This window comes from Tamandua tetradactyla, chromosome 9, assembly GCF_023851605.1.
Source record: "Tamandua tetradactyla isolate mTamTet1 chromosome 9, mTamTet1.pri, whole genome shotgun sequence".
Lineage (NCBI taxonomy): Eukaryota > Metazoa > Chordata > Mammalia > Pilosa > Myrmecophagidae > Tamandua > Tamandua tetradactyla.
Window position 1 is genome coordinate 4,459,314 of NC_135335.1, and position 285,062 is coordinate 4,744,375.

The 285,062-nt window shown below is 53.5% G+C and overlaps 1 protein-coding gene across 4 annotated transcripts; it reads right to left on the minus strand.

Annotated features, from left to right (window-relative positions):
- Positions 1-1,768: 1,768 nt before the first annotated feature.
- ANO1 (anoctamin 1) lies at positions 1,769-178,026 on the minus strand. 4 transcript variants are annotated; one of them, XM_077115424.1, is made up of 28 exons: positions 177,805-178,026; positions 91,917-92,089; positions 84,360-84,692; positions 70,228-70,326; positions 69,392-69,543; positions 68,000-68,054; positions 64,879-64,930; positions 62,347-62,412; positions 61,766-61,821; positions 58,248-58,289; positions 51,018-51,082; positions 50,079-50,213; positions 45,438-45,598; positions 34,494-34,576; positions 32,798-32,809; positions 32,128-32,199; positions 30,093-30,170; positions 29,075-29,149; positions 25,215-25,416; positions 24,715-24,826; positions 23,889-23,946; positions 22,629-22,729; positions 21,818-21,963; positions 18,132-18,284; positions 11,970-12,022; positions 10,304-10,492; positions 4,941-5,042; positions 1,769-3,497 (listed from the first exon to the last, which is right to left on the minus strand). In XM_077115424.1, the coding sequence occupies exons 1-28, from the start codon at positions 177,866-177,868 to the stop codon at positions 3,249-3,251; spliced, it is 3,138 nt and encodes a 1,045-aa protein (XP_076971539.1). In that variant the 5' UTR covers positions 177,869-178,026; the 3' UTR covers positions 1,769-3,248. The 4 variants fall into 4 exon arrangements, with proteins under 4 accessions (XP_076971539.1, XP_076971540.1, XP_076971541.1 ...); XM_077115425.1 differs by lacking the exon at positions 62,347-62,412; XM_077115426.1 differs by lacking the exon at positions 30,093-30,170.
- Between the last annotated feature and the right edge of the window lie 107,036 nt (positions 178,027-285,062).

Consider the following 285,062-nt stretch of genomic DNA (forward strand, 5'->3'; position numbering starts at 1 on the left):
TTTTGCTGCCTCTAGAACTCGTCAGCACACTGCTGCCCCAGGACCTTTGCACATGCTGATACATTTCTTGAACTGTCCTGACTCCCTCCTGGGTTTGGGGCTTCTGAATCCTCGTCCAGGTCTCAAGGGGCCTCCCTGATGACCTTAGCCACTCTCGGCCATGCCCCCTGCTCTGTTTTCACTAGCGCCTTTTCCTTCCTCTGGGATTATCTAGTTCCTGGGTTCCCTGTGTGGAAAAGGTCATTCCCCCCGGAAAAAGGGCTGTGTCCAATTTGTTCCCACTCTTTCCCTAGAGCCTGACACAAGCAGTTGAGCAACAAATGCTTCTGGGACGCGGTGTGAATGAACGTGGCGAGGCCTGGGGACATGGATGAATGAACACCATGAGACCTGGGGACATGGATGAATGAACACCATGAGGCCTGGGGACATGGATGAATGAACACCATGAGGCCTGGGCACATGGATGAATGGACGTGGCGAGGCCTGGGGACATGGATGAATGAACGTGGCGAGGCCTGGGGACATGGATGAATGAACGTGGCGAGGCCTGGGGACATGGATGAATGGACGTGGCGAGGCCTGGGGACATGGATGAATGGACGTGGCGAGGCCTGGGGACATGGATGAATGAACACCATGAGGCCTGGGGACGTGGATGAATGAACGTGGCGAGGCCTGGGGACGTGGATGAATGAACACCATGAGGCCTGGGGACATGGATGAATGAACGTGGCGAGGCCTGGGGACATGGATGAATGAACACCATGAGGCCTGGGGATATGGATGAATGAACTTGGCGAGGCCTGGGGACGTGGTGTGAATGAACGTGGCGAGTCCTGGGGACATGGATGAATGAACTTGGCGAGGCCTGGGGACATGGATGAATGAACTTGGCGAGGCCTGGAGACATGGATGAATGAACGTGGCGAGGCCTGGGGACATGGATGAATGAACGTGGCGAGGCCTGGGGACATGGATGAATGGACGTGGCGAGGCCTGGGGACATGGATGAATGGATGTGGCGAGACCTGGGGACATGGATGAATGGACGTGGCGAGGCCTGGGTTTCCACTGCCTCATGAGCCAGGCCCTGTGCCAACCAAGACGCCCCAAAGATCTAGGCTGCTTTGTTGACATCTCCATGCAATAGAGTGGTAGTTTAGAAAAAGTGCACCTGGCCGAGATGAAAACATGGGCAACCATGGGTTGAGCTTCAGAAAGGTTTTGGGGAGATGTTAGGTCCAATTGGGGGGATCAGGGTGGGGTGGTTTGGGGGGTCCTGGAAGAGGTTGTGAGGAGAATGGGGGATTGCAATCCTCAGCTCCAGCACATGTGCATGCACACATGGGGGCATATGCATACAATAGTGTGTACACACACTTTCACACACACAATGTATGCATGCACACCAGCACAAACATGCATCCGTGTGCCAAGTTCAAATAGACGTGGATAAGTATGTCCTCATACTCAAACATACATGATCAAGCAAGCACACTCAAGCATGCACACATGTATGCACACACATGCGGGTTCAAACACACACATGCACACGTTTGCACACCCACAGAGATGCACACACGCGCCCACATAGATGCGGACGCTTTTGCAGGGAGATGATGTCCCAGGAATGTCTAGAGTAAGGCACGCATCTGATGCCCAAAGAAATGGACACTCAGAAGACACTCCTGACTCTATAGCCCTGGCCCCACGACCTTGGATGGCTTCTTGTGTTTCTTTGGGCAAAGGGCACATGGACAGTGAGGCAGTGAGGAAAGCATTGTGTATTCAAATTTATTTAGATGAACATTTAGCCACAGTACTCCGTGGATTTGGGTACATCTGCTTTTTTTAAAAAAGGGTTTCCATAAAAGGATTTTTGGTAATCACCTAATTTTTAATACAACAGTTAGATACAAAACCCCCATTTCAAACTGCTTATTGTACAAGAGAAAATAGAAGCATCAGACTGCATGATTTTAGCAAATAATGAACATCTACGACAGCTACGGACTGAGACCTCAGCCTGCAGGCAACGAGAGTGACGTTTCCAAGATGAACCATTTCTGTTGGGGTCTTTTTCCCCCCTTTGGTGAAACATTTCTTTTTATGTTTCTCTTGGTGCTTGAGAAATTCAGATAATCGGTTATTATAGCTACTGCAAATTGAGATTCCCTCATATCATTTATGAGGCTTGGTTTTACAAGTTTTTAAAATGCTACTTGTCCAATAGTGACATTCCTGTAAGTAAAAATATAGAGAAGTGTTACCAAAATAGAAGCTTTTATTAATAAAAATCTTTGGTAATAACAGTGTTTTAAATTCCTTTTGAGGGTATTTGGTTAACTAATAAACTTCTTCCACCGTTTGAGCTACTGGAAGAAAACCCCTTCAAATCCCCCCATGTAATTGATTTTTAAAAATCACCAAGTATTTGAAAGCTGTGAATGGACCTCTGGAAACCTCCAGACTTCTTGCAACCCTAAAATCACCTTCAGCAGTGCCCCATGAGATCAACTACCACTTTGCCATTTACCCATCCACCTGGTTTTATCCCCCAACGAAGATGAGCTGTTCCAAGGTTTGCTCAGTGCACTGGGGGAGGTGAGCGACTGAAGAGGGCTTCCAGGGGTGCTGGTGGCCCACTGAGTCCAGCACCCCTGCGCCCTCCGCCCTCCGCGAGAACAGGGTGGGGCACCCTTCTCTCAGACCAGGACACCTCCGAGCTTAAGGAAGGAAAAAGGTGACTCAGAGTCATTTAACTTCGCCCACACAGAGGCAGGGGGCACCTTTTGGGACCCGGTATCGATGTTTATTCCTTATCAGTGTCTCTGTCCTCCCTCAAAAATGGCGCCCACCTTTGCCCGATGCCTCGGTCCGCCCCTTTTGTATATATTTTAAGGCATCAGGAGGTTTCAAAAGGATCATTTTTAGACGCCTCTCTGCTCACCTCTCAATGCAGAGGAGACGCTGGTGTTCCAGGAACCCGTGTCTGCAAAGCGCCTGCCTCCCCACGTCCCCCTACCACCAGCGGTCTTTATGATTCGCCTTGAGTACTAAAGGGTAACAAACAATTCCCTGCGTAATGGTTTTGTGCAAAAACAAGAGAAAGGAAAGAAGAACGCAGTCCTATCAGAAAGTGGCCTCCTGGCTGCAGAGAACACAGGGTCCGCGAGGCCCTGGTGGCAGGGCGGGGGCCGCCTGCTCCCCAAGAGGTGTGCCCGTCGGCCGGGTGCTGCCGGCGGCTATGGGGCGCCCCCGGGGTGCGCGTGGCTGTGGCCGTCGGGGCCCGCTTTGGGGTTGTGGTTGGTGCACGGCTCGCCCCTCTTAGGATCCTTCTCCGCCCACGCGTCCAGCAGCTGCTGCTTGCCCTGCTCCTCCCGCATGAACAGTTCCACCATGAGCACCTTCTCCTTGTGGATCTGCTGGCTGATGTCCTTGGGGATGTCGGGGATGACCCAGTCCACGAAGTCGCTCATGAACATGACCAGGTTCTGCCACGACAGCCGGACCGGGCCATGAGCAGGGGCTCGCCGGGCCGTGCTCCCCGCGCCGTGCTCCCCGCCCCTGTCCTGGGACCCCAGACGAGGCCTCATTCCCTGCCCCCCCCGTCATGCTCCGGGCCTCAGTTTCCCAGAAGGCACGGAAGACCCCCCGCGTACCCCCCACCTCCCCCGGGGGTGCTCGCTGGCTTTCTGCCAAGTCTGTTGACCCCGGCGAATGGGGACCCTCTCTGGGTCGTTCTGAATTCCTTGGCTGCGAGAGACTGAAGGAGGGACTCAATGGGTCCCACGTCCCCAAAGATAACAGATGAAGGCTTTGAGGGAGCGAAAAGGATTCGGCTACAACTCCTGCGGGGGTTTGGGTGCCTCCTCCTGCCGGCTGCCGAGCCCCGCGGGACCACCCTGCACAGCTGCCCCCGTGCTGGGGAAGCTTCCCGTGGACAATACGCAGGACAAGCCAGCTTTGGCTGAAAAACCAAAAGCCTTTACATTTTTAAAAATGTCTCATGAGCATTTAGCAGCCTCTCGGGCTGTTGGTTGCCTTCGGCCGGGGATGCTGTGCCCCGCCCCCCCATGCTGAGAGCCCCCCCCCCCCCCCCCCCGCTGAGCCCCTCATCTTGCCCTCGCCAGCTTCCCACACCCACTTCTCCGGAGAGCGCCCCTCTTCTGGGGCTCACTCAGCTCCCGCTCTGCTCCCGGGGAGCCCAGCCCGGGACACCATCTGTGCCGAGTGCAAAGTGTCAGGAAGACACGCTGGGGAGCTGAGCCCGGCGGAGGAGGGGACTGACCACCCGAGCTCGTGCCGTCGTCGGCAAGGGGCAGAGCTGGGACATGAGCCAGTGCTCGGGATCCCCGGTTCGGAACTCGTGCGCCCCCACCCCCTCCCCGGAGCATCCCCTCAGCAGACACGAGGACAGTTTTGGCAGCGCCCAGGGGCAATGCATTGAATTTTCTCACGGGTACAGCAAGCCCTTTTCCCCACCAAGCCCCTAGCCCCAGCCGGCTCCCCAGGGTGGGGTCCCGCTCCCATTGGCCTCAGAGTGCCCCCCAGGCCCCTCTAGGGCTCCCAGGTGTTGCTGGAGTTGAGTCTGCCCCCTCGGAGGGGAGGCTAAGAGGGAGACAGCAGGGTGGGTGGGTGAGGGGGCGCCCCTTCCTCCACGACCTCCATTTAAGTAGGCCCGCCCCCCCCCAATGAGTCCACATCCCTCACCGGTGCCCACCTGGCCCCTCCCTCTATTCCATGGAGTCCTTTGGGGCCTGTTGTTGCAGAGGGCCTAGGGTCGGCCCCAGGATCCTCCAGGCCTCTCGAGGGGGATCTCTAGACCCCCCGACGCAGGCCGGCCCCTGCCTTCCTGACCTCGCTCTGGGCACCCAATGCTTCCCAAGCATCCTGATGCTCAAAGCTTCTGGAAACAGAGCAGGGAGGCGCCATACCTGGAAGACGATGACAAACGCCAGCCGCGCTGCCAGGACCGCCCAGAAGTCCTTGGAGATATCGTACTTGTGCTCCGACCATGGGGGCTCACGGTAATCTTTGTACCTGCGACAGACGGCTGGGGTCAGGGGTCAGGGCAGCGCCTTCCACGGGCCCGGGGCTCTGGGCAGCCGACGTGGAGAGCCGGAGCCCCTGCGCTGGGCTGCACAGTGACCCCCCAGATTCACATCCACTGGAACCTTAGAATGTGACCTTATTGGGAATCGGAGTTTTGCAGGCACCACTGGTGAAGGTGAGGCCCCTGGGGCCAGGGGAGCCCTATTCCAATAGGGCCGGGGTCCTCGCACAAAGGGGAGGGCCTGCACGGAGACGCACGCGGGAGAAGGCCTGTGCTGGGGGGACGCATCTCGAGCTGAGCAGCTCCAGGCTGACAGAAGCCAGAGGAGGCCAGAGGGCCCCTGCCATGCTGATGCCGGGCTTCTGGTCCTCAGAACTGGGACATGATTACTTTCGGTTGTTTTAAGCCTTCCAGTTGGTGGCACTTGGTTTTGGTGACCCCCTGGTACTGCAGCTGGGTCCCAGGAGGGCAACCCGCCCCTGGTACTGGACGCCCACAGCCTGGGCGGCTCATCCATCCAGCGAGTTTCTCCTCCTGGGTGGGGGCCTGGGACATGCCTTGGGCTGTGCAGGGACCAAAAAGTGCCCAGCTGTGGCCCAAGAAGCAAGCCTGGGCTTATCTGGCCCTGGGGTTCAACATTTAAAAAAGCAGTGGCGATGCAAATGTACTAAGAAATGATGATCATGCATCTATGTGATGATGTTAAGAATTACTGATTGCATATGTAGAATGGAATGATTTCTAAATGTTGGGTTAATTTCTTTTATTTTCTTTAATTAAGAAAAAAAAATTGGATCGATTATAAGACTAGCGGTCAATGAGAGGGAGGGGCAGGGGGTATGGGCTGTATGGGTTTTTCTTTTGTCTTTTTCTGGAGTGATGCAAATGTTCTAAATATGATCACAATGATGAAATAAAAGCAGTGGGATCCTCATCCCGAAAGAGAGCTCCAACCTCAAACTCCTAGAGGCCATGCAAAGAAAGCAGAGCCTCACTGGCTGAAGCGGGGTGAGGCTCCATAGAGCTGAACCCCTGCTCCCCCAGCCTCAATCCAAACCCCGCCCTGTGTAAAACTCCGGGATGGGTTCCATGGAACACAGTTTGAAAACCTCTTGAGTCTATCCCCTTTTTGGAGGAAACACTTGAAAAAGATAGAACGACGCTATGTTTTATCCAAGGAGCCCACGTAGGAGGTTAAACACACAAATGAAATGTAGGAGGTGCTGGTAGTCGGGGGCGGGGCTGTCAAGCAACTGACCCCACCCCTGCTCCCCAAGTCCAGGCCATCCATTGGGGCTTGGTTTTAAAGGACCAAAGCTCAGCCTGCATTGGAAACACTTTCCAAAGCCAGCCAGTAAAAACCCACGAGGCAGGGGTGGGGGTGTGGGTGGGGTTTCTAGGGGCTGGAAAAGCTGGGTCCAGTGTGCCAGACCCGGGAAAGGCACCTGCTCTGTGACCCCACCCGTGCTGCTGGGCTCACAGTTCTGTCCACTCGCTGTGCCATCCTAGGCAACTGGGCGCCTCTCTGGGCCTCAGCTGGACATACCCTCCGCCATTCCCTTTGCATTCACTAGGTCTTTAGATGGACCAGATCCCATTGGAGAGGTGGAGATTCAGCAGGGAATACGACAGCTGTGGCCCCTGCCCCCCAGAGCTTAATTTCTGGAGGAGCTGGGCAGAAGTCTCCGAGGCCCATTCAGCACCAAGCTGCCTACCTTGACCCCACCCCAGAGATAGGATCAGGATGGAAACACACGCTCTGGTGCCAGTTGCCTAGAGAGGCAGGCGTGCACCAGCTGCTCTCAGATGGGAATAGGCAGCCCTTGTTTTCCCAGCATCAGCCACTGCATGCACTTGTTCCTCCCTCTTCTTTCTTCTGCATTCACGGCTAGCTGTACTGGGATGCTGGGAAATATGTTTGTGTCACCCAGCAAACTCCTATGCATCCTTCAAAGCCCGTTTGTAGCCGTTTCCAGAAGCTGCCTCCTACCACCTGCATGGACTTTTAGCAGAGATGATTTTTTTTTTCCCCTGGCCTAGCTCCCTTGCTCAGCCATCAGCGCCTCCAGGGAGGATAATAATGCCCTCCTCTGGGTGTGATTGTGGGGATTAAACGAGATAATGCCTTTGCCAGCACAGAAATAAATGGTAACCAGCAGTGACTGCAGCTATCAGCTCAGCTAATACCGCCTGCCTTTCTGCACCCTCTGCCCGGGACTGGGCTGGGTGTTCCTCCTTCTGCGGCCCACCTCTCCGGGGGTCAGCTTGATGGTGGGTGCGGCCCGCGGAGGGGAGGAGCTTGCAGTGCCTGCAGGCCATGAGCAGAGGTAGAAGAGGGCCTGGCCAAAATGCGAAGCCGGCAGAGGGTCCTGCAATCTTCCGTCTCCACGGGGGTAAACGCCACACAACCCTGAAAAACAGGCCTTTGCCTTGTCCTCCTGGCTCTCTCCCTTGGGTGGGAGGACACCCTGAGACATGGGGGGGGGGGGGGCGGAAACTGCTTCCTTAACCAATGCCCGGGATCCAAAGCCCCATGTCATTCCAGGAGACGGAATCTTACATCAACGCTGAAATGTTTGAGGGAAGCTGCCATAAAATGAACTGTACATTTTTCTGCCTTCTTTTCTCCTTAATCATTATTCATCTAAAATTCACTTTTAGTTAAAGAAGAGAAGGCTGAGTATGTTCCTGACATGAAACTTGCAATCAGCGCAGAGCATGCATTGGTGGATGTGAGGTGTGGGGGTCCCTGGACCTCGGGGGTGGGGGGGGGGAGGGAATTGCAGACCCCCCTTCCCTTGATTTTCAGCTCCCCACGCCTGTCCCCTCCCCGAGCCGGCCAGCAGAGTTTGGAGCAGATGCCTACAGGCCTTCCCTGTGATTCTGGAGCCTTTATGTGGATATGTTGAAACGTTTGGGCTGACAGGACTTACACAACTGGGAATCGTGTTGTGTGGTGCATCGTATCTGACTAGTCGGGGATGTGGCTCCAGCTCATTCTCTTTTTATCACGATCAACTTTTTTTGTGTGTGAAAAATAACATACGTACAGAGAAGCAATAAATTTCAAAGCACAGCACAGCAATTAGTTGTAGAACAGATTTCAGAGTTTGGTGGGGGTTACAATTTCACCACTTTCGGTTTTCACTTCTAGCTGCTCTAAAATACTGAAGACTAAAAGAAATGTCAATTTAATGATTCAACAAACATATTCATTTGTTAAACCCGACTTTCTTTGTACAACTCCACCATCACCTTTGATCTTTCTATCCCACTGTTTAGGGGTGTTTGGGCTGTGCCCATTCTAACTTTTCATGTTGGAAGGGGTTGTCAACAACACAGGGCGGGGGATGGAACTAGCTGATGTTCTGGAGAGGCTGGGCCCTCTGGGTTTCGGGAGTTACCTGATCCAGGGACCCATCTGGAGGCTGTAGTTTTCTGAAAAGTTACCCTAGTGCATGGAACCCTTGTGGAATCTATAGAGTTCCAGGTGTTCTTTAGGATTGGCAGGAATGGTTTTGGTTGGAGTTTGGCAAGTTATGATAGGTAGCAACGTCTAACTGCAGCTTGTGTAAGAGCGATCTCCACAGTAGCCTCTTGACTCTATGTGAACCCTCTCAGCCTCCAATATTTCATTAGTTACACGTTTTCTCCCCCTTTTGGTCAGGACGGAATTGTTGATTCTAGCTCATTCTTTTTAATGCTGCCCGAGGTCCCAGGATAGATGCCACTCCTGCCCGCCAGAGGATGCCCGATGCCACTCCTGCCCGCCAGAGGATGCCCATGCAATCGGCCTTGCACCACGCGGGGCCAGCTGGGAGCACTGCTTGTACAACGCCTTTGGCAGCGTCTGGGGGGGCTGACCCACCCACCCAAATGACCCCAGGTGCTGATGCCTTTTCACGTCTTGGGCTGCCACCTGTCTGGTGGCTGGTGCTGTGGACTTCAGCTGTGTCCCTCACCCCTGCCTGCTGGCCGAGGCTGTGCCCGCATATCATCAGCCCCTAGCGCTGCACCTAGAGCAGGAGTGAACAGGCTGGGAGCAGGCAGCTTCCCTCGGAAGGAGGGGCTGAGCTTTGACGCCCGGGCTGTGGGGTCCGAGTTTTGGCTGCGGAGGTTTTTTGAGTCCTGACCGCCCGCTGGGGCTGGCAGTGCAGGCTGTCCACAAAGGTGATCACGTCTTGTCTCAACTTTGGTCCCTGCTCTCAGCCTGGCTTCAGAGGCAGTGGTCCTACCCGGTGCCGCAGCCTCAATCCCACCACAGACCTCATCTTCCTGACCCCATAATGCCGGGTGCCCGCCTGCTCCTCCCGTCTCACTGCCCTTACGCTGTATGCCCCAGGAAGAGGGCCCCGGCCCCGGCCGCCCACCCACAGACCTTCCGTTCTCCCCTCTCCTCGTCCGCCCACGGTGCCCCTCTCCCTGGAATGCCCCCCGACTCCACCCACCTTCACCAGGGCTTCCTGCCATCACCCCACTTCCCACTGACCCATTCACACTTCCGTCGTCACCCTGCCCTGGGGCGTCCCTGGATGGCAGGGGCCATGTCACCCACTCCCGAGCCCCCAGCCCCCGACCCAGGCTGGCACCCAGAGGGCCTGAAGCAAGAGGCCCAGTGCCCTCAGCTCCACCTCTGTGCCCCATCCCAGGTTCTGTCCTTCATGGGGCACCCCCTGAAGTGCAGGTGCACCCCGCCCCCCGCGCATCTGGCCGGGCAGCAGGAGCTGGGAATGGGGAGGCCGATGGAGCCCCAGGCCTGGATATCACGGGCTTCTGTTGCAGCACCCCGTGTTCCTTGGGCTCCCCTGCCTCCATTTCTCCAACCGTGCCCCCTCGCCCTGGCACCTGACCCGAGCCTGCCCAGGAGGGCCCCCCACCCCCTGGCAACAGCAAAGGACTTGGGTAGGGGCCTGTGACCCAAGCCAGGCCAGGGGGTCTTGGTCCTGGGACTCCTGCCTACTCTTGCAGTGGGGCTGCCAGGCAGACAGTGGGTGAGTTGAGAACCACGGGGTAGCACAGGGAGAGTGCCCACTGGGCAGCGGTGCCCGCGGGGGAGGGCAGAGCTGGGTGGCAGCGTCCCTGGGGCCTGACAACCAGCTGCAGCTCCCGGACCCAGCCACACAGAAGCCGGAAAATCCCCCTGCAGCCCCCTCTTCTTCCGTGCCGCCCGGGCCCTGTCGGACCCCCTCCCCCCTGGGCTCTCCCCGAGACACCCCAGCGGGGCCCGCCCAGAGGGCCCGAGAGGTACCTGCAGATGAGCACCTCGTAGCCCAGGTCCAGGGGGTCATTGGGGGCCGTGCCGTTCTGGAAGTCGCTGACGTTGAAGGAGGAGAGCGTGTGGTTGACGAAGCCGTGCATGGTCCTGTTCGGGCTGTACATGTAGAGGTAGACCAGGCGCGGGATGAAGTCGGACGTGAAGGAGATCACGAACGCCTGGTCGGGGGACAGCGGGGTGAGGGCGGTCCCCCCAGGGTGGACAGCGCCAGGCGAGGCCTCCCAGAGAGCCCGGGGGAGGGGGAGGCTGGAGCAGCACAGGCACACTGCTGGGTGGGAACGCACGGGGATGGATGCTGTGCAGCCTTGGACAAGTCACTCAACTTCTCTGTGCTTCAGTGTTCTCATAACCAAGGCTTACACTGCCTCACCTCACTGCCTAGTTTGGGGAGGGACTGGGGCAGGGCTTGGCGGGGAGCACTTTGCACACTGTAAGGTTCTGACCAAGCTCACTCCACGGCCACAAGGACAGTGAAGTGTGCTGCCAATGTAAGAGCAGGAACCCTGGAACTGATGGTCATGGCTGTTGCCACCAGGCTATGTGGCTTGGGGCAAGTTGCCTAACCTCTCTGTGTTCCCTCGGCTCACCTGTACATGGTGTGGTGACAGTCTCCAGCCTCCACAGGCTGTGCATGAACCAGTGGGTTGGTGAATGGAAAGAGCTTAGAATGCCCTGGCACATTCTGGAAGCTTAGTAAACACCAGCTGCTATTATTAGTGTCAGTGGCAGTTTGTCCCCGGCTGTCACAGCAGCCCTTGGCTACAGAGAACTCCCCGAGGGCTGCCCGTGGGGGTTCTGAGCCCACCCCTCAAGCAAACCGCACCTCCTGCCTCAGAGCCCTGCACTTGTTGGACAGGATAGGGGTTTCTGCTGCCCCCTCAACATGGGGTTTCGAAGCTTTTATCAGGAATGGGGTGGTTGGGGGCAGGGGGGCTGCCCACCCCCAGGGAAGGGAAGGGCTGTCTCCGAGAGTGCCAAGAAGGCCATGTCCTGAGCTGAGCATGCATCCTGTACCCCATGGGAGACCCCCGCCTGCCTGCGTGCAAGGCGTCAGCTTCTGGGGCCCTCAGATTGGGTGGACGGTGGTGAGGGTGGGGGACTGGGGTGCTAGGGCCACTTCGGGGCTGCCCGGGATTCAGCTCTGGACTTCTGGACTCTGAAGCCACACGCCAGGACAGCCTGTCGTCACAGCTAAACCCAGGGGGATCCAGCCATCGGCAATCGGGGGTCCTGAGGAAGGAGAGGCCGGGATGGGGGGCAGCTCCCGCGCGGAGGAAGGCGGGGAGAGTGGGCGCCGGGGTGGGGGCTGCGGGGCACCATGGAAGCATGCACGGCGGCCGAGTTGCTGGGGGGGGCTGCCAGGCGCTCCCTCCTCTCTGGGTGTGGCACACCCCAATGTTCATGAAGAGCCATCAGAAAAACTCCCTGTCAGTCCCCAGGTCTCAGGCGCCTGGACTTGGAGGTCCAGTAGGCGCCTTGAGAGCCCAGGGAGAATTCTGCTCCGAGGCTGCTGAGCAGGTGGTCGGGGCACACGGGTTTTCTACCCAGGACGCAGCCCTGCCCCCGTGTGCGACCGGGGGCCCTGTAATGTGGGGTTTGCCCCCAGCCTCGGGAGCTACGGGGCAGTGCACTCACGTTGATGATGACGGCCAGCTTCCCGACCCCTCTGAGGATGTTGTACCAGATTCCTGGGGGGAGAGAGGTGCAGGCGTGAAGACCCCTCTTCTGTGCGCGCGGGGCCCCGTGATGTCCACCCCCAGCGGCAGCCTGAGTCCCAGCCGTCCCGGCAGGTGCCGTCACTGGGGGCCTCACCAGCCACAGGGCTGACGGTTCCTGCCAGCTCGCTGGCTATTTGTGAGCAAACTGGAGCTTCTAGAATGGTCTCAGAAACAGCCTGTCCCCCAGGATCCTGAACAGTGCCCCTGTGACTCTGTCCACGCTACCAAGCGGCTTTAGGTGACGAATGCATGCAGCGTCCCCACCCAGGACAGCCCAGAGAAGAAAGGGCTAGAGACCCCGCTTAGGAGCATTTGGGGTTTTAGTGCAGAGTGACCGGATGTCGGGGTGCCAGGAGTCGTACTGGGGTGGCAGAGCAGTGCTGGGGCACCCGGGTGGCGAGGCCCGGGTGGCATCGAGGGTGTAACGTCGGCCGGACAGGTGGCGGAAATCGTTTCCCGCCAGCGGCTGCTCATCTCCGATACCCCACTGGCACCCCAGGGCGCAGCACGGCCCCCAAGCACAGGCAAAATGGGGGATCGAAGCACGGCTTAAGGTGAGCACGTGCTCCTCCGTTCTCCTTCCCACAGGAGGTGAGACCGGCAGGCCCTGGAGATCTGCAGCTCAGAGCAGACCCTGCCTGTCGAGAACTCCCAGGGAGGGGTCCGGTGTCCCCTGCCCGCCCCCATCCCATCAGCCGGAGCACGTGTTGGGCTGGGAAACCTGTCCCCGCCGCTCTCGCTCCTCCTGACCGGGGCGATAACCGGAGACGTGTCGGTGGGACAAGTGCCTGGTGGGGTTGGTGGCGAAGAAGGGGGGCGGGGGAGGCTCTGTGACCCGGGAGTGTGGACGGCTGTGAGGTCAGAGGTCACAGGCATGCTTTCACCTTAGCCACCAGCAGCCAAGGGGCACCTCCCTCGTTGCCCTTGTTTTGGGGTGCAAGCTGGTGGTCTGCAGAGACCGCAGGAGATCAGGTCTCTCCTATCTAGAAACCTCGGGCACAGCCTCCAAGGCTGGTGTGGGAAGGCTCCCCAGTCCCACGCGTTCACGATGCCGGCTGCAGACCCACTTCGGGTGGGTGTGCGGGAAGTCCCCTGACCCTGAGCCGGGGTGAGGGCTCTCACGCCACTAAGACGAGAAGTGTATCCCGGCTCTGTCTGCTCCTCCCCTTTGCTTCCCAGCGAGCACAGGCCGGGGACAGTCCCATGGGCCGTGCACACACAGGACAGGTGTGCACTTGTCCTGGGTCTGGGAGGAAGCCCACTGCAAGGTGAGTGAGCTGAGAGGCACCCTTAAAAAGTGAACACTTGCACACGTTGCTAAGCCCACTGTTCATGGAGGCAAATTCCGCGCCAGCGTCCCTTGATCCGGAGCTCCCCGGGGTGGGGCTGTGAGCTCACAGCCATGTGTCTTCTGGGCCTAGTTTGCTGCCTGGCACTCAGGTTTGCTGAGCGACTCTCTGAGCGCAGGAAGGCAGTGAGAGGCTACGCGGTGGGCTTCAGGTTTGCCAAGCCAGAGCGGAGGCTGCAAAATGGGGGCCTGTGGGCCACATCTGGGCTGCGTGGCATTTCAACTTAAAAAGTGCTAGCCGATGTCTGCAAATCGGGGTGATGTACATGAAAAAAAAAACCTAAACTTGCAGCTTCTGGAAGTCTGCCTCTGCTGTTTCCACAGGACAGCTGACAGTGGCTGACCGTGCGCCCCCTCCAGGCCTGGTCGTGCACTGCAGCCCTGTGCTCTGCCCCCCGGGGTGTGGGTGTGGGTTGGCTTTGGCCTGCCCTAAAGTCCCTTTTTACCGTGCTGGTCTCTGTGCTCCTTTTAGGAGTGGCGAAATATTTGTCCAAACCCAGCTCCCGATTAAAGTGGAGAGCCATATGTCCAGAGAGGGCTGAACATTTCAAGGAAAATGGGAACACGCATTGCTCAGTGGCCGGGCAGGACATTTCCCTGTGCTGTTGCTTGCCTGGCCCCCCGGGTCTGAATGTGAGACCTCCGAGGTGGGGCGCGGGGCACTGGGGTGCCCGCCGGGGGCTCCCCGCCTGAGCTCAGCACAACGGCCATGTGGGAGCTGGAAGAGGGAGAAAACGGGTCTGCAGTTAGCTGAGGCGGGAGCAGGGGGGAGATGGGTCTGCAGTTAGCTGAGGCGGGAGCAGAGGGGAGGTGGGCCCGTGAGCAGTGTCTTCACATCGCCGCCCCAGAGCCTGGCATGGGCCCGTCTTCACAGGTCCTGCAAAGTCTCTTGTCCAGGCTGATGGCTCTCTGTGCCATGCAGCTCAGAATCCAGGGGACCCACTGAAATTCAATGCAACACTGGGAACCCACCTGTGGCCTGAGAACCAGCATTTCTTGGGGTGGGGCCCAGGAACCTGCCTTTTCCTCCCTGAGGCACACTCAAGAGTGAGAATCAGCCCCCAAATGATCTATAAGTGAAAGGGCATGGTGCTCTTCTGGAAAATTCTTTGGGCTTCCTTTCTGAAAATGTCACCAGGGGGAACTAGCTCTTTTTAGAGGGGGGAGGAGGGGGAGGGTGCATGGGCCAGGAATGAAACCCCTGTCTCCTGTATGGCAGGCAAGCCTTTTCCCACTGAACCACCAGCATCCATGAGCTAGCTCATTTTTACCTGCCTTCAAGACCATCCTAGGAGACTCCGAGTCCCATTTCCAAGAACACGATGGGGAGATAGTTTGCTAGGTTCTTGGCAAAAGTGCCAGGCCTGCCCATGCACAGCACCGAGCAGCTGACAGCAGGCTGAGGCACCTTCACCAGGGAGCCCCTCAACTGTGCAGGCGTGAGTGGGAAGCACATCTGTTTGACGTTAAAGATCAGATCTGGGAGGGCAGGCCACAGTGGCTAGGCAGGCAGAGTTCTCGGCTGCCGTGCTAGAGACCCGGGTTCGTTTCCTGGTGCCTGTCCATGCAAAAAAAATATCAGATCTGGAAGCCAGAGCTGAGCAGGAGCTGGTTCTCACGCCCAGGGGCTGGGTCCCTGCAGCGACTTGCCCTGCGCCTCCCTCTCCATGGCCAGGGTGGGGCCATCAAGGCAACTGCACTTTATGGCAGAGCTGTCCCCAGTCACTTCCGGCCCCCTGGTGTGCAGGTCATGGGGGTCACTGAGGCCCTCTGTCCCCTCAGGGTGCCTGCTCGGTGGCCCTGCACAGATCACAGGAGAAATACAAAAGCCTCTTCAACGAAAGATTATAATTAAGCAGCCCATAAACAAACCCATGAAAAAAAGGGCAGGTTATGCCCACAACAAGCCAGGCAGGAACCAGGAAGCGAACAGCTGATCTGTAATAACTGGGAAAATGTGGAGCCAGGAGCAAAGAAACCAAACATCCCTGTCTAAGTCTTGCTTTGGGGGTGGGGGAAGCTGGTACCCACGCAGACCTGCTGGAAGCCGGGAGATGGGACGGCATGGCTCTCTTCTCGTTCCAGTGGGTTCACAAGCTTTTAGGATGCGACAGTCCGGGAACAGCTGGAGCTTCACGAAGCAAACGATGCTCAACGTGGACACAGCTCGGGGAGCAGCGCTCCCGAGAACTGAGCCTTTGTGAGGAACGGGGGGCAGGAAGCTACACTCTTCTTTCTGCCACTTGGCCGGCAGTTCTGGAATTTTCAGGACGGTCCGGGGGGGTGGGCGTCTGGCCAGCTGTCCCCATCCGTGTTCCCCCTTAGGGGTCTTAAGTGGGCAGTGGAAGGTGTTCTGAAGCAAACTGCTTTTCATGGAGGAGGACAGGAAAGGGGGTGGGCACGGAGCAGGGGCCGGTGGGCTTGCCTTATCTCCTTCTGGCTCAGCTCTTGTAACCCCCAGGCCTTGGTCTTCCCACGTGGAAAGTGGGGACTGGGGATTCTCCCGAGCTCCCTCACGCCGCTCCTCGGAGGACCCAACAGGCTGAATGTCCCGGGAAAAGCTACATGCCAGATGCAGCTTCTGAGCAGGTGTGCTATGCGTCTGAGAAGCCAGGCCAAGGGGGGGCATCTGCAAACACCACCTACAACCCCAACCCAGCCTGCTGCCCGTCTATGGCCCGGGAGCTGAAAATGGTTTTTACATTTTTAAGTGCAAAAATTAAAAAGAAAAAATGCATGAAAGGTTATTAGCCTCTGGTGAGAACAGGTGCTCAAGAGTTGAGGCCTTTGCCTCTTGGTCCACAAAAGCGGTCAAGCATTTACTGTCCGGTCCTTCACAGAAAACACCTGCTGATGCTGAGCATGGCGCCTGCAGGACACCACAGCAGTTCCCAGGGTCCCAGCCAGCTCCAGTCTTGCAGCTACCAGCTTTCTCGGGAATCTGGGCCACGGGCCCTGCCCACAACCACGGAGGAGGCAGGCTCGGAGATGCTGGGGGCTGGAAGGGACTTTGGAGGGTCAGCTAGTTCAGCTTTTTAAACTTTTGGAATTTGTAAACAAAGCCTGACGGGCCGCCTGGTAGGAGGTGCCTGCTTGTTGAGCTTCCTTATCTGGATCCCCAGTTACAAGGCTGCCTAGGGAAGCCATTGTCCAAACTCGAGGCGAGGTGCTGGCCCCTTATCAGTGAGCCTGTGCTGGGACGTCCTTCCCTGCACACCACCAAGTTTCCCAGGTCCCTCAAAGCCAGATCCCGTGGCCTCCCCCTGCGGACAAGGAAGCTGCAGCTGAACGGATGAAATGACCAATGCCTGACCCTGCCTGGCCTGTGCAGCTGGCAATTCCATCTGGTTCAACCTAAGAGGCAGCAAAGAGCAGGAGAAGCCAAGCCTGTGGAGAAAAGAGGCCGGTGGGGGAGGACTGGCTCCAAGGGAAAGGGCAGGCCACGGACCAGGGAGCGCCAGCTGGCCAGGGGACACTGACCAGGACGGGATAACCCCAGGGTGATGTCCAACGAGATGACCTGCACTCCAAGGGCTGGAGGAGCGCCTGGGAAGACTGATGAAGCCTCCCAACATCTTTGCAGTGTTATATTTGGGCTGCTTTAGAAGTCACACCCAAAGGCATCCTAGCAGTTGGCATGCTATCTTTATTTTGGTTAAAGGATAGGTAATTCCCAACCCGTAATTCAATCTTCGTTTATTCTAAGAGTTAGTGCAAAGTTGCTGTGTTAACAGAATTGTGTTGACTATGAGATGAGATGAATGTATTTGCGCAATTTCCCATCTCATTTTCAAGATGCAGTTCCAGCAAAAATGGTTTTTGTTTCTTGCCTTGAAATTTGGGTCAGGGTTTTCAGTTTTTTTACTTTAAGATAAGGGCGAGCAGGCCTCTCCTTGCTCACGCTGGGCTGGCTCTGGTCGAGGTGTATGCAGGGGCCTCGAGCCCTGCCTGCTCAGTCTGCCCACATCCGTTATCACTCCTGGATGAGGTGGTCATTCCTCTCTGCTTAAATGCCTCTGGGGACATTCCTCTCTGCTTAAATGCCTCTTACTACCCCACGAGGAAGTCTACTGCACCTTTGACTACTGGAGAGTCGCTGACCTGAAATATGCACGTTTTGAGGCACACCTAGCGATTTGGAGTTTAAAACCCTGAGTTGTGTCTCACCTCTGACCCCTCAACCCCACGCCCAGGCAAGTCACGCAGTGACCCGGAATGCTTTTCCTTCATTTATAAAAGGTGGCTGCTTTCCGCCTTTTCCCTTTTTTTGGGGGGGGGGGGGGAGGATGAACATTAAATGATGAAATGGTGTACTATGTAGGAAGGCAATTGCTAAGAGCTAAAGCAGTTAACACTGTCTGCTGCATTTGTCCAGTTCTGTGTCGAAGGCACACAAATGTTTCTGGTGGGGGTGAGAGAACCCCCAGAGAGGCACGGGATCTCTGGGACCCCCTCCCGCAGCAGACTGTTTAGCTGGTTGGATACCTGGAAGACTGACTTTTTGGTGGAAGTTCTTTGGCGGCAAAGAGACCTCAGGGCTTCAGAGGTCAAGTGGGAGTAAGGGGCCTGGGGTACCTGAGCAGCGCCCCTGGGACTCCACCCAGGACAGGACGTAGCTAAGAGGCCCTGGCGGGGAGACCTGTGCCTGGCCTCCTTTGTCGACTCTGGCTGCAGCTTCTGGAGGGCAGCACCCCCTCCCCAAAGCCAGCACAGGTGCGGGCGCTCACTCACCGATGTCTTTAGCTCTGACGGCCACCGGTCTTCGGAGCTCAGTGACAAACTTTTTGGCATCCAGGCGAATCTCAATGATGTTGTTCAGCAGCGCAAACAGCGGGGCCAGGGGGAAGGACGCGACGAACAGGGTGACAAAACCAAACTGGATGACTGCGGAGAGAGCCAGGGCAGCTGGTGGGCACCGTCCTTATGACCCCCCACCCTGAAGGCAGGGCACCCCCCTGCCCTACCTACCACGCATCCCTGAACTCAAACGCCCTGCCTCAGGTGTGCCCACCTGCACGGATGCACCTGCAGATAGATGCCCAGAGACGCTCTCGGGGAGGGACCCACTGCGACCCCGTGTGACCCCGTGTGACCCCCAGGCCAGGAGTGGGTGAAGAGAGAATTCTGAATTTCACCCTGTACCTCTCGGTGGTTTGACTTTTGTATAATGGAAGCATTTATCAAACATCAGATGAAAAGAAATGACCCATAATAGGAAGAAAAGACTCCAGTAGCATAGAGGCCCGGCCTGAATCTGGCCGGGGAAGGGATGGGGTGGGGTGTGAATGCTGGAGGCAGGACTTCCTTCCATCGGCCTCGAGGACCCTCAGTCCCTTAGCCTGGGGTCAGGCTGCAAGCAGTGGGCCGGGGCAGGTGGCCAAGAAGGAGTGGCGGGTTGAGGAACCACACAGCAGGAGCCCGGAGCCAAGCCATAAACAAGGAAGCGGGCAGAGAGTCACCGCATGCCCAGCGGGCTGAGTGCGGGCTTTGTGAGCACGTGGGCACCCTGGGATGCTTCGGGGTGGGTGGAGGGTGGAAGACGGCTGCAAGCCACCCCTCTAGGCTGGGGCCTGCACGGACTCTGAAGCAGCGGGCGCAGTGGCCGGGGTCAGTTTTTTTTGCTCCCTGGCACACTGCCTGCTCTGGACCCACTAAAATGGGGCAGTGGAGGCGAACCCGGAGACACCAACCGGGCTGGAGGCGGGGGGGCATGCCCAGTTGGGTCTTTTCTCCCAATGTATCCACCTCCGGGTGCCCACTCTGAGTTCACCCTCAAGGAAAAGAGGGAGACAGGGGTGATCAAATGGAATCCTGGGGTGCAGAATTGAGTGCCGGGTGGGTGGGGGTGCAGGGTGGGTATTGGTGGGGCAGGATCTGGGCACGCAGGAACAGCCTCCTCCGGGAATCTCATTTTGCCAAAAGGGGGAGCCCAGGAGGGACCCCGAAGCAGTGCCCACCGGTTTCTTAGGCAGGCACGAAGTGGCTCAGTCTTGGGTTTACTCTCCCAAGAGGGGCAGGGGGCTGGAATTCGAGTGTGCCCGTCACAGGCAGGGACGCCCCTGCCCCCACCCCACCCCTTGGCAGCAGGGCGCAGGGGCAGGGACACCCCCGCCCCCACCCCACCCCTTGGCAGCAGGGTGCAGGGGAAGGGATGCCCCCGCCCCACCCCACCCCTTGGCAGCAGGGCGCAGGGGCAGGCGTGCACAGACTTTTCATGCAAACGCAGCCCTTTCCCTGTTTTTAAAGTCGGGAGATTCTCTTCCTTCTGCATCTACGGCAAGGTGCTGGGGGCAACTCATTTGGAGCAATTTGGTCCACGCCGTGAGGGGCAGCCCGGCATGGGGGAGCTCTCGGGGGCAGCTGGTTGTAAAGCTCGTGGGTCCCCCGAGGTCACCCGCCCTCCAGGGTTGTCTGCAAGCCGCCCATGCAGAGTTGCTCTCAGGCCTGCCGAGCCTGGCCAGGTGTTTGTTAAAAATGCAGTCTTGGGTTGCACCCCAGGCGCAAGAACGAGCGTTTTAACTAAGCCACCCTCAGTGGCCGAGGGTGCTATGCGCTGGGACTCTTTCCACATGAGTCTTCCTGACCTCATGTCCTCAACCATTTCCTCAACACACACACACACACACACACACACACACACATATTAGGCACCCACTGTGTACTCGGCTATGTTTTAGGCACAGGGGGTATGGCAGTGGAGGGCAGAAAGGGAAAACAAATAACAATGTAAAGAAACAAGGCCCAGCTCTCACAGGGCTCTGATTCCACTGATGAGAGATGGACAGAAAACAGATGAGGACAGAAGACGGCGGTTGGTGATTGGAGACGTAATGCTGGGGGAAGGGCAGAGTGCCACATCTTGGGGTGGGGGAGGGGCTGTCCTTTCAGACACGGTGGTCAGGGAAGAGCCCTCTGTGGAGGGGACATTCTGAGCAGTGCCCTGGTGGAAGGGAGAGAGGGAGTGTGCAGGTATGAGCATCCCAGAAAGGGCAGGTGGTAGATGCAAAGGTCCTGAGGCAGGCATGTGCTTTGCACAATTGGCGGGCAGCAAGGTTAGTGTGGGCAGAGTGAGGGAGGTAGGAGGGTGGGGTAGGAGATGAGGGCAGGGTGGCAGCCCTCATCTGCCACCAGGGGTAGGCCACACCTGCCCTTTACCCACCCTCAACCCATGCCCAAGAGTTTCGTGCCCCCTCTCCACATCCTCCCATCCTGAAACAGGATTGGTCATGACAGGCTCCTTCCCCGCCTCTCTGCCGAGTGCTTGCTGTGTGCCAGGTGCCACGGCGAGCCCGCAGGTGAGGAAGGAGCTCACTGCCTGGCAGGGGACATGAGGTGTGACCCTGAAGTAAGATCCACGGGGGGCCCTGGAGTTTGGCGGAGGTGCTGGGGAGTGAGGGAGAAGGAGCGGAGGAGGAGAGCAGAGTGGAAAAGCAGGTGCCGCACACAAGTGGTGACAGCGGCCTTAACACAGCAGCCAAAACCTGGAAGCAACCAAGACGTCCTTCAACGGGTGAGCAGAGAACACACTGCGGCCCAGCCACACAATGGAGCATTATTCGGTGATAAAAAATAAGCTGGCTCTCAGACCAGGAGGAGTCTTGAAAGCACATTGCTAAGTGGCAGAAGGCAATCCAAAGGGGCCACAGATGGTATGATTCCAGCTACGTGGCATTCTGGAAAGGGCAAAACTATCTAGAGAGTTAAAAAACATCAGTGACTGTCACAGGGGAAGGAGAAGGGAGGGGAGTGGATGGGGGAACCCAGGGCGCTTTTTGGGGGGAGGGATACTGTTCTGTAGGAAGCTGTAATGGTGGGTTCATGACCTTATATATGTGTCAAAACCCACAAAACTCACAACTCAGAGTGCGTACCCGGCTATAAACTGCAAACTTGAGTTAAAAATGTATCAGGGGTATCGGTTCCATGATTGTAGTGAATGCACCCCAACAATCCTGGAGGTGAAACCCTGAGCTGGGGAGATAAGGGGTACGGGGGAATTCCCTGCACTTCCAGGGCAATTTTTCTGCAAACCTAAAACTGCACCAAAAATCAAATATGAAACAAAAATCACCAGTCATTGCAAACGGGCTTACAGACAGGTTTGCTGAATGCTGACAAATACTTGGCAACTTTTTTTCTCCCTTTTTAACATGCACCTTAAAGATGTAACCAAGGGACAGTAAAAAAAAAAGGCAGGTACCACGTCAGGACGGTACCCATGCCCAGGTGACGCAGCTGCCCTGAGGGGACCACCCGCAGCCCCGGCCTCAGGTCAGGGTCCCCTCCCTGACCCCCCACTCTGCTCGGTGCTTTTGGAGGGTGCCGGGCATTGTGTGGGGGCTCCCCTCCCGCCCCCACCGCCCCGCAGCCCCTGGCTTCTCTCCCGAGGCCCCCCCGGCCCCGCGGCCCCCACTCACTCATCTCCATGTACTCGGGGGTGAGGCCCGCGAAAGGCTCCAGGTTATAATCCACCTCGTAGCGCTGCTTCCTTTTCACGCACTCCTCCGGGTCGCTGGGGCTCTGCCGCCTCAGCCGCAGGTACCTTATCAGCTTCTTCATTTTCCTGAAAGCAGCGCCGCGCCCCGGCGGGTGGGGTTGCGGGAGAAGGAGCGTGCGGGGTCAGCGCTGGCGTCTCTAAGCCGCGTCTCTAGCTCTCTGAGCCCCACTAGGCAGAGATCGCCCAGAGTGGTTTAAACCGCTGCGAGCGTTTCTCCGTCCATCATCTCACTCGGGTAGGACCCACCGGAGATGGTCCAGTGTGTCCCTGACCCCAGAGAGCCACCGGGAAGGAGGGGAAAGGACGTGGATTTCTGAAGCGTACAAGGTCACAAAGCAGAGTCCCCGATTCTCCATCTGACCAGCCTAGGGAGCTTGGTGTGTGGGTTTGGAAGTGCCTGCTTTGCAGTCCCCACCGCTAGGCCAGTGTGGGAAGCAGGGAGGCATCCCAGCCAGGAGTTCCCCGAGTCTACCACGGGGTGTAGGGGTGACTTTTGCCCTGTCTTCCCTGGCTGCCCCGGCTGCCTCGATTTCCCCGGCTGCCTCAACTTCCCCGAATTCCCCGGCTGCCCTGGCTGCCTCAACGTCCCCGGCTGTCCCAGCTGCCTCGACTGCCCCGGCTGCTCTGGCTGCCTCGATGTCCCCGGCTTCCCCACCTCCGCCCCCTTGCGGCCCCGCCCTCGCCCCCTTGCGGCCCCGCCCCCGCCCCGCCCCCGCGCGGCCCAGACTCACGGGATGCCGATCTCGAACAGGTTGTTCTGGATGAGCTGCTTGCCCAGCATGATGATGCTGAGCTGGATGCAGAGTTCCATCAGGCAGCCCCCGGGTGCGCACTGCGGGGACAGCTGCGGTCAGCGGGCGCCGGGAGAGGCCACTGCACCCCCACGGGGCCCAGCTCAGCCCCCGCCTCCTTCGGGCTCTCGGAACAGGAGCCCAGATCCGGGAGCCAAAGGCCTGGAACCCGGGGCTCCTCTGCTACGGCCGCTGCACCCCATCAGCGTACTCCAGGTTCTGTGGGGCCCCTCTCTGAGGCTGGACACCCCTGCACCGCTGTGGCTTGTGCCCCCATAGGCCGGGGCTGGGCAGGCATGTGACAGCTACAGACTTTTGTGGGCGAGAAGCTTAGCTCGTCCGCATGCAGGGAGCCCAAGGGACAAGGGGTGTGGTAAATCCCAGGGCCCAGCTGAACCAAGACCTGCATCCGGAGCAAAACTTTGTATAAAATGCCAAGAAAATTAGTCTTGGAGACCTGCCATTTCATACAATGCAATGATGCCCTTTGCTTTATTTTGTTCTGCAAAGCCCCTGGGATGTTCAAGGGCCTGAGCTCAGGTGGCTGAACTTGGTGGCTGTGCCCCAGACAGCCAGATCATCCTGTACCTGAAGCCCACCCCAACCCCGAGGCCTGACCCACTGACAGGGCCCTGCAGGGTCAAGAAATGCCAGCAATTGGTCTGGCGGAGCTGCAGGTTGGGGGTGGAGGTTGCTGAGTCGTCCCTGTGCCGTGACTCAGAGCAGAGGCGGCTGACTCGCTCCCCAAGCCCGCCGCTGAGCTGAAGCCAACGTCCCTTCCAGCCTTGGAAACCAAACACAGCGCCGTGTTTGAGGGTGGGGAGGCGGGCGTTTCAATATGAAATACATTTTTTACAAAGTACCTAAGCTCTGTTTCTTCCCGTTAATTCATCTCATCCAAACCAAGAAATAGCCAAGGTCTTGCAGGAAATAAAAGTGAAATAAAACCGGGCATAACTTTTTCCTTTCGTTAACACCGAGGAGACTTTATCCTTTTAGGGTGATTCTATATGGACATGGTAAAGGTTGGCAAAAGCCCATCGCACCAGCAGCAGGGCAGGCCAGGATTCCAAGGGCGAAAGGAACTGAGGCTACTCGTTTAACAAGCACTGATCGTTTGCCTCTCCCAAGTTCACTGCGTGGACAGACTGGGGAAGCAAAACGGAAGGGGCCGCTGGAAAGGGAAGGGCTCTCCGTTACCTCTTCCATCCGGAAAGAACGAAAAATGTACACGTAGTCCCCAGGGCGCCCGACGAACCTAAAAGGATGAGGGGAGGGCGTTAGAGGGGGGCCCAGTCCTGAGGCTGGGAGCTCAGCTCCGTCCCTCGAGGCTGAGCCTGGAGCCTGGAGCGTCTGCTCACAGGTTTTCTCTGTCTGATTTTAATCTAAGACCACAGGAGTTCCCCAATGGTGGAAGATCCATTTGCTTCCCAAACCCAGAGGAAATTTAACTTCTTCAGATGGACACGGTGAGGCTCAAAGGCAGACAGAGGAGGCGGCCAGGAAGGGAATAGAGCCCCCCCAAGCTGCTACCCAGCCCCTCCCCCAGCTCCAGGTGCAGGACGAGGGCACCTTCTGTCCCCAATGGCAGCAACCTCAGAACCACTCTGGGGACCTCGGACAGTCTGGAGCAGGGCGGGGGGCACAAAAGGTACACCCACCCTGGGTGCTGAGGGGCTCCCTGCGGGATGTGTGGGGCGGGGGTGGGGCTCTGCGGGTGCCTGCTTCATTGGGGACGCTCTCAGCGTGGACAGGACCCCCCTGGGGGGCACCAAGACCCTGGGTGGCACGTGTAAATCACACAATGCTGAGAAAGGAGACTTTGGAAGAGGCTCTGAGATCAGATCTGCCAGCTTCAGGAGGGGGTGGTGATGGGGGGACGTGTTGGTGGATGGGCCCGGCCTCCCACCTCAAGGCTGCACCAGGGGTGTGGGCGCATGGCTGCTGGGGACCCCGCTGCTCGGGTGCTCTGGAGAGGCCCCGGGAAGAGCAGGTTGGGGAGAGGCCTAACGGAAGCAGTGCCTACCTGCCTTTGAAGAAAGCCACGTAAAAGATGGGGGTGTAGGAATTGACGAACTTCAGCAGGAAAGCCTTGAAGATGAGCCTCTCCTCGAAGCTCTTCTCGGTCTTTGGGACCTCTAGAAGGGGGGAGACAAATGGTGCCGCGGACATGGAAGTGACCATGCCGTCGCGGAGGTGCCCCGAGCCTGGTCTGGGTGCGGGTGCTGGCTAATTCCCGTGCGTGCATGGCCTCATGGCCTCACCCAGGCTGCGGGAGATGGCGCTCACACTCCTCATCCACAGACCAGGAGGCCCAAGCTCAGAGAAGTCAAGCGATGGGCCCAAGGTTGCCCAGCAGGGGGGTCACAACCACGGGGCTGCCTGATTCTAAGGCTTCATCTGGAGTGCCCCAAATGACCCCTAGGGATCACTGTCCCCCTGGAACATCTTTCCAGCGACCCCTGCCCCTTGGACCCACTGGGCCCCCTGGACACCCACACCCACTGCCCTGGCCATGGCACCCACCGATCTGGGTGAGCCACCGCGCTATGCAGCCATACACCTCGTCCAGGAGGATGATGACCACCAGGTTGATGATGACGGCGGTGGCTGTGACAGTGACCCGGATGTTGGACCTCACGGAAGGGTTAGAGTTCATGGCCAGGGCGGCAGCCGTGGAGATTCTGTAGATGATGACGCCCAGGACGATGGCGAAGGTCACCGCGACCTGGGGGTGGGGAGGGATAGCACCCTGGACCACCTGGGACCTCACCAGGACCTTCCTTTTGCTGCACCCTCGGCCCAGCGTGCCCCAGGGCAGAAGTACTCAAAGCCAAGCGGGCGTCTCCAGGCTCAGGGCCTGCTACTTCTGGAACACCCACAAGTGCCGGGTGCTCCACACACGGTAACTCACATTGAATGGATGGATTAGGTGCAAAGGTCTACTTTACAGAAGAGGACACTGAGGGTCAGAGAGGTTAGGTAGCTGGGCCTTGGTCACCCAGCTGATGAGCTGGGTTTACGGGACGGCCCACCGAATGTCCCTGGGTCTTTCTACAGCTGCCCACTGCAGGGCCCAAACCTGTGCCCTCTCTGTCCACCCGCTGTCTGTCCCTGCAGAGTATCGGGCAGGGGGAGCTGCTCGGCCCAGCGGCTCTCCCGGCTTCCCCCAGGGCAGGCCAGCCACCAGGCAGGGGCTTCTCATCCTGACGTGGGGTGAACCTGAGTGGAAGCAACCCCCCGCCCACCAATGGAAGAGGATGGCTCTCTGCTCAGGGTGGGGGCAGGGTGGAGGGTATCCCGACCCTGGGGTGGGCAGGCAGGGCTGCCATCTGGCTGGGAGAGACTGGCTGGGTCCCCTCTGCCAACTTGCCCTGGAGCCACAGCCCGAGGGGCTGGCTTGACCCTGAGAGCAAGCCCCTCATCTCGTCCATTGCACCGTGGACCGGAACATTCCATCAAACTCGGGCTGGTGGTTACCTGAGGGCCTGGGGTGGGGTGCAGGCTGCCTTAATTCTGTTCCAGATGGAACTGTCTGGCCGTCTGTCAGTCTGGCTTCCTTTTCTTTACAGGCCCCAAAGCGACCAGGAAAGTCCAGCCCTGCCTTGCCCCGCCCTGCCCCCCCGGACCCAGTGGTGCCAAACGCCACAAATCCCCCATCCTGGGACCTCAGTGAGGATGGAAGGAGGTGGTTAAGTGGCAAGCACATGGCAGAGTCGGGTCTCCCACCCAACGTGGCCCCCAGCCTGCTGCGCTCAGGCTCCGTGGTGTCCTGGGACTGGCCTCTCTCTAGGAGCACCCCCTTACTGGGCTATCATGTGTTTGCCTATATAGGGGAGCAGGGGGTGGGCTCTGTCCTGCTGGATTCCCCCCATGTGGTTCCCAGCACAGTCCAGAGAGGGACGGGCAGCCACATGCATCTCTTGGGTTACTGCTCGGAGAGGGGCTGGGTTGTTTGTGCAGAGGTTGGCCACAGCTGACCTGGAAATCTCCTAAGAAATTTGAGGCCATTAACCCTGAAGAGCTCAGCCCGTGCAGGAGGGACTGGGTGGCCCACGCCACACCCCAGTGAAGGGTGTGGGGTGCCCTTCCTGAGTTGGGCGGGCACTCCAGGAACAAGGGCTTTCCTCGGAAAATCCCCTGCTCCTGCCAAGGGGCCTCCCTCCCTGGAGCAGGCCGCGCCCCAGCCCTGGTGCCAGCCTGCAGAGGTGCGGCCCAGCCGCGGGAGGTGACTCAGCGAGGAGGCCCCGCACGTCCAGCCAGGAGGCACGCGACAGGCCTGGTCGGGGGCCGCTCAGCGAGTGAACCCCCTGAGTGGGAGAGGCAGCCCTCTCTTTGTGGGTCATCAATCCCACGAACGTGTTGATTCGTAGCAGGGGGCTACCAGGACGTGGGGGGCTGGGAAGTGAGGGGCAGCTCAGGTGCTGAGGGCTGCCAGTTCCCCGCCCAATATCCCTCCATCCTTTTCCCAGGTTCCCGCCTTGGCTGGATGGGATGATGTACCCATTTCCCAGCACAGAAGCTGTGGGCGGGTCTAAGGGGACAGCTCCTTCAAGAAGACTTCATTTGCAGCCAGCTGCTTCTCCTTGGCCCTTCTTCCCCTTTCCCCTAGCCTGGAAAGCAGACGTGATGTTGGAGATGCAGCAACCGTGATGTGATCAAGAGGTGATGGCACCTATCTCTTTTCCCTTGGCCCTTTTCTTCCCTCATGCCTGGAAAGCTGATGCAATGTTGGAGGTGCAGCAGCCATACTGTGACCAAGAGGGTCCCATGCCCAGGACGGGTGAGCAGGAGCTCCAAAGGAACATTCTGGAGTCACCAGAGTAGCCCTAGCCTTCCTACTTCCTTGCTTCTCATTACAGTAGCAACAAAGAACTCCTGACAATGCCATTCAAGTGACACAGAACTGAAAAGCCCTTTACTAAATCCCTTGCCATGGCGTATTGGGAGGGCCCAGCTGATCTCCCTCCTTTCCCTGCTGGTCCTTCTGCTGATGACACTGATCCTCCTTTCCTGAACTTCAGGGCAAACGGTGTGCCTCTGAGTCTCCGTGTCCTGGCACCCTCTCTCTGCTAGGCGACCTGGGGAGGCTCAGGGGCAGGTCTGCTTCCGGCTTGGGGTACCCCAGCTCCAAGCTTGGTGCCTGCCCAGAGAGGAGAAGCTGCGCACATGCAAAGGTGGAGGGGAGGGTCAGGGCCTTCAAAACGAGGCTGACCCCACCTCCAGGCTGACACACTCAGACACGGCAGCAGCCCGTCTGGCCGCATTGAGCGCTCCCATTTTCCAAGGCACAGAGGAGGTCGTGGGGGGGGCCCCCACCATAGAGACTGCCCTGCTCTGGACTTCTCTGTACCAGCCAGGGTGCTGCCTGTGACAAGGACGCCCTCTCCCCTGTCGCTTTCAACTACTCAGTGTCCTGCTCAGTCAGGAAAACCCTGACAGCTCCTGCCTCACTGGTCTCACGTTCAGAATGGGGGGCTCTCGGGCAGACTGCCCTACTGGCATTGCGGCTCCACTACCTCCAGCTGGTGGCCTTGGGAGAGGATACAGCCTCCCGGAGTCTCAGTTTCCCATCAGCAGGAGGGGCTGGTATTAGGGCAGACAGCTGCGAGGACCGGGTGAGAAGCCCCCACGGGGCTCTCGGAACTGGCTTGCTCGCCCTGAGCCCATGTGGCTGGGGCACTGCCTGGCTAGGTGAGGGGGTGGCTGGGGTGCAGCCCGATTGGGAGAGGGGGTGGCTGGGTGCAACCTGGCCAGGAGAGGGGGTGGTCATTTCCAGTGGGACCACTGCAGGTCTGACTATTGGAGGGGAAGGTAAAGGCACAGCCAGCATGGCTGGGGCCTGGCGGGGAGAAGGTTGGCTCCATTTGGGACTGAAATCCCTAAGAAAGCCATGAGCGGGGTGTCAGCTGGGGGATTTAAAGCCAGCAGCTTCGGGGAGGCCAGAGTTATGGACCCTTCAATCCCCGACGGGCAGTGCCTGGATTTCTGTCGCTTCTGTGACATTTGTGTCACCTTCATTTACCGCGCCCCTCGGCACTCCTGAGCTGGCTCTGGAATAATGACATCAGTGACGTCCTGGGTTTGAATGACGTACTTTGTCTTTCAAACGCCTGCTTCCATAGGCACATAACCCTTAAGGCGTGTGCTGGGGACACCTGGGTTGTCTCAGGTCCCCCAGGCCGGGTGGTGCGCCCTTGGGGGTCACGGCCCCTCCCCCTGTATGATTCCAGGGGTGGGGGCATCTCCCTCCTTCCCCCCTCCCCATCGCCCACCATGCCAAGGCCCCCATGCCCTGGCCCGGGGCTGGGCGAGCCCTGCAGCCATCGGGGGTGGGGGGGTGTCTCGCTGCGTCCCTTTCCGCCCGCACCTGTCCTGGGGCTTACCATGAAGAAGAGGGACACCAGGTTGGTGAAATAGGCTGGGAAACGGTCCTTCCAGGTCAGCTTCACCTTGTCCGTCTGCAACATGAAACGACGCCCGTCACTTGCGGGGACCACCGCGGAGGGCATATCCGTGCACGTGCGCGTGAGTGTGCAAACGAGGCGGAGAACAGACACAGAGAGACGTCACAGAGGCGTCTGCAGGCGAGGGGGCTGCACATGCCCGCCCTTCAGAGAAGCGCCGGGGCTCTCTCTCATGTGAAAAAAGCGATGACGATTGTGCAAACATGTGTCTCCCCTGTGGGTGGGCAAGCGCTTTCCTAAAGACAGCTAGACCCTGTGTTTGGAGAATCTCTGTTTGGAATTCGTGGGCGCTGGAAGTCTCATCCTGAAGATATGATGTGTTTTGCCATGTGCCACCCTGACCGCAATAGAAACTTTTCCTTTCCAGAGCGAGCTGAAAGAAGCAACTAGCAAGGCAAGCTAAGACGCTGCTTTCGGCACATCCACGGTGGGTGACAGCTACACGTGGCCCCAGCGCTCGAGGGGCCCCAAGTCTGCTTGTCCTGGGGAAATCTCGGGAAGGAGCTCGATACCGTGGGATGCTTCAAGAATGCGGTGGATTTTTAAATAGGAAAATGGGTGTCCTATGTCACAGAAGACTGGCCACGAGTATGCACAGGAGGCACCTGTCCAGGAGCAGCTCGCATGCGTGTTAATAGAAAGACAAACAACCCAAGTGACAGGCGTGTTTCACAAGCTCCAAATCAAGCCAGGGCTGCCCCCTCCCCACCCCCCAGACCATCAAAGCCATGCGGTGACAGGCAGGGCACGCATCCTGGGTGCAAGGGAATGGCAAAACCAAAAAAACAAAAAAACCAAAAATACCCATGGAGGTGAGTGTGAACAGACAACACAAAAACGAACAGCGACAGTTGGTGTTTGTGGAGGAAAAAACACAATCAACGTCGATGGTCGGCAAACACTCAAGACCCGAGTTGCCCCCAAAATGGAAATGTACCAATTTCACCCCCGCCATGGCTGTCTTAACCCTCTGCTTCCATTTGTTTGTCGGCTCCTCTGGGATGTGCCGGCGTTTCTGAGGGCGATGGAGGGAACGAGAGGACGCGGGGTGAGGCCAAGGAGGGGCCGGCAGATGGCGACCCCACGGGGACGTGTCCACCCAGGGCTGGGCCCCGCGCCAAGGCGGATTCAGGCTCCGGGCATTTTAAACAAGGAAGAGATGGCAGAGACCCAGATTCTAATGGAAAGGCTGCCGCGAAGGTAACGGAGACGGAAGAGCAGGGATGCTCAGCTCCTGGGCAGTCCCTGCCACTTGAATGACATGGATGATACAAAAGCTCAGTTTGCTGGTGAGCATCTTAGGGCAACTCCAAGGAAGATACCCCCAGGCACAAGCTGACGTGCCAATTCAGTGGGGAATCTCTTTTTTTATAGACTAACTGGGTGCGAGAGCTGGGGTCAAAATAGAAAGCTCAAAGCAGCTACGACAAAGTGAAGTAGAGGAGAAAATTAAAGGATGCGGCCGTTGGAATCAGACGGGGCTTGGGGTCACCATCACCCTTTGGAAACCAAACCCTGCCACCCCTCATCGTGAAGACGGAGGTGCCACGTGCCTGAGAGCCCCCTCTGCTGGGATGTGCCCAGAAGACTGCCGCAGACCTGGGTAAGACCCCCACCTCATGGGATGTGACATCTGTCTCCGGCCCTCTTTTCTTGGGAAAGATGGAAATATCCATGCATGCTCGCTTTTGGAGAGCAGCTACAGGCAGGGGGGTGGACTGTCTTGGGTGTTGGATGCTGATTCCCAAGACACCTCAACAGAGGCTTGGGGCTGTGGGACTGCGCCCTGAAAAGGGGTCTCTGCAGCCCAGTGGGAAGCCTGCAGAGGCTCAGGGGTGGCAGCGCCCGAGCCTCTCCCATTACCAGGAGGAAATTGGCTACCAGGCGGGTTCAAGGTCACATGGCGACTGCACAGAAGGCAGTGCTCACTTGGGCGTGTGCATGTTCTAACTGGTTAAATTAAAAAGATGTTCTTTATTTTAGGGTGACGGCTGGTACCTTTGTGGTTATTTCCTTCTGAAAATAGCTCTGCTGTGATTCCAACAGGGAGCTGACGAGGGGGCACCGACTTCCCGACCACAGGACTGAGCTGGGCCTGGGACTTTCACACGTTACCCGTGCCAGGGGCACGGAGGCCGAGCGGGTGTTTCCGGAAGCACCCCTCCGCTCCCTGGGAACTTTGGCCCGGCAAGTTCTGGCTGCATGACCCAGTGACAAGGAAAGTCTGAAGTCAGGGCTGGCCCTGTCCACAGGCTGAAGTTGCAAAGTGGCAGCGAGAGCTGCGAGCATGGGAATAGTGCCCTTCGAGTGCCCCGGATCCCACGAGGTCTGACCCAACGCCCCCAGCCTCCGTGAAAGGCCGGCAAGGACACGGCGGTGGCTTTGGGACATCCCAGCGCACGTCAGAAACCACTACTAAAAACCAGCCAAGCCCCCCTAGAGGTGTGTAAGGCTTCAGGCCGGGATCACGGTAAGACCATTGATTTGAACGAGAAAGGAATTTATAAAATGACGATGGCCTTAAGATGGCACAAAATAACGCATCTCTCTCTCATTCTCGTCATCTCAAGAGTGATAAAGGATTACCTGGACCCTGGCTCAGGGACCTTAGCTTGGCAAATCCCTCTGTCTCATTCTGTGACATTTACCCCATGGGGCGGACACGAGTGATAAAGTATGCCGAGAAAAAGCTTCAGGCTGCACAGTTCTTGTGGAAATGTCTGCTGAAGTTTGGGATGACTCCCAGCAGACATCAAGAAGCTAAATCTACATCGGCATCCCCCAAACAGCCCACGGGCCGAGTTACGTTTTATCAGCACACGGCCTCGCTGCAGAGCCGAGCAGCGGTGATGGTCTCCTGCAGCCTAAAATGCGTCCTTTCTGGTCCCTTTGGGGTAGGTTTGCCACCCTGGGGCTGCGCTGTTGGCAAACACACCAGGCTTTACTGTAGGAGAGCAAAGCGGCTACCTTACCTCTTTGTTTTTTGATTCTTTCCTAAGAGACTTCTCCAAAACTCGGGCTTCATATTCGGCCCTGGGATGATCCTGTGAAAGAGAACAAGTCAGGCTGGAGGCCTCATCGGTGTGCTCTGTAGATCCTCAAACCAGCCAGCCCTTTGCCCCGCAGCCCTGTGGGGGTGGGAAGCCGGGGACCGTTCATAGCTGGCTGCTCGCGGTGTTTGCAATTCGGGACCCCTGTGTCCATCCAGGATGCTCCGTCCTCGGGAACCCAGCCCCTTGCCAAGGACACAGGGTCTGGACCCAAGACAGATAGTGTGAGGCAGGCTGCAGCACCCCCAGCCCCTGCCCACGCCCCCGCTGCAGCCCTGTCCCTCCTTGTGAACCCCCAGCCATGAACCGGCTCCCCAGACATTCCCTCGAGGTGCAGGGGGAGTCAGAAGAGGCGGCAGTGAGTGTCAGCAAGCGCGGGCAGACCGAGGTGGCAGGCCTCGGGGGAGCCCAGAGCGGGTCAGCGGAGGGCACTGGAACGGAAGAACGAAGGTTAAAGAGAGACCCGGAGGTGGGGGCAGAAAGCAGGGATCCCCGCGTGGAAGGAGATGGATTAGGTGCGAGAGGAGGGCCCTCTCCCAGGGAAACCAGCTAGAGAGAGAGAGAGAGAGAGGAGTTACAAACAATTCCAAACCTTGACAGCCTCCTTCAGCAAACCAAAAAGTGAAAACAAAAACAAAAAGGTTGCGTTACTCATATTGCTTTTTAAGAAACAGGCTACGTCTCCTAAACACACTTTTCTTAAGGGCGGGAAGGGTGATAAGTGCAGGACGGGGAACGATTCCTGAGAAGCCGTCGATGCTTGACAGCCAGGCTGCTGCTTCTGCAGCTCTCGTTTTTGGAAACTCCCGGGGTGGTGGCGGATGGAAATTCTCAGACTCAGTTAAGGAGCACAGCCGGGGCCCAATCCTAGAAGCTTCCTTTTGCTGTGGTTTGCAGGTATTTTGAGCAGTAACCCTGAGACCAGGTCTCCGTGAAGAGGGGGCCCCTTTCATCTCAGGCTCTTACCTCCAAAAAGTGGTTGGCCGATGGGTGGGGGTGAGGGGTGGGGGTGGGGTTCACCGTGCAAACCCACCCAGGCCCCTTGGGGCTGCGTGCCCACTGGCTTTGATCACCACCCCAAAATCATGTCTCCAAGTCAAGGTCAGGTCAAGGACGGTCCCCCAAGCGCTGAACAAAGGGGTCACTGCCTCCACCCCAATTTTCCTCTAACCACATGGAAAGGACGTTCTAAATCATCTTCTAAAATAATAAAAATGACAGCTGCTTTTTGTTCTGTTGGGATCCCATCTAACTGAAACAGCATCCACGAAACAGCCCCTCGGGCGGGCGGCTGAGCCAACCAGGGGGACGGAGCTCTGTGCTCCATAAACGCCGGAGTCCATGGGCATTTGGCCTCTGACTCGGTTTCTCCATTTGTAGATTGGAGACAAGAGTGGCTGTGGAGGGCTGAGAGGCTTACCCAGCACCCACTGGGCTCTAAACGTGCACCTTTACTGGGCCCAAAGCCCTCTAGGTGACGCCTGGGTCTTCACCTCATCTGAGAGGTGAGGTAGGAAGGCCCAGAGATGTTACGTGCTTTGCCTCAGGTCACACAGCGAGGACACTGTGAGCACCCAGGCGCTCCCCAGCTGCCTCGCCTCTTGTATTCTAATTGACGTTATGATGTTAGAAGTCGGCACAATGGGATTCACGATTGAAAAGTGATGGGCCACCCCAGCCCCAGGAGAGACCAGACTGGGTGGCAAATACAGTGAGTGTGTTAAAAAAAATAAAAACGAGGGGTGAGATTTTCACACTGCAACTAAAATGTTACAGGGAGGTTTATAAAATGCGGCGGCTGCCACGCATCTGCACCGGGCTGAGTCTGTGACCACTGTTCCTTCCCATCCCTGCTGGGATGGGGAGTTCCTGGTGGAATCGGCAGGAGGGGGAAGCACAGCCACCGGTCCGCATTGGGTTTCCCTCTCCTTTGGAAGGTTTTTCCCTCTAGGTTAGAAAGGGGGTTTCCCACTTCCCGGGCACGCCCTGGGCTAACACGTGGCCACATTTGGGGACTCACTCCCCCCACCCCCCTCACCCCAAAGCCCACCGGCCATGTGAGGTCGGTATGGCGAGATGGTGTCCGCTAGCAACGAGATCAAAAACAACTCAGCCGCCCTGGCACCCGGGGGTGTTTCTCACACCGGGGAAGTGGGCCGAGAGGGACGGAGCCTCCCCGCCCTGGCTTTGGATCCCCAGCGCCCTATGACCTCGGGCTCCCACGGGGCTGGATGTAAGCAGGGTGGGGGGCCAGGCGGTGTGCGGGGGGGGTCCCCAAACCCACTGACCTCCTCCTCCTCGAAGCCCGTCAGGTCCCAGTGGTAGTTGAGCCGCATCTGTTTCCGTTTCCAGTGCTCCATGAAGGTGGCAGCTGCGGGCCGAGAGGAAAACCCGAGGGTCACGGCCAGGGAGGTGCCCGGGAGGTCAAAGGGCATCGGACACGCTCAGCGCTCCTGGTCATCCGGTCATTTAGTGAGCAAGGGGGACATGCCGGGCCAGGCACGAGATGTGATTTAGCCCCTTCAGCCCTCCCAGCCCATCCCACGAGGGAGGGACAGCCATGCTCCCCATTTTACAGAGGGAGAAACCGAGGCACTGGGAAATCAAGGCACGGGCCATGGTTACCCAACAGGCAACGGGATTGGGGAGAACTGGGTCCCGATCTGCTCTTCGCCTGGCTCAGGGCACAGGGGCCTACCAGAAAAGCACCCCACCCCGGTCGTTCTCACCCTTGCCCGGGAGGGTCTCCCCATTTCGATGCCACATGCCCCCCAGACCACCCTATGCCCTGCTCATCAGCCCGCATCTGATAACCAGAGCCCGGCGCCCAGCTTCCACGGTCCTTGGTTAATTTAATCCTCATGTGCCCCATGGCAGAGGGATTGTTTTCACCCACAAATTTACCATCGAAGACCCTGAGGTTCTGGGGGCAAAAATGCTGTGCCCAAGGGCAACTGCGACTTCAGAGCCGATGTGGCATTCGAAACTGATTGTACGCCACGCCAGGGTCAACCTAAAGCACTGCAGGCAACCGACCCTCTGCACAGATATTTATTCTTACCAGGGAAATAATAATATGTGTTATTATCGTAGAAAATTTTATATTTCCATTTTGTGGATGAGGAAACCGAGGAACAAGGAGGTTACGTAACTTGCCCAAGGTCACATAGTGAGGCAGCAGGGAAGCTGATATTTGAACCCAGGCATTCTTAACATTCTTAACAATTTGTGCTGTTAAATGTCTTAAAGTCCATACAAAGGGGGGACCATCTCCTGGAGGTGACTGTGGGGTCACAAGGACTAAGACTGGAGCCAAAGTCACAATCTGTGGCCAGGCGGGGAGACGATACACTGATACAGCTTGTTTGGCTCAGCCAGGCCTAAAAATAAAGACATTTTGCCAAAAAATGCTGACTTTCTTGCTTCTTTTTAAGAAAGCAAAACAAAACAGATGCGCTGGCACCAGGGGGGCGCCGCTGTTTCTGACCCACTCCTTCCTTGTACAGCCTCCCTGCTGGACGGGCCGTCCCTCCCCTGAGGCCACGGCGTCTGCCCAACCTGGCAGATGTGCACACCTGGGGTCACATTCATGGAGACAGCTGGCACCTGAGCACAGACTCATCCCCTTTGCCCCTCACCCCCGAACCACAGGCTTCACCCCCATCTCCTGGTGTGCCAGGCCAGGCCAGAGTTCCCTGCGGGCAGGGCAGGCACACGCTGGGACTGCCAAAGGAGGACAGAGAAGGATGATGTTCCAGCGAGCTGAGGCCTGCAAGGCTCAAGCTGAACTTTGCCACCTGGCACGTGGGCCCTTTCACAGCCTGGGCGTGACTTGGCTCATTTTCTCCTTTCTTTTCTTTTTTATTGTAGTAAAGCATATATAACTAAGAATTTTCTATTTTAACGGGTTTTAAGCCTATCATCCAGGGGCATTTAGTCCATTCTCAATGATTTGTTACCATCATTATCCATCACCAAAATGTTTCCAACATCCCAAACAGAAACGTTGTACCCTCCCAGCAACAAATGTGGTCTCCTCTGAGGACTTTCTGTCTCCATGAATTTGCCTCTTCTGGATACACACTTGAGCTCCTCAGATGCACACTTCAACCCACTTTCCAAGCCTGGCCCTCGGTTCCAATCTGCTGCCTTGCTTGATCGTTTAATTCGCCACAGACTATATATAGGTCTGGGCACTACAAAGTCTCCCACATGTGGCCATTCCGTGGTGAACACCTCCGAGGGCATAAGAAGCTCTGTAGAAAAGGACCAAGGTGCAATCACAAAGCCATCTCCCAGGCCAGAGCTTGAGAAAGGCTTAGGAAATCCATTCATCCATCGTTTCCTTCATCCTTCCTTCCAACTCTCCTTTTTTCCTTCCTTCCTTCTTCCCATTGATCTATCCACCCATTCACCCATCCATCCAACCACCCACACATCCATTCAATGACCCACCCATCCAACCACTCACCCATCCATCCATTCAACCACCCACCCATCCACCCACCCACCCATCCATCCATCCAACCACCCATCCATCCAACCACCCACCCACCCATCCATCCATCCAACCACCCATCCATCCAACCACCCACCCACCCATCCATCCATCCAACCACCCACCCATCCACCCACCCACCCATCCATCCATCCAACCACCCATCCATCCAACCACCCACCCATCCAACCAACCACCCATCCATCCATCCATCCATCCATCCAACCACTCACCCACCCATCCACCCACCCACCCATCCAACCACCCACCCACCCATCCATCCATCCACCCATCCAACCACTCACCCACCCATCCACCCACCCACCCATCCATCCATACAACCACTCACCCACCCATCCAACCACCCACCCATCCATCCAACCAACCACCCATCCATCCATCCATCCAACCACCCACTCATCCATCCAACCACCCACCCATCCATCCAACCACCCACCCATCCATCCATCCAACAACCCATTCACCCACCCATCCAACCACCCACTTATCCACTCACCCATCATCTACCCATCCATCCATCCATCCATCCATCAGCCCATCTCCCGTTCCTCCCTCCCTCCCTCTCTCTTTTTGTCTGTTGAATCCATTCAGCCATCTGTCCAACCATTATTTTGTTCTTCCCTTCTGTCCATCTCTGTTCCTCTATTCAGCTATCCAACCCGCCTCCCCACCTCCACTGCCCTCCCCCTGTGTCTTTATTTCTGCTCTTCTCCCTGGCTGTGTCCCATCCCACCTCCCTCAGGTTTTATCTGGACCTATCTAAATTTATCATTACTCCTCAGACCTAACTCCAATGTCTGTCATTCTAGGTGCTTCCTCCACTGGCTGCTGTACCCCCCTTCTTAGCTTCCTCTGCCCTGAAACACAGTTGCTGAGACTGCAGCACCATCTTGGACACATCATGAGCAGTTCCTTTGCCTGGGACTTCCACCCTTTTGGGTGCAAGTTGAAAAATCACAGACTGCCAGGCCTGCACGGGGAACCTCAGCGGCCCAGAGGCGAAACTTCCGATGGATCTGAGGTTTCTTCTGCAGCTGGGCAGGGACAGCCCATCTGCCCCTTGGGGGCCAAGCTCCTTACCGACTGGGGTCTTGTCTGCCAAACCTCAGTCACTCACTCTGAGCCCGCCTGGCCCTGTGTCCCAGGCCAAGCATCCATCATGACAGGGAGACGGTGCCTTTGCATCACGTGAGTGGGGTCCCCATGCCTCCCCGCCCTTAAAGTGTGACCTAGAGCAGAGACCAGCCTCTATGAACCCCCAGCTCCCCACGGAGGGAGAACTTGCTTTGCACTCACTATGTTTTCCCGATCTGGAGGGTGGCGGTGAATTTCCTTGGGCACAGGAAGGAAATCTAAGAGGCAGCGCTTTTACTCAGAAGCCAGCAGGCCCGGGAAAGCCCTGCTTCCCTGCCACCTGGGCTGACGGCCCCCCACCTCGGGCCGGCACACCAGCACAACTGGGGGGCGGGGTGAGGTGCAGAGGCCACCACCCCTTCATTTTCCTACCGAGTCACCCCTGGGCGCCCCGGGAGCTTCCGAACCCGCTGCCAGCCTGTCCATGCTGGTGAGAATCCAGCACCCCCTACGTCCCAGCCTGGCGCTGGGCGATCCGGTGTCTCCATTGTGGGTCTCCGCCCAGCCCCCCAGGGGGGTCGCCTGCCTTTCTCAGATAATTTCACCCAAATCTTTTTCTAGCTTCTGCACCTGGAATCAAATCAAACAACCTCCTTTGTTCCGGGTGCAATTGACAAGCCACGAAAACCCATTATTAGGCTCTAATTTCAGAAAATTGACCCTAGTGAATAGTTAAATGGGGCTCAAGGTTGCTTAAGCAAATGAGGCGGTGACACCTTTATTTGAAGCTTTGAAATGTCCCGACTGCTGGGCAGCAGAGAGCTGCAATCTGCGGGGCGTGGCCACCCCTGGGAAGGGGGCCCCCCCGCTGCAGGTGGGACGCAGCAGCGCCCCAGCCCGTGGCCGTGCTCCAGCTGCCGGGCTGGCCCCAGGCGCACCGCTGCTCCCTGTAATTGTGTGAGCAGAAAAGCTAACAGCTGGAGGAAGAAAAAGTAAGGGCACAATGGGAGAAGAGATACCGGTGGGAAAATAATCCCTTACCCGAGATGAACAAATAATTGAATAAGGGATTTAAAAACAACAACAACAACAACAAAAAAAAAAAACCAGAGGAAAACCTCTGCCAAGAATGCCTGATGGCAAGTGTGAAAAGGATCCCTGGGGGGCGGAGGGGCTTTTTCTCCCCTCTTCCACCCTCGCCCTGCAGGGTAGGACAGCTGGGGAGGGGCTGCAGCCTTTCAGTCCCAGCAAGACTTTTCCTGCTTTTTCTGTCTTGATTGAGGAGCTCCTTTTCTTACAAGTAAGCGCTCCATGGAGGTGGAAGTTGTTTGGCTTCCCACATACTCCCCTGCCCCCGCCAAAATGGGAGTGTCATGTGGGAGCTTACACACACAGGTGGGATCTGAGGGGGGGAGGACACACAGCTGGAACATCACGGAGTCAAGAATTTCCCTCCTCCCCAAAGACTGAGCAATGACTGCAACCATCTTTTTATCTCCTGAGGACTGGGGGCTGCTTGTAAGGGGAAGATGGGACTGCTTTGCACACAGTAGGTATGGGGAGGTGGGACTGCTTTGCACACAGTAGGTGCAGGGAGGTGGGACTGCTTTGCACACAGTAGGTGCTCCAAGAAGGACTTGTGAAGGTAGTTCACGACTGAGCTGCACTCGATTTAACCAAACCTAGGTGGGCACTGAAGGCATTACTGCCTGCCCACTTGCTCCTATACCCAGCAGCGATGAATTTTCTGCTCTCCCAAGGGGCACATACAAGGGGACTCAGAGGATGTTTGGATGGAGAAGGGGATGGCTGGACCTTGGAGGCAGACAGGCTGGGCAGTGAGCTGTGCACTCTTGAACATGACACTGAACCTCTCTGGGCCTCAGTTTCCCCATTGGTAATAAGGGGTGGTAACAGAACCTCCCTCCGGGGTTACTCTGGGGATTTCTGAGAAGACCTACGGAAGGAGGATGCATTCCTGAGGGGATCAATGGGGAAGCTATTCCAGGTGAGAGAGCAGATTCACGGTAATCCAGTCAGGGATAAGCCAGGCATGCGGCAATCACGTGTGGTGACCAGAACCAGCAAGTGACACACACAGAGGCAGGGTAGCCTAGCAGTCAGGTGCTGGCGCTTTAACTCTGCCACTTAATAGCTGGTGCAAGCTCAGGAAAGTTACCTCGACTTGCTTATCTGCCGATGGGGTAATAAATAACATTATTTACCTCTTATGGTCACTGGGGGAACTGGGGAGCTACTACACGAAGGGCCTTAGAACAGTACCTGGCACGCAGTAGGGTTCAACTAATTAAAATGATTATCCTTTTCTGAAGGACAAAAGCACAAGAGGTTGTAACCGAGAAAAGAAGATTCAAGGGATGGTTTTGATTACTGAATCACTACATACATATTTCTTTTGGCTTTCTGGTATATTGAAGTAGACAGAGGGAAATCCCTGACATCTCTAAATGTAATCCAGCTACCCTGAGTTCTCATAATGATTGTATAGTCCTTATCTTCTGCCCCTGTGCCTGTAAAACCCTTGAGACTAACCGTCATTTATGCCCAGTTATCCAGTTTTCCCATTTCAGTCTTACAGACAGACAGCCCCTGATTTACTAATGAAGGGTCCTGGGTCAGCCCAGGATCAACCCTTTCCAAGTCCAATATGATCTTCAGAACTGAGACAGGATCGAACAAAAAAGGGCCCACGTCTCGCCGCAGGTTCTCTAAGCATGTCATCCATCTGTGCGTGCTCAATAATTAGATCACCTCTAATCACATCACCTGGGGCAAACGTGCTCATTATCCTAAATCCTGCCCATCTTTTCCCCTAATGAAACAATTAGAATTACTGCAGTTTGGGGAAATAGATTTTGGGCCACTAGGTCATCTGCTCTCCTGTAATATGCCTCATAATAAACTCCTCTCTCTGAAACCTCAGTTTGTCTCAGGATTGGTTATCGAGCATGTTGAATAAAAGAATCCATGGCCTTTGTCCAGCAAGGAGGTTAGATTTGACTCTCTCACACTGTGTTCTAGGCAGCGCTTTCATAATTTCAAAAAGTGAGTGCTCAACAAACTGATGTAATAGCTAGCACAACATAACAGCTAGCACGATGTAAGAGCTAGCACAATGTGACAAATAGGATGATGTAACTTCTAGTTTGATGTAACCAGTAGTATGATGCAACAGCTAGCATGATGCAACAAATAGCATGACAAAATTGCTAGCTCGATGCAGCTGCTGGCACAACCTACGGCTAGCACGACGTAACAACTAGCACAGTGTAATAGGTTGCATGATGTAATGGTTGGCGCTACAAACCGCTAGCACCGCGTAACTGCCAGCACGACATATAACCACTAGCGCCAGGCCCCAGTCACATGCCAACATGGCCTCAAGAGCTGCACACGTAGTGGCCCATTCAATGCTGCCAACTGCTCAGTGAGGCGGGCATCATTACTCTTTTCATTTAACAAGTGGGGAGCCTGAGGCCAGGACGGTGGGAGCAACTTGCCTGAGGTCACGCAGCTGGAAAGTGACAGGGCTGGGCTTTGAACTGAGAGTGGCTGGGGAGCCAGCGCTGTCACCCGACAGGCTGTACTGAATCATCCTGCCACAGTCAACTGGTTATGTGACAGAACTGGAGCGAACCATGGAGCCGGCAGCCAATACAAACCGAGCTCCACTGAAGAAGCCTGGGCAGGCGGGGGAGTCTTCCCGGCATGGGGCAGGATGACCTGAGGCTGGACTCCACCAGGACGTGGTGCTACTGGGGCTGAGACAGCAAGGGGGAGGGAAGGAACTGACCTGATCACGGCTGAGGGCTGGAGGAAGGCCAAGAGGAGTGCAGGGAGTCTGGGAAGCAGGAGTACAGGGTGAGGGCCCGGGGAGGCAGGGAGGGCAAGGGAAGGCGCTCAACTCAGGGAGACATGGGTTCAGTTCCTGGGCTTGCCTGTGGAGCCCCAACTTCCTTCCCTGTGAATTGGGACAAGTCCGTGACTGTGGGGACACAGCAGGACAAAGGGCAAGGTGCAGCTGGCCCCATGCTGGCCTCATGCACGTCAACTTCATGCCTGATGGCTCTTGCTAAGGTCAGATTGATCCTCAGAGGAATCGATATTGGAATCTTCCCATAAGCCTCGTGACCTTGGACCACACAGAGACGCCACTGCCCTCAAACTCTGCACTCCAACAAGGAGCCCTCCAACCTCAGCTTGGATGCCGCCTGGCACGGGGCGCTCACCACCTTCCTGGTGAGTGCGGCCCAGCGCTGGGGGAAACCTTTCATTTAGCTGAGCCACTGACTTCCAGCCTCGTCTGGAAAAGCGAGTATCTTCCCCCAAGTGCAGAAATGACTGCGGCGCTGGTGGAGCTGTGCCCATCTGCCCTCCTTGCTCTCCCACTCTGACGGGAACCCCCGGGACCTGAGAGGTGCTTTCGCCCTCCCCCTCTGCTCAGCCCTCTTGCAGTGGAGTCTGGTAAACAGTTCCTGACCCACTGCTGGCCGCATGATCGAAGGAGCGACCCTGGCGCTGTCTTTACCCGGAAGCGAGTGGAGATGCCAGATTTCAGGGCCCCGCGAAACACGCCAGAACCCCCTCTCCTCACTTTCCCCAGTGTTCTCACGAGTCAAAAGGGGCTGGGCTCTGGCTGTGGTCTCACACCCTTGCAGCAGCAGAACTCTCAGCTTCCCCAAACAAGCCTTACACAGAAGCCCCAAACATAAAACCGGTAAAAGCTCTGGTGTCAGTTTAAATCAGGGTTGAGGGGAGGCAAGCGGGGTACCCACGGTGCACGATTTAGGGGCCGACGTTCCCTCCCAGGGCAGCCAGTGTGGGTGGATGCACCCCCCCTTCAGTGTCCTTGCCTCACCCCTATCTTGGGGTAAGCCAGGTGGGAAACACAGCGGGGCGGGTGGAACCCAGTTTGAAAACTGTGGCGGGGGTGGGGGGGGTGGGGCATTGGTTTTTAAACTCTGCCGTAGGCCCCGCCCCTTCGCTCAGACATGCGGGAGAGGCAGGCGCAGAGCCAGCTGCCACACAGCTCCCGCTGGGGCATCGAGTTCTGGCACTTTCCATCATCCCACCATCCCCAGGCTGTGGGATTGAGGGCCACAGCCAAGACAGCTCTCTGTGGGGCTGCTGTGGGAACAGCCAGCCCCGTCTCTTCCCCCAAACAACTAACCCCACTCTTCCCAGAGGTGAGTCCACTCAAGCGTGACCATGTAGGGAAGAGGCCTGGCCTGGGGGTTCCGCACCCCAAGACGTGTCCTGCAGGTTTCCCGCAGCGGACAGGAAAAGCACGGGGCGTGATGCACAGATACTTTTAAGAGGAAACTTAAAAGCGCTTCGACTCCAGCAGAGCTTCAGGCGCTCTCCAAGCAAGAGCTCTGATTACTCTGCTGCTTTAAGACGGAAATAGGATAATTATAGCTTAAGAGGCTTTATTTCTTCATCTCCAAGTCCTCAGCCTCTCCGCTCCCCTCCCCCGGGAACAACCGTGCAGGCAGGCGGCGCTTGTAACTGGAGAAGGAGAAATGAAACACAACGTACCTCTCTGCAGAGAACAGAGCCCGGCTCTGTGGATCTGTAAATTATTTTACAGTATTTAGAGAGTCTCACCAAAGTGGACACACTGGAGGCTTGCTTTAAGAGAGGGTCCATCAGGTGGGGGACCCCAGATAGCCTCTCTCCCCCCATTTCGTACAACCCCCTGATGTCACAGATGGGCAGGACGTGGGGAGGTGCAACTCTCCAAGTCTGGCTTTTCCAGGGCCCGAAAGAGCCTTTTGTTCACGTTTGGAGGGTGGGTGGCTGCACTTAATACCCGTTGTGCTTTGGATGGAACTGGCTGGGCCAAGCCTGCCAGAGCCTCCTCAATTCCCGGGAGTGGCATGAGAGTTGACACGAAGGGCAGGAGCTCTCGGAATGATCAAAATTGCTTTTTTCTCCATTAGGGGCCTTTCTTTCTTTCTTTTTTTTGCATGGGCAGGCACTGGGATACTCTTTCTGTTTTTTCTTTTTCTTTTTTTTTTTTTGGAGACTTAGTTTCTGGGAGTCTCAAGATGGGCTCATGGAACCAGAGGAGCCGAGGGCCTGGGTGGGCCGGATGCTCCCCCTGGCCTCGCCCACATGGGTCCCTCGGCCCCTCCGCACACGCCCACCTCCAAACCACACAGGCTCGGCCACGGTCAAGCCGTGGGGATGAGATCGTTGGTCCCCCAGAGGACGCCCCTCGGCCTGGGAGACAGCGCTGGAGAGAGCAGCAGGGTCTCAGGGCAACCTGGGTAGGCCCGAGGGGGGCGTACAGGGAAGGGGTTGGCATCGTGAGGGCCAGGGGGAGGGGCAGCGTGGGCTCCGGGCGGCCGCTGGGCTTGGACTCGCCCTGCCCCTGCCTTGGTGCGACCTTGGGCAGGTCACAGAACGTCGCTGCGCCTTCTCCATCCCTTCTCTCCACCACAAACCTCTCTGCACTTCGGTCCAGCCCCCTCTGAGTGGCTGCCCCTCGGCCGAGAGGCACCTTTGCCAAGTGGCCCTCCCCTTAGTGATGGGTGGAGAGCTGGTACCGAATTCACCCTGACAGGTGAGGGCCGCTCGGAGCTGAGTACCTTGCCGACAGGTGGCAGCCTCTGGTTCTCATTTGTAAAAACATCGACTTTTGGACATGGGTCACCCCTGGTGGGCCCACCGTGTCCCAGTTCTGGCCTTGGGAATCTGCCCTTCAGCAGGAGGTGCCCAGTAGGGTCGTTTCCTACTGTTTCTCCACCTGGCTCCTCTGCTGCCAGCACCCTTCCAACCACATTTCAGGACTCACCTCCTCCAGGAAGCCCCCTTGACTTCCCTCTCAGAGAGTCCTGACCCTTCATTCCTGGGCTGTCTTTGGGGCCAGCCCTGCTTCCTACTACACACGAGCACCAGAGCCAGGGCTGTCCAGTGCCCCGAATCCTGCAGCCCCGGCCGGCAACACCAACCCAGGGCTGCAGAGGAGGGAATGGCCACATCCATTTGCCAGAAACCATCCGTAAAGGGCATTCGGCCACCACCTCCCAACCACCCAGAGCCTCAAAGCCTGGTGGATCGGGGGGCTGCCTGGAGAAAGGGCCGCTGCCTGGACGTGGGGTGGCAGTGGGGCCCAATGGTTAGAGGCACGGACTCGGCAATTGTAGCTGCAATTCCCACCTCGGCCACTGGCGAGTCGAGTGAGCCTGAGCAACCCCCATGGACATGCTCTCGCCTTGGTTTCCTCACCGGTGAAGGTGGCAGGTAAGGAGAGCTGCAGGGAGCCCATCTTTCAAGGGAGAGCACAGATGGGCCTCAGCCCAGGCCAGCTTTCCCAGCCGGGCAGCAACATGAAAGGATGGCAGAGCCCCAGGGCCTCCCTACTCTAAGCCAGCTGCCTCCTCTGGGCCATGTCCCAGGCCCAAGAAAGAGGGTCCCTTTCTAAGAGCAGGTGTCCCTCTTCCGCTGTCCCCCCAGAGGCTCCTGGCTAGGTTAGAAGCCCTGTTGGCACGACCCAGAACCCGGAACTTTCCACTGCCCTCCTCCCACCTCTTCTCCCAGCAGGCTCTGCCTGGGGATGCTGTCCAAAAGGAAGGGGGACTGAGAGGGGGGACACCCCAAGCCCCCCGCTTACCCCAGAGTGCCATGAAGACGGAGAAGAAGACGGTGGCAGGGTTGTCGAAGAGGTGGCTGGCGCGGGCGGTGGCGCAGGCGGAGCTCATCTTCCAGTAGCTGCAGGTCTTGTCGCACAGCGGACACATGGTGATGTTGTGTCTCTGGTCGCACATCTCCATGCTGCAAGGGAGCGGGCGGCTCGGAAGGGGGCAGGGCAGGGCGCCAGTCTGGGGCCGAGGGCTTCGGCCAGGGTCCCCATTCCCCATTCCATGCTTGGCTTCACGTGCTGCTGTCATCACCTTAAATCCTTTATGAGTCTTTAACCTGGGCCCCCCATTTTCATTTTGCACTGGGTGCCCCAAATTCTGCAGCCGGCCCTGGCTGTCCCTTGCTTTGGGCCAAGAGAGGGGTCCGTCAGGTTTCAGTTGGCAGGTGGCCCAGGGGCAGCTGCCACCCACAGCCTGGACTCAAGACAAGGGGCCCCGACCACTGCTCCCCACTCCCTGAACCAGCAGCCCCACTAACTCGGGTGAGTGGTGAGGGCTGGTCCGGTGGGAAAACCACAAGGGTCCCGAGCCCTTTTGAGGCTTCACTTGCACAGGCGCCCAGCTCAGCACCACCCATGCAGGTCTCGTTCTGGCTCACCCACCCTGGCATAGCCTGGGTGTTTCCCCAAGAAGGAGGTGGCAAAACAGTGCTTATGGGGGAGCAGGGGCTGGGCAGGAAAGAACATGTCCACAGGCTACCTTGGGTGGGGGCAGGCCCACCCAGGGGGGCTTGCTCAGAAAATAGGGGGTCCCTGTCCAGAGGGTGGGTGGGTCCTGGGAAGCACAGGCTTTGGTTGTGCTGAACTCTACTGGGAGGGGTGAGGCCCCCCCCACCTCGTACCTCCATGCTACCCCCAACCTGCAGGGTCTTTTCTACTAAACCCGGAGCTCTGTGAGCAGGAGTGCCTCTGTTGAACTGCACCCATGTGGGGAAAAGGTTCAGAAAGGGCAAGTGACTTCAACAGGCCACACAGCAGAGTGGGGACTTGAACCTGGGTGTCCCTCAGATCCAGAGGCAGCGGCGGGGGGGGTGGGGGGGCTGTGTTTGGGTCCTCTCGAGGCTATTCCTACCCTCAGTGACCTAAGCCAAATCGCTTAGCTGCAGACTCAGTTTCTGTTTCTGGAAAATGAGGAGAGGAGCCAGGAGTAGACCCTCCCAGGACCTGCCTGCTCACCAGGTGTGCCGGTTTGAAAGTATGATGGACCCCAGAAAAGCCATGTTTTAACCCTGATCCAATCTTGCAGGCAGGAAGCTTCTGATTAGATTATCTCTGTACAATGGTGACACGCTCAATTGTGGGTGTGACCTTTTGGCTACATGAAGATAACTCCACCCATTCCAGGAGGGTCTTGATTAGCTTACTGGAATCCTTTAAAAGGGGAAACACTGCCATGAGATGTGAAGCAAGCCAGAACCTGGAGAGAGCCAAAGGAAGCCAAGAAATGAGAGCCAGCCCTGAAGAAGCAAAGTGAGGAGCCCCCGCAGGGACAGAGGCTGAAGGCAACAGAGCCCAGGAGCAAGGGACCAGCAGATGCAGCCACGTGCCTTCCCAGCTCACAGAGGTGTTCCTGACCCACTGGCCTTCCTTGAATCAAGGTATCTTTCCCTGGATGCCTTAGTTTGAACATTTATATAGGCTTAGAACCGTAAACTCATGACTTATTAAATCCCTCTTTTTAAAAGCCATTCCAGCTGTGGTATGCCGCTTGCACACTAGAACACCAGCAGTTTGCAAACCAGAACACCAGGAGGAGACCCTGATCTGTCAACAGACACCCAGGCACAAGGCCTATTTCCAAAAAAACCCAAATCCTGGATACGTGTGGGCGTCTGCCCGGGATGGCACACGGTGTGGGGCGGGGTGTGTGGGGTCAGCGTCTGCCAGGGGGCTCTAGGGCACCGTTCTTGGGCCCCAGCCCCATGGGCATTGCAGCCCAATTCTCTTCTTTACGGACGGTCACCAAATGTTTATAAGAATAACGTGCGTGTACAGAAGTGCCAGGCACTGCCCTGGGCGGGGAGACAGAGGTGCCAGGAGTTGAGGACCCCGTGGGAAAGCGGGCGTGGCGGGGGGCAGGTACACAGGCGGGAGGCCGTGTGGACCGTCATTCTCAATCTCGGCTCCACCTCTGGTTATCTGCATGACCTTGGGCCTCAGTTTCCCCCGCTGCAGAGTGGGCCCGCTGACAACGAAGGGCATCGGGTTACTAGGGGTCATGAGGGCTGACCGATGGGTCCGGCTGGAGCCCGTGGGAGACAGCCTGGCCCGCTAGACCCATGCACGCGTTCCCCACCGCCGGGGCCAAGGACCAAGCACCTCGCAGACATGGTGGTTGAAACAGAAAGCTCAGAAACCTGCAACTGCTCTAAAAAAAAAAAAAAACAAAAAACCCCAAAACAGAAAAGAAAAGCCAGCACGGGAACGGGCCTTGCAAACACTCCGGGTCGCCGTTCCTGTCCTTTGAGGCCCCCCCAAGCAGGCAGAAGGGGGCAGCAAATCCCCAGCTGACGTGACCGAGCCCCTCTCCCAGAGTTCCCCGGCTGCTGCCACCCCCTGGCCCGAAGGTGGGGGGGCCCGGCGCCCCAGGGGGCGGGCTCAGGGCCAGGCCGTGGCTCTCCGCCTGCCTGGCCAGTCACTGGCCCGTCCAGCCCCCTCTCCACCACCAGCCAGAGAAAGAGACTTTTCCCACCGGCTTCCAACCCTCCATTCACCTGGGCTGCCCCAGCAGCAGCCGAAACCAAGCCAAGGAACAGGGATCGGATCCAGAGGGAAACCCACGTGCCTGCTCAGATTGGAGGGCACCAGGGGGGACCCAGGCTGAGACGGCAGCAGGCCCCGTCTACACTCACAGCAGCTGGATCCTGAGTCAGGAGTACTCACCTCTCTGGACATGTGCCAGAGGTGGGCAGAGCCAGGGGGTCGTCAGTGCCCTTTCTTGGGGCACCCACTGTGGGCTGCAGGGTCTCCTGCTGAGGTCGTCTGGGGTGGGGCGTGGGGAGAGGGACGTGGGGGACGCCCAGGCCCTCCACCTTGGGTCAGTGTCCCCACAGAGCGGAGAACCTCCCTCCTTTCACTCGCCACTTCCTTCTGACTTTGAGCTCTTCGAGCCTAACGGCAGAACTAAAATTCCCACCAAGCCTGGGCCACTTTGATCTTTTCCACAGTCTAACCCCAAGCCCGGTGACCTCACGTCAGATTCGCAAACAAAGGGTCCGAAATAAACCCCTGGCGGGGAGATAAACCCCTTAGCCTCTGGGCGGTGCTGGTGGGGGAATATTTGAGGTGTTATTCATGTATGAAAACATAATTTAAATGAAAACTTCCTGGCTAGGGCCTTTCTGAGCTGTTACGTTGTAATAGGCCAATTTCTTCGTTAGGCAAGAGAATCACTGGCTCTGCGCTAACTGGAAACAGTGATGGGTTTTCCAAGCAGCAGCTTCAGTTTAGAGACACTTGCCCTTAGAAACATAACCCAGCCGACGTATCAGCACTTCTCCCAGAAGCTGTCGGCTCCGGGAAGGCGGGGGTTAGGGGCCACCACCTTATTTGCTCATAGAAAGGACTTGATGAGCCAATTCTCCCATTAGCATAGGGTTCCTGGCAGGAGTTGGGGACCTGTTGTCTTAAAGACACGAGGCAGTTATCTTCAGGCTGGTTTGGGCAAATGGGAGACACAGTTACAAAGGGATGGGAGACTGCCTCCCAGGAGGGCAGGCTCAAGGTCCGGTCTCGTGGTGCCGTGTCTGGCCGCCACTTTGGGGGACCCCCTCACCCCGCATTAAGATGCCTTCCAGTAGGGATCCCCAGCCTGGGAGAAGGCAGGCCTGCAGCAAGAGAAGGAGCGGCTCGCTGGCCAGCTGCCCCCAGGACTCTGCACAGTGGTTCGTCCTGCTTTTTGACCACACAAGGAAGGGTACATTTTTTGATCACATAATGACAAAGGATGGAAAGGAAAAAAAAAAATCGAAGCATGGGGACGGGTCAGTGTTTATGTCTTTCTCCAGAGCTCGGGCGAACACGGAGCGCTTTTCGTCCCGACAGCTCGCGGCTGGGCTGGAGATGTCTTCCAAGGAAACTGAGCTTTGGTGCGGGAATCTGAGTGCCTCCAGGGTCCCAATGAAGTACTGTAACTGTGCGTGGCAGACCAGATTACGTCCCCAACAAAAGGCAGGTTCTCAATCTTTAGCTTGCCTTCCGTGGGTGGGAGCCACTCAACGACGGGACCCTTACTCATTGGTGGGCAGGATCTCCTAAGATCCTATTTAGGTGTGGCCCAATGACCCACCCATACGATAGGAGGCCATATCAAGAGAAGTTGAACACAGACACAAGAGGAGACCCAGGGCATTGCCACGTGAAAGGGACAGAGATAGACGCCAAAGAGCCCCAAGGATGGCGGGAGACTGGCACCAGACTTTGGGGGCTGCGGGGCCTTCCTGGAACCTCGACGTCACCTTCCGGTCTATCACACATTCCTGCCGGCAGCCAACCCGCCGCATGGCATTTGTCCCAGGAGCCCTGGCAGGCTGAGGCCGGGCACCGACGGGAAGGCGGGGCGTTGGGGTGTGTGTGTGTGTGTGAGGGGGAGCTGGGGAGGGGCCGCCCGCCTACCTGGGGATGTCGTCGTCCACGGTGACCCATCCGTACAGGAAGACGATGATGCCGACGACGGAGGCGGGAATGAGCATCTGGGTGTACACGCCCAGCCACGCAAAGTACAGCCCGATCTTCTCGCCAAAATACTTTCTGCGCCGCGCAGGCCAAGGAGACAAGCGGAGGCTCGCTCAGCACCAGTGGGGGAGAAACGCCAGGGCCCCTCCACAGCTAGGGGCAGCTCCGCTTAGGGCCCCGGGTTGTCCCATCCAAGAGGCAGAGCAGGGGCTCGGCCAGCCCCAAAGGTCTGGGCTCCCTCTCTGCCCCTCCTGAGCCCATCCCTTTCTCCCGGGCAAGCGGGAGCATTTCCCACCGGGACAGCTCACGCCGGCGGGGGGCGCATATATTTTCTGCAGAGTGGTCAGCCTCAGAGCCGGAATGCATTTGGCAGGGAGGTGCCAAGAAAAGCAATCAGTCCTCATTTTAAGAGTCCTTGGCTCCTCTGTGGGCCTAACTGGATTTTCATGAGCCAGGTTTTGGCCAAGGGACACATGTGGCCTAGCTGGCCCGCCCCGGGGGTCAGTGTTTCTCTGGAGTCAAGACAAATCGCCTGCAAAGGCAGGTCTTGGCTTTTTGAGGAAGCTCTTTTCTCCCCTTTAACACCGGGAGGCCCAGCCGGGTGCGGCCACAAGGGGAATTTAGAAGGTGAGATGGCGAAACGGAGGGGGGAAAACCCAATGGATGGGAATGCATTGCTTAAACGAACGCCACCCCAGCCTGCCGCCCTCTACCCACCGCTTCCTTCAGGTTCGAACAGGTCCCCAGCCATTGACTATTAGTGCGGTCGAAACCCACAGGGACATTTCCTCAACTGGTATCTGACTGTGGCTTTGCTTCCCCCAGCTTGGCCTGGGGACCTCGGACCTGCCCCCACCGCACCCTCACACCCCCTCTTACCTGACCAGGTCGATGGGCTGGTATTTATAGAAGACCCCGTAGCTGGCCCACTCTTCATACAGGAGCTGGGAGAGAGGAAGTGGAGAGGGGCTGGGTGAAGACGGGGCGCTCTGAGCTTGATTCCCCAGAACAGAGCTTTTGAGGACGATGATGAACCGACGGACTTAACTCACAACTACTTCATTCATTCATTCAACAAACACTTACTGAGCGTCGGCCACGCACCAGGCGCTATGATGGGCACTGGGCTTTTGGAGATGAGGTCGGAGACACAGCCCTGAACCCTGGAGCTTCTGTTCGGAGGGGCAGGGAGGAGGTGGGGGGATGGACACTGTTCGCGGCTGAGCTGTATCCCCCCAAAAAACATGTTTAAGTCCTAACTCACAGGCCGCCGAATATGACCTTATTTGAAAATAGGATAACTTCAGATGGAATCGGCCAAGTTAAAATGGGGTCATACTGGAGCAGGGAGGACCTGACAAGAAGAGGGAGTTTGGACAAAGACAGACGGACACGGGGAGACGGCCAGGTGAAGCCAAGCAGAGACTGAAGTGGCACAGCTACGAGCCGAGAGCAGCCAGAGGGCCCGGCAGCCACCAGGAGTTGGGAGCGGCAGGCAGGGAGGCTGCCCCACAGGTGGAGAGGGAGCCCGGCGTGCCCACATCTGGATCCAGGACTCCTGGCCTCCAGGACCCCGCGAGGAAAAACGCCTGCTGTTCGAAGCCCCCCGTTTGTGGAACTTTGCTATGGCAGATACCAAGGAGCAGATAACACACATCACCGTCTCCCTCCAGCTCTGCGAGGGGAGCCCCCCAAATCCAGGGTGCAATGAGCAGACTCAGTGGGGGGTGGAGCTGGGGCTGGGGTCCAGGGAAGAGGGGGGGTCCCTGAATAAGAAGGAGCTGAAGGTTTTAGGCGACGGTGGGTGTGAGAAGGAAACTTCTGGCTTTAAGGAATCCTCATTCTTTGTGAATTAGTCTGGAGTTTTTCTAAAACAGCCTGACCCTATGAGACCTTCCCATCTCGGTTTTCCAGTCACCTCTGAGCAGATCCCACACAACTATTCTAAAGCGCGGAAATCACCAGCGGTCCTGAGCCGAGAAAAACCGATGGCAAAATTTTTAAAAAGTCTCATGGGATGCAAAGACGGCTCAACGTCTATCTTCCGAGACGGGCTGCTGATTAACCACGCCCGGTGAAGTAGGTGAGATGGGTGCACACCCTACCCACCCTGCGGCTGGGGACGGGACGCTAATGAGTTTAATGGATCTGGAGACAGACGTCTTGTAGGAACATGCTGATGTGTTACGATTGCTCACTAAAAAAACAAACAAGAACACAAAACTCACGCCTGTAGGTAGTTCATGCTTTCACCAGCTCAGCTCAAAGCCCAGGCTCGGGCTGCGTGGCCACCCTGGCCGGGTGGAGAACAGGCTGGGGTCTTGCCCCAAAGAGAAAGAGGGAAGCAGGTACCCTGGGGTCAAGCAGTTTGTCCCGAGACATGAATCTGCTGCCAGTTCCCTGGCTCGGAGTCCCTTCGCTGGGCCCACCCACCTCCCAAATCGAGAGAGTCCGAGGTCAGGGCTGGAGGGAGCCCAGGAGACCCCTGTCACATCTCCTTCGTATCCCCACCGGGTGGGCGATGGGCTGTGTGACATCTCGGAGGCCACCAGCAGCTGGTGGGTCTGGGCCTCTCCTTCTGGGGCCACCGTCCCACAGAGACCCCAGGAGAAGCTCCAGGTTGCAGGGCGCCACCCTGGCCTCATCTGAACTTGCAGACGAAGGATGCTTTGCTGAAACCCACCAGGGTAAAACTCCACTGCCCGATACGGCATGGCCAGCAAAGGACTTTCCCATCTGGGGGCTTCTGGCTGCGCTTTACATAGGAGGGCGACATGTGCAGGGGGCCTGGGGCTGGGGGGCGGGGGGCTCACAGAGACCCCCAGGAGGCATGGAGGGGCCTCGAGAAGTGACGGTAGGGCAATCCCCTGCTGGGAAGCAGATGGCAGCATGGAGGGGGCAGGGAGGTCCTTCCACCTACGCTCAGGGCTCCAGCTTGGTCACTACTGGAGACTGGAAAGAATGCCACACTGCAGGCAGACCCATGCCAAGCTGGCGCCACAAGTCCTCCCACTGCTGGCCCCCCAGCGTCCTGGGCCCTGCCCCCTGGCATCAGCTGAGGACGGAAAGGCAGGTAGGTGGGGCCAGCCTGTCTGAGCCCACCACGGTCGCCTGGCACCCCCGGACATGCTGCCTCTCAGCTTTGGTCTTGAATACTTGGTTCTTAAATATTTGAACTTGAGGTTTTTTCTTATTTTTTTGGGGGGGGGGGTGCGCGTTTCCTATGCTCGCATTTTGCTGTGGGCCCATGAAAACTCACATTATTTTGTTAGCCTCAACCTAAACACTCTCCCCCACTGACTTGGAGAATCCAGAGCTGAAGGCATGACTATCTATGCACAAAGATATGTCGCGAGTAAGTCTCTGAAAATTTAAAATATGCAAGCGGCTCTCTGGGAGGGGAAGAGTTTTCACGGACAAGGGGTCAGGGGCTCCCAGAGATGACCCTCTTGCTAATTTCTGCATTTCCCGCAGCACTGGGAGACAGCACTCAGGAGAAATGAAGTGCTGAGTCCCATCCTGAGTTAATACACACACCCCTGAAAGGCAGGGAAGGAGGCACCATAGAAAAGCAAAATTCTCTCTGCATAAACTATCGGAACCTTGTCGTCAGAACCCTTGGCTTTGCCTGCTCTGATCTCTACACAAGTAGCTTTCTGTGGATTAGAAGTCTCTCTGCAAGCAGTGCAAGCAGGAGGTATTCAGCAGGGCCCCGAGTTTTGAAAGAATCATGGCGAGACTCCTGCTGGGCATGACACTTTGCCACTCCTGGGCCTGGGTGCTCAGACCTGCCCCTGGCTGAGGGCAAGGCCCGGGAATTGGGGCGCCTCTCCTGTGCTGGGGTGACAGCGTTGCTGAGACCCCAGGCAGACCCCCGAGTGGGTGATAGGGGGCAGAGGCCCCCCAACCTTTGACCTGGGAAGATCCTCACTCCTCCTCTCTGGGAGAATCTGACCCTCGGACCCTGAGTGAGTGACCCTGGCAGACCCTGCACCCCAACCCTGAATGGGGGATCCCGAGTAGACCCTGACCCCCGCCTTTGACCCCGGGCAGACCCCCACTCCTCCGAGCCCATCACCCCCTTTATACAGAATGAGCTGTCCGTCCCCCAGGTCACTGAGGGAATCCAGGTGGGCTAAAGAGCGTTCAATGGCTCTGTGAAAGGCAGATGTCAGTGCCGGTGCGGAGCAGCTCGCCTGGTCACGCAGAGAACGGAGACAGGCGGCGCTCTGTCGTGGGAACAGGGGAGCTCTCGGCCAGCTGCCCTCGGTGAGGTGGCCCTGCTACTCTGGAAAGGCAGAGCAGCTAGCCTTCACCTGGGCAGCTTCCTCCCCATACCTGGAATCAAATCACCAGTTTATACCCCAGAGAGACTGGGAGGTGTGCGGGGGGGGGGGGGGTGGGGGGGTGGGGGGGGAGTGGGGGAGGGAGGGAGGGAGAAGGCAGGAGGGGGGCAGAAGAAAGGAGGGAGAGAATGAGAGAGAGAAGAAGAGAAGGGGACAGAAGAAGGAGGCGGGGAAGAGGGAAGTAGAGGAGGAGGGCAGGCAGCAGGGGGAAAAGCCACTGAAATGGTGGGGGGAGGGCTCGGCTGTGTCATGGACTTGGGCGCTGTGTCCCCAGGGCCCGCCCAGCTTGGAACAGGCCCCCAGGACTTGCCACCATCCGTGCCCCCAACCCGACACATAAACCATTTTACTTCAGGGGCATTTTCTTCCTGCCAGGAAGAGAGTCCCAATCTCCCTGCAGCTGTCAGCATAAAGAAACCCAAACAGGATTTCAGCGTTATCACTGGAAGATGATCCAGGGGTGAGCCTTAGCTTCACAAGCATGGTGGGGGTGAGGGGTCTGGGCACAGGGAAGGGCCGGCAGGGGCCAGAGCAGCGGGGGACCGATGGTCCAAGCTTCTGAGCACCCAGAGCCAGAAGGGGTCTTTGCTCATGACACTGGCCTCTCTCCTGCCCACTGGGGCCACATTACTGGGGCTGCCCCGAGCTTCCGAGCCCCTCTCTTGGGTGTGCCCACCACGACACTGATGCCATTCTTAATTTAGTTTAGTACCTGCCTGTTGCTCGCCTCTCCATCTAGAATGGTCCATCGCATCCCCTATGCCTCCAACAGATAACAGGGTTTTGGTAAAGAATTGTTGGATGAATGAATGAATGAGTGAATGAATGACAGCTCAAGGGCTGCTGTGGCTCCCAGTCCAGCACAGGGTTGGAGCACCTCCATCTACACCTTGGGAAAATCCCACCCGTGATCCCAGCAAGCCCCTGTCTGAGGGTCTCAGCTGTCCCTGGCTTCCCAGGACCCATGCTGGCCTCCCCGCAACTGCTCACAGGTGTCCCTTCTCTCATAGCCCTTGTTCCACGGGGCTTAGCGTTACCTAATGTAGAGCTGAATCACCCACAGGCTTGGAGGAAGGAGGGTTTGGCCTCCAAGGGCTTCCAAGCTTTTGCAGTTTGAGGGTCAGGCTGACACCTATGACGGCTCGGCCTCAGCCTGGGCCTGCTTTCTGCTGATTCACGCCTGCAGGTCCCACCTGCTCACTGCCCCCCACTGCTCTGTTACAGCCCAGGAAAGCATTCTTGGCTGTGCACCCTTCAGTCCTGCGAGATACACAGGGGTAAGCACTTGGAGCTCTTGCCACTAATAGGAGCAATGGGGGGAGACACTGCATTAAGAAATTGTTTACATGAAACAGATCTCATTAAAATAGATTTCGTCATTGAACAGGAAAAATTCAATGGGGCCTGAATTTTAATTTTAATGTTAAGATAGGGATACATGGAAGAATTAGGAAAGGTTCCCTGAAGCTCTGAGTTAGGATACAAATACCTATCTGGATCATTTCTCCTTCCTCCTTTCCTGTTCCAGCCAAGCATCCATCCAACCATCCATCCATCCATCCATCCATCCATCCATCCATCCACCCAACCATCCATCCATCCAACCATCCATCCATCCATCCATCCATCCATCCAACCAACCATCCATCCATCCATCCATCCATCCATCCATCCATCCATCCATCCATCCATCCATCCATCCATCCAACCATCCATCCATCCATCCATCCATCCATCCATCCATCCATCCATCCATCCATTCAACCATCCATCCATCCATCCATCCATCCATCCATCCAACCATCCATCCATCCCCATCCATCCATCCATCCATCCATCCATCCATCCATCCATCCATTTAGCCATTTATCCATCCAACCATCCACCCATCCATAATCCCTAACTGCTGCCCAGGAACCAGGCGTAGTACTTCTTGCTGGGACATAAAGTTAATTGATGAGGGGCAGGGCAGGAGAAACACTCTAGGCAGAAGGAAGTGCTGGGCATGGACACACCGGGGTTGTAGTTGACGGGCCTGGCACCCAGTAACTATTTCCTGAGCAAGACGGTCCTGACACTAATGTGACCAAGCAGTGAGGAAGGTTATAAAGGTGTCCAGTGTGGCTGGACATTAGGGTGGTGAATGTGGGACTTGGAGGACTGAAACCGGCCAGATGGCACTTTCTGGCAGAGATTAGGCATCAGCCGAGTAGCAGAGTGGGGCAGAGGGACAGAAGGGGCTGGGCTCTGAGGCCAGCGCCGGTCAGGACAGGTCCGAGGAGAGGATGGTGCTTCTCAAATGGGAGCAGGCGGGGGAGGCCCCACAAGTCACGGGGTCTCTGTGAATGCCAGATGTTACACTAAAAATAACCAAATATGTAAATTTTTGTGCTAAATCAGATAGCATCTTCAGCTAGATTCCTGGGCAGGCAAGTTATATCAAATGCCAAAGTATAAAAAACACGTATGGGGTGGGGGAGAGGGGGATGGGGGGCCGAAATGGAGAACATTCCACACATCTGGGCTCGTAGGGGGCACCTCCATCCACTGGCCAGCAAGGACCGGTTTTTGGGGCAGGAAGCAGAGCAAGAGTTTGGAATCTAAGGAAGGGGTCTGGGCTCGGTGGGGGAAGGTAGAAGCTGGGGGGGGACGCTGGTGTCTGGGCACGGGCGCGTGTGTGGGGCGGCAAGGAAGAGGGGAGCAGGGGAAAATGGCTTTGCGGGGTTAAAACAGAAAGGGGGAGGAGCAGGGCTTCCAGGGCCCTGGATGGAAGGAGCAGAGTCCCTGCCAAAAGCGAGGGGGCTGGAGGAGGGGGCCTGGTGCTCTGGAGAATTGGGGCCATTAGGACAGCCACCGAGGAAGAACAGTTCCCTGAAGTGTTCCCTGAAGTGTGTTCCACAGAACACTAGCTCAGTAGCTGCACTACTAAAAAAGGTTCCAGGCCAAGCAAGTTTGAGAAATGCTGGGTGGACCCGTGACAAATAGGTTTCCCTGACGTGATGTGCTGCTGGGGGCCCTGACTCTCTGTCACTGGCCATGACAGTTCCCAAACTTATTTTCCCAGGAGCCATGTGGGATCAGGCCAAATGTCAGCAAAGACAAGCCGGAGACCAGTAGGACGCAGTTTTAACTCTGCCCAGGAAGGAGAATGTGGAAAAGGGTGGTGTCTGAAGAGCGCACCCTTTCCCTTAGCATATTCACAATAACCTGGTGTTGTGGGGTGAACTGCCCCCCAAAATATTATGTTCAAGTCCTAAACCTCAGTCCCAAGAATGGGGCCTTATTTGGAAATAGGGTCTTTTAAGACCTCCATGCTTACAAGGGGAGAAGAAATCACAGGGGAGGGTGATGGGGTGGCGGGGGCAGAGAGTGGGTGTTGATGCCGGTGGCCAAGGTGTACCAGGGATGGCCAGCCACCACCAGCAAGGAAACCAGTTCTCCCCGAGACCCTCTGAGGGGAGTGCGGCCCTGCCCCCAGTGCCGTTTTGGCGAGACAACACCTTTCGGTTGTTTCAAGCCACCCAAGGGCCAGAACTTTGTTCTGGTGGCCCCAGGAAGGGACAACACCCTGCCGAGGGACACTTGCAAGAGTCAGAAAAGGAAAACAAGGCCAAAGGAGCTCACTGACCGACTTCCTTTCTGAACGGTGGGAGCAGAGCCTGCGTCACCCCGGGCAGCACACGCTGACCTCCCTGTTCCCCGGCGTCGGCCAGCACCCCCTCCACACCCCGACACGGCCACTTTCCACGTGGCACCCACGTACCTTTCTGTCATTGAACTCGACGTTCTCACCCTCGTAGTCTCCCTGTTACAACAAAAAAGAGGAAAATTCTTAGGATTCTGCAGAGCGTCAGAGCAGCACACAGCAGCCACTTCTCCAACGGCAAACTCCAGCCATCCTCACGGACACAGGTTACAATATTCACGGGACAGCCATGCTCGCTGGTCTTTCGAGCTGCTGTTGTAATGAGACGGGCTCTGCAAACCCTTGTGGGCCGCCGCAGCCTGTCCCTCCAGCCCCCGGAAAGCACCAGCCGCCCTCATGCCTCCTTGCAGAGAGAAATCCAGCGGCGGATCTGGGTCGGCTCCGTGGAATTGCAAAATTTAAAAAGTCAGCTTTTTGGAGAAAGAGAATTGCATCAATGGAACAAACACATGGCCTACTCTGTAGGACACATCCCCAGGGCTGCCTTCTGTCCTCAAGTGCCCCAGGAGGGACATGAAATCACTGTATGAGGGTCACCCTCCCTGTAGGACATTGAACCTGGCACGCCAGTTTGACAGGTGGAAGCACAGAGGCTCAGAGAAGCAAACTGACTTCACTCCGGCTAAGTCTGGGACTTGGACGTGGGTTTCTGAATCCAAAGGAAGAGAAAGGTCTAAAATGCAAAAATTGAGCCCCAAACTGTCACAGCTGATACAGAAAAAACTATGGAGAGGAAGCAAGGGAGACCCAGCCCGGTCCACTGCTCTTGAGAATCTCTGGGCAGGAAAAGCTCTGGCCTCCTGGAGGGCCACCTGGGGCCCCCTGCTCCCACCTGCTCCTTCTTGGACCCCCCACACCCATGCAACGTCTGAGAATCATCTATTTAAGTTCCCACTAAGTCATCAGCAGGACCCTCACCTGCCCAGGCCTGAATCCCGTTCAGGGCTGAGATAGACACACAATTCCAGGGACACCTCCTCATGCAGAGCTCAGTTAGCTGGTGACCTCAAGGAGGGTAGATGCCAGCAAGGAAGGAGGCCAAAAAGCCGCCGGGCAGTTAACATAATGTCAGAGCCCTTTTCTCTCTCTAGTCGCCACCCTCGAATTATAGGAGAGGTCCTCAGGTCTCACTCAGAGTCTGAGACTCCTACGCACAGTTCTGTCAGGGTGTAAGCTGGCTGGCAATGGCACCGGGCATGTGCTTGACCGACATTCTTGTTGAATGAATGAATGAATGAATGAATGAATGCAGTGAGCAGGGCCTGGAGGAGGGCTGAGGATAAGAGGGTGTGCTGCTCTGACGGCAGTAAGCACTGAAGGAGAATTTAGAGGGGAGAGAGACGGAGGAAGCAGGTAAAGCTTGAGCAGTAGGGCACCAGCCAAGGGCCAGCACCAGCCCCCCAGCTCACCCCATCACCCAGTTCAGGGCTCTCCGGGTAAGAGGATGCTGGGAGCCCGTGGCTCAGTTCAGAGCACTGCGTTCCCCCCAATGTGGACACATAGACTTCGGTACTCTATGGGGTGGGTGTCCTTGGGTTTTATGGAGAATCTATGGCTGCAAGATTTCCTATTCCCTCAATATTCCCAAAGCCCACCATATGGATATGGAATTGGGGGATCTGGACTCTGTTCCTTGGGCAAGTTCCTTGAGTTTCCCATGCCTCAGTTTCCCCATCTTTACAGTGGGATTCGACCCCACGTTGTGGGTTTCGCCATGCCCTTTGTGCACACGGAATTTCTCTCTGTGGCTCTCAGAGATGTGTATTCGGCCTCCAAGGAAGGAAGAAGTGGGGGTGCGGCTGGGGGCTGCGGTGCGGGGTGGGGGGGCAAGCTTCACCCATGGCTGGACCTGGTGCCAGCCCCCCATGGTGGCTGTGGGACGTCAGCTAAGTTACTGAACCCCAAAGAGTCCTCGTGGCTGCACTGGATTGAGTGACCAAAGCACCTACTAAGCACACACTAGGAGCCTGGGTTTCTCCGGTCTGCCCTGTAAGACCAGACAGGCAGGTCTGAGTCATTCTTGCTTGGTGTCTCCTACTTCAACAGCGGTGGCCACGCAGCGGCACGGATGGGGGCTCCGGCTGCAGGTTCAGGGGGCGTGGAGCAGGCTTGGACAGGGCTGTATTTTCAGTGCCCAGCTGAACCCAATGAAGAAGGGATGGGATGGGTGAGAGAGATGAGGGAGGCCCCTCTAGGACCTGGAGCTTAGTGGGGAGCTTTCTGGGGGGCAGCCAGGAGGCACGAACAGGGCTGGGGTCCCTAAGCCCAGCCCTCGAAACATCCACGGAGCAACGGATCATTTGCTGAGGTCATTTGATTCTTCAATCCAGTACCCAATGAGCCAGACATTTATTGAGCACCTACTAAGCGCCACGTACTGAGGCTTTGATGACTCGCACTCAACAAATGGTGGCCAAACAGCTGTGTTTTTGCAGGCCAGGGGGACAGGAAGAAACCAGTCATGCTAGGGGAAGAAGGAGACCTTGTGCAGACGCTCTCATGTGAGCTGGGGAAGCTGGAGGGATGTTGTCCAGGCAGGGCAGGGAGGGAACAGCATTGCAGGTGGAAGGAACAGCATCAGCAAAGTTGCAGAGGCACAGAGGTGGGGAAGCTGTGTCGGTTGGCCCCAAATCCTTAGTCCTACCTGGCTGGAAGCCCTGAGGAGACTCTCCTGTCATCTGGGTCCTTGGGATAGAGAGCCCACTGCCATTCCTGGCGCCCTGCCTTTGCTCAATGCAGCTTCTCTTACTCAGAGCCCCGCTGGTGCCTGTCTGTCCTCTGACACTAAGGCAGGTTACATTCCCAGCTTGCAGACAAGGACACTGAGGCTCGGAGAGGATACAAGGCTGGGTATGCGCAAGGCCTCAGGGAGAGTGGGTGGCAGGGACCAGCCCCAGGTCTCCCGACTCCCAGCCTCGTCCTCTTCTTGGCTCCTAAGTCCTTGCAGTCAAGCACGCTTGGATAGTTCCAGAGATCCTCCATCCTGGGTTCCCACACTGCTCAGGCCCCGGTGGCCCATTCGCAGTGCCCTGTTGGCCTGCAGCCCCGTTCCCATAGACACAATAGAAGAGAATCATCTCGCCCCCCTGCCCCCCTCCAAGGCAGGCCAGTGGACCCAGCCACTGACAGGGGTTATATTTGTCAGGGGGGTGCCAGGGGGATTTGGAGCCTGAGCTCAGGAAGCTGGCCAGCGGTTCTGCAGAAATAGATACATTTGCGGTCCGAGTTATTCTGCTAGAGCCCAAGGCAGGGCGGGGCCGGGGGCCGGGGGCCGAGCTGGGGAAAACATTTCACGGACCCCGCCGGCTGCGAGGTTCAGACAAAGCCAGGGCACAGCTTCTGCCACAAACATCCCTGTCCTGGTGCAAAGATCACCGCGCGGGTACCTTCTGGTCCCCGCCTTGGAGGACGGGGAGGGACAGCGTGTGGCTGACATTTACGGCAAAAGCCAAGCAGGAAGCTGTGGCCACGGGGTCATCAGGGCTCCTGGGGGTGGGGCCAGGGCGCCCGCTGGGATTGGGGGGGGGGGTGTTGTCACATTTTGCAAAGACAAACCGTGCAGTAAGGTCACTCACGTCGTGCAGGGGGTACGCGGCCGAGTACACGCCGTTGGCCAGCAGGCTGCTGATGCCTTAGGAAGAGGAGAGAGAGGGAGGGTCAGTGAGGAGCCGCGGCTCCCCTGGCACTGTGGTCAGCGGGAGCGGCCACAGGGTGCCTCCGTCACCGAGAGTTTTCTCAAAGCAGAATGAATGAACCTGGTACCCAGAGACCAGCCGCCTTCCCGGGGTGCATCCCCCCTGGTCTGAGGCGCTGGGTAGTTAACCGCCTAGGAGATGATGAAAACATGCTCGATTGGAGGAGTTAGGAAGGCAGAGAGGAAACCCCAAGGAGGGTTGTTATATCTCGGAGGAACGGGGCGCCAAGACTTGGTCACCCCCAAACCTCGAATGCACCAACTACCCCCACCTGCTTGAGGGCCAGCCTGCAGCTCAGAAAGGGTGGATCTGAAGCGGTTAGAAAAGCCGAATCACGAGAATACGGATGGAGAAATTGATGGTGTACGAAAACACACATACAATTTGGAATTAGATTTCGGGTTGATTGGAAAAGCCACCACGAGCCCTGCAGCCCCGTGGGCGGGGTCAGAGGCACTTACCATGCTTACCACATTTTCGCCTCTTATTTAAAAGGGCAGAGTCCTTCTTTCTTCCCTCTCCTTGCCCTGTTTACACATCCGGCTATTAGTTACATGAAAGGGCCTCAAGAGATCAAAGCTGCCATTGGGGGAGAAGGGGCTGGCGGTGGCTTGTGGGGGACAGGGGTGGCCCGGCCGAGGCCTCGCGCTGGGCAGTCAGACAGTGATGCCAAGGGGTGCCCGCTGCCGAGAAGGTGGGGCCGGGGTGGCTGCCTGGAGGCTGGGCCACCTGCACCCTTGGGGCCACTGCACTGAGTTCTGGTTCAGCCCTTTGCTGGTCACTCAACCCTCTCCTGGCCCAAGAGGTTTCCCAGGAGCAGGGTGAGTCGGAGTTCTCGGGGGGCCTGGAGCCTGGACACCGAGACCGCTCGGACAGGGCAGCCTGAAGTTAAACTTCAGAACGGACCATCTCCTCGCAGTGCTCTGGGCGGTCAGGGAACCCGAGGGACACCAAGAGCTCAGACCACGGGAGGAGGCAGGAGCCCCCGGGGCTGCTCTTGGGCCAAAGGTTTGCCTGCATAAAGAGTGTATGTGGGATCTAGGTGGGCCTTTACTCTCCCTGAATATCCTAGTGGGATCGTGTCACTCCTCGGCCGTCCCGCTCACTTGGAGTAAAAGCTTCGCCAAGGCCCGTGAGGTCCCCTCTCTGTCCTTGTGTCCTGCCACCTTCCTGCTCTAGCTCTGCTCCAGCTTCACTGGCCTCTCTCCTGTTCCCAGGTCACTCCCGCATTGGTGCTGCCCCAGGCCCTTTGCACAGGCAGCTCCCTCTGGCAGGCTCATCCTTCACTTTCTGCAGGTCTCTGCTCCAATACCATTCATCAGACCAGGCTCTGGCTTATCTATAGATGTCTTGTTTATCTCCCTCCCCTGGATTATAAACCCTTGGAGGGTAAGGGGCCCCAACATCTGGATAGAGCCAGGCGGGTGAGGGGTGCATCGATCCCTGTGGCACATTAAATGAATGAATTTGGAGGTAGGGTGGGACTCTAGGACAGGTACCCACTGTGAAGTGGGGGTGCAGAGAAAGACCCCTGCTCTGTTTGCTCCATCACCAGGTCTGGAGACGAGGCCAAGGAGGGCAGCCCAGTGTTGTCAGAAAACTGGTAGGGACACCTGGAGTGGACATGCTGGCTAAGGATAGCACAGAGTGGACAGGTTGGCTTTGGCTGAGCCTTCCTGGGACCCTGGACTCTGCAAACCTCGGCAAGCATGTACATGAGCTGCGATGGAGAAACTGAGGTCCTGGGAGGGGGAAGGCATGCCTAGGTTCTCTCAGTTGGAGCCCCCATGTCCCGGCAGCAGGGACTAAGAGGCACTTTCCAAAACCCCAGCTCCTCCATTACCCTTCCCGCCGGTTCATCTCACTACAGCTGTGTGAGCAGCTCCCAGCTCCCGGGGTCGGCCGGGCCTTGGCTTCCCGTGGCCCCAGGGGAGCAGAGATTCAAGCCAGGAACAGCGTCCCTGTGACCAAGCAGCAGCCACAAGGCCAGGGGGCAAGATGGGTCTGACGGTGCCTCCTCCCTGCGTCCTGGGCCCACCCAGGTATGACACGGGCTGGCACTCCCCTCCCACCTCCCTCACCCTCCGCCTGACTGCTGCGGGAAGTCGGCTCTGGCAAGGAGCCCTTCTCCTCCTAGCAGCGCTCACCAGGCCTCCCCAGCCCCTCTTGAGCACGGCCTGGAGAGCCCTCCCCCTTCTGCAGCGTCATGGATTGCCACCCCTTGGCACGGTCTCCAGCAGGCATAAAAGGGCTCATGAAGGAGCGGAGATGGCTGGCAAGGGCATTCCTTTGCTCTTAATTGTTTTGACTCAAAATGATTGCAGCCCGCAGGGTGTGGGGCATGGGGCCTAGGCCGGGGCAGCCCTGCCCAAGGTCCACGCAGGAAGGTCCTGTATCTGTGGCTTGGGGTTTCAGGGTGCTGGTGCCCAAGGGACCTGGTCCGAACTGTGTGGTGGCAGTTTCCAGAACCAGGACTTCTGTGCACAGTGATGCCCGATCAAGGGGGCAGGTGGGGGCTGGAATGCAGCCTCCACGGAATACATGGACCTCGTTGCACGCCTATTGGGCTGCATCAGAGCAGGGGCTGCTGTTTCTAGTTTGCCCCAGAGCGCTGCATGGGCCAGCTCCCCGGGCACTGTCTCCCCAGGAGACAGTTGAGTCTCCTTGGTCACCCGACGCTGGTTCGTTTCCACCCACAGTTTATCCCCCACGGTGAGCAAATTCCTCAAGTCCAAGTGAATGATACCTTTGTGCTTAAAAGAGCCGGGCCAGCTGGCAGCGCGGCCAAAGTGCCTTGGGGTCCTGGAATGGCTCTCCTGCCAGCTACCCGGCTCTCCCGTCTCAAACTGCTAAGGGGACTTAAAGGGGAGGACTTAAATTGAAACCCTTTAAATAAAACCCCAGCCAGCCACCCACTGCCTGTGGAGATGATTTGGAGGCAAGATTACGGCAGGGAAACGAATGCTGATGTCAGGCCCTAAAAATGCCCTTACCCATGCTGTACTTGGCTTTGGTACACGTTGTTCTTTTCAAAATCTCGTATACCTGCGGCACAGAGACAAAAGGAGGGGGGTGACAGTTACTCGAGGCACGTCCGGCAAACAGAGACGGCCGCGCGGCTGCAGAGGAGAGGCCTGCAAAGGGAAACCCCCAAAGGAAAGGCACCAGCTTCCCTAAGCAACAGTCAGCTGGACGCCCCATTCTCAGGACTGTCAAAGGGAGAGGTAAATGTTGCTTGGAGAGCTCCCGTCTCAAGACGTCCTTCCCCAGCAGGGAATGCAGGCACCCTGTGCCGTGGGCACCCTTTTACCCTCGAACGGTTGTGTTTGGTGGCTTGGGGGTCTGTCTGTCTGGGTTTGAGTCCTGACGGCACCACGTGTAGCTGTGTCATGCTCAGCAAACATCACAACCACTCTGTGCCTCGGTCTCCCCATCTGCAGGATGGGATGGCGATTCCCACACAGGCCGGCATGTCGGATCCCACCAGTTCTCTCCTGGAAGCCTCTGGGGCTCCCACCCACTCGACAAGGCCAGCGTCCTCCCTTGGCAACCCCCAGGCTCCACGCCATCTGACGCCCACCGTCCTGACGTGTCTCCTCCACCTTGGCCCCCACTCAGTCCTGTTCCACCGTCCCCGGGGTGACGGGCTAACGTGGCTGGGTTCTCGTGTCCAGTGGTTTGGTGAAACGCTAGTTTGCGTGTGGGGCATTTTGCAGTTGTGGTCAGGCCTAGCAACCGCTAACTTCAGACCAAGGGGTGGGCCTTGCCCGATCGGCAGAAGGCCTGAGAACAAGGCTTTCTGCCTCCAGAGGCAGTGCCAAGCCCTGCCGCCCTGCCCCCACCCTGGGGATCTCAGACCCACGGCTGCCACCTCAACTCCAGCCCGAGTTTCTCGCTGACCTGCGGAGTTTGAAGTTGCCAAGTCCCCACGGCGACGTGAGCCAATTCTTTACAATAAAACTCTCTAAATAAACATCTCCGACTGGTTCTGCTTTCTCTGCAGAGCCCTGAATACATAGCCAGCCCCCTGCCTGAGCCTCGAGCCCTCTCTTCCAGCAGTGGGTCCTTGACCTGGCTGCCTCTCCTGCTGAGACCCAGGTGACGGAGTGCCACCCATGCCCACAGTCCCACTCCCTGCCCCTCTGCCTTCCACCTTCCACCGCTTGTGCCCGTGGCACCGTTCGCCACATGCCAGCTCCTAAATGTGCTTCCTGCCGCTCCCGTCCCCGGCCCTGGGCACTCGGCAGGGCTCAGTCCACACCTGTTCACTGAATCCATGAATCACCACCCAGCCGCTCTCAACAGCCCCCACCTCGTCCATCCATCACGTCCCCATCCCCTTCCCCATGACCTTGGCATGACCGCAAGGCTGTCCTTCACCTGTCCTTCAGCTGGCCACCCGTAGTGACCTTTCTAAAACAGATCTAACCACGTCCAAAATCTTGCTCCGGAACCTTCTGTGGCTCCTAATGCCACAGGTCCAAGACCCAAGATGGGCAGTCTGCCTCTCCCCACTGGCTCTTGCTTTTCCCCACCTCCCCCCACCTGCAGGCTGGACCACCTAATGTCAGAGCAGAGCAGCCCCTGTCGGGGGAAGGGACGAGGAGACCCAGCCACGCCTCCGCCCTCTGCTTGGAGTGATCCCACCCCATTGCCTGGACACCCAAAGGCAAAGCTTCAAGTCATTCAAGACGGGCTCTGTAAGACTCCAGCAGCTCCCAGCTGGGCCTCCAGGGTCTCTGGGAAAAGCAACCCACCAGGTAAATGGAGTCATGGGTTGTTCTGTCCACACTCACTGACCTTGACAGAGCCTTTTCTGAAGCTGAGCAATGGCAGCAGCCTTTTCCCCAGGGCTCAACTGCACAACAGTTTCCCAACGAGAGGAGGACAAAGGCTCCGGGTTCACAGGGTCTCCCCTCCTCTTTCCCGCCCCTGCCCAGACACATCACCTTCCTCGAGAGTGAGAGTGAATTTGCAGGCGAACCTGTGCTTCCAGCAGCCTCTAAGCAGCTCTGGACACGTAAAGAGCTGGGGTTGCTGCAGGCAGTGACTCAGTTTACTTAGCATTGCCGTTACAACACCCCACCCCCACCCCCGAAAGGTAGAAAACATGAACTCAGCTTAAAACCGTGGCTGGGGTGGAGGAGCTCCCTCTTATGGGTACATCTTTGCCCTGAGCTTCCCTGGGCAGCTGATGTTTTGGCACAAAACTAGCTCTTTGTTGTTTCTTATTATACGATCTAATTGCATGCAGCGTCCCACCTCCCCCGGCTATCTGCCCTTTGAGGGAAGAAGCGAGGATCCTAGAGTTCCAGGACGGCTCAGGGACGCTCCCAAGGTCACGGGCCGGGGGAGGGGAGGCGGAGCATGGCTGAGACCCAGCCTGCTGTCCCCGCGGGGGCCGGGCCACGCCCATACCACACGCCCACTGCCCTACCCCCTGGCTGCCTGCCAGGTGCAGGATGGTGGCAGTGAATGGACAAGTGTCCACCCTAGGCCCACCAGGCTGGCCCCCGCAGCCCCCCATCTCTTCTCAGCCAGGCTGTGAGGTTAATTTCTTGTTTAGATAAAACTTGCGTCCTGGGCCATGCACGGCCCCGGATCGGCCAGAGGGTGGACCAGCTGGCAGCTGGTGCACAAACAGGCGAGCACCCTAAGGAGGCAGGGCAGGGTGGCCTGGGAGAAGGCCAGCCTCATCTTGCTTGTTTGGCAAAACCCCGGAAATATCTCCTAATCCACGCCCCTCTGGTCCCAGAGCCCCTGGTAGCTGGGACCAAGGACGATTCGGGGTGTGCAAGGAGATTCCGTGGGACGTGCTGGCAATGGCAAAGATGCAGAAACCTTATTTAAATAAGGTGAAGGGTCTGGATTCCCTGTGCTCCTGCTTCTTCCTGCTGCTGGGCCCTTCCTCCCCTCCTCTGTGCGCCAGCCCGGGGACGTGCCACGGCCGTCCCCTGGGCTCCTCGCCGCCTCTGGGCTGTATTATCCTAATTATTTCTGTCCCAGACAATTAGAGCTGCCTTCCAGCTGGGGAAGGCTGGCAGAAACGAAATGATCACCGGTGTCCCCAGGGGCGCTGGCCTGGCGAGCGCTTTCCGTGTGAAAGGCACTTACAATGGTGCTCCGGGTTTTGCTGTCGAAAAAGGAATCCTTATCAGACAGGTCGAATCTGTTGGAATACAGGGAAGCAAATGAGACACAGTTCACGGAAGGTGGCTCTCCCCGTCCTCCCCATCCCCGAAGCCCGGGAAATGACGCTGTCCCCATTGGCGGCAGCCGTGAACTTGGCTTGACGCCGTCCACATACCAGGTTTGACCCCTCCCTGGGCTTCTGGAACATTCTGTTTCATCGCCCCTGCCCTCCCCAGAGAGCTCCGGAACCCATGCAGGTGGGAAGTGACCCTGGGGGTGGGCACGGTTTGGACCTCCCTCCGTGAAGGCCCCGCCTCCTTTGATGACAGCCTTGACGGTTATTATTATTATTTTTTTCACCTTTGTGTCAACGCTGCCAGCGGTGGGAATAGTGTCAACCCACCACAGGACATTCCAGGTTTTAACACGATCTCTCTGACGTTTCCAACTGGCTTCAGACCTGATGTCTGGGGCCACCGAGCGCCTCCTGCCCTCGGGGAGCCCCAAGACACGCTACCCACTCCCTAAGGCGCTCGGGGTAGGGCCTGAGGTCTCCACCCCAGGGGGCCTGGATGGAGGTGGCCAGGCCCTGGCCAGGCAGGCGGGACAACTGGTGGCCCTGGACAGAGTTGGGAGTATATGGCCGGGGGTCACTTGGCCACTCCTCTCCAGAGCTCCTGGAAGGGGCCGGGCTGGGGCAGTGCCCTGCTCTCTGGGTGCAACCCGCTCGGGTCGAGGGCATTTTCTCTTTGCATGCCTGAGAGGCCAGCAGCGTCCAGGAGCCATCCCAGGTCACCCCCAGCAGGCAAACTAAGCCTGGCTTCTTACGTGGCCATGCTCGAGCTCTCCCAGCTGGGGCCGTGGAGGCTGACCTTGGGAGCAGGGAAGGAGGGAAGGTTCCAGAACCAGTGGAGCACTGCCAGGCAACCCCTGCCAGCTGCAACCCCTGGAGGGCTCAGGGCTGTTGCTGGGAACAACCCCCCAGGCCCTGCTTCTGGGCTCCCAAAGCCACTGTGGTGTGGAGCCAGGCTCACTGAACCCTCAGGCCGTGCCGGGCGGGAACTGGGCAGGAGGGGAGGGGACATACCGGCCATGGGTCTGGAGACCTCTGGCTTCCACCCCCGGCCCCCAGCGTGTCCCCACTCAGCCCGCGCTCTTTTCCCCACAGCCATCCTGCTGCCGAGCAGAACAAGGCACTTCCCTGACCTGCTCCACTCACGGCCATCATGGAAAGAACACACTCGAAGGGCTGAGGTCCCCTCTCCTTTGGGGGATGGAGGACTCCCCTCCAACCTTAGACGACTCTGTCCCACACAACCCACATGTCTCACTTCCCGGACGACGCTGGGGACTGCAACGGGTCCCCCCACTTACAGGTGCTGCTTCTCCCGGGAGAAGGGGTAGGAGAGCCTCTTGGTGGTCTGGGGCCTGTGCTCGGCCACCCTGGGCTGGATGGGGTCCGTGATTTTCTGGAGCACCGAGTTTATCTTTTTCAGGAGGCCGCGGGTCTCGTTGATGTGGTACATCTGTGGGGAGATGCCGCCTGGGCTGAGCCCCCAGCCCCCAGCCCCCAGCTCTGCTCTCCGCTGGCCCCGTCCCCGCGAGAACCAGAGCCTGCCATGCTCAGGTTTCCCCACGAACCCCCAAAGCACAGAGTTCCAGAGATGTAGGCCAAGAGAGCACTCATAGTACATCCCCGGAGACGTGAGCCCCCCAACTTTACTTTTGTTTAGAGAGATGCCAGCCAAAGGTTTCAGTGGAGGTGAGAAGCAGAGGCTGCCTCAACAGAGCCGGTAGGAACCCCAAAACGAGAGCCCGGGAATACACCGTCAACTGCTTTTGAACCGAAAAGCTTTCAGAAATTAAGACCACAAAATCTCAGCCAGTAGGAAATGTAATGAAAACGGTTTTGATAGATTAGCTGAGATACCACAGGTGCAAAAATTGTATCTGCATTTACGATGAATTTTGGTGGCCGAGAAGCGACTCTTTGCTGCCTGTGCCATCTCTCGCTGGGGTTTGGTCTGGGGTCTCCGAAGGCAGTCCGAGCCCTGGGTGACGTTCTCCCCGGGTCAGACTCGAGCCGTGCCACCCTCGCGGGGCTTTCAGCTTTTCAGGACAGTTCAGACCCTCGTGGCAGTGACATTTTACTGCTGGGGTCAACGTTTGGACTTGGCAATAGATTTCAGAGTAGAAAAGGCACCACCAACCTTTTTTGTGGGCATCTTGAGTTTCAAAAACTCGGCTTCTCTGCACAGCACATTCCAGGGGGCATGGATTTTTACAAATCCAACCCCATGAATTTTAGTCTAGAAAGAGAAGAGAAGTTCTCAGTCAGGGTGGGTGGACACTTGTGAAAACCATTCTTAACGCCCAGGTGCAAGTTAATTGAGGTGTAAGTACAATTTATTGAGCAGCTACTACATGAGGCCTCAATCCTCGTGATGCCCCTTTGAGGTGGCTGCTGGAGTCTCCTCCTTGCATGACAGAAAGAAGTTCAGAGAGGTTGAGTGGGCTGCCCCAGACCCACAGGAATAGTTAAGAACAGGAGGGCTGGAGTGGGAGCCCCAGAGACTCCCAACACTTGGGAAGTTTTCAGGGAGGCACAGTCATAAAAGGGGTTCAGGTCACAAAAAGGGGCTTCTCCACACCAGAGCCCGAGCCTTGCAGCCTCAACACTGGCGGTGTCCCGGGTCCCCAAGCAGGGACGAAGAGACAGTGGCTCAAGGTGGCCCCCTGTGGGAATCTTCTGTTCTGTAGGGTCAGGGCCAGACCTCCGCCTGCCCCAGCCCAATGCCCTAGCGCCTGCCTGTGCTCCAACTTTATCCTAACTTGAGTGGGTGGCCTGGGGCAGACACGCGAGAGCAGGCCCTGACTTCAGCTGGGATAGGCTCTCTCCCCAGCATGTCCGACTACCTGTAAGGAACAGCTGAGAGGTACTGAGCACCCCCTGAAAGTAAGGAGTGGCTATTGTCCCTCTTTACAGAAAGGAACACTGAGGCCCAGAGAAATCAAGTCACAGCCAGCGTCCTCCGGCGAGCAGCAGTGGGCGTCCACATTCAAACGTGGCCGCGCTGCTCAGGGGCCCCGCTTGTAATCTCAGGTGAGAACCACGAGACCCACAGCGACCCTGCCTTCCTCCACGCCCCCCAGGATTTCGTGTTTATGAGATTCCTTTTATGGAGGAAACAGGGCTCTGCAGGAATAATGTGTCTTCCCACAAAGCCTCGTGAACCCCCAGCTGGACCTTCCGAGTGCCCTGAGATGACTTGGGGGCCCCACTGCTGTGACTGCAGAAAAGAGCAAGGGCACATGACGTTTCCCAAACCAAGGCTGCCTGCTGGGTACATCGGGCTTCTCTGACTTCCGAGAGGGAACCCCCAGGGGTTGGGGTCCAGGCTGAGCCTCCGGATGGAGCCTTGTCCGCAGTCCTGAGAATGAGAGGAACTGACTGCAAGCCCAGAGTTGACAATCTGGAATCAGGATTCGGAAGGAGGAGCGGCAGCCGGGGCCGGACCACCCCATCTGGGCATGCCGGCATGGGGCCCGGTGCTCGGGTCTGGGCCCACCTGGGGTTGGCCAGGCCGCGAGTGCGGGCAAAAGCCTACAGGCTCACGTGGGGGGTTGGAAAACAGCCACAGAGTCAAAGCCACTTGGGAATGACTCTGAAGAAAAACGAGTCTTAAGTGGGCCAAATAAATGCACTCAAACTTTGCCAGCCACCAAGCGAGAGTGAGCAGAAGCCCGCGACGGGAACAGAGAAACCTGGAAAAAACCTGGAAAAGCCAGGTGGCTGGGCTGAGAGACCAAGTTTTTGGGTCAGGCAGTTTCAGGGGAGCTGGGCTCCTTCTGGTGGCACCCCAAGACCAGCATGGGTCAGTGGATCCCCCGACACCCGAGCTGCATTTCCTGTCTTCTTTCCAATCCCCACCGAAGGGCACGCGTCTACTGAATGCGTCCCATGTTGTCCCGTGGTGGCCGAGGCGGGCAGCGAGGTCCACAGGCCCTTCGGTGCCCGCGTCCTTGTGCTGTCCTCCACTCCGCCCCGTCCTCGGTGCCAGCGGCCCAGGCCTCCTCTGAGCCCAGTGAGGAGGCGAGCCCTGCTGAGGCTTCATGCCCGCTGACCCCGCTGCCCATGGCAGGCACGGAATAGGCGTCCTACAAATATCTGTCAAACGAATGAATGGATGAATGAATGAATGCCAAGTTAATAAGATGATGATGATGATGATGGAGTAAAAACCTACTGAGTGCTTTTATGTCCCAGTCCCTGTCGCACACATGTTACCTGCACTAACCCGTTGCCTGAATGAGACGGAGGGACCATCACTGTCCCCATTTCACAGCTATGGAAACTGAGGCACAGTAGCACATCCTGCATGTGGGGCCCGGAACTCACGCACCGTGAAGCTCCAGGGTCTGAGCTGGATGGGGCTTTCTGCCAGAAGCTTTGTCCAAGCAGGGTAGGGGGCTTTTCAGAAGCATAGGCTTAGAAGTTGGGTCTTAAAGATGCTTCGAGGAGACCAGAAGGCCTGGGGCATCCCAGGCTGGGGGCCGGATGAGCAGGAGTCAAGAGGCCAGCATGTACGTGTGGAACCGGGGAGCATAGTGAGGGTGCATGGGCTGGAGGGTGGGCAGTGGGGGCCTGTGCTCTCCGTGAACCGACACATCTCCACATGGGCGGGAGGAGGCAGCCCCAGGGTCCGGGCCAGGGGAGTCCAGGCCCATCTGCTGCTCTGGAGGGGCAGGCTGGGTGGGCACTGGGGGGGACTGAGCAGCCCATAAGCCCCAGGACGGATGGCCAGCACGGGACCGGAGTCTCCCAGCAAGCCATGTAATTCTCAGAGCCTTCATTTCCTCTTTTGCAAATTTGGGGCAAGACAAGACCTGCTTTGCAGTGTGGGGGAGGACCCATATGCTCTTAGCACTGTCATACCCACCTGGCTTGCAGGAGTCAGTATAGTGAGGGGCTCCTGCCACACACGGAGAGGGCCTGCTCTTTGGACATAAGGCAGCCCAGGAGCCCCATGCCTCTCTAATGCAGGCAGGATACTCAAGCCACCTCCCAAGCCCTAGGAAGCCACTAAAGGTGTGGGAACCTGAGATGTGGGCGTCCTGCTCCAGCCCCACTGATGCACAGGCAAGGGTCGGCGCAGTGGCAGCCTCCCTGGAGGCCTGAAGCGCAGCCTATCAACAGCACACGTGCGGCCAGGCCTGTCTGTTTCTGCTCCAGACCCAGATTTATTTCTGTGCCTCGTTCACCCACATGCAAGGACCCAAAATACATCTTCCCTCTGGGTCCATGGAGACCTCTAGAAGGCGGTCAATTTGCCGGTGCCTGCTGCTGGCTTCCCTGGGAAAGCACACGCCTCTGTCTACATGAAGAATGGGGTCTCTCCCAGGGGAATATTGGGCGAGATTTGGGAAAAGGGTCATGCGACAAGCCGGGAGAAGTCACCGCAGGGGCGTTTTACTAGGTACTGGGCCTGACTGCAGTCCCCCTGCTGCGGGGAAAAACCGTGAAAGGCTGGGGTCCCCTCTTCTCTCTGTCCCCCCTGCCCCAGTACCCTGAAGGAATGAGTGTGGTCGGGACTCTGGCTGCACCTGGGGGGCATTTGGAGGCCACAGAGCAGCTCAGGCCAAAGTACACAGCCCTGTGGCGGGGGGCAGAGGGCCAGCTTGGGTGGACCGCAAAGGACTGTGAGGGGACAGTGTCAGGTCCTCAAAATAGTCCCAAGCAGATGGGGTTGGGGGGCAGGCGGAAGCTGCCCACCTGGCCACACAGACCTCACCCAGTGCAAATGGCACGTCCGGAGCCCAACATGCGACAATATGACTTGACCGCAGCTGTCTCTGGAATTGTCCTTTCAGAAGAAGGAAGAAAATCGCAAACAGAGCCAGTTTCTACTGGGCCCCTGCATGCCCCACAGCTGCCCACAGGCCCGGGGGTTCTAATGCCCAGCCCTGGCCCCTGCATGCCCCACTGGCTGGTTCCAAAGTGTGGCTTTGCAGATTGGGATGGGACGTGGGCCATTCTGCCCCCCCCGGGCCCCCCACATCCCCAAGCCCCTGCACTGTCGGTGCTGCCTCCCCATCTCCACCAGGTGGACTCAGCCCCAGGAGGGCACCAACCACTTTGTCTCCTCCCATGGTCCCAGGCCCTTTTGTAGGGTCCTGCTTTTAATTACATTGTGGGAAAATACAGATAACATAAAATTTGACATTTTCACCATATCTAAACGCACAGTTCAGTGGTGTCAATGACATCCACAGGGTTGTGCAGCAACAGCGCCCAGTTCCCCTCCTGCCCTTGGCTCCTGAGAACCCCTATCCTACTTTCTGTCTATGAATTTGCCTATCTGGACATTTCATGCAAGTGGAAGCACGCAGTGTCTGTCCCTTGTGCCTGGCTCGTTTCACCCAACGTGATGCTGACGTCTCATCTGTGTCATCACATGGACCAGCCCTTCGGCCCTGTACAGACTAACCTCATTTACCTCTTGCCTAGGGGCATTCAGGTGGCTTCCACCTTTTGGGAATGGTGAACAGTGCCACATGGTTCATGCGGGTGAGTTGTCGCCTCTTGGTGCTGAGCTTAGGGGACAAGAGATCCGGGAGCGCGGGGGCTGGACAGTCATGCCACAGAGAGGGCGAGAGGTCAGGGAGAGCCCTGGAGCCACAGCGGCTTGGCCCCCCAGCCCCGCCACCACCGGGGGGCCCTGGGCGAACTCCCAGCCCTCTCCAGCTGGGCGTCCCAACTCCTGCAGGACTAGGAGCCCTGCGGGTGCTGCGAGGCCACACGTGCGCTGCCCAGCCCCGGTGACACCCTTGCCCTGGGCAGTGTCGCTGCTGCCCTCATCCCGTCTCCAGGACCCAGGCCCGGGTGGCTGCCCCATGGAAGAGGCTCAGGTTCTCTGCCACGAATAGGTTTTCAAGGCGCGGGACACCAGCTGTGGGTGGGCTCTCTGCCCATGGGCACCGGTTTCCCGGCACAGGCACAGGTTGGGATGTCGGGTTTGGGGCCTGTGTGTCTCCCTTGCTCACCCACGTGCTCCTAGGACTGAGGCCAGAGCCTGGCACACAGTAGGTGCTCAAAGCTGCACGAACCCTGAGGGAAGAGGGAGTGGGCCACGCTACACGGAGTCCACTGAATGCCAGCGGAGGGCGGCCCAGGTGCTCAGACCTCGTCCCTCTTGCCGGCTCCTTGGGCGGATGTGGGGGCTATTACTGTGACCACTTGAATGGCAGGGGACAAGGGGTCATGCAGCCTGACTCCGCCAGTGCTGACCCACAATGCTCCCCCTTCCCTTCCCTGCACGCTCGGCCGGGGTGAGGGGGGCCACATCCGGAGGGGCAGGTGCAGCGTGGAGCGCACTGGGGGGACCCGGCTGGAGGTGGTGGGGGCGGTGCCGCAGAGGCGCCTACGGCCACCCTCCCGCGTCCTCTGGGAACGAGCCGAGACACGCGTGCAGGCGGGTGGGCGCCTTTGCCCCCAGCCCCACCCCCACCTTCGACGGCTGTCGGTCACAGGGACAAAGGAATAAGCAAATCAGCAGGAAGTACTTATTCCCGCTCCTGCTTAAAGGGGGGCGGATAACTTGGATTCACCCTCCCATCGATAAAGGACATAGGAGAAAAACAGAATCTGAGCCCCCAAGGGTGGTGAACTGGCTTGAGAAGCAGGGAGATGCCCAGCCATGTTTTGGGGGAAAATCTGCACCCGGAGAGGGAGCTGCCTCTGCCACTCGGTGGGGAGGTCAGCAGCCCGGGGGTGAGACCCTCCCCACATTCAGCTGCCCCCCCCAGTGACCTGCAAGGCAAGGCTCTTCCTTCCCCAAGCCCCGGGGACTCCCAGGAAAGCCGCCGTCGGCCCAGGGGGGCGGGAGAAGGGGACGGCAGGGGGCAAGCAGGGGGCGGTGGGGTCCCCAGTGTCCCATGTGGCCGCAGCCACCTGCCCCAGCCATGGGGACAAGCACAGAGCATCGGGGCACCGGGGCGGGGTCCCCCACCTGCGCTCCTGAAGGGCGAGGCCAGCCGGCCCGGGTGGGCAGCACGAGAGGGGCACGGGGGAGCCGGGGCAGGACTGCACAGCCTTCGGATCCCACAAGCACGAGGCGGACCATAAATCAGCCTCGCTTACCGCACTTAGGGAAATAAACACCAGGACAGAAAAGACCTGCGAGGGACAGGAAAGTATTAAAAGTGACCTAGAAAAGTGACCTGGAAAAGAACCAAACAGAACTTTCTAGAAAAAAAACCATACTAAAGAGAGTCAAAAACTCAACAGACAGACTGAAAAAGATTCCTCCCCTCCGAGGAAAGGAAGACATGTCGGGGCTGGAGCGGGGGGTTGCTGGTAAGCCAGAAAAAAAACAAACAACGAAAACCCTGATTTATAGCTTCTGCCAAGGGATAAATACTCCTGCTGCAGCCAATTTCCAGCTACTAGCAGTTGAAAAACTGGCTCGCAGAATTCCGGAACTTTGCTAAGCTGTGGCCCCGCATGGGGATGGCAGAATTGCAGCCAGAAGGCAACGGTTCATCCCAAATAACTGGGCCCCCACGCTATCATGCAGCAGTTTTGGGGGGCTTTAAAGGCACGGCTTAAGAAAATAGAATTCTCTTTAAAAGAAGTGCGTTTCCACTAAGTCAGGGCGGAAAAGACAGCCAAGCTGGGCTGAAGTGAATCAGCAGCGGGGGGAACAGCCCCCCTGGGATGATAATTAGCACCGCTGAACTGTGTTGGGAAGCAGTCAAAATGGGAAATTTTGTGTTGTGTGAGTCACTACAATAAAAATTAAAAAAAAAAAAAAAAAAAAAAGAGGGCAGGCCACGGTGGCTCAGTGGCAGAGTTCTCGCCTGCCACGCCGGAGACCCAGGTTCGATTCCTGGTGCCTGCCCATGCAAATAAAATAAAATAAAGCCATGCAACATGTGTTGGGTCTCAGCAGAAGATGCTGGAAGACATGGCGTGGAGCCAGAGAAATGAACCTGTGCCACTGGAATTATGAATGGACAAGTGGCATTTTCAGGACTGGCCTTGCACCCCCGGCACCCCACCTTCTTCCCGCTGCTAAGCCTGGGGGTTGCAGTTGGGGGGGGGGCGGTGAGAACGCATGATTCGGGGGCCGGAGCTGGGACCCAGGTTTAAGTGCAGTTTCTGCTGCTGGCTGCCTCTCTCGGTGCCTCTGCTTCTTCTATTTTCATCTGCAAAGGGGCTCCTCTCTCCTGCCCCCGCCCCAGTTAGCAGGGCATTTAACCCTCATGTCCACCCCCTGCTCCATGAGGGATGTGCTATAGATGGGGAAACTGAGGCCAGAGAGGGGATGCTCCTTGCTCAAGCCCCATCTGGCTCCGATGGGGGCTGGGGCGACTCCACCTCACTCCCTCACTCTCCCAGGGGGGCTGGGGTGCCCCCACCTCACTCTCCCAGGGGGCTGTTCTGACCCCTCCCTGGTCTCCGAGCTCAGGTCCTTGCCAGCCCCTCTGTGCATCCCCGACTTGTCCGAAAGCACGCCCCTTCCCCTGCAGCTGGTCTCCCCCTGCTTTCCGAAACAGGTTGCAGATGCACTGAGTGAGCACAGCAGCTCTAGCTGAGAAGCCACAGCCGGCAGGCTCGGGGTGCAAGGGGTCCCCAAACAGCAGCATGAAAACCAGCTGGGGTTTCCATGTTCTGGGGTCGAAGGCCTTAACAGGATCTGCTGAGGCCGGGGTCAAGTTCCCGGAAAGGGCGGCGGGCCTCGGCCAGCCCCAGCACGCGGCGCCGGGCGTCAGCGCCTGGCCTCCTGGGCACTGGCCTCGCGGACATAAATAATGTCCAGCTTTGAGGCTGGACTGCAAAAATACGGACAAATATCAGTTGCAAGGAAACATGCTCTCTTGTCCTCTTGAAGGGAGCCCTGGAAGCTGACCCCACCGCGGTGGGGGGCGGGGCGGTGCTCCTTGCAGAGGCCTGAACTTCTGCACCAACAAACCCTTCTCCTGCCATTTGCTGTCCCGGAGGGGTCTCTGCCAAGTTGGGTTCTCTGGAGCCCACGGGCCTGGGGGAGGGCAGTGGCGGGTGGGCATGGGGACACGTGGCCGCAGCCTGCCCGTCTCTTTGCTCTGTCCAGACTCAGTCTCTGTCTGCTCTATGCATCGGAGTCACACGTGAGGGCGTGTGGCAGCGAGCTGTCACCCCATCCCACCAAGCCCCCCAGCTCAGGGCCACCGGTGCAGGGGTCTCTGTTCCAGGGCCACCTCTGGGGTGCCGGATGAATCGGGGCCTCGAGGGGGTTTGGGGGTCCTTCTCTGCTTCTGTGGGCCCCGGGAGGGAAAAGGCCCTCACCCCCACGCTCTTCACGGCCCCCCACCCCCGGATGGATCTCCATGTCCCCGGAGAGTCTTGGTCCTGCCCCAGACCGGCAGAACCTGAGCTGGCATTTTGAGAAGATGCCCCAGGTAGTTCCTGCAGAGAGGCAGGAGGGGCCAAGGCTGGAGCCCCCCCCCCAAATCTTCTCGCTGCTCTGGCCCCCACCCCCAGGGGTACCTCTGGCCGCCAGCCATGCAGTGTGCTTACCCTGTGCAGGCCACCCTGCTCCGGGGACAAGTCCACGCTGGAATCAGCTGCAGTGAGGTCCTTCAGAACCGGCCCCACCCACAGCCGCGCCCCTCCCTCAGCAGCCCCAGGCCACGCACGGTGCCATGGGAGGTCCTGGACAGCAGGCCTGGGGGGTTGGGGGGGAATGGACGTGGGTGGCCACGCACCATTTTGTGAGGGAACAACACAGCGTAACACGCCCAGGAGCGACCTCCACATGGCACCCCCAGGACCCAGGGGAGAGGCTCCAGCCCACCCCCCCAGAGACCCTCATGTGTCTTTGTCCCCACTTCTCTCTCTTCAGCTCCCTCTTCTTCCTTGGCCTCTAAAGCAGTTCTCAAACTGGGGGGAGTTTTTGGCCCCCAGGGTAAGTTTGGCAATATCTGGAGACATTTTGGGGTGTCATGACTCAGGAGGTACTATTGGCATCTAGTGGGCAGAGGCCAGAGATGCTGCAAAATATCCCACAGCCTCCCAAACAAAGAATTATCTTGTCTTGAATGTTGATAGGGCCAACGTGGAGAAACCCTGTTTCGGGGTAACGATCCTTAATTTTTGTGGGGTCCTCAAGCGTTTGAGCAACTGAGGAAGTCTCTGGAGTTTTCTCCCCCAGGAGAAATGAGATCCCTCGGAGGCGATCTCATTTTCCCAAATTGCAAACAGTTTCACTCCTCGTAATCTCAGCACACTCCCGGGAAAGATTCATCAAAAAAGAACGTCTCCTCACTCTGAAATAAATATGAGGGCAGGCGTCCCTGTTCATCGTGCTGGCAGGGCCCCACGCACTGTTCAGACTGCGGTGAACCCAAACAGTCTCTTAACAGATTTTGGTTCTGCCTGTCTCTGGCAGAGCAGGTGAAAGCAACGGGGCTGCAGCCAAGGACAGCTCCTCCAAACAACCCCAGGGGGCCTCGCGCATCTTGGTGAAAAGTCCCAGGTTTACAGAAGCCTCTTGTAAAATGCAGTTTATGACCTGAGAGAATGCAGGGGGACCCACTCATCTCACCAAACGGCCTCATCTACACCAAAACGGCATTTTTGCTTTTCAAATGGGCCAAATTAATTGCGGAAAGCTTCCTTTAGCTGTCGAGCACAATTACCAGTGGGACAGGTGATGACAATGGGATATTTACCAGGACAATTAGATCTTTCGGTGACACTAACCCATGTCCTTATTTTTGCTTTTCATTACAAAATCCTGATAGAGAATGAAATAAGTTAAGCAAAAGGTATTGACGGTGTAGTGTTTCATTGAGTTTGGAGATTTCTCTCTCTTTCTTGGGCAGCTTTCCTCCCATTTCAGTGTTATGTCTAGTATACGACAGAATATTAAGATAAGCAGGTAAGGATGTATCACCTGCCAGGCTCCACCGTTAAGCGCTTTGCAAGGATAACTTGTAACATCAAGGTGTGGCTTTTAATTTTGTGTCAACTTGGCCAGGCTCTGCTGTCTGGTGGTTTTGTCAAACACTAATCTGGCTGTTGCGTTAAAGGTATTTACTGGATGGGATTGTATTCTACAACCAGTTGACTTTAAGTAAATAAGGAGAATGCGCTCAGTGACAGGGAGTCCTACTTGGATGCCTGAAGAGCAAAGAATGGAGGTTTTCAAAAAAAGAAGAAATTCTGCCCTAAGGCTTTTCACCTCACACCACATAGGAAAATTCATTCAAAGCGGTTCAAAGAACTAAGTTTAAGGACCAAAACTGTAAAACTCCTAGAAGAAAACATAGGGGGACATCTTTAGAACCTCACATTGGACAAAAGATTCTTAGATTTTACTCTTACCCTGAAAGAATGAACAATAAAAGAAAAAAGCAGGTAAATGGGAATTCATCAAAACCAGAAACTTTTATGCGTTAAAGGACATTATCAAGAGAGTGAAAAGACAACCTACAGAATGGGAGAAAATAGTCGGAAACCATATTTCCGATAAAGGCTTAATATCTAGAATATATAAAGAACTCCTGCGATTCAACAACAAAAAGACAAACAACCCAATTAAAAAAAAATGAGAAGAGGACTAAACAGACATTTCTTTAAAGAAGATACACAAATGGCCAAGAGGCACATGAAAAGTGCTCAACATCATTAGCCATCAGGGAAATACGCAACTCAAATCTGCAATGAGATACCACTTCATATCCACTAGAATGACTATTACTACGAAAACAGTAGTGTTGGAGAGGATTTCGAGAAATAGGAACCCATGAATTGTTGGTGGGGATGTAAAACGGTGCAGTCACTGCAGAAAAGAGTTTGGTGGTTCCTTCAAAAATTAAGTATAGAATCACCACATGACCCAACAATCCTACTTCTGGGTATATACCCCAAAGCAGGGACTCGAACGGATATTTGAACACTTAAATTGTTAGCATTATTCACAATTGCCAAAAGGCAGAAGTAACCTAAGTATCCATCAGCAAATGGATAAATGAATTGTAGTCTAGCCATACAATGAAATATTATACAGCTGAAAAAAGGAATGAAGTCCTGTAAGCACTATAACACGGAGCACTTATTGCAAGAAAGAACAAATACTGTATGAGCTCACAGATATGAAATAATTAGAATATGCAAATTCATAGGGTCAGAAATTAGAATCCAGGTTATCAGGGGGTGGCAAACAGGGAGTTAATGCTTAATGGGTCATTTCTGTTTGGAGTGACAGAAATTTCTCCTGATGGATGATGGTGATGGCCACTCAACATTGTGAATGTAATTAACGATACTGAACTATATATTTGAAAGTGGTTAAAATGGGAAATTTTAAGTTGTGGATATGCTATTATAATACAAATAAGAGAAAAGAAACACAACCCCCACAGGCCCATACAACAAAAGAGTGAGCCCTAGTGTAATCTGTGGAAATAATCTGTGGAAATAACTAAGAGTATAATTATAATAACATGGGTTCACGAATTGTGACAAAGTTACCATACTAACCAAAATGTTAATAATAGGGAAAACTGTGGGATGGGGTGGGGATGTACAAGGGAGCTCTGTACTTTCTGTTTGATGTTTTTAAACCTACAACTACTCTCATTAAAAAAATAAATAAAAGAAAGACAAAAAAGAGACACCATCCCCTCGTCCCTGAGTTTCCAGCCTGCTGACCTCCCTGTGGATTTGGGACTGGAGACCCCAACATCCTCTTTATCAGACTGTCCAGCCTGCGGCCGGACCGACAGATCCAGACTCCCCAGCCTCCACAATTGCGCGAGACAGTTCCTTCAAATAAATCTCTTAATATAAATATATACATATATCCTGTGGCTTCTGTCTGTCTGGGGCCTCTGCTGATACCACCAGAGGTGTCAACAATACAGCTCTTCCCATTTTACATAAGGGGAAACTCAGACTGAGCAGTCTCTGGAGGAAAGGAAGAAGCCTAGATTTGGTCCTGGTCAGTAGCATGAGAGACCTGATCTGAGACCCTCCTCCCCTCCTTTATAAGCACAGTGCTCCCCACTTGAATGCTCTCCTTCCTCCCTGTCTTCATGGGCTGTGCTTTCCACCTGCACGGCCTCCCCACTCGCACGTCCTCCTTCCTGCCCTCCTCCCTGCCTTGTATAGGCTGTGTTCCCACCTGCCTGCTCTCCCTCCTCCCCACTGTGCACAGGCTGTGCTCCCCACCTGCCTGCCCTCCTTCGTCCCCTCCTCCCCACCTTGCACAGGCTGGGCTCCCACCTGCTTGTCCTCCCCACTTGCATGTCCTCCTTCCCTCCTCACCACCTGACACGGGCAGTGCTCCCCACCTGTATGCCTCCCCTCCTCCCTGCCTTGCACAGCCTGTGCTCCCCACCTGCATGAGATTTTAAAGTTACTGTCAGGAGACAATTACACAGATAGAGAGGAAATCCCATGGAGAGCAGACAAGGCACTCCACAGAGGGCTGAGCTTGTGATCACAGCTCCCAGGGAGAGGCCTCTGCCACCAAGCTCCCCAGTGGCCTTTCCTGCCTTTGAGACAGTCTGCTTGTTCCTCCAGTTATAAAATGACATGTTGAAATAAACTTGGCATAGTAGCAGTATTGTTCCAGCAAAAAGCTGCAGGGCTGGCCGGGTAGAACAATGAGAAAAGCCAGAAAGAATCAGCCATCTGTCTCCTCCAGAGTGGCCCCTGCTGAGACACAGCAAAGGAGGAGACTTTCACCTCCCAGCCAACACCTGGTTTCCAGCCACTGCCCTCCAGGTTGGTGAGAAAGGTTTTTTGAATCCTTGCTGAGCTCAAATCTTTGCTTCCTGGATAGCAGAGCCCTTTAATGTCCCCCTGGGCACTGACAACTCCAGGGGGAAACTAGATCTGCTGCAGAGTTCATGAGCACACACTGGGTGACCGAACCCCAGCCAGGCAAAGGGCCACCCAGAGAGAACCCCTCAAATCAGGAGCTCAGGATGGAAAGAGGCTCCACTTAGCATCTCTGTTTTCAGGAAGTGATGGTTACTTATCACGACATGAAGTTTACAACCCACTGTTGAGGGTTGAAGTGTGTCCCCCAAAAGACGGGCTCTAACCCCTGGTGCCTGGAAATGTGTCCTTATTTGGAAATAGGGGCTTTGCAGGTGTGATCAAGGTAAGATGAGGTTCCACTGGATTAGGGCAGGCCCTAATTAAATGACGGATGTCCTCAGAAGACGGGGGAAATCTGGACACACAGGGAAGGCAACGTGAAGTCTGAGGCAGAGCCTGGAGTGCAGTGGCTACAAACCACGGAAAGCCAAGGAGGGCTGGCCGCCATCAGGAGCTGGGAGAGGCGAGGGAGGAGCCCTGCCCATCCCTTGATCTCAGACTTCTGGCCTTCAGACCTGGGGAACAACCAATTTCTGTAGTTTAAGCCCCCATATTGTGGTCATTAGTCCCTGAAGCAATAGGAAACTATCGTGACACACCTGGGTTACCTCATTTACCATTTGGGAAATGGTATTTGGCCTAGATATTCCAAAGGCATTCTTATCACGGGCCAAAATAATTCACTATTTAAAAACAGGTGGATCCTATCGATTGAATAACAAACCAATACAGCACCAACTTTTACTATAAACATTCTTGGTTGACTTGACTGCTTGCTAAGTAAGAGATGTTTCCTGATTCTTGATGAAACCACTCAGTGACAGGTCTGTTGACCAGCGGCCTCTTGCCCGGTGTGTAAAAGAGAAAGCCCACTGGGCACAGAGAGGTTAAGATGTTGCCTGGGGACACACAGCAAATCAGCTGAGAACTTGAGGGAAGCCCCTAACTGCTGTAACCTCAGTCACCAGAGGCAGACGTGCAAGCCAGCGAGAAAACTTCCTCTTAGAAAGATTCTTAAGCTCTGCTAGGGAGAGGGGCACCAGGAAACACAAGGGGCCCCCAAGGACCTGGCAGTTCAACCTCCCCATTTCACAGATGTAGAAACCGAGGAGGTTTCCTCCCCGAGGAGGGCCACGGTCATCCAGGAGGATTCCTAGGAAGGCTTCATCCTCCGTCCCTCTGAACAGGCAAGCCGAGCGCCCTGAGCCCCAAGCTCCTCCCTGAGGGTAGGTGTGGCCTGGGGGGCGGCGGGAGGTTCGGTGTTCCCCCAAACCCTCGGGAAACCATTTCCACCCGCCGGGACCACATCCGAGCACTCCAGGCCCCACCCCTTGAAAAACGCCAGCGCGCGCCCCGCCCCCCCACCCTGTGCGCCCCCTCCCGGTGCGCCCCCTCCCGGACCTCCCCCGCCCACCCCCCCGCGCGCGCGGCCCCGCGAGCGCCCCCTCCCGGCCCCGCGAGCGCACGTACGTCCTCGTCCCGCTCCAGCTCCAAGCCGGCCTCCAGGAGGTTGCCCTCGTACTCCTCCCTGCGGAACCTCTTGTCATCCTCGTGGTAGTCCATGGGGGGCTCGGGCTCGCCCCCGCCCACCGGGCCCGCCTTCCCGGGCAGGGGCTGCTCCTGCTTGCCGCCGCGGGCCCCCGGGGCGGCGTCGGGGTGCTGGCCCCTCCTGGCCAGGGTCCTGCTGCCCGTGGGCCGCTTGTGGGGGTGCACGAGGATGTAATCCACCTTGCGCTTGCCGTCCCGGAAGTACAGGCCGTACTTGCACTCGGCATCGGGGTCCACGGACAAGGAGCTCAGCAACTAGGGGCCAAGGAGGAGAGGGAAAACCTTCAGTCACGCGGTCAGCACCCCTCCAATCTAGAGGGAGCATGCCTCCAACAGAGAGGGAGCACGCCTCCCATGGAGAGGGGGTACCCCTCCAACCGAGAGGGAGCACCCCTCCAACTGAGCTCAGCCTCCAGTTTTCCTGCCGCTCCTCCATTCATTCCACCAACACCTCCCGAGCGCCCGCCGGACACCCAGCTGTGATGCAGTGTGGACTTAGAGCCAGGCCCTGCATTGTGGTGCAGACGTTCTAGAAGGAGCCATGGGGCGCCCACAAGGCCCAGCTTTTCTAGGGAGCCAGGAAGGGCCGGGCATCCAGGCACGCTCCCAAAGGGTTGTGCAAAAGCTGCAAAGTAGAAACCACACTCGGACAGGGTCTCGGACGGGGCAGAGCCAAGCTTGGGTTCTGCCTGAGCAAATCTCAATTTGTTAAGGGCAGTGCCCAGGCCACCACCATGTCAGGGGCCCAGGGCCGTAACTGGGGGTGCACTCAAGGCACCTGAGTGAGGGTGAGGGGGTGAAGGGGTAGGGGGCCAGGAGGCAGGAGCCAGTGGAGGTGGGAGTGAGTGGGTCGGGGCTGTGGGGCACAGGCTCCATCCTGTGGGGCCATGGAGCTGGGATGGCCACTGCCAGCTGGGGATTGCTCCTGGGGGTGTGAGTCACCCCCTCTCCTGACCAGTTCTGCCTGTGGCCTTTGCTGGTTCCTGCACCCAACAAAGCCAGTGGCATGTGTGGCATGGTCTGGGGATGCCCTGGGGCAGGACCCCAATTCAGTGGTAAATGGAGGGACGTGTGGCTCAGCAGCTTAAAAAGCCAGCCATCCACACAACTGCCAGTGGTACAGCTGCTGCTAAAGCCAAACCTGAATTTCTAGAACTCCTGTGAGATTTTGCTTGTTAATCGAGGGCACAGATTAATCAGCAAGCTGCTCTTTGGAAATACGAGAATAAATTAGAAACACCGGGGTGCAGTCTGATGAGCAACTCTTCAGATTTTGCTCCAAACTGTGAACAGTCCCCAAAGCCGCGTGTGCCCTGAGCCCTACCAGCTGGGTTTCCATCTCAGGTCCCCATGACCACGTCCCAGTGCTCCCCACTCCTGCTCTCTTCAAGCCACCGTCGTCCAAGGGCAAGTTGTCCCTGGAAGGTGCCGGGGGCTGGCGTGCGGCTTCAGGCTGCCCCAAACCCCCGTGGCCGGCAGAGCAAGCTGTGCTGGCCTCGTGGGCTCAGGACAGTCCCCACGTGGCCACTTGGGGCGCCGGGGCGCCCCACCAGCTGCACCACAACCCTACAGGGCCCCGCTGCCTTGGGTCAGGAGAAGGAGCTGGAAAACCCCTCACTTGGGGGGCGGCGGTCTGGGCGCCCCAGGAAGCATATGGCAGAGGATGGAAGCTGGGGGATGGAAGCTGGGGGATGGAAGCTAGGGGCTGGGGAGCCTCCGTGTGATCCCGTTTCTTTTCAAACCACCCAGCGTTAGGCTCTGGGAGGAGAGGAAGGGGAAGAGAGAAACTGGTGGATGCTGGAAGGACTTGGGAAGGTTCCCTCCTGGCAGCCTACAGAGGGGTCTGCCTGCCCCTTCCACTGGGGTTGATGGGTGGGGGGTGGTCTGGGGATGGGGCCTCGAGACAGTGCCCCGGGGGGCGTGGGCACAGCTCAAAGTATGCGGGAGGCTAGAAATCAGCAATCAACCGCTGCCTCTACTGAGACTGGACCTTCCAGCAGAGCAGGGCACCGTGTGCCCTCCTTGCCCGGCCTGCCCGCCCCCCTGGGCCCCGCATCCCACTTGCCCCACGTATGGGGCCTTCTGGAAGCCAATGGGAGGGCTCGGGGCCCCCAGCAGATGCCGGCATCTCGCACCTGCAGGGAACAGAGCGACACGGTGTAGGAGGCAGTGTAGGGGGACAAGTTCTCCTAATTTGTCAGAGGGGAAGCTGAGGCCCGACGAGTCGGGGGTGCCTGAGGCTGCAGAGCAGGTGCCAGGTTGAGCCCACCCTCACGTCCCAGGCTGCAGCCCAGGCGCCCTTCCCTCTAGTGGCAGCTCCTCCAGTCTCATCCCCAGTGGCTGACCCTTGGAGGTGACTTCTACTGCTGACCCCACTGCCCGCCTCTGCCTCCACCTCTAGAAAGGACTCGGTTAGAGAGAGGGCCACCATTCAATCTCCCCGGGTGCCTGTGCAGGGCACACGGGGCAGCAGGTGAGTGTGGGCGAGCCTGGGCGCCTCGGGGCAGCAGCTTAGTGCCAGGCTCTGGATTCAAGTCTGACCTCAGCCACCCCAACCACACGCCCTGGGGAAGGCTCTCGCTCCCCGTGAGCCTCATTCTGGCCGCTGTAAGATGGGGCAGCCTCCAGGAGGGGTGGCTGAGCTAACAGGTGCCTCTGCAGGGCTTGAAAGCTGTCAGGAATCTCCAACCAACTCCGGGATCGGGAGGTGGGGTGACTCCTTCCCTCCTCCCCTAAGTCCTGGGACCCGGCCCAGAAGGGCAGAGCATGAGAGCTGGAGCTGCGAGGTGGCTTTTCGTCACCATGGTGCCACGTGCAGAGAAGCAGACCCGAGGCTGCCCTGGAAGATGCCAGGCCGGGATGGGGAAAGAAGGTCCTGGCCAGGCAAGGCTAGACTGGGTCATGCTCTCACACCAGAGCTGGTCCTACCAAGGCAGATGCGGGTCTCTGGGGGGTGGGCAGAATGTGGGGAGTACACGCGGCCAGACCTTGGGTCTGCCAGTTTCTCAGCGCGTCCAGGAAGGCCCTAGGCCCATTTAACAAATGGGAAATGTGGTGGTACAAGGTGGTGCCAGGTGCCTGGGGAGCAGCCCCCAGGGACAGGCCCCGCAGCAGACCGTTCATCCTGGTCTCCTCTCCTGCAGCACCTTCCCCAGCTTCCTCCCTGCCTCTCCAGGCCTCCTGGCCCTGCCACCCCCACCCCAGGCCCCGTGCTGGAGCACAGCCACCTCTTCAACAGGACATCCTATTCTTTCTTCCTTACCTTGCATGGGCTGTGCTCCCACCTGCATTCCCTCTCTCCTCCCTGCCTTACAGCAGGGCCTGGCATATTGTAAGCCCTCTAATTGTGAGTTGAAATGTATGCACAAATAAAGAACTAGGGGAGGGCAGGGGGAAAATAATCTCATGGTCAGAGTGGACCACAAGTGAAAGACGTTGGCAATGCCGAATTGAGATTCCAAAAAGCTACAAAAGCAAGCTGAATGTGCTGCTGGGACCAGCAAGAGGCAGGAATGAGCACTAGTATAGGGGTTCTAGGGTCTAGTTCCATAGCTCTCTCTGCCACTGATTTGCTGTGCCGTCCTAAGCAAGTAACCTCTGTCTTTTTGGGTCTTAGTTTTATAAAATGGGGATAAGCCGCCCTGAATAAGGGGAAGGGGACAGCAACTTTTAAACAGAAAACGCAGCTCCTCTGCAAACTTAACTCCATCCTCCGAGATCTAGAGCACAATTCTGAGCTGGGCTGGAAGACAGCCAGGGAGGGAGCCCCACAGCCAGGAGCAGAGAAGAAATGTCAGAGGAAGTGAGCCTGCTGCAGCCAGCCAAATGACTCTATGGGGCCCTTCCGCAGAGCAGTGGAAAAGGTGCTTTGCTTGAGTGGGGCAGGACAAAAGGGCGAAGATTTAAGTTGCAGTGGGAGGGATGGGGGTTAGACTTCACACACAAGCTCCCAATTCAAGCCTGGGAAGCCATCAGCACATTCTTCTTTCAGTATTCTTAGGAAATGGGAGGGCCACCCCTTGGTGTACTTCTCATTCATCTTTTTAATTGCTGGCACGTAATATGCAGTTACCAAGTGAATGAATGACTGAACGAATGAATTAATACATGACAAATGCTTGGGCCTTACATACTGTTACCAGTTGGAGCCACCAGATCCAAGAACACAAAAGCAACTTAAACCCGGTGCTCCCCAGCTTTGAACCTCAGTTTTCTCCTCTGTGAAATGGAAAAAAGGCATCTCCTCCACCTCTGTCACAGGATTTTGAGTATAAAATGAGATGGGAGCTACTGAGATGACCCCCCCCCCCCAAATATCTGGGGGGAAATGCTCCTGGAAGGAGCACCCACGAGGAAAATGGCAAAATGGATTGAGACATCTTCCTGAGATTACATAGGGAAAAGTCAAGGGCCAAAGGTCTCCTTCCAAGGGTGTGCCCGCAGCCTCCGTCTGGGGCAGCCTCTGTCCGGTCCACGCCTCCCTCTCCTCTCCAAACTCCTCCCCAACTCCAAGGAAAGGGCAGGCAGGGCACCTGTGTCCACCCTGTTTGGTGGCTTGAGCTGGGTGCGTTCATTTATTTGGCTTCTCTAAAGTTCTGCTCCAGAATCTGAACTCAAATATTTGTGTAAAAAAATTTCATGTAGAAGCAATTCTAAAGGACCATTTTAAGGGGATCGCCTATGTTTGTCTTCTCTGAAAATGGGGCAAATATCAGCAAGGTACATTACTTTGCAGTTCTAGGAATCTTTGAATTTCAGATCTGAGCAGAACATCCATTTTAAATTTTACTTTCATCCTAAAAATTGTACAAACTAAACCACTACCACTACATGGCAAGTTGTGGTTATTGGGCAAACAGCCTCATCAGGAAACAGATCATCTCCAATTGCAGATAAGCAGGAAAACGTTCTTTTCTCAGCGTGCCTGGGCACCAGAAGCCTCTCTGGTGTGCCCAGGCTTGTTCAGGGCAGCTGGGTCCGAGGCACACAGCTGTCAGTTTGGAAAATAGAAACGCTCTAAGATTAACACAGAGAAAACCTAATGAAGCAAAGTGCATCCAATCTGGCCTCTGGCTTTGGAGTCATTTCTTGGGACCAAAAATGATGAAGCGACTTTCACCCTTGAACTTGGGGAATGACAGAGAGAGGGAAGGCAGAGAAGCAGCCTGGGATCTGGGGTCTGCAGGAGGTGGGCTTATCCGAGGGCTGGCTTTAAGCACGTCAGTCCTGCGTGTGGGGGGACACGGGCTGGGAGAGGGACAGAAGCTTTGTGAAATGCAGTCCACGCCCTCTGGTCTTCCGTGGCCAGGGCCGCCTTTGCGGGTGACTCAGGATAAAAGCTGAGCAACAGTTACTGGCTTGAGCTGTGCCGGGATGCCCTCGGAGGCCCTCCCCGTGACACCGCCTGCCCTGCACAGACAGGCCCGGGAGCTGATGCTTTCAGCCCGTGTGCGTGGGCAGTTCACAGGCAGGAAACGCTACTCAGCCACCTCTCTGACCTGCAGCCACTGCCCCCATCCACGTACCTTCTGGTCCTCTGAGCCCAAAGCCCCCCCCCCCCCAAACTCACGCACAAAGAAAGAGTCAAGAGCTTCAGCTGGGCCTGTCCATGTGCCTCTGGACAGGGAAGACCTGGAGGGGACACTCCGTTGCCTCTTTGCAGACTTTGTAGTTCTTGCTGGGCTTGGGGGGAGGCAGGTGATACCTGGCTCTGGATAAGCAATGGGTCCCCAAACTAGAACTCCAGAGCCCAGAAGTCACTCATCAGAGTGCCATTTCTTACCCCAAATCCAACCCATCTTCATATCTAATCCCGTCTACCTCTCCAGTCTCCAGTTCTCTCCGTCGCCGTCCCCACCACCTTTCCTTCTCTGAGCTGCTGTCCCACGCCCCACTGCTGGATCTCCCCAAATGCAAGGAACACAGCTCCTCCCCTCCAGAATGTCAGACCTTCAGATGGCTCTCCGACCCACCTGCTTCTGTGTCCCGGACCCTTCCTAGCTTTCCTCCTAGCTGCGGGGTCACTTGGGGCAGGTCACCTCCCTGTAATAGCAGCACCTGCCTCACTGGGTTGCAGTGGGAGTTACCTGAGCCAACACGCGGGGACCAACACAAGGCATGGAACTGTCCCAGGGGTGGTGGTGGGTCAGCCTCCATCACTGCAACCTAAGCTCAGAGAGAGGGGTGGAGCCCTCCCATCTCATTTCCTGGGGGTGCCCAGGGTAAAGCCCCGCTTCTGCTAGCACCCCGCAGGGACTTCAGCTCTTGCTTAAATGATGACTCCCTATGCCCGAAGCCAAACCTATTTATCCCTCTCAGGCTCTCCTCTCTCTATCAATGCTTGCTCCCACCTGCTCCTGAGAGGAAGTCCCCCACTTTTTACCCTGTGCTCCAGCAGTTGCCCCCTTCTCTGCTGGAGGGGTGGAGGGGGCCTATTGGTCTCCTTCCCGGGCACAGTGACCTCCACCCCACCTGCTTTCCACCCAGCCCTCCCGGTGTGCTCTTGTCCCCAACCAGCTATGGCTCGAGGCGCAGGGACGGGGCGTGTGGACACACTGGCTGGAGCCTTGGCATCACTGCGGGAGGGGCCACGGCAGGGTCTGGGGCGGGGCACGGGCGCTGTCCCCTGGTCCCGGAGCGCAGCACTCCACCGCAGTGCTGCCCAGCCGAGCGCACAGTCCCGAGACCTTCCCTCTGCCGGAAAACTTTTCGTCCTTTAACCCAAAGCCTTAAGGGGCTAATTCGGCTCTCTGGGGAGCCCAGGCCAGCTGGGTCCGACCCCAGGGAGGGTGGGGGCGGGTTCCGGGGCCCTGGTCTGGGAGGTCCCAACCACGAGGCCGCATAGGAGCTCGCCCACCCGGCCCCGCCGCCACCCGGCCCCGGGCCAGCCGGGAGCCGCCGCGGAAAGAGTCAGTCCGGCGCCTACGGGCTGCCCCCGGCGTTGGGCGCTCTCGGCGCGGCAGGCAGGGGAGACGCCGGAAGGGCCCCGGGGCCTGGAGCCCCAGAGGGGCGCGGCAGCCGCCAGCGGGGGGCGGCGGGGGGCGGCGCGGGGCGGGGTGGGGTCTGCGGCGGCCACCTCCCCCCTGCGCCGCGGTCAACGCCGCCCGGGCCTGGGACTCCCTCCCCCTTCCCCGGGGCCACGCGCGGGTCGAGAAGGGAGGGACCCCACCCCCCACGGCCCGGGTCCCCAGGCGTGCGCGCGCGTCGGGCTCGGGACGCGCGGGGACCCGGAGCCAGGGCGCCGGGCTGGATCCGGGAGAGGACGCTGCGTCCCTGGGGTGGGCGCCGCGCCCGGGACGCGCGGGGGCCACGGGCCCGGCGCCGCCTGCCCGGGGCCCACGTGCGCGGGTGGGCGCCCCCCGACGCGGCCCCGGCCGGGGGAAACCCGCCAGGCCCCGCGGCCGCCCGGCTCCCGCCCTCCCCGGGCCGCGGCGCAGGTGCGCGGCGCCCTCCCCCCGGGCGGCGCTGGCCGGCACTCACCACGCCCTCGGACGGCAGGTAGCCGATGTCCTCGATGGCGCAGATGTTGATGATGTGGACGCTGCGGTCGTCGGCCGGGAGCGTCGAGTACTTGTCGTTGCCCCTCATCGCGGCCGCCTGGGAGCCGGGACCGCCGGGCGGCGCGCCCTCCCCATCCACCGCCCCGGCGGCCTCTGCAAGCGGAGACGGCAGCGTTCGCGGCGCGCTCGCAGGGGGCCGGGCCTCCCCGCGCCCCGGCCGCCGGGGACGTGGCCGCCTCCCGCTCCGCCCGCCCGCCCGACCCTCCTCGGGGCCGCTCGCCGCTGTCACTCCCGCGGCCGCCCGGGAACTTGGCCGCCGGCCGGGCTTTCTCTTCCTTAAAGAAAAGCTATACGCGCCCTCCCGCCGGCTTATGGCAGCGGCGGCGGCGGCGCGGGTCAGATTTTCCGTAGAATTTTAAACACAGGAAGAAAGTATTCCATTCCTGCGGCCCCCTCCAAGTTTTATTTTTATCCGGGGAACGTGCCCCTTTGGAATTTTTGGGAGGTGGGAAGGGTTTTCATTGCAGGGAGGAAACTTCCAACAGCCCCCGCCTAAAAAAAGAAAACACACACACACACACACACACACACACACACACACGCAAACAAAACAAAACAAAATCCCTGAGAGTCACACTTCTGTCGCTTTAGCTCGGGTGGCCCTGGCAGGAGAGAGAAGCTTCTGGGATTGAAGTCGGGAGCTGCGGTCTCTGAGCTTCCCCCTCGACTCACCGCCCAACTCCTGCTGTCACTCAGCTCTCACCTCTTCCAGGAAGCCTCCCCTGGTTTCTGCAGACCTGCCAGCTCCCCTGTTCCTTGCCTTTCCAACATGCTTCCCCCACCCTACCCCACAGCAAGCAGGGAAGCCTCCCCCACCCCCACTCCAGGTTATCCCTGGCCATTTATTGAGCACTTAGTACACTGGGACTGGGCTGTGGGGAGGCCCTGACACAGGCCCCACAGCCACCTGCTGACCTGTCCTCACTCTGCAGAGGGGAAACCAAGGCTTGGGAAGGCCAAGGAACAGTCCCTGGCTCCTGTGTTCAAGGAGGCGGCAGGGGGTTTGTGTGCCAAGCTCTATGGCCTGCCAGAGGGAGGGACCATGACTCTGATCTCTCCTTCCCCAGGGGTAAGCGCGCAGTAGGTGCTCCTCACACAGGCTTTTAAGCCTCCATTATTGCAGCAGGAGGAGGATGCAGGTCTCCAGGGGCGACCACACTCAGGTTCAGCAACCCTGCCCAGCCGGAATAAAGCCCACCCCTTTTCCTCTGCCTTGATACATCCTGTTAGTTCTACAAGGTGTGGAACAAATATCACCTCCTCCAGGAAGTCACCTTGGATTTCCCCTACCCCAAGCACTCATGCTTTCCTCTCTATCCAAAGAACCTGCTTTACCACGGCGGCAGCACTTGCCTCTCTCCTACTTATTTTACAGTGAGCTGTCTACTCAGTTCATACAGCAATTGCTCAATACTTGCTTGTCACAGGGACTGTGACATTGCACTGCAAGATGCCTATATGCACGAGGTCAGCAGGCACGATGGGCCATTTCTCTCCCCTGAATGCATGGACAGCCCACATGCAGAGATCCGGTGACCCAGCCCTGCCTTCCAGATACGTTATTCTGCCAGGTGCTGGGAGTACCCCTGGACCCCACAGAAGGGGTCATGAGGCTGCCTTGGAGCCTGGTGTGGTTCCAAGTGTGGAATCTGGACTCAGGACCCAGCGGGGGAGATGGGGTGGGGTGCAGCCCCTGCTCTGGCACTTTCCAGCTCCTGGGAGCTGGGCACACTGCTCACATGGGCAGTGCAGCCCGACTCCCCAGGGGGTGTGAGGGGCCAGTGTGGGACGCCCAGAGTGGAGCTCGGCCGTGGCAGCTGCGGCGATGGCCATCGCTATGCTGTCATTGCCGTGACCTCCCCTTCCTGGCTGACCTCTGCTGGGCTGGGCCCAGGAAACAGCCCCTATATTGTCTCTAGCCCCACTTCCAACTCCCACCCTAATTTAGCCTTCAGTTTGTGAAGTCCGTGAGGTGCAGGAGGGCTTTTCCTAGCCGGACAAGACTGGTCCCCAGGCCGCATTCACGCGTGGCCTCGAGGATCCTTTATCTGGACCTTGGACAGTGAGCTAGGGTTAGAGGAAGTGCTCCAGGCTGCCCAGTCCCACCGGAAACAATTCTCCATAGCCTCTGCCACACTGGGGAGACCTTACCCTGAAAAGTTCAAGCTCTCAGGGCTGGGAAGAATTAAACACACGCACACGCACACGCACACACACACACACACACACACACAGAGTTACATAACTCCATCCTCTCATCCGTATTGGTAAACAACCGAGATTGTGTAACCCTAATGCACTGTCCTTCTAAATTTACGTCCAAGTGGCAAGAGGTCTGCGAGGTGAACTTTGTGAAAAAAAAAAAAGCGAAAATATAATCCATCGGCTTTGGACACCTTGGTACTCCCAAATGTTTGGAAATGACACTCGCCTGCTCACTCCGACGCCCGAGTCCCGCTGGGGGCTGCTGGGTGAGGGTTCATCTCTCAGGCGCGTTGGAGCTTCCTGCCTCCTCCCGGGTGGCATCCCCTATGGCTGGGCTTTAACCTCTCTGTTTCCATGTTTCATGCTTTAGGCAGACTCAAGATATCTGCTTGCCTGTAAAACGTCCCTTTTCTTGCCATGCATTTTTTTCACGCCCATCCCCTGCACTCTGCGTCCTCCCACTGTACCCCTGCCCTGGGTTTTCCTAGGACAGCTCAGCAAGGGCAGAAGGAAGCAGGGGTCTGCTGGGCACAGAAAGAGCCTCGGGAGAGAGGATGGCCAAGAGAGGTCAATTCTGTCCCTAGAACATTTATAGCCTGGATTGCAGGTTCCTGGGCTTGGGGATTTGGGGGACCGGCAAAAAGTGATAATAATAGCACCCCAAAAGTCAGGGAGGGGGAACAGAATTCTTCCAGGTTGCCCTATCACCCAAGATTAGGGCTGCTTTTTTGGTAGATGATCTCACTTGACCAGCTCCCTGCTGAGTGAGTCACAGATGGGCCATTTCCCTGGGATTCTCCATCTTCCTGTCACTGATTGCTTAGAAATGGGCCATCTAGATAAACTGCTGCTTTCAGTTTGCGTAGTCTGCTTTTTGATTCAGTGATTTTCATCATTAAAAGAATGAAAGGGACAGATTTCATCAGGAGGGTTGATTCCCTGCTCAAGAATTAATAAAATAATATAACAGGCTATGAGTCTAAGGGGAGCATTTTCTTCTGGAAAGTTCTCTGTGTCACAGCTCACTTGGCGTTTGTGTCACTTGTGATGTCACGTGCCATAGAGCATTTCCGTCTTCGCTGACATTTAGGAGTCACTGGGAACCCACGCTTGGTGTGACACGGGGCACAGAAAACAGACACCGAGAAAGCCGTTGGAACCCCAACTGCTTTGTAAGGGGCTGGAAGAGGGAGCCCTTTCCAAGAGTGCCTTATTTTCAGTAGGCGTCTCATTTTGCCGGGCAGGGCCCACCCAAGAAAGAGCACTTCGCCCTGGGTCCTGCCTCGTGGCCGCATCTCAGTGCTTGGCCCCGGCTGTCTGCAATTCCAGAGAGGATGAACAACCCAGCAGTGATGGGCAAAGCAACACGGCGCGAGGCACGCCAAGTTCTGGGGTGCAGGGGGGGCCTGGTGAGCAAGACCATGGGCTCAGACGAGAACTGGCTCCCCTGTGAACTAGCTGTTTGGCTTGGCGTGCCTCAGTTTCCACTTTTAGAAAATGAGACAAGTAGCACCCCGCTCCTGGGTGGGTTGAGTGCTGGAAGAAAACGCGTCGGCTCTTGGTGAGGCACCTGGCCAGGGTGAGCCCCGGGTTGGAGAATATTCCGGTGATGGGCCCTTCCAGGTGCTCTCCAGCCGGCTGTGTCTGCCTGGTCACATCTGACACTGGGCCGGGGTGATTCTTTGCAGCGGGAATCTGTCCTGTGCGGTGAAAGCTGTGCAGCAGCTTCCCTGGCCCTCATCTACGAGATGCCAGACAAAAAACGGCTCCCGGTCACTGCCCTAGGGCTTGCCCAGGGCCTTGGCTGTGCTCTCCAGAAGACCTGGGGGACCGATTTGATCTCCCCACCTTTCTCAGCTGAGAACCCCCGGGCCTGGAGAGGGGACATGTGTAGCCCAAGATCACAGGAAAGGGGGGCAACGTGGCCTTAAAACTAGGTCCCCTAACTTCCAAATCTTATATACACACCCCTCTCTGGATTTAGGGCCTTATGAAGTTTGTTTTTAGAAGATGCACAGCTGCCCGCAGCTACCTGGGTTTCCTCGGCCACGCTGAGCTTGCTCAGTCCCGGTCTGTTCAGCTTTATCCCCACCGTTTGGATCTCTGCACTCGAGGTGCTAAAAAAATGCGGTTGACTCACGGGCTGCCCCGGGGTAGGGACCTCGGAAGAAGTGAGCTGCTGTGAGTGAGTCAGGGCTACTGTGGGCTCCCGGGTGGCCCCACCCTGCTCTGGGACCCCCATCCCCGCCTCCCACGCGGACTCTGCTGCTCCTTCAGAGCCCGGGGGGCAGAGCGGGTGGGACAGAAACGCGCGCCGAACAGGTAAATGGGCACCCCGCGCTGCAAGCAACCTGGGCTCTGATTTCCTCTGGGAATTTTGCAACTTAGAGGCGGAGGGAGGGTGAGACTCGGTCATTTCCTTCCTTTGGGTGACGTCAGAGCCCAGAGCCGCGGCCAGAGCGGCTTCCCAGGGAGTCCCCGCGGGCGGAGAGCGCAGCCTGGGCTCTGGAGCGCGGCCAAAGCCTGAAGCTCTGTGTGTGTGTGTGGGGGATGCCTCCCTGCCCAGAAGCCAGGGGGTCCCATTGGAGGCTCTTTCTACTCCTAACATGTTTTGTGAACGCGAGGCCTGCCTTCTGAGAAGTCCCAAGGACTTAATAACAGGCTCGGGTTAGGGGACAGCCCCGCTGGCTGCCGTCCCATGCCACCTCCTCTGGGAAGCCTTTTGCTGCCCGGCTCAGGCCCAGTGACTCAGGCTGTCTCTGATGCCCTCAGCTCGTGGCTCCATCGGGTACCGAGCGCTCATTTCTTTTGGATCGTCCTCGATTCTTCTGCATTGTCTCTGAGCTTCTCACTCCCTTTCCAGTCTTTGGCACACTGTACAATCCTCCCGTTTATATGGATTTAACATGCAATCCTATGGTGCTTAATTATGCAAATATTAGCTGCCAGTTGTCACAACTGTCTCCAAGGGGGTCCCTGCCAAGGTGTCCCCCTGGGGTGCTTTCTATGGAGATGCGCGGAGAAATTCAGGCCAAACCTCAAGCAGCTCTTCCTTCCCAGGGACCCCCGGGGACCCCAGCAATAAGCTCCCCTCCACCCCTCCCATCTTAGGTGGTCGCTGTTGGACATCTCTTGAACCAGCCACCCCATTACCCAAAGGCTGGTGAAAAAGAAAGAAAAATAAAGCTTTGTCAACCGGTGCAATCTTCTTCCAAGGGCCCGAAAGAATTAGAGGGCTTCACTGCACCCGGCACTGAGTGACAGCAATGTGCTTTCACCAGGCTTTTAAAACCCCATCATGAGGGCGGGCCACGGTGGCTCCTCAGGCAGAGTTTTCGCCTGCCATACCGGAGACCCGAGTTCAATTCCCGGTGCCTGCCCATGCAAAAACAAAACAACAACCCCATCATGAGAAATAAAAGACTCCACCTGGCGCATCTTGATGCCTCCCTCTGAACTTAAACCTCCACGGAGAGGCCACGTGTGGCCCACGCCAGACCTTGGGTCTTCCCCTCGACTGGTTCTCTGACTCTGGAGCCCACAGACACTGATGGATAAGGACAGGGCTGCAGCCCAAGGTGACTCAGCCTCTCCTACCTGCACCGCTGCGTCCTCCAGGACACACACCTGTACTGCACACCCCTAGGCTTAGTAGCCTGACACAATCCTGGAGCTTTCTTTAAGACCCCTCTCGAGGCCTGGCAATGGGCCCCCCAGCGTCCCAAGCGCAGGGCTCTTGCTCACAGAGTGACTCCTCTTGGGGGCATCCAGAGCTCTCCAGCAAAGAGCAAATGAAGCCAGAGATCCCTGAGCAGCCCAGCAGGCTGAGCCATCTCTGTGGGAAGAGCCCAGGTCTTTCCTGGGAGACCCAGTGACCAGAACAAAAGGTCTGCAGGGTTTCTGGCCCCTCCCTGGAAAGCCTGCAGCTGGTTGGACTGGGCACTCACTGATGACCCCCTGCCTCACCTCTGCCTTGTGTCAGGGTCTCTGCTGGGTCAGGGGCCTCCATCCTGCAGCCGAGTGGCTGGGCTGCAAGCTTTTGGCAGGCAGACTCTGGCTCCGGTCACTGCTGCCTGCCCAGGGCCCTTCCCAGGGCACCCAGCCCAGGGCACCCAACCTAGAGCAAGCCCATGCTCCTGGGAGGAACGGAAAAGCAGGGAACAAAGATGCTCACCAAGCAATCGACAGGAGATCCCGAGCCAATGCTGGTAAATCTGAACCCCGAACCCCTTCCCGATTGGGTGCCTGGGACTCCATCCCCCGGCGGGACTTTCCTATATGCTAAATAAAGGAATAAGTTATGGATACAACCGAAGATATTGTAGTGGCCACACTACAAAAGTAACAATGATCAGGTGAAATTAATTTTAATAATATATTTTATATAATCAACATATGAAAACATTATTGTTTCCATAATAATCGACATAAACATTATTAATGAGATAGTTTGCATTCTTCTTTTCATGTTAAGCCTTTGAGGCATGGGGCGTACTTGACATTTACAGCACAACTCAATTCAGACAAGCTCCTGCTCAATCAAGGACTCAAAGGCGCATTTGCCCGGTGGCTGCCGAATCAGATGCTGAACTACAAAGCCTTGTGTTATTATTAAGGAAAACCACAGTGAATGACTTTTATGTTCCACTTTATGTTTTTCTGTGTTTTCTAAGATTTCCGTAATGAACGCAAATTACCTGTATCATCAGGAAACACTGATTTTGAAACACTGACATACAATGTAGCTGTAGGCTTTTATTATTGAAGGGAAATTGGCTAATTTATCTGATTTTTATCTGTACGGCACAAATTAAGTCAAGGGCCTTTGCCTAAGGGCCAGCTGGAGGTGCAATCCTAAGATATTTTCAGAGGGTGGTCTTTAATTACAAAGCATATCTGATTACACAGCTGGTTACGCAAGTTGTTAAATGGAGGCGGTGAGAGAAGCATCTGTGTTGAGTTCAATACCAAAAAGAGACACACCTGGACTCTTGAAGTCACTCTGCAAGGGATACAATGTATCCAGTGTTTACAGCACATATTGGCAGTCTACCCACAATGTGGCACCCGGGAAGTTACACTGCTGGGGCACGTGGTCTGAGATGAAGAGGCCAGTGGCGGCAGGGGCTTTCCAACCGAGCTGCCAGCTCCCAGCAGGTGGGCACCGCTCATTTCCCCCTACTTTTCTGGTAGCCCCATGTTGGCTGATTGGCTGGTTCATTCGTTTGCTCATGCATGCATTTGCTCTCCCTTCATTCATTCATTTGCACTCACTTGCTTACTCATTCATTCATTCCCCCACTCATTCAGCCTATTGCTTGCTCATTCATTCCCACACTAATTCACTTTCTCACTCACTCATTCATTTGCTCATCCATCATTCATTCACCACTCTTTTACTCATTCATCATTCATTCGCTCATTCATTCATTTACCCAGTCACTCATTCCTTCCTTTGAGCACTCATTTATTCATTCACTTGTGTCCTTGCTTGCTCCCTCACCCATTCACCTGTCCCCTCCACCCCACCTGGTACCCCTTCTGGTTTTTTATTTCTCCATAGAAATGACCATCTTCCATACATGTGTAACTTGCCCCATCGTCTTGTTTGCTGTCTATTCCCATCTAGAATGTCAGCTCCAGGCAATCTGCCAGGATGTGATGGCTCTGAATTTCCATGCCTGAACATGACAGCAAGAGTGAGCCGTCAGGAGCTGGGGAAAAGGCATATAACTGAGCCTGTTGAAAACAGTTGGGGCCCCAAAACATTGATCCAATAAAGTCAAACGCTGGGAGGAGGGAGAAACTGTGAGAGAGGTACCCTCTGAAACCAAGCATGCCATCTGTGTTTGTAGAATACCCCAGTAACCGACAACTAATCACTGCTTAGCCCTTACATCCTTTCACTTATGTAGACAAAACCCAAAGGCCCATTTCCTATAGAATCAGTAAATGCACACATGCACACACACACATATACACACACCTGCACACATTCGTGTACACACACAGGCATGCAGTACACATGCACATACACACACACAAATAAATGAAGACAAATAAAACGAAGACTGCCTCATCTCAGAATGGTTGAGAGTGGACCTCGGCACCGTGCGTTCTCCCCCATGCGGGTGGCGGAATGACCATCTAGAAGCTCAGCCTGACCCACGTGGTGGGATTCCAACCTCCTCACTCCCTGGCCCTCGGAGACCTGTCCCCCTCCAGGCCCAGAGGGCTGCAGGGTTGTCCCCTTTGAGGTGTCTGCCCAACCCCCAGCACTGATTGCTTTCCAGACCTCCTGCTTCGTATATCCGCACAATTACATCTGGAATAAAATTTCCTGGAAACTCCCCTTTTTCTCTTTTACTGGAGGAAAAGTGCCCTTCTCCCACCCCAAGCAGCAATGGAATCCCCCGGTAGAGAAAGTTCATTTATTTATGTTTTATTCCACAAGTTGATTCTCAGCTCAAATGTCTTGAGATTTTCTTAGTCATTTACTTCTCCTTTCCCATTCCCTCCCCAATGTTTCAAGAAGGCTTTCTCCTTCCCTAAGCAAATCCCTTCAAACACCCACGGATTCCTTCTTTCTCTCCATAGAACCCACAACCTGGCATCTTTCCTTCACGTTTCAGAGGAGAAGATTGAGCTGATCCTCAGTGAGGGGACCTCAGTGGCCTGAATTCTTTCCCCCCCAAAAAAAACAAAGAGAAAGGAAACCCCTGCTCGTGTGCAGAGACAGAGCTGGGCCTTGCCTGACGAATTACTGTAAATCTTTTCAAAGGGAAAATCTAGGCAGAGGTGACATTCTGCTCTCAAGGGTACCCCAAGGCGTGAAGCAGAAAACCGACTAGACTTAGTCCAGCCCCTGGCCTGGTGCCTTAGAAAGCAGGCGGTGCAGGTCTCCAGCTCGGGAGCGCCTCCGATCCTCACAGCCAACAGGGTCTTTTGGGAGTCAGCGATGTGGGCTCATCGGCCACACCTGGGGCCAGCCTGCAGAGGCAGGACGTGGTGGGACCTGGCTGGCCATGCTTCCCCTGCCCCATAGCTACCAGTCACAGGGACAACACACAGCCTCCTTTATCTTGGGGACCAACTTGCCTTAACTGACGTCTGGGCTCCCCTCAGCTCTGAGCCCTCTGGGAGTGGGCTGGGGTAGAAGTGCCTGGGGACGTGGCAAGGAGAAACCCCTGGGTCTCTGGGGCCGCTTCATGTTGGATCATTTACTATCGACCTCCGAGGAGTTGATTCCTTCCGGCTGGATTGTCAGCTCCTCGCAGGTAGGGACTCTGTATCCCTCGCCATCTCTTGGAGGCATCTGCTAAAACGTCAGAAGCTTCCGGAACCTTCCCTTTGCCCCAGGGGACTGGTCACTTGTCTGCTCTGGGAAAGCAAGGGTATTCTGTCTGTCTGGTTTTCAGCGCCGAGCAATGCCTGGCACACAGTAGGAGTACAAGAAAATGTGTCAGGAGAATGAATGGATAATGTGCAGTGTGTTCGTTCTGTACAGTCTCACATCGGGCCACGCTGGGCCTGGAACTGTGGCCCGACAAACGCTGTTTACTGACCCATCCATTTTTATCTAACCCAAGCAACCTCTGAGCCGTATCTGCCCTTGTGGCAAGTGCCGCCGGGACCTCCCCGGACAGGTTCTGCCCAGGTGCAAAGGAGGAAGGGGATGTTGTCTTAACATTTGTAAGTTGATGGCGCTTCTGGGAACACGTTTTGGAAGCCGCTGGGCCGGCTTGCCACAAAAGCTCCATTGAGGCCTTTTCTCCCCTGAGGGAGCTTGCCCAGGAGGAAAGCTGGGCCCGGCCTTCCGGGCAGGCGGTGCCCTCTGCCGGCGACATCGGCAAGTTTCTTAAGGTCCTACTATGTGCAGTGATTCCTGGGCTATGAGCCAAAGGCGCAAGGTGGGGAGAGGGGGGACCGGCCCCCGCAGCGCTTACAGTCGGCCGGGAGTCCGAAAGTCAACACGCTGGAGAAGTGCAGGAGGGAAAGGTCACGGAAGGTTCTGGAAAGCTTTGCAGAGGAAGTGGCTTCTCAGCTGGGCCCATAAGAGGGACGGGGGTGAGGAAGATGAAGAATTGGCTCTAAGATCTGAGCGGGGAGAGAGTGAGCCTGGGGCCTGGGGCCTGGAGGGAAGTGTGGCCAAGAGTGGAGGGTGGGGGTCTGGGGGGGCGCAGGCCCAGAGGCCATCCTACGTGTCCAGCGAGTACTTACTTAGCGTCTCCCGCTTGCCTTATGTGATTCTGGGCACTAGGGACTCAGCAGTGAGCAGAACAGACGGGGCCCTGCCCATGGGCGGACGAACCAGAAACAAACAAAATGAGCGCATTACCCAGTAGCCTGGATTACAGCTGGGCAAGGAGAAGGGATCGGAAGTGCCCAGGCCATTTCCACACTGGCCAGGGTGGTCTTGATGAAAAGGGACTTGTGGGCCACTCTGACAACTGGAACCCTGTTTTTATGTGGGTTAAAGGCTCTCTAATAACACGTGCTTGTGCTTTCTTCAGGACAGCCAGGGGACGCAGCGCGGCAGGTGCCTGGAGTGGTGATGAGCCGACCCCACCCCAGAGCTGTCCGGTGTTTATGGGGGGCCGTGGCGGGGTGTGAACAGTGTGGGTGGGCATATCCCTGCTGAGCTGACCACATGCGTGGGCAGGGACAGCTACCTCCCCAGGGCTGACACCTTCTCTGGTGGCACAGGAAGGCTGGGTGCACCCGCGGCCTCTGGGGTCCTTTGATCTGGGCTGCGGGGGTGGAATGTCACAGTGACCAGGGCTGGCCCCTGGCTTGAAACGACTGTCACCTTCACCAGAGAGCAAAAGCACCTGCGATGCCATTATGCAGAGGGGGCAACACCAAAAGCCACCGCTGCCACTCCTCCCACAAGAAAAAAACAAAAAGATTTAGAGACAGGGGGTCCTGTCAAGCTCCCCACTTCTCTCTCCTCTTTGGCCAGCGAGCATTGAATCACCGAGGAGAGGAAGATAAGATGGGACTGTGGCCTGGACATACAGTGGTGCTCAATAAATGCTCCTGGAAGGGCTCTGCCCCAAGGGCTTCTAAGACTGTCGTTAAGGCGTATGCTTCGGGTGGAACTTCCCAGAGAGGCCAGAGCACGGGGAGGTCCTGCAGCCCCAGGGACAAATTAGGGAGGCTCAGGGGCCTTGGCTCCCTCCTGGGTCTCAGTGATAGCAGGATGGGCTGCTGGGATGTCGGGAGTGGACCCCAAACACCCAGGATGGGCTCTAGCACGTAGTGCAAACTCAACACACCTTCACCGTATAACAGCCAGACAGAAGTTCAATGCCTTGCCATCGGGTTCTAATGATTATTTTTTGTTGCAATTATTGCAGACTCAGTGGGGTTCTGGGGTGGAAAAAAGGACCCCAAAACCTGGCCTCAGAGTCATTCATTTGTACCCAGCGGACATTCATTCGCTAGCTGAACACCTCTACATGTCGGGCACGGAGCCGGGGCTGGGGGCATGGAATGAACATGGCAGAGACAGCCTCTGCTCTCCTGGGGCGTGCATTCTAGCAGAGGAGGGGCGGGCAAACAGGCAAACCCCAAATCCCCCGACAGGTAAAGGACGTGTAAATGGGAATGTGAGGTGCTCATGACCAGGACTGCATGTGAATTTGAGAGCTGGCGATTGTGGGGGCAGGGCTGGGGTGGGGGGAGACTGGGTGGAGGGGTCCCTGGCAGGCCCTTCCGGGAGGTGACATCTGAGCAGAGGTCCAAGGGGTGACAGGAGATGGCCACTCAAAGTCCAGGGAGGAAGGGTCTCCTGATGCGGGGAGGTCCTGAGGTTTGGGTGGGCTTTGCTTGATGGTCAGACAAGGAAGGAGGGCGGGGCTGAGCTCACCCGGGGCCGGGGTGGAGGCGGGAGCCTGTGGGGCTCCATTGCAGCCTCACATATATCCTTAGAGAATCAGCTATTCTGGGCTTCAGTGGGCTGGGGGTGGGGGTGGTGGGGGCAGTGGGCAGGACCCAAGATCCATCTGAATTTTGGCAAAGGTCCCCAATATCCCATCTGGCACAACACTGGGCTGAGGTGCAGAGCTCTCTCCAGCAATGATTGAATCCGAGACCCTAACCCTTATTTATGGAGACCCCACCACCTCCAGAAGCTGCGAAGCCCTCTTAGGGGCAGCTCTGCCATTTCCAAGGAAATCTGCTCCATATAACCAGCCCCACTTTTAGGATTGGGGAGTCACAAAGAATGAATTTCCACAAGAAAAAAAGACAACACCAAAGATTTAGAGTCAGCCGTCTCATAAAGCTCACTGCATCTCCTTTTTGCCCAGCCAAAGCAGCCCCAGTTCCTTCTACTCCCGGTCCTGGCTTTTGTTACAAATCATTCTCAACCATGTGCTTTCAAAATCCCCTGACCTGGAGCATCGAAAGTATGTAAACTAGGCAAGGACTAGGGGTTCGAGGCTTGCATTGCGTGAATGCCCTGCCTCTGGAGAGTCCCTCCAAGTCAGCCTGCCCTGTCCTCCTGCCACTGCTTCAACTGTCTTTAAGGTCATGGGCCTGAGCTTCTCATTCCCCAGTGAGGCTTAGAATGCAAATATCCTGAGAAAAGACAACCTATGGATTTAATTCATACTAAGGTGTACATGACTTTCTTCCCCCAAAGAATTTTGATAGGTGGCCAAGGCATCCAGCATCAGGCCCATGGGCCTCTGGTGAAGGGGGAAGTGGAGGGACAAAGAAAATCCTACAGCAAAGGGAAAGAGAAGAAGGAAGAGGTTGGGGGAAGGGAGGGACAAGGAAAATCTTCATATCCTGCTTAGCCCATTCATGACCTGGATGACACAGCCCTTCCCTGACTTTGGGGGCTGGCACGAGGCTAGTTGTCAGGGTGTCCCCCACCCAGCACACTCAGAGGAGGACACGCATGTCGGTCTGGCCCTGGGGGGCAAATCTAAAGTTTCCTTCAGGCCAGGGCGTCCAGTGGAAAACTCTCTGGAACAAAAATAGAACCAAGAACAAAAGAGAAAAAGGTTAAGACACGCAAGGGGCCACATGGGAATTAAGAGAAACCTGTTTTTCAGATAAGCATCTGGCTTTTGGAGAAATGTTCCTTCTATCTGAGCAGCTGAGGTCAGAGACTCGGCACTGAGAGGTGGAGCAGGGAGGGCTGTAAATGAGATGGAGGGAAGGGGTTGGCGTGAGGGGTCCACGGGACCACAGCACCCCCAGTCTGAGAGACGGAGCCCTCATGGAGGCAGGGAGAACTCTGCCCCAAAGTTCCTTAGCTTCCTTCCCCCAACAATTCCCCCATGCAGCCAGGGGATCCTCTCAGCTGCTCCCTGCCATGGAAATAATGATGTTGGTAGACTGCATCATAGTAGGAGGACGATTTCTTCCCCCAGATAAGAAGAAAAATCCAAGAAAAGAAGGGAAGGAAGGAAAAAGCAAGAAGAGGATGAGGGAAAGAAAGAAAGCAAGATTCAGAGAGTGAAGATGTGAATCTCGGAGAAGAGAGGTGCGAGCCCCCTATGGGGCTGACTCAAACCCTCTCAGTGTTGCTGAGAGGTGACCTGATTTGATTTATCAAAAAAATAACTAAAAGAGAAAAAAAGACTTGACCAGGTAGTGTTTCTTCAGAACAAATGGGATTCGGGATCCCCATTCTTCAGGCTATTCCTAGAAGAATGGACATTTTCATTATCATGTGTAATGAGAGACCAAGAAAAAGGGGCTAAGGCACTCAGGACGGCTCGCTTCCCAGCAAAGGACAATGCCCGCTGGTGAGACTTGCATTAACATAAATTTAGTTTTATCTTTAAGGAATGCAAAAATTGCTCAACTAAAATGCAAATTCTTGTTGCATGGTCCCGTGATCACATGGTCATGGGATCAAGGAGGAGCCAGGGCTGTTCTGAGAGGATTATAGGATTTGGGGAACAGTGTTTGGGTCCCCAGAATCTAGAGACCCTGGCTTTCCTAGTGAATGCTCCCTGCCCCCTTCCCTTCTCTCCTGCCTTCATTTAACAAATATAGGGTGCCAGGAAAACTCTGGCCTATGAAGATTTTCTTCCCTAGGGAAGTTCAATGCTTCTTCCACTGTTTCTAAAATGCTGGTGTGGAGTCTCACTGCTTTACCTAGGAAGCTTTATGAAATATTCTGTCTGGGGCTTCACACTGAGAGTTCCACTGCTCCCGAGGGGATTCAGAGGGGCAGCCAGGTTTGGGAGCCCATCTAGTTTCACGGAAGACAGACATGCGTATAAGTACCATGATGTGTGGGACAAGTAACTTCACATAAGGCATGGAGCCTGGGAAGCACAGAGGTCGGGATGCTGGACAAGGCTCCAAAGAGAAGGCACCTTTGTTTCATGAACCTTTTCCCTTCCTCGCTCTAGCATTGTCTTTTCAGGCTATGCAACCCCAGTGCTAATTAGTTCTCAGTCATTCTGGTTTTACTTGGTGAGATTTAGCTCATCAGGAAAGTGTCTTTAGGGTCTTCTGGAAGATGGGTTCCCTGGAGGAAGGTCCAAAAGTGGTAAAAGTATAATTTCATAAAGACTCTGGAAAACCTGGGAGGCTTTCCATAATTTACAGGAAAAACACTAGAAGAATAATAAAGGAATGTATAGCTATCAGGCCAATGGAAGGGAAGATGGAATAATAAAAGAATTGGTTAGTCAAAAAGAAGGAGGTATATAATGTCCAAAGAACAAATGGGAGAAACATAAAACAAATAGTAAAATGATAGATGTAAAGCTAAATCATATCTGTGATTATATTAAATGTAAATGGGCTAAATACTTCAATTAAATGAAAAAAAATGATCAGTTTGGATTAAAAATAACCCCACTATGCTACTTACAGAAGACACACATATTATAAAGACCCAGAAACATTAGAAGTCAAAGGATGGAAAAAGTATATACCATGCAAATATAATCACAAGAAAGCTGGTGTAGCTATACCCATATCAAATAAAGCAGATTTCAAAGTAAGAAGTTTAAGATAAATACAGAAGGACATTTTATAATGATGTGTCAATCAAATAGAAAGATATAACAGTTCTAAATTTGTATTCTTCAAAATATATAAAACAAAAACTGACAGAATTAAAATGAGAAGTAAACAAAGCCTCAATCATAACACAGCAGTATATTCTAGCTGTTAATATTTAACAGCTCTTTCAGTAAATGGTAAAACCTTAGACAAAAAAAAAGAGTCAATTACAACTACAGAATATATGTTCTTTTCAAAGGGACATGACCATTTGCCAAAACGCCAGACCGTAAAGTAAATCTCAACACATTTTGAATAACTAAGATGTTGGCTCCTGATGACAGTGGAAGCAAATAAAAGCCAAGAACATAAAGACAATTATAAATATTCCCAAGCGTTTGGAAATTCAGTGATACTGTTCTAAATAATCTATAGCTCAAATAAGAAATCCAATGAAAATTTTGAAAATACTTTGAACTATATATAACAAATAGATGATATCCCATATCATAGTCTTATAATACATAACTAAATCTGTATAGCCATAACTGAATATAATAAAAAAAAGAAGAAAGGCTGAAAAGGCTGATATTAAATTATTTAGGTGTGCATTTAAGGAACTTAGAAAAGAATAGCAAATCAAACCCTAAAAATCGGTTCTTTGAAAAGATTAATAAAATTGATATACCTCTATGAACACTCAAGCCTGCCCCTAATATATGGCCATATGTCATATGTCTAAATATTTGTTATAAAGCAAGCCAATGAACATATACAATATTTTCTGTCCTCCTATCTTGGCAAATATACCTTCACAATAACTGAGAAAGCCAGGTTCAAATACAGAAGTCTCAAACTCCTAGGAGATCTGTGCTAGAAGATGGGGCCATGGGGAGGCGGTCCCTGGAAACTTACCACCCCTGGACCATCTTGGACTATGCACATTTAGCTTCGGTTAATCCAATCAGTTCACTAACAGTTTGTTTCAGGTTATGCTGGCCTCATAGGATGAATTCGGATGTATTGGTATCACTTCTTCCCGCAATTTTTAGAAAAATTTCACCAGTGGCGTTGTATGGACCTACAGTTCTGTTGTTGGAAAGGATTTTAATTCTAAGTCAAATTTATTTTATAGATATATGACTATTTGAATATCTTAAATCTTAGACCTGACATCCCTACCCCAATGGCCCTGCCTACTTCCAGAAACTGTGTGTGTTTCTTCCTTTAGGCTGGCCACCTGGCCAGCGTGCAGTCCCCTAGCCCGCACAGATGGAGGCATGAGGGATGAGCTGGAGGAGGCTGGGGCAGAGCCCTGTGGTACAGGGTCCCGCTCTGTGGCTTCTCATGTCTGGGTCTGAGGCAGATCAAGAAAAAGAAAAGGAAGGCACAAGTTCAACAGCAGGACTGAGGAGGCAGGTATCACAGCAGTCCACAAAGACATTAAATGACGGCACGAGGGGGCACAGGTGGTCGAGTGGGAGACCACTGAAATGAGAGCATTGCTTTCCATACGGGAGATCCAGATTCCATTTCCAGACCATGCGCCCACATTCCCCACCCCACCCCAAAAAAGATCATAGGAGTATATGAAGAATAACTTCATGCAAATATATTTGAAAATGTAGGTGAATGGGCAGTTTTCTAGGAAAACTTCCCCCAAATTTTACGAGATAAAAATCCAAATAGTCCTAGGCCTTTAAACTCAAATTGATTTATAATATAAAATCCTTTCTACAAAGAGAATTCTAGGTCTGTGTGGCTCCACTGGTGAATTTCTGTAAACATTTCAGGAAGAAATGACACCAGTCTTCCACGAACTCTTCCAGGGATAGATAAAAAAGGAATGAATCCCAACTCATTTTATGAGGCCAGCATAGCCTGAAAAGGACATTACAGGAAAGGAAAGTTTCACATCAATCTCTCTCATAAACATATATGAGAAATAACCCTAAATAAAACTTTTAGCAAATCAATTCCATTAACAGAGTTCATATATTATGACAAAAATTGGATTTCTTCCAGGAATGTGAGGTTGGTTTAACACTTAAAAATTAAGTGCAAGCTTAGAAAAAACACCAGACGGTCATTTCAATAGGTGCTAAGAAGCATTTGGTAAAAATTCAACATCTGTTCATGATAAAAAGCTCTTAGCAAACTGAAGGTAAAGGAATAAACCTACAACAAAAAGCACACTAAAAGATGAAATATTGGAAGTGTATTCCTATAGTCAGGGTGAAACTAGGGTGTCTGCCATCTCCATTCCTCCTGCGAGATTGCACCAGAGCCTAGAAGTGCAATAAGGCAAGGAAAAAGAATAAAAAGCCATGGATTGGAAAGGAAGAAATAAAGCTGATATTATCCACAGACAACGTAATTTTCTTTTTTGAATGCTGTATGGCAGGGTCACATTTCATTATTTTTGCATGTGAGTATCCCATTATTGCAGCACCATTTGTCGAATTTGTTTGTTCGTTTTTTGGGGGGGAAGTGCCTGGACCGGGAATTGAACCCAGGTCTCCTGTATGGCAGGCAAGAATTCACTGAACTATCCTGCAGCCCCAGAGAGCATAATTTTGGATGGGGAAAACCCAGAAGTATCTGCAGATAAACTATTCAGAATTAATAAATGAATTTGGCAAGAAAAATGCATACGAGGTGAACATTCAAAAGTCAATTATTCTTTTTTTTTTTATGATGTCTTCAAGGTTTTTCCATGTGGTCTCATTTCTCAGGACTTCATTCCTTTTTACAACCGAACAATCCATTGTATGTATACACCACATTTTATACTAGCAACAAACAAAATCTTGAAAACACATGCTATTTTTAGCGGCATTAGAAAACCAACTACCTAAAAATAAACAAAAGGCCTGCATGACCTCCACAGAGAAAACTACACAACATTATTGAGAAAAATTAAAGAAGACTTACTGAATGGAGCAAAATACTATGTTCATGGATTGGAAGACTCAACATAGTATAAATGTCAATACTCCTCAAATTGATCTATAGATTCAATATGATTCCAATTAAAATCCCAGGAGGTGTGCGTGTGAAAGACAGAAAGAGAGAATTGACAAACTGATCCCACAATTTACATGGAAATGCCGAATGCCAATAATAGTATAGATAACCTTGAGGGGAAAAAATTAGAGGACTTACAGGCTATCTGACATCAAGACTTATCAAGCTATGATAATTGAATCAATGTAGAATCAATGCATGCAAAGATAGATAAATTGACACATGAGACAAAGCCAAGAGTCCAGCTCACACATATACCGTCATTTCATTGACCACAAAGATGCCTCTGCAAGGCGGGGGAAAGGAGGGGTGCTTGAATGAGCGGTGTAGAGTTCACTGGGGTAGTCATAAGGGTCACCGTGAGCCTTGGCTTCTTGCCTTGCATCATATACAAAGTCACTCCCAGATGTAAAAGGTAAAACAAAGAAGTTCTAGAAGACGCATAGGAGACTATCTTCAACCTTGGGATGAGCAAACATTTCTTAAACAGAACACAGAAATGGGGGACAAGACCAGAAACATGTCCAGGTTGTGGGCCCCAGTCAATCCACCATTGTCAGCTCTCAGGACCCCAAGAAGCCATCTTCTTCCCACATGTAAGATACAAGCATTCCATTGGAGCATCCTCAAAGCCTTAAATTGTTTCAACAGCAATGCCAAGTACAAAGTCTCATCAAAATTAATGACGTGCATGCTCCAGCTTAGGAAAAAGTTCCTCTGTCTGTGGACCTGTGAAACTTAGAAAACAAGTTGCCTGCTTCCAATATAAAGGCTTAGGATAAACAATCCGACTGCGGAAGGAAGAAATTGCAAGGAAAATAAGGGTCATGGGTCCCAAACCAGTCTGAAACCAGCAGGGCAAACGCCGTTAGATTTCAAGGTCTGAGAATCATCTGTGGATCGATGTTTTGTCCTCTGGGCCTCATGGAGTGAAAGCCCCATCCCTTCCGTGTACTCGAGCAGTGACCCTGCTCTCCCAAATGCTGGGGTGAAGGCCCCATGCTTTCCAAGCACTGGGATGGCAGCCAAGCTCTCTGCAAACTCTGGGGCCCTGGCCCAACCATTTGCAAACATTGGGGTGGCAGTACTCTCCCAAACAGTGGGGTGCAAGGTCTATCCCCCCAAGCACAGGCATAGGCCTGCCCTTTCCACACTCATGGGGTGGGTGGCACTCTCTTGGCCCGAGGAGATGTTTTGGTCCACAGCTCAGCTTCCGTGGCTCTGCCTTTGAAGTCCTTGTTTGTTCAATTTGTCCCTTCCCTGTCCCCTTTAGTCCAGCCCGGCAGTGTATCGGCTCTTACAAATTTTGCAAAAATACTTGGTTTTGCGTGCAGTTTAGGCCCTTTAAAAAGAAGGGCTTTCCACAGAAACTTCCCAGCTAACCACATTTCCAAAAACTGACTTCCACCGAAATGGCAGCCCGCGCTCGTGTTTAGTTAAACCCTCACATGGAGTCTTATTCCCCTAGGATTTGCTTTCCAGAAGCTCATGGTTTAATAGAGCCTCTTCTGGCCCTAGTGTCAGGGCACACTCTCTGATTAGGCTCGGAAGTTCCCACACACACCAATTTTTGGTTTCTTTGTGCTTAAGAGTCCAGTTTTCAGTTCATCCCTGCCCTCTCACATTTCATGATGAACTGCAAAGAGAAGCCAGGCTGTGCTTCATTTCCTCACTTAGCCTGGAAATCTAACGCAATATCCGAATCCATCGCTTACAGTTCCACTTTCAACCTGACATCAGAACACAATTTTGCCAACTTCTCTGCCACTTTACAACGGATCACCTTTCTTCCAGTTTCCAACAACACATTCATCATTTCCTTCTAGCCTTCATCATAAGTACCTTTGGTATCCTCATTTCTATCAACAATTCCTTCAAAGCCGCCCAGGCTTTGTCTATGAAGAGCCTCACAATTCCTCCAGCTTTTACCTGTTCCCCACTTCCAAAGCTGTTTCTACATGTTTAGGTTATTCGTAATAGCAGCACCCCACTTTCCAATACCGACATCTGTATTAATCAGAGTTCTCCAGAGAAACAGAACCAACAGGAGATGGTGAGATTTATTATAGGAATTGGCTTGTGCAACTGCAGGGCTCAGCGAGCTCAAATTCCACAGGGCAGGCTGCAAATTGGGAACTGATGAATGTTTCAGTGAGATCCCCAGGAGAAGCTGGTTGGCTGAAACGGAGATAGAAGTTCTCCTTTCTGACAGCTGAATCCCTCTGTGCTCCCTTTTAGGCCTCCAACTGATTGGATGAGGTTTCTTTCATTGCTGAGGTCAGTCTCCTTTGTTGATTGTAAATGTTATTAGCCTTAGATGCAATCAATTGACTAATGGCTTAAGTCCACCAAATATCCTCACAATAGCCATCCTTGTTTGACCAATCAACTGGCCAGCACAACCCAACCACTGTGACATGAACTAAACCGTCACATGGAGGGGCTGGAAAGCTGTGCGCTGCTGATACAAGTTTCGATCGGCCCAACCACTCCAGAAGGCTGCCTGACCACTGAAGCCACATGTAAGTCAGTCCCCGACCTGGCAATTCCACCTCTAGGTAGAAACTGAACAGGAGCGTGTACACCTGTTCACTAAAAGCCAAGCAGCTCATTCGTAGTCATCCAAACAGGAAATCGCCAGGAGGATGTTGTGTATTTATACAAAGGAATATTCTAGAGCCATGAGGAAGAACAAACGACTGCCCTGGGCAAAAGACATGGATGAACTTCTGAGGCTCAATGCTGAACAAAAGGGGCCAGATTCCACTGAGTTCAAAACCAGCAAATCACGTTTGCAGTAACAAGTGGGGAAGAAGTGACAGGGGATGCTTCAGGGAAAGCTGATGACACCCTCTGGTTTGATTTGGGTGGCAATTAGCAGATGTATTTTACTTTGTAAAAATTCACCAAATTGTGAACTTCAGAACTGTACACATTGATAAATGCCTGCTCTACTTCAATAACCCCCTCCTTAAGGCAACAGCAGGTTCTTCAAACTCAAACATGCCCAGTCCACACTGGTGTGGTTATCAACAACCTAAAAACTTTCCTAAGAGGCTGGAGCTGTGAACAAAGGGGTCACATGGCCAGTGAATGACTGAGCAGGACTCAAAGGCAAGTGTCTACCTTCAAATAGCCTGTCCTTTCTATGTCCCCAAGGCTAATGACCCTTGTAGGGAGAAAAAACTGTGACCCTCTGGCAGGTGTTCATCTAAGCTCTGAACACTGGGCACCGTTCTTCATGCTGGAGAAGACAGCATGGAGAGGGGTGGGAGGTAACCCCTTTGTAGGCAGTGTGGGAAAGGAGAGCCAGACCCACGTATGGGGGCTGGGGTGGGGGAGGTGGGCAATGACTCCCTGGCAAAGCTGGTGCCTTATGGCTGGCAGCTGTGGGGCTGAGGTCCCCAGAGAAATGGGAGAAGCACCGAAGGTGGGGAGAGTCAGGGAAGGCTCCAGAAGAGAAGACATGAACTTGGGCCTGAGTAAGGGACAGAGGAAGAGGGTCCTGGGCGAGGGGACAAGCAGGAGCAATGGCCCCAGCTGCAGATTGAGGGGGAGGTCCTCCAGCTGCATTTGGAGCTGCCCCTGGCACGGCTCTCCCATCCCTGTGGCTGGGTTTCCCAGCGCTTTCGTGGTAACAGATATCACAATTCAAACCTCGTCTGCAACATGTACAGAAAATGCTGTGCTGTCACGGCTGCCGCGGAACTAGGGATTGGGTTAGTCTCGCCACGAGGTGACTTGTATCCTGGGTGGGATATAGAGATGTTCAGATTAAGGAACCATGTCGGGGGACTATCTCCAGGCAACATCCAAGGGCTTTTCTAGCTCACACCCTGTCTTATCCAGGGACTGAGGCATCATTCTTAAAACAGCCTAGGTGCCAGAATCAGGTGCTTACAACAAAAATAGCTCATATATTACAGGAAACCAGGTGGAGGTATTGCTCACCCATCTACCCACCCACCCATCGATACATCCATCATCCATCCATCCATCCATCATCCATCCATCCATCCATCATCCATCCATCCATCCATCCCATCATTCATCCATCCATCCATCCCATCATTCATCCCTCTTTCCATCCATCCATCCATCCATCCATCCATCCATCTATCCATCCATCCATCCATCAACACATGCATCCATCTATCCATCTACCCATCCATCTACCCATCCACTCGTTTCCTGGAATACTTATCCCTACCATTACCTATCAGCATTTATCTAGTGAGGTAAATTCAGGGCTAACATTAAAGAAAATCCATCTTCAGTGCCCCCAAATAGTGTCTGGAATACGGAAGGTATGCGAAACTCCACTTGGGGAGTGAATGGATGCCATTATCCCATTGTGCTTTCCGTGGCCATTTTGGCTAATCTTCACAAGGACCCTTTGAGGCAGGGGTTGTCCCTGCCCCCATTCAACAGATGGAGAAGTCGAGGCAAAGAGAGGTGAAGTAACTTGCTCCAGGTCACCCCCTTGTAAAACCAGCCCTGGGTCACGGGATGCCTGTTGCTGCCACCCACTGTGCTGGGGGGACAGGGACAGCAGGGGACAGACCAGGGCGGTGCAGGGCAGAGCCCCACTTCACGCCAGGGCCTGCCCAGCCCTGCTAAGCTGAGCTTTTTGGCACTAAAGGACGTTGGGTTTTCACCTACCCACGTGTCCCGGGAAACTCCCGACATAATCCACCAGAAATCAATCAGAGGCTGGTGGCGGCTGTGACTGCCGTGAAAACAGTCATGGATCAGGAAGAAGACACATCCGGCTTGCCCGCGGAACATATGCCCAGCTGTCCCCAGGACACGCGGACCCACCCAGGGAAACTCGGCAGAACCTCGACATTCCAGAAGAACCTGTTCCTGCTGGCAAACACGGAGCCGGGAATCCCGCCCACCCACTTTCTGGTGTGGCGGTGAGGCCCCCAGATATATAATTTCCTGATGAGCAGAAACCCAATGCTGGCTTGGTAGATGTCACCAGCACGCATCAGACAGCACCTCGTGGTCCCCAAGGTAAGTGCGCGGCCACACCCTGCCTTTGGATCCCGTCCACGGCGGGGGTGGGGGGAGGGGGTGGGGGAGGAGAGAAGCTGGGGAGGAGGGGAAGGGGGCAAGGTGGGGGGAGGGAGAAACTTAACCACTCCAGGCATGCCCAGGACAAAATTTATTTCAAGGCTCAGATGTCCTAATTCTCAGCCTCACATCCGATCGATAAGCCACACCCCGCCATTGCCCAACCTGGGAAACTTAATGAAATTGGTACAAGCAGACAGGGCTTCCATGGCCATTTTTGAAACAAGATGGGGGAAGAAAAGAATACAAACTGATCTTTTTTAAAAAAATTCTGTGTGAGCCTTAAACTCTGTTCAACCTTAAACGAAGCTAAAACATAGAATAAATTGATACGGTTTATAGAAACTGGATAGATTATTAAATAGGAAAGTGTTTACTATGTTTCAAAAATTCAAATCCACCAGTTCATCCATTCGGTAAATATTTATCTGAAAGTTCAGGGGCAAAGTTAAACAGTTGAAATAAAATGGTATTATGCCCTAAAATTTTGTTTTACTTTGAGTACAGATGGAAGACAAAAATAATATCTCATAAAACGGAAAGTTTCTATTTTCACCAAAATATTTGGAAATGTTATTTTATTTTTAATTTGGATACCTAGATTCAATGTCACTTCTGGAAGGAGAATATCTGGAAGCTGGCTTTAGTTATTATTTAAAACATTCGTTCCCCAAAGATACAATTTGTTTCAAAAAGTGTCAGACCAACCAGAAATGGACTGTAAAAGCAGGGCTTGTAAAATCCCGGATGACTCCAGGGGAAATTCCATTCCCCTTTCCTTCATTTGACCAGATCTCGGTAAAAGGCACAGCCCTCCCACTTCTTTACTTCTAGGAGTATTGCTCTCTTTGATGCCAATTCCCTCATCTCTGAAGTTTCTCTGGTCTTTTTAAAATGACGATTTTAATGTGCAAACATCAAAATTATTATAAAGAGTGGTGGGAATACTCAACGACATAAGGAAAAAGTCACTAAAATTATTACATATATAATAATATATACATATATAATTCAGAGATCCAAATGTAAATAAAAGTGATTCTTGATAGAGTCCTTCTTTGGTCTATTTTTTTTCTCTACTGAAACCATAGAGAAATAATTCTTTAATCTGTTTTTCGATCTTCTTTAAATTCTGATGTCTTGCTCTTATGGTTGTTAGCTCTTTCTCTCTGATCATCCAAAGATTCTTGAATCTTCAGAGCATTTCAATCTAGTATAGTAATTTTTTCTTATTTCTCCATGTAACTTAATTTTTAAAAGAAATTTTAGAGCTCCTGAAAAGTGGAAAAAAAGGTACAGAGAGTTTCCAAACACTCCATGTCTTGTTTCTTCTATTATTAACATCTTACACGAGGATAGTACATTCCTTATCATTAATCAAGAAGCAACAAGAACACATCATCAGTACCAGAGTCCGTACTTTATTCAGATTGTCTTTGATTTCCCCGATATACTTTTCCCTGTCCAGGATCCCACATGACACCATTAATTTATATTTATTTATTTATTTGATGGTCAAATTGCCTTGTCTTTGGCCAATGGGAGACCTTTACGTGGCTCGTGCATCCCTCTGAGCCAACCACGAAGCTTTGGGTGCGTCCTTGACACCTGGCACAAGATGCCTCAGGGTCATTTTGATCTTTTCCTGCCCTGGGACTGGAATCCACCAACTCTCCCAGGAGCCTGGCTGGGCTCAGGCATCTCAAATTGACCTATTCTTGGAGAAGCTCCAAATAACAAGTCACACTGTGTTTATTTCTTGCAAATGCTTGACCTGCTTTTGCAATATCCTCTGCCTCTTCGTTGTGCCTGTTTGTCCAGTTAAGCTACCGAGCTCCCTCCTGAGTCCCTTGTGGCTGGAATAAAGCGGTCCTAGTGCCCCCAGAGATGGAGTCTTGCTTTCGCCCCCCGCTGCTGCTGTGTTTGACGAGAGCCAATGACCAGTTGAGTGTGCCACTCTTACATATCAAGCTGATGTTTGAATAGATAAAAAGAAAACTGTCTCTCACTTCACAGGGGCCATATGTCCTTCCACTGCATCTGAAAGTATAGAGAGTTGGCACAGCTGCGTGGTGAGCACTGAGTGTTTTTTGCCCAACCGGACAAGCTCAATCTCCCTGGTTCTTCATCACACCTTTCTTATACAGCTGCAGTCCTTTTGCTCTTCCCCATGTGGCTCGAATTAGCTTCTCTCACTCAAGGAAAGAATCCCAGAACTCTGGGAACAGAGCTCCCTCTCTGTCTCCAGCGCCTACTTTCTGAAAGCATCATCTAAGTCAACATCACATTGTGGGATCCAGAACAGGAAAAGTCTGAATGGTGGATTGAGTTGCATTCCTTTTTCTCTAAAGGTCTGTTCCCTGATTAACAAAGCCCTCTGCATCTTACACCTAGATATGTCTAGATTTCTGTAGCATGAGTGTCTTCTCTATCATGTGATAAAGACCCCTTCTTCCCGTCTGAAGTTGTGCCGGGCTCTGGTCCTGTGGGGGAGAGTTTATCCTGGAACACTTTTTCCCACAGATGGAGAGGGGAGAGGGGCTTGGAAAGCAGAGAACTTCTCATCAAAAATCCCTTTGGTAAAATACTGAGAAAAGAATCAGCCATGCAAAGCAGGGTTAGCCTCCGTCTTGGGTGAACTAGAAGCTTCATTATTTGGTTAACTCATGTGCCCTTGAGTTCCAGCCTGGAATGTTTTCTAATTTTTTCACTGGTCCCTTCACTGTCAACAGTCACAGAAGTTTAGAGCCAAGTTGGAGGACTTTTGACTCTCTCTTGCACTAAAAAAGCCTTAGTCGTCAGATTTGCTTTCTTTCTACAGAAGAAACCTTCTAACCATGCAACCAGTTCCCGAAAGTGCTTCTCAAGCACAGTTAGAATGGATGTCCACAATGGAAAAGGGAGGGTTAGTTCCAAAGTAACGCTTTTTAAAAAATTTACATGTCTTTTTGGGGGGATAACTTTTATTTAATATTAAGCATCGTGAAAAGTTTTCAGGATGGTACAAAGGGACACCTGTATGCCTTTTACCCAGGTGTGCTAGCTGTTTACCTTTTGCCCAATTTACTTTCTCTCTCTCTACCTATCTTTACATACCTCCATCTCTCTCTTGTTTCTATCTGAATATATCAAAACATATGTTTTCATGACCATTTGAAACTAAGTTGGAGCCCAAGTACTTTATTTCCTCAAAATAAAGACACCCTCTCCCATAACCATAGCACGTTATAAAAATCAGGACATTTTTCATTGATATCAGTCTGTTGTCTAATCTAAGTTTATATTCAAATTTCATCGACTGTTCCAATAATATCCTTAATAGCTTTTTTTCCAGGTCAAGCATTTAATCTGAGCTCGAGCATTGCATTTAATTGTCATATCTCTTGTGTCCTTTGATCTGGGACAGTTCTCAGACTTTCTTTATCATTACCGAGCTTAACATTTTTTAGGAATACAGGTAAGTTGCCATTTTATTCCTCTGGAATCAATAAGAAATTTGTGGGGGGATGCTTTATGATTATGTAGACACAGGTTTTCATCAAATACTCCCATTGATTGTAGTTGTAGGATGTATTGATGATGATTTTCCTTCTGTGTTTATAAGGAGGTATTCTATTAGAAGGAACAGCGTCCCTTCTTTGCTAATTCACTTCCATACAGACCCCCATTTTACTTAGTGAGTGTCTTACTTTTCAGGAGCTGCTGAAACAAAGCACCACAAAGTAGGTGGCTCAAAACAGCATTCATTTATCATTTCACAGGTCTGGGGGCCAGAAGTCTGAAATCACAGTGTTGGCAGAGCCATGTTCCCTCTGAATCCTTTAAGGAGAATCCTTCTTTGCCTCTTCCAGCTTGTGGTATTTGTCAGCAATCCTTTGGTGTTTGTTGGCTTGTAGCTGCATCACCCCAGTCTCTGCCTCCGTCTTTGTATGGCCCTCTCGCCCGTGTCTGTGTCTCTGTGGTCAAATTTCCCTTTTCTTAGATGGTCACCAGCCGGATTGGATCAGGGCCCATCCTCATCAAGGATGACCTCATCATAACTAATTACATTAGCAAATACCCTATTTCCAAATAAGGCCACATTCACAGGTATCAGGGTTAGGACTTCTACATATTTGGGGGGAGAGGGGGAGCACAATTCAACCCAAAACAACCAGCATATGATCTGTCGTTCCCTTTCTTCCTTCCTTTCTCCCTTCCTCTCTTTCTTCCTTTATGCTGTATGGTGGGGGTCACATTTCATTCTCTTTCCATGTGACTATCTCGTCATTGCAGCACCATTTGTTGAATTTTTTGGGGGGGCGGAGGGAGTGGGGGGAAGAATCCGGGTCTTCTGCATAGCAGGTGAGAATTCTACCACTGAACTACCCTTGCACCCCCTCATCATTTATTTTGACGCTCAAATAAGTCTAGACTTGCCAGGAGAAACTCCTTCAGGCAGACTTCTCTGTTTCTTTTGTAGACAGAATACACTTGACTCTTAGTGTTCTTTTTTGTTTGTTTGTTTCTTTAATCCAAACTGATGATCTTTGGTTTTGAACTGGAGAGTGTAGACCATTTATATTTAATGTAATTGTCAATAAATTTGAGTATGAACCTACTATCTATTATATGTTTTATTTGTGTCTGTGTACATTTTCTTTTACCTTAGTTATTCTTTATAATTCCATTTTATGTCCAGTATTACTAGCTTATCTTTTTGTTTTATTTTACTTTTTAAAGTAGATTCTTTTGGGTTTTCTAGATACATTTTAAACTTATAAAAGTCTACCTTCAAATAATATATCACTTCATGTATAATTTAAGAAACTTTCAGCAATAAACTTCTATTTCCCCCATCCTTAGTGTTACTACTGCCATATATTTTACTACTATGTATGTTACCAACCCCATAATACATTGTTATTATTTTTGCTATTTCTAGTTAATTGTTTTGTAAGGATATAAAACCATGAGAAAATGTTTTTATATTAACCCCGTATTTAATATTTTTTATTGTTTCTGTGGCTTGTAACCTCTTTGTGCAGAGCATAACCTCATCTGTTATTTTCCTTCTGCCTGAAGAGCTTCCTTTATCATTTCTTGTGGTATAAGTCTACTGGAGATGAATTCTTTTAGCTTTGGTTTTTTTGAAAAGTATTTATTTTGCCATTGTTTTTGAAATATATATATATATTTCCCCCTACATCAGGTGTAGAAGTCTAGATATGCACTTTAGAGGTATTGCTCCATTGTCTTCCGGCAGCATAGGTTTTTATGAGCAGTCTGCTGTCCTTCTTGTCTTTGGTCCTCTTTACATATGTCTTTTTCCTCTGACTGCTTTAAAAATTTTCTCTGTATTACTTGTTTTCAGCAATTTGACTATGATGTACCCTAGCATATTTTACTCATATTTTTTCTGCTTTGGGCTTGTTAAGCTTTTTAGATCTGTGGGTTTATGGTTTTCAGTATCACTAGAAAATTCCCAGTCATATCTCTTAAAATATTTTTTCTACCCTCCTTGGACTTCTGTTACCTGTATATTGGATCACTTGTTATAGTCCCAAGGTTCACTGATGTTCTATTCATTGTTTATCTCAGTCTCCTGTCTCTCTGTGCTTTATTTTGGAGGTTTCTTTTGCTATGACTACAGTTCCACTGATCTTTTCCTTTGCAGTATCGAATCTATTGTGAATTCCATCCTGTGTACTTTTCAACTCTAAATGTTCCATTTGAGTCATTTTTACATCTTTCATTTTTCCCACCATCCTGTTCATTTTCCCTCTAGTTTCTTGAACATATGGAACACATTTTGAATAGCTATCTTAACATTCTTATCTAATTCCATCATTTGTGTCATTTTTGGACCTGTTTCTATAGTTTGCTTTTTCTCCTGATTATGGGTCACATTTTCCTGATTTTTGGCATGCCTGGTAATTTTCAACTGGATGCCAGACATTGTGAACTGTTGGGTTACTGTGTGTGTAGTTTATTCCTGCAGTTAGTGTTGGATTCTATTCTGGAATACAGTTAAGTTGCTCAGAATTGGTTTGATCCTTTTGAAATTACCATGTTTCATCCAGGTGTTGGAATTATGCAGAACTGGACACATTTACTGGGATGAAAATAAGATCATCTCTTATTTTGCTCTTTAGCTTTGGCAGTGCAGATCCAAAGCCATCTTTCATCTGTGTGGCACCCTTCTGAGGTCCCTACTTTGTGAAGCCCCATGTGTTAGGAGATCTTTTTATTCTGACAGGTGAGACTGTGAATTATTAGCAGTCTTCTGTGAGCTCTCAATGTGGTTTGTCCTGCCTTTTTCTGGTGGTTCTTTCCCCAGACTTGGGCATTTCCCTCTCATATCTGTGCAGATCAGTTCTCAGCCAAAGGCTCAAGGGACCATCTGCAGATATCTAGAGTTCTTTCTCTGAGAAGTGCCTTCTTCTCAGGTACTCTGCCCTGCAAACGTTAACTGCCTCAACTCTGATCTTTGTATATGCAATCCAGTGAGACTCCTGGGCTCTGTTTGGGTGTCCCTCCTGGGGCTGCAGACTGAAACCTGCCTCTAGATGGGAAGATTGAGCAATTATCTTAGGACTCACCTTATTTGCTTCTCTTTTCTCAGTAGTCACAGTCCTGAGCTGCCTGTTGTTCAATGCCTAAAAGTCATTGCTTCATACATTTTGTCTGTCTTTCTAACTGTTTAAGGAAACCATGGGCAGGTAAACTGATCCCTGTTACTCTATTATATTGGGATTATCAGCTCTGTCCTGGATCCTTCTGATATGTTCTTATCATCTTTGAGTGGATCCTTACTTTCTGTACAGGCTCATCTTGTACTTTCCCTGCCCCAGCCTTGGGATCAACCATATCTCTGAAGAACCCCAGTTTCTTTTAGTGTAATGATATTTAGAAGCCAATATCTAGGCACCTAGGCATGCTCATTGCTCCCAATTTGTTGGAAAATATTTAACAATGGAAATTAAAGGTTTCTTCAATGCACTTTGGCAGGGAAAGAATCAGGAACTTGTGAAAATTTCTATGTTCTGTTTTCTTGAAATGATAACATAGCAGGTTAAAATCTCTTCTGCATCCTAACGCTGACAGAGAAAGAACAGGGGTGCTGCTGCTCATTCAGTGAATTTTTGTTGAGCACCTCCTGTAAGCCAGGGTCTGTTCTAGATGCTGGGGGTACAGTAGCCATCAAACCAGACAAAACTCCTGCCCCAGTGGATCTTTCCTAAATAGCTACCACTATTATTTTGCTATTATTATTTTGTCAGTTTTGTTTTTGCTGTCTGGGTTTCCATCTTATTTTCATCCCAGTAAATGTGTCCGGTTCTGCATAATTCCAACATCTGGATGAAACACGGTAATTTCAACAACGGCTTAAATGTCTGCCTCTCTCGATGCCGGGTTTCATGTAGACAAATAGGTGTGGGTGAATTTAAAATTCAACTCTCAATTTTACATTTGTAAATGCCACACTGAAAAAAATTAATCACATAAACCCAGATGTTAAATATATTGAGTGAAAAAGGTAAATACTGCCTTGAGGAGCAAACTCTTGTTTTGATAAGGAAGGTCAAAGTTCACGTACCATGTTGCCCCACTCCTGCTTTTATGACCTCAGAGCAGCAATCACAAACCCCATCCTTTTAGTGGACACTTTGAAATGTGGCATGAATTGTGGTTTAAGGGGCTACTGAGGTTGGCGTGTGTCCAGCCACCACGCGTGGGTGTATGTGCCCGGATACCACAGCATCATGGAGCCTCAGGCTAGAAGGGAATAGAGACTCCAATCCCCTCTACCACGTCCCCACCAACCGCTGGAACATCTCCACTGCCCTGCCCTTGAGCTGCGATGCTGAGACTGTCCTTTCTCAGTTCAATTAGACATTGGCCGAGAGCGTCTTTATAATTTACACCTGCTGTTCTGCTCTCCCTGGCTGCGTGGAATAAGGAAGCAACTCACAGCCCTTTGAACGGCTTCATATCCCAACAAGCCTTCCCTTTTTCAAGGCAGTGCTATCCATTTCTCTGACCAGCCTTCATGGGACCTGATTCGCATTTTAATCCTCAGTCTCACTTCCCCTCGTTGGAGTGTGAGAAACAAACAGTTCAGCACTTTCTCCCTGGATTGGAATTCAAGACTCACCCAGAGCGAGCGCCGTGAACACAGACAAGCAACTTGGTGCTGTGAGCCTCGGTTTCCCCATCTGCACATGGCTATCTGGAGGCTGTTTTACTTTGTGCTTTATGTATATTATTTCAAACCCTGGAAGGTGTTATCTCCATTTTCCCAAAGACGAAACCGAGGTTCAGAGAAACTGGGCAGTTTGCCCAATGTCCCACAGCTAACACACAACAAAGGTGGATTTACATCCAAGCCTGGTTGATTTTAACGGGTGTGTTTTCCCACCAGTCCCCCCTTGACCCTTCCTCAGCTCCTGAGGTCCCATCTCTCTGTGAGCTCCCTCTGCCTCCCTGACGGTTTTCCCTCTCTCCTTTACTCTGCTTGCTCTCTGAACGTGGGTGTTCCCCAGGCTTCTGACCTTGCCCCCAGTCTGCATACGTTTCCTGAATAATCACACCTCACCCACTGATCCAGCCACCCCATGCCCATTAATGAATCCCCATTTCAAATTCTTCTCCAGCTCATAACTTCCTCCAAAGCTCCAGACCCCTATTTCCAAAGACCCCCCCATGCGGCTCCACCTGAGGACTTCATAGGTGTCTCCCCGAACCTTCCCTACCTGTTGGGCGCATCTCAACCACGATGAGCCAAAGGGGCCCAGACAACCAAGCCAGAAGTTTTGAGAATCCTCCTTGCCATCCTATGAAGGCCGTTATGGCCAAGGAAGAGAAAGAATTTTACATGTGATTCATTGCTTCATTCATTTGACAACTATTTATTGGGTGCTTGCAACACACGAGTCCCTGTCTTACATGCTGGGGTCACGGACATGCCTCAGACATGGCTGCTGGCCTCTAGGCCAGAGAAAGCATGTCAAAGAACTAAGCTCAGTCACCCACACCTGCACACCGATGTTCACAGCAGCATTATTCACAATTGCCAGAAGGTGGAAACGACAAGTGTCCTTCAACTGATGGGTGAATAAACAAAACGTGGTGCATACGTATGATGGAATATTATTCAGCAGTAAGAAGAAATGAGGTCCTGCAGCCCGCGACAACGGCTGGAGGGCATTATGTCGAGTGAAATGTCAGACACAATAGGACAAATAACGTACGATCGCACTGATGTGAACTAATTATAATAGGCAAACTCAGAGACATGAAATCTAGAATAGAGGTCACCAGGATAGAGAATAAGGCTAGAGAAGGGGGAGCAGTTGCTTCATATGTGCGGAATTTTTAACTAGGTCAAACTTAAATGTTTGCAAATGGACAGAGGTGACGGTAGCATTTTATTGTAGTATCATTAATGGTGCTGAATTGTGGCTGAATGTGGTGGAAAGGGGAGGTTTAGAGTCATGTATGTCACTAGAAGGAGAGCTGGAAGTTAAAACACGGGAATGTATAATAGTGAATCTCGTGGAGCCCAATAACTGCAAATAACTGTACAAATATTAAGAAGTTCTTCTGTGAACTATAACAAATGTTTGGCACTATTACGAGGAATTAATAACAGAGAGGGGTATATGGAAAATGTACCTACTGCAACTTATGGGCTATAGTTAACAGTAATATTTTAATATTTTTTCTTCAATAGTGACAAATGTACTACACCAATGCTGTGGGTCAATAATGGGTGGGGGTGGGGTAAGGGACATGGGATGTTTTAGGTTTTATTTTTTATATTCATTTCTTTTTCTGGAACAACGAAAACATTCAAAAACTGATCATGGTGATGTATGCACAAAGAGATGACAATACTGTGAGCCAGCGATTGAATACTTTGGATGGATTGGTTGGCTTACAAAATATATGTCAATAAAATTGCATTAAAAATTAAAACAAAATTTAAAAATTCAGGACTAAACAAAAAACCCCAAGTTCGGTCAAATGTCAGAGTTGGTAGCGAAGGGGAGGCAAGGCCTTTCTCCAACATCACCCCCAGGATGGGGAGTTAGAGGCGATGTCCCACTCGCCAAGGGCAGGTATGAGGGGTTGAACAGCGGACCCCCCAGAAAAGATATTCCACATCTTGATCCCTGGAACCTGGAAGGTGATCTCTCTCGGAGGAGGGCTCCTTGCAGATGAGTTAAGTTCAGGATCTCTAAGTGTGATGACCCTGGTTTACCTGGGGGGGCCTAAGTCCAGTGACGGGTGACCTATGAATGGGGCAGAGAAGGCCATGTGACAATGGAGGCAGAGACTGGAGGGAGGCGGCCACAAGCCAAGACCACCTGCAACCACCAAAGCTGGAAAAGGCCAGGAAGCCTCCTACCCTAGAGCCCACTGGGGAGCGCGGCCTGCCCACACCTGGATTTCTGGCTTCTAGTGTCCAGAACTGTAAGCGACTATATTTCTGATGTTTGAAGCCAGCAGGGTCATGGCCCTTTGTTACAGCATCTTAGGAAACTAAGACAGAAGGGTCAAAATAAGTCAAAAGGTATCCGGTGACAGGAAGTCTTGCTTGCCTGCTCTTCTTTTGACAGATTAGCTCACGGGTGTTGTCCTAACTTTGGGCCATGCGTCAGCTGGTGATAAAACCTGCATGGAGGGTGTGCTGGTTTGAAAGGATGTCTATCCCCTAGAAAAGCCATGTTTTAATCTAAATCCCATTTCATAAAGGTGGAATAATCCCTATTCAATACTGTATGTTTGAAACTGTAATCAGATCATCTCCCTGGATGTTGTGATTTAGTCAAGAGTGGTTGTTAAACTGAATTCGGTGACGACATGTCTCCACCCATTTGGGTGAGTCATGATAAGTTTCTGGAGTCCTATAAAAGAGAAAACATTTTGGAGAATGAAAGATTCAGAGCGAGCAGAGCAGAACGACATAGCTATGAGAAGCAGAGTCCACCAGCCAGCGACCTTTGGAGACGAAGAAGGAAAATGCTTCCCGGGGAGCATCATGAAACAGGAAGCCAGGAGAGAAAGCTAGCAGATGACGCCATGTTCACCATGTGCCCTTCCAGATGAGCGAGAAACCCTGACCATGTTCACTATGTGCCTTTGCAGATGAGAGAGAAACTCTGTGTTCACCATGTGCCTTCTCACTTGAGAGAGAAACCCTGAACTTCATTAGCCTTCTTGAACCAAGGTATCTTTCCCTGGATGCCTTAGATTGGACATTTCTATAGACTTGTTTTAATTGGGACATTTTCTCGGCCTTAGAACTGTAAACTAGCAACTTATTAAATTCCCCTTTTTAAAAGCCATTCTGTTTCAGGTATATTGCATTCCTGCAGCTAGCAAATCAACAGAGGGGATGGACGCCCTGCGTGGCCCTGGAGCTAAGACTCTGGTTCTCGTCCAGTTTGCCAGGCAGCTCTGAGGGGGTCCCTTTGCTGGCTGGAAAGCAGATTCTGGTTTCCCCTTTGGCGCTGTCTCACTTGGAACTCACAGGGAGAGCAACGGTGGGCCAGCCAAGAGGGACCCCTGTCCGTGAGAATGTCTTAGCACCCCAGTTCCACGAGGGCCCCATGTGAGACCCTTGGGGGGGCACAGCAGAAGGCAGAGCCACTAGATCCTATGTCCCACCCCTTCCTGGTCTGAGAACAATTTATGTGTCAATTCAGCAAATATTTACTCAGAAACCAGAGTCTGTGCCGGGCGCTGGGGCCTCCGCTTACTGCTTCTGCTTTTCTGCTTTGACCTATCGTGGTTTAGAATTTAAATGCCCATGAGATGCAAAACCACCAGCACTGCAAACACTGATTCGTGCTGCAACTCCAACTTCTTTCTGTGCATGGTTCAACAAGGATATCTCTGCTCCCTGGTCACATTTTCAATTTCTTCTCCTTCTTACGTGTAACCTTTGTCCAAGACCATCCATAGAGGCAAAGCCTTAAGCCTAAAAAGGGACCATCTCACCTTGCGGCTGCCATAACTAAACAAATGCCAGGGGAAGTGGGCAAAAATCAATGCTTAATTGCTCTCCTTTTCTTTTAGGATGAATAATTTATGCCGGTTTTGCCATGCTTCGCATTGATCAGGAAAGAGGCAAAGCTGACCCTCTGCTGACCGTGGAGCTGGCAGGGTCTGGCTTCTCATTTGCCTCCTCCACCACTCCCTGGATGCCTCAGGGATCCCCGGACAGCCAAGGTCCTTGAAGGTTTCTGAGCTATGACCAGTCCTGCTGCTCCCTGGAATTTGCCATTAGTTGGGCGCCTGTCATATTTGCTAGATCAGGGGTTGGACAACTTTTTCTATAAAGGGTCAGCTGTAAATGCTCTGGGGTTTGTGGACCATTCAGACAAGATCGGGCATGTAATTCACAGGGCTGAGTGTGGAAGGAAAATGAAGGGGCTTTTGTTAAAAATTGTTAAGAATTTCGAGATGGCGGCAAGGGCAGAGTCACCCAAGCACGGCGGGCTCCTGTGTGAAGGCACAGGTTGCCCACTTGGGTGTCCAGTCTCTGTTGCAGCCACCCAGCTGAGCTGTGGCAGCACACAAGCAGCCACAGACAAAACATAATCCGATGAGCACGGCTGCGTGCCAATGAAACTTTATTTACATAACAGGTGGTGGGCCAGGTGCCAACCCCTAACCTATACCGCTTAAGGCAGGTGTCCACCCCCGTCTGCTCACCCATGCATCCAGCAGGGCGCTGCCGATGGAGGCAAAGTGTGGACTCCGTCTGGGAGCTGCGCTAAGCGTGAGGCTGCAGAGCGGAGCAGGCTCTTGGGACACCCCAGTCCCAAGAAACGTGTAACCCCCTTAGCGCAATGAGGTGCCAGGGAACCAAGGGCAGCAACCCAAGGGGCACCAGGAAGGGCTCGCCTTCCCATGCCCCCAGGTTCTCAGAGGCGGGAGGGGGATGACTGAGTAAAGAAGTGAGTGGAAACCCGCTTTGCTGCTGTCACGTCTTGGTCTTGGAAGATTGATGGAACCTAAGATGAAAGCTGGTCCAGTCCTAGCTGCACCTTGTGGGAGCTGCGGCTTTGAGCAAATGACTTGCTCCCCTGAATCTCGGTGTCCCGGCCAGTAACACGCGGGTGAGGAGGTGCCCGGTTAGGGGCGACGGGGAGGCGGAGGAGGCAACCCAAGTGAAGGAGCCGGTGCACAGCCTGCCTCGAAGATGCATATTGACGTGCCCTGCTCCTTCCCTGGCCCGGCACCCAGCAGGGTGGGAAAACACATTGGCAATATAGGGGATGCTGCGTATTTGTGCATACACAGAAAAGGCTGGAAGGGGACAGAGCTCACTGTGCACTGTGGTCCCCATTGGAGGCAGGGGTAGGAGGAGACTTGCACTTGCCTCATAATGTTTAAATTTCCCTTCCTCCCTGCTCCCTCCCTCTCTTCCTTCCTTCTTTCTTCCTTCCCTCGGTCCCTCTATCCATCTGTTCTTCTTTACGTCCTTCCCTTCTTCCTACTTCTTTCCTTCCTTTCCTTCCTCCTCTTTCTCTCTTTTTTTCCTTCCTGCTCTCTCTCTCTTTTAACAATGAGCTTGTACATCTTTCTTATTTGGAAAAACAAGCGGCAGTCTTCTCCCGAACCCAGCTGCGTTAAGCCATGCCTCCCGGATCCTTTTCCTTTTCCGATGCGACTGCGAGGCCCGCTGTCCCAGGCTCAGGAGCTGGAACCATCAGCCAGAAACTTGGAGACCTGGTGGGAGCCCCCTTCCCCTCCCCCCGTAGGTTTGGGGACCCCCCCCACCCTCCCCAGGCCCACATGCCGCACCCTGGCAGCATTGCCTGGCGCTCTCCTGCATCCCTGCTCCCCGCCTTGTCCCGTCTCCCGCCCAGGGTGACTCGGTCACACCCCGTCCTCCTGCTGCTTTCAGAGGTGCCCTTGGGCCCCCACTGTGCCTGTCCCGGGGTACTGAGTCCTCCAAATGGCCAAGACCGTCCTGGCCCTGGAACCCCGGCACGCAGCCGCCTCCTCCTCTCCCCAGTCCGCCCATCTCGGCCCCATCAAGGCTCAAGGAAGCCCCTTGGCTCCTTTCCTGTCTCTCCCTCACCTGAAAAGGGGTCCAGGGGGGCAGGGCCACATCTGCCCCGCTCCTCTCCGAGCGACTGGAGGCTAGCAGTGCGCCTGTCCAGAGGAGGTGCCCGGTCAACTGTGTCGAATGAACACAGGAGTGACCGGTCATCAGCGGACGCAGGTCCAAGTCAGGTGCGGCGGGTGGACAGATTGCAGGGCTCCCCAGGGGGCTGAAGGGCTCCCCAGGGGACAGGGAGCTCCCGGACCTCAGAGGACCCTGTGGGCCATGTGGGAATGAGCTCAGGGGGCTTGGGATGGTGTCCAGTGAGCTGCAGCCACCGCGGCTCTGGGGGCAGCCAACCCACCGCTCGGGCATGCACAGATGCCCCGTCAATACCTGGGGTCACTGCGGCCTCAGGCCATGGTGGTCACGGGGATTCAGGGCACCGATGGAGCCTTGGGGCCGTGTGCTGTCGGCTCCTCCCCCTGGGCTCACTCTCTCCTTTCTCCTTAGACACAAGAGCCTTCCTATACCAGCCCCTTGTTCTGGATGCCCATGGCACCCATGGCTGCCCAAGGCTGTCCATGTCCGTACATGGCAGTCACAGAAGCCACAGTTGTTCCTGGTGTCCCTGGTGCCCATAGCTGTCCACGGTTGTCCACAGTGTCCCCAGCTGTTCATGGCACCCACAGCACCCATAGCTGCTACAGTAGTCCATGTTTGTCCATAGCTGCCCACTGATATCCACAGCTGCCCACAGATGTCCACATCTGTCAACAGCTGTCCGTGGCTGTCCACAGATTTTCACATCTGTTCATGGCTGTCCATGCATGGCCGCAGCTGTCCACAGCATTCACAGCTGCTCACAGATGCTCACAGCTGTCCATGGCTGTCCATATTTGTCCACGGTGGTCACGGCTGCCCATGGCATCCATAGCTCCACTCAAAAGGGCTTCCCTCTCTACCCTTCCTTCTTTCCCTTCTGCCAGCTCCCTTCTGGGCCAGGGTCAGGGCTGCGGTCAGCTGGCTGACCTCGGCTTCCATGTCCCAATCCCAGCACCCGAGCGGCCGCCTGATCTGGCCAAGGACATCTGCAGCTGTGATGAGTGAAGGATCCTGAGATGGAGAGGTCCCGGGTATCGGGGTGGGCACCCCACTGTCATCGCAACATTCTCAGGAGAGGAGACGCCACATGGCCATGGAAGCAGAGGTCAGAGGGATTCAGCCACCAGCCCGGCTGGCAGTCACCAGCACTGCAAAGGTCGCGAGGGTCCACCCTGGGCTCCTGCTGAAGGAAGTGCCCGCTGGTGACCTGGCTCAGCTCCGAGTCTCACCTCACAGTTCTGGCCACCCAAACGGGGAAGGAGTGCCTTTCTGTCGTTTTCAGCCGCTATGGCGGTGGCAGCCTGCTCCAGCAGCAGAGATGCGCGTGGCCGCTACCAGCCCTGACAGTGGAGGCAGACCCTGGACCTGGGACTTCAGTGCTGTGTGTCCTCAGACAGGATCGCTGCTTCTCTGAATCCCAGATGCCTCGACTATAAATGGGCACAAGAAGAGTCTCTACCCCATGAGGTCACAGCTGCCAATGTGCTGACAAAGCTCACTTGCTTTGCAAAGCCTCTGGATGTGGGAAGCTGGCAATGCTGTTTTATTATCATTTTTGAAAATAAGTATCTAGAATTGAGCAAGTGGAAGGATATTTTTGTGCCTTTATTTCCCCAGCACAGAGCAGGAACTCGAGGTAGAAGGGAGCAGGAGAGGGCGGGCAGAGGCCCCGTGCTCTTTGTTCCTTTGGCATAAAATTCCAGCCATTGGACCTGCCGAGCGCAGGCAAGAGGAGCTGGGGCTTCGGTCCGCAGGGTGTTTCGGGCCTGTGGGGCTGCAGCCGGGCGGATCCCTCTCCTGGCAGGGGGTGTTCAGGCTGCCCAGCGAGGGTCAGCACCAGCCCTGCAGATTCTGGGCCTGGGGAGCTCAGGAACAAGACACCCTGGGATTTCACGAAGAGAAGAGGCTCTGTGGGTGTGGACTACGTGGCTGGGGAGGGGACAGCAGGCTTCCAACCAAGCCCAGAGGGCATCTGTGGGCAGGCAGGAGTGGTGTCATCCGTCAGAAGCACCCACCTCTCTTCCCTCTGCCTTGCTTCCTTCCACTCTCCTTCCCTCGCCAGTACTTGGGGACCTGCCATGCCGCTCCCTCTGTCTCCTCTTTCCCAGTATTATTTCTCCGACTTAACCTGTGTCATTTCAGGGGGACGTGCAGGGCGGCCCACCCTGGTGGACAGGGCACCAGGACAGGGCTGAGCGCTCCAGTGAGGGGGGGCAGCTGGGACCCCCTCCAGACGGAACTCCTTGTGTCCGCTCGGTCGGACACAGCCTTGGGGCCCCCATTTGAGGCCTTAGTTCAGATGTCAGCAAAAGGGACGCTGAGCGCAATGTGTGATCGGAACCCACCACCGTGTCCAGTGGACGGGCCTTCTCCGGGCCCAGCGGCCCTGGCCGAGGGGGGCTGGGTGGAGGTCCTTCCTCGCTCCGGCCCCCCAGCTCCCAGGCCCAGCAGTGCCCGGGCAGCAAAGTTCTGCTGCCGTCGGCCCAAAGGAAGGAGGTGGACCCCCTTGGGCCTTCGGAGTGAGGGCCTTTGTCTCAGCAGTCATGGGGCAGGGCCCTGCCTGGGAGTCACAGGTTCCCTTCGTGGAAACCAAAGGGGGTGGGGCATGGGCTCTGCCTACCCGGCCCAGAGAATACACCCACCACCCGCCACGTGCCCATAGGCACCATTACAGACAAGGCCCCCCAAGCTGCCCCAGAGAACACCTCAAAGTTGTACGTGAAAGTTGTAGGGAAAAAGCCTTCAGAGAAAGCTCATCAAAGGTGGATGGAGGGGTGTGAGTCTCCCTGGCAACGTGGGACATGTCTCCCGGGGATGAGCCTGGCCCTGGCACCGTGGGATTGACAATTTCATCTTGACCAAAAGGGGGAAAAGAGGTGTAACTAATGAAGCATCAGTGGCTGAGGGAGTTCAAATAGAGTCGAGAGGCTACTCTGGAGGCTACTCCAGTGCAAGCTTCAGCTAAATAATGCTAATTGCCAAGGTTTGCCAACCCCCCACCAGCATCATTCCTTTAGCCCTAAAGAACAGCAGGGCTCTAGCTGAGGTCCTACAAAAGCTGCAAGCACCAAGTTTGCTTTTCAGAAACCTAAAAGCATCAGGTGGTTCCTAGGCCAGATAAGTCCTGAAACCCAGAGGGACCAGCCTCTCCAAGGACATCAACAAGTTCCATCCTCTACCCCATACTGCTGACACTCCTTCCCAACATGAAAAAGTTAGAATGGGCAGAGCCCAAATACCCCTGGAGATTGGGAGAAGGATCAAAGGAGGAGGAGTTATAACAGAGAAGAGAGGATCAACAAATGAATATGACTGCTGAGTCATTATATCAATATTTCGTTTTGTCTCCAGATTAAAAGAAATGTCTCAGAACAGCTAGAAGGGAAAACCTAAAACTGTGGGACAGTAAGCCATTTTAAACTCTGAAATCTGTAACTACTTGTTACAATGTATTTTAAAATTCGTTGCTTTTTAAAAAATTTATGTTACATTTCACAATAAAAAATGTTAAAAAAGAAAGAATAATAGGAAAAAAATATTCCCTTGGTAGAGGTATATTTTAGGAAAAAAGATGGCTGATTACTCATTATTAGACTAGTTTCCAAAAACAAAAAGCCTGGCTGGCACGGAGCTGGGCAGGACTGGAGGTGGCAGGTGGGTCACTGTGCCCAGGTGGGTTGCCGTCCCCAGGTGGCTCGCCGTCCTTAGGGGCCCTTGGCGGGTGGATCTGGCTGCCAGCAGGCAGGCGGGTGCCTCCTGGGAGAGGCTGCTGCTCTCCAAAGGGCACGTGGGACAGCGTGGGGGCCACCCGGCACTTCGCGACCTGCAGGCAGTAATGCCCTCTGCTTGGGCCAGGCAGATGCTGCCGTCACCCGCAGTGCGTAGACAAGACCGAGTCTCGGGGTGAGGGGAGGCGCAGACTGGGGGCTACAGCCCAAAGGCCCTGACTTAGGCTCCATGCTGCCATCAGGGTGAGCTGTGTCCCCCCAAAAAAACCATGCCCCAGCCCTGACCCGTGGGACTGCGAAGGGGCCTATTTGGAAATAGGGTCTTTGAAGATCTGATTAGTCGAGATGAAGCCGGATGAGGTCCATAGCAGCGAGCGCCTTAGGGAAAGGGGGACCTGGACACAGATGGAGAGAGCAGAAGAGGAGACGGCCAGGAGACAAGGGGGCCGAGACTGGCCTGATGTGTCTACACGCTAAGGAATGCCAAAGATTGCTGCCTGCAAGCTGTCAGAGGCCTGGCAACGAGCGCCTTCGTGGGGAGCTCGCTTGATTCCAGACTTCTGGTCCCCAGAGCTGCAGGAGAACCAGTTTCCGTTGCTCTCAGCACCCTCGCTTCCCACCCTCGGTGGCCGAGTCCCCAGCTCCCCCCCAGACCCACTCAGCGCCCAGCCGGGTCCCGGTGGATGTCTGTGGATGTCTGTGACCTCACGGCTGGACGGCAGCACCCCCACATGCCTTTTGCTGTCCCCCCTTTTCAGAGCTGAACAGCTAGCAAGACTTGGGTTTTGTCTCCTCTTCCTGAGCTTTGAGTGTCCCTCTCCCTGCCCCACTGCCCGTGCTGCTCCTGGGAGTTGCCAGTCCGTGGGCCATTTTGTACTTTTCCAAGAAGCAGCAATGGCCTCTGTTAGGGAAGAACTGGGAAATAGCCACCATCCCTCTACCCTTCCTGATCCCCCCTCAGGCGGGGGACCTTATTTAGAGGTTGGGGGACTAAGGGGCCACACCGGGGGTCATGCCTACAGCCCACACCACGTGCCATCACCCTCCAGACTCTAGGAAGCCCTGATGATGGCTGGTGGGTCATCTTCCATGTTCAAATGAGCTAGCTTCATAACCCTTGCTGGAGGGCTCCCTCTGCATGTGTCCTCTGCCCCAAAGGGCTGCACAAGGTAGAGGCCAGGGAGCATGTGTGTGACCTGGCAGCCAGGAAGGTGCCCTCCTGAGAGTTGACCCAACCCAGCGAACAGCAGAGCCAAGAGCAGAGAAAGACAGAGCTCTGGTGACAATGTTTGAGCCCCTGGATCCGGCTATGCCTGAAGCCAGCCTTGAGTTTTCTGTCACTTGCCACCCAAACACTCCTGGGTGGTACAGATGGGTTGCACTGCTCCACCTGCATTCTCTTGTTTGTGTCTTTCTTTGACGAATTCCTACATTTCAAGTACAGTCTTTAACTAGAAATTAAAGTTTTCCTCCTCGACTTCCACCCAACAGCCCTTTCTTTGACTCTGGGCCTCAGATATAGCCTGACAGGGACACACACTCTCATGCAGATTCTTGGAAGAAAAGTTCTACGCAGATTCATTAGTAGAGCTTTTTTTATTTTAAGCCATCTAGTGAGGGTTTAAATATTTGGCATTTCTTAAAATAAACTGAAATCTTCCCAGCTGGGTAAGCTTGCAGTCTGAGCACAAGACTGCGACTCCGAAACTGGAACGGGACAAAAGCTGACCTCTCTGAGTCCCCTGTGCCGGCAGTGACAGGCCGTCTTGGTCTGGGGTCCTACTCGGCCCTGGAGGAAAGCAAGGTGACCCCTGGGAAACGTTTCTCCTGCCCCCTACCCAAAGGGCTCAGTGGTCTCCCAAGTGTGGGAAACTCTGCATTCTGTCCCCTCTTCTTGGGCATGTGCCATGAACCCTGGCATCTGGGAAACCCCATGAACACGTACTGTGAAATCTCCTCACCTTGGTTTAGTCCAGGCCTCCCCAAACCCGTGAGGACACGGACTGGGCTTAGACCAGCACTGAAGGGTGGCAGACACCCAGCAAATACCTGTCCAACCCCAAATGCACTACTGAACCTTGGAACTCCATTCCACTCAACATGTAAAACGGTTGTATCCTGTGGCTCTGTCATAGCATCACACATTTAGTGGCTCAAAACAACACAAAAGTATTTTCTTATGGTGCTGGAAGCCAGGAGTCTGGAAGGGGCCTCGGCAGGCTAAAATCCAGGTGTGGGTAGCACCGGCTGCTTCTGGGGGCTCACAGGGAGAACTTTGGCCCTCTCCACCTTTTAGAGGCCGCCTGCGTGCTTGGCTCATGGCCTTCCCTCCACGTTCAAAGCCAGCAACTGCATCCCCCTGACTTCTGCTTCCACCATCACATCTTCCCTTAGCCTCTGCCCCCCTTTCCCCCATTTGATGACCCCATGATTGCACTGGGCACCAATCTCAAGGTCAGCTGGTTAGCAACCTTCATTTAGGGTGATATAATCGCATTGCTTCTGCAGCCTTAATTCCCCACTGCCACCGAAGGCCAAATAGCCACAGGTTTGGGGGACTAGGATCTGGAGATCTTTGGGGGCCAGTGTTCTAGCCTGCAAGCTGCTGGAGTGCAATATGTCAGAAACAGAATGGCTTTTCAAAAGAAGAATTTAATAAGTTGCAAGTTAACAGTTTTTAGAGCATGGAAATGTCCCAAACAAAGCAAGTCTATAGAAACGTCCAATCTAAGGCATCCAGGAAAAGATACCTTGATTCAAGAAGGCCAATGATGTTCAGGGTTTCTCTCTCAAATGAGAAGGCACATGGCGAACACAGTCAGGGTTCTCTCGGCTGGAAGGGCACGTGGCGAACATGGCGTCATCTGCTAGCTTCCTCTCCAGCTCCTTGGAAGGCGTTTTCCTTCATCTCCAAAAGACACTGGCTGGTGGACTCTCAGCTTTGTGGCTCTGTGGTGCTCTGTCGTCCTGCTCTCTCAGAATCTCATGGCTTTCTCTCTTGTTCTCTGGATTTTTCCAGAGTGCTTCTTCTTTTAAAGGATTCCAGTAAAGTAATTAAGACCCACCTGGAATGGGTGGAGATAGTCTCTACCTAATCTAGTTTAGCAACCACTCTTGAGTCACATCTCCAGGGAGATGATCTAATTATAGTTTCAAACATACAGCACTGAATAGGGACTAGGAAGAACAAATGGGATTAGGATTAAAACATGGCTTTTTCTAGGGTACATACATCCTTTCAAACCGGCACAGCTGGTATTCTGCTAACCACACCTGCAAAGCTGAACACATTCAAATTTAGGGAAAAAGGATCACTAAGGCTTCTTCTGAGTCATTCATTCATTCACTGATACATTCATTCATTCAGTAAACATTTATTGAGCACCCATGGTATACCAAGCCGAGTTATGGGCACCAGGGGACACGAGGAGGGCAGACCAGTCCTCATGGGGCCGTCCAGTTAAAATAAAGAGGTTAAAGGGACAAATGAAGCCCATCTGACTAAGTTCCAAAGAACATGCTTGGGCGGGGGCCTCACAACCCTCGGGGGCTGTCTGTAGATCAGCCGTGGAAAACACCATTTTCCTCTGGCGGTTCTGGCTTGAAATGAATGTCAAACACAGGAAGGGGAGAGAGGTGGAAAGAGGAACTTTAGGGGGGAAAATCAGCTAAGAAGAAACAACAACACACCTGGCTCTACTTTTCAGCTCCTCTTTTTTTTTTTTTTGACATTTTGGTCTTTTTGGGGAACCGGCACTCATGTGACGGAAGCTTGGTTTTTAAATACTCTGTGCACGCTTTTTCTGATCCAGCTCATACACTCGACTTCCAAAGTCTGAAATGCACATCGGTGGGGAGCGGCAGGGGGCCTGGCGAAGGCGGTGGGGGACCGTGTGCCTAAGGCGGGGGCCATGGCGTTTCACGGCTCTTACTTTGGGTCTCAGGAGTCTTCCCAGCAAGCGCCTGGCTCCTGAGATCTCACTGCTGGGATTTCTCAGGAAACACAAGAAAAAGGCAAAGAAGAGCGGCCAAGGAAGCGGATGCATTAAAAGTAATGAGGTTGCTTTAAACGGATGCAGGCTCTGGGGGAGAAAGCGGACCTGGTCGTTGGTTTATTTTAAAAGACACTTTATTTTCTACCTCGCCTCTGGTTAATCTCTTCTGCTTAGAGCTTAAAAAAAAAAAAACGCTTATTCTAAAAACTGAAATTTGTATTCAGTTTCAAAAAAAAAAAAGAGAGGGGAGGTAGTCCTAAAATATAGGCCAAAATTGCACTGAAGCCCCCTACGTGGGATATGACATCCAGGAGTGAAAGTCTCCCTGGCAGCGTGGGACATGACTCCCAGGGATGAGTCTGGCCCTGGCACCGTGGGATCAACAATTCCATCCTGACCAAAAGGGGGAAAAGAAGTGTAACTAATAAAGTACAGTGGCTGAGAGAGTTCAAATAGAGTCGAGAGGCCCCTCTGGAGGTCACTCTTATGCAAGCTTCAGGTAGACCTTGCAACCTATCATAACTTGCCAAACCCCAATCAGGACCATTCCAGCCAATCCTAAAGAATACCTAGGCCAATCTATAAGATTCCACAAAGGTTCCATGCACTAAGGTAACTTTCCAGAAACCTACAACCTCCAGATGGGTCCCTGGACCAAATAAGTCTTGAAACCTAGAGGGCCCAGCCTTTCCAGAACATCAGATAGTTCCATTCCCCCACCCCATATTATTGACAGCCCCTTCCAACATGAGAAAGTCAGAATGGGCATAGCCCAAACACCCCTAAAGAGAGGGATGGAAAGATCAAAGATGATGGTTGAGTTATACAGAGAAGGTAGGGTTTAACATATGAATATGAATGCTGAATCATTAAATTGATATTTCTTTCAGACTCCAGTATCTTAGAGCAACTAGAAGTCAAAACCTAAAATGGTGGAATTGTAACCTCTGCCAAACTGAAATCTGTTCTACAACTAATTGTTGTACTGTGTTTTGAAATTTATTGCTTTTTTTGTATATATGTTATTTTTCACAAGAAAAAAAACGTGACTATTATGATAAAAAAATATTCATTCCTTCTGGCATTTTATATTCTGGAGCAGCTAGAAGGAAAAATCTGAGAGGATGGTATGGTAGCCCATGACAAACTCTGGGATCTGTCCTCTAACTACTTGTTGAAGAGTGCTCTGAAAACTATTGCTTTCTTCTTTCTCTGCTTTGTACATGTTATATTACACAACAAAGGAAGTTTAAAAAAAATTGCACCGAACAAGCAATGCATATATTGATGCTTGAAGCTGACAATTAAGCTCAGGGTGTTCATGCAAAGTGGGGCAGCACTGGGGATATCTGAAAGTTCCTTCTTTTCACAGATCAGTATTTCTCCTTCCCTAGATAACTCTCTGGTGACACGATGCCCATCAACGAGAATATCTGAGTCAGAAAGTCCAGGATTCAAACCCTTGCTCTTTCTCTCAGGAGCTGCTTGAACTTAGGTGAATCGTTTTCTTTCTCTGAAAAATAAACACTACAGGTTCATCCTCGTGCCAAGAGGGGCCGCGTGTCTAGGAGACCACCCAGCGCTGAGCACCACCCGATGAATACGTCATTATCTTTCGTGATTCTCCGTGACAGTCATCACACACCATCCTGCTTCTCCGATGGAGTCCCCTCCGGGCTTTGTAGACCATTTGAACCTTTTTTTTTTTTTTAACTTTGATTGTACAATATCAGACCATTCGAGTCTTTTACCGCGTGTGTTCGGCGCTGCTCCTGGGTTCAGGCCAATGCCTCTCGCCCACCTCCAGCTGCCGCACAGGCCCCGCAACACCTGGGCCGCTTACCTCCCAGGCACAGCCCCCTGGCCCCAAGGCTGGGGTGAGGCTCAAGGAGCACCCCCCGGGGAGCCTGAGGCCCGGCTTCTGTCCCTGGAGTTGGGGATCTAGGCAAGCAGCTGGCCAGAGCGGCCTGGGTGGAGGGTGGGGGCTGGATGGACTCATTCGCAGGGGTCAGAGTATTTCCTTAGGGAGAGCCAGCCTGGGCTGGTTTTAAGAGGAGTCAGAGGGTGGGCCACGGTGGCTCAGCAGGTAGAGTTCTCGCCTGCCATGCCAGAGACCCGGGTTTGATTCCTGGTGCCTGCCCATGCCAAAAAAAAAATAGGAGTCAGACCCAAGAAAGCCTTTGCCAGGTGTGAGGAGACCCTGATATTTTACTACCACTGCAGACGCTGAAGGGAATCCAAGTTGGATGCTCTCAATACATCAGCATCTAAAAACCCACAAAAGTGCACTGGAAAGAGCCTGCTTCAAACATCTAGCCTGGGGGTGCTGCAAGGGAGAGCTTCTGCCTCCCTGGTCTCCAGCCCCCCACCCTCAACCCTGGGAGACCAAGGGCAGCCTAAAGCTTGGGGGACGGGAGTGGGTGGAGAAACCCGAGTGGGGAAGTCACTAGAAGGCAGCAGCAGCTGTGCTGCCCCCACGGAAGCCCCCAGCCTGATGCCCCTGGCCTGGTGAGGGCAGAAAATGATGCTTTTAAGTGGAGTCTCCCATAGGATGAGGCATCTTAATTTTCCACCTGACACCATGTTTTTATGACTACAAGTGGCTGGGAGAGCTTTTACTCTTAGAATTGCCCAAGGGGCTGGAAAGAACCAGCTCCAGGCAGTGGTTGTGGTGACGTTGTAAACCAGCTCTTAAGAAAAAACCCAAATAATCCCAATTTATAGTGTGCGCCGATTGCTGTGGTGTAAATTCTGCAGCATGGCTCGTTTCAAGCTGCCAACCTGAAGTCATGGAACTGGGAGGAGATCCACACAATTGGATCTTGTGAGTTGGTGTGGGCTGGTGTGGGCTGGTGTGGGCTGTTATGAGCAGCTGGAGCAGCCCCAGCCCACCCAGAGAGCAGGCGGGGGGGCAGGGGGAAGTAGGGAATCATTCCCTGCTATATCCTCTGGAGTTCTGCTCCATCAATGTAACAATTTTCCTGCTTTATTTAATTTTAGAACACTCTTCCTCTCCTCAGGATTCATGCACGTGCGTGTATGTGTGTGCATGTGCATATGTGAGCTTTCTGTGTGTGTCTGTATGTGTGTTTGTGCCTCCTTTCTCTCCCTTTGCCCTGAGAACAAGCACACCGTCTTGATCTCTGCTAAATTCCCGCTACCAAAGCCTGAGTCTGGCTCAGAGCAGCCTCTTTGTAAATATTCATTCAATGAATGGGCCACCTCCTCCGAGAATCCCTCCCTGGTACCCAGGCGAGAATGGATCCCCAGCCATCTGCTTGCACAACATTATGGATTTGCAGCACTCGTCTCAATAGCATTTGATCAATTCCATGGGCTCTAGATGTGCATGTCTTGCTGGAATAAAAGTTCCTCGTGGCAGAGACCACAGCTGCCTTTTCACAGCTGCATTGCCCGGCACTTTGCAGGCCTTGTATAAATAATCCCAAAGTGACAAACAAATGCATAATCCACACACGGTCTCTCGTCGGTATAAACTCAGGCAACAGACTTCAGTGTGAGCCCACGATACGCTCTTTGGTCTTTTCATGATCTTGGGGTAGTAGGTGGATGGGTCCGTCATGCTGCCTCTGCTCCCTGCGGTCACACAAGGTCCAGGGGCAGGAGCGGCCACCACCCCAAACACCACCCCAGGCCCTGCACCAGAGAATGCGCCGTAGAGCCCAGGAGCTGCTGGAAGTGACCCATCTCTCCTCCAACCTCTGCTTGCAGACCAGGACCAGTGCATGACCTACTCACTCACGAGGGACCAGGAAGAACCACCCATCCATGCCTCTGCAAGGGGGGGCATCAGAAGGGATTGGAGAAAAGTGCCATGGCCCACCAGACCTGGTTCCCCCCAAATCTGGTGGGACCAGTAGTACAGTACAGGCCACAGCAGAGAGCAGACAAGGGCTTGGCTCGGTGTATCAGCCAAGCTCAGGGCAACCCAGGGAGCCTGTGGGGTGGAGCCCCATGAACCGGATGCCCAGGCAGGTGTCTTAGGTTTTCTGGTATTTGATTCTTTCAATGGGAGGCCACGCTGGCTTTGGGGTGTATGGACAGTGCAGGCTCAGAGGGACCTACTCAGAAGGACCCAATCAGGAGGCCATGCTCGGGTGGTCCAGAGGACCTGTGCTAGGTTGAATTCTCCACTGTCACCATCTTGAAATTCCGAATTATTTTCTCTATGAATGTGTTTATTTGTGACATTTTGTATAGAATAGCATCACGCAGTGTCTGGCCTTTTTGACTGGCTTCTTTCACTTTGCATACTGTTTTCAAGATTCGTCTGTGTTTGAGCATGTAGCAGTACATCATTCCTTTTTATTGCAGAGTAATATTCCACTTTATAGGTAATTTTTGAACAAGGGGTCCTGCATTTTCATTTTGCATTAGACCCTGCAAAATCCATAGCTGGTCCTGAGGCAATGGAACTGGTTTTGGAACTGACTTTCTACAAAGGGGCTAAGTAGAAAGAAGGCAGGTGGGTGAAGCTGGCATCAGAAACCAGAGCCCTGCCCATGAGCCAGGGAGTGCCGGCACACAGATTTCCACGGAAATAGGTTCATTGAAAGTGGGAACCAAGTTCAGGGGGTTATAAAAAACCATATTTGACTCCCAAAGAGTTTGCTTTTATGTTCACTGTGCCAGTTCTGTGTGTTTTGCTGGGGTGGAGGAGGAAGAAACCACAAAATAGTTCTGCTGAAGTTGTTTTCTTTTATAGAATCTTTATTACGAACGGTCAATGTTAAAAATGTGGAACAGATGGGAGCTGTTGCTTGTGAAGTCATTTGTGTACTCTAGCTGCAGAGATGCAATACCTAGTTCATGGTTATATATGAATACAGATTTTCTTCCTGGGCCGTATGGTTTGGAGTTTGTGCTCTTTACAAAAGTCATAATAGTGAAAACATACAGTATTCGTCCTTTCATATTTGGCTTATTTTACTCGTGAGCATTTTGTCCTCAAGTTCCATCCATGTTGTCATGTGCTTCAGGACGTCATTTTCTCTTACTGCTGCATCATATTCCATCATGTGTGTATATCACATGTTTATCCACTCGTTGGTTGACGGGCACATGGATTGTTTCCATCTTTTGGCAATTGCAAACAATGCTGCTATGAGCATCAGTGTGCAAATGTCTGTTTGTGTCACTGTTTTCAGTTCTTCTGTGTGTATACTGAGCAGTAGTATTGCTGGGTCATAGGGCAACTCAATATTTAACTTTCTGAGGAACCACTAGACTGTCTTCACAGTGGCTGGACCATTATACATTCCCACAAGCAGTGGATAAGCTTTCCAATTTCTCCACATTCTTTCCAAATTTGTAGTTTTCTATTGGCTTAATAGCAGCCATTCTTGTAGGTGTGAGGTGGTGTCTCATTGTTGTCTTGATTTGCATTTCCCTTACAGCTAATGAAGATGAGCAGCTTCATGTGCTCTTTAGCCCTTTGTATTTGCTCTTTGGAAAAAATGTCAGTTCATCCTTTGCCCATTTTACAATTGGGTTGTTTGTTTTTGTTGTTAAGTTGCATAATTTCTTTATGTACACAGGATATCAAACCTTTATCCGATATATGTTGCTTTAGTTTGTTTATAGTGCCAGAATACAAGACACCAGAAAAGGGTTGGCTTTTAAATGGGGCATTTATTAAGTTACAAGTTTACAGTCCTCAGGCTATAAAAATGTCCAAACTAAGGCATCCAGGAAAAAATACCTTGACTCAAGAAAGGCTGATGTCTATCACATGGGAAGGCACATGGCTGGCATCTGCATCCTCTCTCGGCTTCTGGTTGCAAGCATCTCTTTCAGCCCCTGTTGACCTTCTGGCTTCTGGCTTGCTTAGCATCTCATGGGAAGGCACATGGTGACGTCTGCTGGGCTCTTACTTGCAAACATCCGTGTCTAGGCATCTGCTCTCTCTGTTGGCTCTCCAAGCATCTCCAGATGTCTGCATCTAAATCACTTCTGGTTCCAGTATAGCTTCTGCCCACTTAACTCCTGGCATCTCCTGGGACTTATTTCCAAACATCAGTGTCTCTATTGGCTCTCTAGCAACTGTTCTCCAAGCATCTGAGCTTCGTCCAAAACGTTTCTCCTTTTAAAGGACCCCAGTAAGCTAATCAAGACCCGCCCTGAATGGGTGGAGTCACTTCTCCATCTAATCAAAAGGTGGCACCCACCATTGAGTGGGTCACATCTCCACGGAAACAATCCAATCAAAAGGTCATGCCTGACGATATTAAAACAGGATTAAAAAACATGGCTTTTCTTGGGTACACAACAGTTTCAAACTGGCACATATGGTTACCAAATGTTTTCTCCCATTGAATTGTTGCCTTTTCACCTTTTTGAAAAATTCCCTTGAGGCATAGAAGGTTTTGATTGTGAGGAGTTCCCATTTATTGCTTTTTTTTTCTTCCATAGCCTGTGCTTTACGTGTAAAATTCAAGAAGCTACCTCCTATCACTAGGTCTGGAAGATGTTTCCCTGCATTTTCTTCTAAGAGTTTTATGGTTGCTTAAGTTTGCAAGAAAAAAATTGTGGCATCTTAGTACAACCGGCCCAGCCCCGACCCCCTGGGTCAGGATTTAAAACACATACTGGTCCACTTGTTGGTTCTTTCAACAAACCACTGTTTGCTGCGTCCTGTGTGCCAGGCACCTTTCTAGGGGAACAGGTGACGAACCAAGCAGACACAAACCTTGCCCTCAGGAGCAACTTACACTCTAGCGGGGAAGAGACTAGGGAAAAAGTGAAATAAGTGAAATGGATGGTACGACAGGCGGTGACAAATGATCGGTGGAAAAATAAGGCAGGAACCAGAAGTGATAAGGCTGCAGCCTGGGAGGGGCGGCCAGGAAACGGGTCCGGTTTAGGGTCGGCGCACGGTGGAAGCTGCGCAGTGCAGGCTGCTGCTGTTCTCCTGCCTCACTGTGCCTGGGGCACAGGCAGCCCAAGGTGGCTTCAGAGCCCTGTGCTATGACTCCTTCAGATCCCCCAGAGGTGGACACCTTGAGCAGAAAATTGTGCAGGAAGACAAGCCAGGCTGCCTCCAAACGCAGCCCTCATCTCCCAGGTACTCCCAAGCATGGAGGGAGCAGGCAGCTCACCATGTCCTACGTTTTACTCTCTAGCTGTGGGTTCTTGTCAGCATCCCAGGCCCACCTCGGTGCCCCCATCTAAATCAAATGGCTGGAGTGGGACTGAGGGTCAGGGACGTGGCCACCGCAGGCTCTTTGGCCTCCGAATCCAGGGTCAAAGGCACAGAGGAGTGATGGCACCTCTCGGCTGTGCTTTCCACCCCCCCAGAGCACTCTCTCCAACTTCCTTCTGCTTTTGCTGAAGTGCAAACTGAACAAGACAAGGAGGGGATGATGTGCCAGCCCAAGGGTCCTTGCCACTGGCCGACCTTGGACAAGTCCCAGAAAGCTGGACCCTGCCTGGCACCTTCTTGCAAGGCCTTCTGGGTCCTGGGGCTGCTAGGGACACCGGAAGGCAGACGCCCCAGGGAGTCCAGGCCACGGCCGCCCTCTGACCTACTGTCACCTTTCCCAGAGTATGCGGGGGGCAGAGGCAGCAGGTACCTCACCAGTCAATCACCGTCGGATGGGCAGAATGATGGACACGGCGCAGCTCACTCGATGGCCCGTCAGTGGCGTGGGGAGGGAGGGTGAAGCATGGCCAGGAGGCAGGAGCCTGAGCGAGCTCAGTAGGCGGGTGAAGAAAAGGGAGCCTCTCCCCCCAAGACTTGGGAGCACCAAGAACACAGGTTTCTGGCTGCCCACAGCCCAGGGGGGCATGCCTCTCCCGCTCACTGAGTAAGCACAGAGCCACAACATGCTGAGTTTTGCTGGTCCCGGGCCTGTTGCCCCCAGGATTATATCCCCCCCATGGGCAGCAAGCTTTTTTAGTTGCTTGGATTTCCCCCCCCCCCAAAAAAAAGGGCTGCGCTTAGTAGGTCCTCAATGAATATGTACCACGTGATCAGGCCAAATGAGAATGTGAAAAAAATTCCAAGCAATTAACCCACTCGTATTTAACCAACCTCCTAGAGGATTTTAAGCCTTTTTTTCAGAAAACAGTGACGACAATGACAAAAACAATGGAGGGCCCAAGAGTGAAATGACAAAAAGGCAAAAGAGATGGAGAATGGCAGAGAAATTTCTGTTATCTTCCATGAAATAAAGCACGCAGAGGCCCAGGTACAAGGCTTAATAACTGGGCACTCGTCTCAATGCCCTCTGCCTCCACCCCTGCTCCCCTCTACTCCCAGAATAGCCCCCACTATTGCCCTCACCCACCCCTGCTGTTCATTCTTGTACACTGTAGCCAAAGGGATTTTTAAAAAATAAGTGGCTTCAAATAGAGTCGAGAGGCTATTCTGGAGGTCACTCTTATGCAAGCTTCAGTTAGACATTGCTACTTACCATAGCTTGCCAAATCCCAACCAAAACCATTCCTGCCAATTCTAAAGAACACCTAGGGCACTATATCAAATTCTACAAAGATTTCATGCACGAGGGTAACTTTCCAGAAACTTACAACCTCCAGGTGGGTCCCTAGACCAGATAAGTCCTGAAACCTAGAGGGCCCAGCCTCTCCAGAACATCAGCTAGTTCCATCTCCCTACCCCATATTACTGACAGCCCCTTCCAACATGAAAAAGTTAGAATGGGCACAGCCCAAATACCCCTAAAGAGAGGGAGAAAGATCAAAGGTGATGGTGAAGTTATACAGAGAAGGTAGGGTTTAACAAATGAGCATGATTGCTGAATCAGTATACTGATATTTCTTTAGCTTCCAGTACCTTAGAATAGCTAGAAGGAAAAACCTAAAATGGTGGAATTGCAACCTATACCAAACTCTGAAATCTGACCTACAACTAATTGCTGTGATGTACTTTGAAATTTATTGCTTTTATGTGTATGTGCTATTTAAAGAGAAGGAGCAGTTATAACAGAGAAGATAGGGTTTAACAAACGAGTATGACTGCTGCATCATTACTGATATTTCTGCTGGTCTCCAGTATCTTGGAGCAGCTAGAAGAAAAAATAAAAAATTGTGGAACTGTCACCCATACCAAACTCTGAAACCTGTTCTGTAATCACTTGTTAAAATGTACTTGGAAATTTATTGCTTTTTTTTTTTTGTATATATGCTATATTTCACAATAAAAAAGTATTCAAAAAGAAAAAAAAATCACACTCACTGAACTGTAAGTAAAAAAAAAAAAAGATGTGGAACAACCAGAATTCTCTTTCAGAGCTGGTGGGCGTAGCAGCTGGTGCAACCATTTTGGAGGCGGCATAATTTACTAGAGCTGAGTCTGCCTGTTCCTTATGACCTGGCAATTCTGCAATTCTGGGCCCAGACCCGGCAGAAATGACTCCGTGTGCTCACTGACAGACCTGCTCAAGAACAATCTTAGCAGCCTTGTTCCTAGTAGTCCCAAGTAGCCACATGCCTGTCAGTAGTAGAATGGATGAGAAAACTGTGGTTTATCACATGACGCAATTTCATTCAGCAATGATGATGAGTATCATGAATGAATCTCCTGGGCAAGACCAGGCACAGAAAAGTGCATGCGGTATGACTGTACGGATGCAGACTCCAAAACCAGGCACAGAAAAGTACACGCAGTACGGATGCACAGATACGGAGTCCAAGACCAGGCACAGAAAAGTGCACGTGGTGCAGACGCACGGATACGGAGTCCAGGACCAGGCACAGAAAAGTGCACGCGGTGCGGATGCACGGATACGGAGTCCAGGACCAGGCACAGAAAAGCGCACGCGGTGCGGACGCACGGATACGGAGTCCAGGACCAGGCACAGAAAAGCGCACGCGGTGCGGACGCACGGATACGGAGTCCAGGACCAGGCACAGAAAAGTGCACGCGGTGCGGATGCACGGATACGGAGTCCAGGACCAGGCACAGAAAAGTGCACGCGGTGCGGACACACGGATACGGAGTCCAAGACCAGGCACAGAAATGAACGTACAGATACAGAGTACAAAGCCAGGCACAGAAAAGGGCACGCAGTATAAGCGCATGGATGCAGAGTGTGGATGTGGTACGATGGCATGGATACAGAGTCCAAAACCAAGCAACCCCATCAGTGGCGGCTCCCTTCGGGTTGTGCAGAGGACTGGAAAGGATCACGAGGGGACTTCCTGGGGGGCTTGTAATATTGTTGTTTTTTTTTTATCTAGGGGTCAACTTCACAGGGGTGTCCACCTTAGGAAAATTAGAGTTGTAGGCTGAGGACATACACATTTTTCTCTCTCTTTGGCCTTTTTGGTTAAAATTGACTAAAAAAGATGACGGGTAAGACTCTTCCTTCAGAGAAAAAAAAATTGACTAAAAAAAGAAAGTCTGGGCAAGGCCCTCTAATACTTCCCTGGCTCCTTGTAGTTCTTAGGATCAAGTCCAAATCTATAACAGGGTCTTGAAGACCTGGTGTGATGTCACGCCTGCTGCACTCTGGTGCCATGACCTGCTGGGTCCCAACTTCTGTGACTTTATTTCAGTCTCTAGAATACACCTGAGCACCTTCCTGCCTCCAGCCTTTTGCATTGTGGACCCCTCTGCCTAAAACAGTTTCTCCAACTTTTGGCCTGGCAAACACCTAATCATCCTTTGGTCCTGACCTAAGCAACTTTTTAGCTGGGCAAGCTTTTCCTGACCTGCAGGCCAGGTCAGATCCCTCCAGAGTAAACTCTCAAAGCACCTGCTCTTCTCCTTCTTTGCATCCACTCCTGTTGGAAATGAATGAAATGGCTGCCATCTGTCTTCCCCACTGGACTGTGAGCTCCCTGAAGGCAAAGGCAGAGGCCTGTTCTCTGGTAGGTCCCCGGTGTCTGCTGTGAAAGGATGGGCAGACAGACAGATGGATGGATGGGTAGAAAAGGGGATGGTTGGGCAGATGGATGGATGGATGGGTAGACAAGTGGATGGTTGGACAGATGGATGGATGGATGGATGGGTAGAAAAGGGGATGATTGGACAGATGGATGGATGGACGGGTAGACAAGTGGATGACCAGACAGATGGATGGATGGATGAGTAGACAAGAGGATGGTTGGACAGATGGATGGATGATGGGTAGAAAAGGGGATGGTTGGAAGGATGGATGGATGGATGGGTAGACAAGTGGATGGTTGGACAGATGGGTAGAAAAGGGGATGATTGGACAGATGGATGGATGGGTAGGCAAGTGGATAGCTGGACAGATGGATGGATGGATGGGTAGACAAGGGGATGGTGGGACAGATGGATGGATGGATGAGTAGACAAGTGAATGGCTGGACAGATGGATGGATGGATGGGTAGACAAGTGGATGGTTGGACAGATGGGTAGAAAAGGGGATGATTGGACAGATGGATGGATGGGTAGGCAAATGGATGGCTGGACAGATGGATGGACGGATGGGTAGAGAAGGGGATGGTGGGATAGATGGTTGGATGAGTAGATAGGTGGTTGGACACATGGATGGACAGATTGATGGATAGATGGGTATCAGTCTAGGGGTAACAGATCTTCCCACAAGCAATACTTCTGGCTACAACAGCTGTGTCACTACCATTTACTGAGCCTCTGGGGTGAGCACACACTGCCAGAATGAGTCAGCACCCAGGGCTCTGCTGAGTTTTAGGAAGTGATCTAAGAATACACTTCTGAGGCTTTCGCCAATGAGGCAAATGGTGGACTTGTTTAAATATTTATGTTTTTTAAGTGCTAAAGTTTGGAAACACCCAGGAAATATTCCTAACTGTGATGAATTGCCTTAGATGCCTACTCAAGGCCTCCCTGGTTTATAGAAAGGGGGAAAGAAGGAATTTACTGAAAATAGATGCAGGACACTTCATCAGCACCAGCCTAGGGTTTGAGGGGATTCCAGAAGCCTGAAGGGTGCCCCTCTATAAATTACAAGTCAGATCAGGGCCCTCTTTTTCAAGGAAGAAAAGCAGACATGAAACACAGTGCTCCCAAATTCTATGACATTTGAGGAAAGCTGGGTAAGACTTAAACGTTTGGGTGGGCACAAGCCACCAAGATTGTCCCCAGATCTCCTAGAAGACCAGTGGCTGAGAGAGGGTTTACAGAGCCTGCTTAATTCACTTTATCTTCCCAACAACCCCAAGTGGCAGGCACTATCTGATGGGGAAACTGAGGTATGGGGATCCCGAGTAATGCCAGGGTCACGTGGGGGAAGCACGAGCCAGGACCTCACTGAACCTCTTGCTGTGACCCCCAGGTGTGGCTTGAGCATGTATCCCTGCAAAAGTCACCCCCAGGCAGGCATCACCGATGTCTTCAGAGTTTCAGTTACTCTCCGTCCTGACACACAGATGCTTAGCCTCACGCCGCCACGTTCAGGGGTATTTGGAAATAACTGACAACAACCTGGTCTGGGGGCTCCAAGGATCACAGACCATTCCCATCGGAGGGCTTGTGGCTTGTCACAGCTCCTGCTGGTGACACGAGGCCATGCCACTGTGCTTTGTAATTCTTTGGTTTCCCTGCGGGCAACAAATCCTCCTGGGTGTTCAGAGACAGAAATAACACAGTGCCCACGCAGGCCTTGGTGGAGAGAAAGCGTACTGTCGTTTCCAGGATTTCCACGTAGGAAACACCCGTGGCCTGGGGCCCCAGGAGACTTTTGGGGCTCCCTGGGAGGGCACTGGACTTGTCTTGCTGGACACTGAGGCTGGACATGTTTATCCCCCTGATTTCTTGATTTCACTCACAGTGCCCTCTGGATGAGATGTACAGACACAAGGATGACCAGTGTCATGTCCACGTGGCTGCCTGGACGTGGCACCTCGGCTCCCCGGGAGCCCAGGAAGGAGCCCCCAGCCCAGCAAAAAAGGTGGGAAGGACTTTTCAGGCAGTGCCTCTTCCACTCCAGCGGCAGCTGGGACGGCCCCTGGGATGCCTCCTGGGACGCCTCCCTGTAAGATTCCCACAGCCACTGCAGGCCACCACATCGGAAGCTTCATTCAACGATGGAGAAAAAGGTGAAGCAGCTGAAGGCGTGTAGTGACAAAGATGAAGGCAGATATCATGTCTTTCGACGAATGCTCTAGACTCTGTGGGGGATCAGAATTCCCCCGCCAGGATCGAGGTAAGGCAGGGGAGTAGAGGCAGGTGGGGGGAAGCTGTGAGGGATAAAATCTGATGGTGCGAGGGAGAGAACAAGGTGGAGAGTTGGGACTCACACTGGGGTGGGTGAAAACTTTGGGCTCACCGTCCACCAGTGTGGTCCGTTGGCTTCAAAGCCGGCAGAGATGGACCGTAAACCCACCCTACCCGACCCCCATCATTTGGTCGGGATTTGCCTGGTGTTTCCAGGGGCTCAGGTGCCCAGAAGGGAGTCAGCCCTGGGCCCAGCCTGGAATATTCAGAGACCAGGAACTCAGAGCATGCAGACCAGGGCGGAGGCTTGGCACCTTCTAACCCCACATCAGGGCAGACATTTTACAGACTGAAAAATAGGGACACTTTTATCACTTGGTCTCCAAACATTTTCATCTTTAAACAAGAATTGTTCTTATTTGAAAGGTAAACAAGACTTTAATAATAACAATAAGAACAGCAGGACAGACATCGTCTTGGACAGATGGATGCTGTCAACGAGGCATCTGAAACCATCTCTTTGGTCCTCGAGATGGAGAAGCACTCTGGAGACGTATATGCCCCTTTCTCTGTCACACACAGGAACTTTCCATTTTGGATTCTTTGGCACTTGTAAACTCATCTGATTGGTCAACTCACTTGTGAATCGTGCACAGGAAATAAAAAAGGGGGGAAGCTGTGGCTTTATTTATAGCAACCTCATTTTGCCATTCATCAAAAAACATAAATACAGCCCACCTCACACTGAAAGTATGCATCTGAAGATCAACAATGAGGCCATGTTTGGCTGGCTCCATAGAGAAGTGGAGGTTTCAAACCAGAGGAATTTCTCACAGAAGAGTCCTGGAACCAACCAGCACTTTTTTCTTTGTTGAAATTTTAAGCAACATGTTACTTCTTCCCTGATTCTGAAGCTGGCAAAGAAAAGCATCATAGTCTGATATATGAGTATAAGCTGTGTGACCTTTGCCAAGTTACTTAACCTCTCTGAACCACACTTTCTTTACCTGGAGGATGAGGGTGATGATATCTACCTTTCAGGAATGCTTTCAGGAGTCAAGGAGAAAATTCTGAACACAAGAGATGCTCAAAACTAGTAGCTATAAATCATAATCTATGCTCAAGGAGAATTTTAGCGCAATCAGTTCTAATTCTGCCAGTCGCGACATGCTTCATTCTCATCGTGTCCATCTGAGACCTTTGAGTGTAGACTGGCCTTGTGACTTGGTATGGCCAATAGAATCAGGCAATATCCCAAGGGATTTTGCAGGTCTCTGCTCTCCCTCTTGGACCCAGCCATGGTCATGACCTTCTGGAGGATGGGAAACACATGGACCAGGCACCCCAGTCAATGCCCAGCTCACCTGTCATTGGATATGGCCACCTTACAGTGGTCAATCCCCAACTGACCTGCTGGCTGACTGCAGGTGCTGGAATGAGCCCATCCTATATCAGCCAAGTCTGGCTCAAATCAGCTGGACTGAAGCTCAGCTGTAGCTTCAAGAGAAATTAAAAATACATGCTGCTTGATCAAAGTCACTAAGTTCTCAGATGGTTTTCTTGTAGCCATACATAACTACTATAAGATGTGTGCTGGTTTGAAGCTGCTATGTACCCCCAGAAAAGCCATCTCTAATCCAATGTTGGCGGGGAGCAGACTTATTGTTGTGTGGGACCTTTTGATTAGATTGTTTCCATGGAGATGCAATCCACCCAATTGTGGGTGGGACCTTTTGATTAGATGGAGATGTGACCCTGCCCATTCAAGGTGGGTCTTAATCCACTTACTGGAATCCTTTAAGAGGGAGACATTTTGGAGAGAGCAGGTAGATGCTTGGAGAGCCAACACAGAGAGCAGAGAGATGAAACTGAGACACTGATGTTTGGAGATGCTAAGCTAAGAGATGAAACCCAGGGTCTTCCCTGAAGAAGCTAAGTGAGGACCCATAGATGCTTAGAGAGAAAGCCACCAGACTCAGGAGCTGAGAGAGCTATTTGGTGAAATCAGAAGCTGGGAGAGGACAGCAGACATCACTATGTGCCTTCCCATGTAACAGAGAAATCCTGGACACCACTGGTCTTTCTTCAAGACCAGTCAAGGTATCTTTCTCTGGATGCCTTAGTTTGGACATTTTTTTTTTTGGCATGGGCAGGCCCTGGGAATTGATCCTGGGTCTCCGGCATGACAGGCGAGGATTCTGCCACCATTGCATTGCCCAGTTTGGACATTTTTATGGCTTTAGAACTGTAAACTTGTAACTTAATAAATAAATCTCCTTTATAAAAGCCAACCCATTTCTCATATATTGCATTCTGGTAGCTTTAGCAGACTGAAACAAGATTTTTCTTTTTAATTTAATCTTTTTACCTATTTAACATGAACTGATTTCCTGTCAAGCTATCCCAGCAATCACAGAACGAGTCTGCATTTGCTATTGCGTCCAATCCTTTTATCATCCTGCTGAACTGCAAAAACTTTGGCAAATTTGATAGGGGCTCTCATTGTCAGAATTGGCTACTTGAAACCTATAAAGTTTAAGGCTTATTTATAAATGTCTTGTTGTCTGGTGGGTTGCCACAAGCCCGGTTCTGGGCATCCTCTGGCTACAAGAGAACGAGCAGGGCTGAGGTGGGGAAGGATGCAATGGCCAGCACCCAAGAAATCTCAGGATACCAAGGTCAGCCACTGATCTAAGGGGCATGAGGCCACTTTCTGACCTAGAATCAAAGCTGGACGAAGCTCCCAGAAGTCTTGCTGTCCTTGGACTTAGTTGTGGTGGCTTAAAAAGATGTCTACAAATTCTCTGAGACTCCTCCATTCCAAAGGTGGGTTCTAATCCTCTTTCCCACTTGCATGCTGGACTTGGTGTCTTTGCTTCTCACAAACAGAATCGGATGGAAATGAGGGTGTATAACTGTTGAAATTGGGTCATAAAAGCGTGTTGGCCTTCTTGCTCTCTCTTTGACCCCTCCCTCTTGGGGAAGGCGGCTGCCAAATTATGAGGACATTCAAGTAGTTCTAGAAGGCGAGGAACTGGGGCCTTGTGCCAACAGCCAAGTGAAGGTGCCACCCTGAAGGGGATCCTCCAGGCATTCCAGCCTTAAAAAGATGGTAGGTCTGGCCGCTAGCTTGGCTGCAACCTCCTGAGAGACCCCAACCCAAAATACCCAGATAAGCTGGTCTTGAATTCCTGACCCACAGAAAGAAACAGAGAGAATAGATGCCTATTGTTTCAACACCATGAAACTTCAAAGAAATTTGTTATGCGGCAGACACTAACTGATACACTTGTTTCGCTGGCTCTGAATGGTAAGAACACGTCCTTGCTGACTTGGTATCTCATGAATGAAGGGCCTGGCTTTGCACAACTGGACCCAGGCTCAGGCTTCTCACCTCCAAGCTCTCATTATCGGATCTCTTAGTTGACCAGATACCTGACCTAAAATGTACGCCAACCAGTTTCTCTTCCGGGAGCAAGCTTGGATTTCTCCGACCAGGGTTGCACGTGAGGGGCTGGCAGGCCATCTCCAGCCACGGTGCCAACACAGACCACCTTGGGAGAAGCCCACCAGAAGCTGCCCAGCATTTATTCCAACTGCCCTCACATTGATTTTTCACCCTTGAGCAGGGCTTGGTGGTAGGTTAAGCTTGGTGAACTCAAGTGCAGACAGAACTCGTGCCATTATTCCAGGGTGGGCTCCAGGCCAGCAGTGTGACTTCCTGGTGGAGCCACTCAAGGTGGTTCTCTGCTCTTTTCCCACTTGTTAAATCCATTTTAGTATTCAAGCATCACACACACACACAGACACATGCACCCCACTAAACCCGTGCGTACAATCAGCACCCAGCAGTCCCTCTCCTCTCGGTGGGAAGCCCTACCCTGCCTTCTATTCCCCCCAGGTTCATTCTCTGTGTTTGGGGAGCTGAGATAAACAGGACCATCTAGTTGCACCCTTTTGCATCTGGCTTCCTTGGCCCACCTGATCTCGAGCACTGCCTCCCTGAGCGGGGAGTGGCTGCACAGAGCCCACTGCTCGCAGTCTGCGTCCTCTGTGGGAACTGACCGCAGCAGATCTAGCCACTGGGGAGTCTCCAGTTTTGGGCCATCATGAGCAGAGCAAGCAGCTTGCAGGACTCCTGCTCGTCTTTGCAAAGGTGCATCTTTTTAATTTATTTTTTGCATGGGCAGGCACCAGGAATCGAGCCCGGGTATCCGGCACAGCAGGCGAGAACGCTGCCAGCTGAGCCACTGCGGCCGGCCCTCCTGCACGTCTTTGGATGAAGGACACCTGCATTCCTGGTGGGACTATACCCAGGAGAGGCTTTGCTGGGTCACAGGATCCACATTTGTTCAACAATAGTTGACGCTGCCTATCAATTTTCTAAAGCACCAACCCACACTCCCATGAGCCTCGCGCATTCGGGCTGCCTGGCATTCTCCTTGGTTTCCATTTTCCCCTTTCTGGTGAGAATACGATGGTATCTAACGTCTTGTCATTGCATTTCCTGGTGACTAATGCAATGGAGTGCCTTTTCATATGCGTATCAGGCTCCTTCTTTTCAAAGGTTTTTTTAATGGCCGGGTCTGGTGGAATTAAGGAGAAGCAGGGCTTTCTCTTGAGAACTCCCTTAGGAGATTTCCTCCCAAGGCAGGGACCCAATTCATTCTCTTTCTCCACTGGGAGGTCGAACACAAGATGAGACTTCCAGCTATGACAGATGGAAAGAAGGTCTTCAGATCACTTTTTCCAAGGGCTCATTTTGTGTAGCTATGACCCCACTTTTATATCTCCATCCAAGGAGTGATCTCACTTAGGTACTGTTACAAATGTCTTCTTGGGGAAGTCCCCGGGAGGCTCCCCTGAGGGCCTTCCTGGCTATTATTTTGGGTCTGATTACACCTGACTCAGAACCTTTTAGACACTCCCCCGGGTGTCTCCAGGCGGACACAGGATAGCCGTCCTGTCAGCTCTCCTTATCTGCACTGCACAAATGCACGGTGGCCCCAGGTCCAGCTCGGTCCTCAGCGAGGCCCAGGGGTCCCTGGTCAACCAGCAGCAGAAAAAAGATGCAGGACAGTCATTTCGTTCTTCAGCAAATGTTTACTGGGCGCCTGCTACATGCCAGGCCCCGGGCAAGGGGTCGCGGATTCAGAGGGGAGCAGAAGAGACTGGCCTTTTCCCTGGGGGCTACGTCAGTGGGGAGGAGGGGCAGATGGTGGTAAGTCCATGAAATAAAAGTACAACGATTCCCAGACACCTGCTGGGAATGGAAAAGGGTCTAGGCCCTTTGGAAAAGGGTTCGGCTGTTTCTTAAATCGTAAAACAGCCTTCTAGCCTATGTCCCAGCAATTCCAGGTGAGGGTGTTTATCAAAGAGAAATGAAAATATCTGCGTACAAATGACTTTGTTCCTTGTAGCTTCATTCCCAATAGTCCCAAACTAGAAACAACTGTGGAATATACTGAGCAACAAACAGGCACAAAAAACATGCTGAGGCAGATGTAGAAGAGTCCACGCTCTAAGTTTCCACCGACAAAGTTCTAGAACAGGTAAAACTACTTTACGTTGATAGAGAGGAGGGGGAGAGGATTGATTGGGAAAGGGCACAAGGCTATTTCTGGGGTGATGCAAATATTCTGTAGCTTAGTAGGGCGGGGTAGGTTACTCAGATGTATGAGTTTGTATTAAAATTGATTGAACGGTGCGTTTTGGATACTTTACTGTATGTAGATTACACAGAAGGAGTATGGCTAATTGCCTTCCTAGTTGGAGGGAGAGGTTAGAGAAGGTCTTTCTGTTCAGGTGACATTCAGCAAAGAAGGCAAGAAGGCTGTGGCAGTGGAAAGTATGTTTCAGGGGCAGAGCCTGCTTGTGCAAAGGTCCTGCGGCAGCCAGGAGCTAGCTAAATGGAGGGAGCTGAAAACCAGCCAGCAGCGCTGAGCAAGAGTGAGGTGGGGGGGGGGGGAGAAGAATGGCATCTTAGAGGCAGTTGGGCCAGACCAGGGGCCCTGAGCGCCCAGAACTCCATGCCCAGGGCCAGGGACACCACTGAGGACACGTGAGTTGGCACCATGGTGGCCCTGGCTTTGTAGAAAGGTCCCTGTGGCTGCGGTGGGGAGCATGGCTAGGCGGGAGCTGCTCCTTTCCATTCTGCAGCTGGGCGGCCTGTGTGCCCACCAGGTCTGTTTGCAGAGCCCGGGGTGAGCTCTGCCCGCTGTGGACCTGGGTGCTAGTCCTCACCTCTCTCGGGCCTCTCTTTGCTTCCCTTCTTTCTCTCTCTTGTTCTCATACAAATATATGTGATTTTCTTATATTTTATATACACGTATAAACTGACTGTAATCTTTGATTTTGGGAGCTGGGAGAATAAACTGGGTATAAAAAAAAATCCGTAAGTAAGTGTAAAATATGTACCGCTCCAGGTTTGCTTTGTTTTCTCTCCATCGGTGCATCTAACTCAACTGCTGGCTGACCCCCCGCCAAAAAGAAAAAGAAAGAAAGAAAGAACTGTGAAAGTGAGATTTAAAACAGTCAGGGCAGTTCTACTCAACACTCCCCACCCACTCAGGAACTGGAAAGCAAAGGCGACTCTGGGCTCTGAAGTTCTGCCCAGGGCCCACCTCAGCACAAACCTGCAAGTTGGAATCGAGCCCTGAGTGGCTTCTCCTGGGTCCCTTCACCCAACACTCCTAAGCTGCTCCCATCTCCTGCTGTTTACCGTCTGGGAAGCACAGTGCAATAAAAATTATGCTCGATTACGCCTCCCTTCTAATAGCTCACATCAATAGCTTCATTTCCACCATAAACGGTATGCTTAGACTTTTGCATTGAAGTGCCATGTGAATGCATTAAAAAAATCATTATATACCCGAAACCATACGTGGGCAGAAACGACTCCAGGTTGAGTGTACAAGGGAAAGGATTAAATCTTGGGTGTCAAGGGCAATGTTATCACACCACACCCAGAAACAAACAGGGGTGCAGCTGGCGATAGGGAGCCTTCCTCGGAGGTGGCTGAGCCTGTTGGGGGGAGGGTCAGTATTCCTGGAGCTTCGTGGGTTTGGCGGGGTGTGGCAACCCAGAGCCCAGCGGAACTGCGATGAAAGGCCCAGAGGGGACAAACTGTCTCCGCGGGCTGCAACAAGAAAGGAAGCTGAAATTGTCAGGCAAGGGGGTCCCCTCCGAGGGCTCAATGCACTAAACCAGCAATTTGTCTACCTAATGGCCACGTGACTATTGCCAAATGGATTTCTGAGGGTGGGGAAGGCTTTTAATACTTCATTACCCAGCACGAAACCCCTGACACTTGTGCCTGGTGCTGGAGGCTGAGGGCTGTGACAGAAGCCAAGCAGAGAACAATGCCAGCCGCCGTGCCTGAGGACACCCAGCCAAGGCAGGTACAAGGAGAAATGAAAACCTCAGGAGACACACTGGGCTTGGCTGGTGCGGCGCTCAGCATCAGAGGGGAAGTCACAGAGAACTGTCCTCTCCCTAAAGGGCTGGTAAGGCGGCAGCTGAACCAGGGAAGGCTTCAGACCTGGGACCTGGACAGAGTTCCAGGTCTTATCCTGCTACCCACCAACTCAGGTGGATCTCAACTCTGGATGAATGGATGGCTGAATGGATGGATTGATGGATTGATGGATGGATGGATGGATGAATGAATGGATGGATGGAGGGATGGATGGATGGATGGGTGATGGATGAAGGATGGATTGGTGGATGGATGGATGGATGGATGGATGGATGATGGATGAAGGATGGATTGATGGATGGATGGATGGATGGATGGATGATGGATGAAGGATGGGTTGATGGATGGATGGATGGATGGGTGATGGATGAAGGATGGATTGATGGATTGATGGATGGATGAATGGATGAACAGATATAGAAACAGCGGCCACTGGGTTCCACACACAGTTCACAGTACTTTACACTCACTTTTTATGAACTTAACCTGTTCAGGCCTCACAAGCCTGATCAAGCCACAAAGATAAGGCTGTTTTCAAAGGCCTCGAACCAACAGCACTGAAGCACTGGACACAAAGATGGATCTGCCCCTACATTTAGCCACCCAACCTAGAGGCAACCTCAGAAATGCTCTCCTTCCACCCTTCACTTCATAGGGACTCAGGCAGTAGGGGATCAGCCCCGATCACACAGCATGTTGGTATCAGAGTCAGGGTTTGAGCACAGGATTCCTGAGCCCTGCTATGCCCATTAAATCAAGGCTTCCTAGACTTTCATCATCCACGTGCCATCCTCGTGATTTTTGCTGCATATGTGCATCATGGGTCCTCGCTTTACTTGGCGTTTTTCTTTAAATTGGCATGCGCTCATTTTTTCGTAAAGTATTATTTTAAGAAGGAAACATTAAAATGTTATATTAGTCTATTCTATCTAGGTATTGATGGGTTCATTGTGTCAGGCACATTTTTTTTTAGGGTGTACATTAGAATAATGATGCAGCTTAGAGAAAGGCTGTGGGGAACGGATAGAGGATGTGAGCTCCAGAAAAAAAGCACTGCTGAGTCCCAAGTCCCATTCTGTCACTTGGTTGTGTAGCCTGAATTATGTTCTTAACTTTTACATCTCTGCCTTCTCTCCCTTCCACCTGTAAAATGGAGAGAATGATCTCACAGAGATGTCAGGAGGACCGAATTTATATATATATGTGTGTGTGTGTGTGTGTGTGTGTGTGTAAAGTACCAAGCACAGCGCTGGCACATAGCTAGAACTCAAGAAATGTTAGCTTGTTCTTAAAAAGAAAAGAGAAGAGTCTTTGTTACGCCAGCTCAAATGCTTTGCTGTGTTGCAGTTTGATTGCACTGAAGTCTAAAGACTAGACTGGAAACTATGAGGGCAAGGACTGGCTACATTGTACCCCAGCTCCTGGTACTGTAACTAGTCTAAGGAAAGAGAAACCCATCCTGTGGTCATTGTCAGGCAGCATCAAGTTCTGCTCACAAGTGGAGCTCGCTGGTCATGGCAGGTGGCACGCTGGTCTCCAGGGCAAGGCCTCCACGCGGCCTCTGCATTCAGCTGCAGAGGACAAGGACAAGCTGCTCTGCAGACCAGCCATTGTGTCCTCTGCTTTCAGCAGCAGAGCCATCTCTAGCCTTCAGGTGTCTCCATCTCTGCCTCCCTATAAACACCCATAAGGCATCCCAAACTAGCCTAAGTGAATACCTGTTGAACTTTCTGAATGGCACCTGGCGTGCAGGACACAGCCCGAGTCAGCTGTGGCTGCTGCTGTTGTGACATGCTCAAAAGCAAGCCCCCTCACCTGCCTGCATCCCACCCTGCTCCTCACGGACTCTTCCTGCTTCCAGCTGCTGGGTCCAAAGAGTTCAGCTTCCTCCTGGACCCCGCTCTTACCCTGAGCCCACATTCAGGTGTCGGCACTGCCCATCAGTTTTACTTACAGAATATACCCAGAATCAGACCCTCCGCTCCCCACCCCTGTCACCAGCACCTCATGCCTGGCCTCCGCCCGAGCCCCATTTGGCCTGTTTTCCAGGGAGCAGCCGAAGGACCCTGCCACAGCCTCGGTCGCCCAACCCCTCCCCATCAGGACCTCTGGAGGTCCCTGCTTCGCTCAGGGTAAAAGCACAAGTTGTGCCCATGGCTCACTCACAGCTGGTCTCTACCTGTCCTGTCCTCATTCCTTCCCCCCTCCCTTTCTTCCTTCTTTTCTCCCTCCCTCCTTCCCCTTCTCTTTTCCTTCCTTCCTCCCTCTTTTCCTTCCTCTCCTTCTCCCTCCTTTCCTCTGGGATCCCCCTTGTACGCCAGGGACTGCTCAGGGCCCTCTGCGCTGGGGAGAGGCAGACAACCCAGAGAGGGAGACAGACAGGAACAATCAGCTCCCAAGAGGCACCCTGCCTTCCCTGGCTGCGGGCTGAACTCCACCGGGAATGGCTTCCAAGAGGAGGGCATGTCCCAGGCAGGCTTTGAGGGGTGAGTGGGAGCGAGTTGGGCAACTACAATCTAGTGTGTGTGTGTGGATGCCCAAAGACCTCACCCTAATTCCACTGGCCTTGAGAGAGGCACAGACCATGAGATTCTTCATAAAGAGCTTATTAACAAATAACGAGGGAGCTGCTGAAGGAGTTAGAATAGGAGGTGGCAGGGGGAATAATCCATGGCTCTCTGGAGCCGCAGGTTTAGGGCAGGTGCAGGGACGTGGGAAAGAGCAGGTCCCAGGATCCACCCCAGAACACAGGCTGCGAGCTCACATCTGGGTCCGTGCATGATGCCGGATCGTCAAACAGCCACCGCGACGGCAGCATTCGCACCCAGAGCACAGCCAGACCCATGAGGACGGGTACTGACTGGTGCCATCTGCCTGCTCTGGGGCAACGACTATTATTAGCCCTGCTGTACGGTGAAGGCACAGAGTGCAGTAAGTTGGCCAAGGTCACTCGGCCCATAGTCAGCACAGCTGGCACGCAGGCCCGGCAGGCCGGCTGCAGGATCTGGGTTCTGAGCAGCTGCACCACCCTGCTGGCTCCCTCAGGGCTTCAGAGCCCAGAGTCAGAATGAAGCTGGCTCACCAAGGCCTCTTGCCACCTCTGGCTTCATTTCACCCCATTCTCCCTGATTGAGACGGCCTCCGGGTCTTACTCACGGCAGGAAAGCTGCAGCGTGCCCTGATGCTCTAAGGGTCCATTCCAGCTTCGGTCCCCCCATTGGTTCTATGTGGAACTCTACACCCAGTGGCAGACCAGGAGTCAGCCTGGGGCCCCTGTCCTAAGCTACCACTCCTGTCGCTGTGGAAGCTCGGGGTGGGGGGCACTCAGGTACCCCAGCCCACCCACAGGCCACACTCAGCCGTGCTGCAGGGGACTGGCCTGGAATAGGAAGGGCTGCTCAGTGGGGACGGGGCCGTGGCTGCCTTCGTCCGTGATTTCAGCTCAGACAGGACGGGGCAGCACTCACGTTAAAGAATGTCTCACGTCGTTACAGCTGGGGCAGACCTAGCCCCCTAATTTAAACAGCCAAAGAGAAAGGCCCCCAGTGTCCTGTGGCACACAGGGGTCAGTTTCCTTAGCTGGCTCAGCTGCATGGCTGGGTGATGCTGTCTGGGGAGGGGCTCAGAGCCCCTAAGACCCCTTGATGTCTGGGTGGCTGAGGGCGAGTCACTGAAATGCTCATGCCTCAGTTTCTTTGTAAAATGGGAATCATCATGCCTGACGCCACAGGGTGGCCGTGAGGATAAAGTGTGCCCTGCGTGCGGCAGGAGCTCCAGTCAGATGGTGAGCCTGGGCTCCTGCTTCTAGCAGGTTCCAGCCTGAAGAGGCCCTCAAGAAGGCAAGATAACCCCATGATGCCAGGCCCTGTGCCCTGGCAGGACCCCCTCCCTCCTGCAGCCAGGCCTATCCTCTCTCCAGCTGGCAATACCCCCTCTCACTTCCTCTTGGGCCCTTAATTTGATGAGTGCAGACTGTCACTTCTAGAAAGAAGCCAAGTTCCAGTGAACTCTCTGGCTTTTAAGAAGCAGATGCCAGACTTTTTCCTGGGAATTCAAAAAAAGAAACGGGTATGTTGGCAGGACGGGGGTGGGGGTATGGAGGGGGGCAAAGGAGTAAGAAGGGCTAGCTGCTCCCAGTTCCAGTGCCATCCTGCTCACAGAGTGCAGCGTCCTAGCCCAGGTGCTTGAGCTGGGTGGAACTGAGCTGCACAATTAAATAAAGCTGATTGCATGTAGAGCACCTCCTTACTATCCCACTCACTCGGAGATTCATTTAATAACCTCCGAACTGGGAGGGGAGAAAACACCCAGGAAACACTGCTTGGGCCATTTATTTTTAAATTGTTGGTGTAAAAAGATCCAGGGTCTTGATTTATGTGGAGGAAGTGAGGGGTCTGCCCGCCCAACTCCAGCTCAAGCCTCATTTTTCTCTCCCATCTCTTCAAGTTCCTCTGCAGTTTCCATTATGATTTCAAGTCATAGTAGTTACTTTATATCGCAAATAAATCTCCAAAATAGCACGGAAACATTATGGGTGGGTATTAATAGCGCCTGTAAAAACATCCGAAAACCTCGCATCCGCCGGGAGTGCACACGCACTGCTGCAGGGAATGCGCTCTCCCGGGACCCGGCCCGGGACCCGGCCCGCGCCCGGCCCGGCTGGGCACAAGCGCGCCCGAGGGGCCGGGTCGGGGTGGGGGGTGGGGGCTCTTCGCGGGGCGGTCGCCCCCAGCCCCAGCCCCGGCCGGCAGTCGGTCGGTCTGAACGTCCGTTTGTGTGTCTGTGCCCCTGAACCAATAAAAAGTCCCTCCACTCTCACCTTCACCAGGGACCAGGGCCACAGGCCGGTCCCCGCCGGTGACCGGGTTCCCGCTCTCCTGCGCGCATCCGGGCCAGGGAGGCCACCCCCCCCGGGCGTCCCCGACGTCGCCGCAGCGGCGCTGGGGGACCCTCACTCCCCCTCCCCCCACCCCCGCGCCGCCCCTGGATACTCACGGGCTGCCGGGACTTCCCTGGGGTACAGCCCCTCAAGACCGATGTCGCCCTCCAGCGTGGCGCGGCTCCTGCCCGGCTCCGGGGAGCCCCAAATGCGAGGGCTAGGGAGGGGGGCGGCCGAGCTCCCGTTCCTTGGAGATCCGCAGCGCCTCATACGGGTCGGGGGTCCCAGCCCAGCTCGGGAGGGCACAGGGTCCCCCCACCCCGGACGCAGCCTCGAAGCCGCGTACACCGGAGCCCCGCTGGACCGCCCTCGCGCCCCGCCGCCCCGCTCCTCCCCCTCGGCTTTTTGGTCCGGGGGTCCGAGGTGGGTCTGCCGGTCCCCCGGGGGCTACCTGCGGACACCGCCCTGGCCCCGCCCCGCGGCGACCCGGACGCCCAGCGAGCAGCGCGGGACGCTGGAGAGGAGCGGCCGCTGCGCGCGGCCCGCGGGTCCCCGGGATGGGGAGGCCGGCCCTCCCCCCTCCTCCCGCTCGGCGGGGCGCGTCTTATCAGTCGCCGCCGACGGTGGGGCCCCGAGCGCTGTGGGAGGCGCACCCCCGGCCAGGGCCCCAGGCAAGGGGTGTTGCTAAGGGGGGGTTGGGGCGTGTACTCAACCCTGAGAGATGGGGGAGAGCGTCCACCAGGCCTGGGCATGGGATGGACCCCTGGGTGCCCTCCCCCCTGGTCCCCTCGGCCCCTGCCCCCCTGCCCTAGGCAGTGAGATGGTTATTAAGCATTGTCAGTTTGTGAGAAAAGGAGGCTACAGCCAGGGACGGGAAGGAGAATTGGAGGTTACAAGTGGGGCTCTGGACCGGAATTCAGGTCTCCAGGTCGAGGGGCCTTTACCCAGCGCAGGGGAAAAAAAATGTAGGGATCTGGGTAAAGTGGAAGATGCCCCCCAAAGCGGGAGGAAATTTTTGTTATGCAGAGGTTCCGGTTAAGCAAGGGGAGGAGAACTTGCCCCCGGGCTCACACGGGGCTTCTGGCCCCGCCCCTCCTCCTGATCCACCAATCCCCGCAGCCCGGGCTCAGGGCGCGCGAGGGTACCACTCCCCAGCCCTGCCCGGGTTAGAAAGCATCCCAGGAGAGGAAGGATGTGTGGGCACCGCGCGGGGAGCAGGAGAGGCGCCTCCGTGTGTATCCACAAACCTCACATCCATGCCTTCTCTGTGTAAATACAATAAATTCCGAGGCAGAACTGCCTCTAACAAAACATTAGGCTGCTGCCTGACGGCTGATGGCACGGGGCAGCCGAGCAGACCCTTTGAGGGTCCTCTCACATGTTCTGCTCCCCTGTGGTCTGTGCCAGGGCCCCACGGTTCACACCCGCAAAAGACTGTGCTTCCCAGGCTGCCCACTTCGGCTGGACCCTGGCGCGGACAGACCCCGTGGTGTCAGTCACATCCACCCGGAAGGAATCTGTCCTTCTGACCCATGCTGGGCCCACTGGGGTGGTTACCCACCCATGCTGTCCTGGGTGGAAAATGCTCTCATCCCTGGGACATCACAGCCAGACCACACACAGAACGTCTTCTGCCAGGTACTTCCTTCTCCGTCCCCCTTCCTGGGCTGAAGAGTTATAAATGGAAAGGAGCGCCAAACCTCCCCCCTTCTGGCATGCCAAGGAGAAAGGTGCCCTGCCGTTCTGCCTAGTCGTCATCTTGTGCCAGATGGGAGACAAAGCACCTGGTGGGGTTGTTTCTCTGCCGTGAACAGTAGCTCAGCCCCAGGCGTGGGCCAGGTCTGCAGATGTGTGCGGTGTGCTCCAGATGTGTGCCGGTTCCCCAGATTTGTGCCGCGCCCCCAGATGTGTGCTGGGTTCCTCAGATATGTGCTGGGTCCCCAAACGTGTGCTGTGTCTCCCCGACGTGTGCTGTGTGCTCCAGATGTGTGCTGGGTGTTCCAGATGTGCGCTGGTTTCCCCAGATGTGTGCTGTGCGCTCCAGATGTGTGCTGGGTTCCCCAGATGTGTTCCGGGTCCCCGAGATGTGTGCCGTGCGATCCACATTTGTGCCAGGCCCCTCATATGTGTGCTGTGTGCTCCGAATATATCCGTGTCCCCAGGCACCAAGAAGGCTGGGAGACTGGGTGGAAACCAAGCCTGCTTCCCAGGCTCTTCCTTCCGACCTAAACCATCTCGTGCAGGATTTGAGATAAAAACTCATAGTTCTTGGAAGGATCTAATAGCCACCATGAAACCGAGCAATGACTCAGTTGTGTAAACACACAGAGAAAAATTTAGAATTCTGACCCCTGGAATGATGAACTATAAACCAAAAAGGCTCAGGAAAAGAAATGTAAATACCTTCCGGAGCTATTTTTAACCATCATTGTTTACCTTTTTGGGGCAGTGATGGGTGATTGTAAATTTAGCCAGCTTTAAAATGCACATTACTGAATGCATTATTATTAGCAGAAATATGTTAAACAGCCATTAATGGATGTTGATTCATTCAGATTGAAGCCTGGAGCCCCTCTTCCTCTTTCCTCCTTTGTCGTTCCTGTTAAATTGAGATCCAATGAAATCCTTCAGCTGCAGCCAGCACGTGCAAAAGGCTGGTCCCTGGACATAGGCATTTAAAAAGGTATTTTTAAATACCTGGACCAGCTCTCTTTTTAAGGAAAAAATTTATGTCAACCGCTATTTTGGTAAATGTCGCCCAGAGTGGCCTGATTGGGGAGAGGAAAAGGGGACACCCGCACCCTCCAACCCATTTTCCGGGGAGCTCCATTCTGCAGCCACATCTGAAGCCAAAGACCCGCCAGCACCCTGGGTGTGCCAGGACAAAAGCAGAGGGGGCGAGAGAGCCATTGCGGGGAGGTGGCCCATCTGTCATTACAGCTCACAGCTATCATCATGGAATGCAGCGAGCTTGCTGCACAACGCTTGCAATTAGGGAAAATGGTTTCCCTTTTCAAGCAGGCGGCACGGGAGGGCAGAAGGGAAGGCAGGCTGTGGCCAGCGCCGAATCCTGGGGCTGAGCCCAGGTTGCAAATAGGCTTGGCAAGGTGGGGTCCAGGCAGCTGGGACTGACCCACCCAGGCCTGGTCGGATGCCTGGGTCTTGCAGCGGCTCTGAACTTGCAGTTCGCTCATCAAGGAGGCAGCCCACAGCGTCTGCTGCTCTTCAGCAGAGCTTGGTCTGGGGGGCTTGTCAGAGGTCAGAGCTAAACTGTGTGCACCCCACGATGCATCCCCTCGGAGACAGGGGAATGCTCAAATTGCCACCTACACCCTGCCCCAAAGTCATGTGTCCTCAGATCACAGACAGGGACACGGGCCGTTTGAATTCTGATTTATCGTTGTCTCAGGAAGTCTGCTTTCAATACAGCGCAATTGAAATGAAGCTCAGGGCCTTAGTAGTCAAACCGAGCCGGGTGGGGGTCCCAGCCCTGCCGCCTGGGCCCACAGCCACTGCTCACACCTCCCGAGAGCGGGCCTTGGCGGTAGCTGTCTCTCATAGTGGCTGTGGAGGGAGAACAGGAATCAGAGGGCAGCGTGATCCGAAGGGACTTACTTGCACTGTCCCCAGCTCAGTAGGGAAACAGGCTCGTATGCCCCGGTGCCAGAGGAGGCCTCTCCCAGCCGAGCAGAGCAGTGGCCATGGGTGAGAGGGCCTCAGGGGGTTCCGGCGGGAGCTAGGTGGAGAACAGAGGTGGGGAAGTAGGCGCCGGTGGGGGCGGGAGCAGGCCGGCAGGCCAGGTGTTGGGGTCTCCTGAGTCTGCTGGCTGGGCCAGGTCAGATATGCCCAGACTGCTGCACTGAGCACGGTAGAGGGGGGTTTTTGAAAAGATTTAGGGGTCCCAGGAGGTGTCTCCAGAATCTCCCACGACAGTCTGGGGGGCCCTGGGTGAGGCTGGGCCGAGAACTCAGTGGCTGTGGGAGTTGCGCACAGCAAGGGAGGAGGGCTGGGGGCAGATGGGGAACTAGGGGTCAGGTGGGGAACTGGGGAGCAGGTGGGGAGCTGGGGGGCAGGTGAGGAGCTGGGGGGCAGGTGGGGAGCTGGGGGGCAAGTGGGCACCTGGGGAGCAGGTGGGCAGCTGGGTAGCAGGCAGCTGGGTTGCAGAGCAGGTTGTGAGCTGGGGCGCACAACCCCGCAGTGGGGCCCTCCAGCAATCACTGCTGATTCCGGGGCCTCGAGAGTAGGCCAGGTTGCCAGAGCGTGAGGGCACATGCGCCGGTGTAGAGGACCCGAAGCTGAGGCAGCTCGCCCCCCACGCACCCAGCCCACAGGGACCTGGTGAATGAGGCAGACTCTCCCCCGGGTGGGACGTCAGGTTTGTGGCAGACAGTAAGCAGTTGACTGGATACACACTTAGAAAGCACTCACTATTATATGCCCAACCCTGTTCCAAGCAATCCCTTGCAACAATTCTATGAGTAGTTGCTTTTATCATTCCTTCTTTCCAGATGCGGGAACTGAGACTCGGAGAGGTGAAGCAGCTTCCCCAAGGTCACAGGTGTCAGGGCTGGGACTCGACCCCAGGCAATCCGACCCTGGAGTCTGCATTGAGCTGAGACTGTGGGTCTGGCATGGAGAGCCAACATTTCCCAAACGGCAGCTGTCCAGACCTCATGCCTGTGATTTGAGCCGTCTCCGCCACCTGCCTGTGCTCTGATTTGCTTCATGTTTTCCTCCAATCCAGTTCACTTTTTCAGACTTGATTTTAAAAGAATGTGACATCGCTGCTGGAGATGAAAACTAGAATCTTGGCATCGGCAGAAGACAACAATAAAGTTCAATCAAAAGCCGAGAATTCTGCTCCGTTCTGCCTGGGGGCTGTCCCTGGAAGGCCCTGGTGGATGGGTTGGGGGGCTGGGGTTGGGGGGGCAGATGCATCTGCAGACAGGTATTAGCTCCTGCGGCCACCAGCCGAGGCCCTCCCCTCAACATGCCTTGAAACATTTCACAGGGAAGCGAAAACTGAGTTACGGCCTCGCCACGTGGTTCAGCTTTCCTACTTGCTGAGTCCTTGCGCCACTTATCAACGATTCCTGCCCACCTAGTGCAGTTTCTTGGAACGCTGATGCCAGGGTGCCATGCTGCGGGAAATGCCAAAAATATCACCAACAGCTCCCGTGGGGAGCCAGTTTGGAGCTGACTACCTGCTGGTCACCCGGAGGCCCCTGTCACTTGCTGTCGTCCCTTCTGAGACGAGGGAGGCGGCCTCAGACGCAGAGCTCTCCAGCCACACGACGTAGCTGCGATTTCACAATCACTGTTGTTTAATCTGCCGCCTCAGCCATGAGAGGTATGAGTTATTATCCCCACTTACAGCGGAGGAAATGGCTATGCAGAAACAGAGGTGGCTTACCAAGTCCACACCGCAGGTAAGTGGCGGAATTTAGATTCAAACCCGGGTCAAACTGATTCTAGAAATTTCTAGTCAACTCCAGAACTCTTCCCACCGCACCATACCACCCTTCCTTTTATCTCTTATAAATTGGGAGCAGTCTGGATGGACAAGATGCATCAGTGCATCTCACTGTTATCAGAAACAATTACAAGACTATTAAAACAATAGGAAAAAAAATCGATATTTAATCCCTTTATTTGCTTTATTCAAAGTCTGGGCTCCAGGCTCCTGGGCCTCTCCTCTCCCTTCCTTTGTTTGTTGGTGGGATTAGGTGGGCCAAGGACCTGGGATCGGGGTGGGAGGGTGGGGCTGGAACACCTGGTGTGGAATCGTCCAGGTATGACTAACACTTAGATGCCAGTTTACTCTTAGAGGCTGTCCACAGTGCTTGACTTTGGGGAATTAAACGGATTCTAATTAATGGTGCAAATATTTACGCGCGATTCCTCATCAGAGAAAACACAATCTGGTTTTTCAGAGTAAATAATACCGATGCCAAGACTCTTAGCAATAAAACTGAGGCGAGATGACGAATTCCGTACGCTTTTTAGTTATTTAAGGAGCGTGGATTTACAGAACGCCCCCTCTGTCATTGAACACACTGGGTGGTTTGTTTTCTCTTTGTTCCCCGAAAAGCCAAAGGATTGGTCAATGGGTTCTGAATTAAGACGTTAGATTTTCACTCAGGAGACAGAGGTAAAATGCCTTTCCAGAGAGGGGTTGCTTTGCATGGAGTTGAGTTCAAAAATGAGACGACCAAGGATACAGTCTCCAGTCACCTGGGGGATCTGCTTCCCAGGCCTGGGACCTTTCAGAAGGACTTTGCCAGCAAAAATGTTCGGCATTGTCCTCTCCTCGCCTGCGGGGGAATGGACCCCTCTGCCCTGTTCCTGCTGAAATGTCGCCCTTTCTAAGACCGGAGGACACAGCCTTGAGCTGGCTTGGTGTCTTTGGCACAAGGGATAAAGGTCTTGTTCCAATTCCCTCACCCTCTTTTTCAGGGCAGGTTTGCGAGATAATGAGTCTTAGGGAAAGAAAACACTGGTCAAGCTGTCCAGGAGACACTCTGGCCGAGCCTGGCCCGGCCTCCTTTCTGGAAGGTTCTTAGCTGCACTCTTTGAGTGTCTGACCCCTTTAAGTCCCGGTGTGCCAATGACAACCTCCTGACTGGAGAGTGTTCACAAAGCCCCAGGGGCAGCTGCTTTCAGGGGCTGAGATAACACTCTCCCAGACCTCTGAAGGGAATCCGAGAAGGAAATACAAAACTCGGCCTCTGCAACCATCCCCAGCTCCCAGCGACCTCGACACCCCACCAGACGGGTGGGGGCGGCGGTGGGGCCAGGGGTGGACACAGCCTCGGCGGCCACGGTCCCTCTGGGGACGGCCCTGAGTGGGAGCCGCCTTTCTTTGTCCTCGGAAAGCAGACAGGGTGGGTCCGTGTCCCCAGGCCACCCTGGCAGCCTGTTCCCCCTGGAAAGCACAGGGCGAGGGCGGCAGGCCGGGCCCTCGGTCTGGGGCCCCGCCAAGAGGGGCAGGAGAGGGCGGCAGGACTCGTCCACCCACGGCCACGTCTCGTGGTCTGGAGCAGCCCCCCACCCCCTTGGCAGCACGTGAGCCACTCCGTGGCCTCCAACGGCTGTGGCTGTATTAGGTGGCACCCTCAGACCGTGGCGTGGGTCACCGCCTGGGCCAGCAGTGGTTTGACAAGTCGGAGGATGCCCAGTGGGTTAACTCAACGTGGTGTCCTAGGCCGTTTTCTCAGTGTCACCCTGAAGGATTTAATACCATTTCCGGCGAGCTAGAGGGCTGCCTGCCCACTCTGGGAGATGAGCATCTTCTCCCCCACCCTTAGAAAAGCCTCAAGTTCAGGGGGTCCCAAGGCCTCCCACACTTCGGACCACCCGGCTACAAATTCAGGAGTTGTCACGACCCCCTGGGTTCGATGATGAGCTAGACCAACTCCCAGGGCTCACTAAAAGTGCAGTAGTCACTCTTAGCTTCATCATGGCGAAAAAGATACAAGTAGGAAGCGATGCAGTGGGTCTATTTGGGGAAGCGCCCACGCTCAGGGTCCTCTCCTCGCAGGCGCAGGATGTGTCATCGGTCGTGAAAGCTCAGCTCAGCTTTGGTGTCCTAAGGTGGGTGGCTGAGCTCCGTCTGCAGCTCCCCTGGCACCCCAGAGGTGTGAGGCCAGGCTGACCTGCCGAGGCTCCGAGCCCCAGAACCCTGTGAACTACTGGGGTGGTCCTGGCCCACCAGAAAGAACAAAGGACACCCTATCCCAGGAGCATGCAGAGGGGCAGAGGTTGCCCCCACAGCAGGGGCAAAGCCAGACCTGCTTTTGGAGGCGAAAGTCCCTCCTGCACAGACAGGTATGAAAGGAGACTGAGTCTGTGTCACCTTGCTGGCACCTTACATGGCCTGGATTCAGGGACTGGAGGTAAGAAAGAGACTCACCCCAGCTGCGGGTAATTAAAGGACCATCTACAAGGTCACTTGAGGGCAGGAGAGGGTTCTGGGGCAGCACCCCAGGGACTGAGGCTGCAGGAGGGAGCTGCCCCATGGGAGCCAGGGTGCTGGTGCTATTGTCTCCCTCTGCTTATCCTAGGGGTGTGAATCCATCATGCATCAGATCTCCTGAAGACGCTTTCAGTTCAGGTGTGGTCCCCCTGGATGAGGCTGGGCTGGGGTGCTCTATAAGCAGAAGACATTCAGACCCAGGCAGAGAAAGCCACGGGACGAGCCGGGAGATGGGAGTCAGTGGGAGGCCCGAAGAGGGAGAGAGGGCAGGGCATGCTACAGGAAGCAGAAATACGAGCCAAGGAGCCCGAGGCCGCTGGCAGGCCAGCACCAGTGCACTGCCACACCCAGGAGGAAGCCAACCCTCTGGCCTCTGACACTGCAAGCCAATGGTTCCAACCCACAGCGTGGATTTGTCATAGCAGCCCCGCAAACTGAGACGGGCCCCGACTGCCCGCAAATGTCTGAGCTAAACGGAGCTCAGGTCACCACCGAAGCACCTCACACAGCAATCTGTCCCAAACTGATCCCTTTACAGGCTCCCTCAGCTCCTTCATGTAGGGTGCTCAGTTTTCTTACTCCTCAGCTTTGCAGACAGTTAGAGCCTGCTGTTCCTAGTGGACCCCGTGGAAGGCTAGGACTCCTCAGGGAAGTACTGGAAGGGGGTTGTCATTTGGGGAGGAGGTGTGGAGCATCTTACTATCTTTCCTATTTGGGAGGACTCCCCACTGGTTGCAATATTGGCAGGACACAGGGCCAACTCTTGTGGAAATTAGGATGCTCTGTCTCTCAGCAGCCGGTCTGTGGATATGGGCCAGCGAAGGCACACCAGCACGGAGCGGGCGACACCTGTGCCTCCAACGTGGCTCTGCTCCTGCCTGTCTGAGGCCCCTTTCCCAGCCTTGCGTGATGCCCTTTCTCCTTGAGAGAGCTAGGCTCGCTTTCCGTTGCTTGCAACTAAGAATCCTGACCAACGGAGAGTGGATTCGTCAGGGTTTTCCAGAGAAACAGAATATGTGAATGTGCTATACTAAGAGATTTATGGTAAGGAATGGGCTCTCACAATTGGGCTGGCGAGTTGGAATTCCAGAGGGCAGACCAGGGTCGGGAATTCCAGTAAAAGTGATGATGAAACCTTGAGTCTGGGGCCAGGGAGGCATGGAGGATGAGTCTCGAGGCAGGATTCCTTCTGACCTCTGGGAGCCCCGGTTCTCACTCCCAAGACTCCCAGTGGATTGGATGAGGCCCACCACATCAGAGGAGGTCACGCCCTTCACTCAGAGTCAACTGATAGCCACATCCCCATCTTTGAAGTGCGTCCAGGCCAGCGCTGGATCAAGCAAGTGGACACCATCCCCAAGCCAAGTGGACACATGACAGCCACCATCACAGAAAGCACAACTCGCCCTCATGCCCAGAAGCCCTCTGGTCTCAGGCATCTTCCTTCCCAGTGACAGGCGTGGGCTTCTCATTTCACAGACACTATGAATCGTATAACTGCTCCTGTTGCCCTCTTTTAAGTGGCTGCTGGGGCGCTCAGAGTCAATTTGGGGAGGTATCTTGAGCAGGTACTCAGAACTCCACCCCTCCTACAGGGGAACCCTATGTTCCTGGGTCCAGAGGTCATGGCCAAGACATGGGTGTTCCCTCTGGCTAAGAAGTTTCAGGCCTGTCACCCTGCCTTGACCAGCCCTGTGGTCTTGTACAAGTTTCTTTTCCTTTCTGTGCCTCCATTTCCTCATCTGGAAAATGGGGGTCCATAGAGTGCTTACTCCATGGGCTGTTATGGAGGATAAAAGCAAAAACAGGTCAACAGCTGCTGGCTTGCCCACAGAAACCACTCACTATGTGCTAACTACTTTTAACTCTCTTACTTCCAGAACCTTATTTTCCTTACACCTCATTTTCCTAATGAACTTCCCAAGGATTTTATTTTTGAGGAGCAGAGCACATGCAGTGATGTCTTATCCCACTTATGAAGAATAATTCCCTAGAGTGGCTGAGTCAGGGGACTAAATGTTTTTTTCAGCTTCAAGGATCTTCAAGGGTTTTCAAGGAACAGTGGGAAATATTGAGAAAAGTAGAAGACTTCTATTAGGTCAATAAATGTTTGTCGAGTTCCTAATATCACCCTGGACTGAGTGTAAGCGCTGCGGATGCAGTGGGTTCAAAAAAGACTTGGCAGTTACGGAAATTCTATTCATAGAGGGAGGAAGAGAATAAGCAGATGATGCCACGGTGGAGAGAGAGGGTGGTTTGAAAAAATGCAGAAGGGTAAGGGACAGAGAACTGGAGGGGGCGTCACATAAGCGTCAGGCCGGACGTCACCGAGGGAGGGATGGTTGGGTAGCAGGAAGGGAGGGAAGAAGTTGTGCAGGTATCTGGGAAGAACGTTCCAGAACCAGGCTACGGTGTGTGCAGAGGACCCGAGGGAAGCTGGAGGGTACCAGCCAGCAGGCTTACCCCTCTCGGGAATGCTGGCGAAGGCTGAGGACATGGAATGCACGTGGATTTATGAACCCTGACTTCAGGCATGAGCAGAGGTAAATGTTGATACAATGTATTTACACGGAAATGTCTTATCAAAATGCAGCGTTAAAGTGACCAAAAAAATCCAGTTGGTCATGAATTGTTTTATGGCTCCAGGAAGATGATACACGGGGTGTTAATTATAGCACCTTACAATTTTCAAAGGAAAAAAAAAATAGGCGTGTGCATGTTAAAAACCTACCCAGGAAATGAAGTAAGGCAGCGGGCAGCTTTCGTGACAGCGGCATGAGCATTTGCAATTGTACTCGCGTTTTGCCAGGACTGAAAAGTATGTAGTCCAGTGCCAGCTCCCCACTTCACTTCGGGGCAGTCTCGGCACACCCAACTCTAGCTGTGCATTTCAGGCTGAGATAAGGCTGGCATTCCCAAGTGCAGCCTGCAGGCAAATACTCCAGCGCCTTGCCCTCTGAACTCACCTCTGCTTACTTTCACATTTATGCAGAACAGGTGGCATATGGCAGATTTGCTCTGCAGCACGTAAGGGTAGGTAGCTGGGGGAAAATCACCTTTTCATAAGCATTGAGAGGGAGGAATTCAAGCCCCACGTACACCTCCCAGCCATGTACTCCCTCGGGGTCTCATAAGGGCACCTCGACTGCGGAATTGAAGGTAACTCGACACTTGCCATGAGCCCCCCCAGGCCTGGAGCCCTGGAAATGGGTGGGGTTGTGGTAGGTGGTGGTGGGGTCCCTGGTTGTCTTGCTCAGTCCACTGCCTTCAACCCCAGTGAGGAGAAGATGGGTTATTTTATAAAGAAAAAAGGAGGACGGAGATAGATGAGAAGGAAGAAGAGAAAGAGAAAAAGGAAAACAGAAAAAGTCAAAATAAGAAAAGAAAAAAAGCAAGGACCCCCTCATGCAAATTCATCTTATTAAAGCACAACCATAATTTATTCATTCAACAAACACCCTGACCAGTGTAGGTGCCATTCTAGACTCTGGCTGTAGAGTAGTGAACAGAGCAGACAAAACTCTCCTCCCATGTGGAGCTTCAAGTCTAGAAGATTCCATGAGGCAAATGTGGTACAATGGAAAACCACCTGTTATCTGGGCTGGAAAAGACTTGGAGGCTATGGAGATCCCCTTTTCTGGTTGGAATGCAGATTTGATGTCTTGTGCCACAGCAGCTATCTTGGGCAATGAGGCAACTGCTTTGCTGAGTATGGCAGAGCAGCTTGAGAGAAGAAACTGAGGTGCCTGATGACTTTGTGACACTGCCTCCAAGCCCTGGAATCCCAAATGCCCACCTCTGTACTTCTCTTAAATAAGAGAAAGTAACTTCTACCCTTTAAAAGACAGCTTTTCTGGAAGTCCTATGAAACTGCTCAGCTTGCCCAAATGCCTTCCCTGGGGTCTTTCTCCCTGCAAAGTGGCTGTTTGTGCTCCTGAAACAAGCAAACAGCTCCAGAGAGGGAACATGACCTTCCTGAGTCACGAAACTCATCTTCTACAAACATATCACTCTGGCCCTGTGTGAAATAACTGCTGAAGCAAATGGCCCCTACTCGCAGAGTGCCGGCCAAGACTGTCCCCTGATGAGCATTTCCCAATGGCAAGTTCTGATGAGGACAAATCGATGTGGCCAGTGACATGCTGAAGTCCATTGTCATGGTGGCCGGGTCAGTCTAGCTCTATTGTGCCCGCTCCACGCACACCCCTTGGGGCTGAGTGGGTCTGATCGCAGGCTTGGAGAAGACGCTTCCCGAAGCTCAGCTTTGGGCACCCGATCACCGTTCGGAGAGGGTTGGGGGTGATTGCATCCGGGGACACTGGGGTCCGGCTTTGGTGTGGAGCATTGTCTATTTTGGTTTCCCCTCAAGAGAAATCTCTTCCTTTAGGCTTCCCTCCCTCCTATCCGCGCTCCCTCCCTCCCTTTTCTTCCTATTTGTTTGCATTTCCTGTTGGCAGAGCTTTCCTTTGAGATCCTGAGAACACAGCCCCTCTCCAGCTGCCTGTGACCTTGCGTGAACTGGCCTACCTCCCTGGAGGACCCCTGCTTTGATGATGAGCGGGGACCTGATTATTCCCAGCCATGTGCCCCCCCCCCCCGAGGTCTCATGAAACTCCTAAGTGGTCTCGTTCTCCCAACACCAAGAACTCACAGGAGCATTTCGCAAAAAATGGACCCTATTTCCCGGTGTCACCCACGGTCCCATTTTATGGAAGAGGAAGCTGAGAACGTGAGGCTGTTTTGCCCCAGGTCATATCAGCCAGGCAGTGGCAGCACTAGGATCCAGGCCTGTCTCATTACAGATCCTGCCATCTTTCTACCACCCTTCCCAGCCTGCATGTGCCTGGTCCCACAGGAGAAACCCAGGGTCCTGAGTTGCAGCTGAAGGGGTGCATTTGTCAGGGCCCCTCCCCACAGTTCCTGTACCCTGGGCTGCCCCATGGCAGTCCAGTGTCCCAACGTGGAGCCCATTTCTGTCCATCCAGCAGTTAATCTCATTTATACTAAGGTGTGGTTGACTGATAAACAGCCAATTGTTACTCTTTCGGAGACGCTGGTAAGGTGATCAAGGACTTTATGACCAAGGAATGAAGAGTGAAGAAAGGAACATGCACAAGGTCTTCCCACGGGACCCCCTCAAGAAAAAGCCCTATACTGCCATCAGGGAGATACTCAAAGCCAGGTTAAAAGTCCATGGGCTGTGCAGTTGGCATAGGAGCGCACACGGTTCACACTCCCCTATTCCTGGGAGAGGTAGAAACCGGCATCTCAGCCCCAGTGACCTGGAAATCTAAGCCCCTGGTTCCTTTAGAAGGGAAATGGCACAAGGCATGCATCTTGGGGCGTCCCAGAACCCCCCCCCCCCCCCGCCTCAGCCATTACCCCTCTTCTCTTGTCCTCAGCTTCACCCTCTGGATTAAAGGGCAGGTGTATTTGCTCTGGGGTAGTCGGCGCTGGAGACTGGGCTGCACCCACGGATTTCCAGAATTCCTAGAGAGGAGCAGCCCAGGTCTGCCTGCCGGTGGCGCCTCACCTGTCTGCTGGGTACAGCGGCCCCACCCCTCGGAGGGCCACCAGCCGGCAGGAAACCACAGTCCTGGGTTTGGGGATCTCAAAAATTTGGCAGCACTTTGGAATTATTTAAGGGCTACTTTGTAAACATTTCGTTGCTCAACTCACATTCCTCCGCCCCCTGTCTTGACTCTCTGACACTTTAAGAACAAACCGAAAACAAAAAGTAGCCCTCTTTCAGCAAATTCGCGCAGTTTTGCAAATCTTCTCCCGGTTCCCCTTTGCCCTGGGGATTTGTCTTCCAAAGGAGGTCAGAGGGCCCCGCGACAGAGGGTCATTCCTGGGGGAACGTCCAGCTCGGGCCCAAGGAAGGTCTTGGGAAGGCAGCTGCCCACGCAGCCACCTCACGCCCGCTCCCTCAGCTCGGGTCCTGGAGATGCCCCCACTGGAGGCCCAGCCAAGCCAGCCAACTTCCTTGCTCACTGGTGTATTCACTCACTTGCTCACTCATAACTGGAAAAAGGTATTCATTCAACAAACAAAGCCACGGAGGGTGGAGCTTGGTCGGAGAGATCTAGCTGCGGACTTGGTGGTGGACTCCCACGGGTCCTAGCTGGGCACACGACACGGGAGAAGGAGACCACATTGCCCAGCACCCCCCCCCCCCGCCCCCGACTGGGCACACGACACGGGAGAAGGAGACCACATTGCCCAGCACCACACCCCTCCCGAGCCCACCCACCTTGCCTGGCAGACAGCGGTCCCTTCACACTGCCACTCACATTGTTATCTGCTCATTCTACTGAGGCTCAGAGAAGGCTAGTGACTTTGCCAGGGTCACACAGCAAGGAACAGGGCAGGTCTGGGACAAGGGCCCCTGCATGCTGGTGATGGAGGAGTGGCGCCCTTGGGTGAGTGACATCACTTTGCTGAAACTTGCTTTACTCGGGTGTAAAGTGGGATGAGAGCAGCTCTCACCAGGTGCCATCACTGTCCTAGGCCCGTGTACAGGTTTTAGCTCATGTCCTGCTCTTCCCTAAATACCACCATTATTAGGTCCATTTTACTGATGAGCAAACTGAAGCACAGAGAGGCGAGGCCACTCGGCTGAGGTGGCACAGCTGGAAACCGAGCCCCAAAGCCTCAAGTCATCATCAGCACCGGGACTGACTCCCTGGGGCGCCCGAGGGTCACTCACAGCAGGGCCCATAGGACAGGGGGGGTCTTTACAGAGGGAGATACCGGGCAATGCCTGGGGACATTTTCTTTTGACCCAAGGAAGCGGATGGGGATGGGGTGGGGTTGCTCTGGGCATCTGTGATTAGAGATGGGGGATGCTGTTGGCACAGGGAGGCCCCACATCCCAGAGTCAGCGGTCAGTATGGTTTTATGATTAGAGTTCTTAGGAAGCGTTCCATCTGCAAATCCACCCTGCGTTAACATGCCACCCTTCCACGGCCTGCCCACCCTGGGCGGCGTCCCCTGCCCTGTCCTCGGCCCCACTGGTCCAGGTACTGTTAGAACTTGCACGCCCCAGGACAGCACCCTTGGGTCCCAGAGACACAGCCAGTGTGTCTCACTTCAGTCGGGCTGGCAGCAAGCAATGCTCCCCTGTCCCCTGGCCGTGCAGCCCCCTCCCCAGCCTGCTCCTTACTTGCCAGCAGAGGGTCCAGGGCTGTCTCTTCCATCGGACTGGCTGCCCACGTGCTGGCCTCCATGGGACTCTCGTCCTACGCTCTGGCCCCTACGGTGAGCCTTGGCTCCCTGTGGAAGGTCACCCCACCCCACAGCAGTGACACCTCGGTGGCTGGGATCTCGGGCGAGGTGGCAGCAGGGTGAGAGGCTGTCCCCTGGGGTGAGGGGAGTTTGCAAAATGAGTCAGCGGGCCGGAGCTGCTCCATGGGAGTCACGTATGGGTTAATCATTAATACGCAGGCACTTTCCCAGGCTCCCTAAGGACTCCTGTTGGCGTGGCCTCCTCCAGCCTTGACCTCAGTCCTGGAAAGTCAGCTTGGGCAGGGCCCAGCTTGGCCTGGTTCTCGGCCGAGGGTGAGGATCAGAGCCTGAGAACCCCCTCTCCTTTCAGCTGTAAGGCCTGGGCTCTGAAAAGGGTAGTGTCGTTGGAGGTGTGAAATGGGTGGTCCCATTTCACAGCCCCTATTAACCCACAATCACTCATATAAAATCTTACTGCCCTTCACGCAGCATCTCCTCTGTTCCCCATGCTGTGCCAGGCACTCAGCCTACAGTACTTCCTTGAGTCTTCTTGACAACCCTGCAAATAAAGTGTGACCTCAGGTGGTCAAGGGGCCTTGTCTGTCTGGTTCGCTAATGTCTTGACATGTGGCAGGCACTCAATAAAAAGTTGTTGCAAAAACGATGGTGCCAGATAATTTGGTCAAGGTCACAGGGAGGACAGGGATGAAGTGAATCCAATGTCAAGATGTGCTCTTTGAAAAAGCTGCATCCGGTCCGTGAGGTCATATGATCATCCAGGTGAGGGGCCACACTTCTCTCAGGTGGGCAGTTTAGAAGGTGACCGTACCTGGTGGGGCTGCAGTGGCCACGTGGCTCTCACTGGACCCCCCCATAGGCAAGTTGCACAGCTGCCACTCCACCATCTGTTCAGGACTATGGGGTCCTGTAGGGGTGACCATGTGGCCAGGGCTGGAGTTGAGTGAGGGCCAGGGAAGATGTCCTATCGGGGAATTCAGTGGGATGTGGAGGGAAGGTTTGGGGCGGGAGTTCGCTGTCAGGGGGCAGAGGGCCAAGAAGGCAAGGCCTGCTCTACTGTTGACCTCACTGGAAGTCAATTTCGAGCTCAAGAATGTCATTGTGAAGCTGATTCTGGCCTGCTCAGGCACTGAAAATCCATCCAACCTGTCCTCAAAAGGATTTGATAGGGTTAAATCAGAGGCCGCTGATGATGAGAGAGGAGCAGATACGTTTCATTTGTTTGCTCATTCATTTGTTCATTCATTCAATCTTCCAGAAAGCATTAACACCTACCGTACTAGTTTGCTAAAGTTGCCAGAATGCAAGATACCAGAAGTAGAACGGCTTTTAAAGGAGGAATTTATTAAGTTGCAAGTTTGTAGATCTAAGGCTATGAAAATGCCCAAATTAGGGCACCAACAAGAGGTTACCTTCACACAAGAAAGGCCGATGCCGTCCGGAACACCTCTGTCAGTGGGAAAGGCACATGGCTGGTGTCTGCTGGTCCTTGTTTCCGGTTCCATTGCTTCCAGCTTCTGATGCCAGTGGTTTCCTCTCTAAGCATCTGTGGGCCTCCACTTAGCTCCCCTGGGACACAATTCTGGGTTCTGGTTTGCTTCACATCTCCTGGGAAGGCACGTGGCGATGTTTGCTGGGCTCTGCCTGAGGCTGGGCATCTGCTCTCTCTGCCAGCACTCCAAGCATGTCCAAATGTCTACATCTCTGTCAGCTCTGAAGCAACCACATTTTCTCCAAAATAAAGGGGAAAATGTCTCTCCTTTTAAGGGATTCCAGTAAACTAATCAAGACCCACCTTGAACGGGCAAAGTCACATCTCCATCCAACCAAAAGGCCACACCTGCAATGGGGCGTGACACATCTCCGTGGAAGTAAACCTGATCAAAAGGGTTTCTGCCCTGCAATGTTGAATCGGGAATAGAGGGCACGGTTTCTCTGGAGTTCATAACAGCTTTAAGCTAACATACTTACTATGTTCTAGAAAGGTTGTGGAGATCACTCTGTCATTGAGGAGGGAGTGGTCTCATGGGGAAGAGACAGGATAAAAAATTCCATTTGGAGGTCACAGCAATGCTCTCCCACTTAACCCCGGTCTGTACAGCTCTGTATCTGGGTGCAAGTGACATTGCTAGGTCATGCCAAACTGGTAGACTTCCCCTAGCACTCGCATCTTAGATGTAGGTTGAGTGAATCCGCTTCCAAGGAGCAAATGCCAGCAAGCTGAAGCTTTATTTATCATTTAAAGTCTCCTAATGGGTTTTAAACATTTACACTTGTCTTATTATTAATACCAATTACCAGAACTCGGCCCTGCCAGCCACACATCTCGCTTTATAAATACTGTTGGCACAGGAAAGTCACTTGAGGCTCTTTGCAGGAGAGAGTTGGACATAAATTTTCAGGGCTGAAAAAAGACACCTCGCAAATGGAGCGCTGAAGCTCGCCCTTTTAAAAATTGCCTTCTGTTTTTGCTCAAGCTCTGGAATAAAACTTTTAGGGATCCCCCACCTCCACCCCTCCTTTAAATTGTGAACATGCAAGTTCAAAGCTGCTGGCGGGACTGGACGAAACGGGGGTGGGAGGTGGGGACTGGGTAGCCTCTCGGGTCTGTTCATGTGTATTTAAAAAAGTGACAGCTGGTTGCTTCTAGAAGGAAATTATAACTGACTCTGGGCAGAGTTATTGGATGTTGGGAATGGAGAGACACAGTCCGAACTGCGTTTCTTCTCCGTGCCCTCTGGTCTGCCCGCTTTCATGGGCCGACTATAAACAGTGAAATCTAATATTGCCTTATTTGGTCACAGCAGCCAAGTTTTCATTCGTAGAGGCCTCTTTGCCTCTGCCTGGGTGAGAAATGATTAATTCCGCGTCTTCTTTGGCCAGGCAGTTGGAAGTGTGGGTGCCTCCTCTGATGACCCTGCCTAGACTTTCGGGACCCCCCCTGTTCGGATAGAGCCCACATGAGGGTCTGTCGCTCATGACTTTGGGTGCAGCTTTCCTGCATGGGGGGTTGCTGTCTGCACCGAGGAAGGACGTCCCCCCCATCCCTAACCCCTTGCGACCAGCAGGTTATGTGTCAGGGGTCTCTCCTCCGTTTCTTTGCAGTTTATATGGACATGCACAGATTTAAAGGAAACAAAACTAATTGTCTCCAAGTAGAGGGAGATTCAGGAATGGCCGGTATCCTGGGATTTCAGGGGGAAAAGGCCAGGCTCAAGGCGAGTGGTGTTGCCTCAGAGGTGCCCACCGCGGAGAGGAGGGGATGGGGAAACAGTGCCTCCGGAGGGGGTCCTGAGGCCTTGAACCTGGAGACAAACCCCGGCCCAGTGAGCAGCGGGTACCACTTCCCTTCCTGGGAAGAGCCAGCTCCGCGGAGGCGGCCTGGGAGGCTGGCTTTGTTTGCTGCGGTTGCTATGACAACCACCACAACACTGGTTGGCTGCAGCGACAGGAACCTATTGTGTCATGGTTTGGGGGGATGCAGGTCCAGCCGGCTGTGCCTTCTCCCGGAGGCTGTGGCCTTGGGGTGCTGGCTCGCCGGGAGCCCCTGGGGTTCCTTGGCTCACCCCTCTGCTTCCGTGGTGCAGCCAGTCTCTTCCCGGCTCCTCTTCCTTTGGTTCCTGCCAACTGACTGGGCTTCCTCTGCCTTTTATGGACTCGGGTGACATGATGGAGACTCACCAGCCTCAACTAAATGCATCCTATTCAGAGATGAGTCCATATCTAAGCAGAGAATAACATCTTCAAGGGCCCTATTTTCAAATAGGTTCCCACCCCCAGGAATGCGGATTAAGACTTGAACTTGTCTAGTTCATGGGGGACAGGACTCAACCCCCAAATGAGTTCTCCTGTGCAAGTCCCCCAGGGAAGGGAGAGGCCAGCCCCATGGAAGAGGTGGCTGTCCCCACGTGGTCACCTGCCAGGGAAGCCTACTGCTGAGGGCATCACCCCCCAAAGCCAGTCAGGGGTCTCACTAGGATCTGGCCAGGCTTAGTCACCCCTCTCCATCCCTGGGGGGCTCCCATTTCAAAGGCAGCCTGTGAATCAGACAGTGTGACTCACAAGCAAACAAAGAAGAAATGTAAAGGAGCCGTGAGTCACGGGGTGGCCCAGGCAGGAGAGGAAAGTGCCAGGACATGAAGTGGCGGGTGTGAGGTGGAGCTGGGGCTGGATATCAGCCTTGCCATGTCCTCCAGGTGGGACTCTAAACAAGTCAGTTCACCACTCTGACCCTCGGTTTCCTCATCTACGGGGACCCGCCTTAGAGAGTTGTGGAAAATACAGAAGATGGCTATACGTAGAAGTCCAGGGTGGTGCCTGATCCATTATGGGTGTTCAGTTGATTTTGATGGGATTAATTGATTGATTAAATGAGAAAATGTTGCCTAAGCATTGCAAAATACTCTGATTATTGTTCCATCTACAATTATGATGACCCATGAGAGTGCAACTTCTAGAAGTTCTTCTGAAGAGAGGGGCATGCCCTTCTCCTGTCCTTTCTCCCTTTTGATAGAGCTGTGATGGTTGGAGCTGGAGCAGCTGTGTCAGACCATGCTATGACTTTGGGAATGGGGGCTCACAAAGGAGGGCAGCAAGGAGTAGGAAACCTGAGTCCCTGAAACTGGGGTGCACTAGTCCCTGTCCACCTACCCTGGAACTTTATATGGAGAATAAGCAAACTTCCCTCTCGCTTAAGGCAGTGCATGAAAGTGCTTTGTGAGCTAGGGAGAGCCTTATAAGGATGAGGTAATGACCCCAGCTCCACGCTGTCAAATGACTTAACCCTTTGCTGTCTATCATCTTTAAAATGGGCCAGCCCAACTTGAATTATTATTCAGCACCTCTCCTATTGCCCTCTCCCCTGCAACAATACCTTGGAGTCCACTTTGGACATCTGTGCCCTTGCTCTGTCCTCCCGGGGTGCCTAGTGCCCTCCACTGCCCTCCTTGCCTTGTGCGTCTTGTTCAGCACTGAGCCTTCCCAGCCCGGGTTGATTTTCCTTCCTTTTTCCTGTAATCGGGATGGGTCTCTTACAGAATCCTCGGGTTTCAGGGGAACTTAACCAGCATCAAGTACAGCTCTCACCCAGTGCACGCTGCACCATCCAGGCTGCCCCCTGCCTCTGCTTACACACTGCCACGGATGAGAAGCTCACCCTCAAAACTCAGCCCAATCGTTGCCAGTGAGCTCCCCCTTCTGTGAAGAGATTCCTGGACGCAACACCAAAGTGTGCCTGGGTCTCCCATCTACCCTAGCTGTACTCTCCAGGACCAGGGGGACCCACTCTCCTCACTCATTATGTCATTACTTCACTCATTCCTTCATTGTAAAAATCTTCATTGGCACATGCTGTCTGCCAGGTGCTGCCCCAGGGGCTGGGGCAGCTGGAACAGACAAGGTCCTTGCATTCTGGTAGAGAGACCACCATGGAATGAATATTATGAAAGTAATTGGCTAATGAGTTATAACTGCACAGATGCCCGGGGAGTGGTGGGTATGAGACATGGAGACTTGTACAATTTCGGTAGCTGGGGGGGGTCTTCCCTCAGGTCTAGAGTGAGGAAACCCCTCAGTCGTGAGCCAACCCGGATGGTGGACACTGAAGGCAGGCTTCCAAGGAAGGAAGGTGGTGGGGAAAATGGAAGGATGAGCACAACCTAAGTGGTAGAGAGGTGTTTTAGCTTGTAAATTGCCGGAATGTGATAGACCAGAAATGGAATGGCTTTTAAAAGGAGAATTTAATAAGTTTCAAGTTTACAGCCCCAAGCCTATAAAAATGTCCAAACTAAGGTATCCAGGGAAAATACTTTAATTCAAGGAAAGCTGATGGTTCTGGAACCCCTCTGTCAGCTGGGAAGTCACATGGCTGGCATCTGCTGGTCCCTTGCTCCTGAGTTTCCTTGCTTTCAGCCTCTCTTCCTGTGGTGGCTTCTTATTTTGCTTGTCCAGGGCTGGTTTTCATCTCTTGGCTTCCCTTGGCTCTCTCCAGGTTCTGGCTTGCTTAATACCGCATGATGACATCTGTTGGGCTACAAGCATCTCTGTTCTCAAAGTGTCTCTGTTTTCTAAATGTTGGCATCTGTGTCTACTCTGACTCTCTCCAAATGTTTGCTGTTTTAAAGGATTCCAGTAAACTAATCAAGACCTACCTGAAATGGGTAGAATCACATCTCCATCTAATCAAAAGGTCACACCCACAATTGGGCATTCCACACCTCTGTTGAGATATTCTAATCAAAAGTTTCTGTCCTGTGGTAGTACATTAGGATTAAAAGAAACAGCTGATCCCTCAAGAGTAGATCAGGATTAAAACATGACTCTTCTGGGGTGCATAATACTTTCAACAGGCACGAGAGGTGATGACAAGGCATTGCAGGAAGGGGAATGACATGTGCAAAGGTCCTGTGGCTTTCTAGGATCTGGAAGAAGCCCAGTGCGCTGGAGGGGTGGAGGCTGTCACTCAGGGTTGGGCAGGCCATGGGGAGGGGTTCAGCCTTAATCTCAGGAGAAGATGGAATGCCTGGTGGGAAACAGGTTGACAGGGCCCTGAGAAGTCTTCCAGCTGCCCCTTGACCTCTCCAGGGCCCTGAGCCTTGACCATCTGTTCCCTGCTCCTTATCCTAGGACCTGCTGTCTTGGAGAGGTTCAACCTGGGGCTGCAGGTACTCTAGCCTGCCAGGGGCCCCTCTGCAGGCTGGGACTTTCCCCAGGTCCCAGCCACCAGCCTCAGCCCCCTGAGGCCAGCCCTGCCTTTTCCTCCTCCATGCACCTGAGTTGCCTCGTTCCCCATGTCCAGGGAACAAAGGTGGCCTGCTGGCTCACATCCTCACTCTACCCCTTACCACGGAGACCTCGGGCCGTGCACCTGCCTGGACACTGGCTTCATCTGCCAAATGGGGTGACGTAGCAGCGCTGCTCCTCAGGGTGCTGGGATGAGAGAGAAACTCATGGAACAAGGCCCAGCACCAAGAGGGCATCAGGGGAGCAGCGGGGAGCACAGAGCGACTCGGGGCAGCCAGAGCCTGGCAGACTTGCGTAATCTACCCTTGGGACGCTTCCTCCCCAGCCTCAATTTCCACATCTGTAAAAGGAACGAAGCAACCCTAAGGGCCACAAAGCAGATAGACAAGGGAATTTCCCACGAGGTTCCTTATATGCCCAGGCCTTTCAGAGACACCATTTTCTCCTGCAACGTTTAAACTAACACTTTCACACCCAGGTGGCTGGCTGGTGGGGAAGCTGAGGCCTGAAGATTTCAGGTACCTTCTCCAAAGTCAAGAGGGGCTGCTGGACGGACGTGGGTCTGGGGCTCCCAGCCTGTCTCAGTGCTGAGCTCTCTGGGGGTCTGTTCTGAGGAGTCCTGCCTCATGATGCCCCATCCCCCTCCATCCACAGCTCCCCAGCCCCTCAGCCCCTACCTCCTTAGGGAAGAGTGGAATTTTGCACCCGCCTGGGCTGGCTTTCCCTTGGGTTCAGGGAGGGCGCTGGGTCTCCAGGAACACCTGGGGCCCTGCGATAAACCACCGCCCATAAATGATCCTGAGAAGGCCAGTCCTGCCATGTGCTTCCCATCTGAGAGTTGCTCGTTTTCCAAAAATCCTTCTGCTGGCTGAGAATAGTGGGCTCCGCTCTGCCCGTTAAACTTGAACCCCACTTATCATTTTCCTACGCCTTATGTGGTTGTTTGGAATTGTCGGCAAGAATGCCCGGAGCTGCAGGGTTTGGCGGGGGTCCCAGGAGCCACTTTTGTTTGGTCCTAGAGATAGGATCACTTCTGTCTAAGACGGAGAGGCCCCGAGAAAAAGAGAAGAGGGACGTTTTCTCCCTTCTAAGATATGTTCTGAATTCTGCCTTCTGGGCTAAGTTCCTGGGGAAATGCACAGGAGACCTTATTTGGGATTCTTGAGTTCCTTGGGTTTTATGGGCGTTAAACACTCACTCTAAATACCACATCTGAGCCTCGGTTTCTGCGGCAAAAGCTGTCTCATGGCAGGCTGTGTCCGAAAGGGGTCAACAGGAGGACTTGGTCACTGTCACACTGTGTGGCCTGAGTGCATTACTTGACCTCTCTGAACCAGTCTCCTCTCCTGCCCAGCGGTGGCGGTTACAGCCCTATTGCAGGATGAGACAGCAGGCGGTGTGTGTGTGTGCAAGCCAGCAGCCTCTGTGCTGAGAATAAAGAGAGCTGAGGTTGATGGAGCACATGTCATGGTCCGGAGCTGGTCCGGACACTTCAGATGTCTCAGCTCATTTAACCCTCACAGCAAGCCAGGTGAGGGGAGTGGGGCTCAGCGCAGTTCAGAGAGGTTGAGCAACTTACTCAAGGGTACCCAGCATGACACTGGGGCAGGAGCTTGTGCCAAGTGCCTGGCTTTCATTTCCCACTAGCTCCTGAATGCAAAGGGGCTGGGGCTGCACCAGGGCACATGGGCTTCCCTGCAGCTTTGCAAGCATGGTTTCTTAAAAATCCCCTTTTGGGAATGTAAAATAGTGTAGCTGCTGTGTTGGGACAGTGTGATGGCTCCTCAATAAGCTAAACAGAATTCCCATATCACTCAGCCATTCTTCTGGCTGTCTACCCCCAAAGAACTGAAAACAGGGACAAGCAAAAACCTGTACCCAAATGTTTACAGGAGTATTTGCAATAGCTAAAAGGTGGAAAGAACCCAATGTCCATCAAGTGACAGATAGAGAAACAAGATATTCCAAGAAACATCATGGAGTATTATGCAGCCTGACTCAGTTACAACGTGGATGAACCTTGAAAACTTGAAGCTTAATTAAAGAAGCCAGAGACAAAAGGCCACATTTCCTCAAAATGATTCCATTTTGAGGAAATGTCTAGACCAGGCAAAGCGACAGGAAGGAGAGTGAACTGGGGGGTGGCCGCTGATGGTGATGGGTTCCCTTTTGGGGTGCTGGAATGTTCTGGAATTAAAGAGAGGTCACAAAACATTGTGAACGTACTAAATGTTGCCACATTGTACAATTTCAAATGGTTACGATGCTGAATTTTACACTTTGTGAATTTTATCACAATTAAAAAATTCCCTTTTAGATTTGAAGAGACTGAGGGTACTCACATGACAGCAGTTGTTGGGGGGAAGGTGGCACAAGTCTGTACAGGGGCGGGGGGAGGGGGAGCATGTCAACTTGGAATCAAGCAGGAAAAACCCTCAGGAATTCAGCGCTAACACCACTGTTGTCTAACCTGAGAAATCATCAGTGCGAGGTTTTCCTCGATGATCCCATGGTGCCAGTGGACCTCTGTTGTGAAGAGCGAGCTGAGTCCGAAGTTCAACGCTGGCTCAGAGGGTTGATGAACCCTGTCTCTTGGACACTGATCACAGGAGACTGTTCTCAGACGTTGAGCTTGCTGGAGGTTACTGGGGTCTCCAGTGTCCCCGTTTACCCCGGCACAGGGTGTGGCCAGTGGGAGCGTCGATGCACCAGAGTAGGTGCATGGCTCAGAGTTCACACCACACGGACACCGGTGGGCTCAAATGCATCTGTCTGTCCTTCTTGTGTCTGCGATAGCTGGAGGCGGCATCGTCTAGCCCCCAGTGGCATGCTGCTTCTGCCTTCCTTGCATCCTATCTGACTCAGGGAGCAGTGCCCCGATTTTCCCTGATGCCACCCTCCCCGCTCCAATCATGAGGTCCGTAGGGGGCTGACCTCTCCCCAGCCCCAGCTGCAGTCCAGGAGTGGCCCCATGACCCCCGCTGGTCCCATAAGAATCCGCCCTGGAGTTTTGTAGCATGCAGCCTGGAGCAGCTGGCGGCATCTTCGCCTCCCTTCGGGGGTGATGCAGGGAAGACGCCAGGTGCCCACCCTGGGTTCAACTGGCCTTCTGTTCACTGACCCTTGAACTTCCCCGTGATCTGTGCCAGCACCCCCTTGACCGAGTTCGTTTAGTGATTTCTGTCACTTGCTGCCAATGGGATACCCAGGAAGGCGGGCACTGTGGGAATTCTAGGTGCCCTGCAGACGGCCATGGGAGGCATCTGACTTCACAGCAGCTGCGTGATGCCGCTGGCTGCAGCTGGAAGGCAAATTTGGGGCCCTGAGGGAAAGCAGAGCATGGGGCTGGGTGCCCTCAGGGAGGGTGGGGATGGGGTCACCCCCTTCCTGTCTGCACCTCCATCTCCTTTGGGGTCCATGTCTCCCGGGGGGACAGCTTCCTCGGTCACCCAGTGTGGTGGAAAGAGTGCTGTTTTGGCATCAGGCAGCTCTGAGTGGGGCTCCTCCCCAGCCTGCCAGCTCCGTGGCCTTGGGAGGACTCCCCCTCATGCCCCAGTGTTCTCATTTGCAGGTTGGGGGCTAGGCAGCTGAGGGTGTGAGTGCAGCTCTGGCTTCAGGGAGCATGGCTCAGAGCCTGGCTTCATTCCCTTCCAGCCGCTGAGCCCCCTTCTGCCTCAGTTTTCCCTTCTGTACAATAGGGGCAATAAAGTGTCCTTCCTAGGAGTGCTGTGCAGACCAGATGAGCTTGGAAGTGTGACATGCTCAAAAAGGTGGCCAGGCGTCACTCGGGGAATGTCCCTTGTCTCTGGGTCCCCGTGGAGTCTGGTGAGGCCAAAGCAAACCGTGCTGACCACACAAAGGGGCCTTCTGCCTTGTATACTTGGGACCCCCTCCCTGCACCCCCAGCGTGGTTCCAAGATTCAGCGTTGGCAGGGTCTGACACCCCTCTGGAGGGCTCCAATCTGTCACCTGGTGACAGCCGTGCCTGCAACCCTCGTCCGTCTGCAGCCACGACGCCAGCGTCCAGGAATGTGTGGTCCCACAGCCTTCACTCTCTTCTCAGGGAGCTCGTATGTTTCACCCGAAGGATAAATAAATGCCGTAAGTGATGCCTGGCCATGCCTCCCGATGCAGGCGTCTGGAAATACAAGGTTGTCACGTGGCTTCTCCCTGTGAAAAATGGGGTGTGAAGAAGGGCCTTCGGGAATGTGGCAGTGCCCAGCTCACCCTGGGGGGCATGGGCACTGGCCTGACCCCTGCTTGACCCCAGCCTGACCCTGATCTGACCCAGCCTTACCCACCCCCCGACCTGGGTGTGCCTAGGTCTCTGCAGGCCCCTCCCACCCCCTGCCTGCCCTCGGCCCAAGGCAGCCGTGCAGCCCCTTTCTCACCTCCCGCGTGTGCAGGAGCGCTGGCTGGAAAGGGTACAGTCGTTGCAGCGCGGCCGGCCCTCACCACCTGCACCCCGATGCCCAAGCCCCTTTTCATAGGAAACAGGGTCCAGGCACCACACCCAGGGCCGGCTGGCCTCCGGGACAGCCCGCCCGTCTTCCAGGTGTCCCAGGCCAGTGCACCCAGGACAGGGGAGAGGGTGGAGCTGGAGCGAGGGCTCAGGGCCCTAACTGGGGGTGCTCTCACGGCCTGCATGAGGGAAGGGAGTGGGGCGGGAGGGACAGCCAGCAGAGGCGTGGCTGAGCCGCCGGGTGTGGGCCAGGGGCTCTGATCCACGAGCTGATGCCAAGGACAAGGGAGCTGGGGAATTCCATCCTGTGGGCCTCATGGGCTGGGGGCACAGGGCAGCCCCTCCAGGGAGCACTGGCTTCCCCGTGTTCCAGTCAGGAAGGGGCAGCTCGTGCAAACCACAGCTAAGAGTTGGGCGGCCTTGGGCAAATCACACACCCTCTCTGTGCCTCAAAGTCTCATCTGAAAAATGGGAACGGTAGTGTTGAGAGCACCTGCCTCTGTGGAGAGGATTAAACCAGCGACTGTTTGAAAAACATCTGCCCCAGAGTGAGGGCCATGTAAGAGGTTGGCAACCGAGTTATAGAATAACAAGTGTGGACAAGGGGCCCCGTGTCAGGCCCTGTCTAAGCTGAGCGGGATCACCGCCCTGGGGCCCAACTTCCGGGGCTCGCATCCTGGTTTTGCTTATGAGCTGGGTGACTCCAGTCAGCTGCTGACTGTCTCTGTGCCTCCATTTCCTCGTCTGTAAAATGGGTTTGATCACGACCCTGCCGCAGGGGGCTGTGGGGTGAAGACAAACGGGCTAATGGACGACGTAAAGGACAGAACTCAGGCTGGCCCCTGGTCAGTGCTCAGGGGAGCCAGTTACCCACCTCCCGTGTCCTGTTTGCCCAGCTGCCGTCTGAAGTTCTTCTGAGATGAGTCTTGGTGCTGGGTGCAGAAGGGAGAAAGGGTGACAGTGCCCTGCCCCCTTGGTGGTCCCTACGTAGGGCTTTGCGGTCTCCCAGACACTGACCAGTTGGACGCTGAGTGTCCTGATGGCCCCACTTCACTGAGGAGGGAAACTGAGGCTCAGAGTCGGAAAGCCACGGGCGCTCATCGATGCCTCCCTGCAGCTTGGCGGCTGCCCCCTCTCCACCTCTCTGTGTGATGAGTGTCTGAGCCGGCCAAGCGGGACCCTGAGGTGTGTGGACCTCTGTCCTCGTGTCCTCCCCAATCTAAATGCTGGCCCTACAGACGCGTCACTGCTGTGGCTTAGGGCGCCCTCAGGTCTGTCTCCCCGGATGGCACCCAAACCCAGTGGGTGACACGCAGCCCCCAGCCCCTGGCTGAGTTTCTCTCATGCCCTCCTTTCTACCTTCCCCTCTCCCACTGCACCCAGTTTAGCTGCAGCCCCAGGTGTGCGCTTAGGGGGTGAGGGTGGGAGGGGGCAGAGAACAGGGACGTGAAACACGCTTCTGCTGGGCTCGGGGATCCGGGTAAAAACAGATTTGAATTAAAACAAGAACTCACCAGGTCTGCAAACTTGGACATTAAAAAAGGAAAGAAAAAAAAAAGAAGTAAAGTTAACTCTGCGCTCCTGTTCCGCCCATGTGGTGGGGGGGGTGCGTGAATTCATCACCCGAGGGGAGGACCGGTGAGAGGATTTTTGACCCAGATCCAGCGGCACCCCCACCTCGAGGACACCCGCTGGCGCTGCACATGGCCAAGCTGGTGTCAGGGTGGGCCTGGGACCTGGGCGGTCCCGGGGTCTCTGCTGTCGAATCCTGGGAGACTTCATCTCCTCTCCTGAGCTCATGGCTTGCAGGTGGGGTCGGATGCACAGTGAACGTGCCCATGAGCGCAGGAGGGGCTGCGTCGGACCCTCTCCCTTGCTGTCCCTTTCTGGGGTAGTGCTGTCATGCCCGGTGGGTGCAGGATTCCAGGTGGGGTTTCTGCCAAGCTCAAGGCAAGCGCAGGGTGTGCGACATCTAAAGCGGAGTAAGCGGGACGCAGAGAGGCATTTTGTGGAGGAAGCGGAATTTGTTCTATCTCAGAGAGAAGAGGTGTTGTCCTGACACTCACTAAGCACCGAGGACGCGGCGAGCTCTCCCTGGTCTTTGCTGTTTTAAGTGTCACTCACGCTGAGCTCGATGGCATGGAAGGAAAGGGACACAGGCGAAAGGAGAACGGTGGCATAGTTGGCAGCATTTCTACTGCTCTGGTGACAACAAAGACACGTGTGCACCAGAGCTACGAGAGACCAGGCGTGCAACTTCGGTGATTCTGCACATGGAGTTGGGTGCTTGTATATTTAAAACTGGAATCGCACAACACAAAAATGAATGGGGAGTTGGTGCCAAGACTTTGAAATTTTGATTTTTCTTTATTTCCAGCCACGTTCTGTAGCAAATAAGAAACACCACGAGTTGAGAAAGACAGAAGAAAGTGTTATATTTTTGTTCCTCAAATGGTGCTTTTATCCTGCTTTTTGAACCAGCGCCCCCACGTTTTCGTTTTGCATGGGGCCCCGCAAATCACGTAGCTTCTGCTTTCATCTGCCGCTTCTCAGAAGCCTGTCTGTGCACTCTGGCTTTTCTATGGTAAATGTGCTCCTTCTACTTTGTTGCCTGTGCCTGTTTGACATGTGGGGACCCTGCTCTCCTGGTGGCTGCCGTCTCCCTTCCAGGACTCGGCCCCCAGCACTGTGGCCTAGACCCCTGCCTGCTGGCTCTTGCGGCCTCCCACTTCCAGTCTCACCTCCAAAGCTCCTGAACCAAATCGTGGGCTCTTCTGCCCAAAAGGACATCAGACACAGCACTCCCTGCTTTTCCCTTCCGTGGCTCCCCACCGCCCACAGGCCCCCCGCCCCAGATGGCCCCCCAGCCCCCAGCTGCAGCCTCCCCTGCCCTATCCACTGCTCTCTCCTACTCGAGAAGCCCCCTCTGGGCTCCGTACATGCTGTTCCCTGGGCTGGGACAGTCCTTCCTGCCCACTCCATGGCCTCTTCCGTTTCAGCAGTGAATTCTCAGCGCAGGCGGCACCTCCCCTCGCCCCTTCCCTGACCAGGGAGAAGCTGCACAGCGTCCCCTCGCCCCTGTCTCCTCTTTTCTTTCCTCTTCCTGCTCCCTCCTCCTTCCCTCTTTTCTCTTAGTCTCTGTTTGGCTCCGGCTCCTTTGCCCCACCTCCTTGCTTTACACTGGCTCCTCTAGTTCTCTTGCTGACTGTATGACGGAGCACCTAGTTATCCCTACTTACCAGTTGGAGAAACTGAGGCTCAGAGAACGTAGGTGATGTGTTGGAGGGAGCCCGGGCCCACCCGCCCTACCCTGGCCAGGCAGCTCAGCAGTGGCCAGGGCCATTCATGGGGGTCCAGGGGCAGCGAGGATCTCAGCACGGGGCTGGGGCAAGTTCGGCACCCACAAGGGGTAATTCCACTCAGCATCTCCAGCTCCCACTTACACGGTCCTGACTTTCCTAGAACCCAGTCCCACAGGCGGCCCCTTCCCACTGCTCCCAGCTGAGTCCCCTATGGAAGCAGGGCAGAAACAACTGAATTCAGAGCGCTAGAGGAAGACAGGAGTAGTGCTGAGGTGCTCCTAGCACTAGGGGTGGCCTGCAGCATGTCCCTGCCCCCTTTAACTTGGTACAGGTATGAAGCCCACGAGTTAGTGAATAATTAGGCCCAGGAACTACCTTTCTAGGAAATGCCGATAGCTCATAGAGGTTAGCCATCTATCAGTCATTTTCACTTTAGCATGAATTAGTTCATTCAGCACGCTTTCCTGCTAACACTTGAACCAAGATGAGGTGCACTAAGAGAATAGGATCTCTTGATGATATATCTGGGATCCCAGAGCCCTGTGAGAGATGTAGCTGCCTGGGTGGGGTGCTGCCCTGGGAGCTTAGAGTAAGGGGGTGCTGGGCCAAACAAAGCTGCCAAAGGAAGCAGCAAGGAGTACAAAGTCACAGTTTTGCACTTTTGAAATTTTCTTAATGGGCCAGTCCTGAGTCCAAGAAAGGAGAACCTGCACTGCCTCCTCTTCCTTTTCCCCCTCTCTCTGCCCTGCCTTCCCCTACTCCATCTCCATCCAGTGCCCAGCATTCCCCTATCAGGTCTCAGGATTCATCCAATTATGAGCAGGGCCAGAGTTCAACTCTATGTGGCAGGTGGCAGAGGGGGCAAGGTACCACTTTCTGATTGTGAAGCCTGGAAAAGTTGCCATTTGCATTGCTGCCCGTGTGGATAGAGGGCAGCAAGGTAGAAAGGGGTCAAATGGGTGGGCTGTGGAGTTGTGGCATAATGGAACCTTCCATGACTTGACAATTGCTTTCCCTCCTGCACCCCTGGATGAACTGGCTGCAGGGGAGGAGATGGGCTGGGGTGTCCAGGAAGCAAGGGGCCTCCCAGAAGAAAAGGAACTGGGCCTCTGATGCTGGGATGGGTGGAACTTTCCAGTCCCTTTGGCTTCTCTTTGGAGATAAGACTCAGTCGTTTGGGTTAGGAAAGCCCCTGAGGTTCATGACTGATTCGTGTGGGTAGTGGAGGCTTCTAGAGGAAGCTTCTGGACTTCTGGCAATTATGGGTAATGATGGTTCAAACAACTAATTGAAAAATACATAGGATGCAACTTTTTTTTGATCTGGGTTAGTGCAATGGGCCATTTGTCATGTCCACGTAGGGCACAGTGTGGGCAGGGGCTAGCCTGGGGACTTCACCACCACTTTTAGCAAACAAAACAAAGCAAAACAAAACAGGGAAACGTTCCTGCTGAAGCGAACAGCTCGCTCCCAATGTCCGGTAGAGGTCTGCCAGCACTGTCCGATTCCCGTGACCTCCCAGTATCCAATAAAGGCTCCTTTCTGCCTGGCTGTCCTGGAGACCACGGCGGGCGCCCCCCACGGCCCACAGCCCCCAGGTGTGGAGAAGTCCGATCACCTCCGAGGCAAGCACTCGCCTAGCCTTGCAGATGGAAAGGAAATCCATTAATTCCTGAAAATGCCAGCCCTCGGCATCTCTGTTCTTGCCCAGTTTTGTCACCCAAGGAGCTCCCATGAGCTCCCAGGACCTGTCCCCTGAGCTAATGGGCAGTGCCAGGTGGACATTCTGCTCCCGGCACTGGGGACAACAGCCACAGGAGTCCACCCATGACCGCCGAGCCCAGAGGACAATTCCCACCAATAGCACCCAGTGGGTTCTTCACTCACCAGGTTGGATGTGCGAAATCCTCCAGATGTTCCCGGGGGCTCAGGGTTCCGGACCCACAGACGCCAGGGCTGGACTTGCCCTAAACTCTCCCCACCAGTGGACGCAACATGTGTTTCCGTGAGCCGGATACCCTCCCGCGCCCCTCCAAGCCTGCTCGGCCCTGCTCCCAGCGCTGGGCCCTGGGGTGCTGCAGGTACAGCTGCGCCCTGCCTTCGCCCCCTCACGCCTGCAGGTGTCCCCACAAAGATAGGCCCCAGTCCTAACCCCCTGGGAACCGTAAAAGTGACATTTTTTGGAAGTAGGATCTTCGATGATGTGATTTGTTAAAATGAGGCCAAATTGAACTATGGCCAAAGCTGACCCACTAGGACTGCAGTTCTTAGAGAAGAGGCGAAGAGACAGACAGATGGACACAAGGGAGACGGTAGTGTGGTAGACGCAGAGACCAGAGCGATGTGTCTACCAGCCAAGGGACACCAAGGACGGGGTGAGACAGCCTTCTCCCCCAAAGGCCAGGGGGAGGGCGGCCCACAGATGCCTGGCTTTGGGACTTCCGGCCTCCGGGACTGGGAAAGAATAAATATCTGTCACTTTACGCCCCAGGTTTGTGGGACATTGTTAAGCCAGTGCCCTGGGCCACCAAGACAGGACACGAGGGGTCTCCTGCTGCCAGCCCTGGGGTGCGGCCCCACGTGCTCCCCTCTCTGTGGCTCCCTTTTTTCCCTGACCCCCTCTCAGTGCACTGTGTCGTGGCAGGCCCCACCCGAGCTGGGGGATGACCATCATTTGATCACTCCTAGGGACGGGGAGCTCAGTCCCTTAAGAGGCAGCTGCTCCCTGGCCGGGCAGTGCAGGCCTGCAGATTGGGAAGTGATCTTCCTCTGACCGCCCCTGATCTCGGACCCTTACCCCGAGTACGGACCCTCCCACATCTGCTCTCTCCGCCAGGAGTCCGCCCTGCAGGTGTTGGGAGGCCACCGTCCCTACCCCCTGCGTCTCCTTCTGTCCGGCTAACACTCCTGGAATTTTTATCTGTCCTTCCAGGGCTGTGACCCCTGGCCCCGAAGCCTGGCGGTCTTTGTTCTCTGCACACACCTGGCCTCATGGGACTCCTTACGGCGCAGGCCCAGGCAGGAGCAGCCCGTGGCCCGTCTTCCTCACGCCGGGAGAGTGGTGGGTCTCAGGGTGACAGGGAGAAGCCAGGGTTTGCAGACAGGCGAAGGCCAAGCTTGAGGGCACAGCCCCTCCTTTCCATTGGCTCCTCGGCCTGCATTCAGCCAAATCCAGGGAGGCCTCTCGGCCCTGATGGGCCAAAGGGCAGCCGGGGTGGGGGTTGGGGGGCACTTGCTGAGGTCGTTTGTAGACCCAGAACACCCGCTGAGCCACCAGCTGAGTCCCCGGGCACTGAGCCTGCATATACCACAAGGGATGCGGCCGGCAGAGCAGCCTCGGCCTGGGGCTGTCAGTCTTGGCTCTCACTCGCAGCCCCCTGGAGAGTGGGCTCACTGGGGATCCCCAGAAAATCAGGGGTTCTGATGCATGGGCAGGCTGGGAGCGCAGGCCTGGGCAGAGCTGCTCTGGCCTCAAGGCTGAACTTGGTCAGCTCGGGGAAGGACTTGGGGCAGGGTGGGGCTTCCTACCCGGGTCACCCAGGTCAGCTTGGGGCCCCTTGTCACTCAGAGGCCCGAGCCGCGGTCTGGGCCATTGCCATAGACCGCAATGCCTGGAGAATCAGGGATGGGCCTTTCCAGAATATTTCATGGGCCTGATGGGCACCACAAGCCACTTTGAGTTTCACTGCTTTTTCTCATAATTGTAGAGAATTTGGAAACTGTGAAAATTGGACAATGAACGTTCCTCCAGACCACTGGGCTCTGTCTAGTGCCCACAAAGGGGTGAGACTTCTAGGCCAGGTGGCACATCTATGCCAGTTAGATGGGGGTGTCTGTTACAGGGTGAGCTGTGTCCCCCAAAAGATACACTGAAGTTCTACTCTTCAGCACCCCGGAATGGGACTTATTTGGAAACAGGGTCATTACGGATGGAATTGGGCAGGTTAAAATACGGAGCAGGGTGGTTGTTTAGTTTGCTAAAGCTGATGAAATGCAGCTTTCCAGAAGCGGGCTTAATAAATCCCCCTTTCATAATGGGGATTTATTAACTCACAAGTTTACAGTTCTGAGCCCGTGAAGATGCCCAAACAAAGGCCTTGACAGGCGCTGCTTTCTCCCCGAAGTTGGGGACCCTGGCCTCCTCTGCCGCACATCTGGGCCCTTGCCCATCTGCGGGTCTCCCCTTTTTCTCCCAGGTTTTGGGGCTCCCAGCTTCTGCCTCCAGTAGCCTCCTCCTTGTTTTCTATGTGTCTCTCTCGGCTTCTCTGGCTCTTTTCTCTGCTCCTCTAGGGCTATTTTCTGTTTTTTTGAAATCATCTCATAAAGGACCGTGTAAGAGGGGTAAGCCCCACCATGAATGAGGGTCACCCCCCAATCCAGCTAAGCTCCTTCAGGGTCACCCCCCAATCCAGCTAAGCTCCTTCACGTGGTGGGTCCACCCCCCGGAACGGGTCGGCTTTGGGAGCGTGATCTTTTCAGGGGTACGTTCAGCTTCACCCCATCACAGTGGACCCTCGTCTTCGTGAGAAGGCATCTGGACACAGGCAGACAGACGGGAGTGCATGGGGTGACAACTGAGGCAGGGACACTGCGGGCAAGCCACCACCGAAGCCGGCAGAGCGGCAGGGAGCAGAGTTCTACCCCCGGCTCCCGGGACACGTGCCCTGCCCTCTCCTGGGCTTCAGGCCTCTGTGGTCTCTGGGGTTTCAGGCCGCCCCATGGGGCCCTTCCTTGAGGCCCAGACCTTCCTTCGGACAAAAAGCAGCGTGAGATGCAGCCTGCGGGATCCTCGTGCCCCCCCGCTCCCCTCCCAGAAAATGCATGGTGTCGCGGGCACTTCTTTCCCACAAGAAATCCGGCAAACTCTGCATTTAGTGGTTCTATTTTTAGGCTGTATTGGCAATTCCATCAGGACGCAGCTGTGGCAGCCGGCCCCGGCCATCCCCTTAGACGTATCTTTTCTCCATCCTGCACCGCTTTTCTTCCCTCCTCCCTCTTCGTGGCCTCCAGCAGCACCTCCTTTCCTGCCGTTTTCCACCTGGGCCTCTTTCTCAGGGTCCCCAGCCAACCCAGGCCCGTTCCAAGCCCTTTCAGCACAAAGGTCCCACCTCCTGACAAGCCGGGGGCCACGTGGTGACACAAGGGTTTGCTGCCAGGGTCCTCATGTCCCCACCCCCCCCAAAAAGCCTCATAAGAGGATCCCTTCCTGTCCCCCGGGTGCCCCTGGGGAGGGGCTCTGACGAGCACAGGTTTTGCCATTTGGTTAGAGTGCAAAGAGGAAAGTGAAAATCACAGGCCATTTTGCCACCTGGAGGCAACTCTTATTCGTCTTTTGTGCACCATTGCATCTTTCTACAGCATGGGATGGGGCCCCCTCTATGGCGCCTCCCTGAGCCATGGAACCCACCCACTCACTCCCCATCCATTCACCCAGCCCCCCCCCCAGCCCCCACCCACAAGGCCATCAGATCGAATCGCATCCTCAAAGAGACTTAGAGGCGTGGGTCCCTCTGTGATTATGGGTCTTTGAAGAGCCCATTTAGATGAGACTAAGCGGAATTGAGTTCATCTGATAGGACTGAAGATCTCATAAGCAGAAGAAATCTACCCAGAGGCCACTGAGCAGGGGCAGAAGGAACAGGGGGAGAGAGAAGGAGACACTTGGACGTGGCTTAGAAGAAAGCACAGCCTGCTGACAAGTCCATTGAAAAAAATACATTTTTATTGAGCTATCTTCACACACCACGCAGTGCATCCAAAGTGTATCATCAATGGCTCACAATATCATCACATGGTGATGTGTGTTTATCATCATGATCAATTTTAGAACATTTGCATCACTCCAGAAAAAGAAAAAAAAAAAAGACACCCCTGGGAGTCATGTCCCACGTCGAGGGGAGAGGGCAGTGAGTTTCCTTGCCGTGTTGGCTGGGAGAGAGAGAGACCACATCTGAGCAACAAAAGGGGTTCTCTGGGGGTGACTCTCAGGCAGAATTATCAGTAGACTTAGCTGCTTCTTTGCAGGAATAAGTTCATAGGGGCAAACCTCAGGATTGAGAGCTCAGCCTTCTGAATTGGTTCTCCTCACTGCTTGTGAGAATGTCAGGAATTCCCCAGAGGGGAATGTTTAATAATTCCGCCTTTCTCCTTTGTTCCCCAAAGGGATTTTGCAAATACTTTTTTATTCTCTACCCAAATTACTGCCTAAATTATTAGGGTGTCATACTAACGTCTATAAATGAACAAGATCTTACTCCCTATTCAAGATTCCATGTAATTAAGTTGTTCTGATAGACTGACCACACAAGTTAAACTCGTTAATGCACTGCTCGAAATATAAATTTTGCATGAAATAGACATCTCTCCCTTTGGTCTCACACAGAAGTTGAAGTTTCAAAGTATGGCCCATATCATCCTTTACCCTGTATTTTTGACCTTAACTCTGTTCAGATCAGCTCATTCATGTCTCTACTTGGAGTCTGATCACCTTTTCAACTAAACAGCTGCTGTGTGGGGTAACGTTGACTTTCATAGCTTCAGAGTTCTAACTCTGAGTCTCAGGTGACAACTTAATTTTGAACATCCAGCCTCCAAAACCATGAGTCAATAAGTTTCTGTTATTTAAGTCAATCAGTTTGTGAAATCTGTTATAGCAACTCTAACAAACTAAGACACCATCCATCATTCATCCTTCCTTCCTTTCATTGTTCTTTCTTCCTTCCTTCCATCCACTTATCTATCCACTTATCATCCACTGTTCCTTCCCTCATCCATCCACCCACAGAACCATCCATCCATCTATCCATCCATCCATCCATCCATCCATCCATCCATCCATCCATCCTTCCGTCCACCCACTGAACCATCCATTCATCTATCCATCCATCCATCCATCCATCCATCCATCCATCCATCCATCCATCCATCCATCCATCCATCCATCCTTCCGTCCACTCACTGAACCTTCTATCCACCTATCCATCCGTCCATCCGTCCATCCATCCATCCACCCAGCCAGCCAGCCACATATCCAATCAGCCAGGCATCAAATAGTTACTGAGCACTGCCAGTCTCTGCCATCCTTACCTTAGCATCCACTGTGACATGAGTTTTCCGGGTTGAGGTCCCTCAAGGCCACAGAACTAACTTTCCAGGTATCATTGGTGTCTGTCCAAGAACAGATTCAGAGAAGAGGTAGCAGATTGAGAGACTGTTCCCCAACCCCACAACTCTGTGGATTCTGATTTGGGATTTTCTCATGGCTTCTTTTCTTGAGATCTGCTTCAGTTTGTTAAATTAAATTCTGGGGGGAAGCAGTCCAGCATCAATGAGGACCCCAAGCCTCTGAGCCTTGGTTAGTCTAGCTTTCATTTGGCACAGGGTTTCCAGCAGGGATTAGGAGCAGGTGAGGACAGTGATCCCAGGTGGGAGATGGTGGCCTGATAGGAAGAGGGAGGAGAGGTGGGGGAGAAGGTGCTGGGTGGCGTGGAGGACGACTTCTCCACTGGGGGCCGCCATTTTGCTCTAGGGAGTCCCATCGGCTGGTCAAGGAGTAGAAGAGTCCCCAGAGCAGGCAGGAGGTTCTGGGGAGTGTTTTGCCATGGCTCTGGGGATGCTTCTCCAAGCCCCAGCACCTCCTCTTGACTACAAGAAGTCAGACCCCAGCCCCTGAGCCAGCAGGCAGCAGAATGGCTGGGGCTGCCACGGGTTATTCAAGAGAGAACCTTGGCTCCAAAACCCTAGAGAGTGGTGGCCTTTCATGAAGCCCCTGTGCGTGCTCATCTCATCATTGGACTTTGGCCTCAGTTTCCCTTAGTGTTCCAGCCCCACCTCCCACCGGGCCTGGGAGACTATCCCTGAACCCTGGTCCTGACTCTCTTGCCAGCTCTTTCTACCCACCAGAGAGTAAATATCAGGCACCACCTTCTCCCTCTGACCCCATGTCCCACCCCATCCTGCATTTTAGTCCCCAGAGAAGAATCAGTCTAAGTACGAATGAAAAGGAGGGGCGGTTCTTTCATTTGTGATGCTGCTGGACAGTAAACATTTCCAGGCAGATGCTTGTTTGTTGGAATACTTGGGTGTTAGATGTGATCGTTACCAAGAATTCTTGCGTTCTAGGGCAAGGTTAGAGTCCTTCCTCCCAGGATGGATCGTAATCTTGCAGCCTGTCATGCAAAAAGAACACCACATTCAATGGAGCCGCTCACCCCTTTGCTGCTGCTGGAAGAGTCCAGAAGGCCTCACACCTGGGCTCCCACCTTCAAGGCCCGGGACCCTGAGTAGGAACCTGTTTCTCAAGCCTCTCGATGACAAGCCCGCAGGTGCCAACTGGGCTTTCCCAGGTCCCGAAAGCAAAACCTGGAGAGGAGCCGGAGGGGCCGATAGGACAAAAACTTCCGAGCGCAGCCCCCAGGCCCCCCCACCCCAAGCCCCAGGCTCTGCCTGGTGGGGTACAGGTGGCCTCGGAGGCTATCTCTTTAAGCCTCAAGCCCACTCCCCTCCGTCATTCTCACAGGGCCAGGTCCTCCAGAGACAACCGGTGCGGACTTCCGGGTTTTGCCGGGGTCAGTCCTGTAATAGCCGCCCCCTGGGGCCTGGCGTTTCCACCGCGGCTGAGGAGGAGGCGTGGGAAACTGCGAGCGGCCGCGGAGGCCCGCAGGGATGGCTTGGCTGCAGACTGGTCCCCCGTGGGAGGTGGGAAGGGGCTCCTGGGAGCAGAGTGAGCTCTTCTGTCCTCTGCATCCCAACTCCCCATGGCCATTCCCGCTTCCCATTTCCCGGCCGGGACCTCGCTCTCAGGAGGGATGCAGGGAACGTTTTCCTTTTCCAGGCTGTCTTTGGAGACCCTGCTTCTCCCCACACCCGCTGGGCCTCGGCGGTGGACGGAGGGAAGGGCGACGGCCACAGCAGCCAGCAGGGACCTCCCCCCCTGCCTGGGCTTCTATCCTGCCTCCCCTCGTGTTGGCTCAATCTCAGCATCTTCCGAAGACCCTTAGGGTTCCTTGCCAGCCTGCGGACTGGCGCCTCCCTGCCAGAGCCGGCCTACGGAGGTCGCCCTGGGTTGTGTGCAGGTCTCGTGTCACCATCGAGAGTAGAAGCTTCCAGAAGGGTCCATGGTGAGAGCTGGGCAGTGCCCTGGATAGATGGTTTGCAGCCTGCAGTCAGGAGAGACTTGTCACTCGTTTATCCACCAATAGGTCCTGAGTCCTGCCTGCTGCTGGAAGCTCCTGCCCCGCCCTCACGGAAGTCACATCTGGGGGGGGGGGGGCAATGGGCATGGACCAAATAATCATACAAACCAATCAAAACTGAAAGGAGCCATGAGGAGGTGCCACACGGGAAATGGTCCTTGCCCGGGAAGTCGGGGGGTCCTGCGGAGGTCGCACTTGAGTTGGGAGAGGCAGACTTTGCAGGAGTCGGGAAGGACACCTGGGGCGCTCGAGACACGGGGCATGGCCGCATTTGCTTTTGGAGTGGGGTGAGGATTGGAAGGGTCAGAGCGGATTTGGGGGCAGTTACGGAGCCACAGCTGTGGTCCCTGGAGAAGGGATGGTACCTGGAGAGGTGCGTGCAGACGGGGAGACAAGGACAATCAGGAAGGTGGAAACTGGGGCTTCTGGAAGCTCCGCTGTGAGCCGCCAGGTGCTACCCTGCCCCACAGAACAGCACCCCCTCCCCGGAGAAGCCAAAGCCGGGCAGGGTCACCCACCTCACTCTAATCTCCAAAATGAGAGGCGCCTGAGCCTTTCCCGTGGGTCCAGCCCGGGCTGCCCCTGCCATTTGCGCTGCCGATTTCTGAAATGTCACCAGCTCGGCCACCTGTGAGAACGGCGCCGCTTTCCACCGTGGCCAAGTGGGGGCACTTGATGCCCAGCGGCCAGGGGCGTCTCCTGCTGGAACCAGGACCCTCTGCCTGGACTGACCTCCTCTGCCCAACGCCTTCGCACCCAGGGAAGCCAAGGCTGTGGGTTTTGCAACGATTTGGGCCGAGTCCGCCTTTTAGAGGCTCCGTGGTCACAGCGCAGGGTGGGACCTGGACGCACAGCGGCGGGGGCACCTCAGCCCAGCCTGGGCAGCGGAGGCAGGGCTTGGCCTCGAGGGGGTGCGTCTCTCCCACTCTCCCGTGGGCTGAAGGGGTTGAGACTCCCAGGGGACAGACAGGGGGGCTGCCCTAGGGGGGAGGGGGTTCTTGGGGGGAAGAGGCAAGCTCGCGCCTCAGGAGACATCTGGCAATGTCTGGAGACCATTTCAGCCATTATACCTGGGGAGGCTGTTACACCTGGGAGGCTGTTGCACCTGGAGAGGCCGCTGTACCTGGCGAGGCCCTTACACCTGGGAGACTATTGCACTTTGGGGAAGCCGTTACACCTGGAAGGCCATTACACCTTGAGAGGTCGTTACATCTCTCCAGGCTGTTGCACCTGGAGAGGCCGTTACACCTGGAAGGGTTTTGCACATGCAAAGGCAGTAACTTCTGGGAAGGCCGTTACTTCTGGCATCCTGTGATGAGCCCAGGGGTGCTGCTAAACATCCTGCTGTGTGGACGGGCCACAGTGGCTCAGCAGGCAGAATTCTCACCTGCCATGCTGGAGATCCAGGTTCGATTCCTGGTACCTGCCCACAAAAAAAAAAAAAAAAATCCTGCAATACATGGGGCAACCCCTACCCTACACCCCAAAATGTCAGCAATGCTGAGGTTGAGAATGCCTGATCTGGGAGAACCCCAGGCCCGGGCTCAGCAGTGGGTGACCCTGGAGCTCCCGATCCCTCAGTAGGGAACCCGAGGACCCTGAGCTCGTTTTAGCCCCTCCCTGGGGGTGGAAAGCATCCGCCCCCTCCTTTCCTCTCTGAGGACCCTGGGCTTGCAGGGGAGACAAACCTGCAGGAAGGACTTTCACCACTGGGGACGGCCCTAAGTAAAGGGACGGTTACAGCCTAATGGGGTCCCTGCTCCCGTGGGGGTGAGTGGGGGGCCTCCCCCAAGCAGCGGGGACTCTGAAATGAGGAGCTGGGCATGGCCGGGGCTGCAGGTTTGGGGGAGACAGAGGCTGTCCAGGGAGGAGGCACGGGGAGTGTGGGCCTGGCCTCATACGAGGCTCTCCCCCTGTGTGGGGAGAAAGGCTCACCCTGGGGGGCTCGGGATGGGCCCCCGACAGCCTGAGGCTACAGCCCAGGTCACGTGGCCTCCTTCCTTCGTCTCTGGGGGAAGAAGCTGACCGCGGCAGGACATCAGCAGAGGCTTTCAAGAGCAAATCCTGGGGTCGCCGCCCCAGCGACACGGAGAGTCCGCACGACAGAACATTCCAGCACTGCGGCCGGAAACGCGGGGCGGGCTGGCCATGCTAACGAGCCTGGGAGTCTGCCCGGCTGCCTGGCCTCAGCTGTCCCCTGCACTCCCCCAGGACTGAGGGGGCAGGGAGAGAGGGTGTCGGGGGCCCCACTTCTCAGGGTGCCAAGGCAGGGTCTTGCCCGAGGGCCAGGGGAGGCCCCAGAAGGGCCTGGAGACCCCAGTGGGGCGCGTGGCTGGAGGACCAGGCCTTTTTGCAGGCGTGATGGCTGGCCCTGCTGGGAGCCGTCCATCGGGCTGTAAACTTGGCGGATGCACTTCCTGGCAGAGACGATACCCCAGCAGCCTCTGGCGGCAACAGGGACCTCGGGGGTTGAGTTGCATCCCTGTTTACGTTGAGTTTTACGGCATTCAAGCCTGAGGCCGGACGATGACGTCCAGAGGTCATCTGCAGGCAACAGCGCCTAAAAACAGATGGGCTGACTTTTTAGGAACGTGAACTTTCACCTTTCAACTTATCGCTGGGCGTTGAGGAGGGACGGGAATCATCTCTCTGCAGCTGCCTCTCCTGCAGGCGTCCATGGGCGCAGGCTCGAACTGCGCTGCCCCCGCCTGCAATGGGGCCCTGGGCACATCACTTTCCACCCCGGAGCTGCTGCTCCCCCCTGTGAATGTGGGGACAGCCTCTGTCCAGCCTGGCCTTGGCGGGGGAGGTGGTGCAGGGCATGGGATGCAGCGCTGGGGACCAGGCAGGAAAGAAAAGCAGAACCGTTCCACAGCTCCCAGTGCAGGCGCCTGGCACACAGTAGGTGCTCAGTGTTTGCTGAAGAGGCAATATATAAATGAGCTTTTAATAATTATGACTATCATAATGTCGACACAATTGTCGTTTTGCGGCTGTGACTCTGGTGGAGGAGATGCGGGGATAATGTTCTGCCCCCAAAAGTAGGGCCGGGCAGTCTGCCGATCGCCAGTGAGCCAAATCCTTGTTGGAAGGTTAGGAAAGGGCCGGGACAGAGGCCAGAGCCCTCCCGTCCGGACTGGACCTGGTCTGAGCCCCGCGGACCCACGAAGTCACACAGAGCTCTGTAATACTTCAAATGTTTTTAATTTTTTTCCCCAAGAAATGCAGTTAATTTTTATTTCTTTCTCTTTCCTTACACTGATTTCTTACAATTCAGGCACTGTGTTTATTTCTATATTCTCGGAAGCTCAGTGAATGTGTGAAGAATAAAAGTGAATCAGTGACCAACAGGACTGAATCAAAACTACAGAAATAGACATCAAATCTATGGTCAACTCATCTTCAATAAGGCCCCCAGATCCACTGAACTGGGACAAAATAGTCTTTTCTATAAATGGGCATGGGCGAACCGGATATCAGGAGCCAAAAGAAAGAGGACCCTTACCCTACATCCTACCCAAAAATTAACTCACAGTGGATCAAACACTTAAATATAAGAACTAGCACCACAAAGCTCCTAGAAGAAAATGTAGGGAAACATCTTCAAGTCCTACCGATAGGAGGTAGCTGCCTAAATTTTACACCCAAAGCATAAGGAACAAAAGTAAAAATAGATAAACGGAAACTCCTCAAAATCAAATGCGTCTGTGCCTCAAAAGACTTCGTCAAAAAGGTGGAGGCAGCCAGCTAACGGGAAAAAATATTTGGAAATCACACATTGGAAAAAAGTTTGATTTCTTGTATATACAAAGAAATCATACAGCTCACCCACAAAAGAACAAACAACCCAAGTATAAAATGGGCTAAAGATAGGAAAGGGCATTTTCCTGAAGAGCAAATACAGATGGTTAAAAATCACATGAAGACCATCCTGACCAAAAGGGGGAAAAGAAGTGTAACTAATAAAGCATCAGTGGCAGAGAGAGTTCAAATAGAGTCGAGAGGCTACTCTGGAAGTTGCTCTTATGCAAGCTTTAGTTAGACCTTGCTACCTATCATAACCTGCCAACCCTCAACCAGGACTGTTCCAGCCAATCCTAAAGAATACCTAGGGCAATCTTTAAGATTCCACACACACACACAAAAAGATTCCACCAGAGTTCCAGGCACTAGAGTAACTTTCCAGAAACCTACAACCTCCAGATGGGTCCCTAGTCCAGATAAGTCCTGAAACCTAGAGGGCTCAGCCTCTCCAGAACATCAGATAGTTCCACCTCCCTACTCCATATTAGTGACAGACCCTTCCAACAGCAAAAACTTAGAATGGTTGTATTAGTTAGGTTCTCTAGAGTAGCAGAATCAACAGGAAACACTCGCAAATATAAAATTAGTAAAGTGTCTCATAACTGTGGGAATGCAGAGTCCAAAATGCGCAGGGCAGGCTGTGAAGCCGACGACTCTGATGGAGGGTCTGGACGAACTCCACAGGAGAGGCTCGCCAGCTGAAGCAGGAAGAGAGCCAGTCTCTTCTGAATTCTCCTTAAAAGGCTTCCAGTGATTAGATTAAGCACCACATATTGCAGAAGACACTCCCTTGGCTGATGACAGACGGGATCAGCTGTGAATGCAGCTGACATGATCATGATCTAATTCTATGAAATGTCCTCATTGCAACAGACAGGCCAGCACTTGCCCATCCAGACAAACATGTACCACCACTTGGCCAAGTTGACATGTGAACCTGACCATGACAATAGCCATAGCCCAAACACCCCTCAAGAGAGGGATAGAAAGCTCAAAGGTGATGGTGGAGTTACACAGAAAAGATAGGATTAAACAAATGAATAAGAATGTTGAATCATTAAATTGATATCTCTTTTAGTCTCCAGTATTTTAGAGCAGCTAGCAGTAAAAACCTAAAATTGTGAAATTGTAACTCATGTCAAACTCTAAAATATGTTCTACAACTAATTGTGGTGTTGTGCTTTGAAATTCCTAGTTTTTTTGTATATATGCTATTTTTCACAAAAAAAGAAGGAACTATTATTCAACATTGTGTTGGAAGTTCTAGCCAGAGCAATTAGGCAAGAAAAAGAAATACAAGGCATCAAAATAGGAAAGGAAGAAGTAAAACTATCACTGTTTGCAGACGATATGATACTATATCTAGAAAACCCAGAAAAATCCACAACAAAATTAATAGAGCTAATAAATGAGTACAGCAAAGTAGCAGGCTACAAGATCAACATTCAAAAATCTGTAGCTTTTCTATACACTAGTAATGAACAAGCTGAGGCGGAAATCAAGAAACGAATCCCATTTACAATCGCAACTAAAAGAATAAAATACCTAGGAATAAATTTAACCAAAGAGACAAAAAACCTATATAAAGAAAACTACAAAAAACTGTTAAAAGAAATCACAGAAGACCTAAATAGATGGAAGGGCATACCGTGTTCATGGATTGGAAGACTAAATATAGTTAAGATGTCAATCCTACCTAAATTGATTTACAGATTCAATGCAATACCAATCAAAATCCCAACAACTTATTTTTCAGAAATAGAAAAACCAATAAGCAAATTTATCTGGAAGGGCAGGGTGCCCCGAATTGCTAAAAACATCTTGAGGAAAAAAAACGAAGCTGGAGGTCTCGCGCTGCCTGACTTTAAGGCATACTATGAAGCCACAGTGGTCAAAACAGCATGGTATTGGCATAAAGATAGATATATCGACCAATGGAATCGAATAGAGTGCTCAGATATAGACCCTCTCATCTATGGACATTTGATCTTTGATAAGGCAGTCAAGCCAACTCACCTGGGACAGAGCAGTCTCTTCAATAAATGGTGCCTAGAGAACTGGATATCCATATGCAAAAGAATGAAAAAAGACCCATCTCTCACACCCTATACAAAAGTTAACTCAAAATGGATCAAAGATCTAAACATTAGGTCTAAGTCCATAAAACAGATAGAGGAAAATGTTGGGAGATATCTTATGGATCTTACAACTGGAGGTGGTTTTATGGACCTTAAACCTAAAGCAAGAACACTGAAGAAGGAAATAAATAAATGGGAGCTCCTCAAAATTAAACACTTTTGTGCATCAGAGAACTTCATCAAGAAAGTAGAAAGACAGCCTACACAATGGGAGACAATATTTGGAAACGACATATCAGATAAAGGTCTAGTATCCAGAATTTATAAAGAGATTATTCAACTCAACAACAAAAAGACAGCCAACCCAATTACAAAATGGGAAAAAGACTTAAACAGACACCTACCAGAAGAAGAAATACGGATGGCCAAGAGGCACATGAAGAGATGCTCAATGTCCCTGGCCATTAGAGAAATGCAAATCAAAACCACAATGAGATATCATCTCACACCCACCAGAATGGCCATTATCAACAAAACAGAAAATGACAAGTGCTGGAGAGGATGCGGAGAAAGAGGCACACTTATCCACTGTTGGTGGGAATGTCAAAGGGTGCAACCACTGTGGAAGGCAGTTTGGCGGTTCCTCAAAAAGCTGAATATAGAATTGCCATACGACCCAGCAATACCATTGCTAGGTATCTACTCAAAGGACTTAAGGGCAAAGACACAAACGGACATTTGCACACCAATGTTTATAGCAGCGTTATTTACAATTGCAAAGAGATGGAAACAGCCAAAATCTCCATCAACAGAAGAGTGGCTAAACAAACTGTGGTATATACATACGATGGAATATTATGCAGCTTTAAGACAAGATAAACTTATGAACCATGTAATAACATGGATGGACCTAGAGAATATTATGCTGAGTGAATCCAGCCAAAAACTAAAGGACAAATACTGTATGGTCCCACTGATGTGAACGGACATTCGAGAATAAACTTGAAATATGTCATTGGTAACAGAGTTCAGCAGGAGTTAGAAACAGGGTAAGACAATGGGTAATTGAAGCTGAAGGGATACAGACTGTGCAACAGGACTAGAAACAAAAACTCAAAAATGGACAGCACAATAATACCTAATTGTAAAGTAATCATGTTAAAATACTGAATGAAGCTGCATCTGAGCTATAGGGTTTTTTTTTGTTTTTGTTTGCTTGTTGATTTGTTTGTTGTTGTTGTTTTTTACTATTACTACTACTTTTATTTCTTTTCTTTATATTAACATTTTATATCTTTTTCTGTTGTGTTGCTAGTTCCTCTAAACCGATGCAAATGTACTAAGAAACAATGATCATGCATCTATGTGATGATGTTAAGAATTACTGAGTGCATATGTAGAATGGTATGATTTCTAAATGTTGTGTTAATATCTTTTTTTTTTTCCGTTAATAAAAAATAAAAAATAAAAAAAAATAAAAAAAAAAAAAGAAGGAAAAGAGTCAATTGCGATGATAAAAAAATATTCAAGCCCTCTAGCTTCCTATATTCTGGAGGCTAGAAGGAAAAATCTGAGATGATGGTATGGTAGCCCATGACAAACTCTGGGATCTGTCCTGTAACTACTTATTGAAGAGTGTTTGAAAATTATCGCTTTTTTATTTCTTTGCTTTGTATATATGTTATACTACACAATAAAAAAATTAAAAAAAAAACAACTGTGCCCAGCCATATACCACAGCTACTATTTTAATTGTTTTCATTATTATTATTAACTACTTAGCAAATACTTTTGAGTCAGTATAAGGTAGGTCATGCAGGAGTAACAAAACAACTCTGTTTTAGTTTGTTAAGGCTGCTGGGGATGCAATATACAAATGGGTTGGCTTTTATAAAGGGAATTTATTAAGTTACAAGTTTGCAGTTCTAAGCCCATAAAAATGTCCAAACTAAGGCATCCAGAGAAAGGTAATTTGATTTAAGAAAGGGCCAATGATGTTCGGGGTTCCTCTGTCAGCTGGGAAATAACATCGGGACATCTGCTAGCTTTCTCTCCCAGCTTCTCCTTTCAAACAGCTTCCCTGGGGGCATTTTCTTCCTGTATCTTCCAAACGTCTTTGTCTGTGTCAGCTCTGAAGCTTCTTTCAAAATGGTTCTATTTTAAAGGACTCCAATAAGCAAACCCACCTTGAGACATCTCCATGGAAACCATCTAATCAAAAGTTACCACTCACAATTGGGTGGGTCACATCTCCATAGAAACAATAAAAAAGCTCCCACCCAGCAATACTGAATGAGGGATTTAAGAGCATGGCTTTTCTGGGGTATACAACAGATTCAAACTGGCACACCACCCATTCAAGGTGGGGTTGCTTACTGGAGCCCTTTAAGAGGGTACTATTTTAGAAAAAGTCCAGTGCCAACAAAGCTCACACAACCAGAGACCTTTGGAGATGCAGAAGGAAGATGCCCCAAGGGAAGCCTTATGAAATGAGGAGAGAATGCTAGCAGACATCATCACATGCCTTCCCAGCTGACAGAAGTGTCCCGGATGGTATCAGCCTCTCTTGAGTGAAGGTAACCTCTCATTGGTGCCTTAATCTGGACATTTTCATGGTCTTGGAACTGTAAACTTGCAACTTAAAAAATTCCCTTTTTCAAAGCTGTTCCGTTTCTGGTATATCGCATTCCGGCAGCTAGCAAACTGGTACACCCCTTAACCTTTAACAGTCACTCCCCATTCCCACAGCCCTACACCCCCAACCCCCAGCCTCCCACAACCACAAATCTACCTTCTGGCTCTAAAGACTCGACAATTCCAGACGTTTCATGTACATGGAATAATACAATCTGTGGTCTTTTGTGACTAACTACTTTTGCCTAGCACAGTAATTTTAAGCTCCAGCCCTTTTGTAGTGTGTATCCGTTAACCACTCCTTTTCATTGACAAATATTTCATTTTATTCATCAGTTCATAGATATGTGGGTTGTTTGCTACTTTTGGGTATTAAGAATAAAGCTACTACGAACATTCCTACACTTCCTATATGTTTGTATAGACATGTGTTTCCTACTCTCTTGGGTATTGGCATTGCTGGGTTGTATGGTAATTCTGAGTTAAGCATTGTAAGGAATCTCTAAGCTGTTTTGCAACACAGCTGCCCCATTTTACATTCCTTCCCACAATACATGGAGGATCCAGTTTCTTTTCATCCTTGGCAACACTTACTGGGTCTTTTTAACTTTAGCCATCCTAGTAGATGTAAAGTATCTTCATTGACATGATTTTCTAGATATTCTGATATTAGAGCTTTTCTCTCTTGTCAGAATTCCTACTGGTAAAGTTACATTTTTCTGGGTTTGTAATTAATTTCTAATTCTATTATGATCAAATAACGCTATTTGACAGAAGTCTGGTTTTTAGAATTAAGTGAATTTCTCTTTGTGTTCTAAAATATGGACAGCTTTGTGACTATTCCATGGACACCTAAAGAGAATTCTCTGTTTACAGGGCACAGAGTTTGGCATATATTCAATAAAATTACCTTATAAATTGTCATTTAGGTCTTTTAAGCCTCTATTTATTTTGTAATAAATCTTGATCTATCCTTGACTAGAAAAGGGATTTAAGATATCCTGCTGCTGATATGTTAAATTTATTTCTCTTTTATTCGTGGTGTTTTCCTTTTGAACATTAATGCTGTATATCATGCAAAAAAAAAATGTGTAACTGTTAGGGCTTCATTGTGAAATGCCCTCTTTATCACTATAAACTGCCATTCTTGTTTTCAGTTGGTGCCTTCTGCCTATAACCAAACATGACTGTTGTTAAACTCATGTTCCCCTGCTTTCTTTTTGTTTGCATTTCCCGCCATAGTATCTTTTTTAAACTTTGTAAAAATTGTATAATACAACCTACATATAAAGCAAAGAAAGAAAAAAGCAATAGTTTTCAGAGCACTCTTCAACAAGTAGCTACAGGACAGATCCCAGAGTTTGTCATGGGCTACCATACCATCCTCTCAGATTTTTCCTTCTAGCTGCTCCAGGATATAGGAGGCAAGAAGGAACAAATCGTTTGTTATCATCACAATTGACTTTTTTTTGAAAAATATCATATATACAAAAAAGCAAAAAATTTCAAAGCACAGCACAACAATTAGTCGTAGAACAGATTTTAGAGTTCGGTATGGGTTACAAATTCCACAATTTCAAGTTTTTACTTCTAGCTACTGTAAGATACTGGAGACTAAAAGAAATAGCAATTTAATGATTCAGCATTCATACCAGCCATAGTATCTTTTAATTCTTAGCCTCTCTGAGACCGTTTGTCCTGGGTTATTTCTTCTGTACAGCACAGAGGTTTCACTTAGCATTGCGATCAGAGAATCTTTCTTTTATCAAGTGTGTTTAGCACACTTACACTTACTGATACGCTAGATATGCTTGCTCCTAATGATATGATCCCATTTTAGATTACACTTTTCGTTTTCAAGGTTGCTCATCTATAGAAACACAGACAGTAATAGACACTGAGGCAGAGGTGGAAGGAAATGAAATAACACTGCCCTGAGCCTTTCAGTGCCTCCGATGAGGTGACGAATGTCAGGCGTTCTCGTTTTGCTGCTGTCCCTGTCACGTGGCAGGCTCTGGACAAGGGTGCAACGTGGGCTCCTTTAGGGACATCTCTGGGGAGGAGACACAGACAGACGCTGCCAAGTCACTCTGCCCCGACGGGAGTTGAGGAAAGCTGCCAGAGATCACCAGGATGGGATGCGAAAGGTGAGTGAGGCTGTTTCGAGAAGAGGTGTGACTTGGTCCAGGGGCCACGAGGGGAGAGTCAGCCCGGGCTAAGGAACGGCACACGCGATGGCAGAAGGGCTCGGGGTGAGTGGTGTTCCAGGATGGTGTTTTGGTTCCGTGCACAGGGGCGTGCAGGAGCGCGACTGAGGGGTGGGCAGGCTCGCGGTGGATCACCCCAGCGCGGGGACATGGGGACCGGTGAAAAGTGGGCGGTCACGAGCATGCATGCATCCGGCCTCTTGCCGCAAGGAGCTCGGTGGACTGCTGGCCTCGACGCTTGTCCCTTTGGCTCGGGCACCACGTGGGCACCCAGACCACACCTCAGCAGGCTGCTCCCGGCCAGCAGCTGAGCGTGGCAAGTGTACTAAAGCAGACCCTCTGCAAAAAGCTGGGCAGCCCTCCCGTGGAGGGCTCGGCTCTGTTTGCCCCATCAGCAGGCCCGACTCTTTCTTGGACCCCAAGCCAGAGCCTCTTCCTACCCAGTCCTCTGTCCTCCCCCAGACACCAGACCTCCATTGTGTCTGAAGGCTCCCCCTGCTTTCCCTGTTTCCTGCCTCGAAAGTTCCCTTATGTATTTAAGTTCCAGATGTAATCTTGCTTTTGCATCTAGGTCTCTGCAGACCCGAATAAGCAGAAAGCAGTCCCTGGCTTCCATACCGGTTGGTGTAGAGGTCGGGATGGGTGGCAAAGTGGTGACGGAGCTGGGGAGGGAACAGGTCCAGGGGCCATTTAGCATCCACAGGATTTGTGAACCAATAGCTTGGCCTGCATTTTCCCTTTTATTGCTTTAAGCATTCCTTCCCAGATTCGCAGGGTCAGGCAAAGCTTCGAAACTGAAGACAGAGTTGAAATGTTTATTCTCCATTTCTCTGCTCTGCCTTAAAACCCCCTTCAGACCTCAACAAGATCTTGCACAAGGAAGGAGAGGCAGCTCCAAAGCCAAGGAGCAGATGTGACTGAAGCAGCCTGGCAAGTGCCGGAATCCCGGCTGGCCGTGCTCCTGGTCCCACAGGCAGAGACCAGGCCAGCTGCAGTTGGCGCCATGGAAGCTGCCAGACAGGCCATGGGATGTCAGGGCTCCTGGCCCCCGGTGGGCTGTTAGCCAGCAGCCCACCTTCCCTGAAACTATTAAAGAGAAGGAGAAATCCAGAAAGAAAAACAAAAAAACAGTACTTTTCAGGTGTTTTTTGTTGTTGCTATGGCTTGTATTGTCTCTGTGTGTTGCAGTCTTGCTAACTGTCCCTTTTAAGAGCTGGAATGTTCCGGCGAGAGGGGGACTCGGGGATCATCTAGTCCCTTGGTCACCAGCCTGCACAGAGGAAGAGCCCTGCTCAGGCTGAGGCAGGCCTAGGGGAGCGGGGGTGGGGGTGGGGGTCTTCCAGCACCCCGGGCCCCTCCACCCGAGCAGCTGCAGCCCCGTCTGTACACTTCCTGGGAAGTTCTGCTTGCACAGACCTCTGAGGCTGCACCCCGCTCTTAAAACCCTGCACTGCAGATAAGGAAACCCAGGGTGTTCCGAGGTGATGCAGCAGGTCCAGGCACAGGCCCCTGGTGGCCCCGAACCATGAGGTGCCTGCTTTGAGTAAAGATGTTGCATTTCGAGCAGATGCACACACGCCTCTGGTTTAGGGGTTACCGGTTTACGTGGGTAGCCAAAGTCTGAGCCCCTCGCAAATGCAAAACACCATGTGCGTGTCTCGGTGCTCCTCGGGGAGCTGGGGTGGGTAAGGGGGCAAGCCCCTCAGCCCGGGGATTGGAGACCTCCCAGTGGCTCCATCCATCCCTGCCCCCCAGGACCATTCCGTGTGCTCCCTGGCCAAGTCCTCAGCTCTCTCCTTGCTCCCTTCCTTTATTTCATTTTCCCTGCATTCACTCTGTATGTAGCACGGTCAGGCCTGAGCTGGCTGCAGGGTGTCTGGTGAGAGGCACTCCCGGGGGAGGGCTAGCCACACAGAGAATCTGAGAATAAAGCAGAGAGACGAGGGCTGCCCCAAACTCTGAAGCATACTTGCGGAGTCACTCACTAATAACCGTTTCCCGGGCTCTTACGTGCTGTGTGCTGCCCAGCAGGTTTATTGAATGGACCAGCTTGAGTCGGGCCCAACCAAGAGAGGTCTTTCTTTTCTCCACCTCCCTGCTTCAGACAGCCCTGCCCCACGTCCCCTCCCCAGCTATGAACCAGATGCAAATTTTTCATGAAACTTGTCATAAAACTTTGATTTCAGACTGTCTTCCCTGCCATGTCCTTTCCAAAGCCCTGAGAAGGGCTGAGCAATGGGTTCATGATGCCAGATGTTTTGTAAAGTTTGCAAAGACAAGATATTTTTACATGGTAGACACACCCTGGGGTGACGCTTCCCCAACCACCCTATGAGCCCCGCTCTTGTCTAACCTCCTCCTGTAGAGTGTGGGCAGATCCTATGATGTGCTTCCATCCAATAGAATGTGGCCAAGGTGAAGGGGTTTTGCAGATGTAAATACAGCCCCTGGCCTATGAACTTTGAGGTAATAAAAACAGAGTGGGTCTGGGTGGGTCTGACCTAAGCAGGTGATTCCTTTTAAAAAAAAAAGGTCTGGGCCTGCCCTGAAGTCAGAGGCTCCAAATGGCAAAGACACTCTCTCTTCCTCCCTCCCTCCCACTCTTTCTCTTCTCTCCATTGCTAGCCTTGGAGAAGTAAGCTGCAATGAATTTTACAACCACAAGGAGATAAATTCTGCCAACAAGCCAAGAGGACTCGGAAGAAAGTGGAAGCTTCTCTGGTCATACCTCTAGTAGCTGTGACAGCCCTGCTGTCCCCTGGATTTCAGCCGCACGAGACCCTGAGCAGAGAAGCCCACTGAGCTGAAGCTGTTTTAACTTGCTACATTTGTGGCAATTCGTTGTGTAGCAATAGGAAACAAATGGGTGCCTCTTAGGAGGACATCTGTCATTGGATTTATGGCTCACTTTAATTCAGGGTCATCTGGAGATCCTTAACTTACACCGGCATAAAAGACCCTTTGCCCAAATAAAGTCACCTTTGCACGTACCGGAGGCTGGGGTATGGACGCGTCTTCTGGGGGTGCACCATGTAGACCCGGCAGCCCCATCACAATCCTTTCCACAAGTCCCAGGGGGGGTCTGGGCATGGTGGGAGAGGCAGAGCTGGAGGATGGGAGGTGCCTGGGTGGAGACGGTGTCAGGGAAGCCTTCTCCAGGGAGGTGACTTCTAAGCTGCCACAGGAGCACTGTGGGTTGAGGGAACGCCACAGGCGCAGGCGTAGGGGTGTGGGGGGCTGAGAGGACACAGGGTGTCCAGAGGGGACCGATGGAGGGGAGGCTGCAGACAGGATGAGGCTGGCGGGAAGGCTGCGGCCTGGGCAGCTGGGAGAGCCTCTCTGAAGAGACAGTGCACGGGCTTCCAGTATGCCAGAGGGCTGGGCCATGACCGGGCAGCTCTGGGGATGCTCCACCGCCCCCCTCATAGCATAGGCTTCTGTAGAGTGTATCGGTTTCTGGTGGCTGCTGTAACAAATTGCACAAGCCGGGTGGCTTTAAACAAGAGAAATGTATCCTCGCACAGTTCTGGAGCCCAGGAATTCAAAATAAAGATCTCAGCAGAGCAACACTCTTTCCAAAGATTCTAGGGGAGAAGCTGTTTCTCACTTCTTGCAGCTCCTGGGGGCTCCAGGTGCTCCTAAGCTCGTGACCACATCAGCCCCAGCCTGCCTCCCCATCACTCGACCTCTCCCATCTGAGTAAGTGTCCCTCGGCCTCTCTTAGAAGGACACTTTTCACTGGGGTCGGGGCCCACCCAGATGACGTCTTCTTGAAATCCTTGATCACATGTGCCCAACCCTTTTGCCAATCAGGTCGCTCTTGCAGGTTCTGGGGGTTGGGACGTGGAGACGGCGTCTTAGGGGACCCCTGAGCGCCTGCCGGTGCAGTCAGTGAGTGCAGGCCTGCTCCGGGTAAATGCTCGGCGACCACAGCACGCGCTGTCATCACAGGCGATTCCTTCTGTCTCTCCCCAGTTAGAAAGGAAGGGGCAGGTTCTGTCAGCATCGACTTTGTCCCCCTTGTGTCCCCAGCACCGGCCACAGTGTCTGGCTAGTGATAGTCCTGTAATAAATAGGTGACGAATGAATGGACAACATCAAGCACATCTTCCACTGTCCTTCCCAGGGGCCGGCCTTCCTCCAAGAGCCCCGAGGCTGCTGATTCTGGAAAGACTAGCCCTGCACTCATGGCTTCTCACTGGGGACAGCTTCCTGCCGTCACCTCCCCTTAGGAAGGTGGAATGGGGGTTTTCTAACTGCCCCCAGGTGTTGGCAACGTTCCTTCCCAGAGAGCACAGGAAGAGCCGTTCTTATTTGTTTTTAGTAAAATATTTTTTTAAATATTAGAGTAGTTGTAGGCTTGCAGATCCATCATGCAGGAAGTACAGAGTTCCCACATTCTACCCCTCCACACACACTCACTCACACAGTTGTCCCTACTATTAACATTTTGCATCATTATTACAATTCATGAAACAATATTACTGTAATTATGCTATTAACTTTAGGGCACTAACATTGTGTTGTTCAGTCTTGTGGGTTTGTGTGTGTGTGTGTGTGTGTGGTAACTTACAATCTAAAATTTCCCCTTTTGGATATACAATTCAGCCGTAATAGTTACATATGCAAACTTATGCCTCCAACCCTATCTTCCATCACCCATACTTCTCCATCCTCCCACAGAAGCCCCGTACCTACAACACACTGACTCGCCAGCCCCCCGGTTACCGGCTTTCTCATTTCTGACTTCATGAATATGCTTAGTCTAATGATTTCATATAGATGAGATCATATAGTACTTGGTTCCTTTGTGTCAGGCTTGCTTCAGTCGACACGATGTCTTCAAGGCTCATCTGTGCTGTCACATGTCCCAGAACCTCACACATCTTTAGGCTCGAATGGTATTCCGTTGTGTTCATGCACCACGTTTTGTCTATCCATTCGTCTGTTGATCGACACCTGGGTTGTTTCCACTTTTTGGCAATTGTGAATAATGTCGCTGTGAAGTTTGGGGTGCAAATGTCTGTTTGAGTGCCGGCTTTCATTTCTTTGGGTTTGCCTGAGGAATCTCCATGTTTTCCATACCGGCTGGTAGCAACCATTTTACAGTCCCACTAATGATCCTCTCTGGCACTTGTTATTTTCTGGTTTTTGAATAGTAGCCATTCTAGTGGGTGAGAAATGGTATTGCATTCGCATTTCCCTAATGGTTAGGGAGTGCCCTTCTTGAATGATCATCTCCACCCTATCATTTAAGGGTTGAAAGAAAAGCCAATCCAATCCAGCTTTAAAAAAATTAAAAGGTGGGGAGATAATCTATCAGTTCACATAACTCAAAGTTGGTAATGGTGTGGACATCAGGTACGGCTTGCTCCAGACACCCAAATTATGCTGTTAGGTTTGATAGTCTGAGATTGTCTCATTGTTGATAGGGTAGGCAGATTTAGCAACAAAAATGCAGGACATCCAGGTAAATTTTAATTTCAGTATACTTTTAAAATATAGGTATGTTCTACCATTGCCTCCTATTTTCATAAAATTGAACTAAAATTAAAATCCACCCAGGCATTCTGCATTTTATCTGGCAACAGCAGTCCTTGGCCCACTTTGGGGGTGGGCTCCCTCTTCAGCTTGGTGCCCATCACGGGAGCAAGGTGACGGGCACCTGGCAGAGGCCTCACCCTCATGGTCCAAGATCCAAAGGAAGGGCAGGAGGAGGGAAGACCCCATGGGAGCCCCTGTGGAAGAGAGAAGGCACAGTCCTTGCCCCAAGGCCTACAGATTGCTTCTTAGGGGCTCAGGTCGGGGTATAAGACTGTCCTTGAGCCAATCCCAGTGTTTGCCAATCCCAGGGGTGTGCTGATTAGTTAACTCCATTTGTGTGTCCCCAAATCCCTCCCAAACATCTAAGAGGAAATTCCCCAAGGCATAGTAGGACCCTGGTTGGTGGAGCTGGAGCGGAGGCTGGGGTGGCAATCTCTATCCATTTGTAAAAGACTAGGTGTGAGATGCGGAAAAATCTCAGCGACACCTTTCACAAATGTGAAATAATGATAATATTAATCATGAGTATTTGTTGAACATTTACCTCCCGCAGGCAGAGGTCTAAGCACTTTGCCTGAATTTGCACAGTCTGATGAGAAGAACCGGTATTTACACGGTGCAAGGCATGTTCTAAGCCGCTTACACACTTGAATCCACAGGTCCCCCAGCAGCCCTGTGGCCAGGCCCTGATACGGTCCCCTTGTTCAGGTGAAGCAAGGAAGTCACTTGCTCCAGGCTTTGTGGCTGGATCCACATCTTCAGCCCCCTGCCAAACAGCCCGAAGGGGTATCACCGGGGACCGGGATCAGAAGGAGGTAGCCACGTGGCTCTTCTGTATGCGCCATGGTCATCTGACACCCCTCTTTCTGGGGCCTCCCCTTTGACCCCTTTGTCATTGGGCCCCTCCCCTACCCTGATTGGGTTGATACAACTGGAGTCAACCAATGCCTTCATCTGACTTCCTTCTCTTGACCTCTGGCCAAGCCTTTATTTCTTCCAGCCTACCCAGTTGTGCTGGTTTGAAGGGATGCATGCCCCCTAGAAAAGCCATGTTTTAATCTCAATCCCAGTTCGTAAGGCAGAATAATCCCTATTCAATACTGTATGTTTGAAACTGTAATCAGATCACCTCCCTGGAGATGTAATTTAATCAAGAGTAGTTGTTAAGCTGGATTAGGTGATGACATGTCTCCACCCATTTGAGTGGGTCTTGATAAGCTTCTGGAGTCCTATAGAAAAGGAAACATTTTGGAGAATGGGAGATTCAGAGAGAGCAGAGAATGCTGCAGCACCACGTAGCAGAGAATCCATTAGTCAGCGGTTTGGAGATGAAGAAGGAAAATGCCTCCAGGGGAACTTCATGAAACAGGAAGCCAAGAGAAGAAGGTAGCAGATGACTCCGTGTTTGCCAAATGCCCTTCCAGCTGAGAGAGAAACCCTGACTGTGTTCACCATGTGTCTTCTCATTTGAGAGAGAAACCCTGAACTTCATCGACCTTCTTGAACCAAGATATCTTTCCCTGGATGTCTTAGATTGGATATTTCTATAGACTTGTTTTAATTGGGACATTTTCTCAGCCTTAGAACTGTAAACTTGCAACTTATTAAATTCCCCTTTTAAAAAAGCCATTCCATTTCTGGTGTATTGCATCCCAGCAGCTAGCAAACTAGAACAGCCATCTTCCACTTGATGGAGCTGAGTGAAGGGGCAGGGCGGTGGGCTCCAGGGAAAGGGTGAAGGATGTGGGCTCAAAGGGATGCACTTAGAGTATCTGAGAGGTTCTCCACAGGGCCGGAAATAGACACTGACCCTTAGCCCGAATCACTCCGGGGGCTGCCGCGCGAGGACGCCGCCCTGCCGATGGTGGCCCATCCTGGCCGGTAGGTTGGGAGGCCGTGTTGCAATGCCTTCAGCCCCTCACGCTGCATCTCCCTGTGATTCGTTGGTTTCCCTCTCGGCCTCGCACTAGATGACAATCGTCCTCAGGGTGGGACGCGTTGCGTGTGTCGGTCACTGCTGCAGCCCTAGGGCCCCAAAGCGGAGGCTGCCACCTAATATGTGCCCAGCACAGAGAGAATGTTTGCACCTGAAAGAAAGAAACAAGGAAGGAAAGGAAGAAGAAAAGACAAGAAGAGACAAGAAAAGAAAAAGAAAGGAGCTGCTCTCCGTGGGTCAAAGGACGTGAGTGGCAGTGTGAGCAGAGGAGGTGGCCCCATGTCCTGGAGTTTGGGGGCCCCCCGTGTGAACCCCACAGCTGCCGGAGCCCTGTGGTCAGCTCTGGGGACGACTGGTGGGGATCCCTGTCTCTGAGACTTGCCCTCCATCCTACAAACCTGGGCCCTGGAAGCCATATTTGCATCACGTGTTTGTATCATGTGATCTACCCCTACGGCCTCGTTTGATTGGACCAGAGGCAGTCACCTGACTGAAGCTGACCAATCACAGTCCCCTGAGGCAGCGGTGCCCTCGGGCCGGCTGGGTTCCCTGCAGCCACTGTAAGGAGTGGGCTCGTGCATAGAGAGGGTCCAGGGCACTCTGGGTGAAGCAGGGCCTGAGGGGCAGAGGGACTCCTGCCTGGGTGCTGGGGCTTTTCAGTTCCGGTTCAAGGACCCTAAGAGGCCTGGCTGGCTTGGGGGTGCATCCTGAGGTCCCCAAGTTTCCATCCAACAGTTGCCCCTGTTCTCGTACGCTGGCTTGGGTCGGCGTTGGAGGAGGGATGCCCAGAGAGGCGTGAGTGCGGTAGGGCACCCGAGAGGGGCAGGTCACTCCTTACCTCGAGGACTCAGGAGGGAGCTGGCCCGAGACTCAGCCTGCCACTCGCGGAGGGACTCCACGGCCCCAGGACAACTGAGAGCGGGATGGGGAGCTCGGGGCGGCGAGGGGAGCCTGGCATGGGCGTGGAATGGGGCCTGGGAGTGGGATCGTCCCGCAGGAGACCCCAGGCTGTCCCACGGGAGGCTGTGGAAGGCCGGCTCCCCCCCTTCGGACACCCCTTTTCCCACCTTAGCAGGAAAGCACAGGGCTTTAGAGCTTGGGCTCCGGAAGCAGAGACAGATCCCCGCCCCGCCCCCACCAGAATTTCCAGCTGGGGCAAGTCCCATTGCATTTTCTGAGCCTCCCTGGGCCCTGTAATACGGGTGCTGAGGGATTGCCGGCTGCGTCTAGTCTCTGGAGCTCGAGTACCTGGCTCAGGTCTCAGGACTGCTACTTCCTACCTATGCAAACTTGGACCAGTCACACGGGTCCCCATGAGCTTCGTTTGCTCCTGTGATACAAGATGAGTTGAGACACGATGGTTACGTAAAACGGCGCCTGGCTCATAGCAAGTGCTCAATTAATCGTAGCTGTTCTCATCAACTAGGGCTAGGTAACTGCTGTGATAAATAACCCCCGAAATTCCAGTGGCTTAACACCAGAGAGCTTCCTTCTCGCTCGTGTTACAACCCAATGCAGGTGGCTGTCCCGTGGCCAGGGTTGCGTGTGGCTGGTGTCCTTTCCACGCTCCTGCCACACTCACTCCGAGGGGGGTCGGCATATGGAGGTGTGGCAACCCCAGGAGGGGAGCAACAGGGGTCTTTGGACGGCCAACCCGTGTCTGCCAGGTACCGGGGTGGCCTGTCACAGCCCACCATTGCTGGGGGCAACGTGAGGCAACGAACGCAAAGCTTCATGGTTACAATTCCATCAAGGGTGGCTTTGAGACCCCCAATAATCTGGGTCTCCCCGGAGCTCACAGGGAGTAGGAGAGGTGCTTCCTTCTCAGGCAGTGTGTCTGTGTCACCTCCCACCTCTTCTCACTCCCCTAATCTTATTATCCCTTACTGAAAAGGCCCAAACATTCTATTCGTATTGAAAAGGAAAACAAAAACTGACAAGTTTCCAAAACTAACCTTCTTTTTTTATCCTTGAATTTCCTGTCGGCTGCTTCCCTGCTGGGGGAAAGGACAAGATGCTGCAGCCTGGTGGAAAGTTGAAGCACCGCGCAGGCAGGGTCTCTCTGGCATCTGGAGGGGCTGCAGCCAGCCCACATGACAGACAGCGCACGTGGCCTGCATAACCATGGCCCAAGCAGCTGCCCTGAGCCCCCGGCAGACCCCCTTCCCGAGGGCCAGGCCAGCTGGGAGAGGGCGGGCGGAAGGTCCCTGAACCTGTCTGTACACCCGAATTGACAGAGGCACTTGTTAAAATGCAGATCTCCAGGCTCCACCCCAGGTCCCCGAGTCTGACTTGGCCAGGAGAGCCAGGGAATCTGCATTTTCAGAAAATACCTCCAGAAATGCTGACCCAGTGCCCCAGCGGCCTGGCATTTGGGAAACCTGGGGTGGTGAAAGGAGATCGAGTCAGCCCAGTCCCTGGGAAGCTGACGGCCAGGCAGGAAAGATGAGACAAGGACACAGATAAGAAACTTCACCTTGGGTATAAGGCTATAGGTGCCAGACCCAGCCAATGGGGTTTCTGGGCATCAGGTCTTGGGGTTTACAGATGAGAAAACTGAGGACTCCACCCATAAATGGCAGAGGAGAGCTTGAGGTCAGAAGTGCCTGCAGACTCATCTCTTGGACACAGAACACAGGCTCTCAGGGGTTGCTGCGTCCCTTTGCCAGAGGTCGCTGGAGTGTGACTGCTGAAGTCCGCCGCCTCCTTCTGGCCATCAGGGTCATTTGGCTGAAGAATACAGCTTCTGAAGTCCCAAGGAGCCGCATTGCTGGCCAGCCATCTGTGGGCCCTGCCCCCTCCCTGCTGGCACTATACGTGGGCCTCCCGCCCCAAACCCAGGAGCCGATGTCCCTTTGCAGTCCCCTGGGGACCCCGCTGGCTCCCACATGCACTCTCACCCCTCCCTGGGTGCACAGCAGCGCAGGGAGCTGCGACGGGGAGGCCGCCGGGTGGGGAGCAGGGGCCTGTCAGGCTGGACCATCAGCCTGGGAGGGAGGGTAGGTTGCTTTTCGTAAGAGTCCTCTGCTGCTGACCCGCTAGGTGAGCTCTGGGCCCAGGAAACCGCAAGTGCATCTCGGATGTGGAGGATGGAAGGATTCAGGCAAGGGATGGCTGCCAGCCGCCAGCTGCAGTCCCGGGAGGGGCACATGTGCCAATAATTTGGCCTTTTATGGATGACCTCGTGTGGGTTTTGCTTGAAAGCCCTGCTGGGGAGAACGGCTGCAGGCTCCGCTTGTCCTGCACACTTGCTCCTCCCAGATCCGCCCTGGGGCCGCGCGGCGGTGCTTGTCTCCAGGTGGAACTCATTTCCCCACTGGACAGCCACCTCGAACCTCAGCCAAAGTCCACACGTGGAATGCTTGCGGCCAAAGGGGCGCTGGGCACCCTCTTTCTCTTCCCGTGGGAATGGCGATGATGCCTTCCTCTCCCGGGGCCACCTGTCTCCTTCGCTTCTAGAATCCTGGACCCGAGTGGATGGTCCTGGGAGTTCCTTAAATCCCGCAGCCCGGGGCTGGGCAGGGCAGGTCGCTGCCGCCGCCACCTCCTCATTTGGCCACGTCCTGCCGTGTGTTGCGGACCGGGAGGTGTGGAGAGAGAGTGACAGCTTCCTGGGGCCCGCAGCCTGATGGGGTTCAGGGCTCGTGGCTTGGGGGCATCTTCCCGGCCACCCTTGCTGGACACTGGGCCGCGGCTGTGCTGGAGGCAGGAGGAAGCCATTTATCATCGCACGCGGGGTCTGGCCGCTGGCGTGTTTATCTGGGGGAAGGAAGTGAGCTCTTTTCATCTCCTCCAAGTGGCGTCTGGCCCACCCGCCGGCGGATCCGTCACCCGGGGGAGCTCTAAATAATGTGTCGCGCGTTTGCCGTACCTGCTTCATGTCACCCGTGACGCGCCCGCTCTTCGCTCCCCGCTGTCGGCGGTATCACTGCTTCCGCCTTAGAATAAACTGTGTCATAACTACATTCCTCATCAGAGCCACGTTTGGACATCTGGCCCTGCAACGTGGGCTACAAGGCGAGGTCCTCTCCCCAGGCCGGGCGTCCAGGGCAGGCCAAGGGGCACACATGGGGACTGCGGGGGAGGCCAGCTGCACCTGGGGGTGGGGGCGGGGTTGCTGTCCTGCAGGCTTGGGGCAGGTAGTAAAAAGTCCCACTGCACAGTGGGCATGGAGAGTTCTGGAGGGCAGCTGCACAAGCCCTGGCGGCCTGGGTCAGCCTGGGAACTTCTGACCACTGGGTCATTTGGCTGAGATCTGCTCCCCGATTAACGATAGTGTGTGCAAGTTGACCCTGGAGCGAGGCCAGAGCAAGGAGTTGTCCATCCACCCATCCACCCATCTGTTCATCCACCTGCCTGACTGTCCATCCTTCCATCCGTCCCTCCATCCATCTATCTATCCACCTGCCTGTCCGTTCATTCATCCACCCACCCATCATCCGTTCATCTGTTCATCTGTCCATCCATCCATCCATCCGTCCACCCGTTCATCCACCCACCCATCATCCATCCATCTGTCCATCCATCCATCCATGCATCCCTGCAGTCATCCATCGGGTATTGTATTGCCCACCTACCAAGTGCCAGGACCTGTGACAGATACCATGGACCCAGAGATGACAAGGACAGACCCTGCCTTCGGTGGGGCTTACAGAATGGGGGCCACAAATAATTGTTGGTGTGGTACAAGAAGGAGGGACAAGCAGGAGGAACATGTGACAGAATCCAGGAGGGCCTCCCTGAGGAAGTGCCAAACAAGCTGAGGCTGAAGCCTGGGCCAGCATCAGCACAGCAAGGAGCATGGGGGAAGGGGGCTTCAGGCCAGGCAGCCCACTGGGAGACCGGAGGGGAGAGAGAAGCTGGGAGCTGGGAGGTGCTCCAGGCAGCCGGGCAGAGCTCTGGGGTGCAAACACTCAGACGTGGGGCTGGGGTGGGGGCCTTGTTGGAGGGTGGGGGACTCGACGGGCCTCCACCCCACCTGCCCCTCCTGGTGGGGCCCTTGCCCGCGCTTGGACAGGGTCTGGGGCTGTGGGCGTGCTGCGGTCAGCGTGGGCAGCGGGCAGAGGGAAGGACGGGGAGGAGGGATGGTGGCAGCAGGAGCACCTGGCTCACCTCCTGCAGGTGACTCGCAGCCCCTCTCCAGGCCTCTCACGCGTCCCCGTGGAGCTGCTGTGGGATCCACGGGCCTGGGGAGGCTCCGGGAGTTATTACTTGGGCTCACGCATCTATGGATGTATTAACACACGGAAGGCTGGGACCACCTGGCCAGCGTGTGCTGGAGAGGAGGTGGGGTCTGAGGCCAGGGCTGCAGCAGGGACAGGGGGTGCCAGCCAGGAGGTCCCGGCAGGGGTGTCCTGAGGCCGCCCCCACCAGGGCAGTTGGCAAAGCCCTGCGGCTCGCAGAGTGATCCTTAGTCACTGAAGGGAAAGCATTCATTAACCTGCAGTGAATCTGTGATGAATTAATCTGCACTCAGTTCCTTAATGGAGAACTCATTAAGGAGCCCCATGGGTGCTGTGGCAAGGCGGGACCCACGTGTGACTGAGTGGGGGTGGGTCAGGGGCCCGGGCCGGACTCGGACTCGGGGCAGCCAACGGGCCACCCCTCCTCCTTAGTAAGCAGGACTCGAAGGCTTTCTCCCCAGGACCGAGGCTTCCTGAGCGATGGAGAGGAAGCGAAAGTGCTGATAGTCGTTACCACAAAGCCGGGGGTGCCAGGCCTGGGGTGGGTTGGGGGCTGCCCCAGATCAGTGGGGGGGATGGGAAGGGGCACGTGGAGGCCAGGGGTTCACAGGGAGAGGACGAGGGGACCCGGCAGGCTCCGAAGGCCAGGCCTGGTGTTCTCAGAGGGACAGACAGGGAGAGGGACACAGAGAGGGATGGAGGAAAGACAGATAAAGGCTGAGAGAGAGACACAAGGGGAGGGAGAGGGGCAGGGAGGTCAGGAAGACAGAGTCAGAGCTGTGCAGAGAGCAAGGCTGCAAAATAGACAGAGAGGGAGGAATCGAGACAGAAAGGAGAGAGGGAGAGAAGAGGATGGGGAGAGAGGGAGAGAGAGGGAGGGACAGAGAGAGGGAGGTTCTCAGCAGCCAAAGGAGGGCCTGGCGGAGGGAAGTTGAGACAGAGAAAGGAGACAGACAAAGAGGGCTCTGTCCCTCCCTTCTTCAGCCTTGGAGGGGTCCCGGCCTTGTACCCAGGTAACAGGACAACCAGTGCGCGAGGCGGCCAGTACGCGGGGCAGGACTCCAGGGGCGGGACCCCATCTAAGCCATTCTCCCCTTCCCTGGCCTCACCCAGGCCTCTGCCCCACCTTTTTCTGAGCACCTGCACAGCTTCCCTGGAGGCGTTGTCACCCACCCCTGCCTCGACCTCAGTTGGTCTTCTTCCTTCTCTGGGAGCTCCCTTGGCTCCCCGTCTCCCGCCCCAGGCCCCACCTGGCCCTGCCCCTCACCTCGGGCTCCCCTACTACCCGCTGGGTCCGGCCTGGCCCAGTCGTGGCTGAGACATGAGGGCCGGCCTACGACCTGTTCTGTCCAAGTTTGGGAGTCCCCATGGTTTCTGGAATTTTCCCTCAGGACAGGGTGCAAGAGCATTTCGTAGGGACAGGATGAGATCACGGGCGCTAAACCCAAACCCAGAGACGAGCCCAGTACGGCCCAGAGCGTGTGTGGTCCCTGGAGGCAGAGGTGCAGCTGGCTGCCACCCCAGATTGGCCTCGGCTGCATGGGGATGTGGGGTGTCCCAGCAAGGCAGGCCGGGGCCTAGGGGCACCCACGGGTCCCGGGACAGCTGACAGACCCCAGGCTCCGTCAGAGCAAGCAGCCGGGGCCACTGAATGCAGTTTCCTGTAACCCATGGCTGCTCGGAAGCGTGGCAGCTCCATGAGAGGACTCGCTCACTTTTGGGGGAGCCGGGGAGCCCCCAAAGCCTGAGGGCATGGGGTGCAAGCCTGAGCTCCTCGGTGCCTGCGGGGGTGAGCTCAGATGCCCCCCAGGCTGGGCACCACATGGGCTTGGGGAGGGAGTGATGCCCCAGGGATCCCTGGGCTGTGGGAGAGGGCCCTGGTCTGGGGGCGCTAAGGGTGGGCTGTGCTCAGGAGGGCAGGGGCGCCCCATTCTGCCTCAGGCTCTCAGGGCGCTGTGGGGTTCAATGACGGGGTCCCTTTCTGCAGCCACCTGCGTGCTTCCTTGCAGAGTTAATAGTGGGCTCCCCACACCTCTGAGGTTAAAACCCTCTTAGCATGGTGAGGATCCCCCAAAAGCCCCAACACTGTGTTCCCCTGACGCCCGCTCACACCGAGGCCCAGGGGTCCCCTGTCCAGGACCCTGGTGCCTGTTGGGTTCCCTCCTGGCATCCACATCCCCGTGCCCAGCATTGCCAGGGGTAGCTTGGAGCCTCCGCAGCTCCGGGACACTGAGGTCGGTCTGCCCTGCCAAGAGCTGGGCCCCGGGTCACAGGCAGCCTGGGACACCCACCCGGGCCACTTGGCGAAACTGGGTGACGGGGGTGGCTGAGGCTCTGAGCCCATGTACAGCCGGGCAGTGACAGTCCATGGAGTGCAGCCCTTCGAGGTACCCGTGATGGGCCCCGAGCCCCGCACGCCGCAGCCACGCCACGCCACGCATCCAGCTCCGGAAAGATCCCCAAGGCGGGTCCCCAGCCTGCTTCCTGCCACGCCCACCTGCTCCCCATCACCAGGCCCGGGCTGCCTGCCTGTCTCCCCAGGGACCTGGCTCCCCAACTCTGGCTCCCAGTAGGGTCCCCCCAAAGCCGGGTCAGGGTCCCCGAGGCAGCAGTCTTCACTTCCCAATGGTCTTTATTTGCCTCAGTGGGATCAACTCCAGCCCTGCGCTCCGAGAGCTGGGGCAACCCTGAGAGCTGGGAGGACGCTGAGAGCTCGGGAGCCCTGAGAACTGGGGGAGCTCTGAGAGCTGGGGAGCCTCGAGAACTGGGGGAACCCCGAGAGCTGGGGGCAGAGGACAGTCTGGTCTCTCATGTGCGCATGGTCAAGGGCCCTTGGCTCTGTGGTCATGGAAATGGGGGTGGGGTGGGAGGCTGTCCCTGCCTGTGCCACGATGACCCGGCCGACCGCAGGGGCGTCAGCACACGGTCACAGCTGTGGCGGTCAGAGAGGACACTACCCCTTAGGACCCGAGAGGAGTGCATCCATGTGTGTGTGTCTGTGTATGCACACGTGTGAGTGTGCATGTGCATATGTAGGTGAGTGTGCACAAATATGGGGTGACTGTGTCTGTGTATGCACATAGGAGGAGTGTGCACTTGCATGGGTGTGCATGAGTGTGTGCATATGTGTGTATGTGTGTGAGTGTGAGTGTGTACAGGTGTGAGTGTGAGTGCACATGCATGGGTGAGTGCAAATGTGCATGTGAATGTGTATGCATATGTGTGTGAGTGTATGTGTATGTGTGAATGTATGCATGTGTGTGAGTGTGTGACTGAGTATATACATGTATGAGTGCATGGGAATGAACATGGGAGAGTGTGAGTGCAAATATGAGTGTGTATCAGTGTGTAGGTATATGAGTGAATATGAGTTGTGACAGTGTGTGAGTGTGTGTGTGAGTATGGCATGAATGTGCGTGTGTGTAAGCTTGTGTGCTTGTGCATGCACGGGTGTGAGTGTGTGTGAGGCATGCATGGACGTGCACAAGCACCCTAAGAGAGGGACGCATGGGAACAAGGAGGGCCCTGTGCCGCTCTGTGCAAGCCCGGTGCGGGTGGCTGTGCAAGAGGATCTGGCCCATGAGCCAAGTCGGAGGTGCAGGAGGCTGACGTGGGGGTCCGGGGGGTAGAGGTGGGGGCCCGGGAGACTGAGGTGGGGAACCAGGAGGCCGAGATGGGGGCCCGGGAAGCTGCCGTGGTCAGGCATGGAGGGGCCCAAGGGTGACTGTGGGCCCTGCAGTGCCGTCTGCTGTCCCTTCCTCAGGACAGCTGGTCCTGCGGAGCTCACTGCTTCTTCGGGCTGTAATGACAGGCAGCGGGTGTGGGAGGGACGAGGCAGCCTTTCAGCCCCAGCGCGTGTCCCAGGGGCCCAGCCCTTTCGCCCGGGGGCGGCAACGAGGTGCCCCGCCGAGGCCCGCTGGAGAGCGATGCTGCCCCCTGGTGCACAGATCCCGCAGCGCTCCCGGGGCTCCCGGTGCCGCAGTCCTGCCAGCGGCTTGGTGGCCGGTCTTTAAACTTCACCAGAAGATTCTCGGAGGCGAAAGTTGGCACGGTGTACGCCAGGACTTCCCGGGAGGCTCTGGCCCAGAGCTGGGGTTTGGTGGGGGGGGGGAGGGGGGCGCTTGCCCTGGGGTGGCGGCGGGATCTCATTGGGGTGGAGGGCCCACCAGCACCCAGTGTCAGAGCCATGGGGGTGGGGGTTGCAAGTGTCCACGGGGGGTCTGGCTGGGGGGTACCACGTGGCACCCACAAACTCGGCACTGCAGGGCCCTCCCTTAAAGCTGCCCTGCTGGGCCTCTATTTCCCCTGGGAGGCCGGACGCCCCACCTTCCCCGCAGAGCTGGGGTCAGTTATGAGTCCTCAGGCAGGGACAGTCGCTGCACACAGCCAGCGTCATCGTTATGACGAGTGAGTTGAGCACCGGCTGTGTGCATGGTCTTAGGTGGACACAGTTGCCCCCAAGATGTCCACCTGAGGACCCCAGCACCCCTGGGTATGGGGCCTTACAGTGCAAAGGGCACTGGGCAGTGATGATCAGGTGAGGGATCTGGGGTTGGGTAGGGGTCCTGGATCACTGGGGTGCTCTGACGGAATCCCAAGGGGCCTCAAAAGAGGGGGTAGAGCGTTGGTGTCAGAGGCGGCAGTGGGAGGGGGCACCGGCCGGCTGGAGGGCCGCGAGCCATGGAGGGCGAGTGGTCTCTAGGAGCTGGCAGGGGCCAGGGTGCGCGTTCTGCCCTGAAGCTTCTAGAAGGATGCAGCCCTGCCCACACCCTGGCTTAGGTTCCGGCCTCCAGAGCTGTAAGAGAAAGCGCGTGTGCTGTTTTAAGCCCCTAAATTTGTGGAATTTATTGCACTAGTAGGAGGACATTAGGGTCCCCATTCTAGGGAGTGATTTCAAGTCTCCGAAAGAAGTCACTTGGGACTGCTTCTACGCCACTCCTATCACCCCCTTTTGGGGGGCAGGGGTTTCGAGTCCCACTCTGCTCAGACCCCAAAGCTGGGGAAAAGAAGGGAGGGGCTGGCCTGAGACACTGGACGCCCTGGTGGGGAAGCCGGAGGAGCGGCCCTGCTCGGGGGAGGCGAGGCAGCTGTGCCCGCAGCACGTCGGCCTGGTCCCCGGGGGCGGGGGGCAGTGGGGGCCAGACCCCCAAGAGCTCTCCTACCCTGCTGCTCTCTGCCAGAACTGCCGAGAGTGACCCAGCGGGAACTAAGAGAACATCCTCTTTGGATGCGTTTCATCTTATTTTTAAACTGCCCTTTATTTTCCCAGAGCTTTTTGGATGCTTGAGCATCTGCGGTGAAAGGAACCCAGAGTGTGGCTGCTGTGTCTGCCTGGAAAGGTGGCTCCACGTGGCCTGTGGCCCCCTGAGCTGGCCCTCGGTGCTGGGCACCTCGCCTAGACTGAAGAGACCCCCGACCACGGGGGACCCCTTTTCACACTCCAAGGGGGACCCCGAGGCTGGTGGAGAGGGAGTGAGTCAACCTGCGTCACTCATTTCGCCCAGTGGCAGTGGCTGGCTGCAAACCCAGGACACCTGAAGCCAGGGTGGGGATTTAGTTTTTCCCATGGCACCACACTGCCCCCCGACCCCCAGAGATGAATCTGGTTTGTCATAGAGTGCCACATTGGCCCTTGGCAATGACTCCTGTGGGCGGGCATCCCCCAGCCCCTCCCAGTCCCCCAGCCCTGGGGTCATCTCTCCAGCTGGAGGTGGCACTGTGGATTACTTAGGGAACGTGGCTTGCGTCTTTGGAACCATAGCTGATCACGATGTGGGGGCAACTGGGTCGGGCACCCTAGGAGGACATGTGCAGGGGGGAAACCCAGGAGTCTGGGGACTGGGTTGGAGTTTAACCCACTGTGTGCGGGGCCCTGAAGACAGAGCAGAGAGGGACCCACGGGTCTTTGCCTAACTGGAGGGATGATGGGGGCAGGAGGAAGGGGGAAAGGTGACAAACACTCACACAAGGTGATTGCAAACAGCAAGCACAGTTTGAACGGGACTAAAGACGGGGTGTCACAGAGGGTGACAGGCAGAGGCAGGGGTGATGCTAGACGGGCTGTAGTAAAAGGAGGCAGCATTTAAGCTAACATGGGACGAAAGGAAGGAACCAGTTACAGGGAACAGCATTCAGGCAGATGGAACACAGGTGAAAAGTCCCTGCAGCGGGAAAGGAACAGCTGGAGGCTCTGCGTGGCTGGTGCAGAGCTGGGAGGCAGGTAAAGGGGCTCCAGGTAACAGCCCTGTGACCGTGGGCTCTGGAAGGTGTCTGGAGTCTCAGGCCCTCTGGGATGTTTAGGTTTGAGCCAATCACCCTGACGAACACAATCCTTTCCTTTGACCTTGCAAAAGTAAGGGTATTGCTGCAAACCCCACCTTTGATATTGAAATTTCTGCAAGGAAAATATGATTTGCTTTTCAAGTTTGACCTTCTCCAGCCATGTGCCTCTTATTTTTTCCCCACCAAAACAAGTTGGTTAAAGTATGCGATTTTGGTTAACATGGGATTTCTTTAAAATGCATCTCTTCGCTTATTCCTGCAAAGGAGAGGCTAAGCCTGCTGATAATTAGGCCTAAGAGGCACCCCCAGAGAACCTCTTCTGTTACTCAGATGTGGCCTCTCTCTCTAAGCGAAGTTGTCCGGTGAACTCACTGCCCTCCCCCACTGCATGGGACATGACTCCCAGGGGTGTAAGTCTCCTTGGCAATCCTTGGGATGAGCTGGGACCCAGCATCAAGGGATTGGGAAAGAATTCTTGACCAAAAGGGGGAAGAGAGAAAGGAGACTAAATAAAGTTTCAGTGGCTGAGAGATTTCAGAGTTGAGAGGTTATCCTGGAAGTTATTCTTATGTACTATATAGATATCCCTTTTTGGTTTATGGTTTATTGGAGTGGCTGGAAGGAACTACCTGAAACTATTGAGCTGTGTTCCAGTAGCCTTGATTCTCGAAGACGATTGCATAAAGACATAACTTTCACAATGTGACCATGTGATTGTGCAAACCTTGTGTCTGATGCTCCTTTTATCCAGGATATGGACAGATGAGTAAAAACAAAAACAAAACAAAACAAAAGGTAAAAAATAAATAAACGATTAGGGGAGATAAAGGGTAAAAACTGGGTAGATTAAAATACTGGTGGTCAAAACAGGGAGGGTTAAGACGTATGGGATGTATTGAGTTCTTTTGTTTTCTCTTTTTATTTCTTCTTCTGGACTGTTGCAAATGTTCTAAAAATGATCATGGTGAAGAAGAGACAACTATGTGATAATATTGTGAGCCACTGAGTGTATAGTACTGTTAGACTGTGGGTGGGTGAGTATTTCTCAATAAAAATGTTTATAAAACAGACAAACGAAAAACCCACCACCTCCCGCACCTCTCAGCAGCCCTGGAGCATGGCTGCAGCCCCCACCCCGCCGCCCCACGCAGCCCCTCGCTGCACCCGGCCGGTGCCCCTCCTTCCCTCACCCCCAACCATCACCAACCCAAAGCCGGGGTCTGCGCTGTGCAGACTTCACTGAGGGTTTGGGGGTAACAGGAAGGCGCAGTAGCCCAGACTGGAAGCCCCTCAAATTTAACCTCAGACGCCCCCGACCCTAGAACCAGCCGCAGCCCATGCTCAGGGGCACTCAGCCAGGTCGAGGCCTGCCCACCTGTGTCACCAGCAGCCCTGGGTGAGGTGCCGCGAGTTTCGGTGGGTGGCCCACAGCCCGCAGCCTGGGGCGCCTGGCTGTCTGCACAGAGCCCCGTGTCCTCCGCCGTGCCCAGCTCTGGGCTTCTCGCGGGGATCCCCTCCCCAGCGGCCCCCCCGGCCACCTGCCCGCTCCTCCCACCCTCCCGGGCTGGGCACCCTGGCCCCCGCCTCGCTTTTGCCTGCCTTCCTGTCTGCTGCAGCCCAGAGCTTGGCTGGGAAACCTCGGTGCCCCTGGGCTGGGCAAGCAGCAGCATCGAGTGGCTGAGCTGTAGTTTTTTTACCTTGGGATGTATTTGTTCCCCGCCCCCTTCCTCCTCAAGCTAAGCCCCCTGAGAGCAGAGCTCCTGCCTGTCTCTCTGACCATAGCACCCCTGGCACACAGTAGGTGCTCAAGGGTGCTGAGTGGTAGGATGCACGAATGAACATGCTGACCCTGCCCTCTCAGGACGTCTGTTCTGTCTCAGCCTTTTACAAAAAAGGAAAGTCACGGCAGGAAAGTTTGGAAGGATTAGTGCAGACAATTTCTGGGAAATATTCTAGGCTCCATCCATCAGACTCTTTTATCCCCTCCAGCTTCCTCCAACTCCTTACCCTTTCCTTACCTTGGCTGCCAGGAAGCTCAGAATCAACCTATATAAATAAAGACTGAAATAACTCCCCTTGGGCCCCAGAGAACTCCTTTCCATCCCTTCTGTTCCTCTCCTCTCCCCTTTTGATCCTTCCTTGCTCCTCTTGAACTCCTTTTCTCTGTGTTTTAACGCCTGCCCCTGCCATGCTCCTTCAAGAGGGAAAGGCGTTACAAGAAGGGATCCCGGGGAGAAGGTGGGTCCCGGGGAGGCGAGGCCCTACCCTGCCCCCACCCGTGGGTCAGTCCTTGGCACCGGAACTGCCCGCCTGGGCCTCCCGTACCCTGAGGAGCCAGCTCCAGGCACATGCAGATAAGATCTCCCAGATAAGGGATCTATTGACCCCGGAGGTAGAAGGGAAAGCAGGGCCCTGAGCTTTAACTGCTCTCCTGGCATCAGACTCGCACGGGAATAAAAATACCAGGTGTGGGTGGGTTGGGGCCTGGAGAGACTTCCCGGCCTGGCACCGCCCTGGGGCCGAGCAGCGGGAGGGAAATCCAAACCTGTCCCCACCCAGTGGAGAGGCAGCCTTGGGGTCAGCACGTCCGTCCCTCTTGTCCACATCTCCCCTGCCTCGGTTTCCTCCTCCATAAACAGAGCAGACACAGAGCCCCACCATGCAGGTGCGGAGGGGGGGCCCTCAGGTGAGAGTCCATGGGAGGTGCTCTGTAAACTGTAGAGTGCAGTACTTCTGCTAAGGCCTGGGCTTATTCTCTCCGAGGTCTCTCTGCTCAGAGCCAGCACCCCCCAGAGCTGTCACCCCCATCCAGGGCGCCCGACTGCTGTGAGCTGACGGAAGTGGGGAGGGGACACCTGGGTGCTGTCCCAAGGGTCTCCTGAGCTCAGCGCGTGGGCTCCGGCCACTCTCAGTTTGAGTCGTTCTGTCCGCAGAGGGGGCCTGGCTCGCAGGCCAGTCTGTAGGGCTGAGCCCACCTTGACCGCAGGAGGCTGGGGCCTGTGACCGTGGATTGTCCTGTCCATCACTGGGCAGGTTCTGGGGGGTTGCCCAGTGCCCAGGCTCTGCTCCATCCCTGCGGGCCAGCCATGGTGTGACCCCCGCCCTCGGCCGGACGAGGTGCCACGATGTCCACGTTCAGGGTCCAGCTCCGAAGGTGGGTGGGGGGCCCAGGCTGCAGCTGGCATGTGAGTGATGGGGCTCACTGCCCCCTGCCCTTCACTGTGTCCTCTGGGGAGACCCTGACCCCAGAGAGGGGCTACTCACCACGCCGTGAGACCCAGTGATTCCTTTGAGAGCCCCCTTTGGACAGTGAACAGGCTTTGGGGTGCTTTTGGGGATCCCTCCCGGGACAGCAGGTGATCTCCCAATAAACCGTCGCCCACCTCACGCCTAGGAGTCCAGCAGGGGCCTGGTGTGGGTAGGGACCCCTGGGGCGTGGCCGTCCTTCCTGGGGCCGTGGCTGGTCCAGGTCCGGCCATCACCCACCTGAGCCATGCCCACCTGAGCCACACCCACCGGAAACACTGCCCACCTGAGCCATGCCCACCTGAGCGGCGCCCACCAGAGCCGTGCCCACTGGAGCCACGCCCACTTGAGCCACCACTCACCTGAGCCGCACCCACCTGAGCCATGCCCACCTGAGCCGCCCTGCAGCCCAAGGCTCACGCTGCACCGCCTGAGGCGCCCTCTAGGGGGCAGCACCCGCCTGGGCCCCAGTCTTTCTCCTTGTTCCAGAGCCTGTGAGCTCAGAGGGTGGAGACCCCTCTTTCCACTCCCAGGTGGGCTCGAGGGGTGCGGGCTCTGGGTGTCTCACAGGGGTTGGTGTCTGCGAGGCGGCAGCTCCCCACTCATGGTCCATCTCGGCAGCCTGGGCACCAGATGGGCATCGGGTGGGCAAAGGACCGGGACTAACTAAGGCTCGGAAGTTCTGGGTTCGAGTCCAGCCTCTGCCGAGTTGCCCTCAAAGCTCTCGGTGCCTTGTTTTCTCCATCTGTACACCAGGGGTCGGAAGGTCTTCTGTGTACCCTGGGGACATCCCTGGTCAGCTAGAGGGGCTCTTCCAAGCCCGCTGACCTGGGATCTGAGTTCTGCCCCCAAGGCCCATTGGGAAAGTCTGGTTTGGGGGCTTCAGGGTGGCGGAGGCGGGGCGCAGCTGGGAGCCTGGCGGGTGCTGGCTGCAAGGACATGGCTGGTCCCGGCCCCTCTGCACCCCTCGAGTCCACCAGCCGAGGGGCCACCCGGGGTGCTGAGTGGGGGGGGGCACTTCTCATTCTCAGGGGGTGTTGTCACTGGCAGCAGTGATGCCCGTATGGGGGCGGTTGCCTCCCCCGGGGGCCATAGGAGGGCAGATGTGGGGGCTGCGTGTGGGGGCGTGGGAGTGAACTCCTTGTACGTGGGCAGCCAGCTCCCCTCCGCAGGGGAATGAGGTCCTATGTGGGCAGCAGCTCCCAGAGACTCCTCACGCCCTGTCTCACTCACTCCTTACCCAGCCAGGGGGGTACACCAAGTGTCCCTTCCGGGTCACAGGGCTGACGAGAGGCAGAGCTGGCTTCCCACTCTAGGTTGCTGTGATGTCGCAGCCGCCTCCCCTGGGACCTCCCCTGGCCTCAGTTTCCTGCATCAGACCTTCCTGGTGTCTCGTGAGCTGTGGGGCCACCTCCAGCGAGGCCTCCAACTTCAGTGTGGCACTGCCCTGCTCTAGAACACTCCGTGGCTCCCACGTGCCCACTCATCAACAACTGCCTTTAGAGAATGCCTGGGGGCCTCCCACCGCTCCATGTCCCCTCCTAGGCCAGGGCAGGGCAGGGGCTGTGACTCCATCTCTTCTCCCTGTGCCAGAGTTCATAGCACCCGACAAAGAGGAGATTCCCAGTGAAGGCAGCAGGTGGGATTGGAGGTCTCACGGCAGTGATCTGGCATGAGGCTCACAGGAGCCACCCCCCACTCAGGCCCTCTCATACTGGCCCGGCGTCTGCCTGGCTCTCCAAGGAGAAGGTGCCTTCTTCAGGCATTTATTGAGCACCAGCTGTGTGCAGGCATCCCATGAGAGTCACCCAGCCAGGTCAGCTGGCACCTGGGCTGGGGGTAACGAGGGTCCCCCTGACTCCCCACTGCCCTCTCACCTGACTGGTGCACACTGCCTACTGAGTTTCCCTAGAATCCTCTCCTCGTTGCTGCGGGGGGCTGGGTGGGGTGAAGGCAGGGAGCCCCGAGGTGGCTCTGCTCACTGGCTCTTCGGTTGTCCCGAGTGGATGGCGAAGTCCCGTCCTCGGAGGCGCCATCGGCAGGGATTCCCAGGAACATCTCCTTGCTCGGCGCCTGCCACCCTCTCTGCCCCTGTCACCTGCAGGGGGTGCCTCCCACCCACAGCTGCTCCTTCCCTTGTAGGAGGAGAAAGTGACCTCCCAGAGCCAATATCCCCAGAAACTACTAGTCTGGGGTGTGGAATTGCAGGGTGTGGAGACTGGGTGGGGAGGACACCCAGTTTGTCACGCTCTGCTGGGGTGGAGGGTGGGGGGCTGCTCCCCTGACCTGCCCAGTCTCCATGAGCCCCGCTCCCCTCTCCCTGGGGTGGGGGGAGAGGAAGGAGCCTGTGGTGGGGGCAGGGGTCTCTCCAGAGACTGGCAGAGACCCAGGGGGCCCCGTCCTGACTGGGGCCTCTGTCTGAACTCCCGAAGAACGGAGGTGGCCTAAAAGTTGGGGGTCCCCCCCCCGCCTCCTGACCCTGAGACACCTGCCTTCCCCAGAAGCACCCCGGGGACAGGCCCCAGCCGCCTGTGGCCGAGCCCAGCCCAGCACCCTCCCTTGGCTGGTGCCCCTTCTTCTCAGGTCCACTCCAGCCCCATGGGGCCCCCTCCCGAGTCAATGGCTGCACCCCCATCCTTGTCTCGGACTCAGCTCTCCGGAGACTTTCTCACACGGGCAGGAGTGGACAGGACAGACAGACAGAGGGGCCTGTGGAGGTGGGGGAGGGGCTGCAAGAGAAGCCGATGGATGAGATGGGGGGACCCAGATGTGGGCCCCCGCTGGAGCCACGCTGCACAGCACCCTGCCCATGGCCTTCGGGAGGAGATGGAAGAGACCTGACCTGGGGAGCAGCCTGTGGCCCACAGGGGTCCGTCTCTGGGCCCATCTCTGGGCCCCTGCCCCTTAGGAAGCTGCCCTGCAGGCTCTTTGGCCATCCTCTGGAGGGTGCTGGGGAGGTGGCACACCCCGAAGCCCTTGCTGGGACCTCTGAAGCCATCCTGGCCCTGATGGACCTGGCAGGGAGCCCAGATGGGGGCCTGGCCATAGGTCCCAGCAGCACCCTCATCGCTGCCCAAGGAAGCCGTGCCTCCTCCCGCTGCATGCCGGCCCAGGCCCTCCCCCACCCCCACCCCGGGCTGCATAGAACCCACTTTTGGTGAGGACGTCTGTGAATTTTGACCAAAACATGATTAAATAATTGGGGGGGGAAATAAATAGTAAAAAAAAAATTGAATTGCCATACTAGTGGTCAATTGAAGAAAGGGGTAAGGGGTATGGGGTAATTGGAGTTTTTCTTTTTATCCCTTTTCTGGAGTGATGCAAATGCTCTCAAAATGATCATGGTAATGAGTACATACCCACATGATGATAAAAAAGAACCGAATGTAGGGCGGGCCACGGTGGCTCAGCAGGCAGAGTTCTTGCGTGCCATGCTGGAGACCTGGGTTCGATTCCCGGTGCCTGTCCATGTGGGGAAAAAAAAAAGAACCAAATGTGATGAACTGTGATGATAATGTGAGCCATCAATTGATACTTTGGATGGATTCTTTAGTGTGTGAATGTATTTCAATAAAATTGCATTAAAAAAAAAAATAGGTCAGATTGCTTCTCTCCTGGGCTCTGAATCCCCCCAGGCAATCCTCCTCAAAGCCAAGCTGTACAATGGCCCCTGCCTGTCTCATGCCCTTGATCTCTGCCCTCCAGCCCCTTCCCTCTTTGTCACTCTCCCACGCCCCAGGCTCCAGCCTCAGGGCCTTTGCACTTGCCGAGGGTGGGGATTTGCAGATCTGTACATCTTATACCCACATCACCTTCCGGTCTTGACTCAAAGCTTAAATGCCGCCTGCCTGGTCAGGCCTTCCTGGCCGCACGTGACTAACAACTGGGGCTCGACCTCCACTTCTACCACTTGCCCCCACTCCTTGCTGAGTTTTCCTCTTTAGCTCTCATCAGCACTGCAGGGCCCCTATGTTGCACTTATTAATCCTGTCCGTTGTCTGTTTGCTCCCACGGGACTGTAGGCTCCTGCTGCCAGGGCCCTGGCTTTGGTTTCTACCGTGTCCCAGCACCTAGCACTCTGTCTGGCACACAGTAGGTGCTCAGTAAATATGGATGGAGTGTGTGGGATGAGTGAGTCTGACACTTACAATACCCTTTATGGGGATGCAGCATTCCCCTCAATTTGAAGGTGAAAAACTGCAGCTGGAAGAGGTGATGTCACCTGCCCGTTGTCACACAGTGCTAAGTGGGGGGCAAGACCTGCACCCAGGCTCTGAGCTCCCTGAGCCCTCGCTATTACTGTGAGGTGCTGTGCCCAATCCAGCAGCTCTCCAAGAACCCACTGTAAACCTCATTCTCAGAGGGATTAGGAGCAAAGAAACAGAGAAATCCGGGGGCCCTTTGGGAGGAAGTGGGGGCTTCCCACTTCTAATCCCAGGAGACTAGAATTAGAATGTCTCACCAGACCAAGCACACATCCCTGGGGTTCAGCCTGGGACAGCTTGGCCTCTTCAGGGAGGGGTCAGGAACCAAGTTCCCAGAGCCTTCTATGAACACTGAGAATGTGTCAGCTCATGCCTGTGGTTTATAGGACCCTCGCTGCCAGCTCTCTGTGTCCCCATGGCCACCCTGCAGGATGGGGGGATTCAGCTTCCTATGTTCATTTTACAGGTGGGGGAACAGGCCCAGAGGCCAGCCAGGCAGCCGCCCGTCCCAGGTCTCCTGTGTCCAAATCCAGGGCTTTTCCCACCCCCTGAGGCAGGACAGCAAAGAAGGGCTGGCGGGATCAAGGGGCGCCAGGCTTGGACAGGAAGAAGGCAACAGGAAGGAGAGGGGCAGGTGCTTGGGTGAGGGTGGGGGCACAGGCTGGGCGTGCCCGAGATGTCCCTCCTGGGAGGCACGCCTTCCTGTCTCCTCCCCTGGCAAAAGCCCCACTTCGGTCCTTGCTGGGGGGCTGGTGGCCCTGTGTGGGCTCTGCCATTTTGGCCCCCACCTGCCAGCAGATATCACCGTGTGCCTTCCCAGCTGACAGAGGTATTCCGGATGCATCAGCATTTCCTGAGTGAAGGTAATCTCTCGTTGGTGCCTTAATTTGGACATTTTCATGGCCTTGGAACTGTAAACTGGCTACTTAATAAATTCCCTCTTTAGAAGGCATTCAGTCTCTGGTATATTGCATTCTGGCAACTTGAACAAATTTATACATATTTTGGTACCAGAGAAGTGGGGTGCTGAGGTTTGCAAATATCAAACATGATGAAACAGCTTTTTAAATGGATAAGGGGAAGATTCTGGAAGAGTTGTGAGGAGCTTGCTAGAGAAGGCCTAGAACGGTTTGAAGAGACTGTTGGAAGAAATGTGGACTCTAAAGATACCTCTGATGAGGCCTTAGAAATGATGCATGTGTTATTGCAAACTGGATGGAAGGTGATCCTTGTTTTAAAGTTGCAGAAAATTTAGCAAAATTAACTACTGGTTTTGGATGGAAGGTGGATTTTAAAGGCTACGAACTTGGATATTTAGCAGAAGAGATTTTCAAATTAAATGTGGAAAGTGTGGCCTGGTTTCTCATTGAAGATTACAGTGAAATGTGACGGGAAAGACGTAAGTTGAGAGCTGAACACTTGGGTACAAAAAAACAAACAAACAAAACAGAAATTAATGATCTGGAAAATTCTGGTCTTCCAGAAAGGAAAACCCCAGAGAATAGGGCCCCATGTGCGGATTTAACCAAATGTGGAACCAGGCAGCCATTTCAGAAAAAGCCAGGATTGGAGATGGCGTTAACCAGGAATGTCTTATTGTCTGATTATAGACACTGCATAGAAAACCAACAAGGGTCCTGTAGGATCTGTATAAATAGAATCACTTCCACTTTTGGACTAAATGGGGCAGAAAATGGGCCCATCGAAGGAGAAATAACCGTGGAGGCTGAGGTCTGAAGTCAAGAAAGCTTAGGCCAGGAGAGTGGAACCACCCAAGCCCTTGGAGAGGGTGAGTTTGCCTGAAGGCAGAACCTCAGTGTTCTGGAAGAGTTATAGTGCCTGCAGACCTCGGAAGTGGTGGAGCATGTTCCTTGGAGATTGGGGGAGCCTGGCTGCACCCCATTGTCCTGAGGGAATTCAGCATGTGTTCCAGAGATGGCAAAGCCCAGGTGCAGCCCTGATGCTTGGAGAGGGTAGAGCCAAGAAAAGGTGGTCTCCCCAATATCCCCCGAGATTGCATTTAAAGAAAGGTGGGCCTCTGCAGAGGTCCTTGGAAGGGTGGGACTGCTGCTTTCTAAAACCCCAAAGATAAATGAGTCTCAGACTTTGAAATCTAATGGAGTTTGCCCTGCAGGTTTTCGAAACTGTTTTGGTCCAGTGACCCCTGTGTTCCTTCCAATTTCTCCCTATGGAAATGAGAATAAGTATCTTATGACTATTTCTCCTTTGTATGTTGGTAGCACTTTGATGAGATTTTGTACTGGTTTTGACTTTGTATTGTGTTTGTATTGTTACTGAAATGATTGAAGGCTTTATGATATTGTAATAAGTGGATATATTTTGTATATGAAAAGAACGTGTCTTTTTGGGAACCAGAAAGTGGAATGTGCTGGTTTGAAACTGTTGTGTACCCCAAAAAAGCCATGTTCTTTAACCCTGATTCAGTATTGCCAGATGGGATCTTTTGATTAAGTTGTTTCCATAGAGATGTGGCCCACCCGGTTGTGGGTGGGACCTTGGGAACATGTGGTTTCCATGGAGATGCATGTCTACTCTTTCAAGGCGGAGTCGTTTATTGGAGCCCTCTAAGAGAGAACCATTTTGGAAAAAGCTTTAGAGCCACCAGAGCCCACACAGTCCGAGACCTTTGGAAATTCAGAAGGAGAATGCTCCCGGGGAAGCTTTATGAAATGAGAAGCCAGGAGAGAAAGCCGGCAGACGTCACCATGTGCCTTTCCAGCTGACAGCTGTTCCAGACCCCTCGGCCTTTCCTGAGTGAAGGTAGCTTCTTATTGGTGCCGTCATTTGAACATTTTCAAAGCCTTAGAACTGTTAACTTGCAACTTAATACATTTCCTTTTCAAAAGTTGTTCCATTTCTGGTATATTGCATTCTGGCAGCTTTCACAACTGAAACCACATCTGTTGAAAACCCTACAGCCAACATTATACTCAACATTAAGAGATAGAATGATTCCCCCCCAAATCAGGAACTTGGTCGGATGGTCCTTTGTCCCTTTCCACCATTACTAATTTTTTTTGTGTATGCTGCATGGCGGGGGTCACGTTTCATTCTTTCTCCATATGAGTACCCCATTATGGCAAAACCATTTGTTGAAGTTTTGTTTGTTTGCTTGTTTTTGGGGGAAGTGCATGGGCCGGGAATCCACCATTACTATTTAACTTTGTACTAGAGGAACGGCTCGTTGGAATGACGCAAGTTGGAAAAAAAAGGCACTCAACATGAAAAGGAAGAGAGAAACTTGCGTTTATTCTCAGATGATAATTTATACAGAAAATCCACTGGAATCCACATGAAAGCTGCTGGAACTAGAAAGGGAGTTTAGCAAGATTGTAAGATACAAGATCAATATACACAAATTTTCTATATACTAATGAGAAACACAGAAATAATTTAATATACTATTTACAATAGCTTCAAAATATGTGAAATACTGAAGGATGAATCTGACAAATTATGTAAGAGACTTGAACAACGAAAACTACACAACACTGCTAAGAAAAATTAAAGGCTTAGATAAATGGAGAAAAATGCCATGTTCATGGGTCAAAAGACTTAATATTGTTGAAATTTCAATTGTCCCCCAAATGCCATTCTCATGTTTTGTAGAAATCAACAAGCTGATCCTAAAATTCTTATTGGATTGTCAAAACAACTTCAATATAAACCTAAAGTAAAAGACTAACACCATCTGATTTTAAGAAATGTTATAAAGCTACTGTAATCCAGATAGAATTGATTGGGCATAAGTATAGACAAATGTATGAGTGGAACAGAGTAAGGAGTTCTGAGCTAGACCCAAATATATATAGATAACTTATTTCAAATAATGGTACAAAGGCAGTGTACTGAGAAAAAAAGATAACATCCTAAAATCATAGCTGGTACCATATACAAAAATTAACTTTTCAAAATGGATAGTGTACCTAAATATAAAACTTAAAGCTATGAAAATTTTAGAAGAAAATAAGAGAAAATCTTCATGACCTTGAGTTAGGCAAAGCTGTGCGAGATCCCTCAACAAAATCAAGATCCATAAAATAAAATAATTGATACATTGGCTCTTATTAAAATTTAAAACTTCTGCTCTTTGAAAGATACCAGTAAGAGAATGAGAGAACAAGCCACAGACTGGGAGAAAATATTCACAAATCATAGGTCTTGTAAAGAGCTGGTATCCAGAATATATAAAGAACTCTCAAATCTCAATAATAAGAAAACAAACAACCTGTTTTTAAAATGGGCAAAAGATAGTGGTCAATGAGAGGGAGAGGTAAAGGAGTATGGTATGCATGATTTTTTTCTTTTTTCTTTTTATTTCTTTTTCTTGAGTGATGCAAATGTTCTGAAAAAAATGATCATGGTGAAGAATATACTATTATGTGATGATATTGTGAGCTATTGATTGTACACTATACATAGAATGTTCGTATGTTAAGAATGTTTATGATTATATGTTGTTTTGGTTTGATAATACAAAATAAATTAAATTTTAAAGAAAAATGGGCAAAAGATTTGAAAAGACACTTCACCAAAGAAGATATATGGGTGACAAAAAGGTACATGAAAAGAAGCTCAATGCCATTAGCCATTAGGGAAATGCAAAGTTAAAACCACAATGAGCTGTCACCATATGCCCACCAGAATGACTGAAATAAAAAAACAAGAATGTCATTGACGATGCTGGAGGACCTGGAACTCCCAGGTGCTGCTGGTGGGAAAGTAAAATGGCACAACCACTTTGGAAAAAAGTTTGGCAGCTTCCTATAAAGTTGCATACATTTGCAATACGATTCAACTCCTCCACCCCCAGCAGTTTACCCAAGAAGTCCAAAGGAACATTTCTTCTTTCACACGAAGTACTTTGCGTGTGAATGTTCACAGCAGTTTAGAGATTACAGAGGGGCACCGGGCAATTTCAGGGGTGTTTATTATCCTGATTATGATGATAGATATATTCACATCAATACTTAGCTAATTGCACTTTAAATGGATGCCCTTCACTGTGCATCATCGCTCGTACCATGCTAAAGCTGTTAAGCAAAAAATTCATGCATACAAACTAACGATATTCATTTAGGGTGATGCAAATTATCCACGTTAGAATGGTTGCTATGGGGGAAGGGAATGGAGAGGGAGGTAGGGATGAAATAAGGTAAATAAACAAAGAAGTCATGTGGCAAATGGGCGTGTCGGGTGAAGAAATGTCTGATTCATCCATCAGTTCTTCAGCTAACCGGAGACACGAATGGCTGTTTGTAGCATTTTAAAAATGTTAAATGGAGTACTGTGCTGATGGTCAACTAATTAACCAAGTCCAAAGGTCATTCATTCATTCACTCACTCATTCATTCAACAGATGTTGACTGTACCACCCCAGGCAAGCAGCCTTTCATGGAATTCCCATCATAGGAGGGGCTGTCTGGGACCAGGTGAAGCGGGAGGGAGACCTGGGCAGGCAGGTGCGGGGGTACCGATGGCCAAGCCCTCTAGACCCTGCTGGTCAATGTGCCCCAGGGGCAGGGGCCTAGGCTGTGTTACTCAGTAATGGGGTCCAGGGCCTGGCCTGGAGCAGAACCCCAGAGTCAACTCGGGCTGCCCAAGTGAAACCCTGCAATTTAGAACAAGGCAGCTTAGGAAAGGGCCTTCGGACACGGGGTAAAGCAGTGCAAAGATCTCCACACCCCCAGCCTGTGCTCTCGGTGTGTCATGCCCGAGAGCCATGACAGGTCCTGAGACCTGCGGGAGCGACTGTCCAGGAACTTCTCTGCCCGGCTGACTCCGTGGGATCAGGGGCCCTTCAGAGGCAGCGTCACTTTAGACAACTCGATGCAGACAGAAGGTTCTGGAGCGGTCTAAACCATGAAGCCAAACCGTGACCGGGTCTGATCCATTCAGTAACCTGCGAGCAGAGCTGAAAAGGTCACCCGTGGACACCTGGTATTTGTTGAAAGAATGAATGGTTCGAGTGATATTTAAGCTGAAACCCCAAGGCCAGGTTGGCCAGGCAAGGATTTGGAGGTGGTCAGCAGGGGGTGGTCACAGCCCATGGATGAGCCTCCCGACCTGGGATGGGGAGCATGGGAGGGGGAGCACGGGAGGGGATGCACAGGAGGGGGAGTACAGGAGGGGGAGCACGGGAGGGGGTGCACGGGAGGGGAAGCACAGGATGGGGAGCACAGGATGGGGAGCACGGGATGGGGAGCATGGGGGAGCACAGGAGGGTGAGCACGGGAGGGGAAGCACAGGAGGGGGTACACAGGATGGGGAGCACGGGAGGGGGAGCACAGGAGGGGGAGCATGGGACGGGGAGCACAAGAGAGGGAGTACGGGAGGGGGGGCATGGGAGGGGTGCATGGGAAGGGAGCATGGGAGGGGTGCCAGCCCCTCGACACTGTAGGCCTTTGGAACCCACCTGACTGGGTCCTTGTCTCCCTCCCGGCACCAGGTGTGTGTTCCGGAAGGGTCCCTCTGGGCTGCCCCAAAGCATCAGATTCGGGATGGGGGAGCAGGAGGTGGTGACAGAAGGCAGAGAGGCTGGTGGGGAGACTGATTTAATAGCCCACAGGAGAGGGGATGGTGGCGGCAGGGACAGGGCGTGAGAGCAGAGTGAAAGGGGCTTCAGGAGCTGTGTCCGGTGGGCTTGCACCCCCACCCCAGTGGTGGGGGCCAGGCTGGGGGAAGGCTCCTGCATGTTCCTTCCCACAGACCCCACAGGGAAGATGCACAGAACCTGGCTTCTGCTGACCCCTAAATTTATGTGCAAAGTATTGTGTCTGCATAGCTTCATTTCCCTGTTTCTAGGAGAGGTTTTGCAGCTTTCATCAGCTTCTCTAAAATGGCAAGGACCAAAGGGGAAAAGAAGTGCAACAAATAAGGTATCCACTGTGGCTGAGGGTTCAAATAGAGTCGAGAGGCTACCCGGAGGTCACACTTACCCAAGCTTCAGGTAGACCTTGCCACCTATCACAGTTTGCCACACCCCACCCAAAACCATGCCAGCCAACCCTAAAGAACACCTAGGGCTTTATATAAGATTCTACAAAGGTCCCAGGCACTAGAGTAACTTTCCAGAAACCTACAACCTCCAGATGGGTCCCTGGACCAGATAAGCCCCGAAATGCAGAGGGCCCAGCCTCTCCAGAACATCAGATAGTTCCATCCCCCTACCCCTTATTATTGACAGTCTCTTCCAACGTGAAAAAATTTAGAATGGGCACAGCCCAAATACCCTAAAGAGTGGGAGAAAGGTCAAAAATGATGGTGGAGTTATATAGAGAAGGTATATGCTGAATTGTATTGATATTTCTTTTAATCTCCAGTATCTTAGAGCAGACAGAAATAAAAACCTAAAATTGTGGAACTGTAACCCTTACCAAACTCTGAAATCTGTTCCATAACTAGTTGTTGCGTTGTGCTTTGGAATTTATTGTGGTTTTTTTGGTATATATGTTATTTTTCACAAAAAAGAAAAAAAAAGTAATGCTAGAAAAGCATTTATTCCTCTAACCTCCAATGTTCTTGGAGCAGCTAAAAGGAAAAATCTGTGAGGATGGCGTGGTAGCCCATGACGAACTCTGGGATCTGTCCTGTAACTACGTGTTGAAGAGTGCTTTGAATATTATTGCTTTTTTATTTCTTTGCTTTGTATATACGTTATATTAGGCAACAAAAATCTTATTTTTAAAAAAAAAAAAAAAAAAAGGTAAGGACCGGTCACTGGAGGAGAGCAGCTGACCCTGAAAACAGAGTCCCATTGAAACCAGGATTGCGGGCGTCTCGGTGGAATTTTTCTATCATTTTCCAATATCCACTTTGCATGCAGCTTTGGTGTCCCTGAGATACTACAAAGCAAGGGCAAAACCTCAGGCCTGCGGAGATGGGTCCCTAGTTGCTCTGTCAGCTGGAGAGAGGTGGCGGGAGCGTTTGGGGAGCTGGCCCCTGATGGCCCTTCCCGAGGGTATGCCTGGCGGATGGCCATGGCCGCTTCCGGCCTCTGGGAGCAGGCGTGGTCTTTCATCTGGCCGCTGGCAGCTCCTGTCTTGCTGACGGTCACATTCCTTCTGCGGTTAGTGACCTCGGGGCGCACCAAGCCTGGGAAGTTCACGGAGAGGCTATTGACCTCCAGGGCCGGCCCCGGCTCCCTGTCGAGGTCAATGACCCGGCCGGCCACCCGTGCCCTGCGCAGGGTCCTGCCTCGGAGGAAAGCGCGGGACGTAGGGCCTCCCCAGATCCCCCCAGACCCAGATCACCCCCCCCCCGATCCAGGGCCTCCCCAAACCCAGGCCCCGGGGCTCTGCACATCCTGGGGTGCAGCCGCTAGAATAGTGCACAGATGAGGAACCCCAGGTAAGGGGGGTCCAGAAATGGCCCCGGGCTGCCTCATCTCCATTTGTCCAACCAGACCCCCACTTGCATCCCCAACCGGTTTTGGGGCCCCAGAAGGCTGTCCGGCTACGTGGTCTCTGAGGGGTCAGCCGGTGGGAGGTGCCTGGCAGGGAGCAGAGGGTGGAGGAGAGGGGGGCTGCTTCCTCCTTGCGGCCACGTCTCCTACCCGGAGACCCCCGCTGGGTTCTGTCGCTGCTCCCTCCTGGCCCTGGGACCGTAGCAAATGTCTTGTGGCCCCTGCACCCACCTCGGCAGCTCATTCATCACGGCGTCTTCAAGCCCCGTCGGGTGGGCCCCTGCCTACCCCCTACCCCCAGCACCCATACTGGTGCTGCTGGTATGATGACACAGCTACACCAGCAGCTGTCACCCAGCAAAGCACCGTGGGCTGCGGACACTTTATTTTATCGACTCCCCCGAACACATTCACGAAGTAAGCGCCCTTACCAACGCCCATCTTACAAATGTGGAAACTGAGGCACAGGCGGGCTGTGCGGCAGGGTCAGTGTTCAAGGCAGGGATTCCGGAGCTGGGTGGAGGCCAGGGGTCTTCTCCTCGGAAACCCACCTCCTCTTGCATCGGGGACCCACCCACGGAGCCCACCAGGCCGACAGTGCCGGGCGAGAGGGTGGAGCTGACCACAGCCCCTCTGGGACCCGGGCCCTTGGGGGGGTGCCCCGATGGTCTCCCCGACCCTCACCTCTGGCCGGGCCTGGGGCACACACGTGCCCTCGGGAGGCCCTGCAATCCTTCACTGGCCCTGCAGGCTCATCGCCAGTGGACGCTCCAACTCGGTGACCTGGGCCTTGCCTGAGTTACCCCAGCATTCGGAGTAAGGAAAGTTGACTCCCCACTTCCTTTTGATGCCAACAGACGTTTAAAAAGGAAACTCTGTGATCTCGGGGATACAACCGAGCCAGCTAAAAATAGCCCCATAAATAAAGCAGGTCAGCACCCTGCATCCCCTGAGGCAGCAGTTCTGGGCGCACGAAGGCCGCCGTTTATGGCTGCAGGTTTGGGTCGACTGCCCAAAGGACGCCAGGTCCGGGTCAAGGCCACAGGGCCCTGCTGGGGGGCCCAGGCCACGGCGCCCCACCTCGAGGTGTTGCCGTCTGGCCTGTACCGAGCCGGCGGCAGTTTCCAGCCTTGTTTGCACAATCGCGCCGCCTGTTATCAGCTCTGAGTCCAGGGGACAGAGCAACACCCTGTGGCGCGACGCCAACCCCAGAGCAGGGCCGGCCTCCCTCACCCTCTGTCCCCAGCTGGGCTCGGGGCTGTGGGAGCTGGTGCCGGGCAGCTGTTTTGGTCTTTGATATCAGACGTTTAACCCCAATGAACTCGTGAGTCGTTATTTCTGCAGGTGGGTCCCAGTGACCTTGGGAAGTTTGGAGAGCCTCTCAGAGTCTTGCTCCTGGGGTGAAGGCTTGGCCAGGTGGCCCCATCTTCAAGCACCCATGACTGGTTTTATGGTTGTCATTTAGCCAATTTTATCAAGGTTTCAGGAGAGGAGAGGCCCCCCCACCCCAGTGGCCCCTTTTTCTTGCTTGACATTTCAAGCCACCCGTCTCATTAGTCTGCGCAATGTCCTGGGAACGCTTCTTCTTGACAATGAGACGCGCTCCCTCCCCGGACCCCAGCTCTCTGGAGGAGAGGTCCTGGGCTGGCAGGCTGGGGAGGGGAGAGCTGTGGGAGCCAGAGGTGGGCGCTGCGGCCCAGGGGATGTTTCCCAGCAGGGCCTGAATAGCTGCCCACTGACCCTCAGAGGCCTAAGGGAGGAGGCCCGGACTCGGCCCCAGCTACGCTCACCCCCTACTAACCCACAGCCCCAGGGTCCCAGGAGGTGCCCTCCGAAGCTCAGCGGGAAACAGGCACCAGGGACCTGTAACCTGAAGTCATCTTCTAAAAAGAAACGTTGCTTGCTATTGCATCCAAAAGATGTGCAAGCTTACATCTGGGGTTTCTGCTTTTTGGGGGGTGGGCTTCAGGGCTGCAGTCTGAATGGCAGGGCACTGTGTTAGAAAACGTGCCGTGAGCAGAAAGCACCCCGAGTTCACTTGGATGCTGAGTTTGTGCAGAGCCGCTGGTAGAGGGCGGGCTGGAGGAGTTGGGGGTGGAGGGGTGAAGGTGTCCTGAGCTGCCAGAACCTCCCGAGACTGCCAGTTCCTCTCCGACGACAGATGGCACAAGTTCTGCCACCAGCGGGGGAGCCCTTAGTGTACCGTCCTACCTGGTTCTTGCTAACGGTAGCAAGCTGAACCCCTGGACCTGGCCAGGCAGGCCAGCAGCCTCTACTTGTGTTTTCAGCAGCTTCCCGTTTCCTCCCCTCCAGGTGGGGAGATGGCATTGAAAGCCCCACTGTCCCCTGCTAGGGGCCATGTCCTCTGATTCCCTGATGGGAGAAGGGACTCAGGGCTCTGAGGTGGAGTGCCTTGGGGGACAGCCGTGTGCAGGGCCAGGGTTGCAAGGCTTGCTGCTGTTTTGCACCTCTGTCCTGCGCCCCTGCTGGAAGGATGCAGCTGCTAAGTCTGCAAAAGTCCTCGGAGCTTCCTTTTGAAGCTCCGTCTAGACTCTGTGTCCATGGCAAGCAGGCTGCTGGCGAGGCTTGGAGCTAAGGCTCTGAGATCCCTAAAATTGGCTCTGAGCCTCCTCAGACAAGGGAGACCCCAAGGCTGGGGGCTGGGAGCTGGTGATGGGCTGGAGGAGCAAGGCTGGGGGCTGGAAATGTCCCAGCCCTCACCTCCCTGACACCTGTCCTTCCCTTCAGTGGCCCAGCAGGCTCTAGAGGCCGAGTCCCCAGACCCTGGCCAGGGCCGCTGTCTGCTTTTCCAAAAGCAAATGTCCCTGCTATTTCCTGTCTCAGATCCAAGGTAGATTTTTTTTTTTAACAGGAAAGGGCAATGCACCCATTGAGGTACCTTTGGCCAGCGAACCAGCCCCATCCCTCCATCCAATCTCCATGAAAGGAAACTTTTGTCTATACGTCTTCATGCTCACATCAGAGTGTCATCGGCAATTAGTGAATGTCACCGTCCTCTCCTCCCCGAGTGATGGCTGTTTCAGATCTCCGATTCCCACCAAGCTTCCGGATTGTTCTAAAACCTCTTTCCAGGAGGACTCAGGGGAAATTAACCGCACGCCAGATGAGAAGACAAACCCTGGGAGTCTGAGAATGTCACCTTCTCCCAGCGAGGGAGTTCAGCTGCCGCAGGACCGGCTCTCGCAGCCGTAGTGAAAGATTAATTGATGTGGAGCAAATTATGGAAATGACAGTCCCTCCTCGAGGCCTGCGGAGCGCGGGCTCTGGCTACGGTGCTGGTACACGCCAGCTCCCGGTGGCGGAGCGGGCACCCCAACCTCCTGCCTTGTCTCCTCCCGGACCCGCCACCCAAACTCTGCAGGCTAAGCTAAAAGCTGAGTGTGTTTAGAATTGGGCGGGTGGGTGAGGGGGCCCATTAGCCAGGGTGCAAAGCCGACAGCATTCCCGCCGGCCAGGCACCAGGCCAAACTTTCTATCGGGATCTTAGTCGTTGAAACTTAAGGCAACTTGGGAAGTCCTGTGATTGCCCCTATTTCATGGATGTGGAAACTGAGGCCCAGAGAAGGGAGCTGATGGCCCGAGGTGAGCCAGCTGGTGGGTGGCGGAGCAGGACCCAGCCGAGGCATTTTGACTCAAAGTGGGACCCTAACCCTACCCCCGACCCCCTACCCCCTTGCGCCCCACTCCTGTCTCTGCCAGGCTGCTGAACCCCTGTCCCAGGAGGGTCTAAATGGGGTGGAGGAGCGCTCAAGGGTCTCAGGGGGTTCTGTCCAAATCGCCTGGTGCTGACGCTGGGTCAGAGGTCTGAGGTGAGGCCTGTGACTCTGCATTTCTCCTAAGTCCCCTGGTGATACTGAGGCTGCTGGTTTGCAGCCAGAGGAGGCAGGAGCCCAGGAGCCCCCATGCCCGGCCTGAAGTAGGGGGCAGTCCAGTCCACCTGCGGAGGGACAGGCCAGGGGAAGGGCAGGCCTGGGATGGGCGAGCATCCACTACAGCAACCCTGAATTACGGGGGAGGCGAGTAAAGCCCAGGGAGGGAAGGGGGCTTCCGAAAGCTCCCAGGCCCGTGCCCAGGGGTCACCCGGCCTCCAGGAGCCAGCCTGGAGGGCAGGGGTGGTGTCTGAGAGCATCACAGCTTCCCCAGCAAAAAAGGCAGGGCCCCTGCCCCGGGGCTCCCAGGCCTCCGGGGTGACTGTCCATTCTCCTTGGAAGCCGGTTCCAGAAAACTCCACCCCCGGGGAAGAGGAGGCGCCGCCCGCGTCCGCCAGATGGAGCTGTTTCGTGGGATTTTGTTGGTTGTTCTGATTTGCAGCCTGAGGGCACCCGTGCACTCCAGGGAAACCCTGGGCTTCTGGGGCTGCAGGTCATTCTGGGGCAGAGGGAAGGAAGCCCCTCCCTGTCAGGAGTGTGTGTGTGTGCGTATGCACAAGCGTGCATGTTTGTATGCATGCTACATGCACATTCCTGTGCATTTGCACACGTGTGTGCACTGTGAGAATGTGTGCGTGTATGTGCATCGGTGTTTGTATGGCTCACTCTCTGCACGTGTGTGCATCGGTGCACACATGTCTACCTGTGCATATGTGTGTACATGTTTGTGTGCGTGGTCTATGCACTTGTCTGTGCATTTGCACATATGTACACGTGCCCGTGCGTACTTGTGGGCACACATGTATGTGTGCTCATGTCTGTATATCTGTGTCTACATGCGTGTGTCAGAGATCCATTCTTCAGGACTCTGCTCAGAGACTGCCTCCCTGAGATCAGTCTCACTGGGGACCCCCCTCCGGCCCCCACAGCTCCTGTGCCGCTCTCACCTCATTTCCCGGGCACCGCCAGTTTACTTTTCTTTCCTTTGCTGTGCTCTGAGATTTGAGGGGGGCCAGGCCACGCTCATGTGCACTACGGGCCCCGGATTTGCACACAGGGCCTGGCAGGGAGTGAAGTTCATTAGCAGCCACTGAACAACACTGAACCCGAGCAGATGCTTATAAAGCCCCGGGCTGGGCCAAGCAACCTCTGCGGCTCAGCCCTTTCCACGGCCCTCCAAGGCAGGTTCTAGATGATCTCACACCAAATCACCAGTGAAGAAGCCACAGGCTGGCAGCATTCCAAATCAGGTTCTTCCTCAAGATCTAGGGGAAGAAATGAATAAGTTCCATTGGCCTGAATATATGTTTGCTCGGGAGATGCTTTATCCACACCTCATGACTGCGGGAGCACGGGCCCTCCTTACACAGACGTGGTGGCGGCATTGGTCCTTCTCAAATGCTCCCTCCTCCACGACGCCTCCCAGAACCCCCTCCAAGTAGGCTTTCCCCAACCCTGTGTGCTCCAGTGGCCTGCCATTTCCTGCCAGGCCGTCCTGGGGTCCTGGAATTGTTTACAAACCTGTGAGCAGGAAGCCAGGGGCTGGGGGAGGTGGTCACCAGCTCCTTTGAGCATCTGAAGAAACCTGTTAAAAGCTCTAGAGGCCAGGATACGGCAGGCACACGCAGAAGTCACCCCTGGTATAGGGGGTCATCATTGGACCTCAGGTGAGGGGCCGACGGTGGGCGCGACAAGATGATGTTCACGCTTGCAGCCCCCCACGCGGGGCTGGGAGTGCCTCGAGCCACGCTGGTGGTGGAAGCTGCTAGAAGCCTGTCTGGACAACTGGCAGCAGGCAAGTCCTCGTGCAATTCCCGCCTCTGGAGGGGAAGGGCAGGAGCTCCTCCCAGATGCCCTGGGAGCCAAGGGGGGCCCGGAGATATGCTTGGCGGTGGGGTGGGGGTGCCTTCCTGGCTTGAGGGTGCTGCCTGCACCCTCAAACACGGGGAGGAGGCCAGGGGAAGGCTGCTGTCTCCCAACGTCACCAGGTCTCTGCTCTTCTCTGGCCAAGGAGTTGTTCTAACAGGAAAGACCATCTGGGCTAAATTCCATGTGTGATCCCCGGCAGGCACTCCCTTTCATGGGGTGCTGGGTTTAGCCACCTGGGCCTCGGCTTGAGGGAGGGGCTGGGGGATCTGCCCCCCCAACTCTCCTTTCCTGAACAGCACGGAAATCCACATTTCCATGCCCATTGTTATCCCAAAGCACCAAGGGCCCAGGCCAACCCAGGCCGTCCTGAAAAGGGTCAGTATCTTGGGGGCTGGGGGCTGCCCTGCAGGCAGGACTTGCTTTCTGTGATTATGAAATGGGAGCCTCAATTGTGGTAAAACCCCTACCCCCCACAGCCCCTCCCAAGGGGCTGCAGCGCCTATTGCTAAATGCTTGCAGGGTGAGTGGAAAGAAGAGGGGGGTCGCAGCAAGATTAGGAAGGGGCCATTTGCCAGTGGAGACTCAAGGTGAGATTGAGGGAAGCAAGTTCAGCCTGCGATATGCACTTTGAAAAGGAAATATGTCCCCACGGTGCATGGGTGTTTCAGTGGTAGAATGCTCACCTTCCAAGCAGGAGACCCGGGTTCAATTCCAAGATCATGCATCCCCCCCCCAAAAAAAAATTATGGTCCAGAAACGTGTATATGAAAATGCCTCCAGGATCTCTCGCAGTCTGTCCACTGAGATGCATCCCTGGGCGCTGTCCCACTGGCCTCCCAAGTGCAGCTTCCCACCTTCAACGCTACTGCCCCCACTTGGGGTGTCTCCCAACCCAGCCTCCAGGTCCCCTACTCCTCGCCTCCAGCTTCCTTCAAACTTGGCCTGCAGATGATTTTCTCTGCCGATCCGGCCCTAGCCACCCCGACCTGGGGACACTCTCCCCACCCTGCAACTCGTATGATGTTTATTCCTACAGATTCTGATATCCGGGTGTTTTTTCTGGGGGGGGGGGCATGAGCCTGTTCCTTCAGGGACACCGTGCTTTGCAGACAGCTGGAGCTTAATAAATGTTTGCTGATTGAATGGATGAAGGAGAGGATATGACAGGTCTGGGCTTGAAAATGCATCTGAAATCCAGAATATTCTGCACCTATCCTCTCCCCAGGCACTGCCCGGATCAGGTTTGTGGGAACAAGCTTTGCTAAATTGGGGGCCAAACAGGTCCTGGGGACCGCTGAGGCAGGAATTGAATTAAATCATCGATGGTGGGAAACTTTGAACATTCAGATTAAGCAACTGCTCCAGATCCCTGAGGTGCAGGCGGGCGGTTTGAAGGTACCAAGTGCCATGAGGGTCTCCAGACACAAGGACAGAAACGAGGAAACTGAGATGCATTCTGACTCTGGACTCAGAGGCATTCGTTACTGCATTAAACCAAAAGACTTGCTTCAAAAATCAACCTCAGATTAGCTCCTTGCTCTACTTCTTGTAAAATAGAAGTCATTTGGTCTGAGAATGGGCACCAGGAGAGAAGTGCCAAGAAGGGAGATCTCGCACTGATGTGTTCCCCCATGCCGGGGCCGTGGGCTCAGCGAGGCCAGGGAGCCTTCAGGAGGGCGCTGGTGGCCCCGTGGTCCTGCCAGCCAGTCCCGGGTTCTGGTGACGTCAGCGGAGCTCCCCGCAGCAGCCTCTCGCCTCGATGCCCCTGACATGGGAGGGACCCAGGAAGCTCGGGCAGACAGTGGGCGGGGGGCTCAGGCAGGGCCCAATGGGCACAGATGGTGCTCTGTGTCCCAGCCGAAGGCAGTTCGTGGGGGGTCCCGGTGCCCCCAGGAACGTGGCAATCGGGATGGGCATCCCCACAAGGGTGGAGGAGGATAGGGGAGGGGCCAGCATTCCCTCCCGGGCCCCCCGCCGGGGACCAGTTCTCCCAGACCTGTGGGGGCACCCACAGCGGAAGCCCTCACGCCTCAGGTTCCACTTCACTCATGTCCTCTGCCCATGGCTCATGCATCAGAACCCTCAATTGGTATTTATTGAGCACCTATTGTATACTTGGCCTTGTGTAAGGGGTCAGGAGAGGGCTGTGAGCAAGACAAACCCGGCCCTGTCCGCAGCAGAGAATGGCCCTACACCAGGAAATGGATGAGCAGATGAGCGAGCGCCAATACTCTGGCCAGGGAGGGGGTCAAAGTGGGAGGGTCGTGGATGGGGGAAGCAGCTGGGGGCCTTTGGCTTAGGGACCAGGAATGGCATGGGGGTGCCACGTCTCATCTCTCATCCTGGGGCTGCTGCAACAAAGCACCACAGACAGTGGGTGGCAGCTTAAAGCAACAGAAATGTGTTGTCTCCCAGATCTGGAGGCCACACGTCCGGAATCGAGGGGCCCACAGGTCCTGGAGCCTGTGGGGAGCACCCTTCCTGCTCCTCCCAGCTTCTGGTGGTCCCGACCATCGGCGTACGGGCCCCTCCCGCAGTCCCAGTTCTTGCTAACAGTAGGAAGCAGAGCCCCTGGACCTGGCCAGGCAGGCCAGCAGCCTCTACTTTTTGTGTTTTCAGCATCTCCCCCTTTCCTCCCCTCCAGGTGGGGAGATGGCATCAAAAGCCCCACTGTCCCCTGCTACAGGCCATGCCCGCTGATTCCCTGATGGGGGGAAGGGCTCAGGGTCTCTGCAGCAGGATGTCCTTCTTTCTCCCTGCCATGCCTGTCTCGGTGTCCAAGCTCCCCCTGCGTGTAAGGAGCCCGGCCCTGTTGGATCCCCCACACCCCACTCTAGTCTGACCTCATCTTAACTATTCCCATCTTCAAAGATCCTATTTCTAAATTAGCCCTTATTCACGAGGCTGGGGGGTGAGTCTGTTTAGGAGACACAATTCGATCCTTAACAAAAGCACACTTCTTTGATTTAGCGTGGTATTTTTTATTTTTTCCTTTTGGCGTGGGCAGTCGCGCTGCCCTGATTTCGTTTTTTGTTTTTTGGGGTTTTTTTTTAATGTAAAATATAGCATACGTAGGGCAGGCAATGGTGGCGCAGTGTCAGAGTTCTCACCTGCCATGCTGGAGACCTGGGTTCAATTCCCGGTGCCTGCCCAAGCGGAAAAAAAATCATCTATACAAAGCAAAGAAAGAAAAAAATGAAAACTTCCAAAGCACACTTCAGCCAGCAGTTACGGAACAGATCCCAGAGTTTGTCCTGGGCCACCATTCCACCATCTCAGATTCTTCCTTCCAGCTGCTTCCAAGCACTGGAGGCTGGAAGGAATATTAATAGAGCGATTCAGCAGCCGCATTCGTTCGTTAAATCCCATTTTCTCTGTTACACCTCTTCCTTCTCCTTTAATCCTTCTCCCAATCTTCAGGAACCTTTGGGCAATGCCCGTTTCGACTTTTTCACGTTGGGAAGGGGTGTCCACACTAAAGGGGGGGTGTAATTCATTTATAATCTTGGCAAGGCTGTTCCCTGACGCTTTCAGGATGTATCTGACTTAGGAACTCTCTGGGAATTATAGGTTCCGGGAAGGCAAACCTAGTGCAGGAAACCTTCCTAGAGTCTGAATCGAACCCCAGGTGTTCCTAAGAGTCAACGGGAATCATGTTGATTGGGATTTAGCAAACCAAGGCAATTAGCACTAAGTAGCTGAATTTTGCATAAGAGCAGCCCCCAGAATAGCCTCTGGACTCCATTTGATCTCTCTTGGCCACTGATGCCTTATTTTATTACACCTCTTCTCCCCCTTTCTGGGGGAAAAGCGTGTAATATATATATATATATATATATTTTTTAATGGACATTTAAGTCCCCACGAGAATCTCTGTCCTCTCTCTTTCTCTCTTGGGGAAGGCAGACCCTAATACTGAGCCCCCTGCCCCCCAAACCCTGAAGCTCGGGAAGGGTCAGGCTAGTTGTGGTGATGGCTGCCCCTGGTGGGGGCGGATGTTAAAAACAAAACAACCTTTCCTGCCCCTTCTGGGGCCTGGGTCTCGGCAGGACACTGTGCCTGGTGAGGGGGCCGTTCCAGTGACTCCCCCCATCCCCCATACAGACCATTTGGCTGATCAAAGCCATTTTGTTCCTGGTGAGACTCAATTCACACCTGGGCTTCAGGTCTGTGGAGAGGCGGGGAAGGGGCTGGAATGATTTTATGATGGGGGCAGGGTGGGCGTGCAGCCCCTGGGGTCCTGGCTCCTGGGAAGGTAGAGCCTGCAGAGGTAGCGCCTTCTGTAGCAATACCCTGTTTCTTGGGATCCCCTCCCCGCCCCACTCTACAGGTCCCCCACTCCCAGCCAGCAGGAGGGAAGTCTCACTGAGCCAGGCACCAGCTCCCAGGACATAGCCAGAGTCGTGGCCCTGGGAAGGGGCTCCCAGATGGGGGTGCCCAGACCCACCCCCTGAACACTTCCCTGCAGGCTGGGGCAGCCACACCTGGCCTCCACCAGGGCCAGCCAGGACAGGCTGACCCCCTGGCAGGGTTGAACAAGGCAGCTGAGTGGTTTTTCAAGATGCAGACCGGATCACAATGCCCCCTGGCTTATACCTTCCAGAACCTTCCATGGCTCTGAAAATGATTTAGGGTTCCGGCTGCCCCTGCCGCTCTCGGTCTCTTCCCGATAGTGTTCCCTCTGGCTTGCGCAGCCCTGTCCCGTCCAAGGCCCTGCTGCCTTTCGTCAGGCTGCTTACCCTGCCTAGAACCCTACCCACTACCCTCAGGTACCAGCTCAATTATCACCTCCTCAAGCAGGTCCCCCCTGATTTTTCTGGCTGGCTGCCTCTGTCTTAAGCCTCTCATGGCCCCAGGCAGCTCTCTTTGGAGGGATGCAGTTTTGCAGGTGTACTTTTTCCAGATGTGTTTGTCGGCTTGTCTTCCCAGCTGTGCCCTGAGCTCCCTGAAAGGAAGATCCCAGCTGCTCACCCTTGAGCAGGGATGGGGGTCTCAAGGTTTATTGAATGGATGCAAGGAGGAAGGGGGCTGGTGTTTTCAGATGAGCCCCTGGGGGGCCCCAGCAGCTGGCCGAGGACTACCACCATAGACGCTTGCTGAGAGGAGCCAAACTTTCCCCCAACATGGCAAGAAGCAGGCTGCACAGCCATGGCCTAGGGAGAGGGGCCTCAGACAGCTCGGGGGTCCTGCTGGGTTCTCCCGGGGCTGGGCCCTAGGGTTCCAGCTTGTCAGTGTCCCCCCAGACCCTTCTCCTCCTGCAGAGCCAGGAGCCAGGACACAGGCCCAGCCAGTGAGGCAAGGCTGCAGGGCTGCTCAAAGACCGCAGGAGTTTACAATTTGCATAGGAGACAGAGGCAGGGAGAAGCACCTGGCGAGGAGGGCGAGCCAAACTGTGTGGCTTAGAACAGCACAGATGTATTCTCTCCCAGTTCTGGAGGCCAGGCATCTGAGGTTCAGGAGCCAGCAAGGCCATACTGCCCCTGAAACTCGTAGGAGATGGTCCATCCTTCCCTCTCCCAGAGTCCAGTGGGTGCTGGCCATCCTTAGCATCCCTTGGTTTGTGGACACATCATGCCAACCTCTGCCTCCATCGTCACATGGCCACCTCCCTTTGCCTCTTTTTATGCAGGCACAAGTCATGATAGATTCAAGACTCACCCCAATCCAATACGATCTCAACTTAATCACACTTGCAAAGATATTTCCAAATAAGGTCACCGTCGCCAGACTCGCGGGTCAGGACTTGGACCTGTCCTTTGGGGGGTTCCTAGTTCACCCCACTGCAGTTAAAGTGCTTGGGCCAGTTTGAAAAAATAATGTGCCCAAGAAAAGCCATGTTTCAATACTGATGCACCATTTCTTCTCATCCCTATTTAGCACTGTGGGTTGGAACTTGGTTTGATTATTTCCATGGAGATGTGACTCACCCAATTGTGGGTATTAATTTTGATTAGAGGGAGATGTGCCTCCACCCATTCCAGGTGGGTCTTGGTTAGTTTAGTGGAATCCTTAAAAGAGGAAACATTTTGGGAAAAGCTTCGGAGCCACTAATCCGAGAACCTATGCAGCCAGAGACCTTTGGAGATGAAGAATAAAAATACCCCCGTGGAAGCTTCATGAAACGAGAAGCCTGGAGAGAAAGCTAGCAGATGTCACCATGTTTGCCAGGTGCCTTTCCAGTTGAGAGAGAAACCCTGAACATCATCGGCTTTTCTTGAGTGAAGGTAACCTCTTGTTGGTGCCTTCATTTGGACATGTTTATAGACTTGCTTTAATCAGGACATTTTCACGGCCTTAGACCTGTAAACTTGCAACTATAATAAATTCCCCCTTTTAAAAGCCATTCTATTTCTGGTCTATCACATTCCAGCAGCTAGCAAACTACAACAGTACTCATGCTGCCAGACACAGCCAAGCCTGTCCGTTGGGGACGGTGCCCCTCCCGTTTGCCCATCACCTCCCCCAGGGGGCACGTTGCAGGCAGTGGAAGCTGTGACCACCGAGTAGCAGGTCAAAACTCTACCCTGGAGCCAACAACGTGAAAGGCACAGCAAAAACATGTGGTCTCAGGCCTCCAGAGGCGTCCAAGCTGCCGGGGAGGGGACGCAGATCTGCCCAGGGCTGGTAGGGCGGGCAGGCGGCTGCGGGGAGGGCGGGCGAGGTCCGGAGAGCAGCAGGCGCACCTGGTCAGCCGGGGTTTGGGAGGGTCACAAAGAGCGTCCGAGTGTCTCCCAGGTAGAAAGTCGAGCATCCTTCTGGGCTCCCCATGGTGCGTACAGGCACAAGGAGAAGGCAGAGATCATTTTCCAAGAATTCGGAGCCAAACCTGGCGAGCAGGGAGGGTGAGGGAGCCAGGGAGCCGTGTGTGGTGGCACGGGGCAGTCCCAGCCCCGGGGACATTCCCGGGACGGCCCGGGGTGGCCCCTGCCTGCCGGACAGGCTGGGTTTGAGATCACCCAGCCGCTCAACCAAAGCGGTTCTTTATTTTCACCACGAACCAGTCTTTGGGGCTGGGTCCCTGGGCTCTGGAGCCTTCCGTTGCCAAACTGGGCCTCTATTGATTGAGCCCCAGCTGCATTCTAGAAGCTGGGGGTTCCGGGGTGATGGGGAGGGGAGGCCCGGCCTCCCTGGAGCCCACATCCCAGTGGGGAGCACTGAACATGTGAGATCACTCCAAACTGCTAAATGCAGCAGGGTGACATCAGGGGGTGCCAGGGGAGGGGGCTGCCGGGGGTGGGGAGCCAGGGCTGGGGGTGCCTGGAAGGGTGGGTGGAGCAGCCAGGAGAGGGGCGACTGTCAAAGGGGGGCCATCAGAGTGGGGGGAGAGGAGCCATCAGAGGAGGGGAAACTCCGGGAGTGGAGGGCCGTGGTGGAGGGAGAGGGGGGGTCAGCGGGGTGGGAGGGCCATAGGGGGAGGGGGAGAGGGAGCGTCTAAGGGTCAGGCTCCCCCCTCCCTGTACAGCTCCTTCTGCATTGCAGATGGGGACCCGGGCGTGGGATTTGAGGCAAGAAGCTGCCTGTTGAGTGGGCCAGGGGCCTCGAGGTGCAGGGGCCCTGCGTCCTGAGGCCTGGAGCCCAGAGCCATGTGTTCACAGGCAGAGGAGACTGAGGAGGTGGAGGCAGGGGGAGCTCTAGTAGGACTTACCGTGGTGGTCCCAGAAGCAGCCAGTGAAAAGCCAGGAGCACAGCCCCAAAGCTAACTCTCTTTCTAACCAGTTTAATAAACAGCTAAAGAAAGAATGCAAGGTCTTCACAATTAGCCAGATTCCATGCTAAGTGGTAGGTAGTTTCCCGTTTTCCTAAAGTAAGTTCTTTCCACTGCCTCACTGCACACCCTCCTGGCTATTAGGCTGTAAAAATTCCTTGCCATTGGAATAAAATAACCCTTTGGGGAGGCCTTTGTAGGTGAAAACAAACAGAAAACGATCCTGGGGTCTGAGCGTCTCCCAGGCTTCAGAAAGACCCTGGAACTTTTGGTCTGCCAAGCAGGCCATCTCCCCTGTGCCTGGGGGCCCCTCCGAGGCAGGCCTCCCTTCTCTCCAGGAATCTCCCAGGCACATCACACACCCCCAGGTTCTAACCCCTGGCGTGCACTCACTGGCCGGCACATGAGCTTGCAATAGTCATTTGGCCTCTGAACTTTGGTTTCCTCTTCTGGAAAGCGGGGTGCTGGTGGGTGTCTCCCATGGGGCCGTGGGGATCAAATGAGACAGGGTGCAAATCTCTGAGTGCAGTGATGGTGTAAGGAGGCCTAGGCAAGCCCTGACACCCAATCCCCCACTTCTGCTCCCTGGCACTTGGCAATGCTTCTCGCTTCAGAATTGTCATGGAAAGGGGAAGGTTGGAGGGGAACAGGTTCGTCCAGGATGCAATCTGCCCTCCACCTCCCTACTGTGTGCATTTCCTAGAAATTAACTAATTAATTATAGTAACACCTACTCTCAGCATTCCAGGGTCTGCTGGCCTTCCATTAGCCCAATGGACGCTGACAAGAACCCCATAAGCTTGTGGGTGAGCATCTGTCCATTCTACAGGTAGGAAGACAGAGGCAGAGAGCAGCCACAGCCACTGGGGATTCAGCAGGCCCAGAGCTACACTCAGCAGAAATTACCCCTTCTTCTCTGCAGGGTCCCCCCTGTCCCAGGACAATGCCTTAGAGGTCCCCCTTCCCCCTCCCCACCCTTTACCCCTCCTGTGTTCACAGGGGGGATCACACACACATGCAGTGCACCCCTCTGGGGTCAGGTCTGTGAACACCCTTATTGAGTCCCTGGGATGCACTGGCTTTGCCTCCAGAAATCCAGAGAAAGTCCACCTGTGCCCCCTGACCTGCAGCCAGGGCACGGGAGTGGGGACAGGAGCAAGTGTGGGGCTGGAGAGCTGCTGTCTTCCATGCTGTCCTCTGCGGGGACCCCCCCTGAGGCCTCCCACCCTCTTTGTGAACCTCCAGCCAGCTGCATTATCAGACATCTGAGCAACACACCCAAATGTTGTCTGTTGATAAAGTACCTGTAAATGAGGGAGGAGCTGCGATAATTTATACAATTAAATGATAAGTGTTGAAATGTATGTATGGAATAGGCAGAGGTGAACTTGGCCAGAATCAGAAAACCAGCCACTCTAGCCAGTCGAAAGTTGAGCCAATAAATGTATTTAGATCTCGGCTCCTCTGTTCTGTACTCAGGGTCCCGGGTACAAGCCTAAGACTTCCCACCATTAGATTCTTTGTGCCATTTTTAAAGTGGGCAGAGAGGAGAGGCTTCCAGTTGACACTTGACTGCACTATAACATGTTATCTGAAAACAGTTCTGATATGCAAAGATCTTGGAGGCATGTCACCTCCAGGTTGCTTGATAAGTTCAGATAGGCAGAGCATGGCATATATTTTTCTTTTTGTTCTTAATCCCTCTCTGTCTCTGTATTTAAAGTGGGTTACCTATAGACAGCATATAGTTGGGTCTTGCTTTTTTATCCAGTCTGACACTCTTTGCCTGTATCAGTTTGTAAGCTGCTGGAATGAGATGCACCCGAATTGGGATAGCTTTTATAAAGGGAATTAAAAAGTTACAAGTTAACAGTTCTAAGCTTATAAAAATGTCCAAACTAAGGCATCCAGGGAAAGAAACCTTAATTTAAGAAAGGTTGATGGGTCAGGAACAGCTCTGTCAGCTGGGAAGGCACGTGGCTGGCATCTACTGGTCTCTTGTTCCTGGGCTCTGTTGCTTTCAGCCTTGGTTCCTGTGGGGGCTCCTCACTTGCCTTCTCAGGGACTGGCTTTTATCTCTTGGCTTCCCTTGGCTCTCTCCAGGTTCTGGCTTGCTTAACATCTCATGGCGATGTCTCCTGGGCTCCAAGCATCTCCAAACATCTGTGTCTCTGTTCTTTAAGTGTTGGCATCTGCGTTACTTCTGCTCTGAATTTACTGTTGGCTCTCTCTGTGTCAACTCTGAGGCTTCTGTCATTTCTGAGGTTTCTCCAAAATGTTTCCTCTTTTAAAAACTCTAGTAAACTAATCAAGACCCACCTGATATGGGCACAGTCACATCTCCATCTGATCGAAAAGTCAGCGTCACATCTCCATGGAGATAATCTAATCAAAATTTTCCCACCCACAGTGCTGAAACAAGATTAAAAGAGATGGCTATTCCCACAAGATTGGATGAGGATTAAAACATGGCTTCTCTGGGGTACGTAATACTTTCAAACCAACACACTGCCTTTTATTCGGGGTGTTTAAACCATTTACATTTACCCTTTCAAATTTGCTTTTTCTATTTATCCATCTGTATTTTCCCTCTTTTGTTTTTCTGTTGTGTTCTTTTTTGGGCGCTTGTCTTAGAGTTTACATCTACAATCTACCTTCATGCCCTGTTATATAATTTCACACACAGTGTAAGAATCTTGCAACAGTATCCTTCTCCCAGCCCATTTCGCTATGATTGTCATTCATTTCACTCATCTATCCCCATACTTTATAAGTCCCAGAATACTTGATAATTGTTTTTGCTTTAAATTTGCTTTAAAGAGATTTTAAATATAAAAGAAAAAAATGTTTGATCTATTTTAGCCCCTCTAACAAGCAGTAACTGGGTGGGACTGATTCCCTAATTCCTTGCCAATCTTGGATCATATAACTTTCAAAAATCCCTAACATTTTGGGATGCAGAGATTATAGTTTTCATGGACTTTCCTTTGATCGTTGTGCATTGGGTAGTTTTACATAGTAATATTTAACATTTATCATACCCATCCTGGGTGCTCAGTTCCATGCTGCATGCTTTGTCAGTAAGTCGTTTATTCCTTAAAACAACTCTATGAAATGGATCATATTATTGTGTCTATTTTTGCGGATGAGAAAACAGAGACACCATGGGTTTGTCCCTGCCATGGTCCCTTCCACAAGTGCTGATGGGCAAGGTGGCAGTCACTCCCCTGGGTGATGGTCACTCCCCTGGGTGGCCCAGGCATGGTAGGGTCACCATGAACAGCCACCCCCACCCTATGTGTCTCCAGGGTCACTGCCCATGAGCAGGACTGGCTACACAAGTCACAGGGCCTGATGCGAGATGAGAACGTGCGGCCCTTCGCTAACAAATTATTAAGAAGCATTCCGAATATATAAAGAGCACCTGGAACTCAACAACAAAAACACAAACAACCCAAAGAAGATGTGCAAATGGCCAACAGACACGTGACAAGATACTCAGCGTCACCAGTCATCAGAGAAATGCAATCCTAAACTATAATGAGATACCACTGCACACCCCCTAAGAGGGCTGCTCTCAAAATAAAAACTAAAAAAAAAAAAAGGGAATTAACAAGTGTTGGGGGGACATGGAAAAAATGGAATGCTTCTGTATTGTTGATGGGACTGTAAAATGATGCAGCTCTGTGGAAAATGATTTGGAGTTTGCTCAAAGAAGTTAAACATAAAATGGCCATATGACCCAGCCATTCTGCTTCTAGGTATGTAACCTCGAGACTTGAAAACAGGCGCTCCATCTAACACGGGTACCCGCGTGTTCCTCGCAACCCCATCATCGTAGCTGAAAAGAACGACCCATCCACGTGCTCATCCACAGACAAATGCATAAGCGAACTGTGGCCTGTCCCTCCAATGCAACACTGTTCAGCCGTATAAAGGAATGAAGCTGGCACCTGCTGCAACATGGAGGGACACTGCAAACACGCCAAGTGAAAGAAGCCAGAAGCAGAGGTGACATAGGTTGTGCTTCCATTTATATGAACTGTCTGGACTAGGCGAATCCCCAGAGACAGCAAGAAGAGGGGTGGGTGCAAAGGGCTGGGGGGAGCGGGGCGCGGGCTTGACTGCCGCTGGGTGCAGGGTTTCCTTCAGGGGTGATGAAAATACCTGGGACTCGACAGAGATGGTGGTCGCACAACATTGTCAATGTAAATAAATGCCCCTGAATTGTTCACTTTCAATGGTTAATTTTACGTTAAGCACATTTTGTGTTAAGCTTATTTTATATTATGTGAATTTCATTTTCAAGTAAAAAAAAAAAATTATTAAGAATTTCAAGATGATGACAACAGAGCTCTCAACCAAGCCCGGGGCCCTTTCTCAGCAGGACTGCAGTGGCCTCCGGGCCACTCTCCCGGGTGCCGGGCTCCGGCCACCGGCCCTGCCCCAGCCGCCTCCACCGCCCTCCAACCAATGCCCAGAGGACACAACTCACTGCTGCCCTTGGCCCCGCCCCTCCTGCACCCCCTCCAGCTCGGGCATGGGACTCTGTGTGCCCACTGGTGTCCACCCCTGCACAACCCAGACCAGCAGGAGGCAATGCCGCGTGGGGAGAACCTCTGACCAACGGGGAGAGGGTGCCAGTGAATCAGCCCCTATTCCTCCCTAACCCAGACACAGAGTTATGCAGCGTCTCTGGAGATGGCCCTGCACAGTGGACTGAGCAGCTCTGTTGACACTGAGAAGGGGCCCAGCTTGCCAATGCACCCTGCCACAGGCCTTCCCACCTTCCCACCCTCCCCTGGGCTCATGCACCCTGATGAGGCAGTACTGTGAGCCTTTGCTCTTTGGGGAGCACCATCGGGTGGACACAGCCAGTGCTGCAAAGTGTGGCCTGGGGCTGGCCCAGACCCTGCAGGTGGGCTGGGGGCTCTGCCTGCCAATCCAGCACACAGGGGGTCTGATGCACTCCAATGCCTGGGGACCTCTGCTTTAAGGGCTCAGCTGGCCCCACAGCCAGCCTATTGGTCCCAGAGAGTCACACAGGAGCCGGCAGGGTCAGGGTCAGCCTTGGGGCCCAGCCTGTCCCCCTCCTCCCTCACGATGCTGCCCACTGTTCCCCAAGACCCTCCAGCTGAGGCCATGCATCTTTCCCTGATATGGCACCTGGGACGCCCTCTGGGTGTTCCTCCTGGCCCCACGAAACTGGATGGGTGGACTGAACTGTCAGCACCATGGACAGGTGACTTTGAAGCCAACCGCCCTTGGACCCTGTCTCCAGGGGATGTGTGCACAGCCAGCCTGGGGCAGAGGAGCGGAGGCACCATGTGTCCTGTAGAGCCGGAAGGCAGGGTTGGGGCGCCCCACCCTGGCGCCAAGGGCAGCCCCCCATCGTGGTCCTGCCTCTTTGGACAGTAACCCAATCTCATGGGGCACTTCAGCTGTGAGATGGGGAAAGCCTCGCAGCTCCTGCCCTTCTCCAAACACAAGCACACGTGGCCACGTGGGGCCCGATCTCATTCGGAGAAGAGCACGCTGCTGTGGGTTTTTTTCCCACCAAGAACTGAGCAGCTCAGCTATCCTGGAGAGTGGCCAGTGCCCCGCGGTAGGAGTGGGACGTGGTAGTTGCTCTGCTGAATTTACAGACTGTGGGGTCAGGCAGGCACCCAGGCTGCAGACTCTTGGGCCAAGGTTCTGTCCAGCTGCCCACCTGGGTCCCGATGGTTGGAGCAAGGGGGACGGCAAGGGGCACAGCAAGGGACGCTGGTGACGTGGGCAGCTGCCCCCTTGTCCTTGCCCCCCGGTGCACCTCCAGTTTTCTCCATGGCTGGTCCATTTCATTTGGGAAACAAGGCTATGCTGCCAGATAAACATTTTTAAGAGCCACTTGCAACCAAGTCCTCATTTTAAGGAGGGTAAATGGCTTGGCTGAGGCTGCAAGGGAGAACCCACTCTGCATCAGAGAGCCAGCCGGTCAGCTCAGGAGTTGCTGTACCTGAGGCCCAGTGACCACAACCCACTGAGGCCAAAGGGCTGTAAGAGCCCCCCCTGCACCCTCTCCCAGCACAGGGAGGCCTGGGCTCCCAGCCCAGCTGCCACAGCCAGCTGCGGGCAGCTCTGTCCAACGGGGGAGGTCCAGGGGCCGTCCTGGGAAGAGAACAGTCTTTGCAGCTCTCGTCCTCGCCAGTTCCTGGCTGGCCTCGGGGGAAGAGGTGCAGCCCTTCCCGCTGGTTCTCTTGCTCCAGGGACATCCAGGCTGCCCCCTCCTCACACCCAGCCACAGCCGCACACTCTGGGCCTTCCTGAGAGGACCCTGCGAGCTGCGTTTGGCCCGGCCCGTGGTCGTCTCTGACACTTGGTCCTGATGCATTGCCCATCCTGCTGTGACCCTGCCCTGATGTACCATCACCCGGACACCAAAATCTTAGAGGATCTGCCGCCAGGCCCTGTCTCTTGCCAGACTCACCTCACAGCTCTCTCCCCTGCCCTCTCTGGGCTTTAACTCCAGGAATGGGCCTTGCTCTGCTGCCACAGGACCTTTGCACGTGCTGCTGTCATGGTCTGGTGGCTCCCTGCCCGCCCACCCTCACCATCTCGCCTGACTGATGCTCTCCTTTCCAGCAGACGGCTTGCTTTATGTGGCGCCTTTCCTTCTAGGGCACTCACCTCACCCATTTCTGTAATTATATCCATCTTCCCCGTCAGACTGCGAGTCGGTGCATGCAGGACTGAGGCAGGTTTTGCAGGCAATCGGGGAGGGCAGTGAGTGAAGTGAGTGAGGCCGGCCAGGGCGAAGCCAGGGCTACTGGAATGGGGAAGTCAGTGGCAGGCCTCGGGACATGGACAGCCAGGGGGTGGGGTGGGGGCCTGGCACTGTGGCATGCCCATCCCAATATAGGATCCACTCGACCCTGAAATTGTCCCATGTTGGCACAGCAAATGTTGGTCAACTGTCAACCCTAAAATCAATCAGCAGGGGTTTCTCCCCCACCAGCCCATGAGCAGCCAGACGCCCTGCAGCACATTGCTCACCTTGCTGGAGCCTCGGTTTCCCCATCTGTTCTAGTTTCCTAGCTGCCGGAATGCAATATACCAGAAATGGAATGGCTTTTAAAGAGGGGAATTTAATAAGTTGCTCGTTTACAGTTCTAAGGCCGAGAAAATGTCCCAATTAAAACAAGTCTATAGAAATGTCCAATCAAAGGTATCTAGGGAAAGATACCTTGGTTTGAGAAGGTTGATGAAGTTCAGGGTTTCTCTCTCAAGTGAGAAGGCACATGGTGAACACAGTCAGGGTTCCTCTCTCATCCGGAAGGGCACATGACGAACACGGCATCATCTGCTAGCTTTCTCTCCTGGCTTCCTGTTTCATGAAGCTCCCTGGGAGGCATTTTCCTTCTTCATCTCCAAAGGTCGCTGGCTGATGGACTCTCTGCTTCGTGGTGCTGCAGCATCCTCTGCTCTCTCCGAATCTCCCATTCTCCAAAATGTTTCCTCTTTTATAGGACTCCAGTAAACCAATCACGACCCACCCAAATGGGTGGAGACACATCTCCCCTAATCCAGTTTACCAACCACTCTTGATTGGGTTACATCTCCCGGGAGATGATCTGATTATAGATTCAAACACACAGTATTGAATAGGGATTATTCTGCCTTTAGGAAATGGGATTTAGATGAAAACCTGGCTTTTCTAGGGGACATCCATCCTTTCAAACCAGCACATCTTCCATACAATGGGGAGACGACGAGGGTCCCACCTGTGGGTGGTTTGAGTGTCAGCCCAGGGCCTGGCACGGGTGATGCCCGGGAAGGGGTGAGGTCCCTAAGGCTGAAGCGGCCGGGCTCCACATGCCCCAGGACGGCAAGGGGCTCCGGCCACCCACCCTTCACCCCGCGGCCCGCCAGGGACAGTGCAGCGCCCAGAGGGACTGGGAGCCTAGATGCCTCCCCCCCACAGCAGGCACGGGGTGGCCCCAGCACCATCGCACGGAGCTGGCCTCTTTGAAGGTGCCGAGACTGACAGCCCCTTTGCGGGCCACGGGGGGCCGAGGCCAGGAGCTGGCACCTTGTCACCGGGGCGTGACCACAGGGCGGGGGGCCTCCCCTCGCGGCCTCAGGAGACAACGTGGAGCTGCAGCCCGGGCTGGGGGCTGGCATAGCAGGCTGGCAGCGAAGCAGAACAAATCCCTGGAGAACTTCCTGTGTCCCCTGCCCGCCCCCGGTAACCTAATCCTGGGGGAAGCCAGGGGAGCAAGCCCGGGTTAGGGGCCGCAGTGGGGGTTCACGGTAATTTGAGGGGCTTCCCCGATAGGGGCTTCCCGATCATTTGATGTGGCAATTAGCGAGGGGACGTTTGTTGTCCGAGAAGACACAACCACCCCCTTCAATCACCCTGTTTATGCCTCTGCCGGGAGTCAAACAGCAGATAACGGGTGGACTTCAAAGGGCCCAGGTCGGTGGCCCCTGGAGCCACCAGACTGCGCTGTGCCCCCCGCCCCCTGCCCTTTAAGCAGCCAAGGCGTGACTTTTCCCCTGAGAAATTCTGGCCTTAATGGCATTGGGTGACAAAGGCAGGGGCTCGCCCACCCCGAGCCTGTTTCATGTGGGTACCTGGCTCAGCGACAAGTCATTTCCACCCAGGCAGATGAGCATGGCGGCCTGTGACCAGCAGGTGGGGTCTCCCAGATGCCTGGGCCCCCAGCCCTGCAGGAAGGGTGGCAGCTCAGGGCTGTGCCCCATGGGGACCCTGTTTTAGAGGCCGGTTGCAATTGCCTCGAGGATGACAGTGGCGGTAATGATGAGGATGGAGGCGGTGGCCCCTGCGGCTGCCTGTGGAGGTCCCGGCTCTGTGCCCAGCGGCCCTAGGAGCTTCACTGCAGACCAGGGCCCTGCTAGAACCTGCGCTGGTGACAGGGCGGCAGTGAAGGCACAAACAAGATCGGTTCAAGGGGTCAGTGCTAGAAAGACCATAAAGCGGGGGTGGGCGGGGCGAAGTGAGGACTGGGGTGCAGAGAGGCAGCCTGCCCCGAAGCTCTGGGGCACTGGGCGGGAGGAGCGAGGAGGGGTGAGTGAGGCAGTTCCAGGAACACAGACACCACCAGCCAGGGCGGCTGGAACAGGGGGAAGGGCTGGACTTGGGTGGAGGGGCTGCCCTGGATGGAGGAACTGTCAGAAAGGGCCTTGCATGCCAACAGAGCAGTTAGCCCAAGTGCTCAGGGGTCACTAAGATTTTGCTCTGGTCTTGCCATGCTCCTGCTCTAGTGCCTTCAGTGGCTCCCCATGGCCTCCCAAAGGAATTCCTTCTTGCACTGGCATTGGAAGCCCTCCACAGTTTGGACATAACACCCATCGTGGCAAAGACTCCAGCCCTTCCCTTTGGCCTCAACCCTCCCGGAGCCCCTGTGCTCCGCAAATGTCTACCAGCCCCACCTCTGCACCTTTGCTCAAACCTTGCCTCTGGCCCAAATGTTCTCTGGGCTACCCCTCGACTTCCAAGAAACTGCACCACCCATCAAGGTTCCTCAGAATTGCCTCTTCCCCGGGGAGGCCTCCCTAGAGCCAGTTCTCCCTCCTCCCCACTCCCCTGCTGTGTGAGCTCAAGGAGGGGCTGCCTTCTAGGAACCTCCTTGGAAAACTGGGACAATAAGAGAAACCACTTCCTGGGGTTGTTTTGAGGTTCAAATGAGATAATGAGGCAGGTCACAGCTACTTGCATGATCCTATTTCATGGGATATAAAGTGCCATTGATTATAACGCATCATTACCTTACATTCTTCTAGAGGCATAAAAAAAAAAAAAAGCTGACAGTTAAACAAGGACACACCCAGGAGGGGTGAGTCCAGAAACTCTGACTTTAACCAGAGGAAAGCTGTTGAAGGGTTTGAAACCCAGGAAGGAGAGCCTCAAGAAGCCTCAATTGCTGTTTTTCTGGAATTCTTCTGCTAAAATTCTGAGCCTGGAAATGGCCGGTGAGATCTGCCCATTTTTTCAGGTAAGGAAACTGAGGCGTGGGAAGGCGGAGGGCAAGCCTGTAGTCACGTGGTGAGCTGAGTCAGAGCTGGAGGTGAAGGAGGGGCTGGTGAGCACCCATGTGGGGGCCTCACGGTCTCCCCTCTGCCACCCCCCACAGGTCCCAGCCACGGCCCTGCACCCCTCCCACCCCGGCCTCCCGCCGCTGTGCAGTTGGAGGGCACAGCAACATTCTCGGAAACTGAGCTTTCCTTGGTCAAGTTCCACTGTAAATGTAAAAGGGGGTTCAGGGTTCACCTGCAGGGTGAGTCCTTTTGTGACACCCCCACTTGCTCATTTAGTTCATCTGACGTTACGTCTCCCAAGCTGAGCAGAGCTGGGACGTGTGAAGTGTGGGCCAGCGAACCTGGAGGCTGTGGGGATGTTCCCAGGCTGGATTCCACCCAGGGAAAGTGGAAACATGGATGTTTTCTGTGCATGCGAGAGCAGTAAAAGGGGGTGAGGCCACTTGCAAAAGTTACAGGCTCGCACATCCCAATGCCTTCCCGATCCCACCTTTGGCCCAGGAATGCGGTTGTGCGTTTTTTTAAATGTCAATGAGCAAGGTCACCCTCAGCCTGGGACGTGAGGCCAGGCCCCCACGGACCTTTGTTCAGGTGGAGACGTCCCTGTCTGACAGGTAGGGTGGCTGGGGGACCCCCCTTCCCACCTTTAGGGGACCCCCTACAGCAGTGTCCAGGCTGGCACCTGCCCCAATCCACACCTTTGGGGTGAGGGGAGCAGGCGCCAAGGAACCGTGTTGGATCTTAACCGAGGAAGGGGTGGGGGGCCTTGGTGGGTAGGCGGCCATGGACCAGGGTTCCTAAGGGGTTTCCTTAGTCTGCTCCTTCACTCAGCAGATGTTCCCATGCTCCTTCACCATGCCAGGACCCCGGCCAGGCTGGCCCTGTGATGAGAGGGTCCTGGGCCATCCCTGCACTGACCACAGAGGGCCTGGAGGGTCAGGCCGAGCTCAGCTGTGCAGGTAGAGCGTCTGCCTCCTTGGAGGGGGTGTGTAAGGAAGGGGTTGGGTCAGGCCAAGCCTGGGGGCCTTCCTGGAGGAAGGGGCTGTTCAGCTCAGAGGGGAAAGATGAGGAAAGGTGGGGGATTCCCACCTTTGGTTCCCTTTTCCTTGTTCCCTTGGTTTTGCTGTGATGTATCTGCGGCTGGGAGTTGCCCACATGGCAGGTGGAGGGGTCTATGGGTTGAAGGCAGCCCCAGGGGAGGCAGGTGGCCTGGTGGAGCCCAGTGGCCCCTGCCCTGCCGAGGCCCATGGAACTGAAGGTGTGCACAGCAAGGAGCAGCTGGCTCTGGGGGCGCTGGCAGCCTGGCCAGCCTGTGGGGTGGCCGGGAAGGGCAGGAGGAGCAGGCGAAGGACGAGGAAGGCTGAGCAGCCCTAAGTAAAGGTGGACATCCATTGAGCCCCTGGGGTGGGGGACAGCTTGGGGCGAAGCTGGCGGTGGGCAGCCCTGGTGTCCAACTGATTCCAGGACCCGTGCTGTGGACCCCCTGGCTGCGGTGGCCAGATTGTGCCCCTTTCAGAAACCCCCTGCTGCCAAGCCCCTCTGGGCAGCCTGGGACGCAGCACCCGGCCCTCAGGGGCCTCGAAGGGCCACGAAGGCAGGAGCTGTCCCCCGGCATGCTGGTCTCACTGCCCAGCGTCTAGAGAGGACAGTAAAGCGCTGGGCGTCGCCGTACCCCTGTGAAGGAGCCGCCCAGCGGGGAAGTGGGAGGTGCTGCTAGGGCTGCTGGATGGACATCACCCATGGCGTGGCTCCAGAGAAATCTGGCAAGATTCTGGTACAGAGAGGCTTGAAAGAAGCAAAATAAAACCACTGAGCAGCAGATGTGGCCTCTCTCTCTCAGCCAACACAACAAGCAAACTCACACCCTCTCCCTGTCTGCGTGGGACATGACTCCCAGGGGTGTGGACCTTCCTGGCAACGTGGGACAGAAATCCTAGAATGAGCTGAGACTCAGCATCAAGGAATTGAGAAAACCTTCTCGACCAAAAGGGGAAAGAGTGAAATGAGACAAAATAAAGTGTCAATGGCTGAGAGATTCCAAACGGAGTCGAGAGGTTATCCTGGAAGTTACTCTTATGCATCAGGTAGATATCTTGTTATTCAAGATGTAATGGAGAGGCTGGAGGGAACTGCCTGAAAATGTAGAGCTGTGTTCCAGTAGCCATGTTTCTTGAGGATGATTGAATAATGATACAGCTGTCACAATGTGACTGTGTGATTGTAAAAACCTTGTGTCTGATGCTCCTTTTATCTACCTTGTCAACAGATGAGTAGAATATATGGAATAAAAATAAATAATAGGAGGAAGAAATGTTAAAATAAATTTAGATTGAAATGCTAGTGATCAATGAAAGGGAGTAGTAAGGGGGATGGTATATATGAATTTTTTTCTGGTTTTTTTTTTTTATTTCTTTTTCTGAATTGATGCAAATGTTCTACGAAATGATCATGACGATGAATATGCAACTGTGTGAGGATATTGTGGGTTATTGATTATATAATCAAGAACGGAATGATCATATGATAAGAATGTTTGTGTTTGTATGTTGTTATGTCGAATAAAAAAAGAACATATACATGTACACACACACAAAAAAACCACCGAGCGGGGGACCCGGGGGGGTCTCAGGCTGCTGGGGGGAGCAGGGCAGTGGGGCCTCCCGGGGAGGGGCGGGGCCGGCCCCCAGGTCTCTTCTTCACCCGGCGGAGGTCAGTTATGTGGGTGTCATTTTAGAACTAATCATCAAACCCTTTGGGGGTGGGGGGCGCGCATGTGCCCGGGCTTTGGAGTCAGGATTGGCTTCTTTTGGGGTTGAATCACATCCCCCCCAAAAGACGCTTTCAAGCCCTAACCCCTGGAACCTGAGGCGGTGACCTCACTTGGAAATAAGGTCTTTGGGAGAAGGGCTACAGGGTTAGGGCAGACCCTACAGCAGTATGACCAGTGTCATTATAAGAAGAAATCCAGGGCGGTGCGATGGTGGCTCAGTGGCAGAATTCTTGCCTCCCCTGCCGGAGATCAGGGTTCGATTCCCGGAGCCTGCCTGTGCCAAAGAAGAAATCCAGACACTGAAGAGACCCAGAGGAGAAGGAGTGGACACTGCAGTGGGGACAAGCCCAGGGGCGACAAGGAGGGCCGCTGCTGGAAGAGGCTGGAAAGGAGCCACCCCCAGAGCCTCCAGAGCTGTGCGGGCAAAACTGCTGCTACTTTAAGTGTTCCGCCCCACCCCACACGTGTCCGTGGACTTGGTTATGGCACTTCGGGGCACCCTGAAAACCAGGCAGGTTCTGGCTCTGCCACTCCTGGTGCCGTGACTGGCGCCAGCCCACTCACCTGCTCCCTTTCTTACCTGTAAAATGGGGACACAGGAAGCCCGAGCTCCGGGGCTGTCCCGAGGATTGGCTGCCCCATCCCCTGGGCAAATTATTTTAATTTGTCAGCTCTAAGGCCAGGGGAGGGCTGGGCTGCTGCGGAGATGCCACTGGGTGCCCAGGACCTGGGGAAAGGAAGAAAAGGAGCTGAGGTGCTGGGCGAGGCAGGTGCCAGGCCAGGTGGGAGCAGCCAAGTGGGCCCCAGAGGTGCACCAGGCCAGCGGGCGCTCTTAAGGCCAGGGCAGAAATTAACACGGAATCGGAGCTGTGGGTACGAGGGGTGTCACAGGGGCAGAGACTGCAGTGGTGGGGGTCAGTGGGGACCCGGAGCAGGGAATGGCTGCTCAAATGCCATTTGGGGTCGCTGGGCAGTGGTGACCCAGCAAAGCCTTCTCCATTCCGTCCCAACCGAAAAGCTCCCCGGGGGTGGGCCCGTCCCCTGGGGACAGGCCTTTGACATTTTCAGGGACACCAGCTGAAGTCCTTGGCTTCCAAGCATCTCCAGAGGACAGCAATTTGCCTTCCCATTATGAGCTTGATGGATGAGCCTGGGGCCCGGCAGTCTGTCCCCTCTGGAGGGTGGCCACTCCGGCCAGCCCGGTAACCACAAAAAAAGGCAGCCGACGTGCATGACAAAATGTTTTCTCGCCGCTCCAATGCTCGTGACAGATCCTCTCAAAGAAAATGCAGTCGCTGCAGAAGCGATTCACGCTGGTGGTTTTCGTAGCGCCGAGGTCAGCTTTTATTTGGCAGATGAAGAAGGGGCCACCGGGTCTTTGCTGTCTCTGGGAGCAATGCCCCCTGGGGGCCACAGCTCCCCCACCCCTCCAGCCAGCATGCATGAGGCCGCTCTCCTTGGATGAAGTTTCCAAAAGCCCTGGATGCAGTTGGAGGCTGCTGCTTGCTCAGGGCCCTGCATCTCCATTGCCCGGCTCTGACGCTGCCTTCTGCTGGCTGCTATTGATTCCAAAAGAGAAGACAGGGCTCCTGCCATCTCAACTGTAATCCCAGGTAATGCAGGGCCCCCAACAGTGCAGGCTCCCATGGCGCCCTGTACCAGCCCTGCTGGGGCACCAACCAGGTGTCCTCAGATAATGACTTGTCTCTTTGATTGATGATGGAAAGTCTCCCAGTTGAAACCCAGCCCCCATAGGGGTCTTTCTTATTGGGCTTTCCATTTCCAGACTGAGAACACCCTGGGTCTATTTTGCAAAGAGAATCAGATGAAAGCCCCTCCCCCACCCCAAAACAACTCTGCTCTTGTCTTGATTCTGGTGGAAGACACACGATTCTGAGCATTTGTTATAAAACCTGGACACAGCATGGCGAGTGAATTCTACTGTGTGCATGCGTGAAAGAGCAGTTACCTCTAGTGGGAGAGACGCGGAGAAGCCTGGCACAGCTGGTGGATGCCCCCCAAAAGGCCCATTTCCTCATCTCCAGAACCTGTGACCTTCCATGCAAAAGAGACTTTCAGCTGAGCTGAAGAGAAGGCTCTCGAGAGGGGAGAGTATCCGAAATCACCCATGCAGGACCAAAGTGCTCATGGGGGTCATTATTAGCAGGCAGGAGGGTGGGACTCAGAGAAGGAGATGGGGCAGCAGAAGCAGAGGTTGGGGGGAGGCAAAGAACAGACCAGGAGCCAAGCTGGAAAGGGCAAGGAAATAAATTGCCACCCTAGACCCTCTGGATGAAATGCACCTTGATTGTGGGACTGCTGACCTCCCGAACTGTGAGATAATACCTTTGTGGTGTTTTACTCATTACGTCTGCAGTGATGTGTTATAGCAGCCACGAGAAACTCATACACCTTGCTTGGTAGCTCGGACTTGGGATCAAATAAATTTTTCTCATAAGTTAAAAAAAAAAATACATAAACAGGTTGAATTTTTAAAGGGAATCCCTGAAGCCAACGATAAAATGGGAAGCAAAAGCATCTACGGGCATAGACTCTGGCCAGCTGTGCACCTCAGGCAGGACTGAGGTGAATGGGTGCAGGGCTGAGCATGCACACGGCAGGCCTTGGGGCTCTGGATGGGGGTGGGTGGGGGGCTAGGCTTCCTGATGGACACAGCGCAGCTGCAGGCCCCCCCCCCAGGCAATGCACCTCGGGAATGAGGAAACAAGCAGGAGAGCTGGGGACCACCTCCAGGCGTCATGGCTGGGGACACCTCCCAGGGAAAGGGAGCTTAAGACTGAATGGAGCAGAAGCCGCCCAGTATCCACCAAGGCAGGAGCTCAGTTGGCCCTTGCAGGCTCAATTTGCAAATGTGCTCCCTAGGCTAAGTCCAGTCCTCGCTGCAGCCTCCAGGGCTGGTGGAGGGAGGGCCCTGGTGAAGGGAGGGAGCCGCACAGGGTTGGCTCTAAAGCCAGGGTCCTTACCAGATGGCTCACTCATTCCACAAGTCTGTTCCCACTGCCACGCTCTAGGCCCGGGCTGCAATTGGGGAGCACACCCGGGAGGCGAGAGGCAGAGAACCAGCCAACACACGGAAGAGTGTCTGGTGTGGTCTGTGCAAGGGGTGACAGGGACAGGGGCTTGTTGTCTGGTTGGAGAAAGCCTCTTTGAGAAGGGGTCAAGTGTGATGTTAAATGATTTTCTGCCTTTATCTGAATTTTCTCAAGGGTAAAACAAGGGTAAAAATAGTTGTCCTAGTACAAGGTTGTTGCAAGTTTGTAAATGCAACATGGTATCTTCCTGTATGATTTGCAACTAAATGCAACATGATATCCTGCTGTATGATTTGCAACTAAGTATAACACAGTATCCTACTATATGATTTGCTGTTGGAAATCTGCTCAGCTCAGCCTGAGCCAGTTACACCTCAATTAACAGCTATTATTTTCATTGTTGCCCTAATTATTGCTACTTAGACTTTGTGACCATTCCAGAAAGGATCTAGGGACTATTATCTTTTTAAAAAGTATTTATCTTTTGGCCGATCTTATGGAGCAATGTGTTCCAGGGATTTCCCTGTGCACAGCCTTGGAGGCGCCTCCAAAAGCAGGGGACAGCAGGAGTGTAGCTGTTCCCTCCTGGAGAAAGGTGAGCCCTGGGGGGCGGGGAGGGTGACCATGACCTGCTAAGCCAGAATAACGTCGGTTTCTGGCACCTGTTCCAGGCAGGTGGAGTTCTAGATTGCCAAAATCAGCCTCGGTTCAGTGCACACCAAGGAATTCTTATTGGTTTTGGAGCTACTTGGTCTGAGCATAAGGAAACTGAGATTTTGCAGAACAGAAGTTGTCTAAATGAAACATCATGCAGAGAGCACTGGATCAAGAGGCCAGAGCCCTGGGTTCTCATTCTATATATTCCTATAACTTGCTCTTTGCCTTCTGGCAGGTCCCTTGGCCCCTTTTGGTCTCACCTATGTTCTGGCAGACTGGACCAGGGGAGTGTTTTGCTCACCAATTCTCTCACAGAGCCTCAGGGATCAGCAGGAGGTGTTGCAGAGTCTAATTTCAGAGTGAGAGTCATTAAGGACAGTATCAGTTAGCTATTGCTGCGTAACAAAACACCTTGAAACTCAGTGGCTTAAAATGGCAAGCATTGGGGCAGTGCAGTGGTGGTTCAGTGGTAGAATTCTCGTCTGCCATGCCTGAGACCCAAGTTCAATTCCTGGAGCCTGCCCATGCCAAAGAAGAAAAAAAAAAAAGAAAGCATTTGCTTCTGTTCCTATGTCCCTGGACCAGCAGCGCAGTTCTGCTGGTCTGACTCAGGCTTGGGCGATCTTGGCTGGACTCATCTCTAGGTCTCTGGTCAGCTGGTGGGTTGGCTGGGGGCTGGTTGGTCCAGAATGGCCACTCCCATGCCAGCCAGTTAAACTGAGGTGACAGGGGTGTTCTGGTTTGCTAACTGCTGGAATGCAACACACCAGAGATGGATTGGCTTTTAATAAAAGGGGATTTATTTTGTTGGTTCTTCAGAGGAAAAGCAGCTAACTTTCCACTGAGGCTCTTTCTTACGTGGAAGGTACAAGATGGTCTCTGCTGGTCTTCTCTCCAGGCCCCTGGGTTCCAACAGCTTTCCCTGGGGTGACTTCTTTCGCATCTCCAAAGGCCTGGGCTGAGCTGCAAGTGCTGAGATGAGGAATGCCAGAGCTCCTTAGGCTGTGCTACATTGCCAAGCACCAGCCAATTAAGTCAAACGTCACTCATTGCAGCAGACATGCCTCTTAGCCGACTGCAGATGTAATTAGCAACGGATGAGATTCCATTGGCTTGTGTCCGCAGCAACAGAACTAGGTATGCTCACCTGGCCAAGTTGACAACTGAATCTAACTAACACACAGGGGCAACTGGACCACGGGACTCTCCTTCTCCAGCAGACCAGCTCAGGCCTGTGCACAAAACAGGGTCCCCAGGGAAAGTGGAGGAATGCAAGGCACCTTGAGGTTTTGGCTCAGAACTGGTAACCTGTCACTGCAAACCACCTCTCAACTGGCATAAGCAAATCACAAGACCAGCTCATGTTCAGGGGATGGGGGAAATACGCTCCACTTCTTGATGGAGTGATGCAGAGGTATGGATTCAGGAAGGAAAATAATTAGAGGCATTTTTTGAAAGGAACAACAAAAGAGGCTTAAAGAGAGGCCATCCCCAAAGTGGGAGAGGCATGCTATGAAAACATCATCTTCAGAAAGCAGCTTAAGATTCCAGCTGAGGATTGAACTTCACATCTTCCTTTAAATCACTACATATGCCATTATCTCTGCCCTTCTCCATACATTTTCTTTAAACAAGAAAGCATTCTCTCAGATTAAAAAAAATTTACTTGTGAATCTTGTGTAAGCTTTTTATTTTTTTACATTCTCTTCTTGTACAATAATTTTGCTTCCCTGAAGATAATAATTCTGTTGTTCATTTGCTTATCATAGTTACCTTTTATTCTGGGAGAAATGGAAGGAATAGTGTTGGGAGTCTAAAGTTTGTCATTGGCTGATGTACCTGGGTCAGCCTGCAGACTAGACAAGTAACACAAAATTTGCTTGACACCAAAAAACTCCTCTGTTGCATGGGAGGAAAGTCACATGGTACCTGAAAATTATGTGGAGTCATAAATAAGTGGGAGGAAGGGACAGCACTTCTTCACAAAAGAATTCCAACTAATAAACATAGAAAGAATTAAGAAAATCGAAATCCACTTTATAGAACAACATAGTAATAATTGTTGCAGGCAAGAGTCATTGATAGATGTTAAAATTAATAGGGGAACGAAACCCCAATCAAAACCATTCCAGCCAATCCTAAAGTAAGCCTTGGGAAATATATAAGATTCTACAAAGCCTCCATGCACTAGGGTAACTTTCCAGAAACCTACAATCCCCAGATGGGTCCCGGGACTAGGAAATCCTGAAATACCGAGGGGCCAACCTCTCCAGGACATCAACTAGTTCCATCCCCCAACCCATATTATCGACAACACCTTCCACCATGAAAAAGTTAGAATGGGCATAATCCAGAGACCCCTAAAGAGTGGGAGAAAGATAAAGGTGATGGTGGAATTATACAGAGAAGGTCGGGTTTAAAAATCGAGTATGAATGCTGAATCATTATACTGATATTTCTTTTAATCTCTAGTATCTTAGAGCAGCTAGAAATAATAACCTAAAATGGTGGAATTGTAACCCATACCAAACCCTGAAATCTGTTCTACAACTAATTTTTGTGATATGCTTTGAAAGTTATTGCTTTTTAGTACACATGTTATTTTTCACAAAAAAGAAAAAATATTTCTTCTAGTTTCCAGTGTTTTGGAGCAGCTAGAAGGAAAAATCTGAAATAGTGGGATAGGCATGGTAACCCATAACAAACTCTGAAATCTGTTATGTATGTACTCATTGAAGTATATTTGAAAATCAAAAATAATAATAATAATAGGGGAAGGTTTAAGAAGAAATAAGAAATTTGTATAGTCTCAAAGTACCTTCTCCCACATAATTATTAATCACAATAGGAAAAATAATAAGCTTCTGGTGGAGAAACCCAGCAGAGCCCTCCTTAACTAAAAGATCTAGGCTAACATCGCTGTGATGAGATGTACTGATGCTCTGATATGATGTACGGAGAATGGCACATGCTGCTGTGGTATTCTTACCAAAAATGCATAACCTCAATGTGATCTTGGGAAAAATATCAGATAAACCCAAACTGAGGAGCATTCTATAAAATAACTGACCAGTACGCTTCAAAAAGATTAAGATCATAAAAAAAAAAAAAAAACTCAATGCAGATTGAGGAAACTAAGGAAATTATGAAACAAAATGCAACACAGTATCCTGGTTCAGATCTTGGAGCTGAAAAAGTCTAGTAGTGAAAAAAAATGGTAGAATCCAAACAAAGTCTGTAGTTTATTTATTTATTTATTTATTTATTTATTTATTTTCTTTTTACATGGGCAGGCACCAGGAATTGAACCCGGGTCCTCTGGCATGGCAGGCAAGCATTCTTGCCTGCTGAGCTACCGTGGCCCGCCCCAAAGTCTGTAGTTTAGATAACAATAGTGTACCCATGTTAATTTCTTGATTTTGATCATTGAACTTGGTCACTTAAAATTTTAACATTGGAAGAAGCTAAGTGAGGGGGTATGCAGACACTCTTGGAGCTATTTTCACATCTTTTTGTTATGGTGAAAATTATTTCAAAATAAAAAGGTGTTTTTAGGATTGTACCACAGAAATTACAGGCCTGATTTCCTTGAGAGAAGGCAAACCCATGAGATAAATTCTCCATTCGCCCTGGCTTTATGCCTGGGGACAGTTTCTAAACTGAGGCATGTAGAAGTGGAACTCCACAGAAAGCAGCAGTCTTGCTATTATAGCCCTGGAATAAGTGTTATTCTAGACCCACATTAACAGAATAGAAAATTAGTCTTTGATAGGCTCAAACTGCTTCACCAACAAACTAACTGCCTGTTGGGGGAAAAAAGTTCAACATTCTTTAAAGGAAGACAACACAATCCAGACTAAAACAGCATTATTGCATTTACATTGCCCAGCATTCAATTTAAAAAACGACCAGATATTCAAAGAATCAGGAAAATATGGTCAATAATCAGGAGAGAAAAAAATATTAACAGACCCAGAGATGAAACAGATGTTGGAATTAGCAGATAAGAACTTTAAAAGGACCATCACAAACATGCTCGAGAATTTGAAGGAAAAAGTGGCCATAATGAAAAAACAGATAGGAGATCACAGAAAAGAAGTGGAAACTAAAAATAGGTAAATGAAAGTATTAGAACTGAAAAATACATCTGAAATGAGAAATTCAAAAATTCACTGGACATCCTAAGAACAAACCTGATGCTTCACAAAAAAAGATTATGAACTTGAAGACAAAGCAACAGAAATTATCCAAATAAGATCAGAGATAATGGATAATTTAAGCCAAAATAATAAGAGTACTATTAGGATAGTAACAAATGGATAAATAAAATATGGGATAAAAACATAAAAGATGAAGAGTAAATGGAATTGTACCATTGTAAGGTTCATACATTAATTTGAAAAGTGGAAAACAACTGGCAAAATGGTAGTCTATAGACAACTGTACAAATAATTACATTAAATGTAAAGATCTAAACACCCCAATAAATAGGCAAAGATTTTCAGCCTGGATAAAAGAATGAGACCCAATTAGGTGCTGTTTATAAGAGATGCACTTTAAATATATAGCCAGATAGGTTAAAAGTCAAATGATGGAAAAAGGCATAAAATATAAATGGTAAGCATGACTATATTAATATTAGACAAGGTAGACTTCAAGGCAAGGAGTATTATCAGAGATGTGCCAGTTCGAATCTTCTGTGTCCCCCCCAAAAAAGCCATGTGCTTTAATCCTCATTCAATATTGCTGGGTGGGACCTTTTTGATTGTTTCCATAGAGATGTGACCCACTCAATTGTGGATGGTAACTTTTGATTAGATGGTTTCCATGGAGACGTGTCTCCACCCATTCAAGGTGGGATTGCTTACTGGAGCCCCTTAAGGGGGGACCATTTTGGAAATGCTTTAGAGCCTGCACAGTCAGTGACCTTTGGCGATGAAGAAGGAAAACGCCCCTGGTGGAGCTTCATGGAACAAGAAGCTGGGAGAGAACGCTAACAGTTCCAGACATGTGCCTTTCCAGTTGAGAGAGAACCCTTGAACGTCATCGGCCTTCTTGAACCAAGGTATCTTTCCCTGGATGCCTTAGATTGGACATTTTTATAGACTTGCTTTAATTTGGACATTTTCACAGCCTTAGAAATGTAACTTAATAGCAACTTAATATGTTTCCCTTTTTAAATTAAAAGCCATTCAGTGTCTGGTGTATCACATTCTAGCAGCTTGCGAACTAGAACAGAGATAAAGAGGGTTATTTCTCAGTAATGAAAGTGTTAGTTCATCAAGAAGCCTTGGCAATTTTAAATGCATATAAACCTAAGGACATAGGTTCAAAATATCTAAAGTAAAGCCTGATAGAACCAAAGGAAAAGAAAAACAAGTCCATACTTGCTGTTGGAAATTTAAACCCTTTTTGAGATTAATAAAATTAATTAAAAGTAGGAAAATAATCAGTGTACAAGATTTGAAGAAAACTATCAACCAACTTGACCTAAGTGACATTTACAGGACACAACATCCAAAACATGCAGGAAACACATTTGTTTTGGGGCACCAGGAACATTCACCAGTAGCTCATATTCGGGGCCACAAAACAGGCCTCTAAGTATATCAAACGATTTAAATCATTAAAGAATGTTCTCTCATTATAATAGAAATAAGTCAGAAATCAGTAGCAAAAATATATCCAGAAAAAAAAAATTAACCAACGTACTTCTAACTGATCTATGGGTCAAGAAGAAATCATAAAAGGACAAATATTGTATGGTCCCACTGATGTGAACCGACATTAGAGAATAAACTTGGAATATGTCATTGGTAACAGAGACCATCAGGAGTTAGAAATAGGGTAAGCTAATGGGTAATTGGAGCTGAAGGGATACAGACTGTGCAACAGGAGTAGATACAAAAACTCAAAAATGGACAGCACAATACTACCTAATTGTAATGTAATTATGTTAAAACACTGAATGAAGCTGCGAAAAAAAAAAAGAAGAAATCATAAGGGAAATTAGAAAATACTTTTAACCGAATGATAATGAAAACAAAAAATTCTTCAGAAGAAGCTATGATTTTAAATGCTTTCATTAAAAAAGAGAAAGTTCTGAATTCAGTGATCTAATCTTTCACCCTAATAATACACTGGAAAAAAAAAGAAAAAGAAATTAAACTTCAGATAAGTAAAAAGAAGGACATTATTAAAGTAAGTGAAAATCAGTGATATGGAAAACAAAACAAAAAAGATAGAAAACAGCCACAAAGTCAAAAATTCGTTCTTTGAATAGATCAATAAATTTAAGAAACTTCTGACTAGACTTATGGATAAAAAGAGACAAAAGACAAATTACTAATACCAGGAATGAAAAAAGAACATTGTTATTATTCTCACAAACAGTAAAAGGATAACAATATGCATTATAGACAACATCATGCCAATAAATTAAACAACTTAAATAAAATAGACAAATCCCTTGAAGGACACAAATGCTGAAACTGACTCAAGAAGAAATAGAAAATTTGACTAACTCTCTATCTGTTCAAGAACTCTTGTTTGTTATTTAATTTTTCCCTACAAGCATGACTTTAGTGGTGAAGCCTATCAAAAATCAAAGATAAATATTAATCCTACATACACACTTTCAGAAAATAGAGGAGAAGAGAATTTACAACTTATTTTATGTGGCAAGTGCAACTCTGATACCAAAATCAGTTAAGGACAAAAGAAATTACAGACCATTATCTCTCATAAATACAAATGAAAAATCCTTAAGAAAATAAACAGCAAATCAAACCCAGCAGTATATAAAAAGAATCATGACCTAATGGGGTTTACTCCAGAAATGCTGAGAGAAATTAAAGAAGCCTTAAAATAAATGGAGAGTCTAGACGGCTTTCATGGATTAGAATAGTATTAAGATGTCAATTCTCTCCCACATTAATTGATAGTTTCAATGAAAATCAACTAAAATCCCAGCAGGCCTTTGCATAGAAATTGACAAGCTGGTTCTATAATTTATATGCAAATGCAAAGGTCCTAGAATAGCCAAAACTGTCTTGAATGTAAGCAGAAAAGTTGAATTACATTATCTTATTTCAAATTTACTATAAAGTTGTAGCAATTAAAACTGTAGAATTGACACAAGGATAGAACAAAAAAAACAAAGGAGAGAAGAATCCAGAATTGATTCTTTATATGATCAATCGAATTTTTGAAAAAGCACCCAAACAACCCAATGAGAGAAGAAAAGTGTTCCCCACAAATGATGCTGGAACAAGTGGCCATCCTTATGGAAAACAGAAGTCTTCTCTTTCCCCTCACACCAAGCAAAACTGGCTTAAGATGGGCCATAGACCTAAACATAAAAAGTTAAAATCATTAAGATTCATAGAGGAAAACAGTAAAATATCTTCACGACTCTGGGATAGTCAAACATTTCTTAGAACATGGAAAATAACAACCATAAAAGAAAACAATGATAAATTATTTCCTCATGATGGATTTCATCATAATTAAAACTTCTGTTCATCAAATACGTTACTAAGAGAATAATAGACAAGTTATAGCAATGCATTTATCTAACAAAAGACTTGTATTCAGAATACGTAAAGAATTCCTTCAACTCAATAATAAAAAGGGAAGCAACCAAAAAAAAAAAAAAGGCAGTGAGACTCTGACATATACTTCACAAAAAGATACATAAGTAGCCAAAAAGTACATTATAAGGAAAGCACAAAGAAATCTACACGGAGCTATCATCCTGTACCCACTAGACTGGCTAAAATTGAAAGGATTGATAACATCTAACATTGGCAAAATGTGGATTGCTGGATGGACTATAAAAGGATACAATCATTTTGGAAAATTTTATGGCAATTCCTTATCAAATCAAGTACTTATGTACTCCTAGTATTCAGGCAAAGAAAATGAAAATACGTCCACAAAGACACGCGTGCA

What these genes read in the sequence shown, in the direction of transcription:
- ANO1 (XM_077115424.1), bottom strand. Translation starts at nt 177,868, where the DNA reads ATGGAGGCCAGCACGTGGGCAGCCAGTCCGATGGAAGAGACAGCCCTG. An exon ending in GTTCTTTCCGGATGGAAGAG is followed by an intron (nt 22,730 to 23,888) that starts GTAACGGAGAGC and finishes CTGTCCCCGCAG; the next exon opens with TGCGCACCCGGGGGCTGCCT. An exon ending in CGTTTGTCATCGTCTTCCAG is followed by an intron (nt 3,498 to 4,940) that starts GTATGGCGCCTC and finishes CTGTCGTGGCAG; the next exon opens with AACCTGGTCATGTTCATGAG.